This window comes from Miniopterus natalensis, chromosome 21, assembly GCF_054644295.1.
Source record: "Miniopterus natalensis isolate mMinNat1 chromosome 21, mMinNat1.hap1, whole genome shotgun sequence".
Lineage (NCBI taxonomy): Eukaryota > Metazoa > Chordata > Mammalia > Chiroptera > Miniopteridae > Miniopterus > Miniopterus natalensis.
Window position 1 is genome coordinate 4,129,974 of NC_142101.1, and position 212,448 is coordinate 4,342,421.

Sequence of the window (212,448 nt, forward strand, 5' to 3'; positions counted from 1 at the left end):
GGCCAGGGCCCATTTTTTAATAGGACTGTTTGTCTTCCTGGTGTTGAGTTGTATGAGTTCTTTATATAGTTTGGAAATTAAACCCTTATCAGGTGTATCTTTGGTGAATATGTTCTCCCATTCAGTGAATTTTCTTTTCATTTTGTTGATGGTTTCTTAGGCTGTGCAGAAGCTTTTTAGTTTGATGTAGTCCCCTTTGTTTATCTTTTCCTTTGTTTCTTTTGCCCTAGGAGATGTATGGGTGAAAATATTGCTACAAGAGGTGTCTGAAATTTTACTGCCTATTTCTTCTTCCAGGATTTTTATGGTTTCGTGACTTAAAAGTCTTTTATCCATTTTGAGTTTATTCTTGTGTAAGGTGTAAGTTGGTGGTCTAATTCATTTTTTTGCATGTACTTATCCAATTTTCCCAGCACCATTGACTTGACTGTTTATTGTTTGCTCTTGCCTCCTTTGTCAAATATTAATTGGCCATAGAGCCATGGGTTGATTTCTTGGTTCTCTGTTCTGTTCCATTATGTATATGCCTGTTCTTATGCCAGTACTGGGCTGTTTTTATCATAATGGCTTTGTAGTATAGTGTGATATCCATAGTGTGACCCCTCCAACTTTGTTCTTCTTTCTCTAGATTGCTGGGGCCATTTGGGGTCTTTTTTGATTCCTTATAAATTTTTGGAATACTTGTTCTAGATCTGTGCAATATACCATTGGATTTTAATAGGGATTGTGTTGAATCTATAGACTGCTTTGGGTAGTATGGACATTTCAATGATATTAATTCTTCCAATCCATGAACATAGTATATGCTTTCACTTGTTTGTGTCTTCCTCAATTTCTTTCTTCAATGTCTCATAGTTTTTTGAGTATAGGTCTTTTACCTCCTTGGTGAAATTTATTTCTAGGTATCGTATTTTTGTTGTTGTTGCAATAGCAAATGAGATTTTCTTAGTTTCTGTTTCTGAGAATTCACTTATGGTATATAGAAATGCCATTGATTTCTGGATAGTGATTCTGTATACTGCTACTTTGCCAAATTCACTTATTAGATCTAGTAGTTTTTTTTGTGGAGTCTTTAGAGTTTTCTATATATATTATGTCATCTGCAAATGATGACAGTTTTACTTCCTCCTTTCCAATTTCTGGATATGGATTTTGTGTCCTGCTACTTTGCCAAATTCATTTATTAGATCAAATAGTTTTTTGGTGGAGTCTTTAGGGTTTTCTATGTACAATATCATGCCATCTGTGAATGACAGTTTCACTTCTTCCTTTCCAATTCAAATGCTTTTCATTTCTTATTCTTTTCTGATCACTGTGGCTGTCTTCTAGTACTATGTTGAATAAGAGGGTGAAAGTAGACATCCCTGTCTTGTTTCTGATCTTAAGGGAAACACTTTTAGTTTTTGCCCATTGAGTATGATGTTGGTTGTAGGTTTGTCATATATGGCCTTTATTATGTTGAGATATGGTCCCTTTATTCCCACTTTGCTGAGAATGTTTATCATAAATGGGTGCTGGCTTTTATAAAATGCTTTTTCTGCATCTATTGATATGATCATGTGATTTTTGTCTTTCAGTTTATGTGATGCATCATATTTGTTGATTTGCAAATATTGTACCAGCCTTGCATCCCTAGAATAAATCCCACTTGATCATGGTGTATGATCTTCTTAATGTATTGCTGGATCTGGTTTACTAATATTTTGTTGAGAATTTTAGCATCTACGCTCATCAGAAATATTGGCCATTAATTTTCTTTCTCTTAGTGTCTTTATCTGGTTTTGGAGATAGGATAATTCTTGCCTTGTAAAAAAGAGCTTCCCTCCACTTAAATTTTTTGGAATAGTTTGAGGACGACAGATGTTAGTTCTTCTTTGAATGTTTGATAAAATTCACCTGTGAAGCCATCAAGTCCAGGACTTTTGTTTGCTGGTAATTTTTTGATTACTGCTTCAATTTCATTAGTTGTTACTGGCCTATCCAGGTTTTCTGATTCTTCCTGATTGAGTTTTGGAAGATTGTATGTTTCTAGGAATTTGTCCATCCTGCCCAGGTTGTCACATTTGTTGGCGTACAGTTGTTCATAATATTTTCTTATAATACTTTGTATTTCTGTGATGTCAGTTGTTACTTCTCTGCTTTCATTTCTGGTTTTATTTATTTGGGTCCTCTCTGTTTCTTGATGGGTCTGATTAAAGGTTCATCAATCTTGTATAACTTTTGAAAGAACCATCTCTTGGTTTTACTGATACTTTGTATTGGTTTTTTGTTTGTATGTTTTAGTTTCTATGTCATTTATTTCTGCTTTGATCTTTATTTCTTCTATCCTACTTACTTTGGGATTTTCCTGTTGTTCTTTCTCTAATTCTTTTTGGTGTAGGGTTAGATTGTTTTACCTGAGATTTTTCTTGCTCCTTGACTTAGGTCTTTAAATGCTCAGGAACCTAAGCATATACGTTCTTTTTTACAGGCAAAAGGAAAGAAACCATTATTTGTACAGTTGATCCTGGAAAATATATGGAGTTTGTATGATGCTGTCTTTTAAAGGATAATGCTATGAACTTCGCTCTCAGGACTGCTTTCACTGTGTCCCATAGATTTTGGCTTTTTGTGTGTTCATTTTGGGTGCATATATGTTTATAAGGATTATATCCTCTGTTGGATGGATCTGCTTAGTACTATGTAGTAGACTTGTCTCTTGTTATGGCCTTTGTTTTGTATTCCATTTTATCAGAAATAAGTATTGCTATCCCAGCTTTTTGTTTCCAGGTAATTTTTTCTTTCTTTCTTGATCTCATTGTTAACCCATTCACTGTTTAATAACAGGATATTTAGCCTCTGTGTTTGATGTTTTTGAGTTTTTTATTGTGGTTGATTTCTAGCTTCATGCCATTGCGATCTGAGATGTTCGATATGATTTCAATCTTCTTGAATTTGTTGAGACTATTTTGTGTCCTAACATGTAGTCTGTCTTTGAGAATGTTCCATGTGCACTTGAGAAGAATGTATATCCTGAGCTTTGGGATAAAATGTTCTGTAAATGTCAATTAAATCCACCAAATCTAGTTTATTATTTAAGGTTGCTGCTTCCTTGTTTTTTGTTTTTTTGTCTGGAAGGTCTTTCCAGTGATGACAGTGAAGTGTTAAAAGTCCTCTACTATGACTGTATTGTTGTATATTTCTCCCTTAAGGTCCACCGAGAGTATTTTATATATTTAGGTGCTCCTATATTGGGTGCATATATGTTTGTAAGGATTATATCCTCTTGTTGGATGGATCCATTTAGTACTATGCAGTGGACTTCTTTGTCTCTTGTTATGGCCTTTGTTTTGAATTCCATTTTATCAGGAATAAGTATTGTTACCCCAGCTTCCCCTCCCCCCCCCATTTGTATGGAATATTTTTCATCCCTTCACTTTCAGCCTGTGTGAATCTTTTGTTTAGAGGTGGGTCTCGCAGATGGCATATATATGGGTCATGTTTTGTTATCCATTCACCTACCCTATGTCTTTTTATTTGAGCATTAAATCCATTTACATTTAAGGTTATTATTGGTAGGTACTTACTTATTACCATTTTTTATGTTTATGTTCCTCTCTATTTCTTCTTCTTAAAGCAGTCCCTTTAACATTTCTTGCAAACTGGTTTTGTGGTACTGAATTCCTTTAGTCTGCTTTTGTCTGGGAAGCTATTTCACTTTTAATTTCAAGTGATAGCCTTACTAGAAAGAGCAGTCTTGGTTGCAGGTTCTTGCTTTTCATTATTTTGAATACCTCATGACAATCCCTTCTGCTCTGAGGTGTTTCTGTTGAGAAATCCACTGACAGCCTTATGGGAGCAAAGATCCTCTTTGTCTTTAACTTTTGCCACTTTAATTATGATGTGTCTTGGCGTGAGTCTCTTTGGATTCATCTCGATTGGGAGTCTGCTTCCTGAACGCATGTGACTTTTTCTTTCACCATGTTAAGAGCGTTTTCTGTCATTATTTATTTAAAGAGGTTCTCTATACTGTGCTCACTTCCTTCTCCTTCTGGTATCCCTATGATGCAGATGTTGTTACATTTCATGTTGTCCCAGAGTTCCCTCAGACTATCCTCATTCTTTTTCATTTTGTTGCTCTAATTGGTTTTTTTTCTACCTTGTCTTCCAAATCACTGGTTTATACATGGTTTCTATGTCCCTTTTCATGATGATGTAGTTTTCACTAAGTTTCTAGTAGTTTTCATTAAGTTCCTGTAGTTCTAATTTGCTTGAGCATCCTTATAAGCATTACTTCGAACTCTATGTCTGAAAAAGTGCTTGCCTCCATGTCATTTAGCACTTTTTCTGGAGAATCTTCCTTTTCTTTCATTTGGGGGTGTTCTTTGTCTACCCATTTTAGCTCTTTGTGTTTGTTTCTGTGTATTAGAGAGAACTGCTATGATTCCCAGTCTTCATGAGGCCTTTTGTATTAAGTGCCTCTGGGACCCAGTACTGCAGACTCCTTGACCTCCTGAGCTGGATGTTCTAGGAATGTCCCTTGTGTGGGTTACCTGGGCCCTCTTTTGTAACTGGGTGTTGATTGCTGTTGGCCTGTTTATGGGTGGGATCAACCCTCAGGTTGGCTGTCTAAGGCTCAACCTGACAACACTCAAGCTACTGTGCAAGTGCAGTCTCAAGAGCTCTTGCTGTGCTCAGTGGCAGAATCCACATCACCTGTGCCTCATGCTTCAAGAATGTTTCTTGCCCTAGCCAGTTTGGCTCAGTGGTTAGAGCATTGGCCTGCAGACTGAAGGGTCCCAGATTCGATTCTGGCCACAGGCACATCCCTCGGTTGCCAGCTTGATCCCCATTCCTGGTTGAGGCATGTGCGCGAAGCAACAAGTTGATGTGTTTCTTTCACATTGATGTTTCTCTCTCTCTTTCTCCCCCCCCCCCACTCTCTCTGAAAAGCAATGGAAAAAATATCAAGTGAGAATTTAAAAAAAAAATGTTTCTTGTGGGTTATGTGGACCCATTGTAGTTGCTTCTTGTTGAATGCTGTTGGCCCTTTTGTGGGTAGAGTTACCCCTCAGGCTAGGTGACTATAAGGTTAAACCTTGATCATTGTGTGTGAGATGCTGTGCAGGGGTTGTGCCCTTGAGGCAGAGTTGTTTCCAGCAGGGTGTGGTGCATGTTGGATTTCTTTGGGTGTGTTGCTTGTGTGGTTGGATGGGTCAAGCTCTGGTGTGGTCTGATGCTTACCACTGTTTGTGTTGATTCTGAGTCCACTTTGATGGGGTTCAGGTACAGGTTGCTATCAGACATTGTGTGTAACGGGTTTGGGGCTACCTGTCTGGTGCTAACATGCTGTTCACCGTTTTTGTCTGTGTCTACTGGACCTGGGTGTGCATGGAAGGTCGGGTTCCTAGAGCTCTGAGCTGGAGTCAGATTGATAAAGACCAAGGCTCCCTGAGGTCAGTGTCCACCTGTTGGCTACACCGCCCCCCCAGAGGTTACCTGGACTTCCTGAGAATCTTACGCAGAAAGGCTGTAGAGTGGGTCCAAACTAGCCACACCCCACTGACTTTTCCCTAGGGCTCAAGATTTGGTAGGTTGGAGTAACCAGGTAAGGCTTGACAGGCTTAGTGGGTCCCCTAGTTTGGGGCAGCATGGTCCATCACCCATTGGAGAGAATGTGGCCTTACTCCAGAGCTATACTTTTCAGACTCTGCCAGAGTCTCCATCTACCCCAGGAGGAGCACATCACAGGTTCAGGTTGGGTGTAGCCAGTTGTCCTCACTGTAGGAGCAAGCTCAGGAGGACAGGACAGGGTAACTTGGGCAAACAGACTGAGAAAATCTTTTGGGGGTGGCACCAACTGTGCCACTGGAGGGGGCAAGCTGCACTCCGCCTTTTAGCTCTGTAGCCCCACCTGCTCAAGCCCTGGACTGGAGCCTCTAAGGTAGATGAACTCTCAATATCCCGGCTCTGAGCAGAGCCTCCTTCCCCCTCAAAACTAAGCCTAGTAGTACAGGGCCACAGTCACACCTTTAGAGACCCTAATTGAGCTGCATTCCGTATCTCTTGGCTCCAAGCTGTGCTCTCTGTTCCCTTCCCCCCTGCAGTACTTGAAGGAACAGATCAAGGCAGACCTCTGCTTGGTGTGGTACCAGCCCTTGGCCCTCAGGAGGAATTAGGTGCTCACCTTCTCCTAGCTCAGCAGTGCCATGACAGAGACCCTGAGGGGAGGCTCCTAGAAGGTTGTGCTAAATGTCCCAGTTCTGAGTTGTGTCCCCTTTCCCCTGCAAGTATGCACTAGCAGGTCAGTGCCAGCAGGATTTGGAAGAGATCAAGGCAGCCCTCTGCTGGGGGTGGCACCAACCCTTGGGAGGCGAGAGAGCTGCTCGCCTCCCCCTAGTTCTGTAGCGCACTGGCAGAGACCCTGACAAGGAAGTCTTCCATTGGGGGTGGTGCATGCATAATGGGTGGGATACGGGAAAGATTGGTCCTTGTTCCAAAGCCACTCAGTTCAATGACTGTATGTCTATTGTTTCTCTGGAAAAAAGTGTGCACCTTAGGTGCCTGTTGGGAGCAGCCAACAGTCCTTTATGCCAGACTCGAGCTTGGCAGGGTGGTGTCACCAGTATTTATAAGGCGGAGTTAGTACACTTTCTCCAGCTGGTGCTGTAAGAACAGAAGTGCTCGACCTTGGGAGATGGTGCCTGAGGGCAGTGTTGGATGTTGACTCAGGGCTGGGATCTCAGAAGCCTACCTTCTAGATATCCAGAGCTATGCCACCCAGGTCTTCTATTTATGGCTTCTGCATGCCAAGTCTCCTTATCTCTACCAAAACCCCAGGTGAGTGCTCAAGAGCGAGCCCTTGTGCATTGGCCCATAAGGAGAGCACCTGGGATTCAAGCAGATTCCCTCCTCTTTCCAGCGGACCAAGTCCCCGCTTACTTTTCCTGCCAGATGCTATGCAGGCTCTTCTTCCTGGCCCTGGTGCTCTGGTTTGGGGGTCCCAGTGTGGGGCTGAGACCCCACATTCCTCAGGGTTTTCTGGCTTTAGCTGCTGCCCCTGAGTGCAGGGACCAGCCCTCTCCACTTCTCCACCCTTATTACCAGTCTCTGTGTAGCTTCTTTTTTCAATCCTTGGATATAATATTCCTGTTCAGGTGTCCTTCTGTTTATTCAGGTTGATTGCTCTAAATTTTAGCTGTAAAGCTGGCTTGACACCAAGAGGAGGTGTGTGTTGCTTTCATCTACTCTGCAGCCATCCTTTATCATTTCTTTTTTGTGTTGAGAAGTTAAGATCTGGTCTCTTAGCCACTTTGAAGTTCATGATACGCTGCTGTTGAATGTAGTCACTGTGTTATGCATCTGACCTCCAAGACTTATTCATCTTCTAGTTGTAAGTTTGTACCCTCACACATCTCCCCACCTCCCCACCCCCTAGGAACCATCATCCTATTGTTTCTACAAGTTCAGAGCCATTATGATCTTATAGAGCCACCATCACATGTGCAGCTTTTCATTTACAAAAATGTCACTATGTAGCACTTGACTGTATTTGAAGGTTATTCCTTCTCACAGAAGAATGTACCAAAGCCCAGAGTAGCATCTGCTATGGAACCTCTAGCTGAGTCTCAGGACACTGAGGCCCACTCTCAGCCCAGCACAAAGTCTGTGCACCAAAAGAATGCACAGCTCTCTTCACTTCAAGGGTAAGAAATGCCTGAAAAGATGTGTCACCCTGCAAATAGACACCATTACATCAGAAATGCTGGGCCATCATTCCCTGTGTTCTCCCCTTCCCCTCCAATGTGCCTGAATGTACACTGGATATCAGTGCTCTGAGGGCAAGGCCAGCTTAGTCACGACAGGAGTATGTGATATAGGAGGCAGCTTCTCTTTCCCATCAGAGTGTTAAATGGGTAGTAACTGCACAAGGGTACATACCATATGCATTGCAGTCATTACCACATGCATTTCCCTAGTGTCTTTTCACCTCCACTAAGCTCATTCTCTTCCTGTGAGTACCTACTGTGTGCTGGGCTTGAAGGAAGATGGACAGTGCAGCACAGAAGCTGCAGTTTACTAAACACTATGTCCCAGACCCGTATCACCTGCCCTATGTGCACCATGTCTTTACCCCACACCTTTTGTCCACGCAATGGAATCCAGCATCACTGCCCCATTTTACAGATGAGAAAACAGCGTGGGAGGCTTAAGTGATTCACCTCCTTCATGCACTGAGTAGGTGGCAAAGCTGAAATCTGAATCCAGGTGTGTCTGACTCCAAAGCCTGTGTTCTTAACTATTTTCCCTGAAGTAACAGAACAAGTCAATGTGCTCTTCCTAAATCGGATGAATCTGGAGTTGGGGCATGCAGAAAAGCAAGAACTGAGTGCAGTTAAACTGTTCACCTGCTCAAATCTGCCTGGGACACCACACATAGCTTAGCCAAGAGCCTACTCAATTCTGAAAAACAACTAAAAGATGTTAACTGCCCTTAACAGTCCCTCTCCCCCACCTCCTTTTTTCTCCCCTTAAAGGGCTAAGAAACATGGACTTCTGAGTGGGCAAAATGCTTGGAGAACATGACTGTATTTGACCACACTAGCACAAATGGCTAGAGGCTTTCTGACAAGCCAGCAGTGAGATGTGCCTTTGCCAAAGGGACCTCTGCCACCTTTAAATGAGCCTTTAGAAGATGAGGTCTTCAGGAAAAAGCAGTTATCCTTTCTTTCCTGTCAGAGTCCAGTGTTGTTACCACAAAACACCCCATTTCTCACAGCGCCATTTTGCCACAGGGTCACATGCTCTATTCAACTGAGTCTCGGCCATTGCTCTGAGAGTTAAAACCAACAATAAGTGTCCTAGGTCCAAAGTAAAAATGAAAACAGCGAGTTTACTTGCTTTGAAATGCGAAAGACTTCCATCTCAGGCTTATCCCCAACCGGGCCCGGCCAGGTCTGCTCACTGCTGTGAAGGGCCTGACAAACAGCAGCTTGATCTCCAGGAGCCAAAGGAGATGCTGCTCCTCTGAGGCTCACCGGAGTCTTACAAATACAAAGCAGTGCAGATGTTGGCCAGAGGCAGACGGGCTTGTGTACCGCTGGTTTTTAAGGCATTCTGAACTATATTTCCTTGAGGATCATCAAGTGCAGAAAAGGTAAAAAACAGAAAGTTAGTCTGTGTCATAACCCAAAATGGGTCCAAGCCATTTCTCGACCTCAGCCACAGACATGTTCTTCCTCAGGGCATAATCCTCAACCTGTGAAAGATTAAAAACAGCTTATTAGACCAAAATGATACAATTTTTTCAATTGAAATTCCCACAGGATTTGCCCAGAAACATTAAGTACTTTCCATTTCTTAAGTTTTTAGCAATCTATTGAGTTAAATGGAGACAGATATTTGTTGGTTCACCACGTTGCCTGTGCTGTGGGCAGAAAACAGCATGTAGTAAATACATAAATCTTAGAAGCTGGCTGGGGTCCCAATGTGCATGCGTGTGCATGCATGTCTGTGGTCTGCGTGTACACGAGATGGCCAAAATCAGGTTAAAATCAAATCAAGACCTTAACTGAGATAAATGTCTTCCTCCTATCCCTCATGTTTTATGCTCATTCACCTGTGAAATACAACAGATTCTAAAGTTCCACTTAAAAGAAGACAGACATCCTGGGAAGCCACATACAATGAAACAGCTAACTTACCTGATCCTTGGAAATCTTCCCTACAGCAAAATATTTGGACTTCAAATTGGAGAAGTAGAGGCCAGACACGGCCGAAGCAGGCGCCATTGCCAACGACTCTGTTAACCGGATGCCTGCAGAGAGCAACATGGAAGACTCGCTCATGTACCTGTGCGCAGCAGACCTGGCAGCTGGAAGGCACATTGATAGAAGTGTATCCATTGGATAAGAATAGTGGGGCTCTCCCTTCCTGGCACGTACCTGTGCACTGCTCGATGTCCGCCAGCTTCCACATGGTGAGCTTCTCGGTGTGGTCAGGCTGGCTGGGGTAGCCAGGAGCCGGGCGGATGCCCCCATAGCGTAGCCTTCGCAGGTCCGCGACGTCCAGCTGCTCACTGCCGCAGTAGGCCCACAGTTCTCTGCGGACCCTCTCATGGAGCTCCTCCGCAAAGGCCTGGAGCCCAGAACAAGGGGGGATCAGGCAGAGGCCAGAGCCCAGGCATCAGTGTTGCTGCTCCCCTCAATCAAAGCCATGCGGGCAGCACCCTCGCCTGGCCTGGCCAGGGAAATCCTGGCAGGAGGGCACTGGCTGAATTCTCCACTCCTTTGTAATGTCATTAGCTGCTGTGCTGGCTCAGTTTTGGCCTCAAATTGGTCACTGAAGTATCATATTTAATGATCCAAGGGCTGTAAGCCTTTTAACGTCAACATTTCCCTAAAGGTCCATCTACAGCTTACTACAGCCAGAAAGAAAAGCTGGGACCATTCCAGCTGCTCATTCCTCCACTGTTGTCCTGAGGAAAAGGGAGGGGCCTCCCCACAGCTCAGCTCACCCCTCTCCACACAGACGGAGGAGGACTCTATAACGGATACCTAATTAGAACAGGAGCTCTGAAACACAAGTCTGGTTTTAATTTTTCAGGCTCCTCAGGAAAATATCACATCACAAGAAAACAGAGACCTGAGAACTAAGGCAGTGAAGTCTAGGTTCTAAGGGTGACTTCTGACTCTGGCACCAATGAAGGGTTCCCTTTGCCTGAAGTCGATGTACGAGAACAGTTGGAGAACACATGACTTAAAGCCACGTGATGTCCAAGCCAGCCTGATGCTCAGGCTGCCACGCTTCCTGGCACTGCCACGGGTTCCCATCCTGGTTCTGCCCTCAGCACTGCTGCTCTACCTCTGCCAGCCGGTCCCCCAGTGCCTTGACCATGATGCTGCTATAGTCATCACACTGCTCCTCGTAGGCTCGGCTCAGCTCCTCCACCCCAAAGCAGGCGACAGCAAACAGGCCCAGGTAGTCTCGGAGGCCCGAGTGCAGTGGCGCAATGAAATCTGAGAGGCAGAGGTACGGGTCTGTGCTGGTGGAGTCCTTCTCAGCCTGAAAATCCAAGGGGAGGGTGGGGGGCTGTGAGCATAGACATGGCACCACACATAGCGACAGCAATGTACTACTGTCAGAGAACAGAGGCTTCAAACAGGGAGTCCGTCTGTTTTGTGCACTGTTACATCCTTAACACTTAGAACAGTGCATAGTATTCTATAAAAATTTGTTGAATGAACAAATGAAATGAGACCCTAAAACTATGACATGACATATGCAGTCAAGAAACCAGTTAATTCCTCCTTGACACAGTGACTGACATTTGCTGGAGGCGACAGGCACTGTGCTAGGAACTGGAACCTAAACACATCAAAATAAAAACTTCCCCCAAAGTGTTTTCTATTCAAAATCAACATTAAGTCCTGTAGTCATGTTCAGAAGGGGTCTACCAAATATATAAGCCTCTACTTTGGATCAACAGAAGTTCAACCAGCTGCCAGGTGAGCGGAACAGGGGCCATGGCTGCCCACAGGGGTGGTGGTGCAGGAGCCGGCTAAGGAGACCCCTGAAACCATACAGAACTCAGCAGGGTTTGCTGCTTCTCTGGATTCAAATAAAAATGTGACTCTTCCCACCAGGCCAGGTGCCTCTCCCATTTTCATTTTCAGCTTATGACCGACTCCCTTGTCACTAAGCTTACAAATAAGACCTTAAACATATTTCACAATCAATAGTTCTGCTGAGAACATAAACAGCTAATATTTATTGAATGCTTACTATATGCCAGGCACTACTACTGATGCTTTATGTGAATTAACTCATTTAATCCTCTCAACAACCTTGTAAAGGAAGTGATACCACCAGCTCCATTTCACAGACAAGAAATCTGAGGCAGACAGAGCTTGATCAACTAGCTCAAGGTCAGAGAGTGGCAGGCCTTGGGTTTGATACCACAACCAACGCTCCTGACTACTACAGGGCCCTGCTTAGGACTGATCAATCAATTAATGAGTGGCCAACCCAGAAGCTTAGGAGCTATTTGCTCATCAGTTTTGGAAACAACATGGCCTAACCGACACTGGGTGGACTGGTGCAGGCACATGGAGATGTCACGGAGCTCAGGGCCAGCTATGCAGGGAGGAGCTGCTCTCCAGCTATACTCTGTCATCAACTGTTCCGTGCTAATGAAGCAAGAGACAGACACAAAGCTTCAGGCACAAGGAGACACAGGTCACAGAGCCCCACCGCACTTCAGAAGGGACAGCAGTAGAGCTACTCAGAACAGACTCCCAGAGCAGGAAGTGGCTGCAGCCAGAATTCCCCGAGTGTACTGTAGAAAACACCTCTAGAGAACACCGATCTGAGTAGGTAACAGATGGATGCTGAGAAGCCACAGACTGCCTGGACAAATAGGTTCAGGACATGAAAGATCAGAGGACATGGGAGCTGAAGGACGAAAAACTGGGCCAGGAGAGGTTTCTGACCTTAGTTACACCTGGAAAAGAAAAGGCACCAGTTCCCTAGAGAGGAGGGGCTGGACCTGAACATCAGACCCTGCCCTGTATTCGTGGTGTCTGAGTCTGAGCGCAGACAGTAATGGCGAGGCCGCCCTCAGTTACCTACTCCTGGTGCTGTTTAATATCTTCAACGCAAGAATCTCTTCAGATGTTGTTAGAGTAAAAACATCTGTCATTGTGAATTATACTGTGGTTATGATTAAAAGCAACACTATCACTTCTAAATGACTAAAATGGTAGCAAAACTTTGCAAGAATAATTTACTGCAACCCTTTGTTAATAACTCTGGTGAATTCTGGTTCCAATTCTTGATTAAGACTATTTTTTATAGCAGCTAAAGGGAGGTGCATTTTGAAAGGTGGGGGGAGGGCATATGAGAGGGGCCTGTTCTCATGGTGCTGACAGAAGCCTGCTGAAAGAGCAGCCACGGGGGTAAGGACAGGCTGGGCTCTCCCCTCTGCACTGTGGACTCAGAGCAAGCTCCGCCAGCCTTCATCTTGTCCTCTGTAGAATGGACATACAACTGCCTGAAACAAGGCCCCATGGGAATCAAATAAGACAGTTCATCAAGAGCCCTGTAAGCACCTGGCACACATTCAGCAAAGCTTAGTTCCTGCCTGTCTCCCCTTGAAAGAGGAGGCCATCAGCCCGTTAATAACATGCGTGTAGACGAGCTGATGTGTGTGACCACCGAGGCAGCACAGAGCTTCTCATCCATCGCCTCACACGTCAGCAAACCCCACTCGCCTGCCTGCCGGGCTGGGAGGCCCAGCCTTCTCTCCACGTCCTCAGAGGCCTCGGGCTCGGGCCTGTGACCGGACATTGGGGTGAGGAGGGGCAGCACTATCATTTATGCAAAGCTCGGGCGTACTGGTTCTTATTTACACTCTTCTAGTGCTCACACCGAAGGGCAGAAGCAGCGTGTCTCGGTCCACCCGGCTCTCCATACCTGTTGCCTCAGCCCATAAAAGGTGGCTATGGGCTGGGCAGCCTGGGGCTCGGAGCCCACTGTGTACAGGTGAATGTCGTCCTGGACGCTCTGCGCTGGCCAGAACCCAACCACGCCCCTGGCCTGCAGTTTCTTCGCACTAATCAGTGCTCTCAGCATATTCTGGGCATCATCATAGACTTTTTTGGCCTCTTCACCTATTAGGAAAATACTGTAAGAATTCACTTAAGGATGTCAATAACCAGCAATGCTTCCTTTAAAAGCACTACCCTCCCGTCATTTTCTCCCCCATCTTTCCCCTCAAACACTTTTTCAGTATTTGTCATCAGCACCACTCAGGGGGAAGCAGCAGGCGGTCTGGTGGTTCCTGCTAAGTGCAGCTTCTAGCCTGTCTTCCCAGCTCACACAGCTTACACTTTCCATTTAACGAAGGCAGGGGGCCAAACCTGTGGCTCTCAGAGCAGTCTGTCACACAGAGGGAAGCAAAGCAGACAAATCTTTCCGTCACCGATGTTCCTCATGCACGCACAATGCCACGGACCCCACAGGGACCTCTGGGACGTGGACAGGTTGTGTTGTCAAGTGGCCCCAACGCCTCTTAAGTGGCTTCAGCACGGTGTTTGGACGGCTGAAGCTCAGGGGCTCTTGGAGGGTCTTACCCGCACACTGGGCCTGGTCCCTGGGAAGCCTCCTCTCAGTTTCTGACTCTGCTTGTGACACTGAGCTGCCTCTCCCACTAAGGGGCCAGCAGGGTCTTTAGTCCTTTGTCAAGGGCATGGCCTGTCCCACTTTCCCTTAGTCACTGTCCTGCTTGTCTGCGATCACCCCAGAGAAGTTCAGGTGAGAACCTCCTCTCTGCCTGCGGAACTGGCTAGCCCGAGAGCCACTGAGTCACAGCCCTCACACACACCAGGGCCCCTCTGGGAAGCGGGCAGGGCTGGTGTCTCAGGCTCTTCTTAGCCCTAGTCCCACACTTCTTTCCATCAGGCCCCCTCCTCCTTGGCTCTATCACCTAATCCTCTGAATGGCTTAGCATTTGATCCCATGTCTCTGGGGGTAGGTTTTGGGGATGGGGTTAGATTCACCCACTTCTCTAGCTTATTGCCCCAAATGCCCCTACCCCATCAAGGCTCCAGGCACAAGGGACAACTTGCAGTCCCCAAATCACTATGTGTCTGTGCCTTTTCACACTATCCCCTCTGCCTGGAATGTCCTTTTCTTCTTCAATGCTACCTCTCGTCCCCAGTCCCAGTCTCAGCAATTCTTAATTAATATTCAAAAATCAGTTCAAATAACACCTCCTCCAGGAAGCCTCCCCTGACCTCCCAGGCTGAGGTCTATCTCATTTTCTTGTGTCAACAGAAGCCTGGGCTCTCCTCCACTGTGGCTGCACTGGCTAGCCAGGTACCAGGGGCCAGGGATTGTACTGTCTTCTCTGTTTTGTCCCCAGGGCCAGCAGAGCCAGGCATGGAAGTGATGTCAACAATCATTTATTAAAGAACAGATTTAAAAAATGTCAAGTTCAGTTGATAAATACAAACCATTAAAGAGCTGAGCAGGTAAACAATATCCTGTGTTATGTGGTAATAAACTGTATCCTGCATAATCCAAACCGCCGTTCACCATCTATTGTTGTCTTTCAAGTCCCAGTACTACATCTCCACTATCAGAGAAGGAAGGAGGAGGTACTGAACTAACCAATAGTCTTGTCCTGAAATATCCTGGGGAAGCCTCGATTCGGGTACTTGCCCCGGAGCTGCCACACATCAAAGAAAGGCTTCCAGTCGATGTAGTCCACCAGCTTCTGCAGGTCATAGTCTTCAAAGACCCGAGTCCCAAGAAACGTGGGCTTCACTACAGGAAAGAAGCACCCAGTCGACAGTAAGGCCCGGCTGGGCTGAGTGCCCCGCACACAGCGCCGCTACCACAGGCCTTCCTGGCCAGCTCTCCCCTGCTCTCCTGGCTCCCACGCTCTGCCTCTCTATCACCCAGAGGAGTTGTTTCACAAAGACGGGAACTTTAAACTACCATGGAGAAGGAGTCATTCTGCAGCGAATCTTAAATAAAACCTCTCCCATGTAGCTATGTAGCTGAGTAACTGCATCACCCTTGGAAACTTCCCTCAACCCTTCCACCCCCCACCCCGCCCAGGAAAAAAGACTTTGGTTAATCTGCACATGTACAAATGAGTACAGTACTGAAATAAAGACTACTGTGGAAAGACACGAATATAAAGTTTAAAGACACAAAATAAGTATCTGTATCATTTGACTATGTGCACACTGCTACATGTGCACAGTCAAAGTATAAGGAAACCCATGGTAGTGGGCATCAAATTCAGGACCATGCAGGGGTGGGAGGAAGGGGCACACGGGACCTCCACTTTCTTTTAAATGGGGAGTAGGTTATTTCTTAAGTGGCTATTGGTACACATGAACATTCCAAGACACTGTTCATTAGAGAGATGTGGCCCTGGGCCTGCCTGGACACCAAGAGCAGCAATACTGCTTGCGACCCTCAAGCTCCTGGAGGCGGCAGGCCAGGGTCCAGTGATGACCCCATCACCACTTCCCAGCCCTCCTGTCCTCAGTTTCCCACTCTATAAACAGGGATGTGAGAATGTGTGCTATCCCCCAATCTCAGGTGCCCTGGGGCACACATGCCTCAAGAGTGTTTTTCTCATTAGAGAGTAAATATGAGGTGAAAGTACAGGAAAAGCATCAGTAGTGACTTAATTTTGGTTGGAAATCTACCTTCCCATACATGTTCATAGTAACTCTCCCATCTGCTCCTGGCCATCTTCGTGCTATGTAGGACGAGCCCTTCTTCACAGACTCCACTGTGTTTTGATTAGTAACTAAAAGGAAACTACAGCTAGTCCCCTGACCGCTTCCTGCTGCCTGGAAAGGCCAGGAACCGTCGGCTGCAGAGTCACTGAAAGAACTGGTCTGAGAGAAGAGCCCTCCTTTCCCCCTTTACTGACTTCCTGCGATGACCCTAAAACTGTACCATGTGCGACAACATGTCTGGGGACCAGCCCTCTGGGCCCCACTGCCCCTCAGGTAGCAGGTCCAGTTTGACAGAAGCCCCAATGGGGGTACAACAGCCCCTTGAAGTGTCCACAGCTGCCATGGGCTGCAGAGGCCTACTTCCCCTGAGAGTGTTTAGATGTCAACTTGGTTAAAATGAACTCCTCATAATATTTTTCTAATTTCACGCTGAAAAGTAATGAGAAAATAGTAGTTTGAAACATGGTGAGCTATAATTTTCAAAGCTTTACACATATTTTACCCTCACATTTCTATAAAGTGACTCCTTTTTAAACATCAGAAACTCTCAAATGTGGCAGTAAGATGCTCAAGGCCACGTGATGGTGCAGAGCCAGGAGCTAAGCTGGGGTCAGAACCAGGCTTCCAACTCCGTCTGCTTTCTTCTGGCTGAACCACACTCAGTTCACACTTCCTGTTTGACCCTCTCGGCTTTGCTAAGCATGCGCAGAATGCAGATTTCGCGAGTAATGAAAGCTGATTTGAGATGTTACCTTGAAAGTATGGACTTAACACAATCCCTCTTCACCTGTCTGTTTTGCACCTGTGATCTCATGCCTCTCTGAGCCTATCAAAGCACCTTCCACATGTATTCCCTCGTGAACACCAACTTAAGGCAAGGTGGCTAGAAATACAAAAAGAAGGAAACCAAATAAAGAAAACGAAGAGAGAAGCATCCAGAGAGAGGATGAGAGCGAGTGGACAAGAAACAGGAGACCCTGCTTTGCTGAAGCGCCTGAAAGGTCTGCTCCAGGCGAGGGCATTTTCGACTCAGACAATCCAGGTCTCAGGGGCCTGCCTGGGACCCAGGCCACCTCAGGCACAGAACCCTGGGCAGGCTCCAGAAATGGCTGCACTCCAGCCCAGCCCAGAGGAAAGAGTATGGGTTTAGAAGAAGAGCACAGCCTATTCTACTACCTCCCAAGCTATTACCCCAAATTCAGTGTCCTCCAATGAACGTGGGGCAGGGTAACAGCACATTCATTACAGAGCTGTGTCCGGGACTTGGAGCCCTGAGGGTCCCTCTCAGAACAGTGTTTTTTCCAGACGTGGTACCTGTTTACTTATATTTCCAATCATCATTGTCACTAATCATTATTAGACACAATTAAGAGTCTCTAGCTGTCTGTTGATTCTGTAGCCAAATAAATGCAAGCAGCCCTTCCGCCCAGGCACCACCCGCAGCCTTCCTCTACTCCTAACAGCCAAACGGACCTGGGTGAGGCTCGGACAGCCAGTCAATATGGAAACTGTTTTTTCTAGCTTGACTCAAGGTTAAGTATCTTCTCTCCTATAAAAAAAATAAGTTATTTAGTCAGACTCTTAGGTTTTCAGCTGCTACTGCAAAAGTATGTCCAAGAAAGCTAGTACACAAGTTTACAAGAATTTTTTTTTATTAACAAAAATTCATATCCTAAAATGCTCTTCCTTTTCCATCCAATAAGGCTTTACACATCAGCATCAGAACATTAGAGAGTAAAGATTCAATAAATACCTACTAAGTTCCGATATATAAAATGAGGCTTACCTGAAGCCTGACCTGCGATGTCTCTGGCCTGTACTTTCAGGACACCTAAGGTGGGTTAAATGGCCTGCTGCCTGCAGCCCCGAGGACTGGCAGGCAGAACTAAGAACTAAAGAACTGTCGGCAAACCCAAGGAGAAGGTGAGCCAACTGGTGTCTGGGGCTGGCCAACACCTCAGAAACATCTGTTTTCTTCATGACGCTTGTTATCTCAATTCTACCTGCCTAGCCAACCCCAAAAATGTACCCCAACACAAAGCCCAGCAGGAAGATGCCCAGAAATAAATACCCCAATGACTTCTACTCTCCACGGGTCCCTGTGGCTCATCGAGGGAGGGACAGGAAACACTACCCTGCACGGTCAGTGCTGGGCAGTCATAGAGAGAGGCTCACAATGCTCCTGTCCTGTCTTTACTTTCTCCCACTATTTCCTCAGGAACAAGGACCTGTGGAGTATTCTCAGCACATGGTTTCAGTTCCCATTTCTCTGCTGGCTCCAAGCTCTTATTTTATTCATTCCCATAACTTGGAGCTCAAGCACAGCACCTAACACCTACTGTGTACTACCCAGTATGCAGTTTGGAGGAATAAAGAAAATTAATTTTAATATAACCACAAATTACTGGAAACCCAGACATGGAAGAACTGATGTGATCTAGAAAACAGGACTTCTCTAAAATGTTCCTAAACCTTTACCCTCCTCAAAACATGAAGTCACATTAAAAACTGTAAGATCGTTTTATCACCAAAACAAGCTGCGACCTGGTTTTGTCACTTACCTTGAGAGACTCATAGTGGTCCTGTCTAAGATCTTCATATTCTTCTGCGATCTCCTCAAAGTACTCGTCTTTTAGATTCTCATCTAACAGTTGAGAACACTGAAAACACAAGATCAAAGTCAGTAACAGCCACAGAGCAGCAAAAGGAGTTAAAACATTCAATACTGGTCTGGTGACACCTCCTTCAGGAAGCTTTCCCATGTTAACACCATTTCCTCTCCCTTCATCATCCTTGCTAATTTCTGCCTGTCTGTGAAATAAAGGGTTAACTCAGTAGGCCTGGGGGATTCAGATCTTGCACATTAAAAAACAAAAACAAAACCTGGCTCTTGGAACATCCTGCCTGATAAGAGTGTCTGTCAACCTAGAGCCATGGTCCACAGCAGGTAGTTTACGCTAACGATGTGATGTACGGGGGCCTGGCTCATGCCGTGGGCGGGCATGCCCAGATGACCGATCCCAGTAACAGCCTGGACCATGGCTCAGGTGAGCCTCCCTGATGGGCACTGCCCCATACCGGCTGTTGCATACCACTAGTGGCAGTTCAGCACTGTCCACATGATGCCACGGGGAGAGGACACCTGGAAGCTTGTGCCTGGTCTTTCCTGGATTCTACTCTATGGCTCTTTTGCCTTTGCTGACTTTAATCTGTATCCTCTCAGTAAAAAACCAGACTGAGTATCTAACAAGCTACAGAAACGGAGGGTGGTCTTGAGGACCCACAACACACTAATTGGGGAGCCTTCTTCAGTGTTTCAAAGACAGCCTGCTTATCTCTCCATCACTGCCCTCACCACAGTCTTGGTCTCTGTCTAGCACCCACTTCCCTCACTGCAGGACAAGCCCTCTAAGGTGGGACTGTGCCCGTTTCTAGCTCATCGCCTGGCATGTGTGAGTGCATCCTCCTAAACGTTTGCTGAAGAATGAGGCTGATCTCCAGTCAACTGTGAGCTTCGGCTAAAATAAGAAAGGAAACCTATCATCTAATAAATGCGAGGCTACTCAGTAAATTGTAAAACTGGGATCAGCTGAATATTTTCCATGACGATGATTATCAATTTGGTAGAAGAGCTACCAACAAAACACAAAGTAAATTTACAAAGAAAGAAGAAATGACTGCTATTGATCGCATTAGCACCACCCTATCTCTGGATCCTCCAGAATTTCCTCACACACAAAAAGACAGGGAAATTCATCTGAAACTGAGGAGGTGAGACTGGATTATGGCTAAAGTGATGCCCAGCTTTAAATGTCTAGAATTCTACATGAACTTCCTAAGTATGTCTAATAACAATCCAATCACCTATGAGTTAGTATAAAACCAAATGGTTTTATTAAGTAACATAATCAGAAAAGGCCTTGGTGGCAAGCCTAAAAATAGGCTTCCAAATGGTATTCACGCCACTGAGTATTTGCCCACCTTACATGAAGCCCTCCAGGGGAGTTCTCATCTCAGCAGAGCTAAATGACAGTAAGGTGTCTGCTCCCGACCCCCCCCCCCCCCCCGCCCAGTATGTGCACGCATCCTGCCATATTTTAAACGCTGAGATAACAAAACCCTAACATCCAAAGAACTTGACAGTATCTGACACAGGTACATTGGGCAGACAGAAGCTATTGCTAGTTTGTAGGTACCTCCACGGCCCCAAAGAGCCTCTGCTGCCAGAGCACAGTGACAAGCCCCTCACTTGCCTAGTCTGGTCTGTCACTGAGAACAAGTTCATGGCCAATTATATGGGCGACCCTATGTGATTCTTCCTCCATAAAATCAGCTCATTGCATATTTTCATGCTAGCCTCTCAGACAGGGTACAGTTTTTCTTTTCGTTTTTTATGTTAATAAGCAGCACAATAAGAGGAAATCTGTTGAAAATATATTTTATAATTAAAAGGAACTAAATACTGGCACCTTGTTTTTAATTTTAAAAACAAAGGAAAGAAAGCAAGGGGCATCCTCAGGTTTAAATATCCAACTATTAGGTAGTTGCCACGCTTCAGAATCTTTCAAGTGCATGGGACAATCACGCAGAGCAGGGCCTGTGCCATGCTCACTGCACTTAGATGAGGGCTCGGAGCTGACAGTCAACCTAGACAACTGTTCCAGGGACTCCTGAAAACTCATCAGCAATCACCCAAATGACTCATCATCAGACTTGTTTGAATAATTTCAAAAGGTGGCTGTTTCTGTGTAGTATGTGAGAAGAGCTAACCACTGTGACACCCGCTGGCCTGAACAGTAACGAGCACAAATGCCCGTGTGCCATCCTCTGCTGGCTCTCAGGGGGCCCACGCCGCTGTAGCTCTTCAAGATGTGAAGGAGTCTGTCCTCAAAATGGAACCAAGGGGCCCATCCCTTGCTGGCTAAAGTCCTTCCCCTAATGCAGGGGCAGTGGCATCACTGTGCTTGGAGAGGTCCAACAGCCTGGCCTGCAGATGGGAGACATTCAGGCCATTCATTAGCATTTGAAAATGCTACAGCCTTAAAAAGAGGCCTACTGGTTACTCAACCACGGACCTGATATATGCTCCTTATGAAGCACAATCCAAATATAAAGCACAGACAACTGTTTAAAGCTGAGTTACAGAAACGAGGCGCATTTGCATATTGTCCACGTCGACAGCAAAAGAAACCATAACTTTACAGCTCCAGCCTGACTTAAAGAACCGTTACATCGTAGTGGGAACAAGGTTAGAGTAGCACATGCCCAGCGCGGGGGCTCATTACCCAAGAGTCACTGGTTTGATTCCTGGTCAGGGCACGAGCCGGGTTGCAGCCTGATCCCTAGTAGGAGGCGTGCAGGAGGCAGCTGACCGATGTTCCTCTCTCATCGGTTTCTCCCTCTCCCTTCCTCTCTAAAATAATCAATTAAAAAACAACAACGTATTAAAGTAGATGGGGCACGACCACCTGCATCAAACCTGCCATGCCGCCTGATGGATACGTGGCCTCGAGAGTCACTAAGCTCCTCGTCCTGTTTCCTCATCTGTGAAATGGGGACAACGAAGGTACCCACCTCGTGAGGATTAAATAAGGAACCTGGGCAAAGTACTTAGCACAGCGCCTGGCACACGGTAAGCTTGTAATGACCTTAGTGATTGTTGTACAACTTTCAAAGAGATGAATTCACAGGTCTGAAAGAACTCCTTTGAAAAATGGCTCAGAAATGTGGTCACCCTAGTCCTGGCTGTGGCCTCACACAGCACCAGACGCTCAGGAACTTCCCTCCCCTGTGAGATGGGGAGGTTGGACTAGACCAGTGGTTTGTGAACTGTGCTCCTTCAACGAGAACTGGGAGTGGGATGAAGGACGGAAGGGCTGCCGTTGTTTGTGCCACACTGACTCCACAGCTGAGAGGTCCCTCGGGAACAAGGCTTTGGTGGCTAACGCAAACCCGGGGACCCCTGGACGCAGAGCCACCCCGCCCCTCCCAGCCATGCTAGCCTGTCATTCAGTGAAAAGGGTAAACGCTGCAGCAAGTGAGAGCAGAGGCTGCGCTGCTGAAGGAAAGCAGGAGACACAGGTGAGCTGAGGCGAGCTGCTGGCTGCATTCACTGAGAAAGAAACTATAATACTGTGTTTTGGACATCAAGTAAATTACTTTTGTCTTTGGGTAGGGTCACCTGGCCATTCCAGGTTATATGTTTTTGTTTTTTAAAAAAATATTTTTATTGATTTTAGAGAGAGAGGAAAGGAGTAGGAGAAAGAAACATCAATGTGAGAGTAAAACATCAACCGCTGCCTCCTGCTTGCCCTCCACCAGGGATTGAGCTCGTAACCCAGGCATGTGCCCTGACCAGGGATTGAACTAGCAACCTTCCAGTGCCCGGATGACACCCAACTGAGCCACACCAGCCAGGGCATGGTTAACTGTTTTTTGATCTGGAAACAAGTCATTTAAAAAAGTCTACATTCCTTTAGCTCTGGCACGGAGTTAAGAAAGTGTACATCCATGTCTGTAAATATTTCTAAATGGCCAAGATCTCTGCCTGGGTCAGTGTCCAGGTCAAAGGTGTTTTCGTCCCACCATTCCTGTTACAGAGACCAGCACTCCTGTTGGCAGTTCAGAAAGTGGACTTTGGAAGTCCAGGGCACACTCATTGTCCCCGCCAGCAACGCACACAATGGCAGTGACACCATCAGAAGCCACAGGCTGCTCCTGCACATTTTTTAGTAGGATTGAATAAAAATAAATAGATGTTGAGCAACAGGCCTGACCCTCAATGCTCTCTGTCCTCTCTTCACAACACACTGAGGGGGTGAGGCCCCACACTCACCACCACCACGCTCTTGGATGCGTCCAGGACGTGGATCACAGGTGCACTGTACCTGGGGGCGATTTTAACTGCCGTGTGAGTCCTGAAAAGAGAGGTCAGAAGACAGACACATCCATCAGTGCTGATACCCCCACTGAGCTCCTGTTGGGAACTGTCAGAGGTAATGCGTGTCTACAGTGCTCTCCAGAGAAACATGTCAAGTTACCCCCACATTCTGAACTTCAAATTTCCCTTGTAAAACAAGAATGACTTTCTCCTGACCCTGAGATGGGGAAAAGAGAGGGATCTGCTGGTGCTGGCTCTACAGAAGCCTGTGACAACAAGAAGGGCTCTGTCCTCAGCCCTCTGCCAGCAGGGACGGGTGCACGGCCTCGCACACATTAGCAGTCTGTCTGAACTAAGCTGAGTTTCTTCCTCCAAGTAAGCTGTGGCCCCAGCCAGGGTGCTGGGAGCAGACACCAGGCAGGACACCCACACTCTGGGGCTGCACCACTGTGCCTGGCCCAACTCCACCTTGTACCTGTAGTAAGGAATCTCAGGCCCTAAGTAAATCCAACACAAATAACAGAGAGGCAAAAGCAACAAAAATATCTCGTAACATTGGCTCAGCCCCAAATCCTTACCATGGAGCAAACGCCCTTTAATTCTTAAAACTACCTAAGTAACTGCAGTGCAAAACAAAACTGCCTATTGCTGAATGTTTAGGCGACAGCACAGGCTACATATATGCTATTTTGTTTAATATAGAACACAGTCAAGCAAGAACTGAAAATGCATCACCCTCTCTCACAGCCTTAAACAGGGCCCTGAAACTTGGCCTAATTGGTGGCAAGAGCAGGCCAGTAGATAAGCAGTGCTCTCCCTTTTCTCCCCCTTCCCCCTAAACCAGCAGCACTCCGCTCCAGGCAGATACTTCCATACTCTCCCCTCAACTAAAATATATTTTATTTGGAAAGATGTCTAGAATGTGTTAGTATGTGAGAAAAAAACAAACTAGCAGAACAGTATGTTTAATACAATTCTATTTTTTTAAAAAACAAACCAACCTTATATATATACATTTTTGTATATTTAGAAAAAACAGACAGGTAAACATCAAAATGTCAACACTGGTTACGTGGAGGTGAGAGGTGGGGCTGAAGGTGGGAAGGAAGATACTAAATTTTACTTTCATCCCTCTGAGTTGTTTGACATGTTCTAGTAAGTGTGGATCACTGAGGTGGTTTTTAAAAACCAAGGGAATGTTAAAGGTGCAATAGGTGTGTTTTTCATTGGCTTCTCAGGGAAGGCACTAAACATTCCTCCAAGACCAGCACCTGACCCCTTTCTAAGCGTAAGCGGTAAGCGGTAAGCAAGGACGAAAGCAGTGAGCCACAATAACTGAGCTAAAAAGAGCAGGTGCAGGCCGGAGACGTCAGTGTGAGACGGGCAGATTGGGGCGCAGAGCAGCAGGGCACCTGACCACGACCCCCAGACCACCACTGTGTGAACTCCCTGCCCACTGTGTGCTCAAGGACCAAAGACTTCAAGACACCTATGTATCCGCGAGGGGAGACCTTCAAACAGCAGAAGGTGTTAGAAAGAAGGAGCCGCTTCCACTCTCAGAGCAGAGCACAGTCAGATCTGCTTGCTTCCCCCTCCAGTCAGCCAGCTCCATGAACTCACAGAGCCTCAGCATAGGCTCTTCATGCGGGGCCTCCAGGAAGGGCTCCTTTAGGCCTGATGTACTCAGATGACATTTCTCTTCAAGAGAATCAGTACAATTTTAAGTCAACATGATTAATATTTATGAAGCATCCAAGGGCCCTCGGTGCAGCTCTGGCCGTTCTCTCGTTGAGGATCCCCAGGCCAGGGCCCCGAGAAGCAAGGACGGGTTCCACTACTTAAATAAGAAAATAAAAAGCACAGCGCTGCTTTCCAACATAAAACTGACAAAGCCAGGTGAGCACAGGCATGAAATTTGAGCCTGCTCGGCCAGCGAGTGTTTTGGTTTCCTGATAAAACAGGAAGACACTGCTCCCTCCTCCTTCGTTTTTTGGTTAATCCTCACCGGAGGATGTTTTTCCACTGAAATCTTTCTTTCAGGGAGAGAGAGGGAGGAACAGAGTGGGAGGGAGGGGCAGAGAGAGAAACATCCAGGTGACAGAGGCACATCGGCTGGCTGCCCTGCACGTGCCCAACAGGGCTGGAGAATGAACCTGCAGCCAGGTATGTGCCCTTGACCAGAACTGAAGCCATGTCCCTTCGGTTTGCAGGCTGACGCTCTAACCACAGAGCCCCGCCGGGCAGGGAGACACCGCTTCCCCTGAGCTGCCATTCGTGCTGGCTTGTCCAGCTGGATAAGGGCTCCATCCTGGAGTCTGAAAAATGACAAGGCCCTGGGATCTCTCCGCTGCTTCCCACACACCAAGAGCAAGGAACTAGATGCTGAGGCTCACTAGGAAGCCCATCTCTGCTAAGTCCCCCATCAGCTCTTCGGATTTAAGTGCTCATCTCCTATAATTGCCACATAAGCCTTAGTAGTAACGCCTTCTAAGGCGTTAACCTTAGAAGATCTTCAAATCTGAAGGAAAAAAAACAAGCGCTCCAAACATTTATTTCAGGTCATATCCTGTCCCAGAATTAACCTAGTGTTTTGCATAAATGCAGCATGACCAAACCTAAAATGTAATGAGAAAAATGAGAGATGGGAAAATAAAGCTGCAACCAGGAGTAAACCCAGCATATAAAATTCATCCCGTGGAATCTTGTACACAGGCCTGAGCTTAAACTCCCCTGCTGTGTCAGTACCCTTACTTCTTAACAGTTTAAAAAAAAAGTCAGCAAGTTACCTCCAGCTTTGAGTGATGGGACCGCATCAAATTCTTCATTACTCACACAATAAAGAAGATACTTTACAGCAACGGCTTTAAAACAGCTAAAAACTGAGAGCTAACTGCCAGACTTGTGCCCTAGAGAAGTTGTGCGGATGACAGGACCAGATTTCCATGAAGTCATTTCTAGTCTGTGATACCCAAAGCACCTGTGTTATACACAGGAGAACATTCGGTTTTCTGTTCTCTCACAGCTACAGGTTAAAAAGGGACACTCCAAGCATATTTCCACCATAAGTCTGTATAATCCTTTTGACCTCTCCAAGGATCCACCCATTAGACAGCCTTAAGCCTCATTCTGAGTGTCTTGGGGAGACAGTTCTAAATCTACTGCAGGCCACTGAGGTCTGGAAAAGCCATGCTATGGCCCCTCAGAGGTCTGTTCTCATGACATCCTGGATGTCCTGACCTGCCACCTGCAGAGGAAAGATCTGGAACACTGCTGGGTCCCCAGTAGACCTGTAGGAGGTAATAACAAGGAGCTTAGGGGGCTTCTGAGGCATTCAAACTCCTGAAAGCTTTCTAGCAAGGCTGTCTCTGCTAGTAGAGAGATTTCTTACACAGATGCAAAAAGCACGAATCATAAAGCAGGAGACTGACAAAACAGACGTCATAAAAATTAAAACTTCTGTTACCCAAAAATACCACTAAGCAGCAAAAGCAAGCCATATTGAAAGAATTTATTTGCCCAGCTGGCGTGGCTCAGTGGTTGAACATCGACCTATGAACTAGGAAGGTCACGGTTCCATTCCCAGTCAGGGCACATGCCGGGGTTGTGGACTCGGTCCCCAGCAGGGGGCATGCAGGAGGCAGCCGATCAATGACTCTCTCATCGTTGATGTTTCTCTCTCTCTCTCTCTCTGTCTCTCTCTCCCTTCCTCTCTCTGAAATCAATAAAAATATATTTTAAAAAAAGAATCTATTTGTAAAATGTATTTCTTTTTTTTTTTTTTTTAATATATCTTCATTGATTTCAGAGAAAGGAAAGAAGAGGGAGAGAGAGAGAAACATCAATGAGGAAAGAGTCATTGATCAGCTGCAGCCCACAACCCAGGCATGTGCCCTGACCAGGAATCGAACCCCGATCGCCTGGATCCTAGATCGACGCTCAACCACTGAGCCACGCCCGGCCAGGCTGTAAAATGCATTTCTCATAAGGCACTTATATATAATATTAGTAGTGAGTGCATGCGAATCATTAAGAAAAAAGGCAGAATACCCAACTTAAAGAGCACATCCAGATGTCAATGACACATGAAAGGCACCCAGCATCCGTCAGCAGGGAGTAAAAGTGGAACCACATCTACTACATACACATGAAAATGCACGAAGTGGAAATCTCATATCTGCTGGTGGGATGTATGAATTAACACAACCACTGTGGAAAGCACCTAGCAGTACATGATGCAGACAGCCACACGTGGATCTTATGATCCAGTAAGTTTGCTTCAGGACAGAAACACAGACATGGCAGCATTCTGTGTAATAGCCCCTAACTGTAAAAACCAGCAGTGTCCACCAACAGCAGCGTGGATATAAAGAAACCATAGTCTGTTATACGACGGAACACTTCACCACAGCAGGGAAAGGCGACTACTGTAATGACGAGTCTGGGCCTCAGACAGCATGCTGAGCAGCAGCGGACACAGAGGGGCGCACGCAACAGGACCAGAGCTGGAAGGCAGGTGAAGCCAGCCCGTTGTGACAGAACAGTGGTCACTGCCACTGGGAAGGGACCCAGTGAAGTTCCCGGCGCCATTAATGTTATACTTCTTAATCTGGGCTGATTACAGGGATGGATTCATTTTTATAAAAATTACTCAGGCTGTGTGTGCTTTTCGGTATGACTGGTAGACCTCAGTGAGTGCTCCCTTAAATAAAAGGGCTTGCTGAGTGAGACTCCAGGTCCGAGACACCCACTGTCACTACTTTTGAATGGAGTCAGTACTGGGAATTTACAATGAAGTTTTCTTGGAGGTTGCAGGAGAGTCTATTTTTCAAAGGCTGAGCGAACACCACAATGGAGAAGGGGATGGTTCCTGGAAGGACTGCGATTGGCTTTTATTTTCCAGAAACTGCAACAGGCATGGAAGAGAACAGAACCAGAAAGGGCAGAGCTCATGCAGAGACAAAGCACCACAGAGCTGGAAGAAACCTGCAGGGTCCCAGGTCCCAGCTGTCTGCCTTCAAGTAGGAACACAGTCACAGTCCCCCAGACAATACAAACAGCGATTCGCAATAGTATGGAGATGGTGGGTGATTTCTGATTTGATCTATCAGGTTAGAGTTGTTAAGAGTCATTTATGGCTAATTTTGCCAATGATATATTTTGAGAGGCTAGCCATGCTGCTTCTGAATGTGTTTTTTAAAAACCTCTTTAACTGATGAATCTCACTTGGTAAGAGATATAAAAGAATGGACTATTTGGAAATGTTCCAATTTGCACAAGTAGCAATGTGGTTTCCTAATCTTGGAATTCTGAGTGTAGTGTCCTACCATATAAAATAGTTCTCACTTTGAAACCAGCATCACATTTACATAACTCATAATGCATTTCATTACATCTGCTCATTTATTTTTTTATTTTACAACCATGGTTTTAAAAGGTATTTCATTCTGACAATAATCTATAAATTCTGTTACCATTCTCTTTACTAAGCTAATAAATAGTCACAGCATTACTTTTCCAAGACCATGCTCAGCAAAAACCCAGTCATCAGTGGTCGGTCACATCCCTGGAGAACACCTGCCACATGTCCTAGAGGATAAGTCCTTCGTGAAAAAATAAGCCCTGTTTCTAATGTGCAGAGCAATAGTCACACTATTGAGTCCTCAAGTATGGAAAGCGATCACTGAATAAATGACATATAACACTCAAGATTACCTTCCACAATGTGGGTGGGACTCATCCAGTCAGTTAAAGACTGTAAGAGAAAAGACCGAGGTGCCCAAAGAAGGACATCTGCCTCCAGATGCCTTTGGACTTAATGCTGGCACATCAGCTCCTGCCTGGTCTTCAGCCCCCACCTTCCCTGAAGATTTCACACTTAGCAGCTCCCATAATCTCATGAGCCAATTCCTAAAATCAATCCCTCTCCCTCTATGTGTGTGAGTGTGTTTTTCTCTGGAGAACCCTGGCTAATGCAAATGACTTAACATGCAGTTGTTTCCAGTGGAAAAGGAAGTCTGGAGTATGTATCTCTGACCAGGCCTCTAGTATATTTTTGTATCAGAAAAATAAACTGCATGCTTTGTGGGATTGTCAAGTTCAATGCTCCACTGGGCATTATTCCCTGACAAAGTGAATGTATGGGGCATAATGAAGTGTCATTAAAAGTCTAATACACATAATTAACACATTTCTCACGAAATATCATTATGATCATGACCCAGGTAAAATCTGATAACCTGAATAATGATCATGTGACCAAATCTGAACTTCCTCCTATTTAAGTTGTTTAACCCAAGCTTTCCCCCTTTCAAAAACAACTTTCCAAAGTAAGGCCTTGGTTCATTCTCGCTTTCTGTCTCAACTATCACAAGGTTGGAGTTTCATCGAGGGAACCTGTAATTATTCAGACACCTGCTTCATGACAGAGTGGCTGAAGTTCAAGCCACGTCTTTGTTATAAAACACCGCTTCTCCACTTAGTTTGATTCTGAGAGGAGTAAGCGTTCATTACAAATCTCAGGAACTGAATGGCAGGTGAGCGGGTTGAGAAAAGGACTACTACAGCTAAAGGACTCCAAAGAAAGGCAAAGGGCCTTTTGCAGTGTCCAAAAGTGTCCTGGCAGGAAGTGCACGTGCTTACACATGAGGAGACAATGTATCAGGACACACTGAGAAAAACAACCCAGGTCTATCACCGTCTTCAAACACTGGCACTTCTAGAATGTGCAGAGAAGCACCAAGCTCCTGAGCAGACTTACCGCGAAGTAGTTGCCCCTCCAATCAACAACGGGATCTTTATGGCCAGTCTCTCCATTTCCTTGGCAACAAATATCATTTCATCCAGGGAAGGAGTGATGAGTCCCGACAGGCCAATTATGTCTATTATTTAAAAAAAGAAAAAAAGTGCAAATCAGAAGGGTGACAGAAAAGGGGGAAAAGCATGAAGACTCATTTAAAAACTTTTGCAATAAAGACCATGAGATGTAATACGAGTTCCCCATTTCTAATTCTAAGACACCTGTTCTAAGTGGGGGTTTCGAGTTATTGTTTGCTTGAGTAGTAAATATGGTGTGTGAGTTAGAGTTGCAATGTGCTCCCACAGTATTGGTGATAGAATATACTATTTGCTGTGACGTCCCAGACTAGACGTGTCACACAGTGTGAAGAGAACAGTCATGCAGAGAACACGGTCTAATACATACCATTCTCCTAAGAAGGCTGTCCCATTCCCCACCTTCAGAGCTACACAGGGGTTCCACGCTCCCTATTCACCTCTCCAACCCCCATTATAAATGGCACTGAAAGCAGCCCCTTCGTAGGAGCTGGCACCTCACTGTCTGAACGTCCCACTGGTCCCACCTGTGCTGAGGCAAACTAGTCAGACAGACACTGAGGGAAACACCCAGAAGCCCAGTTGCATGGTACCTGCTTTGTGGTCCAGAGCTGCTTTCAGGATCTTATCACAGGGAGTCATGACTCCTAGGTCAATAACTCTGAGGGACAGAAATGGGACAGGAGAAAATTAGAGAATGCATTAGCAACAAGGCTGAAATTAACAGTTTTATTTAGCCATCAAACACTGCACTGATGTAAACTGGAATCCCACTGAAATGCTCACTAAATACCGACAACACAGTACAACGACCATTTATTGAGCATTTAACTGTATGCCAGGCACTATGCTAAGCTTTTATAAGCAGCTTTACTGATATGTAATTCACATAGCATAAAATGAGCCCATTGAAAGTATAGAGTTCAATAGCTTTTGGGATATTACAAATATATAATATTTACAATTTGCCCTTTTAACCATTTTTAAGTAAACAATTCAGTGGCAAATCCTGAACTAGCTGGCCCTGGGGAGGTCTGGCTGAGGGAAAGGATCTGAAGCTTGGAGAGGAAAGTGTGGGTCCCACACCCACTGCGCTGTCTGGGCGGCGGCGATTCTGCCCTCCACCCTTCCCACTTTCTCTCACCTCCGCTACAACTTCCTGCCTCCCCACATACAGCTCCATCTCCCCTGGTTTCCCTTTTCACTTTGAGCTATACCCCATGTCTGTTGTCTGTAGGCCTTTTCTTACACATAGGCCTACATTTTGCCACGTGAGAAGTTAAAGAGAATAAAAATGAATGTTATCAAAAAGTGTTGATTTTACAATCATCTTTCTAAAGTGCTTATTTATAACAGAGCTGTAATAACAAGCATTTAATTTGGGCTAATTCAGAAAAACAATGTAAGCTGCACTAAAGGCTTCAGCAAAGGCATCCAATACTATTTAAAAATACATACAATTTAGAAAATAAATATTATTATAAGGTCCCTTTTCCTCTCCAGAAGGAATAGTGGCTACCAGGGGCTGGAGAGTGGTGAAGATAGTGAGATGTTCATCAAAGGTATAAACTTCCACGTAGCAGATGAGTGAATTCTGGTGATTAATTCACAGCACTGTGAGTACAGCTAACAATACTGTATGACATACTTGAAAGTGTTAAGAGAGTATATCTTAAATGTCCTCAATAGAAAAAGACATGGGAATGATGTGACATGATGGAGGTATTAGCGAACACTATTATCACAATATATAAGTGCATCGAATCGACACCTTGTACACCTTAATTGCGCAATGTTATATGTCAATTGTATCTCAGTAACAATAGAAAACTATATCTATATAATACATAATATACATATGTATACACACACTCACATATATTAAGCTGATAGCCTCTGAGTAACTATCAAGTGAGCACGTGAGCATGTGAGGCTGGACCAGTGCGCCCTTGACTCAGATACAGTCATTTTCCTCACTCAGCTAAACACAGTAACATGATGATACAGTTTCAAAGCATTTCATTCTTAGCTCTATCTTGCTTACTTTTTACCCATACTAGGTAGTTATATTAAGAACCACTACTTAAACTATAAACATGCCTCATTATTTTAAAGTGCCAGATGTACAATATCTAATTTTAAAATTTCTGTTGATATATACTACTTTTTCTTACACAAGAGTGTGCATTATCTGTTAAATGGAAAGAGGTCCCATTTATCTTTATACAATTATTATTAAAGTATATCTGAAATCTACTTTTGTGTAATCAAATATCTGATCAATAAAATATTCTAAATAACTTAAGAGGAATTTAACTAGAATATTAATATTAGACATTACAATTTAAGTAATTTAACTTTATAATTGAAATAAATCTTAGAAGGTAAATGGACACAGCAGTCTTGACTTTTGGAATCAGAAGCCCTGCGTAAGGTCTGCCATGTGCTGAGTGCCCATGAAGAAATCACTTAACTTCACGAAGCCTCAGTTTTCTCATGTGTTAAATGAGAGATACAATAACTGAGGCACACAGAGCAGGATCATAACCATTAAAAACAAAAGAAAGGATGAAATAAATTTTTAAAAAATCAGTAAAAGAAAAAAAAATTCTATAAAAGCTCTATATAAACTGTGAAGCTGTCAACAAACATTAGTAGTACTAGATTCTAGGTAAATACATCCTTAGGTCTACTCAAATTCTCAAACTGTACTGCACAGGTAAACGACAACATAATTGGAGCCCCTTTAAAAGGGAGCCCGAGCTGCCAGCACGAAGGAGCCGCCTTGCACGACTTAGGCCTCAAACCTTTGGAAAGTTAAAACGTCAAAATAACCTCTGGACTGGGCCTAAGGAACTTTGTTTCCCAAAGAACTGTTTGCGAGTGTAATAAAAAAACAGATATTCTGACTACTGGACTAATGATTCCTAAACTAGAAATTAAAAAGGTGTCTAGAATTACGGTCACTGTGCTACCTGCACCAACAGAAATGCCTCCCTTCTATGGATGTAACTGTTCCCCATCCTCATAGATTCCCTTTGTGTTCGTCTCCAGATTGGAGTTATTTGGGCTTCTGCCTAAATTAAGGATTCCAGAATAGCTCTTCTTTTTGATCTCAATAAATGCCTGCTGCTTCTCACTTTGAAAGGCTTTTCTATTATGAGGCTAGTGGCACATCACAGGCTCTGCTGCATCATCCCATGGAAAACGTGTTTCTGTTCAGACTATCGCTTTTAGTCCCCTTTACATGTTCCCCACAAAGAAAACACTTTATCATTTCATGAGATTCACTGCACCAGGGACAGAAACCAGGAACGAGAAAGGCTCACTGGGCTTGGTCCTGGGTGGTTAGCTAGACTCACTCACTAGCTCAGTGATTCGCCCAAGCACCCAACCTAGAACATCGATGCTCAGAATACACTTAACTACACAAGGCCCGTCTCCAGGACACTTGTCCACTAGCTGATGCTACAAAACCAAACTCACCAACGCCAGGAGTCCACTGTTCTAAGACACAAAACCCAAAAGGGTTTCTGACCTGACAGAGTTTGCACATTCCCTCATATTTTTGCAAAAGAAAGAATTAGAGTTTCATCAGCAGATGTTTCTCCAGTTGACTTACTAGCAAAGAGAAGCAGACCTTCCATGCACGAGATGGAGGGGCTGGACATGCTGGAGAAAGCCAGGGTTTAACAAGCAGGCTTTTACAGCTGCTGACACCCCTCCACCCCCCGCCGAGAAACACTGAGCTCTTAGCTCTTCCCTGGCCTCTTAAAATACCATTACTGGAGGAAAATATTCCTAGTATGAGTCTCTCAGCTACTTATTCATTGTTCAAAGTAAAAAATGATAAACATAGAACAATGATATCTCAAGAATGCTATAAAGTATACCTACAAAGTCACCTTTTCAACAGTTCTTGTCCCATTATCACAGTTGCATATGTACCTGGCTATTTAGCCTGATAAACAGTAAACTCCTTGAATGTCAACAAAATCATTTTGGTGTCTCAAGTACAATGCATGGCAGATTATCTACAAGCATTTTTAATTAGCTGAACTGAATTTTAACTAATTGTGATAAAATCACATCGAAACCAAAGAGCAGAAATTTCTTGTAGATTTTAGGAGGCAAACACCTTATCCAAATACTTATTCTATAGGCAAAATCTCATTACAACAACCCCCACTGGCTCTCCAATAAGTTTATCTCTTAAAAATATATAAATACATTCCCAGGAAAGTTCCTCATTTCCAGGACCAGGAGAAAAGGTGTCTTGACAGTGAGTAAGCAGGCAAACAGAAGTACTTGTGAGGACAGAGGGGAAAGGAGCCGTCCTGACATGGCTCCCCCACCTCCAGCCTTCCCGAGTGGTTCTTAGCTGCATTTAATCAGCCTTGAATGCAGAGGTGGAGAAACGTGTTGAGAGGAGAGAGGGGGCATTGAGGATAACTGTCACTGACAGCAGAAGAGAACTCCACAGGCCCAGCTGCCACTGCAGCAAGTCCCTCTCCTCTAGAGAGAACAGCACATTGGAAAGAAGCCCATGACTTAGAAGGACAGTTGGCTGGACACGGACCAGAGAAAGCATTAGTTAGTTACGTTAGGCTTTTGATTATAAAGAATATGTTGAAATTGGAGCAAAACATACACTTACTAAAGGTCATCAGCTCTCACAAGGAAATAACTTTGTGCTGAATATTTATTCACTATAATGAGATATGTCAGAAAGGGATTTTACTTGTATACATTCCACAATCTAGCTTCATCACCAAGAAGCATGCATGGCCCTGTCTAAGCAAAGGAAAAAGAACTGTACAGTCAGAACCTTCTTATAAAACTCCGTTTAGCCTGTCTTGTAAGATCTTGGCTCTGAAGCACAGCGGTTCACTGAGAGGGAAAAGGAAACATGCCACGTGCCATGTGCCACGTGCCACGCACAGGAGGCCAGTGTTCTGGTTACCAGAGCCTCTGGCCCAACGTCAATTCTCAGGAAGCCTCTTGGCTGTTTTGACCCTGCTTGAGTAGTTTTTACTTCTCTTTTTGTCTTTACTGAACATACAACAGATAATTACTAACTTATATCATTTGAAAAGGTGTGTTCACAGTAGAAAATTTGAAAACACAGTAAAAAAAAAAAAAAGGCATTAAAATAGCCTCTATCATCCACTGCCATGCCCTCCCACCCACTAAAGAAGTATCCTGTTAACGCTTTTACTTACAAAGAAAGTGGCTGAAAGCAGTGGGACTTAACTTACCTAAAATTGTTGCAGCTGAGAACTACCCCAACTATGTTCTTGCCTATGTCATGCACGTCGCCTTTAACAGTGGCCAGCACAACGGTGCCTTGGTAATGAGTCTGTGGGGCAAGATAAGTGCTGTGGTCACTTCATGGCAGATCACCTAGTTCCCCAGAGCCCGACTCTTTAATCCTGACCCAAGGATGTGCTCAGAGGAGGAAGGGGGAAAGAGAGAGAGAAACACTGATCATCTACCCTCTGTATGCTCCCTGACTGGGAACCAAACCCGCAACCCAGGCATGCGCCCTGAACAGGAAATGAACCAGCAACCTTTCGGTGCACTGGATGACGCCCAACCGACTGAGCCACTCTGGCTGGGCCAGAAAGCAATTTAATAAAACTAAGAAAACCTCAAAGACAGACCCAGAACCCAAGTCATGTGCTCTGCAGGTAGGTAGCTGTAAGGCTGAGCAGTTCAAAGGTGGCTTACGTGGTTGGTAACCTCAGTGAGCTTCAACCAAGATCATGGGTTCCATCACCTCAAAGAGCAGTTTAGGTCCAAATACAAAACAGCCCCATAGCTGAAGGCCATATCCTTAACTCCTAAACTATCGGACAATTTTTATTTTTTTGTTTATTCTTACTGAGGATACTTTTCCCATTGATTTTTAGAGAGAGTGGAAGGGAGGGATGGGGAGAGAGAAACACAGATTCAAGAGAGACACAGTGATTGGGTGTCTCCAACATGTGCCCCAACTGGGGCCAGGGATCAAACCTACAACCCAGGCACACACCCTTGTCCGAGAATCGAACCTGCGACCTTTTGGTGCATAGGATGGTTGCACCAGCTGAGCCACCCGCCCTGGGCAAAGATCACCTCTCCACTTTACCTCCAATAACAAACAAGCCGAGCCCCACAGTCCCTACTCCACTCTAGTAAGGCCCCGAGGCCAGTTCCTCACACGGACCAGGCTGGGCGAAGGACTTGCCTCTTCTTCCACTGCACCAGTGAGCCCCTGAGCTTCTTTCCTTTCTTCCTCCATGAAGGGGGTGAGGTGGCCCACAGCCTTCTTCATGACCCGAGCTGACTTTATGACCTGGGAACAGCACAGTCAGGATCTCTATGAAACCACCTGAATGGCCACTTGTGAACTGTTAGCTGAATTAAGGATGCACGCTTTGACCTCAGCTCAGCCACACTGGAGCCCACTTTTGACAGTGAGCAGGGTACACAATGTGTCTGTGGGGAGAGTCCATGAATGAGCTATCGCAGGAGGAAAATGCCTGTCCTCTGAACTTCTGCGCGTTATCTTGTCTCACCTCGAAGGCCCTCCATTGGTTCTCCAAGTTCAAGCTTCTCTACCATGAGCCTCTCTTAGCCTTCTCTTCTCAATCCCCAGTGTTGCAATTCACTTATAATTAAGGCTAATGCTTAAGCAAGAACAGGGCCTTTTACAAAACCCATCAATGTGCGCTGTAACCCATGGGTGGAAGTACCATAAGAAACAGGGTATTTGCAGTGTCTGAGTTTCTCCCCACCAGTAAGTTTAGAGTGAAGAAACCTAGCAGATGCCATTCACCAAATGATCCAAGTTAGCATCAGCAGTAACGAGCCAGCATCATCATGGGCCTCCTGCCGTGACCCACCGAGAAGGGCATGGCATCACTCTGCTACTCTTGCCAAAAATGAGAAAATTTCAGACAAACTCAAATTGAGGGACAGTCTCTATAATAACTATACTGGACTCTTCAAAGTCAAGATCACAGAAGAACTGTCAGAGAAGGCAGGATAAAAGCAAAGCAGGGTCCTGGAAAAAAAAGGAAACAGTTGTGGAAAACTGGCAAACTCTGATGAGGCCTTTATTTAATAGCACCACACCAATGTCAATTTCTGGTTCTGGTAACTGTACTATGGTCAAGCAAAAATGTTAACATTAGGAGAAGTTGGGTGAAAAATATACAGGCAACTTGTCTGTACATCTAAAGTGAACTCAAAAGTGAAAATTTAAAATAAGTCAACATGTTGGAAAACAAAGCCTGAGGACCGGGTGCTGATTATGTCCCTCATCCTGAGAGAGTGAGAGAGTGTGTGGGTGGTGGTGCTGCACATGCTCAATTACCCAACCGTGTCCTTATAAATGTGCAGTGTAGTATGTTAATTGTAAGACAATGAACCTGTTTTAAAAAAGGATGAATATTATAAAGAAAAATGGGCAATTAACAGTAAAGAGTAAGTAATTTAAAAAAAGAGAACAGGGCCTTTTAGTTTTTTGTAGGCCTCATGCCCCAAACCCAGGCAGCTCAACCAGTAGTTGTCTCCTGATGTGGTTAGTAGCTGCTGTAAATCAAAATGAGGGTTTTGATTTTACTCGAAACATATTTAACGTATATCACTATTCAAAATGGTAACGGTTTTTTCAAAATATGTGTCCCAAAAGATGAATTTTGGTTCATCAAATAAAATGTTACTATTATTAACTTCACACTAATCTTGGGCTTTATTTTAACGTGAGGGGGCGGGTAGACAGCTCCTGGGGTAAGAAGTGGTACAGAACAGACATGAAGATGAGGAGCTAAGAACTGCAGATGATGTCTACCCTCAACACCACCCAAAATATGAATTTTTGTTGACATTACTCCTAAATACATTTAGAGAAAGAACAGACCAGATCTCAATGCCCCTGAGCTCTTATCAAAATTAAAACCTGAGAAATATATGCAAACACATTTATTAAAAAACAGACTTTTTCTTTCAACTGTGAAAATTTCCCCCCATCTTTTGCAAACCTGAGGCAGAAACATTTTTCCAGCTCCAAAAAGATCACCAACGACTTTCATGCCATTCATCAGAGGCCCTTCAATTATATTCAGAGGCCGGGGATATTTTTCCTGGTTTAACCTGGCTTCCTCCGTATCCTCAATAATATGTTTTTCAATGCCCTACACAAAAATTAGGGGGAAAAAAAATCACATAAAACAGTGGCTTAAATCCAACCAACCGTTTGATTACGGAAATGCTCAGAGTACAGGTTTTCAACCAGATTGCATGGTTCAGATCCTGGATCCTGTCACCAGTTTCCTAAATCACAATATCACTAGTCCCTGCCTCAAAGAGTTACACTGAGGATTAAATGAGACACTGCCATAGGGTGCTTAGGGCTTTACTGATAGTAAGTCCTCAGGAAAAGCGAGCTATGAGTGAAAGAAGGAGCATTAGTAAGTAGAGTTCAAATTCATAATGAAATACACTTTTGATTCTAGCGGATTAACAGGTTATATACATTAATAAATATCTCCTGTGAAATCAGCACTTCTCTCTGCAACACAAAGGGCGGGGGAGGAAAGACAATGGCAGGTCCCACTGACTCATACAGCCAGTAACCAAGCCCTGTCCTCTGGCACCCAATTCAAGGACCCTTGGCTGTGGTTGACTAGTTCCACAACCTGAAATATGTGAATCTGGAGGAGTTAAAAGTAAAATTCCAGAGAGAAAAAACACACAAAAAAACACCAAACACCTCCGAAATTCCTCACAAATGAGGAAACTAAAGCTGGGAGACTGATTACCTTGCCTAGTATTATAATTATCAGCAAAAGAGCCAGGAATTGTTTTTTGATAGAAAGATAGCAACTTGGTCTGGGATAGTATTTCTCAAGCTTGGCACTACTGACATTTTGGGCTGAACAATTCTGTTATGTGGGCCTGTCCTATGCACTGTACAATATTTAGCAGCATCCCTAGCCACTGGATCCAGTGACACCTCCGACCCCAGTTGTGACAACCGAAAGTGTCTCTGGTCACTGCCAAAATGTGCGTGAAGTAGGGGGTGGGGAACGAGGTGGTCTACCGAGTCTCCTTTGCTGTCAGCCCCACCCCTATGGCAGCAACAGCAGACAAGGATGTGGGTCTCAGCCCTCGAGTTCCCACTCGCGCAGGCCCCCAGCTCACCTTCACGAGGGCATACTCCAGGCGATCTTCGATGGGGCCAGTCCTCCACTCATCGGTCTGCACGGCTGTCTTCTCTCCTTTGCTGTGAGTCTTAATTGAATTAGGACAGAAAGATGGATACAACAGGTCCTTACTGGGCTATGTGGCAGCAAAAACCTATGCCTTATCCTTCTTTATATTGCAGCCCCTAGCAGAGTGTCCAGACTGAATTAAGATCTCCATAAACATTTGAGGGAAGCAAAATCTTTTAGGACTTGAAGGACAGAGTAAGGCTACATGTTTTCTTTCCTAAAAGATAACTTAGGACAAAGATTTCGAGGATAGTCAGAGAAGCTCTACCCACATCCGATGCAAGCTGATAATACTCTCCAACTGTGTGTCGAGGGGCTGCAATGAAGCCAAGTCAGACATTGTCCCGGAGGGGGCACTACAAGGCGCAGGGCTCAGCCCATACTGCCCAGCACTCAGCCATGTCGTACGGGGGTGGACGAGAGAAAGCATGTGCTGAGGGCTGAAGGAGCAGACGATACAGGCTACGCCAGGAACTCTGAGGAAGGAGTGATCACCACAGGCAGGTGAGGAGAGACTTTGAAGCAGCTGACAGGCTCTCCAAAGGGACGGCGTGCAGTGCCCATGGTGCACAGTGAGCTGTAGTATTACCTACGTGTTTCCTCCCTCTCACTGAGGCCACCAGTTGCCCAAGCCGCAAATGCAGGTGTCTTTCTCAAATAGCCTCTCGTTCCTCACATGCACTGGTCACCTAGTCCTAACAATTACACCCCCTCAGTGTTTCTCTCCACCGGCTTCCACTTTCGTATCCAAGCAACTAACTGGCCTCTGCAGCCCAGACTTACCCTGGTCTCCATATGTCCTCTGCACAATAACCAGAAGGACCTTCCAAAATGTAAACTGGTCAAACCCCCTGCTCCCCATGAAGAAATTCACTGAACGACCAGGCTGGTTTTCTCCTGCACCTTCATCTTCTGCATTCCCTACTAGCTCAGCTGCCCTGAACACGCCGGTTCCTCACACTTCCCATCATCCCTTCACCTCGAGGCCTACACTTCTGTTCACCTGACACGTTATTCAGCACCAACCACAAAACCAGGCCCCAGCTAGATGCAAAAACGCATCCCCTGGCAGGGACCACAGCTCCACCTCCAGCACCAAACCTCAGCCTGGCTAAGCCCCGGGCAGCATCAGGTCTCACTCGACCTCCTCCTCCCTAGGCTTGGTGTCCCTCCTAAGCATTCTCCTAGCATCCTATCCATGCTGTCCGCACTTGCCACACTGCACTCCAACGGCCTCTATATGTCCCTGCATGGCTCCTGGAACTATGGGCTCTGGAGGGGCACATCCCTCTTACTACTGAGATCCTCTAAGTCAGCACAAAGCAGGAGCTCAGTCAGCATTCACTGAATCAAACAATGCTGAACAGAAACAGGCTTTTCTGGAGCAACGTTTGTGCAGGACAGTAGAGGCCAAGTCACAGAGCACCAGGAACCCAGGCTATAAAGTTTGGATTTAACCTTCCAGGCAACTGTGGGGCCAAGGGTGGGGAGACGACACAATTCAAAGCTCTGAAGCGGCAGAATTCCATTCAAAGCAGTCTTTTAAAAAGAACCCCAGAAAGAGGAAATGTTTTAATAATCCATGATAAAGGCCCGGACTACAGTGGTGGTAACAGGAAGGAAAAAAGGGACTAACATAAAAGCATTAAAGTAACGGACAGTGTGTAAGAGAAGGAGTTGGGGACAACTCCAAGATTCAGGGCTGGGGTGGTAACTAAAATAATGACGACACCGGGCTTTCTCATACATGGGAAGACCAATGCCTCTCTTACACACAAAAACCTAAGGAAGGTGGTGATTAAAAACTAATTATTTGTAACATTATTCACAACAGCCAAGACATGCAAGTGTCCACCGACAGACTGGATAAATAAGACACGGTACAAATACACAATGGAGTATTACACAATGAGAAAAAACCCTGCCATCTGCAACAACACGGGTGGACATCAAGGGCATTATGCTAAGTGAAATAGGTCAGAAAAAGACAATCACGATATAATCTCACTTATATGCCAGAGGTGGGGGTGGGGCAGGTGAAATGACTGAAGGGGGTAAAAGGTACAAACTTCAGCTATGAAGTGCCCTAGGGATGTACGTACAGCACAGCAACTAGTTAATAACATCATATTGAATTTTTAAAAGTTGTTAAAAGAGAGTAGATATTGAAAGATCTCAAGAAAAACAAATTTGTAAGTATGTGTGGTGAAAAGTTGTTAACTAGAATCATTATGGTGATCATTTTGCAATATATAGAAACATCAAGTCATTATGCTATACACCTGAAATTAATATAATGTTATATGTCAATTATATCTCAATAAAAAAAAAAATCAAAACTAAAGGCCCTGGCTGGATAGCTTGGTTGGTTAGAGCATCATCCTGATACGCCAAGGTTGTGGGTTCAATCCCCTGTCAGGGCACATATAAGAATCAACCAATGATGCATAACTAAGTGGAACAACAAATCGATGTTTTTTCTGTCTCTCCTTCCCTCCGTCCCTCCTTCTCTCTAAAATAAATACATAAAAATTAAAACAAAAAACAAAAAACTAAAAAATAAAAATCACAAAAAATTAGAAAATTCATAGGTTCTATACTCTGGCCGTTATTGAAGAGGAATCCCCCCCCCCACACACACACACACAAAACTAGAGCTATGTGGCAAGGAAAGAAAAGAGAAAAGACAAGACCTTCTAAAGCTCCCATTTGTATCACTTGATACATGTAAACACCATTTGTTCAATCAACCACACAACAGGCAATTCCTGCCTGTGGGATGGAGTTTGATAAGTAAAAACAGAGCAGAGTGTTCCAAACACTCTTGGGAAAAGGGCCTGGTGTATTCAAAGAAAAATACACAGTGTGCAGCACATATGAGGTGCAGGGGGGTCAAAACATATGTGATTATGAACAGTAGCAAATGAGGAAATGGTGAAGGCTGGTGAAGATCCACTACAGTGCCCAGGCTGCAGTGGGAAAAGGAACCCACTTGATGGACATACGTTAGAAAATCCACAGGGAAGGTGAAACGTTGCCATTTAAAAGCAGCTGTTTCAGAGTACAGCATGGCTTTCCAACTAGTCCTTCAAAAAGAGGTTCTCCAGGATAGACTATGAGCCGCCAGTTTCACACACTGCAGAGACCAGACAGCAGACCACTGGATGCTCATGGAACAGAGAGCCACCGAGCAAGCTGACCAATCCGTCGCCATGGCCACCTGTCTACTCCTAGTATCTGTAGCTGCTGCTCTTGAGTAGCTTCTGCTTCTCAGGGTCCCTATGATGACCTGTGTTTTGTTTCTGGTATCAAACTGGACCAGCATCCAGGGAGTGAACTGCTCGAGAGAAAGCCAGGAAAGAGCGAGCACTCCAGTGGCAATGGGAAGGATCAAGGCCAGATCAAAGAACAGAATCTTTTCTCCAGAAAAGTATTGAGAACATTCTCGCAACCCAAGGTCAATCAAGAACCATTCCATCAGAGCAAGGGATCTTTTCAGTGTTTGCCCAAGGGGTCATGACATCCATTAGGGTACCACGTAATACAGATGCTCATGTGAACTATACAGTACCATGACACTGCAGACACCAGAAACAGTTACCCACCACAGGTCTGTCTACATCAAACTAGGGGAATTATTTCTCAACTCTTTCCTTCATTCCCCAAAAGTGGGATTAGAGAGGTTAGGAAAATCAGAGGCAGGACTCTTGACACCCTTTTCAATAGTGTATCAGCAGAGACAATCATTCTCTAACAAAGAAAAAAAAATCCCCCAGCCCTCACTTCCTCACACTATCCTGCTTTTCATGCCCCAATTGCACTTGGTGTCTCCTGGGAGTTACTGAAGTATACCTGTTTTGTTACTAATCCCTTTCATGGTGACAGACCATCTTGAACATAGATAGCCTACTTGACAGAGAGGCCAATGGCTTATAATAAGTCCTTGTAGTTACATTAAGAGAGAGGCAATTTCTTATATGACAATTGTTAAGCTCTTCAAATTGCGATTAAGATTCCCTCGATTAGGCTGTGCCCCAGAGGCAAAACCTCTTGGCAGCTCAGCACCACATACAGAAATAAAAACTTGTAAACAAATGCTACAAGTGAACACAGACCAAAAAGAAAGACTGACATAAAATACACAGGCAACAAAACCTTAAGTGAGAACAGCCTTACAAATGAGGAGAGCACCTCCTTTGAGTGGGAGTGCGGTCTCATCTGGACGGCGGAGGGGAAGATGACACAGCACATCATTTCATGGGCTAGTCAAGAACGCTCTGGTATAACTAACTTCACAACTGTATAAACTGTGATGCATGCCCTTGGCCTTCAATAGAACCCGGTCTTAGTTATTCATGAAGAGTCACCACAAGGTGGAAGACAGGCTAAGAGGAAAGCTGAAGAGTGTCCACACCCATGTCTTCATGTTCTAAGACTAGTAAAGGGCGAATCACTTTGTCTACATGAGCAGAAACAGCCATGAAAATGGATAAAGAACTGTAATTACTGTTTCTTAGGTAATAAGCTGAAGCAGAACTTGATTATATTTGCAACAATCAAGACCAGAGACATTCTGTCCTGTGTCCATGAGAAATGCTTTTAAGGAGCTGAGTGGAGGGTCATGTATTCACGCAGGGTCTGAACTCCCATCAGCTTTGCTAACACAAACAGTTTCAGAAATCTACAGCGTGCCACCATCAGGATGGGAAACCAAGGACACAGTTCCTCCCAAATCACCCTACCCTCCTTCCAGAACATTTTAACACTCTTCGATGGAGGGAGAAAGGTTGGCAGTTTGCCAGAGTTCAATTCAGGCTGTAACATGGAAGACAGGACCAAAGGTGGCAACACACACAAGAGCACTCACTCTACCGCTTCCCAGGCATGTTCCCAGGAGGAAAATGTCTTCCTCTGCCATTGACTTCTGAAGTAAATTAAAAAGTTTTTTTGACATAAATATCTCATCTTTCCTTAAACTGAATCTAGTAAGCAGCTCCAATGAGAGGCACTTAATGGACCTAGGATTGCGGGAGACAAGGAACTGATTTTTGGATTAACTACAACTATTCTCGTGTCTATAGAACAAATGTGTACAGACCTCGGCCCTGACCTGCAGACCCTGACACAAAGGGAGCAGATGCTAACGTAAACAGGTACACAAATGTAACCATGTGACATTAGGAACCAGGTAACATCAGCCATGTTAGAAAATCCAAAAGAGCCCATTTAAATTGTGAGGTAGAAAAATATCTAATAAAATGGAAAGATGTTCCCAGTATACCACTAAATAGGTTACCATACAAGCATCTAGAGACAGTTCTATTTTTGTAAAGAAATGTGTGTGTAGGTGTGTGGACACAACTATGAGTACATATTCATTTTGGAAAAAACAACAATAACAGAAAAACAAAGAACCTTGACAAGATTATAACAAAATCTCAACAGGATTTTGGGCAGGATTACGAGTGATTTTTATTTTCTTCTTTTGCTCATCTGTATTTTGTAAATTTTCTAGAATTGCGTTACTTTGGTTTGAGAAAAATTAATTTTACATTTTAAAATTAATTGAAACATAAGCACACTGAGCAGCCTAAATGTGGCCTGTTTCTCCCCCTCCCCTCCCTGAAACACCTCCTCGGGAGTTCCCTATGCCAATCCCCGCGATCCACAGATGTGACTAGGTCCTCGCTTCTATTCTACAGTGAAGGTCTGATAACCATGCACAAGCGATACATTCAAAGGCAGGAAAGTCACAGTCAGAGCACTTCTCTCTACCTGGGCGTAATGTAAGAGCTTCTCAGTAGCCTGGGGGTCTTTGTTCCAGATGAGATCTTCACAGAGCTGGAGCAGTTCCTTGTGGATGTCGTCATACACGGGGAGGTTCCCAGCATTCACTATCGCCATGTCCATACCAAACTAAGGGCAACACAGAGGACAGTGAGGATTTCCAGCAACACTCTACATCAGGGGTCAGCAAACTTTTTCTGTAAAGGGCCACACAGAAAATAGTTCAGGCCATGGTCTCTGTCGCCACAACTTAGCCCCGCTGCTGTATATAAAATCAGCACAGACAATAGGTGAGTGAGTGGCTGCTCTGCTCCAGTCAGTCTTATTCTCAGAAACTGGCAGCAGGCCAGAGCTGTTCTGCGGGTTTGCACTGGCCTGCCCAGGTAAAAGTTGGTCTAGAGGAATGTGTCCCACCTACCCGGATTGCGTGGTAAAGGAAAACGCTGTGCATGGCTTCCCGAACGGCTTCCATTCCTCGGAAGGAGAAGGACAAGTTGGAAAGCCCACCGCTTATTTTGGCTCCAGGTAACGTTCGCTGGCAAAAATAAAAAGGTGAAAAGATTCCCCTGTTTTACCAAAAGCATCAATCACATCCCTTAAGCTTTATATAAAAGAGTATATAAAAGAGTGGAAAGTAAAAAAGCACATCAAGTTCCAGGTTCCCATCACACCTTATAACAACGTCAAGCATCTCTGCAGAACTGCTGCTGAAGCACAAACTAGCTCAAGCATTAAGGACACAGCCGCCATCACTGCAACCACCCAGCCATTCCACTTCCAGCTTCTGTTGTAGACACGCACATGCGCCTGAGACACACATATGGGAATGTTCACAGCAGCACTGTCACCATGTCCAAAACCCGGAACAAATCACGTGTCTACCAACAGCAGAGCAGTTAACTATGGAACAGTTAGACAATGGAATATCATACATCAATACAAATGAAGAAAGCACAGCTTCAACTACACGGACGAATCTTTAAAAGGGAGTTGGGTAAGGAAAAAGGCATGGGAGTCTTACTTTTATTTCTATTACGCTCAGAAACAGGAAAAACTCAACTATTTGTGGTGATTACGTGCTATCAGGTCACCACAAACACTGAATCAGGAAACACCGAAAACCACTGCCCCGAGGAAATACAGGGTGAGGTTCCTGGGAGCCTCTGCTTATAAAATTTTCATCAACTGATCAATACATAACCTTGTCTTATGTGTGTTTCCATTTAAAGACACTTGTTTAATATATACTGTTGATTCACCAACCTTGAGCTCACAGCCAGCAGCACTACAACTCATGTCTAAACAAAGCTTCTCTAACACGTGTTTTCTCCACAAGGCCTTCCTGGTCTTCGGGGCACAGATAACACTGCAGCCCTACACTGGGCGGCCACTTACAGAGAAAAACCAATCACCGAGAAAAAGCTCGAAAACTGAAAAGCGTAGCACTAAACAGACATGAACGGGACACTTGTTTACAGAACGAGCACCGAGACAAGAGTAGCGCGTCCTGGTTGACTGCATCTGGGAAAAGGCGGGTGGGGACACTGCACAGGGGTGTGTCCAGGAAGGACGGCAAAGGCCCCATGAATATTGATTTGGGGTCACAGATAAACTTTAGGAGTAGGTGAATATGCAAGTACAGAATCTGTGGGTAATTCAGATTGCATAAATGAAAGTGATAGAAGTTATAAAGAAAAGCAACGAAACTCAGGATGAGGGTGTAATCAGAAGGGAGAGAAGCAGGGCACTAGCCATGTTCTATCCAGGACCTAAATGAGAGCTTTATATGCCTTGTAATTAATTATTATACTCTATATTTTTATATATTCTGCAGTGTGTGTTATATTTCAGTTTAAAATAACATAAATGTAATACAGGACCCTTAATTCCAGAAAACCAAATTGCTACCTAAAAGCAAGAATGTCACATTCCCAGCCAATAAATACATATACATGACAGTTCAAACTAGTCAGCAGAGCCACACAGTAAATGTGACGACGTCTTGTGTAGAAGAGAGAAATTGCCCAGACTCACTTTAATGACTTTTGTTGCATTGATAAAATTAACAGCATACAAGTTGTGCTCTTCCATCCCAGTACCAATGGTGAGGATGTTAGGGTCAAATATGATGTCATTTGGATTGAAGCCCAGTTTTTCCACAAGTAGATGGTAGGCCCGGGTGCACACTCTGATTTTGTTGTCCGTTTCTGTCGCCTGGAAAAAGGAGCACGTGATTGCAATTTAAGTAGAAAAATGAAGTGCTATCTTTGAAAACAGAGGCACATTGGTACTGAAGTGCCAATGCTTAAATTTCATAAAAATCCAAATACCAGGCAGCCTCTAAACGTTTATACAATTATCTCAGAGGAGGAACTGGTGCAAAGGCTACATGTTCTCACCAGCACAACAGCTACACTGCCTCTGTAAAAATCAAATCTTAAAAGCACATATGTGGTATATTAATAAATAGACTTCTACAAAATACACACACGTGATAAAGACTCAAACCCTACTAAAGAACAAGTTAAAAATAAGTGTCCTCCCTCCTTACCCCACCCACCCAGGCAACACTGCCAGAGGTCTCCTGGATCTTCCTGCAGGAATATTCCATGAGGCTTCCACGGTATGTATGCATTCTCCACCTCCACCCTACCCACCACAACAGCAGACAGTTAACATGTGCCTTAAGTCATAGCATAAATTAATTAGTATGGCTCTTTAGAGTAGTGACCTGGAAAGGACAGCATTCACTGCAGCAAGGCTCAAAACCCCAGCTGCTTCCCTCCCATCTTCCTTAGCATCAGGGCCTAGGAGATCTTCCATTTCATTTCCCATTGTGTGCCCCTCATTTACTCCCCTCTCCCACACTGCTCCTTTGTGTCCCAGGATGAATGACAGAGAAAGATAGAGACAGAGACAGACAGACAGACAGGGAGGTATGCCGACTGCACACTGTGCTGTGACTCCTAGAAGATAACTGATACCCAGGCTTGGAGTCTGGGGACCAAGAGAAACTCATGTTCCTTGTGTCCCTGCCATAAACTGCCACCTCTGAGGGAAATCTGGTTAAGTCTGTTTCTTACAGATAAAGAATTTAAAGTAGAATACATCTAATATGGAAAGCCCAAGGATAGGAACACTCAATCATGAAACCTTAGCCAGGGAGTGGTGACCTCCCTGTAGCCCCTCCAAAGGAGGCCCCTGAAATGCAGAAACATATGTCGGACTTTCACAAAGTTCAGAGGGGGTCAGAGGAGGAAATGTGAGCATCAACTCCTAGGCTTGGGTCAATTACCTTTAGCAAGTCAAAACAAAGGGCAAACTAAGAACTACTGTCTTCAGTTCCCTAGACTATTTGTAATAACTATGGTACATACCCTACTGGGAAACATAACACATTCACTGAAAAACAGCATCAATTTATCTAAATTCAATGAAAAGACTGGTTATGAAATAAAAATATAAAAAATCACTACTGAAGGAAAAATATATTCGAAAGAAAACATAAGCCAGTCACAATGACAAAACAACACAAAGAACCCGGGAATGATCTTGAGCTTCCCTAGTTAAGGAAAATATAAGATGTGACTGAATAGCAGCAAGATACCAAAACTGAATTTTAGTCAGCATCCCAGTGGGGCTTTATTTTTCCATAAACTGGAAAACTATTTTCAAATAACTTTAACATAGGAAAATGTGTGAAATATAATGAGTGCATTATAGAATGGTTACTCTTTTATGTAACTTACACAGGTACAAACAAAAGAGTAATATAGTCCATTCTGCTATTATGTGATAATTTTAATTCTAGGAAACCTTATCAAAAATTGTCATGCAAGCCCTGACTGTGTGGCTTAGTTGGTTGGAGCTCCGTCCTATACACTGAAAGGTTGCGGGTTCGGTTCCTGATCAGGGCACATACCGAGGTTGCAGGTTTGATCCCTGGTCGGGAGGCGTATAGGACACAGTAGACTGGTTTCGCTCTCACATTGATGTTTCTCTCTCCTCTCCCTTCCCCTCTCTCTAAAATCAATAAGCATGTCCTTGGTGAGGATTAAAAAAAAAAAAATTGTCACATGAAAGTCATCAATTAAGAAAGGAAAACTGCATCTAGAAACTGAGTAGTGATAAAGTTATTCCTCCTGCAGAAATGTCAGCAATAAAGGTATTCTGTATTTTGTTATTTAGACTTAAAAAGAACTGCCGATCAAAATAACATCAACAACAAACATAGAAATGATTCCAGTTTGCCTTTAATCCAGCCCCTCTGTCATATCTGGCCTTGACTTTGCAATTTTGTTTATAACATGGATCACAAACATAACCAGACCATAGCCAGATACAGAAACAAAGACAGGTGAGTTCCTCTGCTTTGTTTAGTCACAACAGTGGTTTTCATTTCAAAGAGTTGCCTTCTCCCCATCACCAGAGATATCACCAAAGCAAAGCAAATCACCAGGACAACTCAATGGATAGAAAATAGGCCTTTATATAAAAATATCCATATTGTTGATTTCTGACTTAGCAAGTATATGAATTTTTTGCTTTGGTCTTTATAATTTTCAAAACCACAATTCTATAATGAGCATATATGTCTAAAATCAGAGGAAAATTATTTTTAATTAAGAAAATCAGTTTTTTAAAAGGCATTTTTAATTCCATCTTACTCTAACAATTATTTTCTCTATAGCATTTTCCTGCAGACTTTATCAAATGTAATTTTGAGTCATATATACAGTGTCTATATAACTTTTGGTTTTATATTTTTAATTTATATATTTGTAAGCAGTGTCATACCATTCCATAATCTTCATAATTACTATTTAAACAATCTGGACAGTATTCCAATAGAGTAATGTAACGTAAGTAACCGATTTCTCCTTTTTTTAATTTATTGATTTGAGAGAGAGAGGGAAACATCAACTTGTTGTTCCACTTATTGATGCATTCATTTTCATTGGTCGTTTTTTTATGTGCCCTGACCGGGGATCTAACCTGCAACCGTGGTGTACCAGGATGATGCTCCAACCAACTGAGGTACCTGGCTAGGGCAGTAATCAATTTCTCTTCAGTTGGGAGTTTAGGTGGTTATATCTTCAATAAAACTAGTGAAAAATCTTTGCATATATATAGTATTCTTTTGCTGCTAACTCCTTTTATTGGGATAATTTCCCAGAAAGGATATCAACATTTTTATCTCCTGACAGATATTAGCGTCTTCACATGCACTGTCCCAGTTTGCACCACACTCCACAAAGGTTTTCTGTCGACCACTGTGGCACCAACAGAGAGCCGGCTCATTTTGTTGTTAACCCTCACTAGAGGGTAGTTTTTCCATTGCTTTTCAGAGACAATGGAAGGGAGGGGGGAGAGAGAGAGAAAGGGAGAGAAACACTGATGTGAGAGAGACACACTGACTGGTTAGTTCCCACAGGCGCCCCAACTAGGGGCAGGGAGTGAACCTGCAACCCAGGAACCTGCCCTTAATTGGGCACTGAATCCAAGACCCTTTGGTATGACAGCCGATGCTCTAACCACTGAACCACAGCAGCCAGGGCAGAGCCTGCTCATTTTTAAGTTTACTGCAACCAACTTTGGAAGGATAAAGCATTCTTCTAACACTGCTCAGTCTGCATGTCTTTCATAACTGCCGAGTTAAAATTGTTTCCCTATGTTTTTATTTGTGGTCACATTCTGGTCTAAACAGGGGAAGCTTGTTCCTAGACCAGATCCAGCACCAGCAGCGCTAACAGACAAAGCATTGGGACACCCCAGCAAGGGGATAACCCCGGATGTGGAAACTTGTATCAAGTCTTCAAACTAGGCTCCATCTCCTCCCAGGCATCTGACCTTGAATCACAGTAAAGAGGACAACAGCTACCCCAGGTGGTGGTTATGAGGACTAAATAATAAACTGCTAGTTGTTTCGACCAGTTTACATGAGAATCACTTCTAAGGTTTTAAAATTACTAAAGCCAAGTCTCATCCCATACCGAAGGAACTGAAAAATCGGAAGAGCTCAGAGGTCGCGGGTGTTTTTTAAAAGCACAGGCAAGGCCCATCTCTCCCTGTGGGGGAGTTTTTGTGTTACACTAGGTGAAGCAGGCTGAGCCTCAAAGCACATTCCACGCACTCAGAGATGACCCCGCTTCCTACTGCACTGAGTGAGAAAACACCCAGTCAGACAGACTCCCCCGGCCCTGCCTCCTGCCGTCTGTGCTCACACACTGCCTTCTGCCTTCCCTCCAGCACTGTGAGCAAACTGTCTCCTCTCTGGGCAGGGAGCTAGCAAATGCCCCCTTTCTCTACCAGCTCATGTCCATCAGCTTACACAACTGCCTTGTCACACCACCTATTTTCACTAACACAGACACACAGGCCCGCGCGTGCACACACATGCATGCATACATACACAGGCCCGTGTGCACATACACTTTTTTAACCTCATATTCCTCTCTGGTTTCCACCCTACTCCTCTCTTCCGTTTACAGGAAAACTCAAAAAAAGTCGTTTATACCTACTGGCTCCAATTCTCCTATGCTCTCCTGAACCCACTCCAGTTAAGTTTTCATCTCCTTGGAAACAGGACAGCAAGATCAGCACTACCCCACTTCTAAATCCAGGGGTAAACTCTTGGTCTCATCTACTGGATCTACCCACAGCTCTTTAAAATAGCTCAGCAAGGCCTTCTGGAAGCTTGCTCTTCACTCAGAAGCCAAGTGAACCCTCCCTTCTGGTCCCCCTCCTACCAAACAGGCTGCTCCTCCCAAACGCTATGAGGGGGCCTCCTCTTCTCTCCAACCTCGGAGCACAGTCGCTCCCAGACTTCCGAGGTCCTAGGACCTTCACTGCAGCCACTGAGCTCAGTCCAGCTTTCAATACCATCTATGTACAGATAATTCCCAAGTAAGGGAATTCTATCTTCAAGCCAGACTTTGCCCATGAAACTCAGAATCACCTACACAACCACACAGTCCACACACCAGCCCAAACATAGTCCGTCCTTCCCCATCTTAGGTCTGCTTCTCTCAGTCTTCCCTCTCTTCAACTGCCCTGGCCAAAGGCCCCTGAAGTCATCCCGGGCTCCTCTTTCTTTCACAACTCCCAGCCGAAGGGAAGGCAAATCCCACTGGCTCTATGTTAAAAATGCCTCTAGAAACAGGTAAGCAGAGCAAGCGCCAGAGCCAGAGAACAGGAGGAGGAGGGTGAAAGCTGGCAAAGTACCTGATACCCGCAAAGCACACACGCCAGTGGCGGGACAGCTTCCCGCAAGCGCTGCCGTGGCCCACACAATGCAGCCCATCACCGTAAGATCTCAGGGTGCTGAGCACGCAGAAGCTCCAAGAAACACCCAGAAAATGGGGAAATAAACAGGTTTCATCAGCACTAGACTTCTTACTAGTACAGGTGGAAACTAGGAGATAACAAATCAATGCTTTCAAAACACAGAAAATAATTTCAAGCTTCGTGCCTATATCCATACAATTGTCAAGTGTAGCAGTAGAATAGAGCCATATTCAGACATGTAAGGTTTCAAAAATATTTACTGCCATGTTTTCTTTTGCAAGAGGCTACCAAAAGATACACAAACGAGAAATTAAACCAAGAATGAGGGAATTATGAGATCTAGAAACCGACGAGAGGAGAGAGGAGACCCAGGACAGTGAGGGACACTCGTGGTGACGCTGTACAGTCATCAGCCTGCTGGCAGCCTCTCCAGATCATGTCAGGAAATGTGGAGAGAGAATTCTTCAAGACGTTAAAGTGACAGTCTACTGGATGCGTTGGATACACTGGATATTGGAAATGTACATAAGTAGGGGATAGTGTGAAGACGAAATATGTAAGAAACAAAGCAAACAAAAAAGTATTAACTTAGTGGAAAACAGTAGGGTGCAGGGAAAGAAAAGGAATCATGGTGTCTCAGCTTTTACACCGCCTAATAATATAAGCCCCCAAATAGTTTTATCTATATTGGGAGGATTGTGGGATAAAAGTAAAGATGCATAGAGTGAGGGTAGAGGATAGTGGAAAAGCCAGATCCCTAACCACTACAGGAAGGCAATAAATAGTAACTGAAAGAACTTGAAGGTGAGGAGGTAAATGCTACAAGAAACATCTAAAAAAGTTCAAGTGGTTGCCTCTGGGGATCTGGAGGGCTGGGGCTTCTGTTTTCCATAAAAAGCCTTATAGGGCTTTAGTCTCTTTAACTATCTGCATATACATTTTTGGTAAAAATTAAAACTATGTTAAAAGGTCCCACAATACTAGACTAGCAGTGGAAGATGGCTAGATAATTCCTTTCAGGACAATTTAACAACGTGAGTCAAATATTAACTGCAATCCTACTTCTGACTGACTGAGAAAATCACTGTACAGGGGAAATGTCACCTGGACTGGAGGATTCACAGCCATCGTTCATTCTCCTAAAATGTTAGAATTGCAATTTCATCCAATAATATACTAAGTAAAACACACATATACTGCAATGTAAGGCAACCAGAGAAGATGGAGTTATAATCTGTGGAGAAAACCCACATTTGCTAAGTTGGGAAGATGCCAACATTCTGAGTGGGGGTAAGGGTTACAGAACCACAGATGTAATCTCGTTTATGCAAAATTTTCAATCTGCTAGAACCTCTTCTGCTCCTTCCCTAAATGCCACATGGCTTGCTCATTTCATTCAGGTTTTCAAATATTTCCTTCTTAGAGGGGCTTTACGAGACCACCTTTTCTAAAGCGGCCCACTCTTCTGACGGCCTGCCCTGAAAAGCTTTCCCAGCCATTCTGCAGACCCTGTGCAGTGATGCCAGGTCCCCTAGGCCTGAAGCCTAGCACTTGTACCTGCGCACAGGTCTTTGTGGTTTGGTATATAAAAATAGTAGCAATATATACCCAACATTTCTCTTTTGGGAGGAAAAACTGATTTCGTGTGTGGAATGTGCCTACTCGGTACAAGTAAAGGTTCAATGGATGTTCGTTATCAAAATTATCCTTTTGTACGCTTCTGAATGACTTGAATTTTTCTCAAGATGAAAATACATCTTTTGTACAAAAACAATAATGTTTTTGTTAAAAACAGTTTCATTTTAAAAATACAAAAAGCAGAGAGAAGAGAAAGGGCGGGACCCTACCACTTGTCCACTATGTAAACAGGTCGACGTGTCCCACCGAGGCTATCGCTACCCTCCCGTTAGCAACTACCAAATTCTTTCTCTACCTAGAGACACACACATCCATATAAATCCTTTTATTGAAACAGCTGGGATCATGTCACTTGGTTCTTTTCATTCAACATATTGAACGCAGGGCTCCATTATCGCATTCTTTTGTTGTGGTTGTTAATCCTCACCTGAGGATATTTTCTCCATTGCTTTTTAGAGAAAGTGGGGGGACATCCATGTAACAGGGACACATTGATTGTTTGCCTCCTGCATGCGCCCTGGTGGCGAGGGGCAGGGGTGAGATCTAACCTGCAACCCAGGTACAAGCCCTTGACCAGGAATTGAGCCTGAGACCCTTCGGTGCCTGGGCCGACGCTCTAACCTCTGAGCAACACCGGCCAGGGCCATCATCTCATTGTCTTCAACTGCTGCACAATATTTATTCTATGTGGCATGTAGCAGGACTAAAGCACTCCCTTATTAACCGGCATTTAGAGTGTCCTCAATTTTTTTGCTACCACAACACTACAATGAATGTGAACTTGTGTCCTTATGTGCTTGACCTATTACAAGATTCCCAGGAGGAGCTGAATCATAACACATGAATTTTTAAAAATTGTTTTAACTTAAATATTAGATAGAAAAATATGAAAGTAATGTGAGGGATAAAACAACAATACAATAATCACTATATACTCATCACCCAGCTGAACTGGCGTTGTGTCTGAGTCTTCCCGTTGCCCCTCCCTGATTCCATGGCAGACATGAGAGTTGCCATTTATCAATATTTTGCTTTTTTCTATTTAATAAAAGAAACTAATATGTTATTGTTTCATTATTTTATTTCTTTAATCATTATAATATTATCTTCTCATAGGTTTATTGGTTATTTGTATTTTTGTAAATTACTCATTTTCTTTATTCATTCTTTTTAAAAATAATTTATTGATTGATTTTTAAAGAGGAAGGGAGAGCAAGAGAGTGAGAGTGAGAGGGAAACATCGATTTGTTGTTCCACTTATTCACGCATCATTGGCTGCTTCTTGTATGTGCCCTGACCGGAGATTAAACCCACAACCTTGGCATATGAGGACGATGCTCTAACCAAGGCTATTCATTCTTCTATTACATTGACTGGGGGAGTTATTTTATGATTTACAAAATCTCTTTACATATTAGGGACATTAACCCACTGCTATTATTCATGTTGCAAATAAGGTTTAACATTTTTATAGATACCTCTAGCAGTTTTCTTTCTGCCTTCCCAAGTTTAGGTATTTTCCCATACATTCTTTAGAATTTTGTTTTTTACATTTAGATCTTTAATTGATACTGACTTTATTTTAGTATATGGCAGGAAACATGGCTCTAACTTTATTTTCTTCTAAACCCATAACCAGTTGTTACAATTGCATTTACTGAATAATTCCTTTCTCAACTGATGTAAAGACTTTATTACATATCAAATTTATATGTATATATAGATACAAGTGTGTGTTTGTACACATATGTGGATGGTTATTATGGTACACCCACATATATACACACACACATGGCTGTTTTGGACTCAGTTTTCTTCCACTGCTCTGTCTAGCCTGTGTAACACAATGGAGCTTGGTCAAAAGAAATCACTCACCTGTCCCTCTTCGTCAAAAGCCATGACGACCACAGCAGCACCAAACTTCTTGATAATCCTGGCCTTCTCCAGGAAGTCCCCCTCCCCCTCCTTCAGACTGATGCTGTTGACGATGCACTTGCCCTGGCAGCACTTCAGGCCAGCTTCAATCACAGCAAAATTGGAAGAGTCAATGCACAAGGGCACCTGGAATCACAGGGCAGAAAATCACGAAAGATAAGTCACCACAAAGTCCCTTCCAAGGCCTCCCAAACAGTTCCCATTTCTTCCTTAGGGAAACAATAAACAATAGTGTAATAAGAGAGAGGACTTTAATGTACCTGTTCTTAAAGCCCAAAATACTTGAAGTAATTTCAGTCTTACAAGAGACTGCATGCATGAAGGGCCAGAACTTTCTAACTCAAAGATCACGGGTCTACATCAGAATGAAATCGGAAGGTCAGCTCACTGGCTTCAGTACTGGTTCATACTCTCAAGTGCCTGCCCCTGCGGCCAGCACCTCACTCAGATCCTCATACCCCTGATCTGACTCAAGATTAATGTGTAGCCTCAGGCCCTGGGAATAGCCCTCAAGCCAAGTTATTCAAATTCAATCTTCCCTTTAGAAAATCAAGTTCCTGACTGGGGAAAAAAGGAGATGTAAAATTAAACAAATGCATATAACTAAAATAAAGGAAAAATTGGAATGCACAAATTAGAACAGGTGCGTCCTTAATACTCCCATGCACTCATGCCTCTGTACCAGGAAAGGTGAAAGAAAGGGCTTCAAAGAAGGACTAGGATAGACGATCACTCCATAAATGATCAAGTGTCGACCATGTTATATCCCATGTTGAATTCAGGACAATGGTTAGGCAGCCACTCCCTGGCTCCCCTGAACATATAAAGATAAATGATTAAACAAGTAATGACACAAAATGTGGGAAATGCTAGAGCACAGGCAGCCAGGGGCATCAAACCCAATCTATGACACAGGGCATGAGGGGAGGGAGAATCAGGAAAAGAGTCCCTGGGCAGGTGGCTCTTCCTTAAGCTGCACCACCAAATAAGAGCAGAACAGAACAAGGAATCCATGCACTTAGCTCTTTCCTAGCACACTAGTAATGACAGGTGTGCTAGGAAAGGGTCAAATACGATGACAATACCAGGCCAATGTTTAAAGTGCTTGCTGGCAGTTTGGTGTCCCAACCTTGCCGGTCATGTTGTTACAGGGTACCCCAATTGTTCAAAATTTGGTCTCAAGTAAATTTTAGTAGTAGTGTTATCATCATAATTAACTAGTTATTAACACTATAAAGAAAGCAAAGGGAAGGCCTGACATTATAGGCATGGTCATCTGGGCAGCTTTACCAGGAAGCTGCAATTTCACACTCCCCAGGGAACCACCAATCCATTCCCTACAAATCATTGGAGGAAGGGATCCAACAAAGGGGGAAATGGGCACATGCACAGCGAAGTTGGGATGAAGTAGGGAAATTGCTTGCTGTCAGTCTAACCTGGGAAAAAGATAATTGGCTAGGGGGACAGAGCCACTGAAAGCCTGAGAAATCCTGAGGGTTAATTGGTTAAGCTCCCAGTTACAATCCCCAGAGTTCTCTCCCTCTTCACTCTTGCCGCTTTCTCTTCTCTTGCTCCATGACCCACACTCACCTGTGCCATGTGGCCTTAAGCAGGCCATGCGGATCCCAGGTGGCACAGTGGACTGTAGCTGGGAACATAAGCTAAGCTAACCTGATGCTGGACTAGACTGTGCAAATATGGAGCAGAAGCTCTGGGAAGAGGCTTTGATCCTAGCTCTGCTGAAGACAAAATGAAACTTTTTCCTTGGTGGGATGGAGAGAGATGGAACCTTGGAAGGGAACCCCTTAATTTTGCATCATCAATAAAGCTTTCCACGAAACCCCATCCTCCATGAGGGCCTCAGGAAATTCTTTTCCCAGTGGCACCCTAAGAATTCCACTCCATCAGTAACAGGTGGAGACACAGAGAGCACCCCACTGATAACAGAAGGTCCAAACCAGAAAAGATTAAGAAAAAAAATTATAGTAGCAATCAGAACACTAAGTAAGTAATAATGCCTCAAGTCACATGGGGTCGTCACAGTTAACAAGGCATTTTTATCTTTACAATTCACAAGTCAGACTGTGGACGAAAAGGGGCCAAACTCAGAGACCTAAAGTAACCACATAGGATGGTCTGAAATTAAAACTTTCTAACTAAAAGCAGTTTATGGTGGGTAGTCATGACCTAGGCTAGAATCTTCCCTGACAGAGGTCAACTTTCTAATTGATACTATTATCTTTTTGCATCTATGATAACATACCTTTGGAATGTCAAAGTCATTTCCTTTTACCTGACCTCAAAGCCAGGCTCTACACCAGAGCAGAGACTATAAATCCCCTCATTGTTATCATGTTAATACACCCACCTAAGTAAAAGAAGCATGTGTCTATCATTTTACTTTTTATCCAACCCCAGAGATTTCCCTGCTTTGCTTTCTCTTGCCTCCCTAATCTATCACCAATGGGATTTCATGTAACCCATATAGGCTTCGATTGTAATGTATAAAATAAGGTGCAAGACTGACATTTTTCCAGAGCATTTTCTCAATCCATTGAGGTTTTGCTTACCAGCAACTGTCCTAAGTTTGGTTCAAATAAACTCATAAAAATTCTCTACAGATCTGAACATTTCAGGTTTGAATATTTGCTAAGATAAAGCAAATATGGTTATTCCCATTTCAGAGATGAGAAAGAAATCTAAGGTCTGTGGATGAAAAGTGGGTTCTACGGGAAGTAACCTCACAGAGTGATCTGATCATAAATTCCTAACTGCACAGATCATGGTGGGTAGTCATACCCAGGCATATAACTTTTTTAGTAAAAGGCTTATCTTTGCCTTCACTGGTATGGCCCACAAAATCATTTGGTCTGGTTCTGTCAAGGCAACTGCAGGCAGGACCAGAAATTCAATAAATCTAGGAGCTTTTTTAATAGCTATTTTTTAAGTTGATAATTCTGTATAGCCCTTGAATAATGTTATAAATATCCAAATGGCCTTTGTCAGAAAAAAGGTTCCCCACCCCTGCCTTAAGCAAACCTTGTCCATTGTTTTTGTGCATCTAGGTTAATACATCTTTGAAATAACTGCCCTCAAGAGAGCATATAATCTTAACTATTCCGTATTCCAATCCCCACCTTGCTTTCTCCCACCTCCATGTAATCTTCCTTATATTCCCTCCTTAATTTCAAATACATAAAAGAAACTGTAAACTGTTATTTTCCATAGCATCTGAGAACTTGCCCACCCCCCTGGCCCCCTGCATAAGTCATTAGTTTGGCTCAAATAAACTCTTAAAAATTCTCTACAGCACAGCCAGTGTGGCTCAGCAGTTCAGCATTGACCTAGGATCCAGGAGATCGAGGTTCAATTCTCAGTCAGGGCACATGACCAGGTTGCAAGCTTGGTCCCCTGTAGGGGACATACAGAAGGCAGCTGATCAATGACTCTCCTCATTGATGTTTCTATCTCTCTCTCCCTCTCCCTTCCGCTCTCTGAAATCAATAAAAAAATAAAAAAGAAGAAAAGAATGTAAAAAAATGCTAGTCATCACAAATTCAATGGTAGAAAAATGAAGTAAGTTTTTTTTAAAATAAATCTTTACTGATTTCAGGGACAGGAAGGGAAAGAGAGAGAGAGAAACATCAATGATGAGAGAGTCATTGATTGCTGCCTCCTGCACGCCCCCCACCAGGGACGAAGCCCACAACCTGGGCATGTGCGCTGAGTGGGATTTGAGCTGTGATCTCCTGTTTCATAGGTCAACTCTCAACCACTGAGCCACACCAGCCAGCTGAGGTGAGAGTTTTAAGGTTTTAAAATCCATCTAAAAATTCTTTAATACTTTAATTTTTTATATCTTTATTGATTTCAGAGAGGAAGAGAGAGGGAGAGAGAGAGACATAGAAACGTCAATGATGAGAGAATCGTCATTGATTAGCTGCCTCCTGCACGCCCCCGACTGGGGATCGAACCCACAACCCTGGCATGTGCCCTGACCAGGAATTGACCCGCGACCTCCTAGATCATAGGTAGATGCTCAATCGCTGAGCCACGCCCGACCAGGCCCATCTAAAAATTTTTTAAAAGACTGACACAAAAACTTTCATTTTTTAAAGAAAAAATGTAAAAGCTGACACAATACCACCCTGACTTAATCTTGTTTTGTGATTTTGTCTCACTGTGATAAACCTAAGGTCTCTTCTTCCTTCAATGAAGAAGAATTAACTAAGCTCCCTCATCTAGTGGGGATGGAAGGAATGATTTTGCAAGAAGGTTAAGTATATTCTTCAGAGACATAGAAAGTGTGTTCTTCGTCTACCCAGACATCAGAGGAAAGTCAGACAATTCTTGTGATCAATGTCAGAAGCCTGGGAACAGCCCAGCTGAAGTTGCATCTCTGAGAATTCTGGTTTTTGTTGTAAGGATAACGTTAAGTGAGAATACTATAATCAGAAACCACTGGGCTTCTTGAGAATTCTGGTTTTTGTCGTAAGGCTAACATTAAGTGAGAAAACTGACAATCAGAAACCATTGGGCTTTTGACATAGGAAAACAGAAAACTAGTGTATGACAGACAGGTCAATGGGACAAATAACAAAGTTAAATCAGTGATGTAAATTGCCTTTATAAATAAAAATGTTATATAACCTTGGCAATGTCAGGCTCGGAAGCAATGAGGTTGCAGAATCTGGTCATTGCACTTGGGCCATCGAGCATTCCGTCATCCATGTTGATATCTAGCACCTGGGCTCCCATTTCCACCTGCTCTCTGGCAACACTCAGACCTTCCTGAGGAAAGAAAACAAGAGGAAGCAGTGTGAGAACAGGGATTGTCAAGAGGCTAACAAAGTAATTCCTCGCCATCCCCAGCAATCCTTTCGAATTATACTCGACGCACCGGCCAGCTTCCCTGACTCCAGGCCCACTCTCCTCTCTTCCCATCAATCACTGCAGGTGAACCTTAGACATCTCTCCCATCACATCATGTCACTATTTAGAACCCAAGAGGCTGCTTTCCTGCCATAAAGAACCTAACCTCAGCCTGGAGTTCGGGTCTCTGTGGCCTGGCCTTAACTTCTTCCCTAACTGAACTGTCCACTCCTCCCCTGCACCCAGCCAAGTCTGTTCTTACCTGTGCCACAGATCATGTTGTCCCTCTGCACTCCCCTTCCCATCTATATTGTTTAAGACCCAGCTCAAGTCCCATCTCTAGAAAAAGTCCTTTGGAGAAACCATCCAAAACGTACATAACTCTCCAGTGTTTGCCAAAACATGCAAAGTGTACACTGTAGGCAGCTAAGAGATGTTACATGAAATATGAGTTAAGTAAATGTCAGCAGGTTTTTATACTCAAAGGCATTTAGAATCCTTTAATATGCTATTATATACTGTAAATCCCCAAGAACAGAACACAACTTGCAGCCTTTCCCACTATGACCATGGAAGGGATATCTTGTAGAATCAGCATTCCAGACAACCTTCTTTGGGAAGAAACACTGCTTATTCCACAATGACCTGCTGCCTCTAAATCTCTGCAACAATTATAATCATCACATGGTTTATTACATTACCATTTCCTCGTGATTTCGTTAAGTCTTAGCTTATTCCTCAAAGTAGATTTTAAGTGTTTGGAAATTTAAATGTCTTATGTGTCTCCCACTCTGAACAATGTTGGCCAAAATATACATGTTCAATAATGCTTTCTGACTGATACAACCGACTTAATTTTAAGTCTTCATTGTACACTTCATAGTGTGATAATTTTTTCTTAGCTCAAAAAAACCAACCAGAGATATTTAGCAATCACTGTGAGAGAACAAGGCCCTTTAGCATCTGCCACAGGAAAGGCCATTTATAATGATACGAGGTTACACAGAGTAAAAGTATCACAGTAAAACCACTCTGGGTATCAGCAATGTGTTAAAAAAAATATGGTAAAGAATAAAAAGATGTGTAAGCCATAATCCCTATTCTTGAAGGTAATACATCTCACTGGGGGCATAAGACACGGTCACATAAAAAGCTACTGGCGCTGTCACAGTCTGTGAGTCATGTGCCAAGACTGGATGGACACTAAGAAGGGCAAGGTCTCTGAGGACTGAAATGGAGAAAGCTTCCTGAAGAAGGGTCTTTAGCTGGGACCTGGGGGATGGGCTGGAGGGTGCAGAGAAAAGATGGCAAGAAGCCCGAGGCCAAACAGCTTGGAAAACTGCCAATGCCCGCCCTTTCTATTTCATAAGTCATAGAATAACAGTTTGTAGGTCCAACCTTCCCACATCAGCTCAGGGAGGTGAAGTGATTTCTTAAAGATGTACATGTTGAGCAAAAAGACAGGACTGGAGTTCTTTCAGGCCAGTGCTCTTGATCTTCAACAGATCACTAACTCATGGGGAACTAAAATCGAATGAGGACCCACTCCCCCCTCCCCTTCCTACTTCTACCGCCTCCTCCTCCTGTGTCCCCTAGGCAGAGAGGAGTGGTTAAGGGCTGAGCTGTGTGGACTTGGGGTCTATCATCACTTGCTGTGAAATATCAGTCTCCAACTGCGCATCTGTGAAATGGGGATAATAGTACCTCTCTCATAGGTCTGTGAAGATTAAATGAGTAATGATGCAAACAGCACTTAGCACAGTGACTGGCAGAAGGTAAGACCTTACTGAACAGCAGAAGTTACTCTCTGTTTGCTTCTTCCTAAAATGCCCTCTGCTCTCAGTGTGCAATCTGTCAAATCTGAAAGCTAAAGAATGGTCATAAAAATCAAAACATAAATAGAAACACTGCCAACTGAAGAGCACTATACACTATGAGGGTCACCAGGATTCAGAAGGCAGCAAACATGAACAAGCCTCCTGGAACGTTCAAGGGACACATGAGAAGGAAGGCAGCTGATGCCTAAGTGGAGAGCACTGCATGATGACCTGCAGAGTTTGGATTTTATCCTAGATGCAGAAAAGTCAGCTGAGGGAGCTTTTGAACTGGGGAGGACCATGAAAGAAGCACACATGGCCATGAACATAGCAGGAAGGAAGGGAAGAGACTGACGGGAACTGTCAGGAGCCAGGTAACCAGGCCCCACCTAATGTGCCACGGCAGGAGGCCATGCGGAGTGACCAATGGATCCAGAAAGGGGGATAAACGGGTCCTTTCTTTATGATTAAAACAAAGTCCACCTTGATAGTGGTTTCTGGATGATCTACTTCCTAAAGGTTGTAAAACCTTAAAGTGAGAAAAGTTTGATGATAAAGTAAGTTATCATTAAAGCCCAGACCAAATTCCTCCATTTTTAAGTTCATATTTGTGTAAGAAAAACAACCTCCGTCCAGATGTTTAGGGTAGGCTCTATACGGATTACATTTTGCTCATCCACAGAGGGATTAGCTTAAAAATACTCTGGCCAAGTGACCATGTGAACGTCCCAGGCAGGGCCTGTCCTTTCTTCGTGCTTGCGTATGTGCTTCAGCCTGCAGCAAACAGAATCAGTATGTCAGTCACTGCCTGATGTGGTCCTGAGAACTCGAGACTTTCTTGACTTTCACTTTCCCCACAAGGATTGGTGAGAAGCCAAAATGAAGAGCATTCACAAATTTTTACTTACTTCCGAATTAAAAAAATAGCTAAACCCGGACCCCCCATCTCATCCCACCTCATAACCCAGATGAAGTACTTTCTGACAAATAAGGACAAGAGCAGCCTTGATTTTCGAAGCTTTGTCCCCCTACTGGCCCAGCCAGAGGCAGACACACGCCACAGTTCTCACACTTCCAGCAGCCCTGCTAGCAGCCAATCAAAGGCTGTCAAAAGAGCTGCTTCGCTTGCTTGCTGTCTGAACCAAAGCACGGCAGATGCCTCAAGGCTGGTACTGAGATGCTCACCTCAAAGTTTCCTGCCATGATGAGTTTCGCAAACTTCCGGGATCCGGCCACGTTACAGCGCTCTCCAATGTTAACGAAGTTGGTGTAGGGTCCAATCCTGAAGGGCTCCAGACCTTAAAAGGAGAAGCACTTTGAAAATTTCTGAAAATGCAGATGGCGACATGAGATAGACAGAATACAAATGTTTTCATGAGAAAGTAAAAAGCTTCTGTGCCACAGCCCCTCAGACGAGACAGGAGATGCAATCTGAAAACAGGACCAGCGCCTTCTCCTCTAAGGAAATTAAACTACATGTTGCAGCTACATTTACAATCAGACACTCAAAAAAAGAAATATTCCAGGATTTTAAATCGCAATTTTCTCTAAGAGTTGAATCATACCAGCTCTGACAAACAAGAAAAAAATATAATTTCCCTATTTAATCAAGAGTCTGAGGCAAGGCTAGCCTGCATGCTGTGGTGCAGGGGGAGCGCTGTAAGCCCTGAAGCCCTACATGGTCCACTGGTTTCGCAGGATGAGCTCAGTCGGCACTGGGTATGGATTATCAGCCTCTACATTCCCTCCTGATGGAAATGCTTTTCAAGCTGAATATGCTGTGGAGGCTGTGGGAAATACTACTGGAATCAGATGTAAAGATGGTGTTGTCTTTGGGGTAGAAAACTAAGTCCTTTCTAAACTTTACGAAGAAGGGTCCAACAAAGACTCTTCAGTGTTGATCAACATGCTGGAATGGCAGCAGGTTTGTGGCAGATGCTCTGTCTTTAGCAGACACGGCAAGAGAAGAAGCTTCCGACTTATGATCAAACTTTGGTTCTAACGTTCCGCTCAAGTATCCTGCAGACAGTGGCCATGCACGTGCATGCACACATACTCTACAGTGCAGACCTGAGGCTGCAGTTCCACGCTAGGGTCTGACAGAGGGAATGACGGTGCACAACTCTACACGACTGACCCATCGGGTGTTTCATATGGTTCCTGGGGCTGTGCTATTGGCAAGGCCAAGCAAGCTGCAAAGGCAGAAACAGAAATGACCTGCTGTCATGTTGTTAAAGAGGTTGCAAAAATAATTTACACAGCACACGATGAGGTTAATGATAAAGCTACTGAACTGGAGCTCAGCGGGTCAGGAGTAACTACAGGGAGACATGAAGTTATCCCAAAAGACACAGGGAGAGGCAGAGGGATGTGCTAAGGAACCTGAAGGACGAAGGTGAATCAGGTGATGACAACATGTAACATTTACTTCAGCATTTATTTTAAATTTCTAATACAGTCCCTGTGTAACTATTTAGCCCCTTGGATTATCACATATCCAGGGACCAATTTTCATTAAATTTCTGTCTTGTAATCATTGAAGTTTGGTTAATTTCTGCTTGACTAAGTTGGTGGGGGTTACTGAGCACATATTCTTAGCATTAAAATGTAGATTTATGCCTATTTTAAAATTTCTTGGGTAAAATACTGCAAATAGAGGCTTTGGCATCAGTTTAATTCAAAGCTCCATTCCTAGCTCAGCTAGGATTTAAGATCATGTTCTGCTGGCACGTTATGTAAAAATTACCTACCAATACAGTAGGCAATTAACTGATGCCACTGCCCAGTTTTGTATTTAGTGAAACGATTGTTGGTTATCAGCCACTGTTAACCTCTAGTTGTACACACACAAGAAAGATGTTTCAGGAGAGTTGAGAATGTATTTTTTTTCTTTTATTGTGGTGAGGAGTATCCACAAAATTGCTATTTTTGTCATTTAAGAAATTTCTCAATCTGTAAAGTTCATATAAAAATACTCATATTTTATGTTAAAAATAAATGAGAATATATGTGGGGGAGAAAAGAATATATGTCTGGGGCAAAAGCCATGATGTCCCAGGAGTGCTCCACACTGTCCACTCCACAGCTGTCCATGCAGACAGCAGCCTGAAGCGGGATGGAGCAAGCTTTCTTAATTCACCAGCTTTACCATGTCTCTTTGATTCAAGTCCAAGAGCCCACAGCCAGCAAGACTGAGCAGGGTCAGGAAGGGCCCAGGCTGAGCCCTGGGAGAAAGAGGTACTACTGTGGCAGGTTCACACTCAGGAGCAGACTGTGGGCAAAGCCACTTGGGGCTCCTGCACCTCTTTCTTTCTTTGCCAAGGGGTAACAGCATCTGCCCTATTACAGGCCAATTTAGGGGCAAAATCGGATAATAAATGTGGATACATTACACTGAGGTAAAAACAACATGGTATAAAGTATCACTACAGAAAAGGCCTTTAACTGTTTTGTTCAGCTCATTATATTTAACTTGTCAGGAGAGTCTTGCTGGGTAAGGTTAAAGGCAGGCTCTGGGGACAACCAGCCTCGGTTCAAGCCCTTCCCAGCCATCTCAGTGAACAACCTGGATGACTTCTCACAGCCTCTGAGCTTATAAAACAGAGACAGGAAAAGTATCTGTCCCATAATGTTACTGTAAAAATGAGACTAGAAAATGTCTTTTGAGTCCTTTCCAAAGCACTGGTTGAAGAAGAGACAGGTATGAAGGAGAGGAAAATAATAAATATAGACAGGTGTTTGTTCCCCAACTGGGAAGAGCATTTCCTTCTGGTCTGGGCTTGTGATTTCCCTTTCTGCTCTTAATGACCCTAACAGTCTCACCCCAACCCCTACCAGCCTCAGGGTGACTCTGGTCTCTAGTCAGGTCCTGAGGCCTCCAGGGCGGACAAGCAGAGATAACAGCTTTAAATGCTGAAGAGATTCTGTATCGCTGTATCGCTGCCTTCCAAGCATTTCAGGCAAAGCACTTCTGATCTAGTATGAATGCAAAGTTGCTGATTTAAACACTACACTCCTCACAAGTATGTAATTTACAAAAGAACAATTTAAAAGAGTATGTTTGATGTCATTCTTTTAAAATCTAATTGAAGATTTATTTTTTTTAAAGTTTATTTTCAAGGCTCTGAATGATCTTTAGTGAACAAATGATGAAGGGTATTATTATTTTTTTCCATTGTTTTCAGACAGAGTGGGGGGGGGGAGAGAGAAATATCGATATGAGAGACACACATCAACTGGCTGCCTTCCAGCAAGGGCCCCAACTGGAGTTGGGATAGAGCCTGCAGCGGAGGCATGTGCCCTTGACTGGGAATCAAACCTGGGACCCTTCGGTCCATGGGCCAACACTCTCACCACTGAGCCAAACCTGCCAGGGCTAACTGAAGGTGATTTTTAAAGCAATTTAGAGATAGCACAAGAAATTCAAATTGGAAAAAAGATTTTTCATTCTTACACATAAATTCTTTCTAAACATCATATTTAAATGGATCCCTTCTTATTTCACCTTTGGTAAAGGTTGACAATTTTAATTGTTAGTTGTTGGCTGAAGTCAATTAATAGCTTTAAAATTGAAGGATGACCCTGGCCAGTTTGGCTCACTGGTTAGAGCGTCAGCCCACAGACTGAAGGGTCCTGGGTTTGATTCCAGACAAAGGCACATACCTAGGCTGCAGGCTCAGTCCCCGGTTGGCGTGCAAGCGGGAGGCAACTGATCGATGTGTGTCTCTCACATCGATGTTTCGATGTTTCTCTCTCTCCTCCCCACTCTCTCTGAAAAGCAATGGGAAAAATATCCTCGGGTGACAATTAAAAATTAATTAATTAATTAAAGTCGAAGGATGAAATAAACTATTCTACCACACCTCTGTGTGACAAAAGTCACTTTTGGGGTATCACAAACCCCCCTTCCTCTAACCTCATCCTGTCTTTGGAGCATAAGGACACAGAGCAGCCTGACGGGCATGTTGTGACCCATCCTCACCTCCCTCCCTGGTACTGTCTGTGCAGCTCGTTCTGAGTGAGAAAAGTGGGTGCTTCCGTTGCTGGCACTCATCTTTTATTTACTCTGCTAGGGAAACATAAGCAACAAAAACGCCTCACTTTAGAGAAATGTTCAATTCTAAATTATTAGGGTGCATAACTCCCCATATGTGCCATCTGCAGTTCTCTAAGAATCTGTTTAGACTTTTTTTTTGCTTAAAGATACTATTTAAGAATATGTCATTAAAGTATCATGGGGAAATTTTCAAATTACTTTATAGTAGTTGGCATAATGAACTATTTTACCAATGTTCCTTATTTGAACATCAAAACTCATTCTAAAAAGGGAGGCTACCTACCTCACAGGACTGCTGAGGACAGAAGAAAAAAGTAAACATCACAACTCTTTTTAAAGTTCTGAACATATGACAAATGTGAGAACATTACAATATTTTAGAAACAAACAAAATTTTTTAGGAAGAGGCTGTGTCATTACAAAACATAGAATCTTGGCAGTTTGAAATTTTCATTAACTAGCAGCAAATCTGATGATAAGAACTGTGAGGCTGGGGCCGAAGATTATGTTTTCAAAGAGGTAACATTTAGAGACGGGGCCATGTGAGTTCTAATTCTAACCAAGGGCATCTGGGCAAATCACCTGCCTTCATTCATGTTTCCCGGGAAGTTAATGTCACCCCCAGAAAAATAAAGGGTTCTTCACTAGAACCCACCTAAGTGCCAAGAAAAACACACACCCTTCTTTATGGAACAAACAAGTGGTTGGCACAAACATCACTATCACTCAGGATAAACATACTAAATTCATCTACAAATGATTTCTGAAACCATACAACCCATGGCTAGACTACTTACCAGACAGTGACATATGCCCTTCTGAAACAGTGGCAGGTGGAACCCGAGGCTTACAGTTTTTCACAGCTTCAGCAATTTCCCTGAATTAAAAGAGAAAACACTATATCCACTAATTCAGAATAAAATAAAACTAATTTCCAGCTATAAAATGAAGTCTATTTAATACAATTGTGCACATAATTATATATCTAGTTTCAAATGTGCAGCAACAGTTACACTTTTTAGTTTTCTCAGTAAAGCAGGAAAAGGGATTCCTAACCCTAGCTTTTCTGAACCTGCCCAGCCTGCTGTGCGTGACGGAACCAGTTTCCGCACTCTGAGCTGTGCACCTAGAGGCGGAGACAATCTGCACAGAGGCAAACAGCACATCTCCTGTTCCCAGACCCATGGATGTCCTTTACTTCACCAAATCCACACAACACATGTCCCTGCTGCTATTCAGTAGTTTAAAAGAAAAGAGGCTTCATGGCTGAGAAGGAGGGGCAAACAAGGGGTGAAGGAAATTAAATCCTTTAGGTCTGTTTTTACCAAGCACGGCACACAGAGTAGGGAGGGTACACAGGAATACATCATTAAAACACCAAAATGATTACTCCTAAAAATGTGTTCTGATTATTTATAGTCTTTGAACCTTTATCAGCTTTAATGGATTATATCTTTGATCAACCTGGAAAAATCTGGCTAATATAATCCAGAATGATAGACAAAGAGACATATATACCTATGTGTATGTTATTAACATACACTTATTTTAAAAACAACTTTTTAAAAAGAGATAACTTTGAAAAAAAAGAGATATGAAGATAAGCTATATTCAACTACTACAGCTTTCGAAGATGTACACGATGTTTAAAAAATGAGACAGACTCTTAATAGAGTCTATCACAGAAGTCAACAAAAGCAGTGAAATAGTAGGTAATTCAACAGAGAACATATTATACACATCACAACAGACTCAGAACAGGGAGCTGACTGGCTCAAAATATGACCACCAGTCACTCTAGGGAAGAAACCAAACTATGTGGTCCTAAATATGTTCTATTCCACTGAATTCCAATCCTCTCAAAAGCCGCAGAATTGCAAGGACTTACACTTCACCAGGTTCTAGTTTCACACACCCTCCTCCTGCCTCACTTGGCAATGACTGTGGCTGGCAAGTGGTCTCACCATGTTTCCTTTCATGAGAGAATCTAAGGGAGGTGTGTATCTGCCCACAGGAAATATGAGCTGTTCCTCCTTGACCATTCATACATTAATTAGGTACTTAAGAGGAGAATATTATCATATCTGGGATTTGTTTAACAATAGTCTGGGGGGGACAGTTGGAGAATAGGTAAAATAGGAATAGCAAATGTTAAAAATTATGAAAATTATGTGTTAGGCACATGGGCATTCATTTTATCTTTGGAACTTTTCATAATATAAAGGTATCTTAGGTAGCTAGGGCTGCCCTAATGAAATACCACAGACCGAGTACAGTAGTTTAAATAGCAGAAATTTATTTCTCAAAGTTCTGGAGGCTCCAGAGATCAAGTGTCTCTTGACCTCTAAGGCCTCTCTCTCTTTGGCTTGTCTTCTCTCTGTGTCTTCGCATTGTCCCTTTCTCTGTACTATGTCTGTGTCTAATCTACTCTTTTTATAAGGACACTAGTCATGTTGGATTAGGGTCTACTCATGTGACCTCATTTTACAGTAATTACCCCTTTAAAGTCCCTATCTCCGAATACAGCCACATTGGAGGAACTGAGAGTTAGGACTTCAACATATGATTTTGAAGAGAACATAATTCATCCCATAATAAAAGGTAAAATATTCAGAAGTGATTACTACCTGATATGATCTGGTGTCGTACCACAGCATCCACCAACAATATTGACCAAGCCATTTATAGCAAAGTCCTGAATTTAGGAAAAGAAAGTCTCAGGGAATTTGTCTGAATTCTAAACTCCCCACTACCCATTCAGCAGAAAAAAATCCTACATTCCCCGAATAACTAATTTTATATTAAAAAGAGAGCTAAACACACTTAACTCTGGATTCAGAGCTTTTTAATGCCCCAGATATAACATTAAAACAGTTCAGATACTATGAAATTCTTTATCCCATTTAAAATGTAGTATTTGTTTGCTTCTCTGATCATAATAAAGATTTTTGCCCATATGCTGAGCTGAATATGAATTAGCTAATGCATTTTCAAATAACACATAAAGTTTTAAAATTTAAATTAATTAAAAATTTTAAAGAATTAAAAATTCAGCTCCTCAGTCACAAAAGCCACATTTCAAGTGGTAGTGCAGGACAGTGTGGGTCTGGAGTCTAACCATAGGCTAGTTTGAAGGACAAGAGAGGAAGGCAAGAAACTGAGAAGTCCAAACACTGAAAAGAGGATCTACATAAGGTATTAAAATTATAAGAATTAAGTCAGAAATAGTTTAGGAGAGAATGTCAGGGAGCCAGAAGCTACAGATCCCAGGAATGAAGAAAAGAGACCAGGGGCTAGTGGTAAGGAGGGGAGACGGGTAGTATGGGGTCATGGCCCAGGCAGTGGGTAGTACAGGGTTCCAGGACAGAGACATACGGGACAGGAGAATGGGGTGGTGACGACGGGAAATAAGGAGTCTGGGCCTGGGGGAAACCACTTGGGAGGGCTGCAGGACAGGCGAGTTTCAATTAGTTTCAGTGGGACCTCACTGGGAATTTTCCAATAGCCACCAGTACCAACTGGGAGAAGGAGGCTGACAGTTAGCCTGCCCCTCTACCTCTATCAGGTCAAATCAGAATAACTAAGATTTATTCATTACAGTACATAAACTGGAATTTATTTAGGAAAAAATTTTGCTTCTAAATATTCTAAATCTAAAACTTCATTCCCCTCTCTCAAGAACCAAGTAAAAGAGTACACTTGACCTTTAAGTGCGTGGCCATCATGTGCGGAGTTTCGTCATAGTCACCGAAGGTGTTGGGAAGACCTGAAAAAGGGTATTTCAACCATTACTGGAAACTCCCTAACAAACAAACATTGTATCTGTAAAAGCTTTAGGTTAAAATGTTAGAAAACTTTATATTTAAGTTAAATGGTGCATTATAATACTTGCAAAAACAAATAGTTCTTAATGTTAAACACAGTAAATAGAAACACCACACCAAAAACAAAAGTCACAGAGGAATATAAACACCACTATTTCCTTTCCATTTGAAAGAAAAGCATTACTGCTACATGGGACAGAACCCCCCACTATTCCCCATCCCTTCCCATAAAGGAAATTCATTCATTACCCAGCTGCTTGGGGTGGGTTGGGGGAGTACTATGCCCTTCAAACTAACAAGCACCTGACATGCAATTAAAAACACAAAACACGACCAGTCTCCTTTCAAATAAATTTTCCCAAGTAAAACTTTAGTATCTAATTTTCTAATTTCGTATGCCCTTCCAGTTACCTCGATACTGGTGGAAAATAAAATTTATTGTGTGTTAAAATGTATATATTTGGAGGAAAAAATGCTGGGAAATGATATTTAGCCTTAAGTACCTAAGCAGTGCTCAAAACATTCACCAGGAAATCAGGTTAACCCAGATGAATTACCACTATTTAACTGAATAGTTTGAGAATTATCTATAAACCCCTCGGTAATTTTTATAGTGTAAACTAGAAGTCCTAACTTTTAGAAGGGAAAGGGTAACAAGACATGAGGCTCTCCATCTGCTCTTTGTGAACAGTGACAAAGAGATGGGGGCTCCCTCTCCTGCTCTCTGCACTGGTCATTCCGGTCACCTTCCACACGGTAAGGACTGTCACCAAAAGCAAGGCTCTATCAGTTATGGGACTAGTCTTCATTCCTCAAAGTTCTGACCAATTCTGAAGCTTTCAGGCTAAGCCAAACTGTTCCTTCAAGTCTAAAGGAAAACAGTGGTCTAGACCCAAACATTCTCCACTTAGAAAATTCCTATAGGTTAACTGAGTGTTCGCTATATACCAAGACCTACGAAACAAACTCTTTTATCAAGATGTTACTGTACCCACCCATGTCCCGTGTATTTGGATTTCCCCATGTGCAGCTCCCTTGAAATACACACCTGCATTGGGATAGCAGAGGACATAGGCTGTTGTCCATTTTCCAATTGTTTCAATAAAAGGTCTCATTTCAGCTGCACCCAGAGCACAATTCAATCCAATGCTGGAAAAACAAGAAGATAACAAGAGCATCCTCTTTTACTCAAAATATTTATGCACATAAAGAGTTATAATAAAGGAATATATCTGAAACCAAGCAGATAATAAATCCCTGATTCAAAGCACTTTGATGTAGCTATAGTCAAAGAGACATCACTCAAGGCTCCTGCACACTGAATACTATTCCTGTCCATGTTTCCATTGTCAGATGGTCCTGTGGCTAAAGAAACCTGCCTATGGACCTGATTCCTGAAATGAGCTCACAGTTTGGTTATGGCATACTGTGAGACAAATGCCTGCAAAACACCACTGCTAACAAACATCTGATTTTAAAGCAATACATAAAAGAAAGAAAAAGAAAAAGCTTGGATATAGAAGGAACATTAATAGTATGTGGAAGCCACTCTAGGAGGCTAGTAAACCAAGACGTAGTCCTTGCTCCATAAAAACTTGCCCTCTTATAAATCAAGCTGGCTTTCCTAAACTTTCCCCTAGTAGCCCTTTAAATACCCCCTCTGGCCTTACCCCGTCCTGCTCAGTGGTTAGAGTGTCGGCTCGAGGGCTGAAGGGTCCCAGGTTTGATTCTGGCCAAGGGCACGGACCTCAGTTGCAGGCTAGATCCCCGGGCTCGTGCAGGAGGCAACCAATCGATGTGTCTTTCTCACATTGATGTTTCTCTCTCTCTCTCTCCCTTCCACTCTCTCTCAAAAGCAATGGAAAAAATATTCTCAGGTGAGGATTTAAAAAATAAATAAGTAAATAAATCCCCCCTTCCTTCTTTTTGGTAGCTGTTTTTTCCAACTCCTCTCCACCTCTCCTCTTATCTAGGAGTTATTTGTAAGCACAATTTTTTAAACAATTTATATTGTACAAGATTCATATTTTGCTTTTTAACAAGGATACTTATGTAGTAAATTCTGCCTTAGGCAGATGTTGGCCAGAAAAATCCAGATTCCTCTGGGACCCCACCTTGGCCTCTCCCGGACTTGGAACCTGTTGTGGAAGGAATTGGCTATGACCTTCACCACTGGAGAGTAGGGTCTGTTGCTAGGGAAAAGGGTGTTTTGGTTCTGACAGGAGAAGGGTTCACCATGATCACCTAGTGCCTCTATGGAGGGGTCTGGAAGAAGTATTCCAGTCTGATTTCTTCCTTAGCTGATTCTCCCCATATGCACCTCTCTAGCTCTGAATATTTGGCACCAGAGCTCCTGAAACACCACTTCTCCTCATACACCTCCCTCCTTCCCAGCGGTCAAGGCTTTGGAGCCCCCCTTTCCTAACACCAAAATTATTTAAAGAGAAAAATACAAGACAAAAACCTATTAGCACTTTGTAAACACAGTGAATAACCTCTTGGAATATTTTTGGCTTTATATAAAACAAGGTTTTTAATTGTAAAATAGAAGTGCCATTGGAAAATGCACAGGGTGTAATTTTGTTAAAGTAAATTTTTCAATGTTTTACAGAATTACATTTTCCAAAAAAATTTTTTATAATTAAGTTCTTTATTAAAAACTTGTGAATGATGAAAAAATTAAGCTGGCTTCTTTTTCACTGTTTTTAGAGAGAGGAAGGGAGAAAGGAAAGTAGGTGGAAGGGGGGAAGGGGGGAGGGAGGGAGAGAGAGACAGAAACATCGAACAGTTGCCTCCTACAGGAGCCCTGACCAGGGATCGAACCCGCAACCTGGGTATGTGCCCTGACCGGGAATTGAACCTGCCACCTTTTGGTGTACGTGATGGTGCTCCAACCAATGGAGCCACAGCCACTAGGGCTAAGTTGGCTTCTTTATATATAAAACCAGGGTCTCTCTGTTTAGCAGATGAAACTTACTCAAAGCAGAGCTGCTCTGACTTAAGAGTGAGGGCCTGAAACCCCTCCAAAACCCACCTCACTGGGGGCCCCTGAGGCCTGCAGGAAATCAGGAATTCTATGAAGCTACTGACCTCTGACATATTTTCTTTTTAATACAGGGTGGGGCAAAAGTAGGTTTACAGTTGTAAGTATATGAAAGACAGAGTTTATTCTTGTATTATTACTCATTAATTACAGTATTATTTTCCATACGAACAACTCTAAACCTACTTTGGCCCCGCCCTGTATTTTACTTTTTACTTTTACTAGGGTTCCTTGGTGCAATGTGGTAGGGAAGAGAGAAAGGAAATGAAAGACTGTTCAAAATGTTTATGTAGTTCAAAACTACATAAAGTTTGTCCTCAGAGATCCCTACACGTTCCTATCTTTAGTTTTTCTGTTAAATGTTTATTGCATCCCTTCGATGTGCCAAGGACTCTACCTAGCATTGGAGAAATATAGATGATTAAGAGATGGCTCTAAAAAAGCCCATAAGCTGTTAAGGAGCTAATCACAACCCAGTTCAATGCAGTTACTTTCTTAATTATCAGGCCCGATCAGTAATATAACCAAGCATTCTACACTACACCAGCCTTCACGAAATCATACTACCACACTAAATCAACTGGAAGATCAGCCCTGAAACTAGAAACATAAAAATGTGAAAAAGAACATCACATAACTGATGAAATAGGGTATGCACAGTGGTCAAGAGCATGCCCCTGTCCCTCGATCCACTATTTACTTAATATTGGGCCAGTTACAACTCCTAAGTCTCAGTCCCCTTTCTCAATGAAATGAGGCCATAAACAGCAGTACCTACACCAGGTGTTGTCACCAGAATTAGAAGAAATAGTCTTATAAATCACTTAGAATCAAGCCTGGCATACAGCAAACTCTCAATAAATGTCTATTACTACTACTTTCATGGCAAAGGCTATAATAAAAGTAAACAGAGTACTCTGAGAGGAACATCAACCTGGGCTTATAAGAGAAGGTGGGTCCCTGAAGAGGACCCTCTAGGTGAGTCTTAAAGGCGAGCAAGGAGCCAAGAGAGAGGGGGAGAGAAGGAGAGAGCAAAAGAGAGAGGAGAGGAGGAGAGAGGGAGAAAAGAGAGATAAGATAAGATACAGAGAGGGGAGACAAAGAGAGACAGGGAGAGAATGAGAGAGAGGATGAGCACAGCTTCTAGGCAGAAGAAATAAATGGCACATTTATGGAGAAGGCACAGGAGAAAAAGTATATACTCTTGGAGCTTCCATTTCACTCACAGTATGTAATTTAAACTAATATGACAGAAAACGTTTGGGAGAAATGTTAAAGTAGAATGGAAAAGCCATGTTAATTTAATACTTTTTAAAATTGTTTTTCTTTTCTTGATTTCAGAGATAGGGAGAGTGAGAGCGAGATAGAAACACCAATTATGAAAGAGAATCATCGACTGGCTGCCTCCTGCACAACCCCCACTGGAGATTAAGCCTGCAACCCAAGCACGTGCCCTACCAGGAATCGAACCGTCATCTCCAGGTTCAAGGGTTGACACTCAACTGCTGAGCCACACCGGCCGGGCAAGTCATGTTAATTTTGAAGATAAAAATCTGAGTTTTCCCCATCTTATTCCAAGTTAGACTGCTTCTGGTTGTTCCATAAATAGCGAATAAAAACCTTTGTAAAGCACTGCAGAAAGTGTAAGTGCTGACAATAGTTTTTAAATCTTATTACTAAACCAACAAGCACAGTCGTAAACTATAAGAGGAACACTTATAGCCATCAGGGAAGGTCCCCAAAAAGGGATGGAGTCAAGGAAAGAATGATGCCTCACCAGAGTGGGTCTGCGTGAGACACACTGATGACAAATGCCTCTCCCGTCTGTCCAGAAAGCGTCCGCCCACTTTTATCGACAATTGTTCCTGAAATCTGAATTAACAAGGCAAATTCAGTCAACAATACAGGCTGGAATGAAGAGTTCAGTCACAAAGACAAAATAAAATAAGCAAGCTGACTTTTTGTGTACTTTTACAGGGAAGAGAACTGTGGAACTCAAAGGTAGCATATTCTACAATTGTCAGGATAGACACATGTCAAGTGAGGGGGGAGTTGGGGAACCATGGAAGCAAGGAAAAGGGAAAGCCACAGAGGCAAACGCTGTGACCAGAGCTGCTTCAGAATTCACACATCCTGTCTCATTAGAGAAGGCTTTCCCACGATCCTCAGCTTGGCCTGGCCTCCTCCTGTGGCACAGTCCTAGTTTAGATTCCATTTTAGTCTCACCAGGCAACCTCAGGATTCTCGAATGGGTCTGCTTATTGAGTTAATAAATTGGCAATCTGCTGCTTTCAGTGCTGGGTACTCCAAGTCAGCATGCAAGGCCCTAAGGAGGGTACAACCCTAAGCCCCTGGCTTCAGGATACCAATCCAGCCAGAACACTCTGCTTTACACCAACCACTTCCAGATTCATTTGCTTCGTCTTAAGGTAGTGGTAGGAGGAATGTGAAGAGAAAACTTAAAGTAGGTGGTTACCAAAAGATACTATCAGTAGTTCTATGCAAGAAAAAAACCCCTACCCTCAAATGACAATATTAATAAAAAACAAAAATCAACATTTCAGAACTTACAAAGATAGGCCGGGGAGCATATGTCTCTTCAAAAAGCTCCTGGAGTGCAAACAAGGCTGCCTGTCAGGGTAAAAAAAAGAGTATTATCTTGGATTCCAAGATGGCTACAGATGAGGTGGGACCTTCACCCACCTGCTCCCAGCCCCAAACTGGGTTTGCATCTAAATTATAGAGCAATCAACCTGAATAACCAAGCTGAACTGAAATATTATAACCCAGGATTTACAAAAGCAGCCACATAGAGACTAGTAAAAAGGGCGGAGATGTGGAAAGGGATAGCACCTGCACCCAGGTGCAGTGATGGCTGAGAAGCTACAGGGATATTGGGGCTGCAAAACTCCCTCCCCCAGGAGCACGGGGTCTCAACCCCATGTAGGGATGCTCAACCCAGAGCAACAGAGATGGGGAGAGGAGAACACGTATCATCTGGTGGTGAAAATCAGTGGTGATTCAGTCTGCCTGGATACCCAGATGGCACCTTCCCAAGAACTAGCACTCCTATTGTTACAGCACCAGAATGAGAAGTGCACTACCTAGTCCCTGACTGCTGGTGAGGCCCCTCTGCCATACTCAGGTCCTGCAGAGGGGGGTTTTCTGGCTGCACCTAGCAATGCCTTTTGGGGCCCTCTTTTTCTGGGGAGGCTTTGGCAGAGACTCTGAAAGTGATGAAACTGTGTGGCTTTGGAAAGAGGGCCAATCTCTCCCACCTTGAGGACACAGCCAGCACCACTCCTCCTACCTGTTGAATCACTCAGCAGTGTGATTCCAACAGGCACTAGACTCTGCTGGGAACAACTCCACCTGAGGGGCAGCCCCTGTACAGTGTCTCATATATAGTGATCGAGGTTTACCCTTATAGTCACCCAGCCTGAAGGGTTAATTCCACCCATGAAAGGGCCAAAAGCATTCAAGACTCAACTACAACAGAAGGGTGCACATAAACCACAAGAAACATTCCTGGAGCAATGAAGCTCTGGTGACCTGGAAAATTGTGCCACTGAGCCCAACAAGACATCATCATAAAGCCATCATGACAAGTTTGGGAGTCATAGCAGATCTACCTAATATACAGAGACAAATGGGGAGACAAAGAAATATGCCTCCAGCAAAAGAACAAGAGAAATCCTAGAAAAAGAATTATATGAAATAGAAGCAACCAAAATAGCAGATGCAGACTTCAAAACAATGGTTGTAAGGATGCTCTGGGGCCTTAGGGAAAAAATGGATGTAAAGAAAGAGATAGTAAGCATTAAAAAAAAAAAGGAAAACATAGAAAAGAACCATTGAGAAAAGAAGAACACAATATCTGAAATGAAAAATGCACTAGAAGGGATCAACAGCAGGTTAGATGAAGTGGGGGATCGAAGCAGCAATTTAGAGGACAAGATAACAGTAAGTACCCAATTAGAGCATCAAAAAGGAAAGAGAATTTTTAAAAATGAGGAAACTCTAAGAGACCTCTGGAACATCAACCATAAAAACATCCACATCATATGTATCTGAGAAGGAGAAGACAGTGACTCAGACAACAGTGTGGTGATAGTCAGAGGGAAAGGGGAGTGGGATCTAGGTGGAGGTGGGCAAAGTGGGGGTGGAGGTAGGAAATGGGGATTGAAGAAACTTTGCTTGGGGTGATGGGTGCATGATGTAGTGTGCAGATGATGTTTTACTGAGTTGTACACTTGGAACCTGTATGGTTTTGTGAACCCAATTTCTATCATCTTTATCTGGGAGAGACTGTGTCCAAAGGTCATTCTAACTGGCTGATCTGAATGTTGGCTTTTCTAAGACCTCTTCAGGTAAGATCCATGTCACGTTCTCTGGGGAGAAGAAATGTGTTCTCCCTATAATGCACAACCCAGCACCATCTGAAGATCACACTAAAACAAAACAAATGCTGACTGAAAGTTCACCTAGGAACTAGTGTATCCTCTGAGGGGGAGCTGAAGAGCTACTCTTTCTTTCTTTTCTCAATCAAAATTAAAAATAAGAATGCTTCTGCCTCCCATATCGTCATATATACATGGTAGGTATATGAACCAACATTGTGTGTCATTGCCAAAAAGAGTGTGAGCTCAGGATGAGATGTTAAAGATCCAAATCCTCCGTTACTGTGCAGGTTTTGTTGAGTTCCAGGCAACACATCTTTCTTTTTATCATTCTATTTCTTGACTCTAAGATGCACATATTTCCATAATTAATTTTTTGAAATCAGAATGTAATCTGTAACTAATGTGTACCGTTGTTGTGATGGTGGGATTCTTTTCCCCACCAAAAAAAAAAAAAATGTGAATTTCTCTTTTGATAACTAGAACAAATTGACCCTAAAGATCTTACAGAAAATAAACATGGAAAGAATAGCCAGGAAAGTTCTGGATAAAAGAAGGAGGGGTGTTCAATGAAAAGCCTACCAAGCTACCAGTTACTCAGACACACTGTAGTTATAATGCTACATAACACTACATAATGGTACGTAACATAATGCTACCCTGTAAATAACAGGAGGGCAGTGTGACATCAGCAGACAGATAACTGGAACAGATTCGACCAGATGTACTCCTGAATTTAGATGATATGGGTAATTCTACGATTCCTCTCATCGGAAAATAAAAGAATGTCTAATAGATGGTGTTAGGGAAAGTAGGTAACCTTAGAGAAAAACAGTAGTTAGATCTCTACCCTTTCCAAACTCCAAAATAAATTCCAGACCCCTAATGATGTAAACCAGTCCCTCTACAACCAAAAGAATGTCATGTCATACATTCTAAAACCTAAAAACTTCACTAACAAAATATATACCTAATGCTTTATCCTATTATTATACAACCCTTATTTCTACTCTAAACAATACTCTTTTCAAATGTATATCTGGATCTCATTTCAGATATAGTTCCTATTATATGTTACTGCTCTTATTTTCAAAATGTACACCTGAGTTGCTTCCCAAATTATAAAATTTGTTTACTGAGATTCAAAAAACAATTCTAAAAAGGTATATAAAAGAGAACCATACGAGTGACATGTTAAAAATGAGCAGGATAGTCGTTCAGCTACTGGCTGGTAGTCCTGTCCCTTGTTCTTCACAAATGCAAGTATTTTAGTAAAAAAAAATGTTTAAAAAATTATAGGTGGTACCCAACTGGAGTGGCTCAGTGGCTGAGCATCCAGAACTCGGTTCGATTTCCGGCCAGAGCACATGCCCAGATTGAGGGCTCGATCCCCAGTAGCGGGCATGCACGAGGCAGCCGATCAATGACTCTCTCATCATTGATGTTTCTATCTCTCTCTCCTTCTCCCTTCCTCTCTCTGAAATCAATAAAGACATATTTTAAAAAAACACTATGGGTGGTGGCTAACCTTGGCCTGCACCTCCTGTGAGGCCCCAGAACCAGCATACCCGGTAGACAGCTTCAGATCACTCTGAAGCACCACCTAACCACCTCCACAAGCAAAACAGTCAAGGTGTGGACTCAGCAGGTACCTAAGCCCTGCTGAAATAAGTTCTGCTCTATGGGGTTGGCCCCTGCATAGCAGATCCTCTGCAGTCCATCCTCACAGCCAGTTGGTCTAGGTGTAAGCTCTCCCTCTGATGTGGCAAGAGCCATCAAGCCTCAACTACGACAGGTGGGTGCACACTACAGGACACCTACTACATAAGGCCACTCTACTTTTGATTGGAGCATTTAATCCATGTACATTTAAAGTAATTGTTGATAGATATGTTGTTATTGCCATTTTAAAAAGCATTTTTTATCTTTTCTTCTTAAAGAAGGCCCCTAAACATTTCCTGGGAGACAAAGCAGCTCTACCTAATGCATAGAAACAAACACAGCAAGGCAGCCAAAATGAGAAGACAAACATGTCCTGAATGAAAGAACAGAACAAAACTCCAGAGAAAGAACTAAAGGAGCAATCTGCCAGATGCAGAGTTCAAAACACTGGTCATCGGGGTGCTCAATGTACTTAGGGGCAGAGAGGTGAAACTTAGTGAGAAATTCAACAAAGGGATAGGAAACATAAAAAAGAACCAGTCAGAGCTGAAGAATACACTAACTAAAATGAAGAACACATTATGGGGATCAACAGTAGATGAGATGAAACAGAGAACCAAATCAGTGATTTGGGATATAAGAAAGCAGAAAACCTCCAATCCAAACAGCAAAAAGAAAAAAGAATCCAAAAAAACGAGGATTCGTTTGTGCCAAAGGGACTGGCACAAAATATTCAAAGTGATGAAAAGCAAGGATCTACAACCAAGATTGCTCTACCCAGCAAGGCTATCATTCAGAATCCAAGGACAGAGAAAGAGCTTCCCAGACAAGAAAACGCTAAAGGAGCTCATCACCACCAGGCCAGCACTACAGGAAATGTTTAGGGGCCTTCTTTAAGAAAAGATAAAAAATGCTTTTTAAAATGGCAATAACAACATATCTATCAACAATTACTTTAAATGTACATGGATTAAATGCTCCAATCAAAAGTCATACAGTGGCTGAATGGATAACAAAACAAGACCCTTACATATGCTGCCTACAAGAGACACGCTTCACATCGACATACACACAGAATGAAAGTAAAGGGATGAAAAAAAGATATTTCGTGAAAATGGGAAAAAAAAAAAAAGCTGGGGTAGCAATATTTATTATCAGACAAAATAGACCTTAAAACAAGACAAAGAAGGATCCAGCATTTCTACTTCTGAGTATTTATCTGAAGAAACCCAAGACACTGAATCAAAAAGACATATGCACCCCTATGTTCATGCGGCATTATTTACAGCAGCCAAGGTATGGAAGCAGCCTACCGTCCTCAATGGGTAAAGGAATAAAGAAGATATGGCGCATACACACAATGGAGTAGGACTCGGCCACAGAAAGAATTAAATTGTGCAACAACGTGAACCCAGAGGGTGAAATAAGTCAGAAAGAGACAAATGCCAGATGATTTCACTTATATGTGGAATCTAACAAACAAAATAAACAAAAAGCAGAACCGAGAAAGACTCATAGACATAAAGAACATTTTGACTGTTGCCAGATGGGAGGGGGTTTGGGTGATGGGTTGAAAAGGTGAAGGGATTAACTACAAACTGGTCGTTACAGAAGTCATTATTTATTTATTTATTTATTTTAAATATATCTTTATTGATTTCAGAGAGAGGAAAGGAGAGGGAGAGAGAGACAGAAACATCAATGATGAGAGAGTCATTGATCGGCTGCAGCCCACAACCCGGGCATGTGCCCTGACTGGGAATTGAACCCTGATCGCCTGGATCCTAGGTCGATGCTTAACCGCTGAGCCACGCCCGGCCGGGCCAGAAGTCATTATTTAAAATAAACTTCTGAATCTGTGGTCTTATTTCCATAACATTTAAACAATTAAACATTTGATGACATGTTAAGTACTAGGGATAAAAAGAGACCATTTTTTATTCTTACCTGGGAACGGGGAGTGCCCTTGCAAATAAAATTCCCTCCCCACCAAAAAACAGAATCCGTAAATCCAACCAGACAAAATTAAAATTCTCTTACACCAGTAAAAAACTAAATCAATCAAACAAAAAACAACACAACTATATCACCATCACCACCACACATAAAGTCAAAAGTCAAACACCAAACTGGAGACAATATTTGCTATTCATCACCAACAAGAATGATTTCCTTAGGGAAAGAAAATAAAAAAGACCAAAAGTCCAACAGAAATAAGGCGCAGCACACACATCACAGGAGAGGAAATGTAAATGTTGTAAAAATGTTAAGATGCTCTATTTCATTTATAGTCAGAAAAATACAAATAAAAACTATAGTACGGAAGCATTTTCCACCTATCAAGTTGGACAAGATCAAAACGTGTAACAGCAGATGGTGTGGCGAGGGTGTGAGGAAACCAGCCCTGCTGTGCACCGCTTGCTGACTGGGGTTTAAGTGAGCACATCTCCAAGGGGGCCAATTTGACACTAAAGATCAAAATTAACAATGCACAAACCCTTTGACCTGGCAATTTCACTTGTAGAAAGTCATCCCCTGGATACAGTGTGCAAAACGTTATGTATAAATTGATGGTCTCCAGACGGAGGGAGCTGAGGGGATGAGTTAAAAAGTTGAAGGGATTAAGAAGTACACACTGGCAGTTATAAAACACTCACGGGGATGTAAGAACAGCACTGGGAACATAGTCAGTGATACTGTAAAAACTATGCATGGTGCCAGTTGGGTACCAGACTTATCGAGGGGATCACTTTATAAGTTACATAAATATCTAATCACTATGTTGTACACCCGAAACTAATATAATAATGTATGTCAACTGTAATTGAAAATTAAACAAGCAAACAAATAAATAGCACAGGTATAGGATACTGACTTTTCCCTCCATACACTTATGTGCCTTTGTACATATGTAAGGAACACAACCCACCCCCCCAGTACCTGCACAGAATCCGTCAGGCTCCACACTGGTAAGAGTAGTTGTCCCCAGGAAACAGGAGATGGAAGGATAGTACTTTTCACTACATATCTTCATGTACCTTTTGCATTTAGAACCATGTATATATACATTACCTGTGCATATATGCACATATAGTAGCTATACATGAAAATATTTACTTTTACAATTAAAAAAAAAAACATTTTCTAAAAGTTAAAAAGATAACATTTTGAAGTTTTTTCATTCTACCAGCCTCGGTTAAAAATAGTCAAGAATAAAATGGAACGAAGGAATTTCATTTAATCTTAATAATGGCTATTACTGTCTTCTCCCTACATTAGGGGATTCTCCAGCCTCCCACCCCAGCCCTGTCCCTTTTCCTCCCTTAACTCACCTTGGCATTGGCAGTATCAAAAATAGTTTCAACGAGTAAGATATCGACCCCGCCATCTAGAAGCCCTTGGGCCTGCTCTTTGTATGCCTCAACGAGCTCATCAAAAGCTGCAAAAGATAAAAACACATCCAGGACCTCAGTCATCAACATCCCCTGAATGACCAGGACGTGCTGTGTTCAGGCCTGGCACCTGTGAACTACATACTGCTGGTTTATGGCACATAATTTAAGGACAATGCCACCTTTTGTAAGGAATCAGATGTAGAAATATGGCAGTGATGGAAGTTAAACCAGTAAACTGGACACAGTTGCTCCTGAACACTTGCACAAAGCCTGCACATCCCATGTGTGAGTCAAGAAAGAATAAGAGGGAGCCCAGAATTCCCGAGATCTGCACCTGCTATGGAGATCTTTAGGACAGATCATTCTTTCCAGGGATGGTTTTGATCAACTTATAAGGGATGAATGTGAGGAGTAACCAAAGGAACGTGTCACACTGATTTGGACATCACATGGGGAGTCACGTCCTCTCTCTCTCTCTGGTAAAAGGCTGCAGTCCTGTGGGTTTGGCTCCTGCCCTCTGACAGCAACTCTGTCAGAGAAAAGACATGCCTGATGGACAGTTTCAATCTCAAACAAAGGTGTTCAATGACTCCTGGGTACAATTTTTGTTAGAAACATCTCGAGGTGTCTCTTTCCATCTGAGAAGTCACCCATCTCCCCATTTCACTTCCCAACCAAAAGAGAAAATGCTCAGCTACTCGGTAGAGGCCTAAGCAGCACATCGCATCTTCCACAGCACGGGAGGAAGAAGAGGTAGCTCCTCACTGCAATGCCTAGACTGAGAGGGCCTCAGAATGAGCCACCCTGGTGACCAAGTGTGGAAGCTCCACATGGAAAGTTCTGTGACCAAAAGCCTATAAACCACACCTGCCTCAACTTGCCATCTATACAAAATCCATTCCATACACAGTATCATTACTATTCAGCTCTGAAAGTTTGTTTGTTTTGTATAGTCTGATGCTTAAGAAATTGACCCATATTTCTAGATTTTTTGTAAAATCTCAATGCAAGTATGCTTATATATGATAGTTTGTAATTTTTATAATGCTAGTATGTTTATATAGTTTGGACTGCTTTGTGATAAATAAAATGGAGGTCTAGTGGGTTATTCTCTCATAGACCAAGGTCTGATGTCCATAATTTCTCAACTTGTCAGTTTAAAGCTTTATTTTGATTGATTTTATTTTCCACAGCTAATACAAAAGAACTAATACACCACCACATACATTTGAAAGCAAATTTAAAACACAGACACACACCAGCTAACTTTCTTTTTAGATGTACACTATATTCCAGGGTCTGCTGTAAGCCTTTATGTGGATAAAGTCTCAATAACCCTGACATAGATCCATTACTGGTCCCACCTTACCGACTGAGAGATTACTAAAACACAGAAGTACTTGCTCACAATCAACAATTCTATGTGATGAATACTCACTGATGTTCCTGTAATCTGGTCTTTCCACAGACGGGGACACAGAGAGTGTCTTATTAGTTGGACCCAGAGCTCCTGCCACAAACCTCTTAATTCCTTTGGGAAAGAAAAGCAAGTATGAGATCTCTGAATTGCTCACAGTTTTTGTTGTGAATCAATAAGGTATAAGATTTTCCTAGGATATAAGTCTGTAATCCTTTGTCCAATACTCTGAAATCCAAAAGGCACAAAAGCTCAAACGTTTTTCTTAATTCATTTCACAACAAAACTTGACCTTTCCTGAACTAACAATAGGCTTATGTATATATACTCTTTCTCCCACTCAGAGGAACAGTTCATAGGTGTTACTGCAAATACGTGTTTGATTACGGAGCTGTCCCAGATCCCACTGGGAAAATTATGAAATATGGGGCATCTGCACATGTCAGCAGCCCAATCAAAACCCTCGGAGTTCTCAAGCCTAGCTTCAAAGTGTGTCAGTAAGGTACCCTTTCTACCACCACAGCTATGTGTGAACACATTCTCTCTCCCTATCCTTGATGGTCCTGGACTTAACAGGTTCTGCAGAAACTCCTAACAGTAGCATTCAACTTGAAATGCTCTCAGGCCCTTTACTGGGGGAAAATATTAAATCAGAATTAGCAATTATATGGCCCGAAATTAAAGTATAAAGCAGATCAAATTTTACTTTAATAATCCTTTTAATAATTCTCTAATAACCTTTCCCCCAAGCAAGAGTCTTGGTGCTCTACAGGAACCTGAGAAGTGCTAACAGAAGCCAGGGCTACACCACTCATTACCTCTGGTAATTTTAACCACTCAGTAACCTGGTTACGTGGTACAATTTAACTGGAGAAGACTACCAACTACTTGATTACCCAGCCTGTGAACAGGTTATAGGCCCAAATATTCCTTATCTTCTCCAAAGCCAAAGAATAATGTGGGAATAAGAAACATGTCCTCCAATTTCCCTGCTTTAGCTGCTTCAACACCCTCTGACCTGCGCCTGCGGGGCAACAGTCCACATGTCTCCATGGACTGCATCATTACCTCTCAGAAACAGAGTTCCTATAGATTGCTCCGTCTCCATTCACTAGTATGCTGTGTCTCACTTCCTAACCATTTTCTTTCATCTTTGCTGCTGGCAGTAACTTCCCATTTTCAAATCCTAAAGGGTTCCATATATTTCTCCTAGTCCCTTCCCTCCCTCGAACCCTCCCCACCCACTGCCCGAGAGTTCTTAAGGCAGCTGGCCAGAAGGTTAGTTATTTTGGGAGGCTACTTTTCAACTTCCTGTAAAACTAAATCCAATGTCACACTCTTTTGTGTGCTACTCAGAGCCTTCAAGGACGTTAGTGGTACGAAGTGAAAATGCTCCAAAGACAGGATCTCTTAGGGGAACTTTACAGGGTAAGATCAAATACTTAATGTTAACCAAAATGACCCAAACAGTCAGCAGCTGCCTTAATAACCTGATGCTATGCTTCCAAAGGGAGAAAAACCATTTTGGTTGTAAATATACAAGGAGGCCATGGTCTTAGCTACAAAGTAAACACAGAACACACCCTGCACCCAAGGCCCATGGGGATAGTCAATTCACAGAGACTGTGAAACTACAGAGAAGTAACCTACAAACAACAGCAACGTAGAGTCTGCAGGGCTAGTAAGCCAATGATTATGAAAGAAAAAATACAATAAGGACAGCATATTATAACTAAAAACATCCAAGGAATCGTCTTTGTAAAAAGGGAAAAAGTTCCTTACCTGTCTGGAGAGTTATCTCCTCGGCTGCTTTTCTGGCCACTGCCGCAGAGCACTTGTTCATCCGGTAGGCCTAACATAATACTACACACGTTAGCCTGTCCGTTTCCTCCACATGTTAAATGAGGAACCCATGCCCCTCTAAAACCCAGGGTCGGTCAGTAAGGAAATGGAGAGTGAATTAGTTTGAGGTCTGAATGAAATCTTGGCCAAGAAGGTCTATCAGCTTCCCCAGCCTGGAAGGCAACAGGAAAGGAAAGTCTTTGGAAACTGCTTTTAGGTTCTTCCCCAAAACCATGAGGGAGGTATCAAAAGGACAATCTCTGACACCTGGCATGTTAGAGACTAAGCTGATGTAGTTAAATATTCTGCAATTTAGAAAAAAGAGTACTAATGGGAAAAGCACAGGGTTTAGACACAGGAGGCCTGGCTTCTGGGACCAGCTCTGTCACTGCCAGCTAGCCCTGACTTCTTTCACCAAACAATGGTTGTAAGCAACGGTTCTGAACTTTTCATAGATTATTAACCTTCTGAAATTTGGTAAAGGCCCATGAACTCTTTCACTAGGAAACAAAAGCAAGTATGCACAAACATACGAAGTACTGCCTACAATTTAAAGAGGTTCAAAGGCCTCCTGAAGGGCTTCCACAAGCTGGAGTAGGAGCTCCTGGACTTGTGATCGTCAAGATTCCATCTAATTCTAAGATCGTCTATACCTTGGGTCTTCATATCTAGTCATTAAAAAACCATAATATCCTAAAATAGGGGTTTATCAAATTATGGCTCCCAAGGCAAATCTAGATGGCTGCCTATTTTGTAAATAAAGTTTTATTAGAACACAATCAAGCCCACCATTGACAACTTTTCTATGACTTCTTTTGCACTACAATGACAGAGTTGAGTGGTTGCAACAGACACTGTATGTAGCCAACAAAGTCCAAAATACTTACTATCTGGCCCTTTACACAAAAAGTTTGCCAACCCCTACTCTAAAACAACACAAAAGTGACTGCAATACAAATTTATTTTCCAGTGATATCCAAAAGGCATGCGATTACACTAATATGAGGCACTAGAGAAATCAAATTCAGAGACTGAAAGTAGAATGGTGAGTGCCAGAGTCTGAGGGGAAAGGGGAATGGGGAGTTATTGTTTAATGGAGACAGTTTCAGTTCTGCAAGATGAAAAGAATTCTGTGGATAGATGGTGGTATCAGTAGCATTGATGTGAATGTACTTAATGACACTGAACTTATACTTAAAAATGGTTAGGATGATAAATTTTTATGTTACATGTATTTTGCCACAATTGAAAAAACAAAGGAAATCAAATCTGCCACCCAATACTTAAAAGGCCTCACAAGCCCTGGCCGGCATGGTTCAGTGGTTAGAGCACTGTCCCATGCACCACAGGGTCACTGGTTCGATTCCTGGTCAGGGAACAGGCACAGGTTTCGGGTTCGATCCCCAGTCAGGGTGTGTGCACGAAGTAACTGACATATGCTTCTCTCTCACATCAATGTTTCCCTCTCTCTCCCTCTCCTTTACTCTCTCTCTAGAATCAATGAAAAACATATCCTTGGGTGAGGGTTAAAGAAAAAAAGGCCTAACAAGCCCTGGTCAGTGCAGCTGGGTTGGCTGGGGTGCTGTTCCACACGCCAAAAGGTTATGGGTTTGATCCGGGTCAGGGCACATGCTTAGGTTGCGGGTTCAGGTTCAATTCCAGGTCAGGTTGCATAAGGGAGGCCACCAATAGATGTTTCTCTTTCACACTGATGTTTCTCTCTCTCCCCTTCCCTTCTCTCGCTCTTAAAAAAAAAAAAAAAAAAAATCAAACATATCCTCAGGTGAGGATTAAAAAAAAGGCCTCACAAAAAAGTGTATGCGGCCAATCATTGTGCCTTTCCAGCAGTCACCACGCATCATTTTTATTTGATTACTTGCCCATGAAAGAAGCCAAATGGGCCCGAGCCAGTCTGACTCAGTGGTCAGAGCACTGGCCCACAGTCTGAAGGGTCCTGGGTCTGGCTCCAGCCAAGGGCATGTACCTTGGTCAGAGCTTCTGCGGGAGGCAACCAATTAATGTTTCTCTCTCTTTCTCTCCCTTCCACCCTCTCTGAAAAACAATGGAAAAAATATCCTCAGGTGAGGATTAAAAAAAAAATTTTTTTTAATTAAAAAAAAAAAAAAGCAGCCAAATGGAAAATGAATGGGCTGCTATGTTCATAAACAGAAGAGAGTCAAACGATTTCCCTGTCTGAGCACAAACAACAGATAACTAGGCATTCACTTCAGGTGGTCTTTTCACTAGCAACTAGCAATGTGGTAAATGCTCACAACATCTTAGCTATGAAGGAAAATGGACATCTTACCAAGTGTTCCAGGCCATAGTCAGCTTGGGCAACATGAGTGCTGCTAAAAGTGTTTGTTTCAATGATATCTGCCCCAGCCAGCAAGTAATCCTGTAATGAGATAGTAATGTCGATGCTGAGTTTAGAATCCCTGTCCCCCAACAACAAACATGCCTTTTCATCATTACCCACAAATAGCATGTGACCACCTACTAAGTATACAGCACTGCACTGGAGGCTAGAGATGAAACAGATGTAAGACGTTCATAGAAAGGCACATGGTGTAAGTGAACACAGAGCTTGAATGCATGTAAGTTCACACCCTAAGTTCCAAGAACTGAGTCAAGTTCCTTAAACTCTCTGCGTCCGGTGTCCTCCTTTGAAAGTATTATAACCCTTCTTCACAGGGCAGCTGTATGATTATACATGAACCATCTCAAGTGTCTGGCACAGGGTGGGGGGCACGCAACAAACATTAATTCTGTTCCCTTACCTTCCGGCTGCTTCACCACAGTCAGATCTCCAATGAGAACTCATCTCTAGACCTCAAAGCCGACCACGACTATTCTGTCCCCATCTTCTAATCCCTCCAAGGCAGAGCTGCACCTTCCCAAGAGCCCTGAGGCCCAGTGCCCTCTTGTTCTTCCTTATTTCACCAACGCAACCTCAGCCTGACGAGCACTCTGGAATCTTTCAACCCCCTAGATTCCTGTTCTTCCTCATTTCACCAACTCAACCTCAGCCTGACTAGCACTCTAGAATCTCTCAAACCCCTAGATTCCTGTTCTTCCTCATTTCACCAGCTCAACCTCAGCCTGACGAGCACTCTGGAATCTCTCAACCCCCTAGATTTTCTGACAGTGAGTGAACCCAACCCCTCCTAGCTGATAAAACTGTTTACAGAAGAGCTATGCAATGAAAACCAAGATTTACACATTTATAAGTCACAAACTTCCTAAATATCCATCAGTAAGGAAACAGCGAAATAAACTATAACACACCCCTATTATTACATGCCATGTGTCAGCTAAAAACCATTGTGTATATCTACATATACTAACATGGAAAGATCTCCAAAGTACTGCTGAAAGAAAAACGAGATTGATTGATATGTAAAACATGACATCACTCATATATACATACATATATATAAACAGTACTGAGTTTTCTACAAATATATATGTATACACATACATATATACACATATATACGTATATAAATGCATAACAAAATAATCTGGAAAGACATATGCCAAGTAATATAAGTGGTTATCTTGGTGAAAAAATAGAACTTTGGAGTAGTGTTAAAGGCAGTTTATTCTTATCTATGAGAACAAATAAAATAAAATTTAATTTTTCAAAAAAGAGAAAGAAAATTTCCTTAATGCCTAGGAATAAGGAAATTAGTTAAGTAATTGATGATGTATACATAGAATAAATTATTATGAAGTTCTTAAAACCATTTTTCAGAACATTTAATGCTCATGGTATATAAATAAAAAATGAAAATTTTGGAACAGTATGAAGTAATATAATCCTAATTTAATTTTTTAAATCCAAGTATAGAAAACTAGATTGAAATATACTTAAAATATGCAAATGGTAGTTATCTCTTGGTATTGATATTGCAAATGGTTATTTTCTCCTTTATGCTTTTCTATATTATCTAGTTAGACTTGTTTTTTTAAACAGTGAATGCACTCTTTCTAATTAGAGAAAAATATTTCTAAATTCACACAGATTTGAAAATTTCCATAACATGAAGTTAAAAGGTGCTTCCTCTAGCTCGTTGCCTGCTCTCTCCACCTTTCCTATTTCCTAGCTCATTGCTCCACTCACAGACTCTGCATAGGACGGCCAATTCCAATCCTATTCTAGTGATTTTAAAAAATGTGTAATCTGGGGCAAGCTACTTAATTTCTCCACTCCTCAGTTTTCTCATGCAGGAAGCTGTCAAAATTAAAGAAAGACATTAAAGAGGGCCCTTCTAGAGGTTAATGGATGTTTCAGGTAACGTTTCACGTAGGTCTCAGCCTATATTGATAGCAATAGGCTAGTAATGCCTGAGGCAATAACCTGGGCCCCTACTGCTGTGGTGAGCCAGGGCCCATGTGGTTATGATGACTGCCAAGTGCACCTCAACAACAACCATCAGGGAACTTTTTAAAGAGCCAGATATATCACTCACAGGTCCTGGATGGTACAGGCACTCCTGGGGCCACACAGCAAGGCAGGGTGGGGGTAGGTGCATGTGAGCAAGTGAGAGCACGTGAACCTGGAGGTCAGCCTTTACTGAGGTCAAGGGTGGGGTCTTAGGATTTCGTGAGTTCACTCTTTATTGGCAAATTTAAAACATAAGAGTGGGAATTAGGGTGCAAAAAGGGAAAAGGAGTCACTCAAGCAGTCCATTATCTAGATCACCCAGAGCTTTCTTAAAGGGGAACTTCATGGGTAGGACTGGCCTGGTTCCTTATCTAGCTGTTTAGCTACAAGCTATGTCATACGCCTGCCAGTATGTTTATTTGAGGTAAATGTCTTTGAAATAGATGCTTCTGCAATCAAAAACTTAATGTCAGGCACTTACACTATGAATATAACTTTAAAAGTCCATTAAACTTAAATATCAGAGGATCTGAACTACAAGGTGTGAAAACAACCCAGTTTTGCCTTTTCTTCGTCCACGAACATGACATGGTCTCTACATTCAAAGACTTTGGCTACTAAGCATTCTCCCACTAGGTACACCTTACTGCACCACAGCAGGTCTTGTTCACATACCTATCATGGGAACCTCATTCTATCTAGCTGCCTAACTGCACAGGACAAGGATTCATTCCTTCGACAGGTATGTACAGAGTACTCTCTGCATGCAAGAGACTGTTCTAGGCAATAGCTATTCAGGAGCGAAAAACGGGCATAAACTGCTACCCTCAGGAAACTATACTCTAGTGATAATCCAGATGAACAAAGCCACACGGCATGGTACTCGTGTGATTTACCAACTGCATTAGAAGAACTGAGTTTGTAACCACCCCAAGCAATTCACTCCCACGATGACATTCCCAATCTCAACACACAGGGGTTTTATAACACAAAAACCAAGTCACCACCCTGTCTGCAGAACCAAATCTCTTCAAAGACCAATTTAAAATTTTCCAGTACCTACAATTCCCATTATAACCAAAGGAAAGGTACTCTTAGTTTTTCTTCAAATGAAAACCATCCTGCATCTTACTTAGAACAAAGTTTTGATGGCCCAATAAAATGACCCCTTCCACCTGCAAGGAATCCCTGAACCACCCAGTGATTTGTTTCAGTAAATTTTTTTCCTTAAGAGTCTGAAACACCTATAATAATAAGAGAGCTCTAGAAAATAAAACTTTCTCACTTAACTAGTAAGTAAGATTTGTTCTTCTAATTGAATCCAGACCAGGGAAACAGATTAAATCACCTTACTATTTCTTCTAGTCATAATTCTATGAAATTCCTATGATTACCCATGAAACAATTGAAATCGGACACAGTGGGTTCAGGCTGTGCCAATTAAGCAGAGACAAGGTTGAATCACATATGAGCATTTTATTCCATTATTGCCAGCAAAATGGGAGAACAGAGAGATTTGTCCACATAAAATCTGCTCTAACCCGCCCCGCATAAGCCGGTTCCTTATATCGGGTAGAAGGACAAATATTACATGGGGAAGTGGGCAAAAGGAAATAGAATGGGTATATGGTTTACAGGTTACAGGCTGGGGGTCTGCAAATTAGTGGGGCGCCTCCAGACTCCTTTGTTCCTACAACAAGGTTGTTAATGTTTCCATGATGATAGGCACTTAGGAGAATGGCTCACATTCCAACTCCCATGACCTGGGGAGTACAACTCCCAGCCAGCTTAGAAAGTGCTTTTGCTAATTAGAACAGAACAATCATAATTAACAGAACATGATTAATATTTCTGCCCTCAACAAATTTAGTACTATGTTTATTTTTAAATCTTAAAAGTATAATAATACCCAGTTACTTGCTTCTGATCTCTTTATTTTGGCTAGCCATTTTTATTGAAGACCAAAAAAAACAGAATGAAAAAACATGGGATTTAGGTCAGTAAACCTCTGTCCAGTCAGGCAAGTTACAGTGGAATCTCAGTTCTCAAACTTAATTCATTCAGGAAGGCTGTTCCAGAAGTGATTTGTTCGAAAACAGAATTTTTTCCCATTAGAAATAATGTAAATTGAATTAATTCATTCCAGACCCCCAAATGATTCCACTTTAACCTTTCTTATATACAGTAAGTGTTTAATAGACTATTTAATTTGTAAACAAACACTTCTTAAATTTCTCCTACTGGCCTTAAATCATTTTCAGCACTCGTTCCAGAGGGTCTTTCAGGTCAGTATGAGGCATCTTCTTCACTTTTTCACAGACCACTGCCTCTCGCTGGCTAACTGCTGTTCATTTATCCAAATCAACAACACTTTTTCTACTTCTTCAACTGCCTTGTGACCATTGTTTCTTTCACACTCTTAGCAACATTAGCACTCCTGATGGCCTCTTTATGTTTTAAAATTGTGCCAATCATCCATTTTGCCAGCAACAACAATGCCCCCACCCCACCCCTACACAAAAATATTCACTGTACAATTTCCTAAGATGTTAACAAGACAAACTTTAGTGGTAAACTGACTCATACTGGTGGTGCATTCTCTCCTTTGTGGCCTGAGACACTTTTGCCATGCTAATGTATCAGAATGAAAGGGCTGTCAGGTCAAGTACAGGAGTTTTATTCCACAAACAAGACATTTTTTTCATGAACAACTTGGTCGAGAACCTGAATTGTTCAAGATGCTGGAGACGTTCGAGAACTGAGGTTTGACCGTATTTAACCTTTATGATCCTCAGTTTCCAAATCTACAAAATGAGAACTACCTTTCGTTGTACTTCATCAAGGCTGTGTGATGAGTTAAGTAACACAGCACATATGAAAACCCTAATTTGCCCAGGATTTTGTGGCTTCTCATTGGAGTTTCAACACCTCAAAGGCAGACAATGTACCTTCCTCATCTCCTTACCTTAAATGCTCAACACAGGGCATGACTTTTATCTGGTGTCCAACGCCTGCTTTCTGAACAATCACCTCTTTCTCTACCCTCCAGCGTGCCCAGGACAGTGTTCTGCCCTCGGTACACGAATGTCATGAAGAATGACAGACTGAGAGTATCAGCGCCTGTTCACACTTTACCTTATGGATTTGATAAATGACATCAGGTTGAGTTATACTTAGAATGTCATTGTTGCCTTTCAGTGGCCTGGCATGGTCTTTAAATTCCTGACCTCGAAAGTCTTCTTCACTCAGCTTGTGCCGCTGGATCATGGTCCCCATCCCTCCATCCAGCACCATGATCCTCTCCTGCAGAATACCTTCAATCTCATCCTGCAGGGTTTTCTTCATGCCTGCATTAAAGAAAGTGAAAATTTGACTTCAAAAAATGAAGAAAGGGGAAAAAGATGTGTGGAGAGGGAGTTTAGAGTAATTTATAACCATTCACAATAGGGAGTAAATAGGGCTCATAAAAGATATATTCACAGCACTACAACATTAGAAAAATGCTGCCCAAAAATGTTTTCACTAAGTTATTACATCACCTAATGCAATAAAAGATTATACACCGCACAAAATTGCTGGTGAAGCACCAAACCAAAGTTAAAGCAGGTGGTAGTTACTGTTTCAAAGGTGAGGAAAGGAGGCAGCAATGAGCCAAGTGATACAAGGCCAGGCCGGGCTGTGGAACCATCTTCAGGGCTGCCTCTCCCTTGTTAATTCTGTGCACATGCTGCTTTTGTAGGGAGACTTACCATGGATGATTGAAGACGATCGATAATTCCAAACTCCATTTAAATGGCTACCTTCAACAGTCTTTCCAACCTATTGCCAGAACTAACAGCCTACATACAGGGATTTACTCACCTCTGCTCCATCTATGAAATAATAACTGACTAACACCCTGAAACTTCTCAACTCTCCCATGTCCTGGACTGCACCTCATTCCCAGCCCTGAAAAGCCCCCGATGCCTCTCCTTCCAACCCTATTTTTTGGTTTCCAAGAACTACTGGAAAGCCACAAAACTATACTGCTTAGAGTCACTGAAAATTCCAAATGTGAAGCCTTTTCTTTTTTTGTTGTTAATCGTCACCCAAGGATATTTTTTCCATTGATTTGTAAGGAGGGAGGGAGGGAGAAAGGTGAGGGTAGAGGAGAAACATGGATGTGAGAGAGACACATCTATTGGCTGCCTCCCACACACCCCCCAATTGGGGCAGGGGATCAAACCTACAACCCAAGTACGTGCCCTTGACCAGGAATTGAACCCATGACCCTTTGGTTCAAGGTCGACCCTTGAATATAACCACTGAGCCACACCGGCCAGGGCTGTGAAGCCTCTTCTTGACCTTTCCTTGGTGACCCTCCACACTTCCCACATCTGCTGTCACAAACCTCTTTTAGCACCAAATTCTTCTCATTCTTTTTGCTCAACAGGTAAGAGTTTACCTAAGCCTGTATACAAACAAGTCTACTGTTGGGAGCGCCTCAAACTCACCCCCCTCCACCTCAAAATCCTCTTGCAGCTTGGCTCACTCTGTTTTCCTTCTCTCTGCATCTAAGGAAGAGCACTGTCACCACCACTCCAATACCTCCCACTGCTCATTCCACCTCAGCACTTATACCCCAGCACCCCCAATTCTGATCTCGATGTGGTTTCCTCTTCCACCACTCTACTGAAATTATTTTCTAAAATCACCAGTGATCTCCCAATTGTCAAAACATTTGGCCTTGCCCTGGTCAGGTTGCTCAGTTAGTTAGAGCACTGCCCCCAATACACCATGGTTGCGGGTCCGATCGCCGGTCAGGGCACATACAAGAATCAACCAATCAATGCATCAATAAGTGGAGCAACAAATTGATGTTTCTCTTCCTCTCTCTCTAAAAAATCAATGAAAAAAAAATTTAAAAAACACTTGGCGCCAATCTTAGACCCCAATTTCAAACTGTCCTCCTGATATTGCCACCTAGAATACAAACCTGCCCCTCGATCTAGTATTCGAAACTAAACTTGCTCTGCTCCATCTGGTAATTCGAAACTAAACTTGCTCTGCTCCATCTGCTTGCTCTGCAGGCTTGATCCACAGACTCTTCCCAGAAGCCGGATCTGAAGCCTCAGTACTGCCTAACTCCTTATTCTCTCCAATAACCAACATCTACTGATTCAAACCCTACAGTCTGGCCTCCAGAATGGCACCCGCACTGGTCTCGCCTTCCACCCACAATGCTGACCCTTCCTTCTAGCCCTCAGCACACAACCCAGTCACCACCGAATCTCTAAGCTTCAGTTCAAACCCACGAAAACCAGGAATAATACCCGCCCCACCTGCCTCCCCAAGTTACTTCTCATTAAATGAGATTGTAGATGTGAATGTGTTTTGTAAGCGGTCGAGTGCCCCACAAAAGAGGCTGCCACCTCACCACTGTCCCTGGTCACCCTGTCTCCCAGTCCATCCCCTGCGCCGCTGCCAGATTAATCTTTCTAAAGAACAATTCCACCTTGGCTGGTCTGGCTCAGTGGTTAGAGTGTCAACCTGTGGACTGAAGGGTTCCAGGTTTGATTTTGGCCCAGGGAACGTACCTAGGTTGCAGGCTTGATCCACAGACTCAGGGCACATGTGGGAGGCAACAAATTGATGTGTCTCTCTCACATCGATGTTTCTCCTCCCTGACCCCTTCCACTCTCTTTGAAAAAGCAATGGAATAAATATCCTCAGGTAAGGATTTAAAAAAAAGAAAAAAGTTAAAAAAAAAAAAATTATAAATCAGTGACCTCCTCTACTCAAACACCTTCAACAACTTCCAACTGCCTACTAGAGTTAACACAAGTTCCTCAAAACAAGTCACAATGGCATCAACCAGTCTTGCCAACATTTCCTGTCTCCCTGAGAGGGGAACAGCGCTCAAGTCAAAGGGAGCTGGCTCTAAGCTCCCTGGGTTCCTTGAAGGAAAAGACTGTGTCTAGACCAACTCAGCTCTGTCCCTAGCAACACCCAGGACAGTACCTGGCACCTAAGTGTTCAATGAATATTTCCTTAACGGAGATGGCAAAAAGGTGAGGGAAGATGAGAAAGAAGAGGTCATTTAAAAGCAAACCAGAAACGGATGACTACATGTAAGCTGGCACTGGGTGCGAATTTACAGCCCTGACCTGTCTTACTAATGTCCAGAGTCTTGGGGACATAAAACAGGAACAGGGCCACAAGGTGGCTAACAGCTGTTTTGAGTGAATTACTCCAAGCAGGCTTCGGGAAGTTTGCTCCAGTAGCAAGTACAGCCAATTTGCAAGTATCTGGTTTCTTTCCCAAAGAGCATTATATTTTTTCATGGTTCACTATTCCTTTCCGAAACCAACTCACTGGCTCATTACTGAGCTTGCAAGTGAAAGAAAACACTTTTTGAAAAGAACAAAGTTAAGGTACAATGATCTCACCAGCAATACTGCAAGTACCAAGGGGAGGGGGGGGAATCACTTTTGGGAAATGTGAAGAAAAGGTAGGGTGTAATGAATGAGACATGTGTAACAGAAAGGCCAGAAAAACAGGTAGGCATCAGGGAGCAATCCAGTCATTTCAAGCTAAAGTCAACAGAGCAAAGTCAGGTGTGGCATTTAATGTGGACACTCCACGATGTGACTGTCCTATCTGCTAATACGCACCCAGAGTTTCATATGACTAAACTAATGCTGACAGGATGAGTAAAAACAGATATCTGGGCTCGAGACCCAGGTCCCATAAGTAGCTATAGGGTTTCAGACATAATAAGGAAATATCAGTTCTGCCTTTATTATGGGAACTGTGATAATACAAGTCATGAAAGGAGACATATATACTTAACTACTGCTCTGAGTGTGTCGTTATCATCACATAGCTAAGGAGTAGAGCTAGGGCTGAAACTCTAAAGGTTGTGTTCTATATAATGCAAAGTCCAGTGGGCCATGAAAAACATCACAAAAGCGTGAGGCTCTCAGTCCTATTCAAGCTGGGGTAGGAGGCAGGAATGGCAAATATGCAGGTTTGGAAATGAACCTCAGTCTGGCAGAAAGAAGGCAATACTCAGTGAAAACAATAAAATGCAGAGAGTTTCAAATGGGGAATTTTAAAAAAGGTTAAAAACTTTAACCTATATGCCCAACTGAATTCCTTTCTTCTTAAAAGAACATAGCAGCAATCCACCCTGAAATGAAATTATGTGAGCTTAAGCGGATGATTGTCTCACTAAACTGGTTGGAGAACAGGGTGTGAATGTGGGGGTAAGAGGTCATACATTTGTAATTTAATTTAAAAAGTATCCAAACCTTATAGGAAAAAAAAAAATGCACTCTTTTCCACAACATGCCCTTTGGCATCAGCAAAATGTTCAATCAATATATTACTTATATGCCTTTGTCTTTCTCTCTCTTGCACCGAGCAAGTGCACAGGTGCTTAATAGACAGGAAGGAGAAAGGAGAAACTGACATAAGAAAAGCCACACCTTCCCCCATCCTGGTCTGCCTCATCAGTAGCTGGCATCTTCTACTCATAGCAAATCTGACAGTGGGAATGGGACTCTGCTCCTCCCGTTTTCATAAAAAGTCTAAGCATTTTTCCATGGGGCCCGCACTGCATTTACTCACTTTTCAATCCAGAAATATAAACTGTTCTCAGTCTTTAAGACAGTTCACTACTTACCATAAGACACCCTTGTCCCCATACATTACAAATGCCAAAATCTTTTTTTAAGAGTTGTGAGATATGAAAGAGATCAAAGGTTTTTTTTAAAACACTAAACAAAACATCTGATTTTTATGAGAAATTTGACAAACTTATTGTATTATTTATGTGGAAGACTAAAAGCCCACAAAGAGCTAAGTTAATTTTGAAAAAGTAGAAAGAGGTTACTTGGCCCACCAAATATAATATGTGATGAACCCAATATCATAGAATAAGGCAAGTATAACATAGAAAATCTTTATTACTTAGAATAAAGACTTCTTAAGACTCAAAAAGCCCAACATGTAATGTTGAAAAAAATTTTTTTTTGATTACACACGAACTGAGAATTTCTTAAATGAAACTCACCACAGTGGGTAAAAAAGTTGTGTGTGTGTATGTATATGTACACATACACACTAGAATATTACTCAGTCATAAAAAGTATAAAATCTTACCATTTGTGGCAGTATAGATAGACCTAGAATGCATTGTGCTAAGTGAAATAAGTCAGTCAGAGAAAGACAAATAGCAGATGATTTCACTTATATGTGGAATCTAAAGAACAAAATAAATGAACAAACAGAACAGAAACAGGCTCATATACACAAAGATCAGACTGATGGTTTGCCAGATGGTAGGGGGGCTAGGGGACTGGGTATAAAAGGTGAAGGGATTGAGAAATACAAATTGGCAATTACAAAATAGTCACAGGGATGTAAAGTACAGCACATGGAATACAGTCAATAATATTGTAATAACTATGTATGGTGCCAGGTGGGTACTAGAATTATTGAGGGAATCACTTTGTAAAGTATGATTGTCTAACCACTATGCTGTACACCTGAAACTAAGACAAAATAATGGAGTATAAACTGTAATCGAAAAATAAAATTTTTAAAAAAGAAAAGAAACCACAGACAAAAATAATAAATAGATTATGGATTAGAGGAAGGTTCTGCAATGTCTAAAACTAAAAAGGACTAATATGTATAATGTACAAGGAACTCCTACAAATTAATAAGAAATCAAATAGAAAAATGGGCAAAAGATACGAATAGGCAAGTAAAGGGAGGGAGAAAACAATAATAACCAACAACTATATGAAGAGATGCTCAAACTCACCAGCTATCAGAGTTGTGAATTAAAACATAACAATTTACATCCAATAGATGGGCAATAATTAGAAGGTTGGATAATGCCAAAGAAAATATGAAACCTCAAGTATGCCTGCTGGAATGCAGACAGAGCCATTTTAAAGAGCAGCCTAGCAGGACTTAGTAAAACTAAGCATGCAGAAACCCAGCAATCTCACTCTGGGTATATTTCCCAAACTCTCACACAGACTCATAGAGAACACTAAAAGGATTACTGTAGGAATGGCAATTTGGAGACCATGTGGGTTGGGACATGGCAAAGTAAATGTGATGAATGCTCATGTGGAAAACTACACAGTGGTAACCAGGTAGACCACTGGGTTGCTGTGCCGTAAGGCTGGAATACTGAGTGAAAAGTCAGAAATGGTTAACTACCATGATACTATTTACATAAATTAAAAATACATATATACACAAACTAGAGTACAAACAAACATACAATACATGGAAATACGTGAAACAGGCTACCTATGGAATAGAAAACAGAGATAAGCCCAGCCAGCATGGTTCAGCAGTTGAGCATTGAGATGGAGGTCCGATTCCCAGTCAGGGCACATACCCAGGCTGGGGGCTCGATCCCCAGGAGGGGACTTACAGGAGGAGCCAATTAATGACTCTCTCTCATCATTGATGTTTCCATCTCTTTCGCTCTCCCTTCCTCTCTCTGAAATCAATAAAAAATATATATTTTAAAAACAGAAAATAGAGATAAAAGGGAAAATATAACAGAACAAGTATGAATGGGAACTGCATGGACAGAATACAAAACTCTGCAACTGAGGTCCTTAAAAAGCTCTCTGCTTCTACAGTACCCCCATGCTTACTCATCCTTTAGAGGATACATAAAATGTCTTGGCTTAAATTAAGTGTTCACTGTTCTTAGCCTCAGGTATTCCCCAAGCTTTTCCAGTCGGGGATTATCTTTCAGCTGTTTCTAATCACCATGGCCCTGGCAAAACCCCCGCATGAGAGTAAGTCAGGATGAGCAGTCATTGAAACATTTCTCTTCCATGAAGAACCCCCCCCAAACCCTATTTATGCACATTCAGTCCATTAGGTCTAGAACATTGTGTACTTTTACAGCAGACTCCCTAACATCTTTTCAGCGAACACTATATTCCTATACAGTTCTGCAGTCCCCCACTTAGCCAGACGCATTCTGCTGCTGACACATTCACACCAAAGGGAAGTCACCCATTTCCTTTTGGATTAAGTGGGGCAGAGAAAGCCCGAAGTACCAAGTAAGAGATGTTATCCAAATAACTACACGATACCCTATGAGAGGGACAGGCCTGATAGCAAGTGAGCAAGCCTTTCTCCGTCTCAGTTCCACGAGCGTCAAGAACAGCTGTAGCCGCCCCACTTAGGAGGACGTAGGATCGGCAGGGTCCCGGCTCCCCGGGAGGCTTCCCTGCAGTGGTGAGCGGCGCCACCCTCCTCTCCCGCGTGACTACTGCGCAGCCCCCTCGCAGGCCCTGGGCTCTGCCCTGCCCACCTCGTCCCACGCGTCTGGGTGCACCTGCGCCCAGACTCCAGCCAGGATGCCCTCTGAGGCCCACGGCTCATCCTAAAGCGGAGATGACACCCAGCTCTCCTACTAACCAGTTGTTTTTCCCCCGACGCAGAATGAGCGCTCTGCCCCTGGAGTGCAAAATACACGGTCGTCGTAGTTTAAGTAGCTCTGGGTCCCCTCCCGTCTCTCGGCCCCGGGCTCCCTCGGCGGAGCCGGGAGCGCTCGGTACCTGCCCACGGGCAAGAGACTTCGCGCTCAAACAGGCCGGCAGCGCGGCGCTTACTCTCGCATCCGAGAGTCTTCCCCGCACGAAAAGAGGGGTGAGCGCCGGTTTGTCGAGAGGGGACGGGGTTCCGGTGGGGAAGGACCCGGTGCAGGAGGGAAAAGACTGGGTGCCCGGAGGAGAAGGGAGGGGTGCGTGCCGGGAAGGGAGAGTGGCGGGGGGGGGGGGGAGGGAGGGTGGCTGACGGGGAAGGGAGGGGTGCTGGGGAGGTGGACTAGGTGCCAGGGGTGAAGGCAGGGGTGCCGGGGAGATGGATGGGGTACCAGCTGGAGGATGGACTGGACGGGGTGCTGGCGGGGAAGGGAGAGGTGCCTGGGGTGGGCGAGGTGCCGGGGTGCCGGGGGGGGGGGGAGGATGGACGGGGTGCCGGGGGGGGGCGATGGACGGGGTGCCAGGGGGGTGGACGGGGTGCCGGGGGGGTGCCCGGGGGGGGACGGGGTGCCGGGAGGGGGGGAGATGGACGGGGTGCCGGCAGGGGAGGAGCGGAGAGACACGTGGAGCTCGGGCTGCTCCCGGAGCCCAGGGGCGCCGCCCGCACGCCCGCGGGACGCCTCCGGGCGTGTCGGGGTGGGAGGACTAAGGGCGGGTGGCAGGAGTCTGGAAGCGGCGCAGCCCCGGCCGGGCCGAGCTTTACCCGAGGGCGTGCGCTCCTCCCGCGCGGGCGACATGCCGCGGGGTCTGCTCCTCCTCCTCAGGCGCGGGGCGCAGCGGGCGAGTCTCCACAGGGAACGGTGGAGAGCGGCGCCGGCCAGCGCCGAGAGGGCCGAGAGGGCCGCGGAGGCCGGGAGGCCGGGAGGTCGGGAGGTCGGGGCCGGAGAAAGCCAGTGACGTCCGCCCCGGGATCCACCGCCTCAGGACTGGGAGAGTTTCTGGCGCCACCGAGCCTCTGCAAGGAGCTCCCGCCCCGGGACTGTGATTGGTCTGTGCGAGCTCCTCGCAGCCCAATTGGCTGTCGGTCTCAACCAATCGCCGGAGGCCGGCCCCAGGGCTCTCTGGGAGATGTAGTCGGGGGCCGGGTCCTGGCGAGGCGCCGCGCCCGCCGCGCCCCGGATCTGGAAGCGCGGCCGCGTGGCCGCTGGGGTGTCGCCGCGTGGACGCGGGTGCTGTCTAGCGCCGCGTGTGCGGTGCAGGCCCGAGACCTGAGTAAAGCCGGCGCTGGGCGAGGTGCGTGTTCACCGTCACTTAGGATAGAAAGCATTTCCTGAGCTCCCGCTGTGTGGGGACGTTGGATGCACACACGGCCTACCGCGCACCCCGCGCCTGCAGCCCCTCGCGACCGAGTTCAGACTGACGGCCGAGCGGGAGAGTAACCACACGGAAGCCCGCGCTCGGGGCCAGGGGCGCCGCAGGCCCCGGGGTGTGGGAGCCGCGCAGAAGAAGCGGGCGAAAGAGAAAGCGCCGGGCAAGGCCGTTTGGCCCGAGGATCTAAGGACACGGGCCGGCAGCGACGGTGAGCGTGGGACACGCGGGGGGAAACAGGTGGCTGAAAAAATAACACAGACCAAATTAAGCACAAGTTTGCTTACCATTCTCATTCTGCATCTAATTATACCTCAATTTCTTTATTTTTTATTTTATTTTTTATTTTTTTAAATATATCTTTATTGATTTCAGAGAGGAAAGGAGAGGGAGAAAGATAGAAACATCAATGATGAGAGGGTCATTGATTGAACCCGCAACCCGGGCATATGCCCTGACCAGGAATCGAACCCCGATCGCCTGGATCCTAGGTCGATGCTCAACCGCTGAGCCATGCCGGGCCGTGCTATACCTCAATTTCTTAGTCTACAAAATGAGTAACACTGAATAGCATTCTTACCAAAGATGGTCATACTGAGGGGAGAGGGGAGAGGGGAGAGAATGTGTCTTAAGATTTTAAAGGCTAATTTTTAAATTATCACCTATCTCGGAAAGTTTGTTGATTTGTCTCTTGGAAAATAATCTTCCAGGCAGCTAGTCATTTACTATCCCCTATCCTAGCAGAAATTCCAGGAATTGTGTATCAGTCTCTGTTTTGAGCAAGTCACCATTCAGTATTGTCTTGGTCATAAAAGGGCAACAAGTTTAAAGGAATACATAGTGTCTAACGGGGCAGAGGATTCCTAGTACACAAACACACAATTTAAAGAAGAGTCCCAAAAATACTGTTCTGGGTTGAATTGTGTCCCCAAAAAGATATGTTCAAGTCCTAAACCCCAGCACTTCAGATGGAAACTTATTCAGAAATGAGGTTATTGCAGATGTAATTAGTTAAGATGAGGTCTTATAGGAGTAGAGTGGATCTTTAGTCCAATATGACTGGTATCCTTGTAAGAAATGGAGAGACACACAGGAAGAAAACAACCATGTGACATCAAAGGCAGAGATTGGTGTGATGGTGTGATGCACCTACAAACCGAGGAACCCAGGGAGTGCCAGAAAAATCCAAAGCTAGGAGAGACGAGGAAGGATTCTCCCCTGTAGGTTTCAGAGGGAACATGGCCCTATTGACACCTTGGTTTTGGACTTCTAATTTCCAAAACTGCCAGACAATACATTTTTGTTGTTTTTGGCCACCCATTTTGTGGTACTTGGTTATAACCAGTAGCCCTAGGAAATAATAGAAATGCATCTGTAGCTGGGGTGAGAACACTGAAGCAAAGCCTCCTTTCTCTAGGAGAGAATCTACTGTCTTATTTTGGTGATAATCTGCTAGCCCACTTCCCACCTTCACCTTCACCCTCACCCTCATCTAGCCTATCCCACAGTTCAAACCCATTGTGTAGAGATAAGACATCATACAACCCCCTGGTTGTTTGGGGCAAAGAAGCACTGATCAGTGAACATAAATATCCATCTCTCATTGTAGGCCAGTAGTAAGTCGGAATTCCAGCTTTACACATTATTCTGTGGGCTTGCTTATGTGTGTCAGACCCATCAGGTTATTTTTGTGTCCTGCTAGTCAGGGTCCTAAGAATGTTAACGGAGGGCCAGATCTGGAACAAGGTATTGCTGTTTCTGGGGTCTGTCGGGGTTGACCCATGGCTTTCTCCAGAAGAAAGGTGAGCCCACCACCTCCCCTTCTAAAATCCTTTCCTAATCTCAAGATCTAGACCCCCAAAGTCACCCTGTGATTGTCCACATGGCCTACTAAATGAGCGGTGTCTGGTGAGCCTGTGGGATATGGCCGTGGCACTGGGTCCACGGTAGTCAAAGGATGTAAAGGAACTTTGCAGCTGTTTTATTGTCACATGTCACCGCGGGAGGCCGTGCTCCCCTTTCCCTCTGCGCTGAGAGATTTGCCATCTCTCTCTGCAGGACATGGCACTGGAAAGATCAGTTGACTCAATTTGCACCATCTGCTCCATTGATTCTTTTTCTATCTCTGAACCTCTCCTGCATGTGGGGTGTCTCGGACTCGCTCCTGTATGTGGGCTTCCCATACACATGTACGTGTTAAATTTGGCAATTTTCTCTTGTTAACCTGTCTCATGTCTGTTTTTTAGACGAGCCAGAAGAACGATGAGGGTCGTGGAAAGTTTTTTCCTCCCCACAGAACTAAGTTTTTTCGCTTTTGTTTTCCTTTAAAGGCCAAGTTTTAAGATAAAGGTGATTTAAAAGAATTACGTGGGAGGCCTAGCAGCCGCGCCGCCTCCGGCCGCTCTGTGCTCACGCCCACCGTGTTGCCCACACTCCCAGGCTCCCCGTCATGGACGCTCTGTCTGAAGCAAATGGCACTTTTGCCATAAACCTTCTGAAAAAGCTAGGTGAAGACAAATCGAAGAATGTGTTTTTCTCGCCCTTCAGCATCTCCTCTGCCCTGGCCATGGTCCTTGTGGGGGCAGAGGGGAACACCGCAGCCCAGATGGCCCAGACGCTTTCTTTAAGTAAAAGCAGTGGCAGAGGTGATGTCCACCAGTGCTTCCAGTCACTTCTCGCCGAGGTTAACAGGACTGGCACACAGTACTTGCTTAGAACTGCCAACAGGCTCTTCGGAGAAAAGTCTTATGACTTCAGCTTATCTTTCAAAGATTCCTGCCACAAATTCTACCAAGCGGAGATGGAAGAGCTGGACTTCTTCAAAGCTGCAGAGGAGGCCAGGAAACACATCAACACCTGGGTGGTGAACAAGACTGAAGGTAAAATTACAGAGGTGCTGTCTCCAGGTTCCATTAATCCAGGTACTCCCCTGGTTCTCGTGAATGCCATCTACTTCAAAGGAACCTGGGAAAGTCAGTTTAACAAGGAGCACACCCAGGAGAGACCATTTAAAGTCAGCAAGAATGAGCAGAAACCTGTGCAAATGATGTTTAAGAAATCTACCTTTAACATGACCTACATCAGAGAAATATTCACCAAGATTCTGGTGCTGCCCTACGTCGGCAGAGAGCTGAACATGATCATCATGCTTCCCAATGAGAATGTCGACCTGGAAACGGTGGAAAGGCAGCTCACCTATGAGAAATTTGCAGAGTGGACCAGGCCCGACATGATGGACGAAGGGGAGGTGGAAGTGCTCCTCCCACGGTTCCAGCTGGAGGAGAAGTATGACATGAAGGACGTCCTCTGCTCGCTGGGCATGACCGATGCCTTTGAGCAGAACAGGGCAGACTTCTCTGGGATGTCGTCGGGGAGAAACCTGTTTCTGTCCAAGGTCGTGCACAAGTCCTTTGTGGAGGTCAACGAGGAAGGCACGGAGGCCTCAGCGGCCACGGTGGCCATCATGATGCTTCGCTGCGCCCTAAGGACGCCCAGGTTCTGTGCCGACCGCCCCTTCCTCTTCTTCATCCAGCACAGCAAGACCAGCAGCATCCTGTTCTGTGGCCGCTTCTCCTCCCCTTAGGAAGTCGCTGCCAGGCAAGGCCCTCTCCTGCCTCCTCTGACCCACTCTCCTCTGACACCTCAATGTGCCTGAGCTCAAAGGGACCTTTGGTCACCATAAAAAATAAAGGGCCTGATTTTGGAAAAAAATAAAAAATTAATAAAAGAATTACGTGAACTAACCATTATTGTTTTCTGGCGCTGCCTGGAAAGGAAGGTCCAATTAAGTAACCAAGTGAGCACTGGAAGGGGCCTGCAGTAGTGAGTACGCAGCCCAAGGGGAAGGCAGTGCCAATGAGGCTCAGCCAGTTTTGGTCTTCACCAGTGGTCACTCAGGTGATTTCAAAATAATACAATTAAATGCTGGCCATAAACACCATTTTATTGTTCATACTGAGTATTCAACAAATCTCTTTTTTCCCTCTCCAGCTACTACACATTTATAGAGAGACTTTTTCTCTGTTCTGGTAGCTAGCCTTGTAAAAACACATTGTGTGTCTATCTGTACATCTGCCACTTTGACCTCTTGGAAGGCCCCAGCCATGTACACGAACTTGCAGGTGTGGCTTGGAGGATCCTCAAGCATTTCTTCTGCTCATCTGTTTTCCACCCGGGAAGTCTGCACTGCTGAGGAGATAACGTGGAAATGACAGTAAGGCCCTGGGGATCCTTGGCGAGGGCTTCTCACCAACAAATCACAACCACCTCGAGTCCCACCTTAAGAAAGATGATGGTCTGTCCGTTGCTTAAGTATTGAGTTATTAATGAACCCCAAGTGGTAGAAACCCTGTCCCCTCTGCTGCTTCCACCTGAAATAGGAAAGCGCCTCAGGCAGGACAGTTGCTCACTGCGCAGGCTGAGGGGGATGAGAGAAAGCTCAGGGCATGGCTGGGCACACTCGGTGCCTTCTTGTCAAATAATTCATGGAAACGGTGAATTTGTCAGCTTGGCAACAATTAGTGACTTCTGAAAATACAAGTTTCTGACTTGGTATCATTTAGATTTGTTTCACTTCAAGGCTTCAGCGAGCTCATGTCCAGCTTATTTCATGAACATACAGGAATCAGAGACACAGCAGGAAAGAACACCAAGCCGCATGCACTCATCTAAGACCAAGTTACTGCAGGCATTTCTGTGACCAACTAGGTGATGCAGGCATTGGCCTGGCAGTTCATGTCCAGTGAGAGCTGCTCTGATTCTCTTACACTTTGGATGACTAATGACCCTTTCCTTGATCTCTTAATCCAGTGGTTTGCAACTGAGGGTTACTAGAATCCTCCATGGAGCTTTAAAAAATAAAATGTCCAGGTCTTAACACAGACCTTCACAACCTGAAATTCAGGGTAGGGCTGAGTATGCACATATTTTTAAAATACCTACTGAGGGTTCTGGAGTGATCTCCCAGGTAAAAATTCCTTCCCAATCCGCTTCTTCTAGTCCATTCATCACTTGTCTCCAATAGGGTCCACCTTAATTCCTCATCCCAAATTCACCCCCTACCCAACAAGCCAGTTTCTAATTCTTTAAGAAAAGCAAATACCCAAATGAGAGTTTTTAATTATGTTGGAAATTTTAAGTGAAGAAGTTTGTGGTTAACCAAAGAAACTGGTTATTTGAAAAAATAAGCATGGATTCTTTTTCTTTTACAAATTAAGTTTAATTGATAATTCAGCTCCAGAAATAAAAATAACTTCTAAAATGAGAGTATAAACATGTTTATTAAGTGTTTTTCAGAGATTTATCTCCTTTCTTCATTTAATAGCAGATAGTACTGATCTATTCTCTTGCCTGAATATTGTAAAGAAATTAAAATTTTAGGTAGATGAGCTACCTGTATCCATCCTAAAGTACCTCAAGTCCCCCTAGTAGCCTCAAAGGCAAAATGACTTCCCAGTTTTTCCTTAATGTTTGTGGCTGGAATATAGCACCTGCTTGAAATAAAACAAGGAGTCAGATTTCCTCTAAATATCACCCAAAGTTTTGGGCATTACACACAAGGACTCGGGTATTTCAGGAATTTGCTAACTATCAACTACTTAATGAAGCAAATTAAATGAAATTTATAAAGGTTGAAGGTTGTAAATGGGCCAATGTAGTAAAAGTATGAAGTTACCAAATGGTAATGAATGGAAAATACTACATTTCTAGCTGTTGGTGGAGATCCACAAAAATCTGAGAAAACTGGGTGACAGGCACATTACTGCTTTTCTAGTAACACATGACTTGCCGTTTGCAACTGTTTTGGTTTGTTTATAATCCATTTTCTGATCATTAAGGACTCAGATGTAAACAGAATTCCTGCTTTATTCTCTACAAGCTGTCAACAAGATGGAAAAACAGGGGGGAGTCATAGCATATGGCAGCTCAAGCATTAGAACAAATGAACATTCAAGAGATCAGATGATGCTGGGAGCCTGTGTGGTGTCCTCTGTAATGGGGCTCCAGGTGGACAGAGCCAGACCCAGAGCTCATAGGATGGGCATCCAGTCACAGCAGTGACCACACGCGGAGTGCTGGCAAAGCATCTAGTCATTCCTACTATACAAAATGAATTCCCCCCAAATAGATAAAGGTTCTGCAATGCAAGAACTTACCTCTACTGCTGCTAAGAATGAGCCCTTCCCTACTAGCTCCTCCTGACCAGGTCAGAACACCAAAGGCGTAAGGGAGAAGTTGGGCCTGGTGAGCTATAAGGGTGCCAGTTTCTGACCCGTCTCCTGTTAGGAACTATCACTACACAAACCTATTTATTTAAAAACAGCACTCACCTACAGTCATCTTTTGGGAACCTGTACTAACGAGCTCTAGGAAAAGTACAGAAACCTGGAATCAAGACATAATCCTAAAACACTCGTTTTACCTCGTGGCTGCATCTTCCTCTCTGGCAATGAGACTGACTTGTGTTTCCTGAGGTCTCTACTTGGGAGGGTAAGTAAGGCATTGAAACCCACTCACTGGACTGCATAGTCCTAAACAATGAAGAGCTGACTATAATCTTTATTTTAAAATGTTTAAGTACTACAGATATTTCGGGTAGTCTGATTCTAGTCCCTGGAAGTTCCATCTCACAATATTAAATTCAACTAAAGGTACGATAGTACCATTTATACTTAAATATTGCTAATCTTTGGATAAGAAAGTAAAATATTAATATCCCAAATATATTTCCCCAGTGATAATCACATAAGCCTATTAGATACAAGAATATTTTTAAAGATATCAAACATTTACCTTTTTTCCCTGGTCTTAAATCCTGGGTATTTGGGAGTTCCCCATTTTGTACTTTTCTTCTGTCCGTAGATCCTCCTAATTTCATACTACTCAAGTAATTTGCTTTGTTTTATCAAAGAAACAAACAAAAAACCCTGATATTTCATTGCATTTAGCTAACAGTTCAGAAATAAAGAAACCTACCTATGAAGCACACTATGCCATAAATCTCAGAAACTGAATTTCAGCCATCACATTGCTGGCCATTACTGAACTGCATAAGCTTTCCCTGTCCCTTCACTTAACCAGGCCTATCAGTCTTTCACTGCACGGTGGCTGGTGGCTCAGGCCCCTGGCCTCACAGGTCGCTCTCCCCGTAGAGCGCGGAGGAGAAGGCAGCGTAGTCCAGGGCCCCCGGCACGGCGCCCGGGCCCTTGTAGGCTGGCATGCGCCCCAGGCAGTACTGCGCCTGGTCCGGGGGCAGCTCGCGCCGCAGCTCCTCGGCTAGGATGTACGGCTGCAAGAGAGGGGTTGCAAGTCAGTCTCCAAAAAGCCTGTGGCAGTGTGTTCACACTGACACATGCTGGCGCTGGTTCAGCTGAAAAAGGATTAGAGGCAGGCTGTCAGGTGGGCCTGGTACCTGACACCTGCAGGCCAGGTTTGCGCCTGAGGCCACACCTGCAGGGTCTCCCCCAGGTTGCACTGCCACCGAGAGTTCTCAAACTGAGGCAGTGGGAGTGACAAATATTGTGACCTTAAGTTTACAACCCAGAGGGATAGTTGGTCCACTTCATATGCTGACACAACACAGAAAAGTTTAGCATAATCAATGTTGTGGTTTTTTTAACATATGTGATTTGCGCTTTAGAAAATGGAGTCATTTTCCTACTCAGCTTATTAAAAAGCTAGAAACATGTTGCCACTAGAGAAAACCTATAATATGAAATAAAACTGACATTTAAAAATGGAGTCTTTTTTTTTTAAGGTCACATGTCCAACAGGAAATAGGATAATTCTGGTAAAACAGCCTGGCTGATAAGAGTAAAAATAAATGAACCACAAATACCACACTGATTTATAATAGGGTTTTGGGGGCTTGGATCTTGCCATAGTTTACGACCTCAGCCCCTCCCCATGAAAAAAATTCATTTAAAATAAACATTACAGTTTTCATGATAGCTTATCTTACCTGACATTTTAAGGTAACAACACTGCCCTGCTGATGTGTTTTATTACCCTATTTGCCTTTTCTTCTCTGCTAGAACACAGGGTAAAAAAATCATATCCCAAACTGAATTTATACGTACTGAGATATTTTTTGTTTGGGGGATGAGACTTAAAAATTCTGAACTTGCAATTAAACTCCTACTTAGTTTCTAGACTGCATGTAATGAAAATCTTGCCAATTTTTTTCACCATTGGACAGCTCTATTTAACTTTGTTCCAGTGTGTGGGCACAAAGTTAGGGTCATTAATCCTTAAGAGGTCCCAGTCCCATAACATCTGAATTGTGTGGTTACTTCTGAGTCTTCTCTACCAACTCAGAATGTAAAATGGGGCTGAACCTGTAAAACACAAAAAAACTACAAAATACACACTCTTGGTTCCTTCCATAAAACTCACTGTGAGCCCAAGCACAAATTTCAGGAGCAAGATGTCTATGTTTTTTCTGTTTACCTGCTGCTTTCTGAATTCAGTGCTGATGCAGTGCAGCATGCACTAATATCACCTGGTTTTTACTTGCAATGCTGCTTCTGTTATAAGAATAATGCAGTGGACTGTCACAAAAGTGGAAGAAAATCTGTCATGCAGACCTTATCAGAGGCCAGGATCCGGAAGGAGGCGATGACCTGCTCAGCGGTGTCGGTATCAGCTGTCTCTCTGGTCATAAAGTCGATGAAGGACTGGAAGGTGACGGTGCCCTGTCCGTTGGGATCCACCAGAGTCATGATGCGGGCAAATTCGGCTTCACCCTGAGTGAGGTTGCAAAAAAACGTGTACTTCAAGAGCACACAACTATGGACAGAGCCACTCCTGCTCTCACCTACTGCATGTTTCTTTTGGTATGAAAACTTAAGTATTCCCTCGTTCCCTTTCAGTCTTTGGAACAAATTCCAGTAGGGTGACCTAGGTTACTCCATCCAATGACTGTAATAGTTGCTGTGGCTTCAAGCTTGAAGCTCCTGGATGTCAGAATTCCTTCCACCCTGGGACCCATGTTCCTTTGGGCCTGAACATAGGAAGAGGAATTCAGGGAGAAGGTTAGGCCTTTTCCACATGACAACTGAGACGAGTAACATGCCATTCAGAAGGCTCCCATGACTGTTACTTTCAAAGTCTGAGAGGAATCAAGGCAGCTCTTGTTGAAAATACATATTAGTGGGTAACAGAGAAGTGAGGTGAGCGGCACTATCACAGCCCACAGGAAAATGTAAGACTTTCTTAGTTGATTTATTACTAAAACCTTTTTACCTTCTAAAATATTAGAGGAAAAAGCTCTTAAAAATCCTCAGGATACTAAAAGCCACTGAAGCATACACTTTAAATGGGTGAATTGTATAGTATATGAATTATATCTCAATAAAGCTATTAAAAATCATCAGGAAAGCTTAATATCTAGCCAGTTACTGAATAAAAATATATGTTCTGGTTCTGTGAAACTACTTTTATATAGTAATAGGCAACCTTCAAAACTATTATCCTATTTAATGAAAATGGACTAATCCCAAATGTGCTAATGTCCCCTAAGGCAGCACCGCCTGCGAAATATATCCAAGTTCAGTAAAACATCAAGTCTTAGTGAAATTCCCACTTCTGACTTACCAAATCGTAGCCCATGGAAATCAAGCAGGCTCTGAAATCCTCATGGTCCATCAGGCCATTCTTCCTCTGCCAACAAATACAAACAGAGAAGCTGAGAATTAGAGACCAATGAGCAACTCTACGTGACCTAGGGAACAGAATCCAGTAAGAGGAGGTACATCTGGAGTTTTGCCAAAGGAGACACTAAAGGTCACCAGTGACTTATAGGAAGGCTGGAGTCAAGATGGGGATGTTACAAAACAGTTTCTTAAAGAAAGAGAAGAAAGGTCGACAATAGACCAAAAAGAAAGGAGACCACACATTGAAATGACCCAGTCACGAGCTGACCACTGCCACCCACTAATGGTAGAGCATACCCCACAGCCACCCTCAAGCCCTGGGCCAGGATGGAGGGGCCCCTCCGTGTGGCAAGCTTGGCCTTAGCACCAATCCTGTGAGGGTCTACACAGAGCAGCTGGTAGACAGACCGGGTGCATGACAGCCCTCACAGCGGGCCCAGACTCTGCTGAAACAGGTGCCACCCAAGCCCTGGATATGATGCGGAGTGTGCGCTGGTCTCAAGGGTCCCTTGAGGGTTTTAAGAGGACAGCTAAGTGCAGGCATCAATATAAAACTAAAGATAAGCAGACACTTTTATTATTGGCCAAACAAATGTCAGAGGTTCTCTTTTTCTGTGAATGTCTGTTCTCAGGCCTACGTGATCAGACCTCAGCCACCCCTCCCTCGCCAAAGCAATGCTTCCCACTGTGGACACTCCACTCTTCACTCTCTACTGACTCCCTCAGGGTTCCTTCTTCAGCTCTCCTGCCTCTTTTCAATGGGGTTAATTCCCCTAAGTCCTTGGCCCTCTCTCTTCTTACTGTCCACACCCTCTTTTGCCAGAGATGACCATTAGGTTTCAGACCTGAAGTCCAGAATGGGATGCCTAGGGCACCTCCAATTAAATAGCACCCCTTCTCTTGTGATCACAAGGTTCTGAATTTCCAGGCCATTCTTTCCTTTTCCTGTCGCTAAGTTCTGTCAGATTTCTGTCTTAGTTGAGCTCAGTCTGTTCTTTTTTTCATTCCCAGCACTCCTATCCCTCAGCCCAGAAGTTCAGGTTCCTCTTCCCTCATACCTGACCCTCTGCTCACTTTCTCTCCCCTCTTCCATCCCTCCAGCCCCTCTCCCACACAGGTGCCAGACACACTGAAGCCAGCTCTCATTACACCTACATTCTACACCTCCAGGAAGAAGCCTACAGGCTACCTGCTCTGGGCCTTGGCAATTCCTGTCTTTCCTTTTTAATGAGAAGAGGAAGTGAAGTGGATGTGTCCTTTACACCTCTCCCCACGACTTCAGCAAACTTTGTTTCCCTCCAACACACATAATCCTTAACATTTAATTCGAACAAATGTTCAAACTTGGCAGGTTCTGCATCGGCCTACTTTGGATTTTTGTTGCAAAGGACAGTCTCATTACTGTGGATTCAGTAAAGGTGCATTTTTTCCTGTGACATGGGCCACATACGCAAGACCTACCCAACAAGCCCAGATGGGCGTGTGCAGGAGCAAGGGTCAGTTATTTCCCTACAGGAACACATAAACATCAGTGATGAGATCAGGGCAGTGCTACAGTATGTTTCTGCGCAAGACGCTGAAACCATGCCAATGTCCACCTCAACCTTGGCTTGCAATTATTTAGGCCTCGGCTCCCAGATCAGAAGTCATTGTCTGAGCTCTTTAATGGGCCTGCATCTGGCTTGCCTAGTCCACAGGCATCTTAAGAACAACCTACTGGGCCTGATTTGCTTCTGGACCCAGGGCTTGGGAAAGCAGACCTTGGTGCACATCTTGGATCCAGCAAAGGAAACCAGTCACAAACAGTGTCTGACACTGGCCTGCACCAGAGACCATCCAAAAGACTGGGAGTTCTAGCAGGTATACCTAATACATTAGAAACAAATCCAAACAGTCAGCCAAAATGGGGAGACAAAACAACAAGCCCCAAATGAAAGAACAAGAGAATTCTCCAGAAGAAGAGCTAAGTGAAATGGAGATAAGCAATCTCTCAGATATGGAGTTCAGAATACTGATCATAAAGATGCTCAACAGCATGAAAAAAGATAGAGAAACTATGAAGGAAATTAAGAATGACATAGTAGAAATTTTAAAAAAACAACATTGGAAGGAATGAACAGCAGATTAGAGGAAGGTGAGGATCTGCTCAGCAAATTAGAGGACAGGGTAGAAAAAATCATGCAATCAGAAAAGAAAAAAGAAAAAACAATTAAAAAACAGGAAGACAGTTTAAAGGAGCTGTGAGACAACATGAAATGTAACAATATTCACATCATAGGAGTGCCAGAAGATGTAGAAAGTAAGCAAGGTTTAGAGAACCTGTTTGAAGAAATAATGGCAGAAAAGTTCCCTAACCTGGTCAAGGAAAAGGTCACACAAGTTCAGGAGGCACAGAGAGTCCCAAGCAAGAAGAATCCAAAGAAGCCCACATCCAGACACATCATAATTAAAATGCCAAAAATTAAAAACAAAGAGAGAATATTAAAGGCAGCAAGAGAAAAACAATGTTACCTACAAAGGAGCTCCCATAAGGCTGTCAGCTGACTTCTCATCAGAAGCTCTACAGGCCAGATGGGAATGGCATGAAGTATTCAAGGTAATGAAAAACAAGTATCTGAAACCAAGACTACTCTATCCAGCATGGCTATCATTCAAAATAGATGGTGAAATAAAGAGGTTTCCAGACCAAAAAAAAGCTAAAGGAATTTATCACCACCAAACCAGTCTGCATTGCAAGAAATGTTAAAGGGACTGCTGTAATAAGTTGAAATAGAGAGAAAGAGAAACATAGGCATAAAGAAATAAAACAGCAATAAATAAGTACCTATCAGTAATAACCTTATAAATGGATTAAATGTCCCAATCAAAAGACACAGGGTAGCTGAATGGATAAGAAAACATGACCCAAATATATGCTGTCTACAAGAGACCCACCTTAGAACAAAAGACACACACAGGCTGGGGGGAAAAAACAAAAAAACTTCTGGAGGACTTTAAAGGAGAGACTGAAAACAATACAGTCATAGGAGGGGACTTTAACACCCCACTGATTTTATTGGATAGATCTTCCACACAAAAAAAATAAACAAGGAAACAGTGACTCTAAATGACACACTAGATCATATGGATTTAATTGACATTTACAGAACATCCCACGCCACAGCTGCAGAATATGCATTCTCCTCAAGTGCACATGGACATTCTCAAAAACAGACCACATGTTAGGACACAAAACAAGTCTCTACAAGTTCAAGGAGATTGAAATCATATCAAGCATCTTCTGGAACATCAACACCATGGAATACTATGCAGCTCTAAAAAAAAAGGATCCCTTACCCTTTGGGACAGCATGGATGGACCTGGAGAGTATTATGTTAAGCAAAGTAAGCCAGTCAGAGAAAGACAAGTGTCACATGATCTTACTCATATGTGCAATCTAATGAACAAAATAAATCGATGAACAAAACAGATCCAGAGACATAGAAGCATGGAATAGACTGATGAATCTCAGAGGGAAGGCAGGGATGGGTGGGGAGAGATTAACATAAGAATTTATATGCATATATGCATAACCCATAGACACAGAAAATAGCGGGGCAAAGGCCTAGGGGGAAGGGGACCAGCGGAGGGGGGGAACTGATGGGGGGGGGAAGCTGACATTTGTAATACTTTCAACAATAAAGATAAATTTAAAAAATTAAAAAAGAACCACTTAGTGCTATTCGTAAATCATAAACAGGGTCCCAAACAAAGTAATGGAATCTCCCCTTTTTCAGGGATCTTTAACAAATGGAATGTGGCCTTTATGATAAGCAAACTGGGAATTTTCTTATAAAGAACTGGTTTTACTCAATAATGTTGAAATCAAAATACACTTAATTTTTTGTGTGCCTTTACTATGAAAATGATCACCATTTTGTTGGTGCATTTTCCTTAAAACGTTTCAAGAGTGGATTTATTTAATTAAAAAAGAAAAGTTTATATGTCAAAAGAATATGTTAAATTGCTATCAGGTACTTTACCTAAATAGTGACTTAGGAAAAGTACTTCAGAGGTTTGTATTTAAGTCTTTAGAAAGTGACCTAAAGTCAACAACCACACTCTGTTAAGGCTACATGTTCACTCAGAACAAATCTAGCTTTGCTGCAAGTACAAGGCATTCGCTGAGTCACCTGCACAGAACAGCATACAAGCCTACACGTCTGTCACCTGGGCAATGTCAGCGCTTGGCACACTTCACTGTGGTGGCTCTTTTCCTTTGCCACTAATCATCCCCTGTGCCTGTGACCTTCTAGGGCATTAAGACTAGCACGGATATCATCTCAAACATATCTGGATGTCCCCGGTACTGCCTTTCAAAGTACTCAAGGGGGAGGTACCCGGTCAAAGTGGTTGAAGGAGGCTCTGAACTCGTTCATCTGCTCCTGGGTGATGCCCTTGGCGTCCCTGGTCAGGATCTGCGTCTCCACCTCATTGATGGTTCTGGCGATGGTCGTCAGCAACAGCTCCCATCCAACACGAATGTGCTACCAGGAAAGAGGAGCGATCAGCTCAAGGGGCTTCCAGCGAGTCAGCCTTGCCTCCTCCTCACAGGACAACTGCCCCAGCGGGAGACAAGCAGGCTGACCGCACACCTCCCTATACTGTTTTACTCCACTCTCCACCTTTTCCAAGACTCTGTAGAGGGAAATACTCAGAAGTAAGGCCAGGGGTCAAACAGTGGCAACTGCCACTCTGTAGATAAAACATACAATATACAATGTATGGTCTCTGTCACTGGAAATATCTTTCCATTCCCAATAGCAGGAGGGGCCCTCTTATACCCACTGGCTCCCAGGGAGATCAAATCGGGTCAATCTAGAAATGTGATTTTTGCTTCTCTCTCAGAAGTGGCACAATGCGTTCCTGTTGTGATGCTTGCTGTCACTCACAAGCCTTTTCAGGAACCGTGGAGGAAAGGCTCAAGGCACCCTCCCTTCTACACTTGCGGAACCTCACGGGAACAGACTGGACAGGTGTGGGAGAAGCCCGGAGTCAGGTGGTCACAACCAGAAACCCACGCAGGTGCGTGTGCTCCTACCTCCATGGTGTAGTTGGTGTGCTTGTTGTCGAAGACCAGCGCCTCCTGGATGAGCTGGTGGTCTCCCTCCAGCTTGTCGATGTTGTTTTTGTAGTTGATGATGTTGTGCTCGTACTGCTTCAGCTGATTCATCTGGTCCTCCAGGGCCCCTGTGATCTGGATGGAGCTCCGGGCAATCTCCTGAGGCACAAGCACAGGGAGAGGCCCCAGGTGAGCAGTCAGCACGCCCACCCCGCGTCAGGTGCTCCCTGGCAGTGCCAGTGCACTCGACTTTCTTGGATGACGTGGGAAACAGGGAAGTGCCACAGAATGGAACTAGCTCTAGTTCTGGTTCATCTAGAAGGTGGGGGGAAATCAGCAACGATCAGGAAAAGCAAAGTGAGGGGTGAGGAGTGAGTCACTTGGCCTCGCACAGTGAGGGAGCCTCCCGGCTGCAGGCCTGGCATGAGTGGCCCCAGCCACCGCCACACAGGTCAGGGTGAGGGGGCTGCATCAGTGCCGCGAAGAGTTCCTTACAGTTTCAGATGTTCTCTTCTTTGGGGAAACAGTTAACATTTTATCACCGCAAGGGATGCTGGGAGAAAAATTAGTGGACTGAGAAATGTCTCCTGGCTGTTCTTGGTGATAAAATAAACCCCAAAATCAGTATCGTTCAAAGGTCACTCTTCCTTCCTTAAAGCTCTGCAAACACAAAGTGCTGTAACTCTCAGGTGTCCTCCTCAGGGAGGCTGGTTTAAAACCCATCCTGCGGAGGCCAAACCAAGGAAAAGCCCCAACACTGTTTTGGGGTTTTTTAAATATATTTTTACTGATCTGAGAGAGAGAAACATCGATGTCATCAATCAGCTGCCTCCCACACACACTCCAACCTGGGATCGACCCTGTAACCTGGGCTTGTGCCCTGACCCTTCAGTGCACAAGATGAGCCACACTAGTCAAGGAGCCCCAACATTGTTTTTAATGACAAAATGAATGGATGGCAGCAAGCAGCCTCGTCCCCTTGAGTGCACCCCCCATGCACTGCCAGTGCCCACGGGCACACAGGCTACAGAAGCCCAGGGCCAACCAGAAACTACAGCACCAGAGGCACCACTGCTGCGCCAGCTCAGAGGCTAATTCTGCAGTTGTGAAAAGCTCTCGGAGGGCACCAACCTACCTCCATCTTGTTCTGGATCCAGGGCCCAATGGCGTTGGCCTGCGCGGCAAACTGGCGCCGCAGTCGCTCATTGGTGTGCTGGCGGGCCAGCTCCTCCTGCAGGGACTGATCCCGGATGGGCACAAGCTGCTTCACCTGTCAGGGCCCAAGAGCAGGGGTTAGAGGCCAGCTTTGGTCCAATGGGAGTGACCCAGAGATGAAGAAATGGCCCAAAGGGTGGGGCTGGGAGCTGAGAGGATGAGGGAGATGGTGGAGGAAAGGAGAGGTAACAAAAGGTAGGGGAGTGGGAATCCCAACTCAGGGACTAAAGGGAGAGCTCATTCGAGCTTTGACTGCCACCCAGTGCCTGCTTAAGACTGGGTAGGTGTGTGTCAGGGACGTGGGCTACGTGTGTGTGTGTTTGGGACACTGAGCTGGGTATGTGTGGGTTAGGGACACAGGGCTGGGTGAGTGTGGGTTAGGGACAGTGGGCTGGGTATGTGTGTATTAGGGACACAGGGCTGGGTGAGTGTGGGTTAGGGACACAGGGCTGGGTATGTGTGTGTTAGGGACAGTGGGCTGGGTATGTGTGGGTTAGGGACACAGGGCTGGGTGAGTGTGGGTTAGGGACAGTGGGCTGGGTATGTGTGGGTGAGGGACACTGGGCTGGGTGCGTGTGGGTTAGGGACTGGGCTGGATGTGCATGTGTTAGGGACACTGGGCTGGGTGTGTGTTGGGACACTGACAAGTTGACTTCCTCTCAACTGCAGCTCTAACCCCACAGGTTCGGGTCCAGAGTGCAGAGAACTTGTGAACCTGAATGAGGGAAAACTGGAGTCTTGATTCTCACGGTCTCTAACTGAAAGCTAGCACTTCCTTTGGTTATGGATGTAGGCAGCAGTAGAATTTGGCAATCCTGTGACTTCATCACGACAGAATCTCAGACATTCTCATGTAACATCAGTGATCATCCACCTCTGAAAGCATCACCACTTCAGCAACTCAGACCTGCTGCTAGAGCTGGTCTAAATGTGCTAGTAAAGAAGCACAGACATTACTACGTGCCAGTTAAAAAATATTTTAATAACTGTATTTTAATATAATTTCTTTTTGTTGTAACCTTATGTATTTACTTGAATTTGCAAATATTATTATCAGAGGGGATCCACAGGCTTCCCCAGATTGCAAAAGGACCCAAGACACACAAGGTCAAGGACCACGCTGAGCTGGTGGACCATGCCGGGCAGGAGGTGCTGGGCTGCCCGCGCCTGCCCTTCCCTCTGCCGGTGCCCTGTGACTGGTGTTTCCACACTGCCTCCCTGCTCTTTGAATCAACAGACCAAAGAGCCACTGCAGAGGTGTGTTTTGTGTCTTCTGCAAAACTGCTGTGAAGACAGTTTCAACTTCCCTTACAGAATCCACATGGCCAGTGTGCGTCATGACTCAGTGCGTGGAGAAACGCTATCTCAGTCTCAGAAACGGCGTTTCACTCTTCCAGCTGAACGTGTTCCCCTTGGCTCGGCTATCAGAGGCCCAGGGCTGCGTAAAGCTCCAGGACGCAGTAACTATCGCTGTTCTCCTGCCCAAGCGGGGTTTTTCCTCACTGTCAAACTAAATGACTGTTCATGCGTGTTTTCACAGCAAGCCACCTCACACCCACCAGGACTCCTTCCTTAGAGACACTGTACTGTAACTTTAACCATGAAAATAAATTTTTCTTAAGAATGAGACAAGAGGCTCAAATGATCCCATTTGCACTGTCTCTGAATTTGAAGGCAGTTCCCACAATGTAAAAGGCAGCAAGTTAGGAGGAGTACTTAGGTTCCCAGATACCGTTTTCTAAGGGATTTTCACACATGTTTAGGACATATTTATCTTGTATTCTAAACTCTTTAATGGAGCTGAGGCCACCAAATTTTCACTCAGGGTTTAAAATAGTTTCCCTTATAGTATTAGTATCATAACCTTTACTGATTTTGCAACATTTATAAGATTTTTCGGAAAATCATCTCTACTTTCCTTACAAACCTCAGAAGTTGCTGAATGGCATTTAACATATGCCATTCAGCATATGTTAAGAATTTAACATATTCTGTGAAATTTGGGGTAAATGATGCAAAATTGGGCATCACTGTAACTTCCCTGGGTTTTTGTGTCTGCTCTCAACCTCGGCTTCATGAAGGCCCCGGTCCAGCACCCCCCGCCCCCGTCACCCACCTTGTCCCACTTGGCCCGGAGCTCATCCATGGTGACGGTGCTGTAGGGGTTGCTGGAGCTGATCCGGATGTTGTAGCTCTGAATGACCTTCTCCACCTCGTTCTGAATGGCCATGATGGACTGCCGCTCGCCATCTGCCTCGGGCAGCGTGGCCTTGAACTGCTCGTGGGCAGTGATCAGACTCTAACCAGAGACACAAGGGGAAACTGATCTTACTTCATGTGGAGTTCACTGTCTTTCACGTTCTGTTTGTACACACATGAATCCTTCATAACTGCAGGGATCCCGCCTGCACACACATGAATCCTTCATAACTGCAGGGATCCCGCCTGCACACACATGAATCCTTCATAACTGCAGGGATCCCGCCTGCACACACATGAATCCTTCATAACTGCAGGGATCCCGCCTGCACACACATGAATCCTTCATAACTGCAGGGATCCCACCTGCACACACATGAATCCTTCATAACTGCAGGGATCCCACCTGCACACACATGAATCCTTCATAACTGCAGGGATCCCGCCTGCACACACATGAATCCTTCATAACTGCAGGGATCCCACCTGCACACACATGAATCCTTTATAACCAGAGGGATCTCTGGAGGAAAACATTTCTAGATGTTTCATAAAAGCTATTTTGTGCACGAAAGTCAAGTTCTTTGAAATGAAAAAATGATATCATGATGACTATTTAATCAATGGCCATAAACCCAGTGTTTCCTTTTTAAAAAAAATCCTATTTTCTTTCATTATTTCTTATCCCAGCTATGGTTTAGGCCTCTTACTCTCCACTGAGGAGCAGAACTTAACTTCGCTGCCCTTTCTAATGACAGTTTTACCTTTGAAGTCCAACAAAAGGACCCACCCAACATTTGCTGCCTTTACACCTAAAGACCACCAGGAGGTACATCCCTTACTCCCTGAAAAGAAAAGGCTGCAGAAACGAACGCTTTCCTTCAGGCTTCATAAAACCCCCACCTATTAAACAGCAGCCCCATTGTTCAGCTGTGTGTCGATGGCACGAGGACCACCTCCCAGGGCAAAGTTAGTGTTGGATTTAGCTGCTGCCACAGACTAGCTGCCAGCACACGTCTCACTAAACAAAGAAATGACTCCATGCACTGAGTACGGCCCCCCTGGCATATTATAAGTCTCACTATTCCAAACATAATGACTCTAGGTTGCCAGCCCTTGACAGGTGTGCACACTACAAACACCTTCAGCCTCTTCCACAGGCAAGTGCAGTGTCGGTCCAGTAATCTCTTTCCCCTTCACCCAGGTGCAAGCCCTTCTAGAATGCTCCCTGCAACACAGAAGTGGGTCCAAATCCCAACCTTCAGTATTTCCTTTATATCTGGATTCGTTTTCATGGCCTATCAATTTTACAGCAAAAAAGGTTTTAAAGTATTTCATCTTTATATTCTATTATACCTCAAGTTTACTGTACATGGTCTTTAAGTAAACTGGGTCCTGGCTACTGGAGAGTCACCCTCCCCCTCACTACCACTCAGCAGTCTTGTTTACAACTTTGAAGTCCAGAAGAAATGAGAACAGAACATTTGTGTGGGAGGCAGGAGGTGCTGGTTTGTGGTTTCTGATGCTTTATTATCTGGCAAAACTCAGTAGATTTTATTTTTTAAATTGATTTTAGAGAGTGAGGAAGGGAAGGAATGGGAGAGACAGAGAGAGATGTGAGAGAGACACATCAAATAGTTGCCTCCCATGCATAACCCAACCAGGGACTGAACCTGCAGCCCAGGTATGTGCCCCGACAGGGAGTCAAACCCAGGACCTTCTGGTGCACAGAACGATGCTCCAACTAACTGAGCCCGACAGGCCCAGGCAAAACTCAGTAGATTTTAATGCACAGTAATGTACACACATTTTGCATCAGAATTAGTAGCCAGTAAATTCATAGTTTTCCATGAATAATTCCAAGAGCATGTATGTCTATTGTGCTCAATGATACCACTTTTTTTTTTTTAAGAAAACCAGATGCTTATAGATATATTCACCATTATCTGACTGATGTTCATTTGGTTAATTTGGCAGCAAAAGGTAGAATGCACATTTTAAAGCTAAGACTTACAGGGTAGCCACATTTTTCTTAGCAGTCCTTTTAAAAATTGACGTTAGAGAGAGAGGAAGGGAGAGAGACAGAGAGAGAGAGACATACATTGGTTTGTTGTTCCACTTATTTATGCGTTCATTGGTTGATTCTTGTATGTGCCCTGACCAGGGATCTGAACCCACAACCACAGTGTACTGGGACGATGCTCTAACCAGTTGAGCTACCCTGCCAGGGCCTAACCATGTTTTTCTTAGTGAAAAAATGAAACAAACAAAAGAGCACCACTCATTAAGTTTTGGAAAGGATAGTTCGGTTCTAGCTCAGTGAGAGGACAGGCGGGCCCGTTACCTGGATCTCCTCGATGCTGTGGACGATAAACATGTCCTGCAGGTCCTCCATGGCGCCCTCCATCCAGTTGTTGAAAGGAGCAGCTCTCTTGGCAAATTCTAGGTGAAGCTGATCGATGGTTTCTAGCAATTTCTCAGTTCTCTGAAGATTAAACAGAAGCGAGCGTAATCACAGTCTAAATAATAGAAAATTATCTGAAAACGCCAATATGCACCCCAGAGCTATATACTATTACCCAACATTTTGTTAATCATAGTGCTCTTGTCACTGACGTGTCTATACACGAGATTAACCACTACTCAATAATCAGGCTGAGCCCTGGAGCTCTTGAAGTGTCATCTCAATCGAAGGGTTTGATAACATCCAAAGTAGCTGGTTTTGGAAGTACTTAAAGGAATCCCCTACATGCCCCTTTGTGGAACGTGAGAAGCCTCGGTGGGTGTACAGTAACTTCGTATAAGTCAGAGAATGACATTCCCTAACCACTCTGGACACAGGAAATTCAGGGCATCTTCCCATTTCAGCCAACAGTGTGCAGAGAGGGTCCCTTACCCAAAAGTCACCCACCTCATGAAGGCACGAGGAGCTATAGTTTAATGCTCTCTAACCCTCACTCAGCATTTAACAGATTTCTTTTTTGCCTTTCTGGGTAAGTGAAAGCACAAGGCTTCCAGCCTGACAATGACACCAAGCTGGTTCACATCGCAGAGAGGAAGCAGGGCCGACAGGAACAGCACCTGTATCTGCACAGCTTCCGTAATCAGATTCCTTTTTTCCTCCCATTCTAAAATATCCGAGCTGTTCGTTACACGCCTGGTACTTCCTTTCTCTCAACATTTCCTTCTTTAGGTGGACATGTACCAGCCATTTGGCATCTAGGAAGCATGAGACCATGTCTTTTAAAATTTCCCCAGAGTCAGGGTGAAAAGACTCAGAAAACTGTGAACTGCTTCTTTCCTTCCATGAGTCTTCCACAGTGAAAGATACTTAGGTACAGTTGTACCCCCTTATCTGTGGTTTCACTTCCCATGGTTTCAGCTACCCATGGTCAACCGCTGCCTGAAGATACTGAACTTCCCCAGGGTACCACCTGCTCCTGACATCAGCCATCAACACCATCACGGCTGGGTGACCCAGGATCCACGGAAGCAGGTGATCCACCCTTGGAGGTCTTGTCCAAAGGTCCCCACGAGCCTAACCTATGTCATGTCATCCACCTCACTTCATCTCATCATGATCATGCAGCCGCCGTGTCATCTCCCACCATCACAGGAAGGTGAGTACAGTGAGATATTTTGAGAGAGAGGCTACATTCATATAACTTTTATGACAGTATATTGTTAAAGTTGTTCTATTTTATTATTGTTGCTGTTGTTAAGGTATTACCGTGCCTAATTTATAAATTAAACTTAATCATACGTATGTATGGATAGGAAAAAACATAATACATATAGGGTGCGATACCGTGCACGATTTCATGCCCCACTTGGGCTCATCCCGGACAAGGGAGGACTGCTGTGCTGTGCAGTTCAACACCAGCCACTGCCTGCTGTTTCCCTTGTCTTGTATTTGAGAAAAGCAAAATTCATCCTGACTCTTCCTAGCATTTTCCCTGCATCAAGATTTGCTGCCATTTCCCTTTGCACATCTCGAGTTAAGTTCTTCCTGATCCTGACTCAGTCACAGCTCAGTTTACTCTTAGATAAGGACTTCTGGAAGTTCACAGTGATTACTATCTGGTACAAAATCTGTTTATACCATGATCGTATTACCCCTGGACTTTTTTTAATTCAGAAGGATGCCACACTGCTGTGTAGATATATCACAGTACAAAGCTCCCAACTTCCCATTTCCCTCTTTTTTGCACTTTCCATACTCTCTTTAGAGGTTCCTTCCACTGGATAATCTGTTTTGTTTCATACTCATAATGCCACAGAAAAACAAGAAATCAGTAACAGGGACTTAATTGAAGAGCCTCTATTAAAAGGTTTCACGTCACTGGGTGGCTTAAAGACCTCACCTCCAAGGCCTCTCGCCGCTTCTGCGTAAGCGTCCCCAGTCTGTCCCACTGGTCACAGATTTTCTGGCACCGATCATTGACATTCACAGCGTCATGATAGTCCAGCTCACTGTTAGAAGTGAAAATAAAGATTAGCTTTTCCAGACAATAGAGGAAAAAATGAACATGGGTCCAAATAAACAGATTATACATATTTTTTAAAAGATCTGATTGAATTGGCAGGTATTTCAGGGTTTTGTTAGTCATCACCACTGCAAACATGATCGCTATTACGAGAAGAATTGGCGAAACTTTGCTGGTCAACAGATTTTTAAACAGAGAAGCGCTGTCTTCTCAGTGCCTCGGGCTATTTATTCTCCTCTGGGTTGTTGGCCAGGCCCCAGGGAGTACTGCATTTAAGCCGCAGTGTACCTGTAAGTGAAGCCGGTTATCGGACCGAGGACAGTCCTGTGGGAGGGGCTGAGTCGGGGGATGTGTCAGCTGGCACCGAGTGTCCGTGGCGCCTCTCAGAGGGCACTAGGCCTCACGTGTACAGGGGATGAGCACCCAGTCCAGAAGCGGTGGGGCAGTGGGACTCGAGCGCGGTGGGACCTCTAACCCTGGCAGAGTAGAGCCTTTCCTCTGGGGACTAAGAGGTCCCAACTTGTCTTAGGCACTTGCGTGACAGCAAGGACAAGGTGATTTCTCACTAAGTAAGTCCCCTTCCTCAGCAGCCTGCCCCTCCATCCTAGAGGGAGGTCTGTGAGGGGAAGTGATTGGAACTGACCATTCAAGCGAATTCTCTGCTAGAAGGCTAACCTGGTACCTCCAGGGATAAAAAGGTTAAATACTGTACAGAGCTGAATCGCCTTCTAGTTAAGATCAAAGCGAGGCTCACAGGTTTGAGGACATCAGGAGACTGCTTCTCAAGGCAGGCCAGACAAGCACCTTCTCCGACCACATCCATCCCCGAAGCTTAAGTTTAGTTCTTAGCAAACCATAATTGGTTCTAGTAAGACCTTAAGTTCAGGCAATGGCTGTTCATTACTTGTTTCTCTCCCTCCTAAATAACATTAACTTGTCCTTACAGAGTGTTGTTGTTTCTGTTGCTGGAGGAAGGAGAAGCAATGGCTGTGATCCGAGTGTCCCTCCAGGGGGTAAGAAGCTCCCTGTCACTGAGCCAGAGCTTGTTCAGGTCTTAGGAGCAGTTTTCTAAACACACGTGCACATCCCTGACCGAGAGGGACTGAGGTTCCTGTGCTTATTGTTATCATAAAAAACAAAACCAACCAAACATACCAGCACTTTGCACAGCCTTGAATGCAAAGTGGAAAGGCTACGGCTCTTTAAAATGCTAACATTAAAGAGAAGAAAGACTTCAAAAAACATGCAGGAATCCTTCTACTAATGCGTAACGGGGATGCCAATGCTCGGGCTCACGGTAAATATTTAGGGTAAACATTTCTCCCTCTTCTCTTAATGCGTATGTGTTAGTTCTACACATAACCGCTTTCACAGAGCTAGGGTCTCCATCGCGGGGCACACCACTTTACAGGCACTTTGAAAGCTGCACACACAGCTTGATTTATTATTTTAGGGAAGATAAAAGGGACAGGGTCATCAATATCAATAAGATGACCTCATATTTAAATTCCGTACGTGGTTCCTCTCTTGACTGTGAGAAGAAATAGGCATTAGGGATACCTGGAAACATAATAATAATAAAATGATTACCACCCTGGCTGGGTGGCTCGGTTGGAGTGTCCTCTTGTCCACCAAAAGGTTTCAGGTTCTATTTCCAGGGCACATACCTGGGTTGCAAGTTTGATCCCCAGTTGGGGCATATACAGGAGGCTGCCAATCAATGTGTCTCTCTTTTTCTCTCTCTCCCTTCCTCTCTCTAAATATATCCTCAAGTGAAGATTAAAAAAATTATTACTTAAATTTTTGGGCAACACTTAAGACTATTTCAAATTACTCATGGGATCTATTACAGAACATTGAATGACTTGAGTTTCTTTCACCACTTCATTTTTAAAATGTCTATTTATTGATTTTAGAGAGAGAGGAAGGAAGGGGGGGGGGAGAAATCAATTTATTGTTCCATTCATTTATGCATTTAGTTGTTGCTTCTTGTATGTGCCCTAACCAGGGATCAAGCCTGAAACCTTGGTGTATCGGGACGACGCTGTAACCAACTGGCCTACTGGCCAGAGCTCACCCCCTCACTTTGTGATTTTAATGACCAGCCAAACATCCAACATTCAGGAAGCATGAGAAGTCAGAGAGTGCAGAGGCCACGAATACAGTGCAGACTGGATATGATGACCACATATATTGATTAAGAGCTTATTTGGGCAAGGCCAAAAAATAGGATACTCTTAAAAGAGGCTGTATCTGTTAATTGAGGAGTTTGCTCTCCTCAGAGCTGAGGATCATGGGAGTATAAAAATATAACATATTAAAATAAACATTTGTGTGCCCTGGCCGGTGTGGCTTAGTGGGTTGGGCATTGACCTGTGCACCAAAAGTTTGGCGGTTCGATTCCCAGTCAGGGAACATGCCTGCGTTGTAGGCTCAATCCCCGTTGAGGGGTGTGCAGGAGGCAGCGGATCCATGTTTCTCTCTCCCTCTCCCTCTCTCTCTCTCTAAAAATCAATAAAAATGTTTTTTAAAGTAAAATAAAACACATTTGTGTTACTATGCGACAGGCTCTAAAAATGTGCAAACATATCAGTGATAATGATGGGGAAAAGGAACAGGGGATGAAATTTGTGTTTACCAAATGGGACAAGGGTCTTTAAAGAAACTTGGCGACACTGCAGGGCGGCCCCTCTCCCCATGCCCATGGGTGTCCGCAGCAGCACGTACTTGAGCTCCTGCGCGATGGCTGCGATCTGCTCCACGCGGTCCTGGTGCGCCGCCAGGTCGCTCTCGAAGGCCTCATGCTTCCGCAGTAGGGCCCGCACCTCGGTCAGCGTGGCTGACTCGTAATCCTTCTGCAGCAAGATCTGTTCTTTGCCTGCAAAGGTTGTCGGGAGAGTGAGAATACTCCTATGTCACGCGGTGGCTTCTGAGCCTGCAAAGTTCTGTGACGGGTCAACCAGGAGGAGGGGGAAGAAAGCCGGACGGGGACCGTACATGGGACGGGCTGTCGATCTGCTGAGGACGAAAGCCCACGTCCACCTTCTAAATACCAAACCTGCTCGGTCAGGATTCTGGCAGCAAGGATGTGATCTTCCAGTGTGACGCTTGGTTGTTAGTCATTAGCTCACAGCCATCTGGATCGCCAGATACCACACGTGAACTCTGTCTGCCTACCCACAGGTCCAATCTGGACCCTACATTTTTGTTTGTTTGTTTGAAAGCTTTATTTTCTGTGGTTAAATGTAACCTGTGTTTTTTTCCCTAATAAATTAGACAATTTTCTCTCCGAACCTCTACCTATTTTCCCACAAATATTCCTTAAATCATGCAACGGCTGCAGTTATAACAGGACCCACATTCATCCCCTTGTTGATGCCCTTTAGGACTTAATTCTATAAAAACTGGAAACAGAAGCAATGACCACATATTTAACTGTGACAGCCTTGCACTTACTATGTGCCACATACTGGCTTAAACACCTTATGAATATGAACAGATTACATTTTTGTGAACCCTGCAAGGGACGTGTGACTGTCATTCCCACTGTGAAGGGGACACCTGAGAGGCACAGAGCTGAGAAGTGTCAAGGATGGGCTCCAGCTGTCTGGTTCCATGTCCAGGTCCAGGTCTGTGCCTCTCAGTGTCTCGTGTGCAAGCCTGACAGTCAGACCATATAGAGCACAAGGGACCGCAGGACGAGGGCACCTCCTATCCGGGGGTGGGAGAGAACTTTGTTCGAGCTCAGCAAAGAGCAGCCAGTGGGAAATGTGAGCAGCACAGTTCATGGCTACGGCTACAGGCACAGGACTGTGCAAACCCCAAGGGGGAGACGAATCTGAGGGAAATGACCTTGAGACTAGACGATACCTGCATTCTTCCTTCGTAGCAGGTTTCCTAAGTGGGAAATTATGCTGCTTTGTGGCATTTAACAAACATCCTATTGGCAGAAGCCAGGCTGTCTGACCCACAGTTAGGGAATGAACAGCAACAGTGGAGTCAAGCAGGAAAGAGTGAGGCGGCCAGGAGGCCAGGCCCCACAGCCAAGTGTGGGAAGACACATTTCGAGGCTATCTCATGAAAAATACATTATCTGCTTGATTAGAAAATAAGAGGTTTAGTAGGAGAGAGCAGAGAGGAGGGAGGCGAGGACCCTGCCCACAGGGTCCCGGGGTTAGGGACAGAGTTAGTAGCTGCACTCGTGGCTCTGTCCCCAGCCCCAGCCAGGTCACTCACCATAAGCCCAGGTCTCGTGCGTGGACGCCTTCTGCCTGAACTTCTCGGCCAGGTGCTCCACGCGCTCCAGCCTCCGGATCTCATTCAGCAGCCACTCCTCGTAGCCCTTCTCCGCCTGCTCCAGCCTCTGCCAGGCCCCGGCGATGTCCTGGGTGTGCGAGGACAGGGCAGCCCGGCCATCACCCACCAGCCTCTCGGGCTCCCCTGGAACCCCTCCACTGTGTGGCCGACAGTGTTTTCCTTCCCTTACCTCCTTCCCCCACCAACCACCATTCAAATTTATTAGCTTCTAAAAGCCTATCATCCGGGACTTTTAAAATAATATAGCTGTTCTCAGGAATTAACAAATGCCTGATACTTCCTCAGATGTGGACAGAGCTGGACGAGGGAGCCTCAAAGTGAGTCCTCTCACAACTTTGACCCAGGGCCTGGGCTCACCTGTGACGTCCCTGTCCCCGTGCAGCCTTCACAATGGTCGGGGGGCGGAAAGACAATAACTAAACAAGTTCGCTCCAGACAGTGATATGCTGTGACCAGAAGACAACACAGGGCCAGGTGATGCCGAGAGCCCATGGGGGCAGGTGCTTCAGGCAGGTCACTTAGAGGAGACCCCTCCCCTTTGAGGAGGTGGCATTTGAGTTGAGACCTAAGTGACAGAAGAGCCAGTTTTGCGCAGAAGTGGAAAGTGAGGCTCCAGGCCCTGGGAACAAGCTGAAGGCCCGGGGGACATGCTCCTGTAGTGAGTGAGGGCAGAGCAGCCAGGCGGGGGGGCGAGGGGTGAGCACATGGGGTCCTAGAGGCAGGAGAATGAGCCTACATCTTACCCTAAATACTCTGGGGGGTTCTGAGAAGGAAGGAGATACACTCTGGTTTATATTTAGGAAGATGGTGGTGGCTGCTATGTAGAGAACAAATTTTAGGGGCAAAAGAAAAAGAGCCAGTAAGAGGGCCAAGACGGTAGCCTGGCCAAGGGACAGCAGCAGAGTGCAGAGAAGGGCACAGGTTTAAGACGTGATCTGGAAGCTGAGGGACTGGATGCCAGACAGTGACAGAAAGGGAGGGTCACTGATGACCCTGTGTTTGGGGCTCAGTAACTTAGAGGTTCACTAAGAAAGAGAACACTGCAGGGACTCTTGGATGTGTTAGGTCTGAAATGCTTTGAGACGTACAAGCAGATCCATGAACCTGGACCTGGGGAAAAGTCTGAGCTGGAGATTGAAGTCTGGGAGGCATTGGCATTTGGGTGGTGATCAGAGCCACAGGCCTGGGCAAGATCACCTGAAGGGGTGGGGACAGAGAAGACGTCAGCATGAAGCCAGGAGCCTCTGTCTGCAGACAGGGCAGAGGAGACAAAGCCTGGAGAGCGACTGGACGGACCCACTGGTGAGGCAGGAAGAAAACAGTAAGTTCAAGGGCGGAAGGAGCTTTGGGAAAGAGGCGGCAGTGAGCAGGCTCAAAGCTACAGAGAACAGGAAATAGAAATGACAGTGATAGGATCGTCAACATGGACATTGTGGACTTGGGTGAGACCAGTCTTGGGGGAGGGGACAGAGCCAGGTTACTGCAGGGAGAAGAGTAAAGAGCAAAGGAGTGGGGAGGAGCTGAAAGCCGGTCCCCGAAAGACCTCTCTCTAGATGTCCACTGTGAGGGGGGCCAAGAAACAGGACACTCCAGGGATGTGCAGTCACGGAGCCCTTGCTCTGTTTGGCAGGATCTAGAGAGCTCTGTGTGCTGATGTGAGGGACTTGGCAGAGGAAGGGACTGATGATGCAAAGGAAGGGAGGCAGATGCAGGGCTGAGCCCTCAAGAGGAGGAACAGGGGTCATGACAGCCGGGAACAGAGGCCTCTTATTCTAGCTGCTGACAGGCCTGGCGGGGACACACGGCCAGTCACGCAGAGGGAGGAAAGGACGAGGCCCTTCATCAGGTTTATTAAAGGCCTGCTGTCTAGGAGGCTCCACACCAGTGCAGAGAGGAGTCAAGAGATGCATGGTGGTCAGGAGGAGACACCAAGAACGAAGCTGTTCATTAACTGAGACAACGTGAGATGTCCACGGTCCCCAGTGGCCACTCACCGACACCATCTTGCCCTCGGAGGGCATGAAGGCCGGCCGGTTGCTGATCCGCAGCTTGGTCTGCAGGGTGTTGAAGTTGATCTCCAGCTGGCACTTCTCCTGCACCTTCGGGGGCTTGTGCTTCCGGCGGTAATCCCGGAAGTCCTCCAGCTTCTTCTGCATGGCCTGCATGGTCTTCTCAGGGGTCCGATTCTCCAGCCAGGGGATCGTGCGGCGGATCCATTCCAAAAGCTGTTCCCAAAACACATGAGTACTGCTGAAAACACCAGCAAGGTGCCCCCGCTGGAAACCCATCTCACAACTTGGGATGGATTAACTTAATGTTCCTAAACTACAGAAGGATGAGGCCCCGCCCGAAAGGAGAGGACAGGCGCCTCTGTGCGTGAGTGGAAACTCAGCGTCCCTCCAGCGGCCACCAGCGATCGCCCCGACACCACCACACAACAGGTGGGACTCAGTCAGCACGAGTCATGTTTCACACATGTGTGACATTTATAGGACTCGAGGACCAGACATTAGCAGACAAATGCTGGATGGACTTTCAAATGAAAAAAAAATCAAAACCAAAAAAATCACCTGACAAGGTGGAGTGCAGTGTGAAAATGCAGCAAAGAAATGGGTTTAATTTAAGCTCCAATCTAATGAATTTATTTACTAGCAAACGTATTGTGAATCTGGGCCTGACTCAATGCTAAAGTATATTTTAATTTGATATCTAGCTTTCAAGGAAATCCACACGATAAAAGTGAAATGGGAGTGAATGCCTGAGGACAAAGTACATTGTCTTGAATTACCAAGTCTTAGAAATGACCTGCTGAAAAGCCATGAATAATGCACACTTATGATAACTTAGAAAATGGCAGCAAATAATAAAAATTCGTTTAAATGGTGATGTGCCCCAGCCTGAGGGTCTGAGGAGGAAAAGGAAGGACATATTAACTGGGATCGTGATCCTCAGGTCCCGGTGATGCTTCGACCCTGAAGTCCATCGCTGGGTTAAACAACACAGCCACGGACCCTTCCCCCAGCAGCAGTGTGAAGGTATGAACTCAGTGCCATTCAGCTGGACTAACATAAGCCCTTCCTTGGGAAGGTTCCCTCCCGTGTCCTGGTACTCTGTCCAGAACAGCCAATATCGGCTGTATTAAGTTGGGATGAACATTACTTGGTGTGTGCCTGTGTGACCATGACTGAGGTCCTTCCAGAGAGGATGTGGCTGTGCACCTCCCCTCAGCCGTAAGCTGTGTGCTGAGTTCCCCTGAAGCTAAAACAGAACAAAAGAGCAACATGGAAAGTGCTAGTCTAACAGGGCACCCAGCTGCCGAGCATCACGGAAACTCGTGTGCAAACATTGGGACAGAGGCTTGGCCTTCCCCACATTTCTCTCTAGACAGTCATACTTGAGGCTCAGCCACATCTAACCCAACGGGGCAGTTCCTCTGAGCTGGGTCACTGTGGCCCAGGCTCCTGAACAAGGCGAGCAGCCTCTGTGGTGTCAGAACCAGGGAAACAGTGCAATGCTGTCTCAGGGAGCCCAGCCTGGAGGTGCCCAGCTGACAATGAGACCACGTTCTGCTTCTTCAATGTGCAAACCACCTCTGTGCTCTGGGCTGGTTCAAAGGCCCATTGGATCACCTTCGTGCCAGTTATGTTGCTACAGATGAACCACCCTCAGTTCAACTGTGTTTTCCTACTTTTATTCCATCTGAGATGAAAAATGCAAAGAAACAACACTGACAACCCGTGTTCACCCTCTCGCCTCACCCTCTCGCCTCACCCTCTGGGTGGGTACAAACAGGACTGTGGGTCACCGTTTCCTTTACCTCACTCGCTAGCCTCTCATATTCTTCCATCAGCCTCTCATTCTCTTGATTCACAGCAAGAACCTTACATATCCTGTTAGCTGCTGTCTCGGCCTGTAAAACACAATAGGTAAACAGGACAGCTCTGTCGACAGACGTGCACACACAACTGAGCGCGGTGGGCAGGAGAGGGCGAGGAAGGCGCGTGCTGTGCATGGCACAGACTCCAGGTTAGGGTGGAGGAGACAGGGCGGCTGTTTAATAATGAGTCATTTCACACCTTTTTACAGTGTTCACACAGACTTACAGAGCAGGCTGAGTATACTGTAGGGCACAGTGGGAAGAACCATTAGTCCAAACACAAACTTTGTAAACATCAAGTGATTAGTAACGGAAATGCATGGGTCGAGGAAACTAACATCTCAGGTCCCTGAGTGTCTGGCTGAGCATGCCTCTCACGTCCCGGCCTCGGGACCGTGGGGTGAGAACTCCCTGAGTAATACTAGCCTTTGAACCAAAGCAGAAATGGCGGGTCCTGAACACCCGTGACTGCACTGCGCTCACTGACGGCCTCTCCTGAATGGACATGTAGAACTTCCTAGGTGGATCCTTCCCCAGAGCTGAGGGCTCTAAGACCTCGTTCACCCAACACAAGAAGTTGGTGAGGTAATGATTCTCTATCATTGTGTTGTGGAGGGAAACCTGGGCCTGGACTGGCAAAGCCCCTCGAACCTGGTCACAGATGAGTCAAGAAGAGCATCGTGCCATCTGGGCTTCCAGGCCTACAGCCTGTCCCACAGCCTTGCCTCTAAGGCCCTGGTTATCCTCACGTGCTGTGATGGTCTTAGAGAGCACAGGGGTAACACAGCCTTTGTCCACCCAGCCCACTGGATTCTCCATGTACGCGTACATGAAGGGGGCTCGAGACAGAAACAGGTAAAGATGGAGAAAAGGACATTTACCCATAATGACCATCCCGCAGGCTGCTTGTCTTAGAGAATGTGAATTTTTTTGAGGTTCTAACATCATAAGCCTCTCCCCATTTCAGTTAAAATGGGATTAGTCTTGAAAGATGTTGGAACAAATCCCTGAGCAGTGAAGGCAGTTTCTAGGTTTCTCAGAACCAGGGCACCAGGAGGCACCCACCCTCCCGGGTGAATTTCCCCTTTACTCTCAGTGGACATGGCTCAATGTCTGCGGCACCTGTTTTTCCTAAAGCACAAATGTTTCCCACAATTTACTAATAAAATAAAAGCGGTATCTTAGAAGGAAAGAGAGATAAAACACTTCAGGAACTGTCTAAAGTTAAAGCTGTTAAGAAAAAGTATTCACAGTTTGGAACTTGCCGTATTAGGTCATCACAAACACTTGGAAAGACTCCGAGGCAGATGTGAGGTGTGTGGACGCACACGCGTGCGCACACACACACACACACACACACACACAGACACCATGCCAGGGCAGCGCAGCCCCGTGGATGCGTGTAGGTACCTGCTCCGCGCCCGCGAAAGCATGGTAGAAACAGGACACGTACGTCATGATGGCCCTTTCGTCCGGTTTGGGGGTGTTCACAATGTCTGAGGGAGGGAAAACAGCACAGAACACACACGGAGAGCAGAAGCCAGGGTGAACCAGGGAAGGCCAAATGGGTCTAGGCCCACAGGTTCTGTCTCTGGGCCCACAGCCCCGAACCTTGGACAGCACCGAGACGGTTCTCGAGCGCAGCGATTCGAACCAGCACTTTTTAAATAACCAAACTGAGGGCTTTTTCTTCCTCACCCTCGATATCTTTTGAAAGTGCAGTCGAGGCATTAATGTGGGAACTCGTGTGCTGCGATCAGAGCCAGAGCTCCAGGACACTTTAAATGACTCATGGGCCACGTCCTTTTGACCATCAGGTCGTCCGCCACTTCTGCCTCGAGTAAGGCCGGTCACCGTGTGAGATGCTGGATACGGCAGCAGAGTCTGTGCCCCGTCTCTTTGCCGTACCCCCTCCCCAAGCACCCCGACAACTGCCTTCTGCTCTGAGACCGGCAGCTGGTGTGAAGATGAAATTCACGGGACAGTGTCTGTGATGCCTCCACACATACCTACCACGCCACTGACAGAAGTCCCCCAGGGCGACAAAACACTGACAGAGAAGGGTGTGCGTGGCTTGTACACACCACGACTCTTGCTACCGTTTATGTCAGCTGCCGAATTAACAAACAGGAAAGAAAAACAGAACCTTGTGACATGCGTCCTTCCTCCTCCACCTCGGCTGTGCCTTTTTTGCTTATTGCTTTTTAACTTTAAACTGAGCTCAGTCGCTGGACAGAATGAAGTTAAAAAGACACCTTGTAGTTCCCTGAAGTGAAACCTAGTCGCTGGGTTTCCAGAGAGTGTTAACAGAAAGGACGTGGGTTGTGTAACAGTGTGGAACCTTCCGCAGAACAAACATGAACGGCACACTGGTGCACGGACAGAAAGCAAGTTTCAAAGAAAACTACACTAAAGAAGACACACAACCGCCCCTCAGAGCCAGGCGGGTCTCCTACTCAGAGGAGAGGGGAAAGAGAAAAACAATAGAAAAGATGAAGACACAGGAGGCGAGGGGTGAGTGGTGACTCGTGTCTTAAGTCCTCACCTTCTGCGCACCCGCAAAAGCATGATAGTAACAGGAGACATAAGTCATTAGGGCTCGCTCATCGGGTCTGGCCGTGTTTACTACATCTGTGTGGAGAAAACAAGGTTAACTGCTCCCGCGCCCCAGCAGCAGGCCCGCGAGCCGCCTCCGGGGAGTAGGAGCCACGGTCCTCCGTCGTCCACACACTCCTGCTGTGGGAACCTGGGCTTGAGCCAAAGAAGTCACACCTGCAAAGTCACGCCTCTGTGCACGTTTGAGAATTGCCAACAGAAATGAAGGCACTGCCAGGGAGAAGGGACGCTAGCTCAGAGTTGGTCAAGTCCGTGGCCAGATGTAGACCTGACCCCACAGGACGCACATGTGACAGTCCCAGAGACTTCCACCTCTGTGCATGTGGCAGCCCGTGGTCAGCAAGGTCCTTCTGCAAACCCACACAGAGCAGATGCGCCCACACATATAAACCTGGTGCCAACTCAAAAGAACTTTGCAGAGGAAACAGGGATACAACTTCCACACCCTTTTAAAAGCAGGAAGACAGCCCGGCCGGCGTGGCTCAGCGGTTGAGCATCAACCTAGGATCCAGGAGATTGAGGTTCGATTCCCGGTCAGGGCACATGCCTGGGTTGTGGGCTCGATCCCCAGCAGGGAGCGTGCAGGGGGCAGCCAATCAATGACTCTCACCATTGATGTTTCTCTCTCTCTCCCTCTCCCTTCCTCTCTCTGAAATCAATAGACATATTTTTTTAAAAAAAAAAAAAAAAGGCAGGAAAACAGTAGAATGAGGAAGTGTTTCTGCAGTTTTTACTGCCGGTTACAATTAGCCACCAGAAAATCCCACTTGGGCTCAGAGATCAACACACACGAATGACAGGAAGTCAGGTAAAGAGCAGCAGGTGGGGCGAGTGACCTGAGGGGGACCAGGGTACAACAGGACAATAAAGGTGGCGGGAATAAGAGAAGTTAGCAAGATGCTGTGCAGGTGAAAGTCCCAATGTCGGCAGCAGAGACACAAAGGCTAGCTTGGTGCTGCAGGGGAGGTAGGTGTGTCCCCGCGTCCCCACATTAGGCCAGCCAGACGATTCTTATGACAAATTACTCTACAAAGGGAATGATATAGCTTGTGAGAATTTCTCTGAACCATTCAAAAAGATGAAGAAAAGTAATGGGAGGTGGGGGTTGCCACGCGGAGGAGATGAATAGAGTGCTAACATCCCATCAGCTGCACATCCCATCAGCTGCAAAGGACACAGAGAACGGACATGTGCCCTGACCAGGGCTCAGAGCCCAAGGAGAAACTGAAGAACCAAGAAGAATGTCCACAGGCCGGAGTAAAGATAACGGTGAACGGGAACTTGCCCTCAACTGTAGCATGTTAGGGAGGCACAAGTGAACTGAAAGATGAATGCACCAGACGGTACCCCACTTCTCCCCTCTTTAGTGTCTTAGCTATTAACTCAAGTGGGTAAACTCTGGGTAATTGTTTACCATATGGGAAGGTCAAAGGAGAGACCCCACAAATGCAAACTCAGAGAGGACAGATAGGGGAAAGGGCAAAGGACTTCTCTCTGTTGCTGCTTCATGGTTTTATTGACTTTCTCCCTCTAAAGACTTGGGAGGAGCCATAAGTAGAATTAACACCAATAAAACAGGTGTTTGATAAATGGTTAAATTAATAAATAGGTAAAATTAGAATCTTAGTTGAAAGATCAATGTTATGTCCCCCAAAAAGCTATGCTGATTCCTGTGGATGCGACCTTATTTGACAGTAGGGCTCAGGTTAAGATGAGGTCTTGTTGGAGTAGGGAGGGCCCTTAACCCATTTTGACTGATGTCCTTACAAGAGGAGGGAACGAGACACAGAGGGAAGACGCCTGGTGGAGACAGAGATTGCAGCGCGGCCACCACAAGCCAGGGAAGGCCTGGGCTTCACGAAGCTGTAAGAGGCCAGGAAGAATCCTCTCCTGGGGGCCTTGGAGGGAGCGCGGCCCTGCCAATCCTTGGCTTTGACTAGAGTCTACAGAACGGCAAGAGAATAAATTTCTGTTGTTTTAAGGCACCCAGCTTGTGGTAACTTGTTATAGCAGCTGTAACGCAATCACCAAACATGAGGAGAAACAGAAGATTGACTACTGACTGTAATCAAGTTCTTTGCTTTTCTCAGCAATGAATCCGTGGACGCGATGGACCACTGGGGAGTAACAGTAACAAAAGCACAGTGACTAAGTTCCCTGAGGTCAGGACCCTTCATCACACCTCGTTACCTCCCGGGTACCCAGGGTCTCGTTCACAGGAAGCGCTCAATAAGTGTCTGCTGCACCATGAGTGAGCGCGAGTAAGTGAGATGAACGGATGGTCCCCACATCTGTGGTTTAAGTGGTGAGCCTGCTGTAGGTACAACTATGATTCACCGTGTATGGAGATCACAGAAGGCATGTGAAACTGTTCCCCGCAGGAGTGATGCTGAACTGCATACTTACAAGTTCTTTCAGATCTAACTAAACAGAAGTTAACTTGGACTAGTTAACCTTTATCCGATGAAAGGGAACTTTAGTTCCCGGCAAGGAGTGGGTCCCGCTGGCCGAATTTAAATGCTGATGGAATTTAAATGCCGTCTTTTAAAGGTTAAATACTCAGAAACCTAAGCATATACGTTCTTTTTTACAGGCAAAAGGAAAGACACCATTATTTGTACAGTTGATCCTGGAAAATATAAGGAGTTTGTATGATGCTGTCTTTTAAATGCCGTCTTTTAAAGGTTAAGTGTGAAATGTGAAAGTTCGACAGGTACAATCTACATTTTGATTCAGTATCTTCTGGTTGGAAGGAAAGGCTTTTTCCTTGTGGAGTCTTAAGCGCTTCACAAGAAGACTTATTTACTGAAGTTGTCTCTATGCAATAAGAATATTTATGTTGCTAAAAAATTAAAATAGAAAGTTTTTCTTTGAAAATCACAAACCAAAGCATTCTGTTTCTTTGCCAGATCTGAACCTTTTACCAAATCCTTTCACCATAGTCTTGCTGGCTTTTTTGGTATGTGTGCAGGATTTTTAAAAATCATTTATAAACAAGCTACACATGAAATCCCCTAATACTCACTGAAGAATCCTAAGTGCTCCAGATGTAACCTGACTATAAAGTCTCACTAATCCCCATGCATGGCCACAGCTACACAGCCACAGACTTCATCAGAGCCAGCAGGTAGCACGGTCATCTCACCTTCAGCATCCAGCATTTTGGGAATGTCCAGATGCTTCTCTGCAATTTCCATGGCCAGGTTAATATTTCCTACTGGGTCATCCTGTAGGAAAACAGCACACACAGATTTTAAAAGTGTATTTTTGAACAGGACGCATGAATAACGTTCTCTATATATCTCACTTTGGGGAAGAGACCTTCCCTTCCACACAAAAATCATAATAATATAAATGATTTTCCTTCCTATCTCTTCCCAATCATGTCAAACACTTAGAAGAACATAAAAAATGATGCAAAACCACACAATCCATGCACAACGCAATTCATAAAACAGGAGCAAAGGTGTAAGAGAACAAAGGCTCTGTGGGCGGGAGGAACACTGTAGGCACTTTCTCTGGGCAGGGTCTGGAAGGTAATCACGGAGAATTAGCTGAAACCTTGTTTTAAATGTACAAAAGCAAAGGGGCGAAGAGAAGGAAATGTGCCACCTGGTGAGTGCCAGGTGAGTGACACATGTTACCAGATGGTCCAAAGATCAAACTCATGTTCCTGGATGTTAAAGATGAGAAGAAATTATGAAAACTTCAAATTGCAAATGAAAATTGTGAAGAAAGTTTTCTTCTTAAGATTACATTTATCTTCCACTGTAAAAGTGGTTAAATATATATATAAAATGCAACAAAATCAATTTAACCAGAGGTGCAGAACTGAAATACTGAAAAACTAAAGGACTTAACATCTCTTATTTTGACCCATTAAAAGGATTGACGGTTATGAATGGGGGGATGGGGAATGTAAGAAAGAAAAGTCAAAACGAAAGGTAGTGTTAGTTGGGAATGGCTTTGGTGAATTTAACATCAAAACCATTTACACACTTAGAAACGGCAATGCTTTGCCAAGAGCACATTGATTTAATATGGTGAAACATTAAAGGTGCAGGCTTCAAACACTGTCACAGCACCCAGGGAAGACACCAAGCAAGCTTCCTGCCTCACAGAGCATCTGATTATTTCAGGCAAAAAGCTTTTCCAACTAAACATTGGTAAACGAAGCATGTGAGCATTTCATAGAAAGTAGCTGCGTCATACAGGGCGTCCTACCTGGATACTTCATGCAAATGTTCATAAAGCCACAGAGCCTAGTAAAAGTTTCCTTCTTTTTGTTTAATATATTAGAAAATGTTCAGCATTAAAAACGGAGAGGAGTGAATCTGAGGCATTGTGAGAGTGATCTCATTTAGACTGTAACTTACAGAGATAAAATGTGGCAATTAAGGATTTTCTTGGCTCAGCAACTGGCCATGTGACCGTGGGCAGATCACTAAGTTCCTCACTGTCTTCATCAGTAAAACTGGGATGTTCATAGGTGCAATATATTCTATTTATTGTGCATTACAAAGATTGAACACATGTGTATGTGTATATATATAATAGATGAGTACTTGTATTAATATATGCATCAATATTAATGTATATATATGTATAAACATATTAATATGTTACATACCACACACATTAATACATGTTCATATATAATAAACATATATGTATTTATTTATAACTGTTATCTAGAGCTATATAAGTATTAGCTGCTATTGTTAATTACCATTTTTATACTCATCAGAGATGGTAAATTAGCACAGGTCTGTGGACCTTTTGTAATAAAAACTGATCATTATAAACTGCTAGTAAAACTAGGTCTATGCATCTAGTACAATCGCCTCATTTTGCAAATAGAATAGATTGATTGAAAAATTTATACATTGTATGTCTGAAACATTTCGAAAGCTTGGGGATAAAATATAAGCTTTGAAAAGCTGAGAAATTCTGGTGGCTCCATTCCTGTAGGTGACCTTCCATCCCAGTGCCGTGGTGCCAGTCTCGGGGAGATGGTGAGCAGGTGACAGCTAACACGCGGGGACAGCCAGGACACCGCCAACGACCATCCAGGCCACACAGGTGAGGGCCGCATGCAGAGGACAGGACCCGTCAAACACGAAACAGGGTGTGAAGGGCCAGCTAAGCACACCAGCAACCGAGCAGCGCCCTGCCGGCCACCAGAGGAGCGGGGCAGGCCGGTCTCGAACCTCCACGCAGCGCTCCCTCCAAGGCAGCGCCGGCCGCTCACCACGAGGGATGGGCCCGATTTCTCTACCCCAGCACAGGCTACATTCCTAAACTTCTTTGAAGGAAGAGTCCAAAGCCTCTCTGAGACTTAAGCACACTAAAGTTTAGGCTTAACAGGAGAATTAAAATTCCCTAAGTTGAGTTTTTTAAAGAGAGAAAAACAAAAAAACAAAATCCTCAAACTTCTTTTCTGAGGCTACAACTAATATCTGCATCAGCAGTGCAACAATTATGAAATGTCCCTTGTGTGCGAGACAAGTTAGCAACTCTGAGTAGATAAGTCTGCAACTAGGTCCTCAGAAAGGCAAAGGGACTTGAGAAAGAAGGCTGGAGGGTTCACTTCTATTTACAACCTAGGAACGTAAGATCTCCAACAACATACATAGAGCCTCGTAGTAAGTCAAGCGCAATCGACAAATAGCTTAATTTGGGCTAAAAGGGTGGCTGGCTCTGGGTCTTGTCCCGCCCTCGTGGTGACGGGAGCGGTTCCTGCCGCCCCGCCTGTGCTCCCCGGGGCCAGGCCGCGGGGCTGTGTGCGTGGGGCCCAGTGCTGCGCAGGAGGGGCTCCGTGCTGATGTGCTCATCTCGGGACCACATGCTGGGGGGTGGGCTCGTCATGCGGGCCCAGGACCTTGTTCAGCTTTGAGTAGTCAATGAGGTCGGGCCGGTGCCGGTGGATGAGCGCACAGAGACCGAGGCCGTCCTTCCAGCTGCACCCCATTGAGAAGAACAGGACACGAGTTAATGCCAAGAAAGCAGCAGGACCTGCACAGCCCAGACGGTGGCCTGAAATTCAGGCCCCAGGGCCCCTAACTGCTTTCTGTCTAACTTAAGGCACAAAAGGCCCATCACCTCCTCCCTACCCACCCAGTGGCCTGTGCCCCTTTCTTGAACACCTGTCTTCTTCCCACGCTGATCAAGGATGGCCACCCCCTTGAGGTCCACTTCCATTTTCAGCTTCAGGCCCCCTCCTTCCCTGAGCCCCCTCCTAGTTGCCCCTTTTGCCTGGTTCTGTGCTGGGAGCACCAGCAGTGACCAGAGGGAAGACACCCCTTGACAGTGTCCTCCTCTGTCACTGTCCCTCCAGTCCCGACTGCTTCCTCCTCCTTCCCCAGGTCTCCGTTATTCCAGATCTAGAGTCGGCCAACTCGCCACGCACAAGGATGCCAACCCTGAAATGTCCAGCACCTGCCTGCCTCTGAGAGTCCTCACACACCTGAATGGCCACCCTTAGCTCCCAGGTAGCCTCTGTCTTTCCTCATAAGGCATCTTTTTTTAAAAGGCAAAGACATGTAGGGTCCTAAGAGACTCAGCAGGGGGGAAGTGAGTTTCAGTCTGCTTCCCCAGAGACACCAGCACTAACTGTTCCCAGCTTCCGGCCCGCCAGTGGTGACCAGGGGGTCACCTAAAGGCTGAAGTGGGAGTTTGTTCCTCAAAGGGCCAGGGGGAGAAGGGAGCCCAGGGGCCACACTGCTGCAGTGCTTGGGCCACTCTCAGCCAGAGGAAGAAAAGCAGGCCCCGGCCGGGTAGCTCAGTTGTTAGAGCGTCATCTCCATCCACCAAGGTTGGGCTTCAATCTCCAGTCAGGGCACATACAAGCAACCAATGAACGTATGAATACGGGAGCAGCAAATCCAACTCCCTCCCTCCCTCTCTTCCTCTCTCCGTCTCTCTAAAATCAACACAGTAAAACTTTGATTTTGTGGACCTTAACGATTTCGGATTTAACAGACAAAATGTCCAGTCCATATGTCATATGTGAAAATTAACACCCTGTTAATTTTAAAATGCTTTTAACCAAGATTTGCTTATAATCAAAATAACAGGTTGTTTTTGTGTTACTAATTCACTGTTATTTTTAACAAACTTTAGTGAATAGGCCATATGTTGGAAAAAACACTGTAGTAATTTCGCTGACATAAATATTGCATATCTACAACTACAGTCTACATATTTAAATCCAAGCCTGGCTGGGTGTGGCTCAGCGGTTGAGAGTTGACCTAGGATCCCAGCAATCAGGGTTCGGTTCCCGTTCAGGGCACATGCCCAGGTTGTGGGCTCAATCAATGACTCTCTCATCACTGATGTTTCTATCTCTCTCTCTCCCTCTCCTTTCCTCTCTCTGAAATCAATAAAGATATATTTTTTAAAAATAATAATAAATAAATCCGAGAGTCACCACTCATAAGCAATGTTTGGTGAATGATTAGCATGTGATCACAGTGCATTGCATGAGGTAATTGGTTCTGTTGTCTCATGGCGTGACCTTCTGCAGCAGTTTTTTTTCTGCAGCAGTTCTAACGCATGCTGATGTTCCCACGCGTGCGAAGCCACGCTGCAGCCATGTGCATCTGTTTACTTGCAGTGACTGGGGAATGCACGCATTTACTAGACCTATTCAGTATAAACCTAAAATTACAGTAATACATATAGAAAACTTTCCTGTGAAATTAAACTTTTCATATATACTTAATTACACAAATGTGTCTACATAAGTAAAAACAGGTAAACTAATTTGTCAATTTTTAAATATATGCATTCGGAAAACCTACTTTATTATATAACAGATTTAGGCTTTAACAGACACCCCCTTGCCCGAATTAGTCCCTTGTATCAAGATTTTACTGTAAAATAAAAAGGAAAGAACAGCAAGGAAAGTGGGAAGCACTTCTGGGACCTCTAACATTTACACTGGCCCCTCTCACCCTGTGGAGAGCATATCCAGGGACAGGGACAGCCTTTCTCACCTCCACACACTCAAGACCTGGCCCAGTGCCTGGCACCTGGTAGACACTCCAATAGCATTTGTCTGCCCAGAGGAACCTCCCCACGTTTTCGCTGTGTCTCATCCCGGTTCTTCATGTCTCTGATTCTCCATGGTGGTGGGACCCACTTATATTCAGTGGGACCCACTTATATTCAGGGTGACCCACGTACAGAGGGTGAGAAGCTAAATCACTCTTCCACTCACACAGGACGACCACAGATCGGCCTGAGAGAAGCCCGAAGCGGCCCTCTCAGAGTGTATCTGGATTTCCTTAGTCCAGTTGTCTGTAATTTTCAAACTTCTCTTGAATTCAGCACAGGGAGCTGATTCCGGAGCAGAGGGACCAGGGTGTAGTTGGGCCATTGGGTCTGACTCTGCTGTGGTCTCATCTTCCCACAGAGGAGCGATCCCACCGCCTCCTCCCAGGCGGGGTGAAGGCCCAGGAAGGTGGCTTCTCACGCCCCCATGTTCTGAGGACCCTTGTAAGTGCCACACAACACTCGCTTGTACACGCACAACTGTTTTACCAGCACCTAACCTCAGTCACGTGTTCCCTGAGAAACCCTAAGCATCGGAATTCGGTGGCCATAGTCCTGCTGCAAACACGAATGCCTCTCAGGCAGGGGAGGACCCGTGTGACAGTGCTCCCTGCCCCGGGCGCCAGCGAGCGGGTGGGCCGGCGCCTTGCTCACCTGGTGTGGAAATTCTGAATGTTGACGTTTCTGTACGGCGCTGTTTTCCGCTGACACCACAGCAGCAGGCCTTCTTTGGCAGAGGTTTCTGGAATGACAGCCAAGAAAAGTGTCCACAGGGACATGCTCACCACTTCATTCGCCCAGCTTTAGTCTCCCTCCCCAAGGACCAGCCCCTGTCGCAGCATCTCTTCTCCCAGGCTCTGCGAGAGGACAGGAGCTGGAACCCTGCGCCTAGTGACAGACTTCTGATGACACTTATGGACTCAAAATGGACATGGCGCGTGCAATTGCAAGTTATAACATAAAACCAGCCTTCAGGGCACTAGTAACTTACTGTTATATGAAAAATTTTAAAGAGTATATAGTTTATGACTTAAGTCACCTGTCATTCACCTCATTTATAACTTACATTCTTAGGTAAATGGAATTCACAGAGGCTACCTGTCTCAAATGTCTACCCTTACCCAGAGATTTTATAATATTTAAAGATTTTTACTAGTAAATTTCAAGTTCAGCCACCTGAGTTTTGACCAAGTTAACTCCCCCACTCCCATGCCCATGGCACCATAAAGCTATGCTGCTCAGCTTCCTGCTGCCGGGAGCACAGAGGCACTGACGGTCCAGCTGCCACACCCAGCACTTCCCAGAGGCCACACACCAGCAAGAGAGGTCACACTCCTGCCACATGTGGGACCCTCTGAGAGCAGTTTAGGCTTAAGGACTCCCCACTGGCCAGGCTGAGCCACCTGAGGATGGCCCTGCAGAGTGAGCTCTTCCTCCCCCAGCCATCCCCCCCCCCAGCACGGTGTCAGCCAAGTGCTCTGGCCTGAGGGCTCCCTCTGCCATCCTCTGCTCTCCCACTTTACCCACCACAGGCACGTCCCCCAACAAATCTAATGCGCGTCTGTATGGACTGAATGCTTGGGTCCCCAAATCCATTTGTGAGCCTAACTTCCAGGATGATGGCATTTAGAGAAGTAGCCTTTGGGAGGCAATAGGGTGAGATGAGGTCATGAGAATGGGGCCCTCAGGATGGGATTAGTGCCCATCTAAGAAGAGAAATCAGCGTTTGCATGTGCATGCACACATTCTGTTTGTCTGTCTCTCTCTCTCTGCTTTGTGAGGACTCAGCAAGAAGGCAGCCATCTACAAGCAGGGAGAGGGCCTTCAGCAGAAACTGACTATGCTGGCACCTGATGCTGGACTTCAGCCTCCAGAACTGTGAGAAAATAAATTTCTCTTGTGTAAGCTACTCAGTCTGGAATTAGACAGCTTCTGAAACCACCCTGGCACTTGCTTCTGGTGACCCCAAAGTTGCATACACCAAACAGCTCTTCAAAGCCACTTACATAACCTAGGATTCTGCCTGTGCTTAAGTTTTAACAATTTAGAAAGTCCCTGTGGACTCTTAACTAACATGTGGACTCTTAACTAACACTGGCCTTCCATTTTAGCAAGGATTTGAAGTTGACTTTTTCCAAATCAAAGTAAGTATTCTGTAATTATTTATCTAAATTGTCCTAGTTCAGACTTTTCTTTGACCTATACCGAAGTTGACATAAGCACACTCCCGAAGTTTCACGTGCTATGAGAATAATTTGAACGATTCCTGCTCATGTCTCTTGTCTAGCAAATTCTTGTTAAGGAGCAAGATGAAGTTCTGAGACTTTAGTAATAAATTAACTGGTACCTGGTACAGATGTTGAAATATAAAACTCCATACCCAACTGTGCTGCTATATATGACTACTTGCCTTTAGGTCCTGGCCAATGTGATTAATAAGAAAAAGCACATCAGGAGGAAGTAAAACTATATTTTTATAGTTTAAGTGAAAATTAGGTTAGAAAAGTAAACATGTAAAGCAGATCAATAGAATCTTGTAACTGCTATTGAAGTTTGGATTTACACGTCGGTGAGTTTCACCTGATTTCTTTCTGTTTGTGAATACTCCTGGCTCTGAATGTGGAACAAAGTTCTCTCCTTGTTTAACTGGTGGCTCTAACCAAAGCTGACTCTCTCCCACGTCCATTTCCATGCTTTCAGCAAAGGGCAACAGCCTGTGCCAAGTGTGTCCGTGACTGTGGGTCACTCCACTCCCCGAAGGTGCAGGTGAAATCTGAAACATGGCCATTTGGCACACACATCACACACAAACGCTGATTGTGGATGTAAAAACCATGTTATAAATAGGTAGTGTCATCTGTCATTCTGTCATAAAAAAACATTCAACACACCCAGGAACCCCATGTACTTTCATCTGGACTGTCCTCACCAACAGACATATTAATCTTGCATTTATTTCTTGGAAGAGGCCCACCATTCTGTTTTAGGAAACTAGCCCCTCAAAGAATTCGGTTGTAGCCCTGGCTGATGTGGCTCAGTTGGTTGGAGTGTCTTCCCATGCACCAAAGGGTCCTGGGTTCAATTCCCAGTCAGGGCATATACCCACACAGGTTGTGAGTTCAATCCCTGGTCAGGGTGCATACGGGAGGTAATCGATTGATGTTTCTCTCTCACATCAATGTTTCTCTCTCCCTTCCTCTCTCTCTAAAATCAACAGAAACATATCCTCAGGTGAGGATTTTTAAAAAATAGTTATAATAACATCTTTTTCTACATAATATACATCATTAAAACAAGTTAAGATGATTTTATTGTAACTTATATAAATTAAGTGAGGTTAGGAATGACGCCATAGCCCTGGCTGGTGTGGCTCAGTGGTCTCGGGTTTGATTCCCAATCAAGGGCATGTACCTGGGTTGCAGGTTCTGTGTTTGTCTTTCCCTCCCCCCATCCCTCTCTCTCTCTCTCTCCCCCCCTTTCCTCCTCCCTCCCTCCCTTCCACTCTCTAAAAAAATCAATGGAGAATAAACCCTCGGGTGAGGATTAACAGCAACAAAAAGAATGACCCCATGAAGTAAAAAAATAAAATCGTAAGTTAGCAAACAACATCCTACACTGTGTTGGACACAGAAAGGCGTCTGATTGAAGAGATGTGGGAACTTTGCTAATGAAATTACTGCTTTTGAATGTTTCATTTCAGGACCTTCTGAAAAGCAGGTTAATACATCTGTTTATGGTGATCGTCTACAAAATACTGCGGTTTGATCATCTATTTATTAATGACGACTTGGGGAAACTCTCTAATGCATAATACCGTTCATAGCTACGCTTGTTAAAATAGCATAACCACAATCTGAAACCTGTAAACGACCAGAAAACACCTGAGGTCAGAGTCACCTCTAAAAAAAACGATTTGCTGCTCTAGCAAATGCAATGGTGTGAACAAGATTTTTTAAATCATATTTGTTCTTTAAAGTGGGCTTAACTGTTCAAATATTTAAATTTAGAAGTATATAAAATTTATAAAATTATTACAGTATTTTTTTTTTAATCCTCACCCGAGGATATTTTTTCCTTTGCTTTTCAGAGAGAGTGGAAGGGGGAGAGAGAGAAAAACAACATTAATGTGAAAAAGACACACTGACTGGTTGCCTCCCACATGTACCCCGACCAAGGCCGGGGATCGAGCCTGCAACCGAGGTACGTGCCCTTGGCTGGAATTGAACCCAAGACCCTTCAGTCCATGGTCCTATGCTCTAACCACTGAGCAGTTACTCTTTTTTAATAAAGCAGAAACTTTTAAGAAGCATCGTTATTTTCATTAACACAAAAGGAATGCACTCTAAAGAAAGTACACTGTACGAAGTCTTCAAACTCAAACTATTTACTAATTCAAGCTGGCTATCATTCCTGAGCGTGAATTATTGAGGTCTCAACATTGTCCATCTTTGATTTTCAGGTGACATAAACGGTGCTAGAAGGAACAATCTCAATGGATCAGAAACCCCTCAGGGGCAAGTGCTGTGGGCTTCATGTCATTGGCTACAACAGCAGGCAAACTGATGATTTTTAATGTTTGTTGGTTGGTTAGTAACTAAAATCACTTTAAAAGACCAGCATCAGGGGGTATTCAGTCCTGGGCAGAATTATAAACAATGGCCCCACGCCTCACCATGCAGGTACCTGGTTACCTGTTAGGTGACAAAATTAGGGAGGCTGACTGGACAATTCAAACCATCCTTAAATATGTTCAACTATATATTTTGTGATTTGAGAGCTAAACAGGCAATTTTCTAATTTTAAAAATGTTCATTTGACAGTTTTCCAACAGTGCTGAATTCATTAAAATATTTAGGAGTACAGTGGATGTAGGACTAAAGATTTTCATCTTCAATAGCAGCACCAAGAATTGGGACTCAGAGGGAAGGGAGGGAGCGAGGGAAGGAAGAAAGGATGGAAGGAGTGAGGGAGGAAGGGTGGGCAAACAAACAAACTTGGATTTCAATTAATTATATTTTGTGCCTAAAAAAAATAGTGTTTCAGCTGTGAGTCTAAAGAATTCTGTTATACTTGAGAACGTACTAGTATAATAAGCAATAAGAAGCTCAAAAAATGTTCATTTTAAAAAGCGACTTCTGTTCTGAGCATTTGCTCATGTTTTCCAAAACGATTCTACACCCATGAATGAAGAGGCATTGTGGGGTCTTCCCCATACACACAAAACTTGTAAAAACCACTTACAGATCTTTCATTCAATCATGTATGTGGCTGTTCAGTTTTATAAAACCACATTCAGATTTTAATTTGTAAGATCAGCTTGCGAGTTACTCTGACTCTTAACACACTCAGATTTTAAGCACATCTTTACCTTCAACTGAAATGTCCTGAATAGCAAAGCGGAGGATGATGGTCCAGATCATGCCCAGCGTCATCTTCACGTTGCCATCAACAATTTCTTTAGGAAAGAAAAACCAACAACAGACTAGTGTAAAGATAACATAATCAGTACGTAAAGTATTCCTATAAGTTATGTCTCTTATAAGTTTTGACTCCACAGCTATTGGAAAAAATATATACATGGAAAGACCAGTTTATGTTTGACTAGTGTGTCTAGTAAAAAATACGATATTCATAACCAAATGTCTCCTGTTTAAATGAATTCTGCGTTAGTAACAAGCACAAATCTTACTTATGCGTAATCACTGAAAACAACCCATGAGTCTGCAAAGTTTAAAGACTAGATGAGTAAGGTTCTAAATACAGTTGCGGCCCTTTGTCCTCGGGGGAACATCCCAACACCCCACTGGATGCCGGAAACCGAGGACAGTACCGAACCCCATGCTCAACACCCTTTTCACTTAGAGGGTGCATTTATGGCTTCCCTTTGGAGTGTCTGAGTCGCCAGCACCGCTCCTCTCACGCTTTAGGCCATGACTAAGTAAATAAGGGTGACTTGAACACAAGCACTGCCGTATCATCGTCACAGTGGATCTGATGACCACAGGGCTACTAAGTGACTAACGGGCCAGGAGCACACACAGGGTGGAGATGAGGGACAAAGGGATGATTCATATGCCAGGATGGAGTGCGACAGAGCGAGACTTTAGCATGCTACTCAGACAGTGTATACTTTAAAACTTAGATATTGTTTCTTTCTGGGACCTTCCACTTCATATTTTTAGACCATGGTTGGCAATGGGTAATGACACCATAGAAAGTGAAACAGCAGATATGGGGGGACCCCTGTAATGAAATACAGAGGACACAGGCTCATCTTCACCTGGTCCTTCCAGGCTCCAGGTGGCAGGTTCATGAGAGGCAGGGCGACCCCAGCTCCTGCCAAACTCACAGGGACTCCTGACCTCCCACGGAGAACAAAGAGGCATTTCCTTCTTATAATTGGTTCTCACTGAGAGTCCTTGAGATGTGTAAGCTCTTTCTCACTCCTACAATAGGTTCGGAGAGGATGGCGTTATATTTGACTCTATTCTTTACAGAGAACCCGAGGGCCCTGGTCTGCCATTCATGCACCATCTCTTCTCATCTCTGTGCTCAGGGCCTTGGGAGAGCCTGGCCCACGCGGCATCCAGTGCAGTCCCACCGTGAGGTCAGGGTGGCAGCAGGGTTGTTCCAACGACAGCTCACCTTCAGCCCCGATGGACACTAGCTTCACGCCTTTGCTCGCGATGTAATCCAAGGCTTTGTTGACATTGGCAATTTTGTGGAATCGCATTTTTCCTCGGTCAGGTTTGGGCAGCCTTTCCCCTGTCGAATGAAAATAGATCAGTGTAGACAGACAAACCAGCCCCCTGATGCAGAATCAAATGCGAAAATTCTAAGTCCATGCCTTCCTCAGATGGAGACGGTCATCTGTTTCTGATGTGCCCCGGTTTCCAAATCACATGAAGAGGGAACATTAGCCAAAAAACCTTCACGATCAAATGGACCAGTGGGGAGCCATGCTACCAAGGCCATGGGCTTTTCAGATCTGCTGAGAGTGTCCAGTTGGGGCTATGAGCTAAATTACAAATGAGTAAAGAGGGACGCTGCCTGATGTCCTAGAGCATTTGGGGTTGCTGACTAGCTGTCAATCAGGGCAGCTAGTTCAAACCATAGAGGTGGCTGCCAGGGCTCCTCTCAGACAGCTGATGATGAAGATACATGGATCAGGGCAGATTTGTTATCGCTCTTCCCAGTCACACCCCTTCAAGGGTGACCCATTCTCTAGCCCAAAGGCTAAACCAGCCAACTGACATTCAGGGCACAATATGGCCCCCTGGTTATGCCAACATGTAAGCTGGACTATGAGTGGAGAGGGCAGCATGGTGGGTCATTAAATAAATGTCACTTTTTCTTCTATTTTGTTACAAGGTGGGTGATATAAACACTACTTTAATATGTCAATTTTAAACAGAATACACTCCCTTTTTTGAATAGAAAAATAACTCCCAGAGACTGCTCTTCGAGAGGCTTTCTTTGCTGATAGCACCATGTTCATGCCCAGTGGGTTCAGGGGAACTTGAGGTGCAGTGTCTATACCTGGAGGCCACCAGCTGCTCATGTGCATGAGTGCAGGGCTGGGTGCGATACCGAAGACACCCTTCGTACCCACCTGAGATGACTTCCAACAGCAGCATGAGCTTCAGGCCGTTCCTGAAGTCCTCCTCGATGTTCTCAATCTGGGTGCCAGCTTTCCTGAGGTGGGAGTTACACCAGGCAGTGAAGGTCTGCAAGGGAACGCACTCAGCTCAGCACAGCCTGCAGGGCACCCCCTCCACGGGGCCACCTGCGTTGGCTCCGCCTTCTGGGCAGCTCAGGGGCTGGGGCTGTCAAGCAGGCTGTGGTGCAAAGAATGATCTGAGGCCCAAGCGTAAGGTTTTAGTAAAATTTCCTCTTTAGAGACAAAACCTTTTAGTTGGTATACCAACCTGAGGACTTCTTGCCTTTCGTTTGACAAGGCACCGCATTTACACCTATGCCTTCACCTCCTGAAAACCTTATACTGCAGGAAAGATGGGCTAAATCAGGATGTGCTCACTCTGTATAAGCTTGCCTGCAAAACGGATGAATAAATAATGTGTGCACACTGTTGAAATGTCTCACGTAGGAGCAAAGGGTGGGTGGTATTGTGTAGCAGAAAGGGAGAGAAAGGAGGGACCCATCACCATTAATTATCTCCGCATTAGCCGGATGAACAGCAGTTTTAAGTTAGTCACTAGTCAATTAAACAAATTTGCAGCATCGTCAATCATTAAAAAATTAATAGCAGTGGTAATACCCTCCTCCTGGCGTAGGCCTGGATTTTAAAGACAATTAGACATGGCCCTGCCCCGAAGGGCTCCGGGTGCAGCTATGTTAAAAAGTTTCCAGGCGATCCCCACAGGAGAGACAACTGCATGTGAGGTGGCTTCCAAAGTCGTTCTGCTTATTTTTCAAGCTTCTTTTGACTTGGCTTCCACTTGTGCACTATTTCCTGCCAACACCAGATTAGAAACGCTCCTGGCAGCTGCTGGCTAAGAATGCAAACTGTCCCCTAGCCTCACAACAGCTGCTGGGCTCAAGAACAAAGTGCCCGCAGGTGACACTGGGCAGAGACACACAAATAGGCTGTTAGACATGAGAAAATGAACCTCTCAAAAACAGACTGTTCCAAGGAAGGCCACAAGCAGACAGTTTCCATTAAAATGATTTTTCTGGGTAATAAAGAGGATTTTCTAATCTTACTAATAGGCACTTATTGCAAGAAATATGTGATGGCATTAAATTCTAGGGCAAAAAGAAAATAGAGGCATTTTCTTGGATTTGCAACAATAAAATGTCCCCCGACAGTCTAAACTGATAATTACTTTTCCCAAAACACACGTAAATTTTAGTCAAGTCTAAACAGAAGAGATAATCTAAGCCATCTATTCTAGATCTGTACCCAACCCATGTGGTAGGCACTAGTCACATATGGCCATTTCAATGTAAATTAAAACTAGAGAAAATTAGACATTTAGTTCCTCGGCTGCACAAGCCACCTTCTGAGTGCTCAAAAGCCACACATGGCCTGGCCAGCGTGGCTCAGTGGTTGAGCATCGACCTATGGTCCAGGAAATCACCGTTCAATTCCCAGTCAGGGCACATGCTCAGGCTGCATACTTGATCCCCAGCAGGGGGCGTGCAGGAGGCAGCCGATCAATGACTCTCTCATTGGTGTTTCTCTCTCTCTCCCTCTCCCTTCCTCTCTCTGAAATCAAAAAAGATATATATATTTTAAAAGTATTCCATTTTTTAAAAAGCCACATGTGGCCTGTGCAGACACAGACCACTCCTAGCATCACTGGAAGCTCGATTTGACAGTGCTACTCTAGGTAATGAAATTCTGGTTTTTGAAGGTAAGATTATTACAGGAGTCTATGATTTATTTACTTAAATATTAAATATTAATATTAATTTTATGTACCTGCTTTTTGAATAGGATATACATTTCCTTGGTTCAAAATTCAAGTGTACAAAGGCTTGAAGTGGAAAGCCTCCCTGTCACCTTGTTCCCAGCCACCCAGTGTCCTTGCCCAGAGGGAACCAACATCTCTCCAGGGATGCTCTACACAGGTGTAAATACACAGATGCACACATCTTTTTCTACCCCTTCAACACAAATAATAGTGTACACATTGCTCTGTACCTGGCTGCTTTTTTTTCATCCACTGAAAAAACGTAATCTATAGATCATCCCAAATCAGTAGAATCATTTCTTTTTATGGCTGCATAATATTCCACTGTGGTATATAACCATACTTTATGTAACTTCATGTAACTAGCTCCCTAAGGATGCATATTTAGGTTGTTTCCAGACAACTAAGTTCTTACAGTAAAAATATCACAGGCTCCATATTCAGCAAGCAAAACTACTTTGAAGGTGTTGGTTTTTTAACTAACAATGCTAAGACTAATCATATACCTAACTTTTGGGAAAGGCACAAGAGAATAGCAGGTTGTGATTTTTTTAAATGGAACTGATAGAAAATATAATGAAATAAAATACTTATACAGTTGTTTTTATTTAGCTTCTACTTAAAATGGGCAAATATTGCTGGTGCAAATTACCTTACCATGTTACCATGTTAAGTCCCTTCACAAGGAAATTACTAGAGCCCTTCTGGACATAACCCCAAGCTGCTCCTGAAATCAATGCAAGCTTCCTGACCCCATTCTGGAATCCTGTGAAGTCTATCTGATGCCACTTTTCTATAGGTATACATACCATAAAGGTAAGTTACCATAAGGAATTTTCAGTTGTACAAATCAGAGAATGAATTTAATCATAAAGTCAATATTTTTAGTTAAGTCTAATAAAGTGTCTATCTTTTTAAAAAATAATTTTTATCTTTCAATTATATTTGACATACAAAAATTATATTAGTTTCAGGTATACAATATAGTGATTAGGCATTTTATAACTTACAAAGTGATCGCCCAAATAAATCTAGTACCCACCTGACACAATACATAGTTATTACAGTATTATTGACTATATTCCCTATGCATCCCCATGACTATTTTTTAATTATCAAATTTTATTTCTTAATCACTTTACCTTTTTCACCCATTCCCTCTAAAACCCCCCACCAACACCAATCTGGCAGCCATCAGTTGGTTCTCTGTATCTATAAGTCTGTTTCTGTTGTTTATTTTGTTTTTTAGTGTTTTTTTATTAGTCTTAGCATTGTTAGTTAAAAAACCAACACCTTCAAAGTAGTTTTGCTTGCTGAATATGGAGCCTGTGATGTTTTTACTGTATAAGTGAAATCATATAGCATTTGTCTTTCTCTCTGATTTCACTCAGCCCAACAGCCTGTAGGTCCATCCATGTTGTCACAAATGGCAAGATTTTGTTCTTTTTTTGTGGCTGAATAATACTCCATTGTATATATGCATCACTTTTCCTTTATCATTCACCTATTGATGGGCACTTAGGTTGCTTCCATATCTTGGCTATTGTAAATAACTCTGCGATGAACAGGGGTGCATATATTCTTTCAAATTACTGTTTTGGGATTCTTCAGATAAATACCCAGAAGTGGAACTGCTGGGTCTTTCTTTGTCTCTTGTTATAGCCTTTGTTTTAAAGTCTATTTTGGCTGGTATAAGTATTGCTACTCCAGCTTTTTTCTTGTTTTAATTTTAATGAAATATCTTTTTCCATCCCTTTACTTTCAGTCTGTGTATCTTCTATCTGAAGTGAGTCTCCTGTAGGCAGCATATATTTGGGTCTTCTTTTCTTATTCATTCAGCCACCCTATGTCTTTTGACTGGAGCATTTAATCCATTTACATTTAAAGTAATTGCTGATAGATAAGTAGTTATTGACATTTTATTATTCACATTGTTTATCTTTGTTCCCTTCTTCTTCTTAAAGAAGTCTCTTTAACTTTCTTATACTACTACTTTGGTGGTGATGAACTCCAGTAGCTTTTTCTTGTCTTGGAAGCTCTTTATCTGTCCTTCGATTTTAAATAACAGCTTTGCTGGGTAATCTTGGTTGTAGGTCCTTGATTTTCATCACTTTGAATATTTCATGCTAATCCCTCTAGCATGAAAAGCTTCTGTCGAGAAATCAGCTGACAGTCTTATGGGAGCTGCCTTGTAGGTAACTAACTGCTTTCCTCTTGCTGCTTTTAAGATTCTTTGTCTTTAAACTTTGGCATTTAATTATGATGTATCTTGGTGTGGGCCTCTTTGGAGTCATCTTGTTTGGAATTCTCTGTGCTTCCTGGGCTGTATGTCTGTTTCCTTCACCAGGAAGTTTTCTGTCATTTCTTCAAAGAGGTTCTCAATCCCTTGCTCTCTCTCTTCTCCTTCTGGTACCCCTATAATGCTCATGTTGGTACACTTGATGTTGTCCCAGAGGCACCTTAAACTATTCTTGTTTTTTTTTTGTTTTGTTCTGGTTTTTTTGTTTGTTTGCTTTTTCTGTTCTGACTGGGTGTTTTCCGCTACCTTATATCCCAAATCGCTGATTCAATCATCTCTTTCATCTAATTTACTGTTGATTCCTTCTAGTGTATTCTTCATCTCATTTACTGTATTCTTCATTTCTAACTGGTTCTTTTTCATGTTTTCTATCTCCATTTTTATGTTTCCTATCTTTTTGTTGAACTTCTCACTAAGTTCAATGAGCATCCTCAGAACCAGTGTTTAGAACTCTGCATCTGTCAGATTGCTTGTCTCCATTTTGTTTAGTTCTTTCTCTGGAGTTTTGTTATGTTCTCTCATTTAGGACATGTTTCTTTGTCTCCTCATTTTGTCTGTCTTGCTATGTTTGTTCCTATGTATTAGGTAGAACTGCTACATCTCCCAGTCTTGGTAGAGTGGCCTTGTGTAGTAGGTGTCCTACGGGGCCCAGTGGTGCAGTCTCCCTGGTCACTTGAGCCTGTTGCTCTAGGTGTGCCCCCTGTGTGGGTTGTGTGTACCCTTCTGTTGTAGTTGGACCTTCATTGCTGCTACTTGTTCTTGGCTTAGAGGTGCCTGGGAGAGTCTAAGCCTTGAACTAAGACTGGCTGCCACTAATGACTGCTTGGGCTTCTTAGCAAGAGATATGGGCATGCCAATGCCAGATGCCACTTCTTTGGGTTTGTGAACCTTTGAGAGGTTTTAGGAAAGTCTGCAGTATGAGCCAAGAAAGGCCATTTGTATGAAAAAGTCATTGGAAGCAGCTTCAGTGGGCCTACAAGTTAGGTGGGGTAGGGTCTCAAAGAATTACCAGGGCGGGGTGATTGGTGTTAACCAGGTTGATGGAGACTCAGATAGGGTGCCCATCTCGGGGTTTGGTGCGGGGAGGGCTCAACAAAGGAACAATGGCCTCTGCTGGCACCTATGTCTGGGAGAAAGCTGCCTCTCCAGCCTTTGCCCAGAAGCCCAACAATTCAGTTCTTCCCTGTATGTCACTGGTGCCTTTTGAGCTGCTGTCCCAGGGCTGGAGCTCAGAGGCAATGAGTACGAGTAAGCCTCTGCACAGGACACCTGGGACTCCAACAGCCTCTGTATCACTCAGCCACAATCTCCACTGGTTTTCACATCCAGAAGTTATGGGGGTTTCTCTTCTTGGCACTGGAACCCTGGACTGGGGGGCTGGAGCCCTTCACTCCTCAGGAAGAACCTCCACAGCCAAGATATCCCTCCCAATTTTTATCTACCACATGTGGGTGTGAGACCAGCCCATTCAGCATCTCAGCCCCTCCTACCAGTCTGGATATGGATTCTTCTGTAAATCCTTAGTTATAGGACTTCTGTTCAGCCAAACTTGTTGGTTCTGAATGAGGCTGTTCTGTAGTTCAGCTGCAATTCTGATGTGGTTGTGGGAGGAGGCGAGCACAGTGCTTACCCATGCCGCCACCTTGACCGGAAGCAAAGCATCACTATCTTTAAAGAGTATCCCTCAGAGCCAATAAGGTGGTACCCAACCAGTTCAAATGTGAAAAAAGACCCCAATAGCTCTGTGATAACAGTTTGCAAAGAGGCCTGCACTCTGAAAAGAAACTTTAAGCTCTATCAGAATGTTTAATTTTATTCTATTTACAGTTTTAATTCCTACGGCCGACGGAGACTGTTCCTACACATTTCCCAATGTCCTTGATTTCTATGAAAAGCCTGAAAAGTACGGAGGATTTAAAAACAAAGCAACAGCAGCAGAGACAAAACCCCACCCATTTCACTTGAAGGTTTCTTTGTGGATTTTCTTGCTGTTTGATAACAACAGGCATCTCTAAGGTCCATGGGAACTAAATCGTGGAGAACTAAGATGGACTAAAGGTAGGTCCAGGCTCCGTGGTTCAAACCACATTACCAAGGGCTGTCCTTTCCTAAGGGAAATGGTGTCTATGAACCAGACATAGACCATTAAGGCAAGAAGCCAACATCTCCCAGCTCACAGCTGGCGTGGAAGTTGCCCTGTCACGTCTGGCTAGCCTTCCATCTTGCTTGCAGCTCAGACCTTGCTGCCCCTCTCTCCTGCACAGCAGCTCACCCCTGTTCCTCCACACCTTGAAGTAAAGAGAACCAAGAGGGAAACACAGAAGCATTTGTCTATGGAAAGGAAAAGGCAGGTGTTTCCAGTCCTTGTTACCCTACAGAGCAGCTCACCCAGAGAAATGGGCAGCAGTGGGAGTCACTGTCTCACTGTGTATACCCCTAAGACTTGGGAGCAGACCTCAGCATCTCTTCTTGAAACATAAGGAATGACTACCCTTGAGTCACAGGCCAGGGTGGGCAGTCCTGTAGGCGCAGCCTGGTCCCCCTGCCCCATATGGCCCTCCCTGGCCACAGTACAGAAACTCTCCAGGCACAGGAACCAGAGGAGAGGGCATGGGGGTCATAAAAGGCTGTGCTCCCATGACTTGCAATACTGTGTGTTCATGCCATAGGTCTGAAGGATATTCAAACCATCAACAGCGTCTCCTCAGTTATATTCCTGGACGTAAGCTAGAGCCCAGAAAACTCTCCTCAACCCCGAGACATGGTGGTTGAGAAAGATATTCGCTGAAGGAGTTTCTCAGGAATATGTGAGCAGAAATTGTGAGCCCACAGATGGTGTGCAAGGCCATTTCTTCTTTCGTGAAGAGCCTACCAGCAAAGTCTCAAACCCTAAGAACTGTAACACCACTATCTCCTTCAAAGTTAAAGATATAATATGTGCTGAGTGGAAAAAAGCACATGGGTCCTGTGGAAATGTTGAGATAGGCTGTGCTACTGAATGCTGTGCATGTGAATTTGGTTTCAAGTTAATTAAATCTATAGACATAACCACCTATGTTGTAGACCGTCCCATTGAAAGACGGGAAAAGGTCTATTAATCAAAATGAGTAATAACTGTCATTATTCAGGTTATTTATATAACACAAGTTCACATCTTCACCTGAATGAGTTTATCATCTGGACACACAAATGAGGACCAAAAAATCAGTCCTGAGTCTGGCACAGTTCTGGCCATGAGTGCGTTTCATGGGGTTAATTATCACTTCTTTTTGATAAGTCCTCCAGAGCTGGCTTCCCGAAGACTATCCAATTTATTTTTGCATTTTCTCCAAATAAAAAGTCTCCTTTACACTTTTTAGACCAGCTTTTACTTTTTTTTAAAAATGTGTCTTTGTTGATTTCAGAGAGAGAGAGATAGAAACATCAATGATGAAAAAGTCATTGATCAGCTGCCTCCTGCACGCCCCCTACTGGGGACTGAGCCCGCAACCCCGGCATGTGCCCTGAGCAGGAATTGAACCACTATCTCCTGGATCATATAGGTCGATGCTCAACCTCTGAGTCAAGCTGGCCAGGCAAACCAGCTTTGACTTTGATAATAATTACATAAAATACTATGTAACTCTTTTCCTGAAATGGAGACTCATCACAGTCTTGAGGCTTTTCTGAACGACACAGAGCAGGGTCGACTGAGGCTGGGACACTGGGGAGGGCCTGCAGTGGGAAGCTGGGTGGAAGCAGGCTGATGGCTCCGCTCCTAAACCCGCTAATCATAAAACAGCATCGTCTGCCAGGTCAGAAGGTTTGGGCGGTGTCCAAGTGCTCTCTGATTTTCAGCATTTACTTTCCTTAGTGAGTCAAGACATCAAGAAGTCCACGGTGCCAATTCCAGGCCCTGTACCCTCTGGGGTGGGACAGCCGAGCCCCAGGAAACGGGCAGTGGCCCTGGGGGGGCACCTGGAGAGCAAGTGGACCCGGTCCAGCTGCAGCTGTGGCACAGAGGTCGGGTTCTATTTCTGACTCTGACACCACACAACTATTTGCCCTTTATGTCCTCACACATCCCCATCTATGGAAAAGGAATAATAACTGTCACGATCAACTAACTATATGACCCAGTTCAAAAGCTTATCAGGAGGAGAAGAAATATCAACGCTGCGATCAAAAGCCTATCCCAATGGGTCCACACACCCTCTCGTTAAAGCTCCACCAAACAGCTCAGTTAAGTGCATTTTCTAAATATGCCCCATTTATGTTCCCACTTACAATAATCATGTTACAGTGTTTTCTTTTCTACTTCACAAATTCCCAATTTGCCAAGATTCTTTCTAATGGCTTTCCCGGTCCTTTCCACATACTTGAAAAGGAAGGGGGCTGTAGAAAGCTGCACACCCTTGTAAATCCCTGGCTAAGGCAGGAGGTGGGGGTCAGGGCTGCTTCCCTGAGGCAAATATGACTTCAGCATTTAAGACAGGAGACCCCACCCTTAGACAGAGCAGGTACTGGCAGGTGCTGGTTCCCTACGAAGCTTCACGACCCCACAGCCAGAGGGATGCCGACCCACCATCACAGGGGAACCTGCTCTGGGTCTGTGCAAAGGCTACAATGCCCCAGGCGGGGGGCCACTCCACAGTCACATCAGAAATCAGCAGCGGGGCCTCAATTTAAGTATCTAGACACCCAACCTTCTTTTAAAAACATTTAAAAAGTGTTTCCTCTGTCATTACACTGACGTCAGGGAAGTTCCCGGGAACCAGAAGTCACTCACAGTGGTGGCTGACTCTCCAGCACAGCGGACACTGGGTCATCCTCTGATCTTGAAAAATTCCAAAGCTTCAAGGCTACCAAGTACCCAGGAGCACCTATCAGCTTCTCTCGCCCGACATTTAAAAAGTGGAAAAAGCAAGAGTCATGTAGGCAGGAGAGGGCTGAGTCTAAGGACCCTGCATATGCTGCCACCAATGACCAGACTTCTTGGAGTCCATCTGGAGCCTGAATGTTATCACAACTCACATAAGCATCTAGCTCCACAGTAAGCAGCCCTTTCATTCCCTGCCCACAAATCTCTGCTTGGTCTCCCAGATCCTGCTAGATAACAGGGCAGGTGACAGGTCACTAGCAATCCCTCAAAATCTGAAGCCTGGCTCTGTGACCAGCTCAACGTCTGGCTCTGTGACCAGCTCAGTGTCGGGTGTGGGCAAGTCAGCTCGCCTCCCCTGTGGCTTATCTCCTCCCCTGAGGGCTGCACTATTGACCTAATTAAACTAGAAGTCTGATGAATTGTAAGAGAATGGAAAATATTTCATACATATAAACACTTAGAGTCGCAGGATGGTGATTCAGAGAAACTGGGGTGCTTGGGGGTTTAAACTAAAAGAGAATAAGCCAGGCCTCATCTACCCAAGTGCTGGCCTGTTTTAGGGACAAATGGCATTAGTGCAACTTAGCTCCCCAAGGACAGGGTTTCAAAACATTAGTTTTTGCTGACGGGGGTAAAATTAACGTTGCCCATGTATTTTTTTAAAAAACATATTCCTAAGGGACAATTAATATAAAGGGTTATATGCAAATCAGGACTTGGTTCACAGTAGAGCAGAGACGAAAAGCCTTAAAACAGACTTGAATAAAAAGCCAAACTGCACACGCTCTGCGGCCGTGGAAGCCACGCTGGTTTCCTGGGACTCGCCTGCCTGCAAGCGCACACGCTACACACTGAAGGACCCCAGCGGACACCGCAGCCTCAAGCCTGCCTTCTCCAGCCTCTGTCACCCAGAGAGGCCGGCCCCCAGCAGGGGTGCCTCAGCTCACATACACAGAGCCGGTGCCTGTTCAACTTTTCCATACCTCAAGTTTAAGCTGTGAAAATTTCCATCATAAATGAATTGAAATCTCAACAGTAGCAAAACACTGCTTTTAACCTGGGTTCCAGGGAAACTCATGGATACAAATCTAATCACTCAAAGACAGTACGATTCACCCTGACAAATTCCACCTAAGAACAGGACTTCAGGTCTCTTCCCAGGGGTGTGAGAAGACCAAACACTTTAGAATTAAGGGGCAGGAATGCCACAAACATCGCCAGCAGCACTGGAAGTGACTCGGGGAAGCAGGGATTTTGCTTTCTGTTCTACACATGACAGGAACACAGTGGCATCAGTAACTATTTGTTAAATAGCATCTTATTTGTCAGACTTTCTGGGACAGATCAGAGAGAACATCAATCAATTTTTTTAAATTGGAGGAAAAAAAAAGACTGAGGAGCTAAAAATCTGTATCTGCTCACGTTCCAGGCTTTTTAAAAGTGTTATTATCCTGTCAAACTTAACTACAGAATCCTTAAATGTCAAAAAGACTCTCTCTAATCTTGCCTCCAAAAAGCACAACCTTGTAAAAAATAAAAGGCAACCTCACCACTGAGGGCACCTAAAAATAGGCCCAGGCGAATGGGTGAGCCTCTAGTGAGCAGGTGAGGACAGCTCTCTTGGAGCTTGAAGACTGTCCTTTCCAGGTCTGCTCTGACTCAGAAATTCCGAGCCGTGAACTTAGGCTTCACTCGCCAGGCTCATAGACTGACTTCATTTAGTCCCCGAGCTGTTTGGGAAACATAAAGAAAGGTAAAATCCTGAGGCTGCTTAACAGAAAAAAAAATGCTTCTGGGTTTTTTAAACAAATCCAAATGTAGCCCAGGCTAATTCTGGTGTAAGGAATGGCCTCTCAGGTATGTGGCATCTCATCCATAACTTCCAAGGGATGGAACAGATTGAAGCTACGGATTTTGGAAAGGGGAAATGGCTAATGAGGCTCCCTTACATCGGGGGAAATGTGAGGTTCCGTGGGAAACATGTGCCTTGCCCAGGGCACCCTTCGATGCCCCCCACAGCCCTGGGAGCCACTGACAAGGGGCAGCCTGGCGCTGTATTCCTGCCTGAGACACTGCGCCCTGCTCAGTAGGGACAGCCTCCCGCCTCCCACAGAGAAGCTGCCTCCTCTGAGGCATTGTCTTCTCCGGTCCTCATCTGTAAACGTGCCTGTCCTTTGGGTTTTCCTTCAACTGGAGAGTTTGTCATTAATTAGTTAACATCTTTAATACATGTCCATTTTTATATTTGTATGTCATGATTTTACCTTTAAGAATTGTCTTTTCCCTCCACGTAACTCACTTTATTAAACACTCAGGCAGGCATGCAGATAGAGAGATGAACACGGTTTTAGAGTCTTTTTATCTAAAAAGAGGGCAAGATTCAAGTAAGCTAAAATATTCACTATTCTTGTCTAATTTTATTGATTTTGATGAAGGCAAACAGTAATTAATACACGAGAATGGTACACAGAACTAACCAAAGTCTATGGTTTGCTGATCTTAAATTACAGTGTGCTCCCCTCGTCCTGAAGAAATGACAACTGTCTTCAGTCTCGGCTTACTGCATTCCTTTTCCACGTCAAACTCTCCATTTAAGATCCAACATGTGTCCCCATGTTCCCTCTTACACGGGTCACCATAAATAATACTGTGTTTGGGTTGAATTATTTAGCACTTTTCTCTGATTCTTAAAGATCTTACATTTATCCAAAAGCTAATGTATTACTATCTGTTAATTTCCTCCCTGTTCAGGAAAATATACTACAAACAGTACACTACCACTCCCAGGAGTCCTTATCATTCTCCCAATTCTTATTTTTCAGCTGCAATTACTCATCCCTGTGCCTCTGTAACCCTCAGGGTAGAGTCAGGCAATGCAGCAAGGACATTGGACCTTTCTCTGAGCACCGAAGTCTCAGGCTGGTTCACAGTCCAGGCTATTTCTACGTTAATTCCAAGGGGTGTTTTAAAATTCTTAAAACAAAATTTTAATTATAAAAAAGATAATAGCACTTTCTCTTCTAAAGACCAGTTAATGATCTTGATGAAACTCCCCACTTTAAGTCTTAAATGGGGAAAAAAGAGTTAGGATTACAAATATGCAGATTTTTCCCAAACTATTTTAGGGTTGGAAGCATGTTAAACTAACCAATCATGTATCTTCGGAATCAAAGTTGAAGTCATTTTTGCTCTAAAAGGTTAAAAAAAAAAAAGTGGTAAGAAAGCTATTGGAGCCTGGTCATCTGAGCTTAGAGAAGTCCTGCGGCCGGGCGCCCGACTCAGCCACTGGCTGGGAGTCCTGTGGGATCGCACCTGCTCTCCCACGCTGGCAACCGGGCGTGGAGAATTCCTGTGAGGACTTTCTGGTAAGCAAGCGTTTAAGGCTCGCAACAAACAGCCGCGCATACAATTGATCCTGAGCCGTGCTTCCCAAAATAACCTGTTCCCTTGGAGCCTGGGTAATTATGAGCACGACGTGGCTCTGTGACAGGCAGACCCAACTGCTGCTCGGTTCTAGGCGGTGGCAACATTTATTGGGCTTTCATGATTCTCTTTTTGAGGATGAATTCAAGCTTAAAGAAAAGCACACTGATGTTCCCCCAGCCCAGCCCACAACTGAGGAAGCAGCTTGTACTACACGGACAGCGACACAAGCAGTCTTTAATTCAGCTTCACCATCCTGTTACTATTTTCAGGGACCCAAAGTAATGGCTGCCTCCACAGCGGGATTAAACATCATTAACAACAGAACCGCTCTCTGCTCTACACCACTTCTTTGCATTGGTGTTTTGGACAGAGCACAGTTCTAAGTCAGAAACAGCCTCCAGGCAGGTGTGTCTACAGGTGTCATCTACATATGGGAAAAGCTCTGGAAAACAGAAGGGTTTGTAAAATCAGGGAAGCTGGGCCTGTCCGAAGTTCCTACCCACTCCGCACTGTGGGACCCAGGCTGCGATTTCCTCCACCAAGCTCCTCCCTAGGGCTTATGCTGCATGGAGAGTGTTTACAAAAATATATAATAAAGTGTTTGTATCCTGAGCCGTTTCAGACAATTATATATTATAGCATAAAACCCATAAATATATGCTTCTATTTTACAGCATAAAGTGATCTGGTAGGCAATGTGGTAAAATGTTAATACTGGTTTTCTCTAGTTGTGGCTTAACATTTTCATATCTGTATTTTTTATAGTGAACACCTATGACTTATGCAGTCATTTAAAAATGTATCTTCAAGCAGTAACTGGGGAATGTGTATGCAGTCTGTGAGCCCAGGCTCTTTGCTCTTCCCTGATCATCTGTAACTATGTCACCTCACTTCACTGCATTAATCTGCCTTATCTCTACCTGAGAAAGAAAACGGATTTGAACTGGACACACTCAGCAACCCTAGATTTCTGAGTTAGTCACGACTTAAAGTCCTGATGGAGAAGGTACCACTGTCTCACAGGACAGAGCACAGAACAGAGATCCTCTGGGTCCTGCACACTCAGCCCCCCAGACACCGGTCATGAGTGGACCCCACTGTCGCCCAGCAGGGATTTCTGGCAGGGTTTTTCCTTAAAGGTCTTAAGGGGGACTGCCCCACCTGTGTCTCATTGCAGAAACAAGGGGAATTTTTACATTAAATGTGACTTTATCACACAATAAATATACTTACCACCAGGTTTTCAGGTGTCTGAACATGTAAATTTTTTGGTTTTTTTATTTTTTATACAGAAAACAGTCAGAAGAACAAACCAGAGATCTGACTTTGGCTCAAAGAGTTAAACAATGTTTAACTCTTAGTTTCTGACAGGTGCAAAATAAGCACCCGAAGGCCTAGCCACACTAACATCAAACTGTCTGACATGCGCGCACATCAGCCATTTATGAAATCTTGCAGATAGCATACAAAACACCAAATGTAACCACAGCATGCAGGGTCGGTGGTCCCGGGGCCTCCGGACACAAGGCTTCCTCCTGCTGCAGGCCGCAGGGCTTGGTCTTCTAAAGGATTCATGAATTAAAAGAGTCAGAAATGACTAGACTCTGGTATAAATTTGTTGAAGCATTAGAATAGTACTTCACAGTGTTTGCTTTTTTTAAAGTTCAGAAACAGCCCGGTCCTCTGAGGAAAGGCATTGCCACCCTCTACCTGAACTGCCTAGTCTCACGCAAGTTTAACCTTCTCTGGGGTTGCCTGCAGCAGCTCCTCGGCCATGGTGGCCACAGAGTTCGCAGTCTACCCTGGATCACTGCTGAGAGTCAGAGGGGAACTGTTCATAACCACCCTGGGACAACAGCCACGAGGGGGACAGTACTGGGCACACCCAGATGCAGGGGTACCTGCCTCTGAGCTTGGTCCTTCCTTCAGCATTCCCTCCATAACGAACGGAGGCCCTGAGCCATGACCAACACGTTGAACACCTTACACATACAAAATTACGTCTCAATAAAGTGGGAAATAAAATTAAATTGCATAAAAATAAAATTAAATTAAAATGTTAAAAGTAAAATAATAAAACAAAATAAATCGAGTGTATGGAATGGCCCCCCTCACTTCCAGGGCTGCCCGAGAAATTCATGTCTAAGTCACTGAGGGCCTGATCTGCATCTAAATAAATTCCCCGGAAGCTGTCTTGCCAAGATCGCCCCTAAAAATAACCTTTCCCAAGAACCCTGCAAATAAATGTCTGCCTTGCTCCTTCCTCCGGCTGTGCTCTGGCGGTGGGGAGGAAGCCAAGATGCTCAAGCATCGAATGCGGCATCCTCAGACGCGGCTCCCGCCTCCCGTGTCCAGCTCCCCGCTCACAGCGGCGGGAGCAATGGGCCCGGGAGGCGAGGGAGGGCCCGACCTGCAGGCCTGAAGGAGGTCAAGGGTCAGCTTCCCAGGTCGGTCAGACAGCCCACCGGCCGGCCTCACACGTGGCACAGACGGCGGTTAACCGGCCGCGCTCCCGGGATGCTGAAGGCTTCACTTCTGCTTTCTGACACAAAAGTGCTTTCTTAGCGCAATTCCTCTTCTCCTGTTGTGCCTGAAATCCTGAACACCTGACAGGGTTACTGTCTTAGGAAGGTCACCTTTAAAACACTGGTGATCTCGCCGCTGCTTCCGAGCGAGCTGACAGTAGCTGGGGACTGCCTTCCGCTCGGCCCCTCGCCGCCTGCAGTTCCAGGCTTCGCCCCGCAGGCCTGGCTCCATTCCCTCCTGCTGAGCCGGGTGAAACAAGTCTGCTGTGTACCGTCGCTGAAAACACGGGAACCACGCCCTGGCGACGGAACTTCTGAACATCGGTCTCAGTGCTCTGCCAGAATCGGCAGGATGGTGTGTACACGTGTGTTTGTACACGTGTGTGTACCCGTATGTGTGTACATGGGCATGTGCAAGCACTGTTCTGTATCTTAGAGGACAGGTCTGTGGTCAGCCATGAGCATAAATGTGGTTCAGTGTCGCTTTATGAATACACATCCGAGAGCAGCTGTCAAGCTTCCCTCCTCCTCACTCATTGTGGCCTTTGGGCAACAAAAGCACCCAGCATGTCCCCAGCAGATCCCCAAGCCGTGCTTCCCAGGAGTGCTGGCTGATAAACATCTGCCTTCCAAAGAGAAGCAGTCATTTCGGAGACTGCTCCTTCGAGGTTTACAGCTGCAGCTTGCCTCCTGCCGTTGCTCCACATCACCACTCCCTTCCTGTCCTCTGTTTCTTTTCTATAAAATATTGGTGATCTCTGGGAAGACGGGTCTTGGAAATCTAGTTCTAGGAGTAGACAATTACAATATCAAAAACATGAGAAATCAGTTGGAGAACCTGGGGGTTAGGGGAGGTGTTCAGGTGAACAGGGGGGAAGACTGGACGGCCAGAAGGGGTAGCAGGAAGGTGGGGTCTTGGGTGAAGAGAGAGGGGTTCCAAATGGGAAGGCAACAGTCAGCCAACTTTGCAGTTTTGCTTCACGATAATTTCCTTCAAAACCTTGTTTAGAGAGTAAAGCACTTGCTAAACATAAAAACATTTGTTTCCTTTTAGAATTGGACATCCCTGGTAATTATTTCACAATATATACATATATCAAAACATGTTGTACACTTTAAATACATGCAATTTTTATTTGCCCATTATGCCTCAATAAAGCTGGGGAAAAGGGGACTGGACATCCCCTATTCATGAATGTGGGGGTTTCTTTGGCCGGTTGGGTTCAGAGGGATTCACCATACTCTATAGTTTCTCTGTTTTCACGTATGTTTGAAATTTGCCATAATAAGTTAAATAAATAACAGAGAAGCAGGATTTCTGAATACAAGGGAGTCCTTGGTACTGCCATTTCACAACATGTTAGAGCTAATCTCTGCGGAGCCCAATCTTGGAGAGCATCCCTGTCCGCTAGGATATCAGGCCAAAGGGGGACGACTCTCATCTACTCCCTTGCCTCTGGAAGTCTCATCTTCTAGTTCCAAAAGAGAGTGTGACTCAAATACTCAGGTGTCCTGAACTCTGGCTTCTTTGGGAACCGAGTCAGACAGACCAGCAATTAATTCCAAAGGCGCGCCCTTGATGGCGCATCCCACAAGCAGCCGCCGGAGAGGGTGGGCTGGCTTTTGCTGGGGTCCCTTCCTCCTGCTCTGTTAGTTCAGTTCAACAAGGGCACTGCTAGAGCCCGACGCAGAGAACACCTGTGAATGACTGTATGCCACCCTCAGAATGTCCTCTTCTCATCTCATCAGATGTTCCCAGTTGTACCACTTAGAAATTAAAGATACACATACACACATACACACACACACCCTTCCAAACGGCAGCAAAAAGCTAGGAATGCTGAATCCCAGGCTTCTGCTCTGGGTTGTTGGTCACAAATCTGAGCAGAAAGCAACAAAAACATAAAGTTTGGTGGTTAAAAGCTCTGTCACTTGCAGACCAAAATATGCAATAAAATCATTAACATCTCCACATTTTATAAATAAAATTTCAATTGTGAGGCAGAAGTATATCTTCATAATTTAGACAAAATTCTGTGTGTGTTTTTCAGCTACCACTTCCCCACCCTCAGCCACCCTTGGGCAAGTTACTTAGCTTCCTAGATTAAAAATGAGGATAATACTCATCTTTCAAGATTGTTGTGGAGATAAAATAAAATGATATCTATGTTAAAAACAGTGCCCAGCCATTCTCAAGAAACAGCTGCTCTGCCCTCGTCAGTGAACAGTCAGGATAGCAGGACTCTGTATCAAGTCACCTACCCCTCATTTTTTAACCCACTGGCAAAAATCCATATATTAACACATCACTTTTACTGTCTTATTGGCCTTCTTTTTTCTGGTGTCACACTGAAAAAATTTAAAACATCCTTTTATGCCAAAACTTAACATAAAAGGTCAAAGTCTGAAATAAAATAATCAGCCACTTCCTATTTCATACAATTACATGCAACAGAAATGTTATAGTTTACAAAATGTAAAGTACATGATTTGCATTTTTCCAACTAATATTGTCTCCCCACATCGCATCTCACCCTGCTTCCCTGAAAACTGTGTTTGTTTCAAAACAGAAAAATATTCCCCTCTGGGTGATCTCTAAACTGCATCTGTATCTGTCGTTCACCAAGCTCATGACTGATTCTCTCCAATACCCAAAATACTGACAATACTTTTTAAACCCTTATAACAAAACACCTAAATGAGAACAATAATTTATTTCTTTAATTTCATAAATGATAAAATAAATCTATCTGGGGGTTAAATTCTCCATTTAGCATGTTAAGATGAAACAAATCCCACCTTTTTCAGTAATCCTTACAAATTTTCAAGAGTTTTGCTCAGTAAAGATATGGCCATTCCAGTTGCAGAAGTATTTACATCACAGACTTGAGCACACCACCATAAATAATTTCTTGCAGCTTTTCACTTCCTGTGAAAGCATAACTTATCTCACGAGCTAAAAGATACCTCATTCCAGGGTGCCAAGTCCCTGGGCTTCTGTTCCAGCAGGTGAACCAATTCACACGCCATTCAGGCTGACTGGCAAGTTCCAATGGCACAGCCCGGGAGATGCCTCCAGGAGGATACCAAAGGCATCTATCTCGGCAGCTCAGTGGTTCCCAGTGGTCTAACGGATGCATGTTTCCATGCAGGTAAGGTCCCTGTGCCTATAAGAAGGGCACTCTGATACCTAAATCTCTAGCCTTGACCTTTCTCCTTGATATTTCCATTGAATGCCAAGCCCTCAATCTAAACTCAACCAACCCCCTTACTTTCTCAAACAAATATGAAAGGCATTAAAGATGAGGCCATACATGAGTAGAGTTCAGTTTCATGGCTTGTTCTTGTGCGGAACTGGTCAAGCACCTTGAATGTAGGAGCACAATAGTGGTAACAGGCTTTATCAGGTTGCACCTTAAAAAACTGCAATTCTTGGAAAAAATTATTGTATCAAAGATTTCATATGGTTGAACCTAATACAAAGTATCTCAAAAATCCTAATATAGAACAATGAAATTACCTACCTTCTAAGTCATTATTCACAGCCTGTTTGAGTATAATGACGTAACTTAAAGGCTCCTCAGGACTTCAGAAGACAGGATTTCTTGATTTGCAACCACAATTATAATTGTCTATACAAGACTCAAACATATTATAACATATAGCTTCATATTAAATGCTGTTCTCATTCCCCCAAAATATCTCATAGTCACCTACTTGTCTACTTGGTCCTCACAATCACTAAAAAAATGAGGTTTTTTTCAAGATAGCAGCCTTTTTAATGAAAAGTTTCTATAATAAGAATGTATTTTCATGTATAGTAATTTCTAAGGACTATGATTAACACATTTACTGCCCAGCAAAAACAAACAAACAAAACAGGACAACTCAGAGTCCTGCTCACTCCAAGCCTTGGATTTGGAGGGATCGGCACTCAGGCGCGGTCTGTTCCAGGACGACACGCATTTTCAGGATCACCTGCATCCCTTCCCTATTTCCCATTCCACTGCTCTGGAGCACAGCACGTCTTCCAAAAAATCTGTTTTACCATGTCTTATATACAAACATGAAATTTAAATTTATAATTATCTGATTCATAAATGAATTTGTAATTTTTTTATTAAGTGGGTAAAGGTTTTCAATCTGGAAAAAAGTTATTTAAATCAAATTTAAGTTACCAGAACTTTGTTCATTATCATGGTGATACATTTTATTATAATTAAAATAAAACTGCATGTATGATTTTTTTTTAATTCCAAAATCTCTAGATTCCAAATTATTTTATTTTTAAATTAAATTAAAAATTTTTAATTGCACTGAATTCTTTCCAGAAATATGACTCATACTTCCTTCATTCCATAAGTGCCAGTGCAGACTGAGCAGGCCCAGTGCGGGCCCAGGGAGTAGAGAAGTGCTTCTGCCCTTAGCCCTAGGAGGGAAGACAGAGAGAGTACCAAGTGACCCAGGTCTAGAGGGCAGGCCTCCCAGAGGGCATGGTGGAGGAGGCAGGGCTGGCTGGGGAAGTGCCTGGGAAGTGGACCCTTTAGTAGGCTGGGACCCTCTACTGGAGCAATAGGGATCGCAGAGGGACTTGGGGCTGGGAGTACCGTCCAGGCATGCGTTTTATAAAGATCACTCTTGCCACTATCTTGGAGAAAAGCCTGCAGACAAGCATGGTCTGTGAAGGCTGACAAAACACAAGGCCACCTCCCTAGTCCAAGCAGGAGACTCAGAAAGTCTGTGGCCTTAAAGCACATAGCGGAAGAAAGGGCAGGGTCCAGGAGGACTTTAGGAGGTGGGCTCTTCAGGAGGTGGGAGAGAAGGAGGCTCCAGGATGACACTCAGGCTCCTGGGGTGGGTGCCAGGGAGAAAGACATCTCCATTTACCTTGACAGAAGCCACGCAGGAGGTGCACTTAAGAAACACCTTTCTCACCAGCCTGGTTGCACTGGGCGTCCCCCTCGAGGCTTCCCACTGACCCTGTCTCCTAAACTCGGCTGAAAGCTCCTTGTCTATCCCTGGCCCCAGCAGGTCCTTAATACCTGTCTGCCGGATGAGTGAAAGAATGGACTGGTAGGCATGCTGTGCTCCTTTACATTTGCTCTTCAACAGGAAAAAGCTTCTCTGGTTTCTGATCTAGAAAACTGGGGAGAGAAGGGGTGTGTGTGCATGTGCTCACACAGACACGTGTGTGTGTGCAAAATATGTTCCCTGACATCGGTAGAAAGTCCAATCTCTTGCCCTCAGGATTTTCCTTCATTTGAAATTTGTTGAGCACAGTAGCTAGCTCACTTTACCCTCATCTCTGCTTTCTGTTCTTTCTGGAAGAATCAGTACCGTTCCCAGGGAAACAGCGGTACAGTCCAGACTGTCCTCCAACGGATTCCGTGTCAACTCCTCTGCTCATCGCGGCAGCTCCCACCCACTCCAGACCGCGTTTCTGTAGGTGTCCCCAGCTGCACCACTGCAGCGCCTTCTGATAGTTTCCAAAGCTGCATTCATTAAGTTTCCAGCTAAGGGCTTCGTTCCTCCCCCACCTCACACTCAAGGAACATCTTATTTGGGTTCAAGTTCCTTCCTTGGTGATCGTGGCTGAGGGGAGGGCAGCCCTCTAGGAGATGATGAAAGTCAAAGGGTGACTTTCTGTCTTAGAACTCCTGCGCCTCGGACTTTCTGCAGATGGGGGCAGAGGTTTCTCAGGGCTCATCCTAGATTCTGCCTCTACCTGCCTGCCCATCATCAACTTCCTTGGGACATCGAAGGCTACCCGAGACCCCCAGCCCTCCTTCATGCGTGGACACATGGACACATGACGCATCCCTCAGCACTGTAGCTCACTGCCCTGCACCCGAGAACACGTCCTGCAAATTCCAAGCTCTCCATCCCGTGCATAAGCAGACTCCTCATTAGCTGTCTGTGACTTGTCAATACCAATGTCTTGCGCTTTAAGTCCAGGAGCTCTAATGGCGAGATCTGTCTGCTTAATTGGATTTATACCACAGCCTGCCCTGGAACAACATGGGCTTATTTAAAACTTTTTATAATCCCTCTGGATCACTCTCAAATGGATGCCTTCCTCACCGCTGCCTCCATGGCCTCCAACCTGTGCTCTTGGGGCCCCCAGCAGGGGCCCTCACCCACTTCGATCTCTTCTGCAAACAATCCTGCTACTACATGAACATGGCTCTTCCAAGCTCAAAGCCTGTGGAGCTTGGCTCTGCTCAGAGAGTGGGGCCCCCACTCGCCCCTGCATCCCAGGCCGGTGTCCTGGCCCATGACATATCCATTTTCTCTCTAAACTTGCAGCTGCCTCTTCAGCCTCAGCGAGCCCCTCTCTTCTTCCCACCCCTGCACTGCACCTTGAGCAGCAGATGCACCACAGACACAGCCGGTTCCCTCATCTCTCTGGGTGAGTGAGGGGGTCCCATAAAACAAGGACATGAGGTGAGGGTGCTGTGGGTTACATAAGCACTTACTATTATTGTGTCATCACACTTATCACACATGGCCCCCCAAACCCCACAGTAGGCAGTTCACTCTCCCTCTCTAGCCAGGAATGCTGGGTTCTCTTTCCTCCCCTCAGCTCATACTGAGTTATTACTCAAATTAAGGCAGCCTGAAGTCCTATTTCCTTATTAAGCTGTTATAGCATTATTCTCACCCACAGTGATTTTCCTTATTTGACCTTTATACAATAAATGTCTGCAACTTAGTGTAAAACAATTTACGTTCTAAGCGTCTGTGTAAATCCCAGCCTCAAAAGTACATCGGGGGAGGGAGAAGTTCATGTTTAGTGGACACAGTTGGGAGATGATGGAAAAGTTTGGGAGATGGATGGTGGTGATGGTTGCACAGTAATGTGAGTGTACTAATGTCACTGGATTATACACCTAAAAATGGTTAAAATGGTAAATTTTATGTACATCAAAGTCATGAAGGAACACGGCTTACATTCCATCGTCCTCAAAGGCCAAGCGTGGTGCTGGTTACCGTCCCATCACCTGATAAAATGGAGAGTGCTATTCAAACATTTACAGATCCCTTCACAGTGCATAAAGCTGCTTTGACATAAACTAGCTTAACCACTCGATCCTGCAAAAGCCTGAGACAGGCATCACTTATCTCCATTTTCTAGATGGAAACATGGAGGCTTGGAAGGTTTAGTGACTTGCTTGTGGTCAGAGAGCACCAAGCCAAGCTGAGAGTCATCTGGGTCTCATGAATCTGAGAAATTTCAAGAGCTTTCCCTTAACTGTTCACCTTGTTGGAGCCATTAGTGCCTTCCTCCTGGGGAAAATTCAAGCGGGGGCCTGCCTATCTCATCCTGCGAGCAGAAGAGCTTCACCTTGGCCTCTAAGCAGCAGCTGCTCCCAGGGGCAGTCACGGGCAACTCTAGGGTTCCCAGCTCTCTCTTTAATCCTGACCCTGCGAGCAGCTGCTCCCACACACGTGTCCTTCCATGTGCCTGGCCCCACACGACAACATTTTAGCCTGGATGACGGGCCTGACAGGAGGTGCTCCGAGGTGAATGGTGTTAAGTCCATCTACACTGTGAGTACGCAGAACTTCAATTTCTTTAGGGATGATTAGAGCCAATCAGAACTCTGAGTGTGGAACAAATGAAGGACTCATGCTTCCTACCACTGGTAGAGACGTTTATCCATCACCCAGCCGTATGCAGATTAAAGATGTAAGGCCCCTTTGCGTATGGCAACATGGGCCACTTCCTTAAAAGGTCTGCGCCAGTTCGGGAGTGGGAAGGACAGGGCCCTGTGGGGAGATAGCGTGCATATTCAGCATTGCTGTCCTGACAAGTCACCTCCTGATTAGGCCTCAGTGCAAGTAGGGGCTGAATGTGTTCCTTGGTTCCAGGACAAGCTTGCTTCTAAATACTGAAGCTCTGGAAGTTTCTAAAATCCCATAAAAAGAGCATAATTTATGTGAATACAGATATTCCTACCCCTGTTTACTAAACAGCGCTGAAAAAGAAGGGGAGCGCTTGGAAATACCAGGGCCTCCGTTTGGAAAAAGCACTCCACTTCCTCAAAAAATTGAAAACAATTACCACATGACCAGAAATTTCACTTCTGAGTATAACACCAAAAAACCCTGAAAGCAGGGTCATAAAGAGATCTGCACACCCATGTTCACAGCAGCATTGTTCACAACAGCCCAAGGATGGAAGCAACCCAGGTGCCCATCGACCAACGAATGCGGTCTCTCCATACAATGGAAGTTTATTCAGCCTTAGAAAGGAAGGCTACTAATGCATGCTACTATCAGGATGATCTTTGAAAACATTACACTCCGTAGTAAGCCAGTCACGAAAGGATAAACACTGTATGATTCCACTCATAGGATGCACCAAGAGGAGTTAAATTCATAGAGACAGGAAGTGCAATGGTGGTTGCCAGGGGCTGGCAGAGGGGGGAATGGAAAGCTATTGTTTAATGGGTACCTAAAGCTGAGTTTAGCAAGATAAAAAGAGTTCTGGATATGGGTACATGACAAAGTGAATGTACTTAATACTACTGAACTGTACACTTGGAAATGGTTTACCACAATTAAAAGAAAATCTCTCATTAAAAAAAGAAAGCACTACACTTTTACTAAGTCCTTCTACAGCCAGGATGACCATAGCTGGAAACTCTGAGCTTGGATATAATTAGGCGCCACGCCGTTCTAAAGGCACAGACGTCATCATGTGCTGCCAGCATCTGTTGACAGGTCTCATGCCCAGCGTATCACTGAGATGGCAAGTGTGGAGGAGGCCCACAATAGAAACAATGGCATTCACCTCACCCTCTTCCAGCAGGGTGTCTCTGAGGGCGCAACGAGAGGCCACGGCTCTGCCCGCACTGGCCTCACGGACTTGAGAAGCTCTATACCAAAAGTGGAAACAGAGCACCTTCCGGAGCTGCTCAGTCTGTGTCCTAATGTGGTGTTTTGTTTTGTTTTCCTCCAGCCTCTACAACACTCACTCTATCTTAAGAAACAAATAAATTCTCACTTTTATACCTTTTAGCATTACCTTGAACTGGGACCAGGAAGAATATTCATTTTTTAATAACAGATGTCAAGTGCTATACAATTATAATATTCAAAAACCCCCAAAAATTGCAAAGCCATTATATCCAAAAATATTGTGAATACATTTTTAAAAATTAAATATGGCAGAAGACATATATGTCAATGTGGTCTTTGGAAACTGACATTAACTCTATTCTGCTATTGTACCATACTTTAAAAAATCAACAGAAGCCACTGTGATTATTCTATTACTTCCAGAAATGATGGACGGACTTTCTGTCTAATTCCTTAGCTATTTTACTGTTCCTCATAAAAAAAAAAAAAGCAACCTTTGAAACAAAGACTTAGAAGTTTTTTAATCCATGAAAAAGGTAACAAAATTGTAAGAAAAAATTTTTTTAAAGAAACACTCATTGCTAATTAAAGTCACTTTTTAACTTCTTGCTGATTGGTGATACATCAACTAGTCCAAATGACACATTAATAATCCTCAGACCACAAGTTTCCCTCACAATGAGTCACTAAAAATGGTAGAAGGTCTGAGATTTTATTTTCCTTTGCAGATTCAGCTTCTACTTATCACCCCCATTCTCTTGTTTCCAAGAAGGTAGGGATGGTTGGAAGTCTTAGGAAACCAAGGTGGGAAATGAAATGAAGATAAATTAGAGCTTTAAAATAATAATAATAATAAATTGCATTTTAAGAGAGAGGGTAGGCAACAAAGAGAAAGCCTGATATAAAAATAATGCCCGGTTGTTTAATAATTATCCATATGTGAGACCTCTAACATTTCGTTGGGGGGCGTGTGGGATGCGCTTCCCAGGCGCACACTCGTTCACTGTGGACTCTCCCGCGTGGTCACCCACGGGCAGCCGCGCGCTCGCCCGCGCACACGGTCAGCAGCGGCCGTCCACCTGCAAGCAGGGCCGAAGGAGGGACACCCGCCTCGGCCCACCGCAGGGAGGGGGAGCTCGGGGCGCTCCGGGGCCGGCCCGGCGGGGGGCGGGGCCGGGGGCGGGCGGACCCCCGAGCGCCCTGGCAGCAGGAGGCGGGCTCGTCGCGCGCCAGCGCCGGCCCCTCGCCGGGGGTCAGGGCAAGTCTCGGGCCGCGGGTCGCCGCCCGGCCGAGAGCGCCAGCCCCACGGCCGCGAGCTCCGGGCCGGCTCGGCCCCCTCCCGCGCACTGACCTCGGGGGCCCCTAAATAGAGCGAACAGTCCTTATTCTACCCTGAACCCCGCGCCCACGCAGCACCCCTCGGAGGAGCTCGGGCAGTTCAGAAACGGTTTCCAGGGAGTGTCGGGCGGCCCGGCGAGCACGCGGCGCCGCGAGTGTAACTCCGAGGCCAAGGTCACGGGCTCGGGTCGGGGCTCTCAGGGCCCGGTCACAGGCAAGCGGGGACGGGCACACTCAGCGCGGCCTCGCACTCGCGTGTCGCTCACACGCGCGCCCACGACCCCGGCTTCACGCCCGCGCGCGGGCGACTCCCCTCGCACCCGGCGCCCCGCTCCTCGGGCTCGCGCTCACGGCCGGCGCGGGGGACACGGACACGCGGGGGACACGGACACGCGGGGACAGACACGGGGCCGGCGCGCCGCTGACCTTCCTCTGCTGCTTCTCCCAGGCGGGGTCGAGCAGCAGGTCGCGGTCCCACTCCTCCTCCTGGATCATGTACTCGTCCTCATCGTACACGTAGTTGTACTGCACGCCGGGCTCGACCTGGTTCATGGCGCCGGGGGGCTGGGCGGGCTCGGGCTCTCGGGCGGCGGCGGAGACGCGGGCGCGGGCGGACACGCTCCTCTGGGCGCGGGCGGCGGGCGGAGGCCGGGGCGCTGGTCGCGGCGAAGCACCAGCTCGGGCGGCGGCGGCTCCGCGCGGCTAAATACCCGCGCCCGGTCACGTGGCCGCGCGCCCCGCCCCCCGCGCAGGTCGGGCCCAAGCCACGCCCCTGCCGCCCCGCCCCTCGCCCTGGGAGCAGCAGCAGGTGCGCAGACAGGGACCCGCTGCGGCCACTGCCCAGCCCTCCGCGTGCTGCGGCCCCGCCCCGCCCACCTGCTCCCTCTGGCTCCGGCGGCCGGACTCCCGGGCGCGGGCGTGAGCACCCTGATGGGTGGGTGGACCTGAGCCAGGAGGGAGCCCCGCAGCCTGGGTCCCTGAGCACCCCCAACACGTCCCCGATTTCCATACGTCTGCATATGCCCGTTTTCCACATAGTTGCACATATTCACTAGCTATCACCACATCACACATACAGCCCTAAAAAGTAACGTTTTAACATTTTTTACAAATTGAAGGCAAGACCCTCCACCAGCAAAAGGATTATGACTTGCTTTACTGTGATATTAGCTTCATTGCAGTGGTCTGGAACCAAACCCACAATATCGCTGAGGTACGCCTATATATGGTGTGAGGCAGGGGTCTAACTTTGTTCTTTTGTGTGTGGCTATCCAGCTGTCCAGCACCAGTTGTAGAAAAGACTACTAGAATCCTCATGGACTTAATTGCCTTGGCACCCTTGCTAAAGGGCCCTGATTCTTACCAGATCTTTTATTTTAGGACATGGGGCTGTGACTGGAAAGCTCACCTTCTCTTTTTACAACTGGCTTTCTGCTTTCTCCCCTTTTACCTGTCTTGACAACACTGGGTCAGATCACTCTCTGATGTTCTGCAATCTTTCTTGGTGCACTTTTTAGCTTCATACACTCTTCCTCAGGAAGGGTCAATACCAGTCGTTTTCTTTTTCGGGGAAACTGAGTCAATAGAAGTGGAGTGACTTGCCCACATTTACACAGAACCAGAACTAGGCCTTTGGCCTTCTCACTTCCAGCCTTCCAAAGTGCCTTCTGTCACTTTACCTAAGTGGTGTGACTTCCCAGGCCAAGGGATGGCAGATTACATTTTAATTCTAAAAATATGGCAGGCTAATATTTTTATTTCTTAATTTCAAAGGAGGGCCTAATAAAGATCTGTTACCTTAAAAAAAAAAAAAAAAAAAAAGTAATGTCTAAGAGCTACAGAATCCTCTTTCTCCTCCTGCTCTCCTCTACATGCTTACCTGGGGAAATCAAGGAGAGGGACTTGGACCAACCTGTTAAAAGGTCAGAAACCAAAACCATGGTGGGCAGCGTCAGCCTCCCCCTGCCAGTCATAAAGAAGGAACCCTCAATGGAGGAGCAGCAGCCAGCTTTGTGTTACATGCCCACCTCGTCCTGATGTGTCCCACTTAATTAGGCCTTTCCATCCCGATGGTGCTGGCTAGCTCTTCCTTATCAGTTATGGCCCTGAAGGAACCAAGAAAAGGTCTCTCGGGACAAGCAAGTTGAAATTTTTCATCACATTTATTATGCACCTACTGTAACAAATACTGCGTTAGGCACTGGAGATACAGAGGCAAGCTCATAGGCAGGGCTCTTACCTCCTGAAGCTTATGTCCAGATTGAGTGAAAGGTGCCCACAGATGCTACAAAACTGTGGTTCAGGGTTTGTTGACGTGTTTCAAGCTGAGTGTATGCCTGGATGTATCATCGTTCCTTAGAATTTTTACATCACTTAGTTTTATTGTTTCAAGCTTTCTGCAAAAAGATTGACAAATTGGCAAATACATTGCATTAACATTTTAAAAAGCATACTCTCTAGAATGTGAACTCCACAGGGGCAGGGATTTTGTCTTGTTCACAGCTGTAATTGCCAGCAATTAGAAGTGCGCCTACTTCATACTGGGTGCTCAAATATTTTGAAGGAATAAGTATCGTTGGAAACAGTGACTGGCTAATTTACTTGTATTTAAATTTAAATTTTATATTTTGGATAAAAATCATACTTTCTGAGCAAGTATCAGTAAAATTTGACTATAAGAAGTTTGATCATCAATAACAAAATCTGTTCATCTTAGTCATCAGATTTAACTGTGGAAACTTCAAGATTCAGATGAGATGGGGAAAAGGTATCACATGTACCATCCTACCTAAAGCAACTAAAATGGGGGGTAGAAGGAATAAATGAAACAAAGATGGTCATCAGGCAAAGAAGGGTGATCCCTGAGAGGTGGAAAATGACCAGCATGACCACTATGATTGCCCCAGCTTATCTCCTGGAGAAAGTTTCCTTAGATGCAATACAATAAAGGAGACGCCTGGCACAGCTCAGTGGTCTCCCTAAGCTAAGAGTTCAGAGGGACCAATGTGGCCAGAGTTTGCAAGGCCAATTATGGAAGAGGAGAGAGCTGCAAGGAGGGAAACCTGGAGATCTGCAAAGGGGCCGCTGTGGTCAGATCAGTGAATACGGGGGAAAGTGTACCTGAGGCCAAGCAAAAAGGCACCCAAAAGGATTAGAAGAAAGGGTCCATGGAACTCACAAAGGGCCAGGAATGCTTCCTGTTTCCATTAGCCAGAGTGGAAAAGCTCATGACTCACAGAGAATCAGATAGAGTATTCAGAAGTCAGGAAAATAGCCCTAAAGTGAATGACGTACTGGTCCTGCCTGAAAAACTTAAAAGCAAGATGCAAAAGGGCCAGACTGTTTCCAGGCACTCAACTATACTCCAGAACAAAGCTCACAAATACCTATAGAAATACAAAAACTTTCAATATTAAACAAGGCAACGTGCAATTTCTAGCTCCTATCAAACATTACCACATGTGCAAAGAAGCAGGAAAGTATGACCCATATGGTAACAATCAATCAAAACTGATCCCAAATGGACAGATGATAGTGTTAGGAGAAAATAACTTTAAAAGTACAGCGGTACCTTGGTTTTCAAATGTCATCTGTTCTGGAGGACCATTCGAGTTCTGAAATGTTAAAAAACCGAGGGATCCACAGCCGACAGCCGGGCCTCAGGATCTTGCCCTCAGCGGAAGTCGTGTGGCATGTTCAATGTTCGAATTCCGAGACGTGTTGGAAAACCGAAGCATTTCCTTCCAGGTTTACAGGGTTCCTAAACCGAAACATTCATCATTGGAGACGTTTGAGAACCGAGGTACCACTGTAATTATTACTATATTCCATATTTCAAGAAATTAGAGAAAAGGTTGAACGTGCTAATAGGAACATATTTTTAAAAACCAAATTGAATATCTAGAGCTGAAAAGTAAATCTGAGATTAAAAATATACTGAATGGATTTCACTACAGGGTAGACATTTCATAGAAAAGATGGGCAAACTTGAAGATGTCACCATAGAAACTAGCCAACATGAACACTCAGAGAAAAGAACTTTAAAAAATAAAATTTAATAAATAAGCAGAGGGTCAGTGAGGTGTGGGAAAACTTCAAGCAGCCTGATATCTGTGTATGTAGTTGGAGTCCCTGAAGTGGAAGGATAGTTAAAGATATTTGCAGGAATAACGTATAAAGTCAAAAAGTAGAAGTGAGGAGACTTCTACTTCTGGCCAAGATGGAGTAACAGGGACTGGGTCACCTTTCCTCCTGAAACAACAACAAAGACAAAGCATATGATATGAAGCAATGGTTTTCAATACACAGGACATCAGGCAACCAAAGACAGGGACCTTCAGATGGAAACAAATGAAGAGAGTCCTGTAACTGCGTCACTTTACAGCCTTGAGAGAACCAGAGACCAGAGTGTTGAGGTGGAGTCTGGAGGACTCCCTGAGCCGAGGAGATGAAGCTGAGTCACGGGAGGAGGTGGTAGGTGGTGTTCGTAGGACAGCATATCAGGAGAGGGCCGCACACAGAGAGCTCTGGTGGTCTTCAGAGCGTCCCCCCGAGTAAGCAGCGGAGTACTGGTCAGAGGGCGCCTGTGAGGGAATCCCCAAGGCCAAGGGAAGAACCACCAGGTGCGTGGGTGCCTGCTCATCCACAGGACTGCAACAACTCACAAATCAGAGCACTCGGCAGAGTACTGGGGAAGATCTTGCCTCAGGACTGTGGCTCTTGGACAGTTCGGCCTGCCCACTACCCTTGGTACACAAAACAGCACTTAGTAGGCGTCCATAGCTTTTAGAAAACTAACAAGTACAGCTAACATTTATTGAACACTTCATTCATGCCAGGTATGATGGAGAATATTTTGAATGTTACCTAATTTAATCTCACAAAAACCTTATGTATGAGTATAATCCTCCCCATTCACACCTGAGGAGACTGTGCCATAGAGAGATGAAATAACTTGACCAAGGTCATGTGACTGATATTGGTAAAGCCAGAACATGAACCCAGGACTGTTGTTAACCATAACTGGGGCACTAGGGCCCTGGTGGAGATCATCTCATTAGTGACAGAGCCCCAGTTAGAGGTCATATCTTCATTTCCACTGGCTCCTCTCCTGGACTTCTTTTAGGTCACCTGCCTAAACTCTCACCCAGCCACTTTCTCACCTCAAACTGGTGAAAAATTAGATGGTTCAAGACTCTCAGTCTCTCCCCATGTCTCCAAATATCCTTCACTTGCATATGGCGGGCCAGGGATGTTTGCACCATGGTGACTTGCTTCCCTGCTGGCTCCCTCCTTCCACTGGGTTAATATTCAGGCCTTCCTATCAACTATTCTTGGGCCCTCCCAGTTCCCTTTCCAGTTTTCCACCACATAATTCTTGTTTCCAATAGAAATTATCTAGTCCAACTCCCACCCAGTATATGAATCACTGAAAAATACCATTAAAATTTTAAAAATTAAAAAACTTGCTTGCATTATTTGACTCTTAAAATAATTTTCCAGTCCCAGAAGCCTCACTGCCTCAAAAGTGACTCACCTGGAGGTAGATTTACTGACAATATTGAGTCTCAGAGATCCTTACTTGCATGGCCCTTTCCAAAACTTTGTACCAAGTTTAGAATTCATAATTTTAAATTCTGTTTTCTTAAATGAGGCCCACCAAATTGAGTAATCTCCAGGGTAGGCCCCTGAACTCACCATTTTCAGGGAAAGAAGCATAATTTCTACCCATTAGAAGCCCCATCTGTCTTCCTGACTGCAGAGTGGACGTCTAACCTGATTCCACATGGTTGCCTTCCAAATATTTTAAGACAATCAGTATACGCAGAAAGTTCTTTTCTGTTATCTCATGATATTTGTTTTCCAGATTCTTCCCCATAATGGCATCTATTAAGGCCTCGGTGTGTGCTAAAGGCTGTGGTAATGCTGTTACATGAATTATCTCCTTGAATCTGCACAGCCACTTAGGAGGGAGGAGCTATGGTTCCTATTTTACAAAGGAGGAAACTGAGACTTGAAGAGGCTGTATAATCCGTCCAAGGTCACACAGCTCAAATATGAGTCGGTCATTACAAAACTCATATATTCAACAGGTATGTCATATTACCTTCCTAATTTTTTTTCTAGACATACTTCTGCATAATCTTTCTAAAATGTGATTCCAATGCAATCTGTTTGGAAAGGACTTGTTACTGCCTTTCAAAAAATGTAAATTGATCCTTTGACTCAGAAATTCCTTTTTTATGAATCTACCCTACAGATACGGACAAATGTCCTTGTAGAGGAGGCTGATGAAGGACGTTATGGAACATTTCTAAACTTCTATGTTGTGATTTAAAAATGAAAAGCAACTTGCGAAAGTGATTTATTTTGTGGAAGAAAATTATACATGTGTCTAAAACGTTTGTATTTAGAAGAAAACACTCCAAAGTGTTCATAATAGCGAACCATGGGGAATGCAGGGGTGGAAAGACAGGGGAACTTCAGCTGTTTATTTCAGACGGTTTTGTGCTATTTGTTTTTTCCAGTCAGTACATGCTACATTTATGATAAACGGTAGCCTCTATGCAGCGGTGTTCTCAACAGGTCGAGAACTATACATCATCAAGCACTGGAACCGTATCCATTAATCCAGTTTAACTTAGCATTCAATTTTTTGTCCGCCTACAGTTGACTTCAATTGGGCTTGTATCAGTTAGGACATTTTGATTTGTGCAGAACTAGAAAGCAGCGTGGGTAAGTAAGAGATAAAATGCAACCCCATACTTGTTACTTACTGTGAAGAACAAACTTAAAACAGCACGAAATCCTTGGCATCGTCCACACTCATTCATGAGTCTGCCCACGGTCTCTTTCCTATTGAGGATGTTTACGGTTTCCTTGAGTTGCCCCAAGGTTCAGAGTCCCTTAAGAAAGTGACAAAGCACAGGTAGGTGGCCTGCCTATTCAACAGTGCTTGAAGGCATTTCAACTTGTTTGTTATAAATGTACATTTGTAAATGTCATACTTTCCTCTAACTCTGCAGACAATTAGTGTTGACAGGTTCTGGCAAATGCTTTCAGAATTTTTGAATGCGTATCAACACATACATAAGTATTAGTTAAAAAAAACTTAGAGCTAAACTATATGAACTAGTATGCAACTTCCCTTTTAGATGTGACATTGTATCTTGCATATCTTTCTATATCGCTGTGGGCAGACCATTCTTCCTAAAGGCAGCATTTTCTCAGTAACATTGATTTAACTTCTTTACCATCAATCTGTGTGTGTGTGTGTGTGTGTGTGTGTGTGTGTGTGAGGGGTGGAGGGAAGGGGGAAGGGCAAGGGGAGTAAGGGGAAGGATATGCGTCTTACTGAATTTTTAGAAGGCAAGGAATATCAGAAGTTCATCTGCTCAAAAATTATGTCTCCCATATTCCACTAGCCGGAGAGCCACTTAGATTGACAGTTCATTTCGGATGTGGATGTTGGTTCTGCGGATTACCTTCGCAGCACAGCCCAGCAGACACCTGGCAGGAGCAGCCTGCCTCTGGCGTTCCTGGAGGTCACCTCCCACCTGTTCAGCCCGCCAGGTTCTAGTCTCAAGTCCCCGGCTCCTCCATGCCCTGGCTTTTTCCTCTGTCTCTCGTATCTGCCTCAGTGCTTTGCTCTGTTCTGGGAAGGCCTCCACATCCCCTTCCTTCCGTCTGGCTCTGCTTTCCCTGTTGTCTAGTTTGGCAAACTTGAATCTCCAGGGAAGAGACCCTCTTCCTCCAGAATTGCCCTTCAGGTTCCACTCAAGCAAGATTAGGCCAGGAGAGCATTCTCGAGGCCTGGGAGGTTGGGAGGTTGAACAACACACAGGGTTACATTTGCCCAATCACAGTCTTTCATTCAGGCAGTGTCTGAGATGGACTCGGTGAATGTGAGTTTGTGTAGAGATATTTAAGTTGGACTTTTGGAAAGTGAGAAGGCTTAGGTGGGTGGCCTGTAGGACTTTAGACCCTAAAGGACAGAACACAGTGCTAGACGAGGAAGGAGTGAGAGAGTCTGGGGAAGGCTTTTGCATGCTTCATAATTTTGGCTGGAATTTGGGTGGTGGCTGGAACCACTCCTTACAAACCTCTTTGAGGCCATTGGCATAGTTATGGCTCCTTAGGGTGTCCATGCCTGAATTTTGGATGTCAAAACTAGTATGGAGTTGCTAATAATAATATGGACATGTGTTGAGGTTGTGCTATTTGCAGGCATGTGCTGAGTGTATCACTAATGTTAGATCTCTTTATCTCCAGAACTTAGAACAGTGCCTGGCACTCCATAAGCCATTAAAAAAAATAGTCACATCAGTGAGTAAATCAGCCCACAAGTAGTAAATGCTATACTCTGGATTCAAACTTAGATTTACCTGTTTTCAAAATACTTAGCCACTGTGTTTGTTATACTGCTGGTCTCAAAGGCAACATTCTTGGTCTATCTCAATTTAGCTTCTTGATTCTGACCCAGACCAGTCAAATATCCTCTGATGCAATTCCTGAATTAAGTCTAGTGATTCCCCCCAAGAGAGCAGAAGGAAGCCCAAGGCAAAAGAATTTGGGGGAAAGTAGGTTCAGCTGTTGTTCTCGAATGACCCACCTCCTTGGACCCCTCCAATTTAGGAACACTCCATATAACAAAAGAGGAATTTCTAGAGTTTTCTCTGAATCAGCTCTCGCTCAGCCAAATAATGTGGACAAAACAGGTCAAAAAGTTCACTTCTTTACTCAGCAGATACCTTTTGAGTATGTTCTAATACCATGGACCATAGCAGGTGCTGGTGATACTAAGAAGAAAGTAAATCATTCTCACCTTCAAGGAGCTCCCCGACTACTATACTATAATGTAGTAGGCGCACTGGAAGTACGTACAAACGTGTGGGTTACAGGAAGGCAGGACTCAGGTCTAGGTGAGACAAGGCAGATTTTCAGAGGAAGTGGGGTTTGATGCTAAAGATGAGTTTTCCAGATACATAAGCAGGGCTCTGTTTATGAAGAAGGAAAAACACCTGCCAAGGCAAGAGGCCTGTTATTGCACTGCATGTGAGAGCCTAATGTGAGGTGGCAGGGTGGGGCAGAGCAGGACAGAAGACTGGACACGTGGGCATATGGGCTGGGGCAAACTCTGAGGATGACACTTGTGCAGACCCTGGACAGAGCAGATTTGTTCTTTAAGTCAGGAGGTGCCACTGGAGAATTCACTCAGGGGCTCATAATTTGACTATGGTAGAAGATCATTCCAGTAGCAAAGGATAAGGTGGGAGCTAGGGCAGTAACAATGGGAAGGGGTGAGTGGAGGGCTGTGAGAGACATTTGGAAAGTAGAAGAAGATGTTTTAATTGATTAGATGGAGGCAGAGGAAGATAGATCAAGGAATTGAGGGTTCCTCCTAGCTCTTGACGTGGTCAGTGGGTGGATATGCCATTCCTTAAGGCAATAGAGAAAGTGTGGAGAACGTGATGGATTTAGCCTGAGACATACTCAGTAGTCACACCTAACGCGTAACCCGGGGCACAGGACAGCAATCTTCTCAGAAGGAGAGATTCAGGAAGCACCAGCTCTGGCAGAGATAAGGTTGCTCGTTGAAAACCCACTGCTTGGATACAAAATAAATATTAACAAATCAGTTGCATTTTTATACACCAATGGTAAACTGTCAGTAAAGGGAAACTAAAAAAACACCCCCATTTACAATTGCATCAAAAAATAAAATACCTAGGGATAAATTTAACCAAGAAGGTAAAAGACCCATACTCAGAAAATTTTAAGACATTGAAGAAATTGAAGACCATACAAATAAGTGGAAGCATGTACCATGTTCATGGATAGGAAGAATGAACATCATTAAAGAGCCTATACTACCCAAAGCAAGCTATAGGTTCAATGCAATCCCTATCAAAATACCAATGCATTTTTCACAGAACTAGAATAAGTAATCAGAAGATTTATATGGCATTACAAAAGACTCCAAATAGCCAAGCAATCTTGAGAAAGAACAACAGGGTTGGAGGTATCACACTACCTGAGATCAGTATCAAAATATACTACAAGGCTATAGTTATCAAAACAGCATGGTATTGGCATAAAAGCAGACATATGGATCAATGGAACAGAATAGAGAGCCAAGAAATAAACCAACACCTATATGATCAATTTGTTACCAGATAGGAGACCTGGCCCTGAGCCGGTCTGCCTAGGGCCAGCCAGTAGTGTGTTGGTTCTTGACTTCGTGTAGGAAAGATTTCACAAAATGAGTCCAGGTGATTGAGGGTATGTTTATTAAAGCTGGGGCAGTGAAACAAGGGAAGGACTTAGCACAGAAGAAGCAACAGGAGAGCCCAGACTGGGCAGCTTTAGCTCACTGGGAAGTCAGAGAAAAGGGGGCCTTGGAGACAGGTTCAGGGTTTAGCCCAGGACAAACTGCCACTGCTTATTGCTCGCCTGGTTGCAAGTCTCCTAAGGACCCTTAGAGTTTAGGAGATGTGTGCCTATGGAGGAAGGGGAAGGTGTGGGCATTCCCCCCAGAGGGAGAGCAAGTGCGGGATCTTTTGTCTTGAGGGTTTTGTTTCTCTCTTGCAGGCAGGAATCTTAGGGGAGGTCTCAGGGGAGGGTTTTAGCAGAATATTCATCAGTTTTCCAGGTGTGCTCTTTCAGGGTCTTGGTCTTTACTGATTGGTCAGTGCCAGAGCAGGGAATCGTTTGTTACTCATTGCAGCTGGTCCTGGCATTGCCTTCCTGGCTTTGCTGCTTTTCTTTGGAGCTGAAATACAACTGAGGCCTAGCTTTTATCTCTAGGGAGGTGACCTCCTGTATCTGGTTGTAAATTGCTCGCCCAGTTTGTTCAGCTGTCTGTCTCAGTTTCCCCATTCTACTTACCAAGGAATTTTCCTAGTTTCTTGCTATGTTGCCTCAAATTAATATATGACAAAGGAGGCAAGAACATATTGAACATTTATTCAATAAATGATGTTGGGAAAATTTGACAAGTACATGAAAAAGAATAAAACTAGACCACTTTCTTATACCATTTACAAGAATAAACTCAAAATGGATTAATGACTTAAATGTAAGACTTAAAACCATAAAACTTCTAGAAGAAAACGTAGGCAGTAAAATCTCAGACAGCTCTTGTAGCAATATTTTTTCTGATAGCTCCACGGGCAAAGGGGAAAAAAGAGAAATAAATAAATGGGACTCCGTCAAACTAAAAAGTTTTTGCACAGCAAAGGAAACCATCAACAAAATGAAAAGACAACCTACTGACTGGGAGAACATATTCACCAATGATACGTCTAATAAGGGGTTAATATCCAAAATTTATAAAGAACTCATACAACTCAACACCCTAAAAAACAAACAATCCAATTAAAAAATGAGCAAAGGACCTGAATAGACACTTCTCCAAAGAGGACATACAGATGGCCAAGAGACATATGAAAAAATGTTCAATGTCACTAATCATCAGAGATGCAAATTAAAACCACAAAGAGCTATCACGTCACACCTATCAGAATGGCTGCCATCAGTAAATCCACAAACAACAAGTGCTGGCGAGGGTGTGGAGAAAGGGGACCCTGGTGCACTGCTGGCGGGAATGCAGACTGGTGCAGCCGCTATGGAAAACAGTGCGGAGTTTCCTCAAAAGATTCAAAATGAAACTGCCTTATGACCCAGCAATTCCACTACTGGGTATATATCCAAACACTAATTTGAAAGAATATATGCACCCCTATGTTCACTTTAGCATTATGTACAATAGCAAGATACAGAAGCCACCCAAGTGCCCATCACGAGACGGATGCATAAAGAAGCTGTGGGGCAGCTATACAATGAAATGTTAATTGGCCATAAAAAGAATGAAATCTTATTTGAGACAACATGGATGGACCTAGAAGGTATTATGCTAAGTGAAATAAGTGAGTCAGGTAAAGACAAATATAACATGATTTTACTTATATGTGGAATCTAAAGGACAAAATAAACAGACAAAATTGAAACAGACTTGTAAATACAGAGAACAGACTGATGGTTGCCAGAGGGAAGGAAGTTGGGAGGAAGGGTAAAACAGGTGAAGGGATTGAGAAGTACAAATCAGTAGTTCCAAAATACTCATGGGATGTAAAGTACAGCACGGGGAATATAGTCAATAATATTGTAATAATTATATATGAGGCCACGTGGGTACTGGAAATATCGGGGGAAATACTTTGTAAAGTATATGATTGTCTAACTGCTGTGCTGTGCACCTGAAACTTATACAAAATAATATTGACTATAAAATGTAATTGAGAAATAAAACTAAAAAAGGAAAGAAAAAAGAAAACATGCTGCTCAGGTGTGTTTATATGGATGAGGTTCTGTTGCCAACACATAGCCTATTGTAGGACAAACTTTCCTTAGTACAGATTCAAAATAGTTAGTTAGTTTGAATTTAAACAGGATATATGAATTTACAGAATATACCAAAAGGCTAGTCGTTTCTCCTTGGCAGAAAGCCGGAAATTTTTTCTGTTCCATTTTAGTCTTCTTTTTGCTTATTTTGTGTATGCTATTGAGTAATATGCTTTCTTTTTTTCTGAATGTATGCAAGTATGCTTGCTTTCTGGGAAATTACAAAATAATTAGATATTTTTATTTCCTTTATCAAAAAGAAATCTTCAAAAACATTTTTAAAGGCCCAATTACACTATGAGTGTCTTTTCCAGTCCCTGAGAGCCTTAACAAAACAACAAATGGGCAGTGGAGGGAGACCACCCTGAAGGCTAGGCCCTGCCTCCCGGGACACCGGGCAAGGGTGGAGGCGACTTCATCATTAGCTCTCAGTCATAAAGTAGCCGAGCTCCAAGTCCCCCTCTAACAGTCCTCGAGGCAACGCAGCTAAAATGACAGCTGTGAGGCAGCCGCAACACAGAGCTCTCACCTGGCCATCTGAGAGCCAGAGGACCGTCTTCTAACATTCCCACCTGAAATTTAACTTTAGACGACACTTTGTGCTTGGGTGGATTGCCTTCCGTCTAAAGTACTACAGTAGGAGACACCCATTTCTTCTGTTCTTCTCCGTATGGAAACAAAGGAGACACCGCTTTAGAGAGTATTAGTGACAGGGCGATCTTAGTGACCATGGCCAGCCTCTCATTTTGCAGAGCGGATGCGGAAGCCAAGAATGGAGGGGCCACATCTCATTACCAGGACTCGAGAATTTCAATCCAAGGACCAGCATTATCACTTATTACTCATGTGATGCTGGACAAATTAGTCTCCTGGAAGCTCCAGCTTCCCAGCTTAGAAATGTGACTAGTCCCTGCCATGCACACTTCACCAGGGGGTATGAAGAGCAATGAAATAATATATGCAAAAGAACTTTGTAAATGTTCGATGTCATAGAGAAGCAACTTTTAAGAAAGGGGGTAATCCTGACTCTATTGATACGAGAACAAACTACCTGTGAGCAGTGGGTAGGATGGATTTTGTTTGTAGAGACATAACTACCCGCATAGTAAGGTTTATGAGGTGATGGGAAGGCCTTCCTATTGGGCTCTGGGGATTGAAAGAAGTTCAATAGACTGAAGTTCAATTAAAAGACTGTATCAGCCCCAACCAGTGTGGCTCAGTCGGTTGGAGCATCATCTGTACATCAAAGGATGGTGGATTTGGTTCCTGGTCAGGGCACATGCCCAGGTTGTGGGTTTGATCCCTGGTCAGGGCGAGTGTGGGAGGCAGCTGACCAATGTTTCTCACATCAATGTTTCTCTCTCTCTCCCTCTCTCTAAAATCAAATTTTTTTTAAAAAGCTAAAAGACTGTATGAAACCTACAGGGCGTCCCCTAAAATGTGTACACACTTTGAATGATTATAAAGTCAGTATTTATTAAAATACAGTTCATTTTCAAAATTTAAAAGAACCTACAGAAATGAATAATTTTTTTGTCAATGCCTGTTTTCAAACTGATGACCATTCTGGTCCAGGCCCTGCTGATAATGCAAAGCAATGGAATCACGAACGTCAAGAATCATTTCATTCGATACTTGTGCCCTCAATTTGTCAACTGCTGCCAGTTTGGTACCATAAACTTTATCTTTTATGTATTCCCATTAAAAAAAAAGCCTAGTGGCACTTTAGGATAAATTTTCTTTGTTCACAACTTATCCCGGCTTCACCTATTATTTGAAATCAGTTAAATTTGAAAAGGAGTGAAAATTAAGTGAGTATTACCTGTTAAAGTGTGTATACATTGTTGGGGACACCCTATATATAAACATCTTTGTAAATGCATTGATGAGCTAGCAATAAAGTGAGACATGCCCAGGAGACAAAACTCAGTTGAAGAAAGAGCTGTGAGAAGCAATACAAGTGTCTAAAGCCAATTTCATCCTGAGGACACTTCCTAAGTAAAGAAGAGTGAGATTTCGTGGGCCTGCAGGGTACAAGGCACAGAAGACAAGGCTAGGGCACACCCAGTGGAGATAGGTCACCCCATCGGACAGCAGGGCTAGAACACCTGCAGAGGACAGCAAAAGCAGCTTGTCCAAATCTTGGGGCTGCATGAAGGGGAAAAATTCTTTCCTAAGAATTTCTAAATATAATCTGGCTCTCACATTGGTTTGGCCTTGCAGCCCCAAATCACGCTCTAAAAGTGTCTAAACAAGAGTTTAGTTTAAAAGGTCATCAGTAAGATTGGTGAACTTGAAGACTTAGCAAGAGAAATCATTAAAATTTAAAACAGCAAGAAAAAAGTTAAAAAGAAAAACAAAAGCAGAGTATCAGTGAGTGGTGGGACATCCAGCAACATAATATACAAGTAACTCATCCCTCAGGAAGAGAGCCAAGAGAAGGAGCGAAAACACATTGGAGGAGATAATGGCTGAAAATTTCCTGAATTTGACAAAAACTATAAACTCATAGATCCAAGGTGCTCAGTGAACTTGAAACACAGGAAGATGAAGAAAACTATATCCAACAACTCAATGATAAAGAGACAATCATAAAAGTAGCCAGGGAAAAAGGCACGTTTTACATGGAGGGGGAATTACAGCCGATTCTCATTGGAAGCAATGCGAGGTGAAGACAGCAGGGGAGCATCTTAAAGTGTCAAAAGGACATTGTAAACTTAGAATCTTACCCCCAGTGAAGATATGGTACAAAATGAAGGCAAGTACTTTTTCAGACTCATAAAACCTGGAGGAATTTATCACCAGCAAGAGAGGTTAAAAGAAATCCTTCCAGCAGAAGGAAAGTGATAGCAGGTGGGACTTAGCCATTCTAGCAGGTATGCAGTGGTGCCTCACTGTTGTTTTAACTTGCATTTCCTTGATGGCATGTGATGCAGGGCATCTTTTCACGTGCTTATTTACCATTGTCTGTTTAGATCTTGTGCCCATTTTTAAATTGCATCATTCCTTATGTTGAATTTTAAGAGTTCTTTGTATATTGTGGATACCAGTCCTTTACCAGGTATGGGTTTTGCAAATATTTTCTCCCAGACAGTGGCTTGTCTTTTCTTCCTCTTAATAGTATCTTTCACAGAACAGAAATTTAAAATATATATATATGCCCAGCTGGCGTGGATCGCGGTTGAGCATCGACCTACAATCCAGGCAATCGGGGTTTGATTCCCAGTCAGGGTACATGCCCAGGTTTCGGGCTCAATCCCCACTGGGGGGTGCGCAGGAGGCAGCCGATCAATGACTCTCTCGTCATTGATGTTTCTCTCTCTCTTTCCTTCTCCCTTCCTCTCTCTGAAATCAATAAGGATATATCAAAAAAAATTTAATGAAGTCCAACAGCATTTTTTTTCTTGGATTATACTTTCACCAAACCCAAGTTCACCAAGATTTTCTCTATTTTATTGTCTAGGAGTTTTATACTTTCACATTTTACTTTTAGGTCATAAATACATTTTGTTTTACTGTTTTATTAATACTCTCCATAATTTCCCATTTTAACTACTGCATTGGTGACTGTTTTCCATTTTGCACTATAAACTGCACTCTGAGAGTTAGGTATTCCTCTACTGCACTGTGTCTTCTGCTTCCTTTCCATAGGCATTTCTTCTGTAATGATCCTTTTATAACATCTGTGTTGCTTGGACTCACGCAGTCACTTCTTTAATGATGAGCATATTATGCCATTAGTAAGTTATCAACGATGCCTTGTTTAAAAATGAGGAATAATTCAGGCCCTAAAAGAAACTAACTCAATATATATCTAACTCAATATGTATTGCATGACCCAAGTGAGACCGCCCAGGTGAAAAGCTGTGAAGACTCTGAAAGGGCCCCTAAAATGGAACATTCCAAGAAAGCGTGGTGTCCTGACTGGGCTGGAACTGGTGCCACAGTCTTCACAGAGCCGCACTCGCCCTTTACAGCCCAACTCGCATGGCGACAGGTGGAGGAGCTACAAATAGCCTTGGCCTCAGAATGGAAAAAATGATAAGCTGGGGCCAGAGCTCTCAAAGTGACTTAGTGACAGGAATGCAGGGGGCAGACCTGAGGATACAAGGGGTGTATTACAGGCTCACGGAGGACCTGTGAGTGCCCTGGGCTCGGGTGCCTCCTACTCTCAGGCTGGCCGCTCTGACAGGGGCAGTAAGCCACACGAGGCAGGCTTGAGCTGGTGCCCCACCCGCTGACCTCCGAGTCCCTGCAGCGAGTCTCACTAACACCAGCTTCTCAGCAGCAGCAAACCGTCCCTCAGTGCCTGTCAGTACACGAAACTGAGCCACTTTCCCCAGACAGTCAGGCTGCCTGGCTCCTGCTGGGCTTTGATGCTGCTGGAGAGTGGAAGCAGCTGGCTCACTTGTCAGCTGGGTCATCACCTGGAGGCCGAGGAGAGGGCCACAGAGAGGGACTTAGGAGCTCTGGGGGTTTTTTGGTTTTGTTTTGGTTTTTGGGTTTTTTTTGGTTAATCCTCACCTGAGGATATTTTTTCCACTGATTTTTAGAGAGAGTGGAAGGGGGGAGGGGGAGAGAAACATCAATGTGAGAGAGACACATCGATTGGTTGCCTCCTGTATGAGCCCTGACCAGGGACAGGGATCGAACCTGCAAGCCAGGTACTTGCCCTTGACTAGAATCGAACCCGAGACCGTTCCATGCTCGGGCAGTTGCTCTAACCACTGAGCAACACAAGCCAGGGCTGGGAGTTCTGGGCTCTAATCCCAGCTCCATTTGCGTACCCATTGAACATTTTGGCATTCTGATTTCTTCATCTTTAAAATTGGGATATGAGCTGGCTTTCCTGGGAAGGTGCCTGTGAGTAACTGATGAATAGGCCATTTGGTGCCCTATAAATTGTTCCATGGACGAGTAGAGTTAAACATGAGCTCCAGGCCTCACTCTGCCTCACCCTGCCCTAAATTCCATCACCCAGCCCTTAATTCCTCCTACCATGAGATGGTTAGGCCACATACTCCAAGCTCGCTTCCACTCCAAATTCCGTCCATTGGCCATTGCAACCCATCAGGCTGGCTGCTCAGACTGAAGCATGTGACAGACCATGGAGGGCTTCTTAAAATGCAGGTGGGGCCCAAGACGAGGAATTTCTAACCAGTTCCCAGATGATCTTGTTTCTCTCAGGGGACTTCACCCCTGAGAACTGAGCTATGGCAGCTGTGAAAGCTGGGGCCAAAGGAGAGGTGGTGAATATAGCTTATGCATAGTGGGGGCAGTGTGGTGGGCATACAGCCTGTGGTCCCACAGGGTGCCCCTTGGAGGGGATCATTCTCAGTTAAATGCACTGTTGTCACCTGCCACTCAAAATTCTTCCTTTCTGAACAAGAAGCCCTGCATTTTCATTTTGTGTTGGGCCCCATAAATCACGTAGTTGGTCTAATTCCTCATTTAAGTTTTACAGATAAACTTCAGGTAATGAACAAATGTTATTTAGGAAAGTTACCTCAAAAACTACTAAGAACCTTTAAGCTGCTTCTACACCCAAAGAAACAGGCTTATTTAGAAATTGTTCTTTAAGTTACAGGCATTTTTCCAGCCTGCTCCCCCAGCAGAGGCTGGTGTACACAAGTGGGCAAGCCCTGGGCCAAAATAGGGTGGCATGGGGTCCAGTCTCATTTCCCCTTTTTTCCCCCTCCCTCTTCTCCCACCTCTATGCTCTAGCAGGGATGTCTACATTTCAAAGATGAGTACCTTCAGGGAGAAAGAAGTATTATTGTATAAATATACATATTTTTGAGGGCAGAGGACTTCACCTTTTGCATCACAGCATTCAAGCCTGGTCTGCCCAGCCTCTCTCAGACGGGGCTACTCTATGATCTTGGCCCTAAAAGGAGAGATCCTTTAGGGGCCCATTCTGAAAGTGTGGCTCAGTGAGACCAGCTACATGGCGAGCTGGCTGGGAGTGGAGTCAAATCCAGGGAAGCAAAATGAAGACACCCACTTCTTTTTTTAGGATGGGATTTCCTACACTGGCATACCTCTTGACTTGTTTTCCTTTCCGTCAGAGCTAATAAAAGCACTTGGGTTTTATATAGTCCTATAGTCATGCATGTCAACAGTGTAAGGAAGTATAAGGTCAAAACCCACATATTTTGCTTCTGGGGGGGTCACTGGCATTTAATTGGTAGAAACAGACAACTTAAACAAGTTTTTCCAACAGGACAAAAAGAATGAGAGATTGAAAGGGCCGTCACCTAGATTAAGGTTTTATCCAACTGACTGAGAAAGACTCTTGGTCTCAAGGTGGTAGCTAGGGGATATGAGGACATGCGCAGGATGGAGTGGTGTGGCCAGTGTTTGACGTTTTGTTTTAGTAAAGAGTGACTGAGATGATTAGATGTTAGCAGACCAAAAATGAAGGCACTAGTTAGCTTTCACCTAACTTGGAGAAGCTACTCTAAAAATACCAAGAAATGTAATCCACCCTTCCTCTGAAGGATCATGTATCCACAGCCCACTGTTTGCACATAGTGGGACTGTGCACTTAGAAAGGGCCTCTCACTTTTTCAGGAAACTGCAGCCATAAGCCAGAAAGTTGTCATCCTCGCCATATAAACCCAATGCCCTGACCTCTCTCTAAAGAGCCAAGGTCACAGGGATTTTGTTTATTAGCTACTATTTCTTGGGGGGCAATGGCAATAGATCATTGTCAAGAATTAATTTTATTGCATGCTGACCTTGGTATGGCTGTGGAATGAGGACCCAAAAGAACACAGAATTGCTGTTAATCATTGCTTCTTCCCTGATGATGGTGGGACCCCACCCGCTACCTGCAGGAGGTAATCCACCCCATACAGACCGACCTTCCCAAAGAGCAGCTGCATCGCATCCCTTCCCATTCGACACCTTCCTGTGGTTTCCACTGCTCTCCTAATCAACCCTAACGCCTCCCGCAGCCCGCAGGACTTCTGCCGAGGAGCCCCAGTTGACCATGACTTTGGTGCACGCACACAGAACAGAACCCAAGGTTTGCTGGATCTGCTCTCACCCTTTCCCACTTCTTGCTCCTGTTGCTGAATTCCTGCCACACACCTGCACTCACCAGCATCTAATCTGTCCTTCAGGGCCCAGACTCAGAACTGGGACCACCATGAAGTCTGGCCCGATCTCCTCCAGTCCCATGTAGTTCATCCTGCCTTTGAGAAACACCTCTCTCCAGATGCTTACCTTTCTCAATCTGGTTGTGCAGAAAGCTGTGTTCTTCCCATACTTTAGCAATCATATTTATTCTCTAAAAGGTGAAAACTGCAGAGCTATTCCTTGTCTCTCCTGGGGGGTTGGGGGCCCTTTGGTTGGTTGGTGATTTGCCAACTTCTTCAGAGGCAGGACACTCTTCTTGGGCAGCATGCCAGGCTCTCTGGGAAGACCATGAAGTAGCCAGGCACTAATCAGCATTCCACAGACACCAGCCAAGGGCCTGCACCATGCTGAGTGCTATACCTACTGATGCACTCAGTTCCCTTATCAAAACCAAGACAACTTGGCTAAAAGGAAGGAGGACTCTATTTCATAGATGAGATATAAAATTATAATCATCAATATGAGCGTAAAAAAGACAGAAAATCTGTCAAAGTATAGTTTCTTGCTAAATTTTTATTCATTTTGGCCAAGCCAAGTTCTTAAGTTTAAAAAAATATGGAAAACATAATTTAAGGTTGAAACAGCCACTATTGCTTGAGTTCACCTGGGGAACACCTGAGTTAGTAGGCAGAACACCCGAGTGTTTGCAGGAGCACAGATGGAGACACTTTGGAAGGTGGGTCCTACACGGTACTTGTGGGGAATTAATCCACTTTCTAGAATGAGGTGACTGACCAAAAATAGAAGCCAGATCAACCTTCCATCAAACCAAGTCATGAGAGGGTGAAAATTTGCATGCCTGTCCCTGGGGTAGATGTGCCATCCAAACCAATGTGGCATCACTCTGGTTCCATCGGGGAGCTGCCTTTTGTCTACACATGGGGATAACTGAACACACCTCTCAGCCCTGAAACGCTGTGTGTACTGAACACTCACAAAGCATGACCTGACCAGAGCTGTACATGCCCCAGGAGGGAAATCCTCCTGTCCTCTAACAGTTTTGACTCCTGCGAGTCAGCACTTCATGTGTTTCTTACATTAAGGGCTGTGATGCTGAAGCAGGAGGCAGACTCAGAGGCAGGCCTCTGCACACGAAGGCTAAGTGGGCGTCAGCCCTGCCGAAGGGAGAATTCCCACAGATTGTGCCTGTTGCCAAAATGCTGTGCTACCTTCAGATCAACACAACATCTGCTCTTACTGAAGGAATTGAAACAAGGATCTACATCCTAAGATCACATTGGTTCGATGGATCCCATCTTAATTGGCTACTTAGGGACTAAATAAAATTTTAATTTCTTAATCTCTTCAATAACGATGATAATTGATATCTGAAAACATCTTCCTTATGCAACTCATTATAAGGATGTTTTAAAATATCAGGGGACCAAATTGTTGTCCCATTTTGTCACCTGCTGATTCTGTGCTGCTCTTCCACTCAGACCCGAAGGCTACATGAAGAATGCTGACTCCATCCCCCGCCATCTCTGGCCAACCAGCTCCTGCCCTGTCTCCATCCCTGAAGCCAAAAGGAGAAGAGCTTTTCACACAGCTCTTCAGGAGATGTTATCTCACCCTAACATGCCTCTGGACTTGAAGTGAAGATTATAATTCTACACTTCCATGTGAAAGAACCGCTAATGACTGGTTGTTCTGTTTTCAGGAACAAACATCAAAAATCTGGCTGTAACATTGAGGAAGGGAAGGAAAAGAAGCCGGATAACATGCGGCATGAGGGATGCTTCTCCACCACCATCACCATCCACAGTAATTTAATCATCAGGACCAGAAAGTGTGTCATCCAACTGGGATATGTCTGGAAGTGAAGGGAGGCCATTCACAGTTATGGTGGGGACAATACCCCAGGAACTGAGCTCTCCTTACCTAAGGGACTGGGACTATGTTACATGTTGGGGATATAAAGAGGCCAACAATGTAATTTCCTCCCGCAAAGGCCAAATTTTAGGTGGGGAGAGAAGATATTTATGAAAAAGAAACACACTACGAGGCAGCTAAATCTGGTGCATCGACACTAAGAAAGTAATTATTAAAGCTGAGGAAGGTTTCATCGAAGAAGTGTAACCTGGTCCGCATTTTTATAGTTATTAAATCTTACAAATCTGCAGTCACAGCTCAACTGCTCCTCACAGCTTCCAGGAGAGGCTGGCGAGGCCGACACCCTGTCTTTATCTCACAGGTGAGGCAGCAGACAGGCGGTGGATGCTCCAGCCACATCGCCGCCAGTGCCGGGTGCAGGGGCGAGCAGAGGCCGGGCGCGTGGGTTCAGGTTGGCGCCCTCGGTCACAGTGGTCACGTGGAGGAGGGCCACGCGGCCACCAGAGTCTGGGAGCCACAGTCAAGTGTTGTGAGCAAAACCTATTTGAGTTTGTGTAGAAGACAACCCAACTAGATGTGGGAGATAATAGTGAAACCCCAGTTTAGGTGGGGGAAACTGTGAAAAGCCTTGACTGCTGGGCTAAAACTATTAAATGACACGATGTTTGAAAAGTCACGACTTTAGTTCAGGAAGAAACTGGAAGCAGACAGACTGCGGTACTTCAGCGTCGGTGTGGTTCCCTAGATGTGAGGAGAGGAGGGGGTGAGCTGTGTTCCTGTAAGAACGGAATACTATTGACAAAAATAGGAAGCTCAGGAGGAGAGCTGCTTGACAGCGTGTCCTGGAGGTCTTTCCACACCACGGCGTGCACACACGCTGCACTCTTTTTCTGTGTCACGTGGTGTTAACTTAATTCACTCTTGAGCTCATTCACCCTTTTGTGAGCCTTCACGCTTCCAACTATAAACGAAAACCTTGTAGCTGTGAGCCCTCATCTTGTAAATAAACACCAGAAGAAAACATTCGTTTGGTAGCTACATTCTTCTGGGACACTGTGCATTTGGCATGAAAACAGCATATCAAAGGACATCTATAAAGTCTGAGTCGGTAAATCAAATTTTCACTCAAAGAACAGTTACTGAGTAATTTCTGTGTGCGAATCACAGGTGATGGTGCTGTAGGCTTGACCTCAAGGAATTTAGAGTCAACTTGAGGAGATGCACATGTAACAAAATGTAATACAAGAAAGAGAATAAAAAACCACACATAAGCAAAATGCTGGAACACCGAGGACGGAGGGGCCAATTCTAAACGCTGAAAGTAGCTGAGAATAACCTTGTGGCCGAGGAACCGGCTTTTTTGGCCTCCGAATCTGAACTGTACGCGGTAGCTGAGCAGTCTAGGAAATGCGTATAGAATGGGTGATCTGAGAATAGAGCACAAACAGCTAACGTTTGCGAAGCACATACTATGCACTGACACAACGCCAAGTGCTCTGTTTGCATCACCTCATTTACTGAGACAGGGGAAAGCAGATCGGAAAGAGAAACTGCTGCCTGCTTGGTCACATATTCATATAAATTCCAACAGTACTCTAGCAGGGTATCTCTGAATCACTTTTACCATAAATACAGGAATGCTATTATTAATTTTATACATGGCATTATATACATGATAGTTAGTTTCTAATTAAACATAAATTCCAAATAATCTAGTAAATTACATTTATAATTATGTACTAATTGTGGAGCACACTGATAGCCCACTACCCTATGTCACTACCTACGTTTAGAACATAGTTTGACTGTAGCTGCTGTTGGTTCCTGCTGCCCCTTTTCCTTCCCACTCCTTTCCTCCCCTGCCTTCCGCTCCCCCCCCATTAACTACTTTCTTTAACCAAAATACAATAAGTATTCAAGTTCCATGATTTTTATTACTTACGATAATTTTTACAGATAAAAGAATATATTCCCATAGGTTTGGGAATTAGTTTTAGTCTTATTATTAATCTGAAAACACACACAAAAAAAACCTTTAATTTTCTTTCTTTGGTGATTTTTTTTTTTCTGTAGGATTTCCTTGTCCAGCACCAAATTGCATGTGAAAGTCAGTTTTCCTTAGTGTCCGTAAGTCTGAGAGTTGAGTCCGGGAAAGACAGAGGAGCACTGAGAGCTGAGCTCCAGGCTTCAGCAGGTCCTTGCCGCCCCTGCCTGGTCCCCAGTTTCCTCACGTGGCTGGGCCACGGAGGTTCCCACGTAAGCCGCCAGAGCCAGGAACTTCATGCTTAAATGAGGGGCCACCTTCTCCCAGTACACACAGGGCAGAGGAGCCGAGTGAGGCTGGAAGGATCCGCCACCGGGGCGAAGGGAGGGTCAGAGCACCGGGCAGCTCTGGCTGGAACTGCAGACGTTCCGTCCGAAAGAAAGAGCGGGCAGTGAGAAAGTGTTAGAAAGAGGGAACAGGGAGGGCCAGTGTGAACTCAGGAGGGTCCCCTGCAGCCTGCCGCACAGGGAGGAAAGGCCCCGTCCCCGGCCCTCGCCCCCTCCGCTGCACTATCCTGTCCTGGTGCTTGAGGTGGTCTCTGAGTCAGAGGCCCCACCCTTGAAGAAAGGGTCTGGGGAGCCAGCTGCCTGGCATCCCCCCCACCCCAGGCAACTCTCGCACTCCCACATGCATATATTTTATAGGTGAAATTAACTGAAAGCAAACATTAAACAATCTTAAGGGGGAAAAAGGCACAGAAGAAGAGTGCAGCTGCGAGTGGAACATGAGAGGGCTGAGGCATGGGAACCAGCTTCCCGCTCGACCCTCCACACCCTGAAGGCTCAGAGGTGGGGCCATAGGAATAGCACTCAGTGACATTTTCACACACAACCTGCTCATGGGACCAAGCGTGTTCACTGCTCCTCCTCTTTGCCGAGGACCAGCAAGGAGGTTCCATGGGAGTCGTGAGGTTCCCAGGGGCCAGGACCAAGAGCAAGATGTTTTCATCTAAGTTGATGGGAGATACCGTGGATGGGGGGTGGGCAAAGGAGAAGGAACCCTGAATTCTACACACAGAGGTGAGCTCAGAACTGAGATGGACACCAAACTAGAGAAGCTGGAATCAGGGACAGAGCTGAGCAGCTGAAACCAGGTACGTGTCCCAGCAAAGCAGCTGAGGCTCAGTGAGTGAGAAGCTGATTTGAGTGACCGCCTCCAGCCTCTGGTGCCCTGCATGAGAAGGTCACCTTTCCTGGGATCTTAGGGTGTGGCTAGTGCGGGATGGGGGTGGGGGTAAGGGGAGCACACGCCCCCCTGGCCCTTTCCCCTGCTCTGCCCCACCGTCTGTCTCTGGAGCCCCAGCACTGCCCTCTCCAGAGCCGGGGGGCTGGGAGGCAGCTCCCCGAACTCTTGCCCAGCAGCTGATCTGTCACCAGCTCTCAAAAACACACACACACACACCCTCCACAGTACACATCTTCTTTTTGTGTCTTGTTTTGTTGTTGTTTCTAGGCTCAAAGTAATCTCTAAGTATATGTAAGGGAAAAAATGAATAAAATGTTTTTCTCAGGGGAACCAAAATCTGCAGCACGACTCCTCTGGCCATACACAACACTCTCTGAACTTTCTAGTAACTGTATGGTTGGCAATGCTTCTTGATGCTAAGAACAGCAAGTCGTGATAGCAGGAGCTGAAACAAAGAGCATTTGTTTTTCCAACATGACAGGGAGAATCTGAGGGCCGCACAGTGATGTTGGCTCCCCACTCAGGGCCACAGGCTTGGCCCTCACGGTGGCAGAATGGCTGCCTCTGCTCCAGACATCAAGGCAAGAGGGAGGGCCACGGGCCATGCCAGCACCTTCTCTCCCATCTGTACCTTTCATAAGGAAACAAGAGCTTTCTTAGAAACAACTCTCACCCTCTTCCTTTCCTGTCCCATTGGAGAACCACAGGCTGCAAGGGAGGCCAGGGGAGCAAATATCTGTTGGTGTGTTTGCTTATTTGTTTGCTTGTTTTCCCCAGTTTCTGTAGCTGGAGGCAGACAGGGGAAGGGGCACTGGGAAGGGCTGTTGGGTCCGGGAGCTCCCCTGCAGGGTGCCAAGGCACAGATCACTGTGCAGAAATAGCAACATCAGGGCAGCTCGGGCTGGCTGCTCTGGCCTCAGGCCCATCCCCAGGTCACTTCATGTGCCTCACGTGCGGTATAATCATAGCTCCCACATGTTCTGGTCTTGAGACCCCTTTATACTCTCAAAAATCGAGGAACCATGAAGAGCTTCTATTTATCTGGCTTATAACTATGGATATTTACCATATTAGACATTAAAACTGAGAAATTTTAAGACTATTTATTCATTTAAAAATAACAATAAGGGCTCTGTCTGGGTGGCTCAGTTGGTTGGAGCATTGTCCTGTACACCAAAGGTTGGGGGTTCGATCCCTGACCAAGGTACATACCTCGGTTGTGGGTTCGATCCCCGGTTGGGATGTGTATGAGAAACAACCAATCCATGTTTCTCTCTCACATTGATGTTTCACCCCCTTCCTCTCTCTCTAAAATCGATAAACATATCCTCAGATAAGGATAAAATAAATAACAGTAAGGGACCCATTACACGTGAATATAGATTTCAGACAAAGTTTATATTTTTATGAAACATAATCCTATTTTCCAAAAAATCAGTGGGTACAGTGGTTTTGCTTTGCATTGTTTGCAAATCTCTTTATTACACACCTATGAGAAGAAAGCTGGGTTGTCCTCTGCTCCCCAGTCTGTGTCATTGTCACACATGTTACAGCATTGGGAACCCTCGACTGCACACTCACAGCAGATGAGAGTGTGAAAGAGAAATGCTGTCATAGCTTCATTATGAAATAGAATTACTATAGACTATTTCTGACCTCACATGCCCCTGGAAGGGTCCCAGGACCACCAGGAGACCCAGTGCGATTCAGATCTGATCACTCGCCTGGAAGCCCTGGGTTCACCATCAGGGTGTCTGCCCTAGTCCCATTTCTAATGTTGAGCTTTGCCTTTTATTTGCATCACTAACTGGCCAATTCAGGTTATAGTCTCAGAATTAAGAAATGCTCTTCCCCATGGTCACATGCAGGTCTTCCTGGCTCACCAAGCAGACACAACCAGCAGCTTTGAAAACCTAGGCTCACTGGTTTCCTTTTATGCATTTGTGTTTCAAAGGTGTTGGGGGGTTTTCAGTCATGGCTCGAACAGTGGCACCCGTGCTACCCTCTTCCCAGGAGCCTCTGCGGAGGGAAGCCTCCCCCCAGCTCTGGCCCAGGAGTAGGGTTGAGGGGCAGGCTGGTCTGAGACACGCGGGCAGGAGGCATCGGCTTCCTCCTGCCCTTTGCTCCAGGCTGTATGGCCATTTGTCTGCACACGTCCCTATTTACAGGGATTATGGAAGACACAGTGATGACATCCAAAGTCACTCTCTAAAGACTCTCAGTCAACTGTTGTCAACATTTAATTATACCCACGTCATTCTCATTCTAGAATGCAGCCTCTTTAGCTCCTCCCTCGGGGCCGTGGGAAAGTTCACAGGGCAACACTGGGGAAGGGCCAGGGGGACATCACTCTGTCATCTTCCCTAATTGCTTCCGAGCTTAACTCTGAAGCATCAGGAGCACTGGGGGCAAATTGCAGGAAAAGCTGGACAGTTGTCCCTCAGACTCCAAGATCTGAGCCAGTTTTCTGAGGAGGTGCTGGGGCTCGCAGGTAGGGCACAAAATCACCCTACCTACCTGCTCAAACTCCACGTGCTGGCCCCTCCCAGCCCTCCCCCCCCCCCCCCCCCCCGGACCGAGTTCTCCTGGCCCCACCCCGGTTGCAAATCTCTGATCTAGGTTGTTAGGAAAGAGCTTTATTGACTTTAAATTTAGCGTGTGAGGTTGTGGATAACCCTCTCTGTTTCTGAGAAACAGCTGTTCCCTATTCTAACACCGCAGAACCTGGCAGCGGGCTGGAGCGGGACTGGCAGTCGCAGCTCAGCAAGCTCCCAGCAGCTGCTCCCCCGGACACCCCTGCCTGAGCCCCCACCTGCTGCTTGGGGTGCAAGTTAGAAGGGGTGCACGACCTAGAACTCTGCAGGACCGAAGAGGGCAGGAGGGACCTATTTTTGATGATCCTGGGGATTATTTAAAGGAAATTCCATGAAGTCCATGGAGCTCCTTAAAAGTATTTTGTTCCACTGCCCGCTTTCTTTGTCCCTCTGGTTCTATTTGTGAATTTCCCTTTGAACGTTTATGGCTCTGGAGCTGACCAGCAGTGAAACGAAAGCCACTGTCCTAAGGAATGCTCCGGCTGAAACATGGCCACTGAACCCCCAGGGGCTTGGCCTTCCGGGGGCAGCTGCAGGACTGTGCAGCCGGTGGAGTCCCTGCTAATTGGAGGGGAGCTCTTATCCGTTGTCATTTCCTCCAGGGAAAATGTGATGTGGCTCTTACAGCTACACAGGCACTGTGACCAAACATGTCGCCGAGCACCAAGAAACTGCCTTGCCCAAACTTCCTTTCTGAAGCTTTTGCTGCAGGCAAAGCCGTCTGACTAGACCCTCTGCGTCTAAGTCACACACACAGTATGTGACGCTTGGTGCCGGAGTGGGGGCCCTGGGCAGTGGGGCAAAGGGTCACGGTATCTCCACAAGTGACATTATGGACATGCCATGCCGCGTGATCCGCAGCTAAAAGGAGACCGCGGGGGCTGGAGGGAATGGAAAGTGATGACGCGAGGTGCCTGAGCGACAGACACTGTAACCTCAGATGACACCCGTAGCCAGTACATAAGCTCAGTGGACTGAGGCACAGTGCTTATGATGACATCGTTCACAGAGAATGTTATGAAGTCACACGTAATTACCCGCTTGAAGTGTCCAGTCTAACGGGCCTACCTGTTATGGAGAAAGTAAGGTGAACCTTGTAGGCTCCATCTATCCTGGATGTTGGAAATGTGCTCTGGAAGAGAAGGGGAATTGTGCATTTGAAAGGTGATATGTTTTAGCAAAATGTGCCCAAACCCATCTCTCCTGCGGTCGTCTTTGACCTCTTGCTCCAGCAGGCCTTACACCAGCCGGCAAGTAACCTTACGTAGTCCTCACCGTGGTCAAGGCAGTGGGCTCAATGCAGACAGAAGTGCACAAAGATAAAACAGACATGGAATCTGCCCCAGCTGGCGGGGGGCATACACATAAAGCGTTATTCTACCTGTACACACGATATACATTTATACAGACGAGTGTCACAGGGTATGGCCACGGTACCTTCCTTGGGTAGGACATACGTAAATGAACGGATCACGTACACGAGAGCAGGGCTGTTTTTATGGAGGACGCACGGGAGTAAGCTTCTAGAATCCGCGCCCACCGCCCCGTAATTCTGGAAACCACGGCAAGATTCCCAAACCTTCTTTTTAATAAATATTAGTTGTTTGTAGAGCAAAAGTAACTGAACAATTACGCTCAAAAAATTAATGAGCCCTATTTGTAAGTTTATTTACAGCTTCTTATATCATTGAATGAATGGTATCTTTATCAGATGACTCCGTAAGGTAAGCACACGGTCCCTTTTTTTCCACAGTAAAGTCTACAGATGGCAGAGAGGACACACAGCTCACTGTCCAGCCATCAATTGTCCTTCGTCCACACCATCCCCTCAGCTCACCCTGGGTTGGAGGAAGGATATGTGGAGGCGTTTCCTTTGCTATGAGAATGAGACACATGCTTTTTTTTTTTACTTGAGAGAGAGAAACAAAGAAACATCGATTTGTTTTCCACTTATTTATGTATTCACTGGTTATTTCTTGCATGTGCCCTGACTGGGTACCAAACCCACAACCTTGGCATATTGAAATGATGCTCCAACCAACTGAGCTACCCGGCCAGGGCTGAGACACTTGCATTGTGATGAGAACATTGTCGAGTATAAGGTCTCTCCAAGGTAGTACTTTAATGTTTCAATTCTATAAAAAATAGTGCTGCTGTATAACCAGTTATTATTTATATTTTGAACCATTTAAAATATATACAGCCTGGCCGGGTAGCTCAGTTGGTTAGAGCATCATCCCAATATGCCAAGGTTGCTGGTTCGATCCCTGGTCAGGGCACATACAAGAAGCAACCAATGATGCATAAATAAGTGGATCAGCAAATCGATGTTTCTCTCTCTCTCTCAAATCAATCAATAAATAAATAAAATTTTTAAAGAATTTTGTTGTTGTTAATCTTCACCTGAGGATATTTTTTCCATTACTTTTTCAGAGAGAGTCGAAGGGAGGGAGGGAGGGGAAGAGAGAGAGAAACATCGATGTGAGAGCATCACATTGACTAGTTGCCTCCCGCATGTGCCCCAATGGTGAGCGGGGAGTGAACCCTTGACCAGGAATTGAACCCGTGACCCTTTGGTGGGAGGGCCTATGCTCTAACCACTGAGCCACACCAGCCAGGGCTTAAAAAGAATTTTTTAAAAAATATATCTTTATTGATTTCAGGATACATTCCTAGGAGTGGAATCACTGGGTCAAACAGCAGCTCCATTTTTAATTTTTTGAGGAACCTCCACACTGTTTTCCACAGTGGCTGCACCAGTCTGCATTCCCACCAGCAGTGTACTAGGGTTCCCCTTTCTCCACACCCTCGCCAGCACATGTTGTTTGTTGATTTGTTGATGGCAGCCATTCTGGCAGGTGTGAAGTGATACCTCACTGTGGTTTTAATTTGCATCTCTCTGATGATTAGCCATGTTGAGCATTTTCTCATGTGTCTCTTGGCCATCCTGATGTCCTCTTTGGAGAAGTGTCTATTTAAGTCCTTTGCCCATTTCTTAATTGGGTTGTTTGTCTTTCTCTTGCTGAGTGCTATGAGTTCTTTGTACACTTTGGAAATTAGCCCCTTATCAGATTCATCCTTGGCAAATATGTTTTCCCAGACCGTGGGGTTCCTTTGTATTTTGAGGCCGTTTTCTTTTGCTGTGCAGAAGCTTTTTGGTTTGATGTAGTCCCATATGTTTATTTTTTCCTTTGTTTCTCTTGCCCTAGGAGTTGTATCAGTGAAAAGTCCACTAACATTCATCAGAAAGGATATATGCACCCCGATGTTCATAGCAGCACAGTTTACAATAGCTAAGATCTGGAAATAGTCCAAGTGCCCATCAGTAGACGAGTGGATAAAAAAGCTGTGGGACATTTACACCATGGGATACTACGCAGCTGTAAAGAAGAAGAATCTCATACCCTTTGGGACAGTATGGATGGACCTGGAGAATATTATGCTAAGTGAAATAAGCCAGGGAGTGAAAGAAAAATATCACATGATCTCGCTTATACGTGGAATCTAAAGAACTTAATAAATTGACAAGCAGAATAGACTCAATGACATGGAAGCATAGTTGAGACTGATGAATGTCAGAGGGAAGGGGGAGAGGGGGTGGAGGGGGAGAGAGTAACCAAAGAATTTATATGCATATATGCACAACCCAAGGACACGGACAATGGTGGGGAGAGTGACTGGGGAGGGGGAAGGAACGGGGGGGGAAGGGGTCATTGGGGAGAAAAAGGGACATCTGTAATACTTTAAACAAAAATAAAAATTATAAAAATAAATAAATATATATATATATATCTTTATTGATTTCAGAAAGAGGAAAGGAGAGGGAGAGAGAGATAGAAACATCAATGATGACAGAGTCATTGATTGGCTGCCCCCTGCACACCCCCGACTGGGGATCAAGCCCGCAACCCAGGCATGTGCCCTGACCGGGAATCGAACCCTGATCGCCTGGATCCTAGGTCGACGCTCAAAAGCTGAGCCACGCCCGGCTGGGCTTAAAAAGAATTTTAAAACATAAAATATATATGTTATTTTATCTAAATACTATTCACTTATAAGCTTTTAATAATTAAACTGATTCCATTAAAAATTAAACAGTTACTTTTAATAAAAATGGAATGGGGTTTCGGTGGCGAAGGCGAGTGTGCAATCTAAAATCTTTTTTGTGTTGTTTTAGAAAAGTAGTGTGTCCAAGTGGAACTACTTTTCTAGGAGTTTGATGAAAAAAACTCAAAAGCAAATTTGAAGTATGTCCTCTAAGCTTCTTAATATTAAAAAATAAAAGGCGAGCTCACCAGCAAATGACCAGCATGCCTTCTCTAATTTACACCTTCTTGGTGCTGCCCTGAGGGAGTCGGTCTTTCCACTCAAGGCGGTCCTGCTCCTGGGGATCCATCAGCACTTGGCACTGGACCCCAGTGTCACTGTGGTGGAACCGCAAGGCCAGGCCACCTGCTGTCCTGTCTGCTGGGAGGCTGCTGCCATGTAATGCCCGCCCCTGACGGCAGTACATTGACCTGCGCTGCCCACTGGCACATGCCCCCCACCCCCAATGGGACACTCCAGAGATTCCATTTTCCTACCACTCTAACACACACACACACACACACACACACACACACACACACACACACACACACGCTTAGCCACTCCTTGTCCCGTTCCTTGGCCATTGCAGAATCATCGCTGCACAGTACCGATTCTGTTTTCAGCGGTCCTGTCTACCACATGACAGTCCCCAGCCTCCTGTCCTGGTTCTACTATGAGCACCTGTTGGAACTTAGACCTTCAGTGGAGGAAAGGAAGAGAGGCAGAGAGAGAGGGAAGGAGAGGGGGCAGAGACGGAGCTGGAAAGAGAGGGAGTTTCCCTGTCCTCCTCCTCGCCCCACCCCCTCTGTTCCTTCCACCTCAATACTAGTCCCTGACATTGAATGTGGAAAGAGGAAGAACAGGGGGACCCTTGACCCATCACCTGTGTCCTGCCACTGCACCTCCCTCTCCACCCCACCACCTCCAATAAGAAGATGGGAAAAGACCGATCCCAGAGGGTCCGTTCCAGTGTTGTCCCTCGCTGCTCCTGAGTCCCGGGACTGCACCATTGCCCTTACCCCTCAAAGGGGCCCGACCCCTCCTCCCTGCCCTGTCTGCTCCCAGCCCCTCCACTCCACAGTCTCCTGCCATAGCCCTGGCCTCTGGGATTCCAGCCCTCGCCCCCTCGCCCCCAATTCTTGTATCCTTCGAGGCTTGGTGACTTCGGCCCTAGGCCATGGGATCCTTGCCGGTGGTGTAGATTTGGGAGGTTCCTAATCCAGTTCTGGGACTGCACCATTGGAGACATAGGTCCTGACACCAGAGTTGGGACTCTGCAGATCTCATTGTGCCCCTCAGGCCTTTGATGACCATTCCTGCCTCCGCCGGGCCTGCTGCCCTCCTTCCCGCACGCTCCCGCACTCCAGCCGCCACATCACTGCTATTTCCGCCCCTGCTCTTCCTCTCAGAGCGAAGTATTTCCCGTCACCTGCTCCCCTTTGCTCCCCATCCTTCGGGGAGCAGCTGAGACATCTCTGAGTAGCCCCAGGACCTGCATTTCCCTTTCCCTCCAGGCAGAGTCCGCTGCTCCCTAACAGGGATTTCCACACTCCCTGTGCACACTTAGTGCACGCATTTGGTACATTGTAGGAAAGTTTTTGTTTATGGTCTGCCCTCCTCTGTGCTCAGTGTGCATGGGGGGTGGTTGGAAGGTCAAGGAACATATCTGACCCATCTTTAACTCCCAGCAAACTAGCGGGTGGTGAAGGTGTGTGTGCGGCGAGCAGAGTGAAACGATGCACCACTGAAGTCTACAGTGCAGGTGTATTGTAGATTAAGTAGAATTTTACACCCACCACATGCTGGGAACTACTGCAGACACCACAAAAGTGACAGCCATAAAAGTGGCAGGTAAGGTATCTACAGTGGTGGACATCACATGGTGGGGGACGGGCAAAGAGCACACAAACAAGGGGCTACATTCACATCAGAGTCTTAGCTGCCGCCGATGGAACACTACAGGCGATGTGACAGAGTGCCCAGGTAGCACACTTCACTTTGAGCGGCCCAGCAAGGCCATTCTGAGGAATTATTAGCGGCATTTGCCCTGAGATGAGGCTTGAATGATAGGAAGGAAAGAGTGAAGGTCTGGGAGGCACAACATTCTAGACAGGGATCAGCGATTGCCCAGCCCAAGGTATGAATGAGCGTGTCATGTTGAAGAAACTGAGACGTTAGTGCTGCTGGACAAAAGTGAGAGAGGCTGTGAAATGGACTGAATTGTGTCCCCAAAATTCTCATTGAAGCCCTCATCCCAAGTGTGATGGCATTTGGAGATGAGGCCTTTGGGAGATAAATGGGTTCGGATGAGATTATGAGTGGGGCCCTCAGGTGAGAAGGGACATCAGAGAGCTTGTGTGTTTTATCTCTCTGCCACGTGAGGACACAGAGAGAAGGTAGTCAGTCGCCTGGGAGCCAAGGCCCACAATTGTGGCTGCATTTGTCTGGTGGCTGAGCTTTCCTGGAAGCTCTGGGGCTTTGGTGCTGACCAGCAGCTGGGGCATCTTGGTCTCCTCGCTCTCCATGTGGTGTTTCATCCTTCAGGGCCTCTCCATGTGGCCTCTCTCCCCAGCAGCACAGTCTGGACTGCCTCACACTATGGCTGCCAGGCCCCAAGAAAGCAAAGTGAAAACTACCAGGCTCAATCAGCATCACTGCTTTTTGACTCTGTTGGTCAAAGCAAGTCCCAGAGCCAACACCAATTCAAGGAGAGAAAGCCTGTCTTTACAGGAACATGCACAGGTGGTAGAAATTATTATATTTATAGGGCAAACTACCCCATCAGGGCCAACCTACCCTCTGCATCCCTCCTGTTCCCTCCCTGGGACCTTGCAGAATTATAAGTATCTCCAGTCAGCACTTAGGAACTCACTTAAGCCCCTTTTGGTGCAGGTTCGGTTCTGATTCTGATTCATGTCACATTAAGGGGTTTTCACATTCCAATTTGTACCCGAAGTTTGAACTATATTGTGTGTGTGGAAACTAAATATTTTTCTTGCTTGTATTGAGGTAAAGTGGCTATTATTATTAATGGCTAATATTTATTAAACCCAAACTCTCAATGCAGACCTTGAGAGTTTTGCATTATCTGTTTCAAAAATGAGTAACCAGAGGGTTGATTAGGTGGCCTAGTGCAGTAATCCATTTTGAGTTGATTGGGTATATGGTGTAAGATGGTGATTCAATTTTGTTCTTTTGCATGTGGATGTCCAGTTTTCCCAGCACCATTTATTGAAGAGACTATCCTTTCCTCGTTGTATATTCTTGGCACCTTTGTCATAAGTTAATTGGCTGTATATGTTTGGGTTTATTTCTGGCCTCTATTCTGTTCCACTGATCTGTGTGTCTGTTTTTTGTTTTGGGGTGTGTGTGTGTGTGTGTGTGTGTGTGTTGCCAATACCCTACTATTGCCAGTATTTTTAGTGCTAGTC

General features: G+C 44.7%; 2 protein-coding genes and 2 pseudogenes across 7 annotated transcripts; 2 read left to right on the top strand and 2 right to left on the bottom strand.

The window, feature by feature from the left end:
* Positions 1-8,852: 8,852 nt before the first annotated feature.
* Positions 8,853-103,013, bottom strand: MTR (5-methyltetrahydrofolate-homocysteine methyltransferase). Of its 4 annotated transcripts, XM_087828926.1 has the most exons (33): positions 102,852-103,013; positions 94,713-94,924; positions 89,496-89,585; positions 87,128-87,197; positions 85,367-85,459; positions 83,866-83,972; positions 77,043-77,102; positions 76,249-76,343; positions 72,477-72,577; positions 71,309-71,370; positions 70,232-70,299; positions 68,402-68,481; positions 63,734-63,846; positions 60,510-60,650; positions 55,800-55,985; positions 47,034-47,213; positions 45,418-45,534; positions 44,988-45,128; positions 39,142-39,231; positions 37,980-38,132; positions 36,182-36,289; positions 35,211-35,311; positions 30,546-30,613; positions 29,879-29,999; positions 23,077-23,158; positions 18,803-18,901; positions 17,715-17,790; positions 15,151-15,306; positions 13,453-13,649; positions 10,843-11,043; positions 9,924-10,116; positions 9,684-9,796; positions 8,853-9,238 (listed from the first exon to the last, which is right to left on the bottom strand). In XM_087828926.1, exons 1-33 carry the CDS (start codon positions 102,883-102,885, stop codon positions 9,152-9,154), a joined length of 3,795 nt encoding a protein of 1,264 aa, XP_087685052.1. In that variant the 5' UTR covers positions 102,886-103,013; the 3' UTR covers positions 8,853-9,151. The 4 variants fall into 4 exon arrangements, with proteins under 4 accessions (XP_087685052.1, XP_087685049.1, XP_087685050.1 ...); XM_087828923.1 differs by lacking the exons at positions 36,182-36,289; positions 37,980-38,132; positions 39,142-39,231; XM_087828924.1 differs by lacking the exons at positions 36,182-36,289; positions 37,980-38,132; positions 39,142-39,231; positions 102,852-103,013 and adding an exon at positions 102,024-102,098.
* LOC148090740 (proteasome subunit alpha type-3 pseudogene) lies at positions 64,248-64,969 on the top strand (annotated as a pseudogene).
* A 255-nt stretch (positions 103,014-103,268) lies between the features above and the next one.
* LOC107527192 (serpin B6 pseudogene) lies at positions 103,269-107,186 on the top strand (annotated as a pseudogene). Its single transcript, XR_015716293.1, has 2 exons — positions 103,269-103,667; positions 105,787-107,186. The product of XR_015716293.1 is annotated as a serpin B6 pseudogene (transcript).
* Positions 107,187-108,716: 1,530 nt separating this feature from the next.
* On the bottom strand, positions 108,717-178,279 carry ACTN2 (actinin alpha 2). 2 transcript variants are annotated; one of them, XM_087828910.1, is made up of 21 exons: positions 178,154-178,279; positions 152,589-152,703; positions 151,622-151,741; positions 150,345-150,431; positions 145,631-145,718; positions 142,803-142,881; positions 140,067-140,148; positions 135,716-135,801; positions 134,246-134,338; positions 132,423-132,653; positions 130,348-130,495; positions 128,839-128,989; positions 125,989-126,097; positions 123,969-124,109; positions 121,542-121,724; positions 119,346-119,480; positions 118,190-118,369; positions 117,489-117,635; positions 113,051-113,116; positions 112,042-112,200; positions 108,717-110,744 (listed from the first exon to the last, which is right to left on the bottom strand). In XM_087828910.1, the coding sequence occupies exons 1-21, from the start codon at positions 178,277-178,279 to the stop codon at positions 110,586-110,588; spliced, it is 2,685 nt and encodes an 894-aa protein (XP_087685036.1). In that variant the 3' UTR covers positions 108,717-110,585. The 2 variants fall into 2 exon arrangements, with proteins under 2 accessions (XP_087685036.1, XP_087685037.1); XM_087828911.1 differs by lacking the exon at positions 135,716-135,801 and adding an exon at positions 136,851-136,936.
* Between the last annotated feature and the right edge of the window lie 34,169 nt (positions 178,280-212,448).

Bases quoted from the DNA above. Each gene is read 5' to 3' on its own strand.
- MTR (XM_087828926.1), bottom strand. From the start codon at position 102,885: ATGTCGCCCGCGCGGGAGGAGCGCACGCCCTCGG. The intron at 76,344-77,042 runs GTAAGTTCTGAA...TTGTTAATTCAG, and splicing joins ATGCTCCCCGGCCTATCTTT to ATTTCAGGAACAATTGTCGA. The intron at 18,902-23,076 runs GTGAGTGTGGGG...TTGTGTTTTCAG, and splicing joins CATCCAAGAGCGTGGTGGTG to TGTTCTCAACTGTTAGATGA.
- ACTN2 (XM_087828910.1), bottom strand. From the start codon at position 178,279: ATGAACCAGGTCGAGCCCGGCGTGCAGTACAACTACGTGTACGATGAG. The intron at 135,802-140,066 runs GTGAGATGACCG...TCCCTCCCTCAG, and splicing joins CAAAATGCTGGATGCTGAAG to ACATTGTGAACACCCCCAAA. The intron at 130,496-132,422 runs GTGAGTGGCCAC...TCGCACACCCAG, and splicing joins CCGAGGGCAAGATGGTGTCG to GACATCGCCGGGGCCTGGCA.